Source organism: Gobio gobio (assembly GCF_949357685.1).
Source record: "Gobio gobio genome assembly, chromosome: 19".
Lineage (NCBI taxonomy): Eukaryota > Metazoa > Chordata > Actinopteri > Cypriniformes > Gobionidae > Gobio > Gobio gobio.
In genome coordinates this window covers 33,558,157-33,801,949 of record NC_137112.1, presented here as the reverse complement: position 1 = coordinate 33,801,949, position 243,793 = coordinate 33,558,157, and the positions used below count along the sequence as shown (strand labels likewise).

Here is a 243,793-nt window from a genome sequence, read left to right as displayed (position 1 = left end):
AATAAATGGGAAGAAATCCAAGAATCACAACAGACAACTTCCTGAATATCTTAGTGGGGTTGGAATTATGAGCAATCAAGAAAAGTCAGATTTAAAGTTAGGGGTGGGGCTTCATGGTTGGATTTCTGTTTGAAATGTACATCCCAACACTGGGTTGGACTTTGCATGAAATCAGTGAAGCTACTCTACAACATAAATCCGTTATGTGGACTTTCTCCCTAAAGCCAACAATTTGCCAACTTACAGTAGACAAAGGAATCCAAAAATAGTTGGCTTCCAGCTTGTAAATTAGATAAAATCATCACAGGATAAGAGAACCCTATTGAGGCCTGGACGACGTACATATGCAAATGAACCCTAAATAGCTCCCACTCAGGAATTAGAAAATTGAGATCAAATTTTTTTTTGTGCTGTCAGACGGAGGTCCCAAATGAGCAGTTTCACTCGGCTCTAAAGTTACTGCTGAACTACTTTAAGAAATCTTTGAAAAAAAGAAAAGAGAATACATTGGTAGCCTCTGTGTGTGTGTATATACAGTGGGCTCCAAAAGCCCGAGATCACCAAATCTGAGATTCAAACATTATGATGTAAACTTAACAAGATCAATTTCTAGGTCACTAATCAAAGAGGAAATTGACCATGTAAACTCATTTGTACAGGTCTGATGCACTTAACATCATAGGACCTGGTGTACAGCTCTGGTTCAGACGAAAGAAGAGGAAAAGGAGGCCAGTTGTTGTGGGGCTGAGCGGAGACATAGTGCACATTAAATAATGAATGACTAAGGCACAGATCTCTCAGCCCCCATCACCTTTGTCATTACCTCATAGCCTCACACAGCAAACACAAGCTCACTGATGCATATTTTACCCAGCGAATCCCTAGCACTCCAAACATCACTTGCTTTCAGAGACCTACTTGAACCAGAGAGCAGTTCTTCACTATCAAAAATGCAACGTGAGTCATGTAGTACTTTACAGGGGTGGTGACGGACTCTTGTTAAAGTCCTTAAAAGGGCCAAAAATCACACACTAACACAGACGTTGTAAGAACCAGTCCAGTCAGACTGCAAATATGAGGGACAAATATTTGAGAAATGAAAATCCAAGAAATATGGCGACACCAACAGTCTGAGAAGACTAGAAGAAGCAAACCTAAAAAAAAAGGTTTAATAAATGGGAAGAAATCACAACAAATAACTTTCTGAATCTCTCAATAGCAATGATTTGGGCTTTATACGACATTGCTTTGAGAATTCAAGAAAAATTTATATGAAATAAAAATGAGAGGGAGTCATGCAATGCAGAATTGTGCATATAAAAATCTGGAAAGTGTGTCAAATTATAATTCGCTTCAACAAAAGGAGAAATTTACCTGTGCATCCATGACTGCCGTCAAATCTGACAGAGTTGATGGTACCATGCAGTAATTAGGGACAAAGGCACTTACCTCACTGATGCCCACCTCTGAATCCTTCCTGAGAAAGAGCAAAACAACAGGGGACGTTAAACTCGGGGATGTAATGATCCGTCACCTATTCGGTCCCCGCCAGACCACCTCTGACTCGACTCCCCCTCTGCCAGCCGTACAAGTGGGCTCTCTCATAGCTGGTCCCCTGATATAGACACACGGAGAGGTGAAAAGGAGGAGGCGTGGTTCCATAGCAGATAAATAAAAGAGGGCGGGAGGGAAAGAAGTCCCTTAATCTACAATTCAATATCGTCCACTCCCCTCTCTTGTTGTCTCTCTTTCCCCCTCTCTCAGTTACTCTTCCCCTCATGCATATTAACACATCCCTGTTTTCCCTTACTCTCCCACACACATGGGGAAACTCTATCACTCTCTCTATCTCTCTTTTGCTCGCCTCGAACTCTGTTTTTTTCCCCACTTTTTCTGGGCTCTCTGAGCTGGTATTCATCCGGCAGCAGTGTGACTGAATCGGGGCAGCTCTGGCCATCTGTTGGAGCCTCAGAGCTTCACCTATTCACATGGGTTCTAAAGCTGCGGGTCTGGCAGCGGGGAGAGAAAAGAAGGGGTGGGGATAAGGGATCAATCTTGGAGCAGGAGGGCAGGGGAATGGATCGCTGGGTACAGAGAGAGTATTTATTAGGCTGGCAACTATCAGAAGCACTGAAGAGCAGAGGGCTGTTAACAGGGGCACGGACAAACTGCAAAGTTGAGTGTTTCAAGAAAAAAAAGACAAAAAATAAAAGAAGTATGGGTCACAATCAGATGCATACAGATGAGCTTAGGAGGAAAATACATTAATAATAAATAATTTAATGGAAATAATGATTTAAATATTAATTTATTTAAAATGTATCCAAAGTGAATTCTGATAACTTAATTCAGCATGATTTGTAGTAGTCAAGTAAATTAGAATAGAACAGAGACGCTACAACTGAAGTTAAAAAAGATGACAAGTTGAGTTAAAGTTCATTTATGGAAAGTATTTTATGGTTTAGTTAAGGGGGGGGGGGGGTGAAATGCTGTTTCATGCATACTGAACTTTTTACACTGTTAAAAACTAGGATTCCCATCCTAAACATGGACAAAGTTTCAAAAGTTGGACGTTTCTGGCCAAAATACTCCTTCCGGTTTATCATAAGTTTCGGAAAGTTTTTTTTCAAGTGGGTACATCTGACGTCAGATAGGGCGGAATGTCCTTGTACGGACTCTTCTCCCGGAAGGGCGCGTGCGTGACTAGAGCGAGAGAGCAAACGCTTTAGGGAAGCCGGCTGCGCTGCAGTCACAGGACTTCATGAAATCAACAATGTCATCCAAAGAAGCGTGTTTTTGATTGTCAGTGCAAGACAACCCTGCACAGCTTCCCAAAGAACCCAGCGTTAATGGGACAGTGGATGGAGTTTTTTTTTCCCGGAGCAACGGAGTTGTGCAAGTGTTTTTGTTTGTTCCCTGAATTTCTGATTCTGGATCATATATGTATGGCTAAATCTGATTGATCTCCATGGTTTATTTAGGATAACGTTTTTTTTCTCCACGTTTAAAGGGTAACTAAACCCCAGCTCAGAGCTTAACTCCACCCACTGGCAATTTTTGAAAAATGCTGGAAAAGTGGGCAGAGCCCAGCGGAGACAGAGGGGACGAACCGAGGGTGGGACTGAGCGGAGGGCGTGCATCTGAGACCCGCAGTGACGGATTGATTGACAGCTGTCTGACTCACGAGTCGCAAAGATGGAGAATGACTGGAGTGACGCCAGTAGCTTTGCAACAGAGCGGTCATTCTCCCCACCTTCACCTGAAGTGGAGGAGGGTGAATTGTCTGTAGACAGACCCAGAGCCTTATCAATGCGATCCGCTAGCTCAAAATGCGTTAACTCCCGATTCCGACGATGCTAGTGAAGCAGCAGCGCAAGAGAACTAAACTAATCTATGAACAGTCAAATCCTTATACTGGATGCCACTAAAAAGATCAGATATCTGACATACATACAATGTATTTTCATTCAAATTAACTGAATCAATAAGCAGCGCAGTACCAATAAGTTCAGACCTAATAGCCTATTATAAACAGATTTCCTCAAATAAAAGACTATATATGCCAGCACGCTACGGTATTGTTGTTCGTTACCGCGGCAATCACTTGCGTGTCAGGGTTTGAAAGTGCGTCTCATGTATGAAACTTATCTGTACACATGACGGGTGGCAATAATATCGCTAGAAAATCTTGACGTGTACGGACAACTGCATTATTTAACCGCATTTTCTTCATTACAATGTTAAAGCAAGTGTCAAGTGAGTTTCATTCATAATGTTTCTACTTGTAACATGACAGTTCATACTGGAGCTAAGCCGTTCTCATCATGTGATTGGGGAAAACATTTCTGAGGGCGTGGTGAGCTCGTGCCAGGGGCGTGTGTAGTGAGCCGTTGGAAGTACCATCCTCAGTCACAATGTACCACAACGTCCAAAAGGAAAATTCAACTGCAGTAGTCACCGTTCAACCTTAAGAGGGCAGCACTTTGGCGGTTTTACACCATATTTTATAGAATTAAAACATTTTATATCCAAATGTCAAAACATTTACTTGAATCAATGAACAGCATTAATAAAGCCCCAGTATTACAGATCATTAACTAAAAAAAGTTGGTTTAGGGTTTAGTTACCCTTTAAGGATGTCAGAGCTTTCAGACGATCTCAACGCAACAGCTGCGCGCACTCGTCATTCTTTAGCTCCGCCCACACGATACGCCCCCCAGCCGCTCGTTTTTTTTCCGGAAAGACTCGGTACAGCCTATCTTTCTTTTATAAATATAATAAAACTTAAGACTTTTCGGAGATATGAAGGATACAATACTACTCTATAGGTAATCAAGGTTGACATGAGATAGACAGAAACTGAGTGTTTCACCCCCCCCACCCCCCCCCCCCCACCCCCCCCACCCCACCGCCCTCTTTAAGTGCTCACAGAAAAGGTGTGGCTTCAATAATTAAGTATGAATTAAATTAAGTGGATATTGCAAACCTTTTGCCACTATAACATTCATAACCAGTGTGGCTTATTGTCATTGAGGAGATATGTGCTGTTACTTTTCTATTCTTATGATTTTCGTAAGTAAAAAAATAAATCCTCAAAAATTGCAATGAAGGGGTCATATTTTGGAACTGTAACGTGGGAGACATGTAGTGGGCTCTTGATTTAAAGCAATAGAGTAACAATGTCCGCCCACTTTTTCTGTGGCATTGGTTCCGGAATTTTTCCCATTAATTTCTCCTCTAGAGATTAAAAAAAAAAAAAAACAACAACCTTAATTAAGAGTTATACACCAAGACCAAAACCAAACAGCCACAAGATGATTTCCCAACAGTACATACTTTTATCTGAAGCAAAGACAAGGCTATACTTAAATGGCATTAATTAGGGAAAGAATACAATCCCATGAAGCATTGTAAATGACATAATAGTGTCAAATTATGGATAAATATCCAACTGAGAAATAACTGGATAAATATCCAACTGAGAAATAACTGGATAAGTATCCAACTGAGAAATAACTGGATACAACTGGGCACAACTGAGGCACAACTCTTTTGGTGTGATTTGCTTGTTGCAAGCCTCTGATTGGTGGATATTTTTTGGTGAATCATGGATAATGGGGAGTGTTACACCTGAAATTCTGATTACTTAAAGCTGCAGTCCGTAAATTTTGTCTCTGTGTCGCAATCTCTGTTTGAAACCTGCAATTGCAGTTATTTGCGGCGTTATAATCTGTACGCGAGTTGTGCGTTGGCGCGGTTCCTCAGCGTAGATGAATCTAATGTTTTGAGGAGTATGTGCAGCTCTGCTGTCAGACACCGCACCAGCGTGGATACTGTACTTCAGAATTCTACATCTTGGAGTATAACCTAAATAAGAATTTTCACCGGAAAATGTCATCTGAACAAGTAACATGTCTGCGACTTTTAGGAACAAAACATTACAATAAATCGCACTACCAACAGTGATTAAATCTACGATCGCTCATTTAACATCAAACCGTGCAAATTATTATTATTGTTATACTTTGTTCTCAAATTGTTAATGTTAACAGCATTAGCATTGCGTGACTACGTCTATTAGTGTTTATTAGCGTTAACTGTAGATTTAAATTTCCGTACAGTCTAATATTTTGCTTTTGACTACAGGTGAATCTCCAGTTGTCACTGATGATTGTCGTTTGTACCTTTCTGGATTACAATTCGCCATCCAAATGATAAGTTTAATTACTCTAGCCGCTGTGAGAAAAGCCTATAAATGATCCGCTGAAGGACATGCTCCTCACGCGCGCTCTTTCTTTATGTATACAAACGTGACGTAATGACGCAAAGACATGCTGGAATTTCCCGCGGAAATCCACCATCCCGCTCTAATTATAACACATTATTACAAGCGTACCGTTGTTAATGGGTCTATGGTAAGGAGATAGTTTTGAATACTGGCTTGTTGTGTACTTGCTCAAATTGATTTTGGATCATTTTTAACCAAAAAAAGTTACAGACTGCAACTTCAAAATAAGTAAGGATAATGTGGGCCAATAGCAAAAACAAAACAGAACAAAATGAATGGGATTTTTACTTCCGCAACCTGCTTGTTTCACTCTATAGCGACACCACTGTAAACCCTAATGAAGAAAACCCATGCAAATAGAAAAAACACCAGCAAATTAAGAAAATATCTTCATCAGTTTGACAACACGTATATGCTGCAAAAGTTCACAACACAACAGAAACATGCTGCAAATGTTCACAACACAACCAAATGCAGACACGTGCTGCAAACATTCACAATGCAACCAAATACAAACAAATTAATAAAACCATGCCGTTTATCAAAAATCACACGTTACATCAAACGATAAAACAAAACACCAGTAGAAACCACACACTTGACTGCTCACCCACCCAGTGCAGGCGTCTCTTACATCTCAGTGATAATGTCACCCATGTGCATATTGGTTCACTGGCAGCTGCCATTTCTCACAATAAAAGTGCCAGTGTCACGTATCCTGCTCCCTCAGGAGCCTCGCACGGAAATCAGTCACTGTCTTTGGGACGCTCACATGATGGATGCCTCTGTTTATTTGCGTTCGCAGGTTATTTATTTGCACAGAGGCACAAATGATCAGAGGAAGAGGACATCTAATCACTCATCCACCCCCGGCTTCCACACATACTGTATATCTCAGGGGCTGCAGGCAGCATCTCTAATGAAATGAAACTATCATAGTCAAACTAAAGTTTTCTCTCAATTTTGTGGGAAAATTTACATTCATCATAAATAATGAGCGTTTGCTAGGCCTCCATTTTGATCAAGCATCAATGATACAGCTAACTGCTCCACAAAGTTATTTTGATCAGAAAAAAATAAAGATTTAGATTGGTTTACTTCAATTTGAACCTGTCCAAATGTATGTGATTTCAGTGTCCAAGGTGTAAAGGCTAAACTGCCCTGCAGATGAAAACGCGCATGTCAGTTACTAATTGTCCCAAAAACATTTGATGGACTCAACAGTCACCTAGATGAGCAGCTGGACCAGTCCCTGAGCAGACATGTTGCTCTAAAGAGGAGATGACGTGCGCACACACACACACTCATCACTGAATGGAAAGTCATGATTTATTAATGCATGTTTTCCCAGAAGGAATGAGATGTCTGGATTCAAATCCTGTGAGATTTCGGCCTGTCTCAGCATGGAGATGGAGATGTGAACAAGTGTCACTGATGTCATTCCTCCTGAGAACACATTTTCTCTATAACAGTCCTCAATAATCACATCTCACAATAATCAAAATGTACACTACCAGCCAAACATTTTGACACACCTGACTAAAATGTTTCCCATGATCTCATGAACCTAATAATGTGGTTATATTTTATAAGGATAAGTTGGACCAGATAAAGGAAAAGCAGCCCCAGACCTAAAAAAAGAAGAACGAATAGGTGTGTTTAAACTTAGTATACGTTTACTGGTGGTAAACAACAATGTAAGTATGCTAATGTATACTAAACTTGTACAGAAAAACAGTTCCACCTGCATTTTGAACAACTGGCTTATATCTAAAAGCCACGTTTAGTTCCCGTGGGCACGGTTGTTTGCTCGGGCAAACAAATAAGGCGGAATAATGTTTACTCTGATTTTCCAAAAAGGACGGCTATGTTCCATCCTGCTGGGCCATTGTCCTTGGCAAGGACTCTGCACTGAAATGAATGCGTTTCTCTCTATGCAAGTTGTTCCTTGCTGATAAAAACGTCTGCTGTCAGCTCCGGTTTGAGAAAGAGAAGACTTTGTGCAAATTAGACCAACCCCTCTTTACCTCTGAAAGCAGTCCATTCTCTATGGGCATTTTATTTTGTTCAGGCCTGAATCCCTCCTCCATCACCCCACATTGCCTCTTCAAAACTGCTCCTCTTTTATTCCTGACTGCTCAAAGAGCATCTCTATCAATCGGCTGATGCCCTTGTGATCACCATGGCTACCTTAGGAAAGGAGCTCCACGTTACAATGGATTTGAATGGTGGTGTCTTAAATATTGAGAGACAACACAGACGTTTGAGTGGCAAGCGGATTTACTGCTACTCATGCATTCCTCCTATGGCTTGATGTAAATAGTGAGCTGTGGAACAGCAGTAAACTAACCCTGATTTAAGGTTAACCCAATTAAGTTTAATAGAATGATCCAGGGTTCTGTACAAGACATAACCGACAATATTGATTACATAAATTATTTTCTTTAAAACAAAGAAAAATCTTGATTATAGTGAGGCATTACTGGAAAGGAATGTTAATGTTAAAATAGTAATAGAATAACGACAAGATGATATTCATGTTACCGTGATTTTAGCGGAGAAAAAAGGGTAACACTTTACATTAAGGTTCCCTTTGTAAAGGGTTTATAAAGGTGTTTGTTAATGATCAATAACTAATTTACAAATGCATTGTAAATCGTTAATAAGCAGATATAACTGCATGAATAAAAAGGGCGACTTTAACGCAATGCCTGCCAAACAGTGAGCCATTTTTTACTTGCGTTATAAATACCTAATAAATGTATTTATTCACACTTATCTAATTCCTGATTCCTGAAGTGAACAGGTTCACGTGTTTCCACTTTACATTAAGGTTCACTTTCACAGGTTATAAATGTTTGTAACTCATTAATAAATGGTTCGCAAGTGTCCACCCTACATTAAGGTTCACAATTAACTAATATTGGAATTAAAATATTAATTATTAATATCTCATCAAGTTACCGTTGTTGTTTTTTTCCTTTTCTTTTTTCAAAATAAAGTTTGATAATTTAATCTTGATAAACAAGAAATCAGTTTTATACACTGCTGTGGATAGGAATTATGAGCTTTGTGTGGGATATTAATGAGAAAACCACAAATACAACACCCTTCAGTCTCACTATAATAGTCTATTTTTGCTGCATCATGAAATAAATCAGGAATCTGGTATTGAGTTAAATAAGTGTGAATAAATACATTTATTAAGCATTTATAACATGCAAGTTAAAAACGGCTCACTATTTGGCAGGCATTGCTTTAAAGTCACTCTTTTTATTCATGCAGTTATAACTGCTTATCAATGCTTTTTAATGCATTTATAAATGAGTTATTAGTCATTAACAAACACCTCTATAAACCCTTTACAAAGGGAACCTTAATGTAAAGTGTTACCGAAAAAAGAAATAATAAAAACTGTCTGCGTAAAGTGATTCAATTTTGACAACAGAACTGCATAAAAGCTCTTAGACCTCAGATGTTTTAACAAAAATATGTATGTGCTGTTGTAAAAATCACATTTCTTATATTAAAGCCTCAAAAAAAAAGTCCCAATCCACTTCCATTGTAAGTGCCTTATTGTAATCTTGATCTTCGCTTTAAAAAAAAAAAAGAAAAGAAAGAAAGAGAGAAGCCAAATGTACTTTCTTCAAGTAAATCAACATATTCACAAAAGCTGTCAGTTAAGTCGTTTTGAACCTGGACTATTCCTTTAATTAATTTAAAAGGCAAAATGCATGCAAGCCTGCATGACACAGAAGTGAAACTTTCAAAAGTCATGTTACAGAAGACTAGAGAAGTGCACTGCATACCAAGACCTCATTAAATGCACAGCATTCCGCCAAACATCTGAGGGTCATTATCACCAACAGTGATAATGTCTATTGTACATCATGCTGTCATGTCTAATGCATTCCGTCTTATTTATTTTTTCCGCTTGCCACTGTTCACACGACAGACTCTGATTATTCACATAAATAGTTAATATGACGTTTATGAACTGCCGTTTATTCCATGCAATTGCCTGCAAGCCTCACATTTGTAAAAATGATCTGTAATTCTCCCCAGCATAAGTGAAGGACAGAGCAGGAAAGTGATGAAAACAGGGAGAATATTTAAAAGGGCTTATTGATAGCATTCACTGTGGTTAAAAATGAGCCGTTGAGAGATGTCAAAGTTTCACTGTTAGCAGATGCTTGACACCATCAACTGAAGAACAATAAAATTATTTATATTATATAATATAATAAAACAATTACTGATGTTTCTGATTATTAGGCAAAAATTATAAATGGGTGACGCTTCACTTAGGAGGCCTTAAAATATCATAACTACATAATGAATATCAAGTTTTCAGAAAAACTGAATTGTTCTGTAAAATGTTTGGCATGATGGTAATGACAGCATTTTTGGGGACTTTGTTACAGAATTCTCAAATTGTACACAAACACCAAATTATTTGAGAATATTTTCCACATTTTAGTTTTACTACGCTGTAAACTCATGCTCAAAATACACTGAGGTCAAGTGAATAACACTGATTATCTCTTCATCACAGCACCTGTTAGTGGGTGGGATATATTAGGTAGCAAGTGAACTTTCTCCTCAAAGTTGATGTGTTAGGCCTTGTCCCAAATGGCCCACTTCATATGCACTTTCGGTCTTGTGGACTTACAAAGGCTGCCGCGTGCGCGTGTCTGTTAAGTCCACGAGACCACAGGGTGTCCCATTTATCATTTTAGATCTCAGGAGGGTGCTCGCGAGCACCCCCTTTGCGGTCGATATACGCCCTCGATGCGCACTTTTGCAGAGCCCGCACTGATGTGAACTCTGCAGCTGACTTCTTCCCGACAGTCAAAGTGGCATTACGTCATGAAAGTGCAGACTCGTGGGAAGACCGCGAGGGTTTAGGGTGCCATTTGGGACTGGACCTGGGCAAGCGTAAGGATTTGAGCGAGTTTGACATGGGCCAAATTGTGATGGCTAGATGTCAGAGCATCTCCAAAACTGCAGCTCTTGTGGGGTGTTCCCGGTCTGTATCTATCAAAAGTGGTCCAAGGAAGGAACAGTGGTGAACCGGCGACAGGGTCATGGGTGGCCAAGGCTCACTGATACACGTGGGAAGCGAAGGCTGGCCTGTGTGTTCCGATCGAGCTACTGCAGCTCAAATTGCTCAAGAAGTCCTGATAGAAGATAGATAGAATGCTGGTTCCGATAGAAAGGTGTCAGAATACACAGTCAGGGTACCCTTGCTGACCCCTGTCCACTGGCGAAAGTGCCAACAGTGGGCACGTAAGCATCAGAACTGGACCACGGAGCAATGGAAGGTGGTCTGGTACATCAAGTGGATGGCTGGGTGCGTGTGCGTCGCTTACCTGGGGAACACATGGCACTAGGATGCACTATGGGATGAAGGCAAGCCGGCGGAGGCAGTGTGATGCTTTGGCCAATGTTCTGCTGGGAAACCTTGGGTCATGCCATCCATGTGGATCTTACTTTGACATCCGACCACCTACCTAAGCATTGGTGCAGACCATGTAGACCCTTTCATGGAAACGGTATTCCCTGATGGCTGTGGCCTATTTCAGCAGGATAATGCGCCCTGCCACAAAAGCAAAAATGGTTCAGGAATGGTTTTAGTACAAAAGAGTTTGAGGTGTTGACTTGGCCTCCAAATTCCCCAGATCTCATTCCAATCGAGCATCTGTGGGATGTGCTGAACAAGTTCGATCCACGGAGGCCCCACCTCGCAACTTACAGGACTTAAAGGATCTGCTGCTAACATCTTGGTGCCAAATATCACAGCACACCTACAGGGGTCTAGGGGAGTCCATGCCTCGATGGGTCTGGGCTGTTTTGGCAGAAAAAAGGGGGAACAACACAATATTAGGAAGGTGGTTATGCGTGATCGATGTAATTAAATTAATTTGAGAACAGATATACAGGATGTTAATTGTTCTATATTGCTGTACTCATTCAGCAAGTGCTATGCTAATGCTATAAATGCATTGTGTAACCAATTAGCAAGGTAGCATTTATTTAATTAGCTAAAGCTAGCCATGTTTACACTACTGAAAATATTGAAGTTGAATTTAAATTTAAATGTATGAATTAGCTTACTCAAATTAAATATTTGAAATTAAGAGAAATTAAATACAAAATAAAATTCTGCAAGTTCTTAAACTTTACATTTCTTCACAGTTTTGCCAACTTGTTCGGGTTTACATTGTACCATTATACAAGTAAAGTTACAAGGCTGAATAGGGGGTGGGGGAAGCCAAAATAGTGAATTTCTGGTCAATTTTGCACAATATGTAATAAATTAGAATATAGTAATTAAAGAGACTAGCTCTATTATAATATATCCTTCAAAACTAGAATGAAAGCATTTTTTCCCCCATTTGCAATCGTTGAAGAGGCAATAAAAGTTCTCCTAATTGATATAGAACCCATACACATCAAGTCAGTTTAAAACTTACACCATGCAGGTCAGGATATAACAAGAGCTAGTTAGTGTGCATCCCGATATAAAGCAGAAGACCTCAAGTGAGAAAAGCTCTAATTAAAAGTCTCTTTGATTGCCTGTTACTTTGCAGTGATGCTCAGTTACAGATAAGACTTGGATTGTTGCATTAGCATCTATACGTCATTCTGCAAGCATTCACCCATAACTTAAAATTCCACATGCATTACCAATTCCTCATTCAGACACACCAGATCTTCAGCAATAGAGAAAGTTTTGGAGTCTTTCACCAAACATCTTGAGTGCCTAGCCAGAGCTTGTTCTCTGCTCTTGTATACAATCAAGAATGCAACGCTCCCACAGTGCCTTCAAAAGCCCTGAATTAATAATCACAGCACTTTTTAGGAACTATGTAGATTAGCAACCAGTCATGTTCGCTGCCTAATAATGAGTTGTTTGCACCACAAGTTGACCTCACTTCGGTTGTTGCTGCTCTCCAAACAAACTTGCATGCAAGCAGGACGACGCAAATTGGGGTAAAGTGCCAGGGCTTATTACAGGAGACATGCTTTTACTGAATGAGAAGGGTAGGAGCGAAAATAGAACTACATTGCAAAAGTCAAGCCAAACCCCTTGGACTTTTCAATGTTGTGGCAAAAATTATTTTCTCATTAAAGGGTTAGTTCACCCAAAAATGAAAATTCTGTCATTAATTACTCACCCTCATGTCGTTCGACACCCGTAAGACCTCCGTTCATCTTCGGAACACAAATGAAGATATTTTTGTTGAAAGCTGATGGCTGAGAAAGGCTTCAGATAGGCCTCCATTGGCATTCAGTACATTTACACTCCCAAGACCCATAAAAGGCACTTAAAACGTCGTTACAAAGTCCATCTCACCACAGTGGCTCTTCAATAATTTTACGATGCGACAACAATAGTTTTTGATCCGCAAAAAAAATCTAAATAACACCTTTATCCAACTTGTTCTTGTCTTCCGTGTGTGCCTCCACGACGCATGCGCGAGAATATGACGCAGATCCGGCGTTCGGACACATGACCCAGAAGCGATTTGTTTACAAGCAGAGGAAGACACGCGTATCTAAGCTGTTGAATTCTACATTGATCGTGCTTTAGGTCTCGGCGTAGTTCTCAAAATGGGGTTAAAGTGTGCATTTCATGGATTCCCAAAACCAGGCGCTACGTCATTCTCGCGCATGCGTCGTGGAGGCACACGCGGAAGACAAGAAGAGGTTGAATAAAGTCGTTATTTAGATTTTTTTTTGCGCACAAAAACTATTGTCATCGCTTCGTAAAATTATTGTAGAGTCACTGTGGTGAGTGCCTTTTATGGGTCTTGGGAGTGTAAATGTACTGAATGCCAATGGAGGCCTATCTGAAGTATTTCTCAGCCATTAGCTTTCAACAAAAATATCTTAATTTGTGTTCCGAAGATGAACGGAGGTCTTACGGGTGTCGAACGACATGAGGGTAAGTAATTAATGACAGAATTTTCATTTTTGGGTGAACTAACCCTTTAAGGGACGTCAACCAGAAACGCTGCAAATATGCCAGACCAGGAACTACTGAATTACATGAAACAAGAAAAAAAACAATCACAGGTATGCCCAGTTGTCAAAGGAAAACATTTGTATGCTAGCAGAACATCTTTTGTCCAAACACATGCAAGCAAAGAAGCTCACTGAATTCCCTCTCGTCAATAACAATTAAACACATTTGTTAATCTATTTCTTCATTGAACAACATAATTACCTCCCTGTTTTTAGCATATATACTTAAAGTTGGTGGACAACAAAAATATTGGTCATTCCATAACTCTAAAATGTTTTCCCCTCCAACTACTCACAGTTGTGTCATTATAATGCTAGAAGTCAAAATATTTACAAAGGCCTATTTTAATAGTCTATAGGGCATATAGGCTAAGAACATAATTATTCTGAAGCACATGGTCAGGGTGTAATAAAAACTCAGAAGAAGAACTGTATAAGTTACAAATATCAAGAAACGAAACTACGACCGTCACATTAAATACCTTACAAACCACAACAGACATACATTTAACCGCGTGTCCGCTCCTACGCCCGCCGTATACAACGACGCCAACTGTGTTTTTAAATTACGAGCGCTGTCAATCACGTATATCACCGTTTATTGGCCGGTTGTTGTAAAGCCCCGTTCATTTGAGAGCGCACCCAATCAGCATATAAAAAGGCCAGAAGAAGGCGGAACAAAATGAAAATGACTTGTCCAATGAACATCGCCCTTTCCTCATTTAATATACTTATAAAAAATTATCAAATTAACTTTTAGCGTTTAAATATAACATTCTCGCAAAAAATGTGATTCATCTATTTCTATACTGACTTCCAAAAGTTCTCTCTAGAAACATCTACAATGGAACAATTTATAGTTCACAAATGGCTGAAACAAAATAGCTATTTTAAAAACGTTTTCAAAAAGGTCATTGAAATATTAAATATTGACGTCGGAGTTGCTTTTGCGATTTAGATTCAATTGATCCACTTTTAAGTGCTAGTTTTCTTTTCAAAAGCTCACTGAAAATTACATTTCTCACAACCAATGTATCCCTCTTTTATTTTTCTATCATGATTTTAAAAAACAATTCTTTCCGTTTCCTCATCGGTCAATTTGGTGACATTTAAAGTGAAATCTGCATTTCAATATGACGCTTGCTGTGCACCACTATAACCCTATACTTCCCTCTAGTGGATAATACTAACTTTTATTTTATTGCTTTACTCAATGGATAAAGTTCGAAAGAGAGGTATAGCTTTACTGACAAGCAATTACCATATAAAAATATGGTAAATTATACAATAATGTCTATGTGCTTTTCACATAGCCCACCACAGTAGTAATAACTAGTTTATTTACTATGTTTCTCAGCCTAAATTGGCTCATATATCCACCAGAAGAGACAACCCTGTCCATTCATCAACTTCTTCTCTGCTGCATTTGAACAAAACTGCTAATATTCACTGTAGATATATACTTAAAGTACAATACAGCATAACATCTTGAAACATCTTTGAGGAAGTTGTACAAGAAAATAAATAGCTACTTCAAAAAGTAAACTGTGAAGGAACATAATTTGCAAAAGGCAGCATGGACCAGTCGATAAAAAGCCCCACTATGTATATACGATCTTGTTGAAGCCTGTGAGAAAGTTTACATTAAGGCAAACAATCAGCACACAGGCAAGCATTAAACTCTCTGAGGCGCGCGCACACACACACAATAGTATTCACACACGCAACAAACACTTTATACAGCCAATTGATTGGGGCTCAACATGAACAACCTAACATGACAAACAGTACACCCATTGCTTCATCAAACATTTCCAGCTGTGTCAGCGGCAAAATGAGGTCACAGAAAACAAAAACCTGGATGAAAAAACAGGTCTGAGTTGGATTTCCTTTTGACTTAAATAAGGTGACCCAGAAGCCAATGAGGCGGCTGAGAATAGCAAAAGGCATACGCAATAATAGGGACAATAGTGATTGCCCTTCATATTCCCTCCGTCGCAGTCATTCGTGGTTGATGGCATGCTCTGTTGATGAATGAGGTCCTCACTTTAACTTCAGTGTCTCAGTTGAGTTCATGGAATAAGAAAAGGCCTTGAGTTTTAAAGGGCTTCTCATTGGTACTGTCTATAGTCTCCGAATGACGAAGCAGGCATGGGAGCAGGCTCTTCTGCAAACTGTGGGCCTGTAGAGAAGATTATGTTGGTTGAATTCGATTTATATATTACTTCAAAATGTTTGCATTTTAAAAAGTTTTATTCAGTCTCAAAAGGAGGACTTGCCACACTTACCAGTCGGGAATTGCGCTGAGGCGAACCTTGTGAGCAGAATTCCTGCACCTTCTATTAATGCAAGCAGTATACCTCCCATTGCAGCAGAGCCAAACATGGCCACTGGTCCATCTGTGATGAGACAAATTTATATAACAAAAAACACGGTTATCATAAATAAATAAATAAATAAAAGAATATTAAAATAAAGAACTTTAAATATTTATGAACAGGCAAGGAATTAGAACTTGCATTTGTGACCACATCATTATCCACATTAGTTTGGGATTTGACTTACTTCTTGCTGCTAAAATGGCTCCGGTCATGGCTCCACTTGTGATTGAGTTCCAGGGGTCTTCTTTGCCCCTCACCTTCACCAGCCCACAATCAATCATAGAGAAGAGGCCACCCCACACAGCAAAGCTTCCTAATAATGAACAAACATTTGTATTTTGTAATATCTTTCAAAGTAAACGTGAATTATTAGCCAATGACATTGTCTACATCACACATCTTGGCTGCTTCTAGATATAAATATTGATCAACGCACACATCAGTTTGGATAAACGAAAGCTCAAGCATATTCGCTTGACATGCGAAAACCAATGAGGTTCATTCTCGTGAGTTACGTAGCACGTTTGAGTTTCTGAAAGAACCAATGAGGTTCATTCTCATGTTACACAGCACGTTTGAGCTTCTGTCTATGTTTGCTGATCAATGTTTATGTGAATAAAAGCCTAAATTTAATCTGTTCATTATATAAAGCGATCGAGTCTCTTCAGAAAATTTGGAGTAAACCGCATAATTCATATGGATTCGTTTTACGATCTCTTTATGAACTTCAGACTGCAGGCAAACGTGGCCAAATCCACTTTTTTGCTCACATGTGAGATCTGTTTCTCATAACAGTGTGAACAGCACAAACCACATGGAAACCTTCCATATGTGGTACTAAGTCCGATACAGGTCTGATGGTGTGTGCAATGTGACCGCAGTCTAAGCGGAATTCATATGACTTTTACGTCACATTTGTCAAAATTCTGCACTCATGCGAGTCATTTCAAAGATTTTACTAGGGCCACCCTCGACTGAAGATTTTAATCAATTTATCGAATCAATTTATTGATTTACAAGTGTTTTCAGGCTGCATTGATGAAAGTTGACGCAGAGTAATGCACGCACCTATATGCATGTTTCATAACAATCTTAGAATATTTGTTTTCCATTTGAATCTGTCCATTTAAAAATAGACAAATAGTTTAATTTGACTGGCAGCATATGGTGATATTTCACTAGAGTAAAAACAAATTCCAGATATCAAGAATTATTATTTATTAGTTGAAATCTAATTCTTGATATTAAGAATTCGATTTCTGCGAGTAATGACATCACTGTTGATATCAAGAATTTACATTTTTACTAGTGGAAATGTAATTCCTAATATTAAAAACGAGTGAAAATTGAATTGTTGATATCCTGTGGTAGATGATTAAAAGTCAAAACGAATTGCCATAATGCACCTAATAGGCTAGCGCACATTTATCTAGGTTAATGTGAGAGCGAGCGGCCTTGTAAAGTTGCTACTATTTACATGTTTTAAATGATAAGGCAAAATTCACTTTGATGGATGATAGGCAAATGTTTGGATTTCCTGCCCGACATGCAATTACCACAAGGACCCACTGTTAACAATCGGTCCCTCACGGGTTGCGTGACTTTGCCACAAAGTTAACTAACCGTCTAATAAAAGTTTTAGTCGACTATTAGGGGGCAGCGCTAGATTTTACATACCCGAAGTTATCAAGACATTTGCAAAAGGTAAGTCAATGAAGAACAGTGATGTGTCAGAGCTCATAAATATTACAATGACAGCTCTATATACAGGCAAAACACGAGGGATTGTATCATAAATGTTTAAAAACTCTGCTCTCTTTTTTCGCATCCTTGTCTTTGTTTTTTTTATATTGACTGATACATTTCCTGGCTTCCAGTGTGAACAAAGCCAAAGCGGTAGTTGTGTAGCTGTCAATGGGGAGAGTACAGAACTGGGTCAGATTTTAATTTGTGTTCCGAAGATGAACGAAAGTCTTACGAGTTTGGAACAACACGAGGATCAGGAAATGATGAAAAGAATTCCTAACCTCAAACCATTGAACTGTAATGCATCACTCGGCATACAATGTGACAAGTAACCTTTGAACATTACCTCCTAGTTGTGGAGCTCTGGTCCTTATGGCTGTCAAACTACCCTTCATTCTGTGATTCATTCCCTAAAAAGATGAAAAACAAAAACACTTATGACATAACATTGGGCCCAAAAGTACTACAGGCCCTTAACTTTATGTAAAAAAAAACACTGGTTTATCAGCAGCAGCACAGAGAATTACTCACAGAGGGAGAGTTTCTAAAGCCTTTGACGGCCTGGAAGATTCCTCCACCGATGGCCCCCATGGTGAAAGCTCCCCCACAGTCGTCCACTATCCTCCAGGGGCTGAGAAACCACAGTAAGAGGTCATGATAATAAGAACACAAATAGTAAGTTTAGTTCTGCTACTACTAACAACCCTTGCAAAACTGTACGTTACTCTGGTAAACATTTACATGGTTATATATATGGTGGTACTCTCTAAATTTACTTTTGGGTTACACGTCATTTTAAGCTGCCCTTGTTACAGAGTATTTATACAAATAAGTAGTACAGATTAATATTAATTAACAACATGAAATTACTATATAATTACGGTTAGAGTTTGGGTTGGGTTGTAATTATGCATACATTTACTATTATTACTGTAGTAAGTGCATGCAAGATGTGTAACAGGGACACTGTAAAATAAAGTGTTAACCATTTTCTTTAGTGGAAATACTACTCGAGGAAGTATCCATAATGTCGCCCAATAAAAAACAGAGAAAACGAGTAAATGAGACATTTCTCCAGTACTTATGCCTTCACGTCCTATTGCTATGTGATCTGAAGATCCTACTAACCATATGTTAATATAAATAATAGCCTCTGTATTATGTTTAGAAGTGTAATAGATTAAACATTTAAACAATATAAATATAGATTACCTTTAAACATAGTATAAAAACAAAATCAACCGACCACCGGCAGAACAAGGTCATGTGCGGGACTGACAGCAAGAAGCCTTTACTGAAGGACATCGTGTTACCTAACATCCATCAAACCGACTATATCACAATAATTCGAGCGTCAAACAGCCTGACAATTATTCTGACCGTATAGATAATAAAGAATAGTTTAACAGCTATAACAACAACAACAAATATAAATGTCCGAAATGTATAAAACAATAAGTTGTTTGAACTGTCGGCTCACCATGGCTCCCTCGCGTACTCCTCCATTTTGTTCTTTTCCTCTTCCACTGACGTAACAAGACACGTGCTGTTGCAGTGAGTGACGTAAGGTTATTCGCGTGCTCCCTTTGCTGTCTTTTTCTTTGTAATCGTTGTGAGTCCCCTCTAGTGGCAGTATTCACACAAACTATCAACCATTTACAGATATATAATATGCAGAGGTCCCCAATATGTGTAATGTAATAACAGTGTTAGGGGACAACAGTTTATGACCCAAGACCAGTTGTGAATGACATTTTACAAAGAAAAATAAAAGCTTATAAATATAAAATGAATAAAATATAAAATATAAAATAAAATGTAAAAAGTATTGAAACCAAATACAGACTTTAGAGAACAATCAAACTACAAGAAATAATTTAAATAATCTTAATATGTAGGAGGATAGATATCGATTAAGGCTTTGATTATAAATTGAATTAGGATATGTGTGTGTGTGTGTGGGCATGTTTTTGTGAAATATCAGGACATAAATGTGTATAATGACATGGGTATGACACAGGTATTACAAAAAGAGGGTGAAATATGAGGACGTTCCCCATGTCCTCACTTTTCAAAATGCTTATAAATCACACAGAACAAGGTTTTTTTCACAGAAAGTGAACTGCACAGTCTCCTGTGAGGGTTAGGTTTAGGGGCAGGGGCAGTGTAAGGGGATAGAAAATACGGTTTGTACGGTATAAAAACCATTACGCCTATGGAATGTCCTCACATTTCACAAAAACAAACATGTGTGTGTGTGTGTGTGTGTGTGTGTGTGTGTGTGTGTGTGTGTGTGTGTGTGTGTGTGTGTGTGTGTGTGTGTGTGTGTGTGTGTGTGTGTGTGTGTGTGTGTGTGTGTGTGTTGAAGTAGCAGTGGATTTCAAAATCCACGCCCTTCAACAGCACATAATGTAAAAAATTGTGCATAATGTAATAGGTTTTACATTATTATCGTAATAAAATGTTCATGATGTAATAATATTTTCAAAATGTAATAAAATCTTGAGCTCATAATGTAATAAAAATGTGTTCATTATGAGAAATGTATTATATTATAAACTCACCAAAAACATGTCATATTTTTATTATTGTAATAACTTTCAAAACATAAAAAATATAAGTATTCATTTTGTCTTAAGCTACCTGCGAAATGCAACAGCTTTAAATATTCATGCTATTATTATTAATAATAATAAACAAAGCATTGGTATTCCTTTACAGTACATTCTAAAAATTTAGATCCAGTCTTAAAGGGATAGTTCACCCAAAAATGAAAATTCTGTCATCATTTACGCACCCTCAAGTTGTTCCAAACCTTTATTAGAGTTTTTTTGTTCTGCTGAACACAAAAGATGATTTTTAGAAGAATTTTTGTAACTATTGACTACCATAGTAGGAAAACTAAAATTTTCAACATTTTTCAACTAAATATCAAAATAAATCTAATTATTAAACTAAATTAACCATATAAACTAAATTACTGATCTAATTACTGATCTTAAGCCCACACTGTCACTGTATGATAATTGAAATGAACTGATGACATCACCGTTTTCTCCAGAATGGCTAGAGGGCTGAATAAAATTATGCTGCATGATTTTCCTGTTTAACACTGTAAAGCTGCTTTGAAACAATCTGCATTGTTAAAAGCGCTATATAAATAAAGTTGACTTGACTTGACTTGGAAAAAAAAATACTATGGTAGTCAGTCAATGGTTGCTCTATCTGCTTTGTTACAAACATTCTTCATTCTATCTTCTTTTGTGTTCAGCAGAACAAAGAAACAGGTTTGGAACAACTTGAGTAAATGATGACAGAATTTTAATTTTTGGGTGAACTATCCCTTTAACCTGCCTGCAAAATCCACCAGATTACTGATACTAATATTACTAATAGTAGTAGTAGTAGTAGAAGTAATTAAAAGGTGCAAAAGTTCTGATTTTATTTATTTATCTGGATTTAGATTTTTAAAATGTACTGTAAAAGAATACCAATGCTTTAGGTCTAATAAACATACAATAATAATAATGATAATTGCATGAATATTTAAATGTTGCATTTTGCAGGTAAAGACGGCTTTCAATTTTTAAAAATGTACTGTAAGGGAATACTAATATTTTTTATGTTTTAAAAGGTATTACAATAATGAAAATATGACGAGTTTTTGGTGAGTTTATAATGTAATAATTTTTTCATAATGTAAAAAATTGAGCTCAAGATTGTATTACATTTTGAGAAAATGATTACATTATGAACATTTTATTATAATAATAATAATGTAATACTTATTACATGATGTGCTACACTATGAGTTGCTACAGGCCTCGTTGTGTTGCCTCACACATTGTTACACATTATAGGGAATAAACAAAACAGAAAATTGTATCTTGTAACAGTGCTTTTAAACTCAAATTTTGACTTATAGCCTAAATTATGTTTTATATCAGAATTATGCCTGAAAAACGTTATCTCGCTTGAAAGTTGTCAAGTGGCTAATAAAACTGAATGATAGATTGTCCTTTATGGTAGAGCATCTTCGTTGAGCCCAGATGAGATTGGGCGTCATTAAAAATTAGTTGATGGCTCTGCAATAAAACACAACTCAAAAATCTCTCTCCTTCATGTCGCCTCTAAGTTATTGCTCTGAGTCCGACATGCGGTTGGCTATGTTTCCATTATTAGGAAGGGGAAAGGAATGAGATGCAGACTGAGCCTGCCTGCATTGAGAAATGACCAAATATAGACATTTCAGCAGTCCTGAGGGTTAGTCAGGGGCAATCGAAATATAAACTAGCTTGCTTCAATTCTAATCAACTTTCAGACTCCAGTTTCACAAGACCATTTCTGAAGGGTTCTGAAAAAGATTGACAACAGACCATTGAATGAGTGCTTCCTGTATATCCTACCAGTAATCTATGCATTGCAATAAGCACCTGCCACTTCTCAGAAAATACTTTTAAGCTTGTAACTTGTAATTTAAATGTTACATTTAATTTATAATGTTACATCACAAGTGGTGTGTTCTTTTGTTGTTGTCATATGCCCTTCATGTATAGTTCTTTATTCTAGTGACCAAATGAGCAAAGCAGAATTGCGTGGCGTTAGCGACAATGCATTAGATCACTGTTTTTTTTCCATGCCCAAGGAACTCATTGTAGCTCTGGAAGAGTGCTACTGTCCTTTATAGGATCTGTGTGACTATGTGAAGAGCTATTCACTAACACTAGAATCATTCATTCTATCTGGAGTGGACTCTAAAGCTTTTACAGGATTTTTATATCCTCAGAAAATGACTCTGATGGTTAGATTGGAGTAAATTAAAAAGATACTTAGTGTGTTTAAACGTAATGTTTAAATAGTATTGTGAGTTAGTAGTTATGTGACTCTAATAATGTTGATAGTTATGGATAGTTCATCCAACAAAATAGTCAATTACTCATCATCATGTCTTTTCAAAACTTTCTTCTGTGGAACATAAAAGATATGATGACAGAATTTTCACTATTTGGGTGGAGTATCCCTTTACGGAGTTTGTATTGACATAAACAGACCAGCGTTGTTATTGTTATCTAAAACTATTAATAATTGTTCACAGTAATTGAAATAAAGCTGACCCAAAAATCACATGACCCAGGTGTTTTTGTTGGACCAATCATTATATCTTTATCAGGCAGATTTCTCCAAAAACAATTCAAATGTTTTACATGACACAAATGGAATTACTGGATTGTCACAACTGAAACCTGATATAAGACTCATGAAAACAGCTTATTTTCAATGAGCATAACATTCTGCTGTAACTTTCACAAGGTGTGCTCTTAAAGAGAATGCTTCCATTCCCAAATTAAAAACTCTACATTTGTTTATGTTGTTTGATAAATTATAGATGGATGGTAAAAAAAAAATACACTTGACAGTGATTAAAATGTGTATACTCAATGGATTACATAAGTTTAAAGGAAACTTCATATAAAACATTTTTTTGTTTGTATATTTACGCAGACATATACACATAAATCTGATTATCCGTCCCTTTCTACTAAATGCTGTAATCCTGTTATCGTTCACACTCACTCATTCACAATATATGGTATTGAAGAATTTGTAGTACCATGGAAACAATACCTTTATTATGTTATTTAGAATCCCTGATCAGCAAGAGCTTTTACTATAGGGATTCCCAAACCCAAAATACTAGGATAAATCAATTCCGTCAGCCGTAAGATACAATTCTACTGCCGAAACAAACATCTACTCAACATCCACAAACATACTGTACCAAACACACACTAGTAAATCTATCATATGAAATGATTCATTTAGTGCAAATGACAAGCAAGGCATCAACTCTGCAGTTCCATAGGCCACCGAAGCCTCTAAGCACCCATGACTGCACCTCTCTTCCGTTTCTTTCTATCGTCCAGTGTATTTTGTACAAAGACTCCTGGGCAGAAGCTGTGCATTCAATGGGATATCACCATCTATACGAGCCTATACCTGTCTTCCATACTGTAGGGCAGCAGTAAAGACTCCGTATGGAAGATTCTGAGAGTTGATCTTCTCAAGGTCTGTGAGATGTCTGTCCTTTCATTCCTGTAGTTTTTCTTCATTCACGTTTATCTCTCTGCACTGCCGGCTTACTGCAAGAGCTTTGGTATTGCAACCTGTGAAAAACAATTCATTGTTAGTTCAAATTCTCTCAGGGAAACATGGAAAGCTCTGAATATGAGACCCAATGAATCCACAGGAAAGTTTTAGGATAATTTCAAAAATGTAACTTGCAAGATTGAGTCAAATTTAGGCCTATATATTTTTTTTTATTATTTTATACCTTTTTGAGCCTTTTGATATTGCTGTCCCTAATGGAAGCTAGAAGTTGGTCCCTTGTATTTTGAGATCCTCCTCTTCCTCCACTCCTATCGTCAAGCTTTCTCTGTGACACGGGGGTCAGGGAGTTCTTCATGAAGTCTCTGTCCAGCATTGGAGGTGGAGGTGGTGGTGGTCCTCCAGGTGGTGGTGGTGGCGGAGGTGGTCCACCACCAAGCCCACTGACTCTTTTCTTATGAGTCAACTTGGGCGATGGGGCGGGTGACGGTATGGGAGAAGGTATAGGAGACGGCCTGGGCGAGGCTCTCGGGGAGCCTTTACCAAAGCCGGGTTTTGGAACTTCTAATGAGTCTTTCTTATCTCCAGCACCTTGGGCTTGAGCCTGCTTCTGTTCCTGCAGCCGCTTTTGCCGCTGACGGTCCATATTGCGACTGAGAATGCTGGTCATGGTCATACGAGGACCAGCTAACTCAAAGTGGTAGCCGAGTTTCAAAAGAGTTGTGTTTTCTTTTAAGATTTTGGTCATTTCCATCTCAGACTTTCCTCCGATGATGTGTCGCTGGTTGTGGAAGCGTAGCTCAGTGAGTGTGGAGTTGTGTTGGAGGGCATGGATCAGGGCCATGATACCTTTGCTAGTAAGAAGATTGGAGTCCAAATTGAGGCTAGTGATGCTTTTGTTATTGCGTAAGGTCTCGGCAATAGCATAAGCCACATGGTCGTCGGCGCGGCAGTTAGCCAAAGCAAACGCTTTGATGTGTGTGTTGTTTTTCAAGGCCTCAGCGAACTGAATGAGCGTTTTGATTTTTATGACCTCAGAATTGTTCACATTGAGATCAGTCATGCCGGGATCATTACGACGAACCCTCTCAAGATCTTCATCAAACATGCTGGACGACTCGTCCTCCTCTTCCTCCTCTTTGGTCTTACTTTTTAAAATGGTGTCAGAGACACAGTTTCCAATGTTCTCTTCCTTGATGGGTTCCTGAATTTCACTTATGATTTCATTTTGTTCCTGAACATCCTCTTTTTCCTTATCGCTTGTTTTTGCATTATATTCCTGTGGCTTCCTCACATTTTCAAGAGCCTTTTCAGGTTCTTTCTCTTTATTTTCAGCAAGCCCCCTCAATTCCAACGTGGGGCCCTCTTTCGTCTTTTCGCTTGACCTTCTTATTTGTTTTTCATCCTTGTCCTTCTTCTCTTCTTTTGTTGTGTCTTCTAGAACCTGATTTTGCTTTTCCTCTAACCTGGACGTATAGCCTTTAGTCTTGATTTCCTCTTTCTTCCTAAACTCTTCTTTTCTCTCCCTTTCCTTCTCCTCTTTCTCCTTTATCCTAGAAATCATCTCCTTTGCTCTACTTTCCCCAGATTCCCTTTTACGACTGTCTTCCTTTCTATTTTTCTCTTTGCTTTCCTCCTTTTTCTCCTGAAGCTTAGAAATTAATTCTTTGGTTTTGCTGCTGCTACTTTCTCTCATCTCTCTTCTTTCTTTGAGTTTACTCCCTTCATTTTGTTCTTTCGCCTCTTTTCTCTCACTCTCCTCGTCCTTCTTGGAAAGGGCAGATGGGCCAGATTTGTCATCTTTGGTGCCCTCTGTGACTCTGTGGCTCCTGTCCTCATCACATTTAGGGAAGGAAGAGGTGGAGGGGGTCCTCTGAAGTCCCCCATCTCTGCTGTCAGAAGTGGAGGTATTCTCTTGGCTCAGGCCCATCTTACGCAAGTACTCTTGCTTCCGGCTCTCCTTCTTTGGCTCTCCCTGAGGATCAAACATGTATGAATTATGGACAAATTATGGTGATAGTACATTTTATATTTTTGTTTGGGGGGGAACCAACAGGAGGAAATACCAGTGGCGTAGGCCTACATATCAACATGACAATGTTCAACCAAAGCCACTGCTTTGACACAGATGGTTATATAAAAGCCGTAGTGCATGCACATTGGATGTTTACACAATGCACAGTCGGTTGTTTTACAGTGAAGATGTAAACTTGCACAGTGGCTGAGTGTTTGATTTGTGAGCTGCACTGTTTTGCACTGGAAAGCTCCAGCCTTGGCAGACTTATCCTTAAAAGGCAGTGAGTAAAGGAGCAATCAACCAAGGAACTTCAACCGGGCCAACATTTCAAGAGACTTTAACATCCAAATAGACTCCAATAGATACATTTCTCCTGCTTGTATTATGTCTTAAAATAGAAAAGAAAAAAAAAATAATTCAAAAAGAAAATATTTACATAGCCACCACCCTTTTACAGTTAATATGTAAAAGTTGTAGAAAATAAAGTGACTTTCTCTATGGACATTATACAAGAGTCATAAAATGATACAAATACATCTCAGAAAACGTCAAACACACATCAGGCCACTTTTCTTTTCTTTGTTGCAATGTATTCAAGCTCCTATATAAAAATGTTAGTTTAAACCCCAGCATTCAATTTTTCACAGACAAACTGGTAAAGTAATGAATATTTCACCTCTGTTGACAGGTTTCTCTGGAAGCGGGATTTGAATTCATCGGTCTGGCTGCTCAATTGTGATTCCTTTTTAACTGGCGCGTTTGGTTTTAAATCCGTTTGGTCCACAACGATTATTTCACTGGGATCTGGATCGGGAACAACCGATACCTCTTTCTGCAGCTCCTCCATTTCTTCAGGTGACAGGTTTGACAGCAAACTGTCGAGGTCCGGGTCCTCACTCACCTGTCGCCCGGTTTTAGTGAGTCCCCTCACTTTCCTCCGGGACATAGTTGCGTTCGGTAATGACACAAACTTCTGTAGAATTCGCTGAAGATATCCGTGTATTTTTTTTAAATAGTTAATTAACTTTTGGAAGAATAATGCATTAGTAGAGCTGTCAGATTATAAAGTGAGGATGAGAAACGAAAAAAAGTGTCAAATTGAAGCCTTTCTGGATGTGAAAGAAACGCGAGGAGCAGCGCGAGACCCGATGGACTGTCATCGTAAGTTTGTAGTGCTCGGACATTCCTTGAAATCCATCGAGCACATGCCCATATTTAGATGGGGGTACACAGTCCTTTAAAGGCAATTGGGAAGGATATGGTTTACTAAAACTCAAAAGCATCCCAGAAACATACTGTTACTTCCTGGTAGGAAATCAGGATTCCTGGAGTGCTGACAATATTTTTTTTCCAGTGATGTTAAAGAATGTTATAGAAATAGGTTGGATACTATAATAGGCTGTGCTATTCCAGGAATCAGTTTAAGGTGGTTCAACAGAATATAGGCTATTCATAAATTTGAAATTATTGTTTCATCTTAGTAAATTAATGGAAGCAAATCGTAAGCCAAGACCACAAATCTGTTACCATGGTTGCAGCAGAGAAACAAAAGCGCAGGATCTAATAGCAGCAGTGTTTATTTAATTACAAACTCAAAATGACAAAATACTCAGGATATTCGTAGATCTAAAAAACACAAACATAACAACCATTGTATACAGATGAGAACGGCACAAAGACTAATTGAAAACAGGCTCAATATATACTAACTATAACTTAAACCAAGGTTTTCGGTGCATTAATCAAACATCCATGTAAACTAATTCAAACTATGGAAACAGAACAGAAAACAATGAAAAACCAACTCAAACTAATACTCAAACTTTAAAAACAAAGTTCAGCAGAGGAGGATGGGAGGGGGCTTAGGGAGTGGATGAGGAGCAGGGCAGAAGGGACCACCAGTGATGAGGGAGGAGCCAGGGAGGTGATGACAGGTGAGGAGCTAGGGAAGAGATGATGGCGGGAAGAAGGGAGTGACTCCAAACAGAGCCATCAGGATGCAGGCCCACAGTGGAAACCAAGGAGGGAGGAGCCAGGAGCCCAACTGACTGAGGTGGAGGTGAGGGTAGTAGAGTACCCAAGGAAGAGCTGAGGAGATGAAGACCCAGGGCGGCACTGATGGACTGGAGGGCCGAGGCGGGGCCAAGGCAAAGCCGGAGGGAGCAAAGACAATGGTGGAGCCGGAGGGAAGGAAGAGCCCGGTGCGCCAAAGGGGTGTAGGGACAAGGCGTAGCCGGAGGACCGGAAGTTTGTAGCACAACCAAGGGGATGAATGACAAAGGCGAGCTGGAGGGATGAGGGAGTCCAGCGGAGCTTGAGGGATGAAGGGCCACGGTGGGGCTGAGGGAGCGTGGAGCCAGTCATACTCTATCAATATGCCCACTGGTATGGATATTGCTGCTGGCTCTCACATCTGGTCAAACTTCGTAACTGACTTGGGCTCCAGGGCGAATGTGGCTTCAGGGGTAATCTCCATCAGGGATGTTAGTACCGGCTCATGCACCTGGTTAGACTTGGCACTCTGTGGCTCTGGGACGGTGGTGGGCTGTGGAACAGTCTAAAAGAGTAGGATCTAATTGCAGCAGAGTTTATTTAATAACAAACTCAAAATGGAATACTCGTAGATCTAAAAAAAAAAAAAAAAAACATCATATACAGACGAGAACGTAACAAAGACGGACACCCTCAAAATATGCTAACTCGAGAGAAAGGTGCGGTGCATTAATCAAACAATGAATAACCATGATGGAAACAAATGCAAACAAAGGAACAATTAAAAAACAACTCAAACTAATATTTAAACTCAGACAAAATGTGAGAACAATATTACATGAGTCATCTTAATGCAAAATTAAAATTATTGTAAGAATTCTTCAATGGCACTTTAGCTAACATTAATTGTTTTTAACAAAACACTACTTGTGATATATAGCCTATAGATATATGTTTGATACTACAAATTTGTGATTTGTAAAAATAAGTCAAAATAAATCAAATGGATTGTTGATGCACCATCCAATTTTTAAAGCTTTCGAACAGTGTTCTGTGATTTGGCTACCTATTGATTTCAGGTACAGCATTAATGGAGACAGCAAAGTCAAGTCTGTTTTTATTGTAAAAAGAGAATTATACAATACTCCTTGTCCAGTCTGTTCAGTTAGACCTCTCTTATAGGATGATTAGTGCAAGTTCAAACACTAGTACCCTATTAATTGCCTTTACCCCCCAAGTTTAAAATACATGTTAATATTACACGTTGTAAAAATGTCTCTTTATAGTTCCTTTTCTTATTTGTACTTCACATTCCAGAGTGACAAATACAGTAGCATATGCTGTATATAGCAAAAACAACACCGTTTAATATACATTATTTTAAATAACTAACACGTTATTTAAACAGTGGACAAAGCATCAAAACTAATCTTACAGATGTGAGATGAGGAGGTAGCAGAAATCATTTCAAATCAAAACAAATTGCACATCAAATGTACCTGACAATTGACAACTGATTCTTTTGATGAGCTGTCTAATTCTTTTCATTTACATTATAATCTACCCTTGAAAAGTATAACTTATGATGAACTTTTAAAGTAATTAAGGCAGAGACGTCCACTCATGCTTATATAAATGGGGGAAAACACTCATTATGGCGGGCGAGGGAAGTCCCGACTTAAGGTGCAGTCGCATTTGCAAAAATGTTCCGTTATCTATTGTTAATAATGTAGCAGTGTATGAAGCACAGCTCAAACAAAAGTCAGTTTCAAACATTGACCGTTGGTCAGTGTGGCACATCGCACAACATGGATTCCCATTAAATGACTGGATTTCTCCTGCGAAAATTTGACAAACAATGCACCTTTACAGTTAAAAGAGCCAATGGGAAAGGGTGTGAAAATTTGTATTCAATAATTTATTTCAAGTAAATAGGAGCTGTACATGGCTGGAAATAGTCGCATGTTGGCGTTACGAAAATGGTCGCAGAGTGAACTGACTTGCCTTAAAGGGACTTAAGCTTACCTCGCTGTGAGGATGTAACAAAACAACATACTGTAAATGTATGTGAAATGTTTTATAAATAAAAAAGGACAGCTAACTGAATGCAAACGTTGCTGTGATTTCCTTGACAGCTGGCCTAGGAAGCATGAGATACAATAAAAGACATGCAATTCTAAGGGCGTTAACATTACAGCTCAACCTCAAGCCAGATCTAACAGTTGACGAACTATAAATGCACAGAATGTTTTGGTTGGTTGTGAGGATGCTATGAAGCATGAAATTCTTTCTTATTTACATACTGCATGTTACCTGTCTATAAGACATCTATGTCTCATGTCCACATGTTAACTGTCTATAAGACATGAAAAGCGTACAGCATGATTTGGTGTTAATGATGCACATGACATTTATCTCAGATTAGCGATAAAATAAATACATTTTGAACAAACAAGCAGGGAGAGACAGCTAAGCATGGCTATTGCAGAATAAAGTGCAAATGTCACACGCTGCTTCCTATTTGGCTGAACTGAGAATGATATCCTTGATAAGTCAGAACTGTCAGCCAGTCTCTTCTGCTGGACAGTCATATTTAACAGTCCATTTCAGAGAGTTTGAATAAAATATTATGGCAAACTTAAAGCAGTCTTTTAGGTCAGTGAATTGCTGGATTTAAGTGGAAAGAGTCTCGTTGATTAGTGAAACGTGAAAGCTGTACATCAAACAAGAAAACACTCCGATGCATGAGGCAATTCCGAAGTCAGTTCATGCTTCACTTCACAAACTAATCAAGAAATAAATAACATAAATATTTTTTTTTCAAACCGCTTCTCATACAAGGGATTCCAAACAAGCATGGGCCCTCTTCATCACCCATTGTATGGGTTATCTTCTTCTTGCTGAGGGACTTCAGCTCTTTCAGTGCCCTGGGTATTGGGGAGGGGAGTACGGCGGAGGAGCTGAAAACACAACAATAACACAGTTCAGAGAAAAGTATTCTGAATATGTGTGCTATTATATGCAAATGTGGTGTTTTTATTTCCACTGTACATTCTTGACTCTTTTTACTGGCATCGATGGTTCCATGATGAACCTTTAACATCCATGGTAGAGCCCTGCATTTCTGCCCGAGCCCGACGGGCCCCGACTTTTTTACGCCCCTAGGGTCGGGCTTTGGGCCAATTTACACGGCATACCTCAAACGCGGGCCGGGCTTCGGGCCTTTTTCAGTCTTCTCCTTCGTTTTATATATTAGACATTAATTAATTAAAAGAAACAATGAGATGAGCTGCGCTGGTGGAAACAACATGAGACCATGATACCGCGACTGTCAAGACTGGCTCGCACAGTGTTTAGAGTACGGCGCTATGCAACTCGCATCGCCGCAAATGAGTAAAGCAAGCCAACACGCAAACTGCCGCAAGTGAAACTGAAATTAGGCTAAGTCTTGGATGCTCAAAAACACAATCATCTTCATTAAAACTAATGAGACTAAATGCTCTTACAAGTGCTTAGGTCGCCCGCTCTCATAATGCGGTCTTTGATCTTGAAATGAGCTGATGAATCAAATGCAGCTCATATCTGTTGGTTTCATTGACGTGAACTCCGTTAAATGTGCATATAGCACTGGAATTGAAGATCGGATTTATATTCATTTTGCGGAGAGGTGTAAGGTAAGACAACCTGCATGTTTTTTTTATTTTTATTTGTTTAGATTGTGTAGCCTGTTTCGTTTGCGAGCAGCATCAGCCTGCCTTGTCAAAAATGCCTTTTTACTGTGGTGGTGGTGGTGATAAACGTTTAAACTAACATTGTGATGCTTTAAGTGTTTTTATATCTATAGATTTTATTATAAGCAAGACAAGTCAAGTGTTGATTTGAGAGGCTAAATTGATCAAACATGTGGTCAACTCACTGTCGGCCGCTGGGTCGTCACTTTAAAAAACTAAAACTCTAATTTAACAAACAAAAAAATGCTTCAAACATTTTTCTAAATTAACTTAATAAAGAAACAAAACAAAATATATATACTTTGACATAAAAAACAAAACCAAACTATTTTAATGCCTGCAACACTGTGGATAGGGAGGATAAAAAAAAAAAAAAATTAATTAAAAAAAAAACCCGCCTCCGGTCGGACTCGGGCCGAGATTTTTGATAAGCTCTCAGACACGGGCCGGGCTAGGGCCTCAGGGTCTCGGGCCAGGCTAGGGCCTAGATTTGAGGCCCGTGCAGGGCTCTAATTCATGGAACCTTTTCATTGCACAAGTTTCTTTAAAGGGGGAAAATTTCTTTAGATTATTAAAATGTTCTTTAAATAAAGAAAAAACATTTATTTTAACTTTTTTGGAACCTTTTTTTTTAAAGTTGCATGAAACGGAAGTTGCATTTTTTCATCCCAATTGTGACGTATATTCATGTGAATGGGCTTCTCCAACAATAAAAAATGTAGGTTGGGATTTGATTTTGTCCATCAGGAATTGATTAGATAATTTTGGTTCGCTATTACTGTGATCTCATGTAAGTGACAGGTTATCCCGCCCTCACGCCAGTAAACACGTCATCAGAGAAAAGTAGAGATGTAGTTGCAAAGTACAGAAGTTATTTATATGAGGGCACATGCATTTAAAACAAATTATGTGCATTGATAAATTATTCATAATAAATACTGCAATATTCCATAAAAAAAAATATTGTCAGTTTTGATTCATGGTGACTTTAAGAGCGTAGTATGCAATCTCGGACAGAGGCCATGTGAATACCTGCTTGACTGTATCCTGCATCAGGAGGATTAGGAGGATAAGGACCATGGGGCATCATAGGATATTGGTGAGGGACACCTGGATACTGCGGCACCATTGGAAATCCATGATAATCAGGATGTCCAATGGGTTTACCATACGCATCGTACATATGCTCCACAGGATAGCTGGCCATTGGAATGTGCTGGGCTGAAATTGAGATACAAAAATTGCGCTTTTCACAATTCAGCTTTGCAGAAAATTATGATGTTATTGTTTATATTATCCTAATTAATACATGCCTTATAGTCACATTTAGCATATTAGAGTCAAGTTTAGGCTTACAACCAGAGTTAGGTGCTTCTACATCAATGTTATTCACCTATCATTCCCTCTTATTTTAGGGATAACTTCAGGGGCCGGTTGCATAAACCGTTAAGACTAGCCTTACAAGTTAGATAATTTTTTTTAATCAGTTACATAAAAACATAGACTGGCCTAATTTGATACGAAAAGTAAGACTGAATGCCACTTGCCTAACTGCTAGTGGCTCATACTAGATCTTAAGACACTGTCTTAACATAATGGCTTAGTTTATGCAACTGGCCCCTGGTGTAAGGATAGGGTTACATTTTTGGACAAGATTGTTGTTCCAGGATCAACAAAATATGTTGACTCAGGAATGTGTCTAACAATAATATATTTTATATTTTGCAATGATATAAATAATCATGCAGTCGAAATTTGCTTATAGTATGTATTGCTTCACTTTTAACATACTTTGACAACTTTTAACATATCTCTGGGCGATAATATAGTTTACATTTTGTGACGATATATACAATGGCGCAGTTGAGATTTGCTATATAGCATATACTACTTTATGTAAGTGTACTGTATGTATCCGGGTAAGGCTTATAGTTGTAATAACAATGTATATTAATTCAAATATAATAGTATAATAATAACAACAACAGCAAAACAAATAAAAGATTCTTCTTGTCTCTGCAACAAAAGATTTTTCAATAAAATGGACTGTAAAAAGAAAGAAGTGATAGTGTTTACCTTCATAAGGACTTCTGCCACGTTGCTGACGGCGCTGGTAAAGGTAACAACAGGAACACATGAAGCAACAGACCATGGTTGCTATAGCAGCCACAAAGAGCAGGATCGATGAAGCAATGCCAGCTATAGTGGAAGGGCTGAGAAAGGCAGGACAGAAAACTTCACTGATGTTATCAAACATTAATTTTGAATAATCAGACTTCTCTGGAAGCAACTCGTAGAAAATAGTTAGGCCTTTAGGTCTAGCAATGAGCAGTTTCACCATTAAGATGAGCATTTCTTTTATAACAGTCATACTTTTGCTCAGCTTATCTCAAAAACAAATTTGTTTTATTTGGTGGCCTAATGTGAGATTAATGAGACTCTCTAGGCTACTAAGTGTGTTCACTTGGTCCTTTTCAGGGATCTGAGCGTGGTTCACTGGATTTTTGGCCCACATGTGAACACTCCAAACGATCTTAGACCCTTTTAATGCAAACCAAACTGAGACCTTCTTGAGAGGTCGTGCATTGTGAACACATATCGCTCTGTACTAAAAACATTCACAAATTCCAGTTTAGCTTGGTCATCAGATGCCTCCGTACAAATCGGCTATTCATCATGGCTGCTTCTGCGGACAGATCTCCCCAAAATATTCATTCATGACACACTTGTCTATTGTCATTTCAAAGCTCGGTAAGAGAGACGTGACTGCATGAACGGCCTTGTTTATATTTTCATGTTCAGTCCGCGAGATGATATTTAATGATATTATTAAACTACTGTATGTAAAACTTAACATAATGTATGTTAAACTTAACATAATGTATGTTAAACAATGTATGGGGCGAATGGAGGGAATACTTGCTAGTTCTCATAATGCCTGATTTCACCAGTATATTTAAACAAGTACATTACTGTACAAAAAATAGACAACCTACATGAATATATATTCTATATTCAATGTTAAGCTCGATCAACAGCATTTGTAGCAATGTTGTAAAAATCTTGGTTACAGTGAAGCCATAAAAGTGAAAGAGATCAAATTTTGGAGGGTATAGGGTCAGCCATCAACCACTGAATTGAACTATATCCAAAAAGCAACAGTATGAACACAAAGATTACTACTTAACCCTAAGTGGTCAATAATCTTGAAAAATGTACCTGAGATGGAACAGCATGCAGCGCTTCTGTCCTGCCTCTGTGATCATCTTGAAGCCATCCAGGCAACAGTAACGGCGGTGACAGTTCCCACAGCAGAAGGTTATGAGTGGGCAGTCAAAGCCATTGTGCCAGGTGCCATTTTTGTCCACATACCACAAGCAGTCCTCATCTGCACCCACTGGAAGTAATCATAAAAGTAGTGGTAATAAACATAGCAAAACAATATAATAATATAATTCCAGAAGGGAACCAATGGCAAATTCTTCCAGATTGGCCTACAACTTAACAGCATCACTAAAATATAAAATAACCTCTGAGGAACTGAAAAATTTTGTAATGTAATATGCATTAATAAATGATACATAAATTGCATTGCCAGAAGGGGATATTTGTTTTTAATGACCCTACAAGTTTGACGAAACCATCAAAATATGAGGAATATATATAATTTGGCTTGTCCTTAAGTTGCAGTCTTTTCAGTGTTCAGTTGTCCGTTTATGCAGCAGTTGTACTCTCTTATCTAGATTTGTTGTATTTACCTTCTGAGTTTGATATTAAAGACTTTTAACCGAATCTTCTTCGTCCTTCTACAACTAAGCCTATATATACATATAATCACCTTCCTAAAAGAATTGCCTAAGTCATTTGACAAGTATGTATATATATATATATATATATATATATATATATATATATATATATATATATATATATATATATATATATATATATATATATAATAAACATAAACATACTAAACTTGCTTAAGTTATTTGGCAAAAAAGCCAATCTGCAGCTACAGGTTTTATATTATGCACAGGAAAGATAAAGCAGACATGAGAAAGCATACTTTGAGAACAACAAAATCAGTTATTAATATTTTGTTGGTTCCCTCTTGTTTTGCACAAGTTCATAATTTATTTGTATGACAGCCTGGTCAAAAAGTATGTCCGCACAATTTGGCATGTTTCATTGAGTTATTTCAAATAAAACAACGGACTCCAAGCACAACTACCCAATATGTTTTAAATGTATGTGTAGTAAATTTTCAACAACTTTTTTAAGGGTGAAGATTTACATTTTTGGCCACTACTATATATAAACATTTATAATTAATGTATTATTATTTGAGCACAAGGAGTACATTCATTCATTATTAAACTCCCAAGACTAAAGTACAGTAATCTCTTACATTCATTTTCCAAGATGTAATCTTACAATATATCTCAAAAAAGCGTTTATTATTTTTTTATTTTTATTTGTACAAAAACTGCATCTTTGTTTTCATCTTCAGTAGCAGTAATTTAAATGTAGGTCAGTTATCCACTTGCTTCAAGGTCTCAACTTGGATTAGCTTTCAGTTACTGGTTCTGCATGACCTAATGTTACACAGAATACAGAAGAAAACAAATGCAGCCTCATGCGAACTTACAAATCTAAGGGGTTCAGAGCTGTTGCTATAGAAAATTACATTCTGGTTTGTAGCCATGGTGTTACTAGTATGTATACAAGTTGCATTAGATAAAAGCTACGCATGACAACTGAGTAATATAATGCTTCTTGCTGACGACGATAATACCTTACACATAAAAAACATGTAAATATTGACATATCAAGTAAAAATTGGCGGCAATGAGGCCTATGAAGAAACTACAATATCGTCTTACCCTGCCAAGCAGAGAAAATAATATAGAGGACCGGTATAATGACGGCGTAGAAGGACATCCTGCTTCCAGAACACTATCCGTTATACCAGACAGAAATGGTTACATTTGCATCCCTTGAAAGAAAAAACGACCCCTTTTAAATGATAATATCTGCCACGTCTCGCAGATAGTGAAGCTCAGAATCAAGCGGCTTCGTGATCAACATGCGATCTGTGTGGAATGACACACCGCCCGTGACGCTACACGCCCGACGCCAAATCCCCAGTACCAGCCTCCATAGATAAAATAAATTAAAGGACGTTCATTTCCCCGGGATGAAGCGAAGTATTCAAACTAATAGGGGAAATGAAGAGAATTATTTCAGGAGATTAACCGCGGCTGTGTGGAATTGTGTGGACACGCGAAATTCCATGAGGGGGAAAATGGAGCCCGACGGTTCCTGTAGCAGTTCTGAACACTTCACACTTCTGGAGACAAATACATTATTAAACATACGTACAGACGACGCTACATCGTTCCTTGAAGTAACAGTGTTATGTTACATAATGAAATGCACTTAAAAAAAAAAAAATATAATATACACATATATAAATAATATTAAATACACTTCACTATATGTAATAATATATGAACTCTAAATGTGGTCGATAGTAGCATACCAGGTTTTGTGGGACTCTGTGACTCAAAGTTTGATATAATATTCTCATAACTACAAATTAAAATGGTTATAAACAAAATAGTAAATAAAAAATATCTAAAATCTTACATGTAAATGAATGTCAAATAGACAACTGTGGTAGGTTGTACTAAAAACATAGTAATTAAAACTTTACAACTGACTTAATTGTTAAAATAATTGTGCCCTGCATGTGATTAAGTCCTTATGTTCCTAGTTTTTTTCTTTTCTTTCTTCAAACAAAACTGATGCCAGATTTGTTTTTAACAAAACAATGCTTTGTAATGCAATAAGCTATACAAGCAATTTGCATGTTCATAATCAAAACAGTTAAATCATAACGATAATGTACAATTACTAAAAAATGTTGCTCTCTGCAAATAACAATAATTAATATACACAAAATAATCAATAACACTTTACAATAAGGTTTGATTTGTTAACATTAATTAACATGAACTAACAATGAACAATACTTATACAGCATTTATTAATCTTCATGTTAATTTCAACATTTAATAATACAACTCGATTTGAATGTTAATGCACTGTGAACTAACATGAACAATATTTTACTAATATTACCAAACATTAAAGAATACTTTTAATATATTGCTCATTGTCAGTTCACTGTAGCTAATGCATTAACCAATGTTAACAAATGAGAACTTATTATAAAGTGTTAGCAACATATCTTTAAAAACGAATGTAGATAAATGAAGACTGTTTACAGTAAAATCTGTCATACATGTCTAAATCTTAAAAAACTTTTTGAAACTAAATACACTTATAAATTGGACCTTAACACGCCGTTTATTTTGAAATTTCTCATACTCCAGTGGAGACAGTGTTTCTAATAAGACTGTAAGATCACCATGGTAACACCATATAATTCTTCATGCTCACCCAACACTGTGTAGCCATAAAGACCATGCTCATGAGACAACGTAATGACAAACAACATGGATAATTTTAATAAGGCCGCCAACAGTTCCAACTTTTTCCAAAGATCAGATTAATCATCTGCCAGAAGTCTTTTTCCTTCCTCTACAGAAAGATATTGTAACCATCTTGATTTAGTAAAGTGAGAAGGTACAAATGGACAGTTGATACTTTTAAATTGTTCCTATACCATTACCAGTCCCTTTGCAAAAAATTCATCATATCAGACAGGTCTATCAAAGCACAGCAGTAGACATCCGATTCAAATGCACCCACACCGTCCTGTCTGGGATGCTAAGAAGCTGCTCCTCACGCCCTGCTCTTATAACATCCCTAGGAATCAATGTCCATTCCTTCCCTTCATAAAGCACAGGGAGAGGCACGTAAACCTTTACTCCAGTCCTCTTGGGTTGTGGATTAAGAGCGTCTTCCGAAAGGCATTCCGAGGCCACTCAAATGTTCAAGTTTGAAGAAAAGATGACTGAGTGGTAAAGACGGAAACAAAGGACAAGGAGCCGAATTGGGTGGGGATACAGGTCATATACCGATGGACTGCAAGACTCTTCGCTCTACTTCATTCAAGTGGCTTGAAAACATGCTATAGCAAGGCTGCTGAGCAAACTGGGCAAGGAAATCTGTCAGATAAGCCTGTGGAGAAAGACAGAAACACATAAAGAGCATATTATTAAGAGATGAAGATATGAAGTCTGGTTACAGCAATACTGCGTTTTGAGTCGATGCAAAAATGACTCACTTGAAGGTCAACTTGATATATGGGATCCTTCAGAGCATCTGGATCTTCGTCATCATCATCCTCATAATAATCATCATCTATGGGGAAAATCACAATAACTGTTATACAATGGCTTATTGTAGAAAAAACTAAGTGGTGAATATAGAAAGCATTGTGAACTTAACAGTTTTTTTTGTTTAGTTTTTTTTTAGTGTAGCATGTATAGAATGGCAAATGTCTGTCCAACACAGAAGCATTGCAAAAGATGAATCAGGGTTATTCTTCTTAACTAAAACTATTAAAAACAATTGCTAATTAAAATAAAAACATCAATATTAGATGAATAAAAGACAACAACACTAAAATTACTAACTGTTAATAAATAAAAACTAAAACAAATACGGTTAACCTAAATAGTAATTTAATAAAACAATCTAATAAAAATGTCAAAAGCACAACAAAATAACTCAAATTAAAGCTACACTGTGTGATATTTTCCCCCATCTAGTGGTGAAAAGGTATATGACCATCCAGTGAATTTTAGTTTCTGTTCCTCTCAATTCCGATTTCGTTTTAACTCCTACGGTGGCCGATTTAGTCCAAGATTAATATGGCTTCCAGTTCGACCTCGTCCACATTCGACACGGTGCCTGTGGGATATTCTGTGCGCAGTGGAATGGTTGGAACTCAACTGGCCTAATTATTCGACTAGAAAAAACTGCAGCTAATCCAGAGTGAACTTTGATGATAGTAATGTTTATTCAGTCATCCAATTGCAAGGCATAAACAGGTTTGCATGTATATGTACATAAATGTGGTTTCTGTGAGAGAACAAATAAGGATGGTAAATATACATGATAATGGCATGACAGAAGATACACAGTTAAGAACTGTATAACTATACTTAAGTTACATTTGTATAATGTAACCGTAAACCAGAGCTTATTGTACCATATATAGGCGCTAAATGCAGCTGCATTAAAAGGAGCGGAGCTGCCGCTGCTAACAAGCGGTGTCGGATTACAAAAGTGTGTGCGCAGGTTTAGCTCTGTATAACAAGTGTCAATATGCCGATCAGACCTGATACATATTTCCATCAACATACATTACAAGCAAATATTTTCTATAAACGAATAAACATTGTTGATAACAAAATAACTGAATGATTATTCAAATAGGTGAGCATTACGCTATTGTATGTTGACACAAAAATACTTCTGAATCAACTGAATTACGCGATGACACACTCTGAAACACATCCACAATGACAATAACTATTATTACTTACGGAGTTATTAACGCACAGAAATACCACACAAGGAAAAACAGACTTTTGAGGAATAAACAAGCCAGGAAAACTCCGTATAACTCTGTTACTGGAGCTGCTGAGATGAAAACTCTCTGCGCATGCACCAGACAAGTCTGAACAAGTTGACGCGCACAGTGTTAAAACGCGAATGGCGAAGCTTGAATTTACGGGTATGTCCCTCTTTGGCTAATGTACTTTCAAGATGGAGGGGCAACATGGCGACCACCGTTAGATCCCATTACCTTATGTATTTTCAATGGCATATTATAAACTTACGAGAATACTTTATTACTTGAAAGAAGTAAATATACATTAATGAGCACATATATTTTTGAAAGAACTAAGTGTTTTTAGCTAAGAATAGACTAAAAAAGTTACACAGTGTAGCTTTAAAAAGAAAATAGAAATTATGAAAATTAAAGCTAACAAAAACTATAATAGCATAAAAAATAATAAATAAAATAACAGTGATGTGAAGAAGGCAAACTTTTACGAAGTTGGTATACCTTAAATGCAAAGTCTCCCGGCTTCCATTACAACTGCCCTAACCATGTCAATAATCTACTCCTAAAACATTTGTCATTGGTGTCAAATATTCCCTGTTTCTGTTTTCTGAGCTTTTATCTAGAACTGTACCCACAGCTGGCGATACATTAGTGTGATATTGCCGTGTTCTTTTTTATACTCTGTTTTTAAATGTGCTATGTAAATAATCGTTTTATTGTATTGTAATACAATCACTTTGGATGAAGCCAAATATATACACATGTGATATTAGAATGGACGAATGCCAATTTAATCCTATGTTAGTAATATGAAACTGTACCGTATTTGTTGGAGGCAATGAGATCAGACAGAAGCTGTCCTGCTAGTCCTTCATCTTCCTCATCATCATCATCCTCTTCTTCTGCCAGATCATCCCACATTCCACCAGAGTCTGCAAAGCAAACATAACTAAACTTAAGATCCCCCCAAATTTAAATGTCAACAATAGCGGTGTTTCTACTATCGGGACAAAAGCGAACAAGCTAGTGCGTGCCAGAGCCAGATGTGTTTTCACTGTCACTTCCGGGGCTTGATCGGGCATCCTTGGGGCTTCTTCGGAGCCAAAGGCCAGGGGATTTGGCCCGTAAAATACCTTGGTCCAAAGCAGGCCAACTGAGGCTTAAAGGGTTAGTTCACCCAAAAATGAAAATTAGACCATGATTTACTACATGATTTATGACATTCTTCTTTCAGACGAATACAATTGGAGTAAAAATATCCTGGCTCTTCCAAGCTTTATAATGGACGTGACTTGTTGGGTCATTTTTTAAGTCCATATATCCATGGGCGTCGGAACCATTGTATGTGGGTGGGACAAGACCCACCCACTTTTTACGATCAATGATATTGGACCCGCTCACTTTTATCGTCTCTAATTCAGCACATGTCTGTTTACCTACCCCTAACCGATAAACACTAATTATTAAACACATGTTAGATGCTTTATTTCCACTTTTCTAATATTTTCTTAATTTTTATTGAAAATAAACGCCTTTCCAATCTGATATGTGAAGGGAGTGGAGTGAGTTCAGCAAAGGGCGGATTCGAACCTCGGTTCGATTTGCGTCTTACCCCTACACTACTGCTGCTCCCAATGATATGGTGATTTCCGTAATTTTGTCTTGCCCAACCAGACGTTTAGCAAACAAGGCAATATTTGTACTTAATGTAAATGGCATCTACTCCAGTAAAATTTTTCTGAGAGAGGACCCACCCAAATTTTTTTTGCTTCCGACAGCCATGCATACATCCATCATATAACTGCTCCACACGGTTCTGGGGGGTTAATAAAGGCCTTCTAAAGCGAAGTGGCGCGTTTGTGTAAGAAAAATATTCATATTTAAAACTTTATAGATTAAAATAACTAGCTTCTACGCAAGTCGACTTGCGCTAAAAGAGTACCGGTAACCCCTGAAGCGATGTACTGGAGCATTATGAGCTTTGGCACCTCTTGCGAATAGTGCTGGGCAACAAACTCAAGCCCCTCTTCTCTTATATCGAAATCCTCCGCCATTTCTTTTTAAAAAATCTTGTTTTAGACTTCTAATTCATGACCAGTGTTTTGTTTTGCTTTATCCTCTGCGCTTCTGCGTTCGCATGATTCAAGGGTTACTCTTTCACCGCAAGTCGACTTACGTACCGTTGACCACCGGAAGCTAGTTATTTTAGTCTATAAAGTTTTAAATATTCATATTTTTCTTACACAAACACGCCACTTCGCTTCAGAGGACCTTTATTAACCCCCCCGGAGCTGTGTGGAGCAGATATATGATGGATAGATGCACTTTTAAGGACTTCAAAAATGACCCAACAAGTCACTGCCATTATAATGCTTGGAAGAGCCAGGAATTGTTTAATATAACTCGAAAGAAGAATGTCATATACACCTTTTTGTGTGAACTAACCCTTTAAGGAGGCATCTTGAAGGCAAAGTTTATCGGAGTCAGGAGAGGGTCAATGCTGCTGAGAATTTCTCATATTAGGCTCGTATCAAAACTTCACAAAAACTAGATTGCGATTTAGCAAGTTTTCAGGTAGCTTGGCTTCGCGGCAAGAGGTCCGAAGCTATTGGCCCTGCCCTGCACATTGTTAGCCCTTGCACGCAATGCTGGACAGTGGAAAAGTGGCTACCGGTAATTAATACTAATACTGGGGGTAAATAGTTAAAAATCACATATGTACCTTGGCTCCAATCTGCTGGATTTGCTCTATTTGCATTAGCCTCCACCACAGAAGACAGTTCATTGACGATGAGTTTAAAGATCTTTACCAGCAAAGGAATGTTGGTCCACCGCTGAGGGTCTGAGAGAAACAGACCAATCAGGTATGAGGAAAAAACAATAAGCAATCACTAATTTGGCAGTTTAAGAGATCATCTACTTACTCTTGGCCGATTTAGAACGTGTACAAATTCCCTCGTCTGGGTTAAAAATTTCATCTCCTTTGACGACTATATCTTGGAGGCGCTTGTCATTTGTATTGAGACCATGCTGGAGGAGTTTACACAAGGCGACAGCACTGTGGACAGAGTGATTACAGTGTTATTTCAATGCAAGCTGTACAATTCCTTCAAACACACCGGAGACAAGATTGGAAACCCTCACCTGACTTTGCCTTCATACTGGCCATAGAACAGATGTTGGCGACTCATCCACTCAGCCATGACAAACTCTAGGGCAGGTTTCCCTGTGGGACCTGGAAGACTGCATAGGAATTCCAGAAGGGGCTCCAACTGGATATGGACCAGGTGAGCGAAAACCATGATCAGGGACTGTCAAATGAATAAAGAGGACATATTTCACACTTCATTTGAGCAGCCAGCTGTAGCACAATTTAGAATAATCCGTCATGCAAGAAAATGAATGTTCAATATGCAAAAACAAGCAGACATCTATACCTTGCTGTAAAGTAACTACAGTTTATTAAGTGGGTGCCATTTCTGTATCTGTTACATCAGGCCACACCTGCATTAGGGTTCAGCAGTATTCCAGCACCATGGTATCAGAAATGAACTGCATTATTTTGCAATACTGGCACATTATTTTAGGTTCTTTCCTTACAAGGAACTTAATGTTCAAACATACTAACTACAAATGAAAATGGGTAAATGAACCACAAATTTTAGATATTGAATTTTTATTATCTACTTACAGTCCTAGTTTCATTTCATCATTTCCCCAAGGCTTTTTAGATTTTCCATGTTTTTGACAACTGGAGAGGTAATGGGAATTTGTTCATTTGTACAAACTATTTTTGTTTCCTGCTGATTACTTTATGAATATTCAGACCATTTTGCAAACCAATAAACTGAAAAGAACTGAATCAACAGAACAATTAGCTGATGAAATATTTTTGTAAACGTAAACGTTGTAACGTGTAAACGTTTTTTTTCCATGATTTTAACATTTCATGACTTTTCCAGTCCTGGAAAACACAATTTTAAGTTTCTTTGATACTTCCAGGTTAACTATTTCTTGACAATTACAGTTTTTTTTCGAACTTAACAATGACCTCCAAATATGATGGAGAACTTCTTTAAAAAAAATGCAATAAGACTCTGCAATAACACTTAAAAATAAATAAATACAATAAAAATACATAGATTTGGTGTTGATGAAAACAATGGCTGTCAATTGTAAAAGATTACCTATAAAATATATAATTTTATATTTATAAAAATTGTGTTAAAAATGACTTAAACATGTTATTGACATTTAAAGACAGCCCTAAAACTACATTTTGTAAAAATATTTTTTGTTCTCAAAGTTTCTATGGACCCCCAGCTTCTTGTGGCCCCGGGCTACAAGTTTAAAAACACCAATGGTATAATTTTAGTAACTGACACTGGGGTACTGCACCAGGGCCAAAATTATTTTCATGATCCAACCTTACCTGCATCACACTGAGGGTCTCGGCCTGCTGCATCTTGCTGAGAATAGCACGCAGTATTTGGTCCAGCTGGTCAGCCAACTGAGTGCCAGCCCGGGCAATGAGAGTGGACACCAGACGACCTACAAAAGCAGCGGTGAACTCAGACGTGCGGGGGTCCAGGAGCTGACTGACAACCTGCATGACATACCACAGGCCACTGTGGCCTTGCTCATCTTGCCACTGGGCAATCTGCTCCAGCCCCACGGACACGTAGGCCCTCAAGCATTCACCACCATTCTGGGAAAATCAGCAATGATATGAGTTAGATGACAAGTGACATGAGGACTCTGGAAAGATATAATAGATTTTTGTTTCTAGAAAACTGATGCAACCTGCATAGTGGTGTTGTCATCTGTGCGGAGGGTGCACTGGGCCACCGCTGGAAAAGCTTGGCACACAAGCATGTCCGACAGTGGGGGCTTAGTGTTACGAACAACTGTAGTTAAGATATCTATGGATGTCTGCAAGAACAGAAAAATATGCATCACTTACAGAAAACATTTTAGAAATGGAGGTAGAACAAAATGAGAAGTTTATCTTACAGCACAAAGGCCAGATGGGATTTTATCAGGCGGTGCGTGCATAATGCTAACGAGAGTAGGAATGAGGCGCATTTGCATGGGTCCTTGGCAGGCTTCAATCTGGGCAAGCTCCTTGAAGATGTCCTGCGCTAAAGATGCTACAACTGGATCTAACAGAAAGAGAAAAGAAAATAAGTAATCTTCTAATATACAAGGCAAATGATACTGGATGTTGACTATAAAATGATCTTACCATTACTGTACTTGAGGAATATGGCAATAGTGAGCGGGCAGATCTTGTTCTCAGCACTCGTGGTGAAAGCCGGATCCACGGTGCAAACGATACAAAGGGTTTCCATGACTAAAGTGAGAACTTCAGAGCTGAATTGAGCCGCGAGTTGCACCAGCCCTTCCAAGACATTGGGCAGAAACGGCTGAAGGACATGGGTACTCTCCGACAGCTTGAGTTGATCACAATACCTGTGAAACAGTAAAAAGAGATCATGTAAAAAATAAAATAAAAATACACTACAGTTTAAAAGTTTAGGGTCTGTAAGATTTGTTTAATAGATTTGAAAATGCTCACCAAAGCTGCATCAAAAATACAGTAAAAGTAGCAATATTGTGGAATATTTCTACAACTTGACATAACCTGAAATAACCTTATTCCTGTGATGGAAACGCTGAATCTTTAGCATCATTACTCCAGTTTTCAGTGTCACGTGTTGAAAACAGTTGTACTGCTTGATATTTTTGTGGAAACCATGATAGATTTTTAGAGTTAAAAGTTCAAAAGAACAGCATATTGAATAAAAGAAAAAAACACCTTACATACAGACTCCTTACAACAGCAGTGTACATGACAACAGACTGCAGAATTACTGACTCTCTGAGGTCATTAAAAATCCAAGGATGTCCTTCGGAAAAATAGTAGGGGTGGAACCCTGGCATCCTGGCCAAATTTGGCCATTGGCTTCTTTCCATCTTAGCCTCCTAATCATCCCCATATACTGATTGGCTTCATCACTCTGTCTTCTCTCCACCAATAAGCTGGTGTGTGGTGGGTGTTCTGGCACAATATGGCTGCCGTCGCATCATCCAGGTGGATGTTGCACATTGGAGGTGGTTGAGGAGATTCCCCCCTTCTATATGTAAAGCGATTTGAGTACCCAGAAAAGCACTATATAAATGTAACAAATTATTATTAATTATTACGCTTTTTTCCAACTCCAAAATAATAAGCACTAACAAAATAAAATAAAAATTAAAGGGTTAGTTCACCCAAAAATGAAAATTCTGTCATTAATTACTCACCCTCATGTCGTTTGACACCTGTAAGACCTCCGTTCATATTCGGAACACAAATGAAGATATTTTTGTTGAAAGCTGATGGCTGAGAAAGGCTTCAGATAGGCCTCCATTGGCATTCAGTACATTTACACTCCCAAGACCCATAAAAGCACTTAAAAAAGCACTTAGCACTTAAAACGTCTTTACAAAGTCCATCTCACCACAGTGACTCTACAATAATTTTACGATGCGACGACAATAGTTTTTGTGCGCAAAAAAAAAAAAATCAAAATAACACCTTTATCCAACTTGTTATTGTCTTCCGTGTGTGCCTCCACGACGCATGCGCGAGAATATGACGCAGATCCGGCGTTCGGACACATGACCCAGAAGCGATTTGTTTACAAGCAGAGGAAGACGCGCGTGTCTAAGCTGTTGAATTCTACATTGATCGTGCTTTAGGTCTCGGCGTAGTTCTCAAAATCGGACTAAAGTGTGCATTTCATGGATTCCCGAACGCTGGCGCTACGTCATATATTCTCGCGCATGCGTCGTGGAGGCACACACGGAAGACAAGAACAAGTTGGATAAAGGTGTTATTTTGATTTTTTTTGGCGCACAAAAACTATTGTCGTCGCATCGTAAAATTATTGTAGAGCCACTGTGGTGAGATGGACTTTGTAACGACGTTTTAAGTGCCTTTTATGGGTCTTGGGAGTGTAAATGTACTGAATGCCAATGGAGGCCTATCTGAAGCCTTTCTCAGCCATCAGCTTTCAACAAAAATATCTTCATTTGTGTTCCGAATATGAACGGAGGTCTTACAGGTGTCGAACGACATGAGGGTGAGTAATTAACGACAGAATTTTCATTTTTGGGTGAACTAACCCTTTAAGTAATTTTTCCTTTTTTTTTTTTTTTTTTAAACGAGTGTCCTTATCTTTGTGGTTCTTTCGCTATGGTAAACATTCAACCAGTCTGTATTCTAATAATAAATAAATACATTTCCAGCTTAAATAATGAAATAGAAAAACATAACAGCATATAGTTTTGTGCAAGTTATTAAATCTGCACATGAGAAACTAGAAATAAAAACCTTACCCCCAAATAGCTCTCACAGCAGAGATCCGAACAGAGGGTGGCTGACTCTCATGTAGGCCACTCACAGTGGCCTGTAGGAACTGCTGAATGAGCTCTGGGGACATCGCTGCAGTGAAGCGACTGGCTGCCCATAAGGCCCGACCCAAAAGGAATGGAGAGGCTGCTGGGAATTGAATAACATGCGGATCAAATCCTGCCCTTATGCACAGGCCATATACAGACATGAGATCAAAATGATAATGTAGAAGAAGGTTACCTGGTAAATTGAGGTCAGCAAGGATGACATTGGCAAGGAACCCATGCATGTCAAACTGCACACGACCGTTCTTTACATTCTCTGTGATGATGGTCTTGACCGAACCCAGGGCCAGCATGCAAGCCTCATGCACCTTCCACCTGCATATCCATGAGAGATATTGATGTAAAGCAACCCATTGAAGGACAAAGGTTGATTGTAACAGAGGATATGTTTTCTCTCTTTACCAGTGTTCACTGCCTGCATTCTTGGCTTGCTCTGCCTCTTGGAGGTGCCGTGTTGCAGCAGCCGCTAAAGCAGCAGCGCTCTCATTCTGAAACTCAGCAGCAACAGCCTAATGGACGAGAGGATGCATTAGAGATAAAGGAGGAAAAGTAATCAAACACCCACAAAAAAAACTATCTGTGCTCACCAGCAACAGATCCTGTGCTGATATCCGGACAGAATAAGAGAACGTGTCATCGTCCTCATCCTCAACAAACTGCTGCGGATTGGCAGTCCATACCTTGATCTGTGAGACAGATGAGAACATGAAAATAAAAGCTATGAAGAAAAACTTACGACGCACACTCATACCAACCTGATCCTCCGTGATCTGCATGTAGAGGATGATGTAATATATGAGCTCTGGTAGAGCTTTCTTCACTGTGCTCTTGAACTTCTTGTTCTCCAGCAGTGTGTGGACAAACTCAAAGATGCTGAAGACGAGGTTCTCAAAGCCAAGGACCTCACCTGTGGCATTGAATTAACAGAGCTCAGTGCTTACTAAACCAATCTGAATAACAATGACGATCAATTACAAAAACCTAGTGCCACATACCATCAGAGTCAACAGGATCATCCACTTCTTCTGTGTAGTTGACCTCAGTTCTCACATAAGTACATGATTGATTAAGAAAAGTAATTGAATATGTTATTGAAATGACCGCGGCACTGATAAAAATATCAAATGGGTCTAAGAAATGAATGGCAATAGGTTAAAAAAGTGGTAAAAGCTTTCAATGAATGGATATAAGGAGGCGCTCTCTGTCAGGGTGTTCCACACAATAGGTAGAATCTGTTGCATGGAGGACACCATAGGTTTGGGGAAGTTCTTCACAAGAGCCGTCACGGCCTATGAAGAGATCATACATAATTACAATTACATTATGAGGGGGAAAAAGTATCTTTCTGCATGATGAAACAGCCAGTCACCTTCAGCACTTCCATTTTCAGGCCGCTATCCGAAGCGGGTCCGTCTGGGATCTGGAGAGCCTGTATGAAGGCCTCTGTAAACTGCTGCACCACCGGGAAGATCAGAGTATTGGCAGCACCCTACAATCAAAAACAAATTTCAGTTAACTATTTAATATGTTTACCGGTAATAATTGAAAAAATTTTAATCAGATGAACCTTATTGTGAAGTATTACATGATTCACAGCATTTATTTATTTAGGTCATGTTAATGTATAAAACTTCACATTAAAATGTATACACTACCATTCAAAACTTTGGGGTTGATACATTTTTATAAAAACTATTATATTACTACAATTCAGAATAACTGTTTACCACTTCAAATGTTTTTTAAAATGTAATTTATTTCTGTGATGGCAAAGCTGAATTTTCAGCATCATTACTCCAGTCAAATGATCTTTCAGAAATCATTCTAATATGCTGATTGCTCAATAAAAACGTGTTATCGTTTTTGAAAACCATTGTGCTTCTTAAAATTTTTGTGGAAACTATGTAGAGTTGTTCCGATTCCGATACTAGTATCAGAAATATCACCGATACCACAACTAATTCTGGCATCGGTATCGGCGAGTACTTGAACCCATGTACCGATCCGATACCATTTTCTTAAGACCTAGTTATGACCGTGAGCTTTGCCTAACCCCTGACCGGTTCGTCTTCGCTACTCAGAATGCATTACAAACACAGGAAGTTGTGCTGTGTTGCCACAAGCAACCCCTGTTTAGAGCAGTGAAGAAGAAGTATGACAGTATGGTACAGACTGGACCAACCAGCCAGTATAACAGCAACTAGGGATGTCACAAGTATGGGTCCTTCAGTACCAAGTCGGTGCTGAAATTAAAAATGTTTGATGATATCAGCATTTCTGTAGTACCGGTAGTAAGTTACAGACTCCCGAGTAGGCTATATTCGGTACCTGCAGCTGCGTTCAGTCGCTTCCGTGTTAATCTAAGCGCAAGGCTCCAGAATGTAGCCGAATATATACTAGTGTCTATTTAAATATTACTCCAGCAAATTCTACGTCTCTGTGGATAAAGGGCGCATATGCATGGGTGCTCTGCCGTGTATCACTATGAGGAAAATCACAATGAGGAAAAACCCGTCAAAATAAAAGTTTGGTTTAACGTGAATAAATTGACAATATATTAATCTACTGTTGTAGCCTACAGTAGATTTAGCTACGTCTCTATGTAATAATAATACATCTCTACTAATAATAATAATGCCTAGACGGTTGCTTATTTTTTACTTGTTTTGTTGTTGTAGAGATTCTTTTCTGATTAATATATAATTTTTTATATTCATAGACTTATTTGTTGCAAACTATCTTTTTTAGCTTGCGGTGTTAGATTTGTGGCTGCATTTTAAGTTATTTTTCGCCTAAGAAAAATAAATAATATTACTGTCAAATGCATGTCAGATAATAAAAATACTGTAATAAATACTGTAGTTCACCATGTATTTGTTCATGTTTTATTAAGGGATAAGTCTGAAGCACACCATAAAAATTCTAGCAATTCATACAGGGCTAGTAGTATATATAGCTGTATATACAGATACACACCCAGGTATCGGATCAGTACTCGGTATCAGCCGATACCCTGAGCCCAGGAATAGGAATCGGTATCGGGAAGGGAAAAAAGGTATCGGAACATCTCTAAAACCATGATAATTTTTTTTCAGGATTCTTTGATGAATAAAGTTCAATGGAACTTTAAACATTTATTTGAAATAAAAATATTTTGTAACATTATCAATAGATTTAGTTTAATAAATTCTTGCTGAATAATGGACCGAGTTAGAAAAAAATTATAACAATTAAAAAAATCTAACAGACCCTAAACTTTTGAATGGTAGCATTGATGCTAGCAACTGCATTACCTAAAGTTATTAAACTGAACCTTATTTAAAAGTGATACCTGTTTATCTATGAGCTTACCTTTGCTACTTCATCAATCGCACAGATGAGATTGGCACACGTGGTAAAGATCTCAACTGCTCTGGAACGCGTGCGAATACTGTAAATCTGCAACAGTAATTACAGCATAACAAAACAGTGTTTACACATCATTTTCTCAAAAGCAAGGACTGTACTGTTTTTTAAGCTGAGTATAATACCTCTGCCATGGTAAAAATCTTGTACATTTGAGGCAAAATGACAGGCGCAACATCAGGCATCTGCACATCCGTCACCTCACGTGTGAATTCTATGACACACAATGATATGTTGTTTAATAACAGCGCAAACTTGTTGCGACTGTGAGGAAGAGTCAAAGATGCTCGGAGTTATTACCTGTGAGGACTCTCATGGCGCCGTGTACAGCGTTAACATCCCCACTGGCAAGCATGTCCATGAGGAGCTTGAAGAGCCCGGGCCAAGCTTCAGGCCAGTCCCAGTGCGCAATAGCCGACAGGGCGTAGGCCACGCTGGAGCGCACCTTACTGATGGCCTCCCGCAAACCACCTGGCAGCAGCTCACGGATCGCAGCTTTGGCCTAAACAGAAAGGGACATGGAAAGAAATGTAACAATGCCACTTCTCCAATACTCTTAAACGTCCAGACTTAACTATGCGGTTCTAACCCATTCAGTCGTCTCGGGGGGCCTATATTTCTCTGACTGGGCGCACCAGTGGGTCTCAACATACTGCTTCAGAATGACAGAGGCCAACTATAAGAGACACATAGCAAACAAATTAAGCAAACATAACCGTAACAATTAAATACTTTCCATTAATTTATGCTGAAAATATCTAGATGTCAACTAAGTCTTACTTGGCGTATAGCAAGTGCTCCATGTGGGTCGACAGTGAGCTCTGCAAGGTGAACTCCAAACTCTGCAAAACAGGTGCAAAAATAGTCATTTTCTGTAGGGACTTTACAAGTTAAACCAACAATAAGTTAACAAGTTGGACCCAAAAATGCATTAGGAGCAAAGTCAGGTGAGTACAATCAAAGACAATTTCTAATGCATGCTTCATTCACAGCAACACAGCACTGCCATATCTTTCATCATCCATGGATTTAGCTCAATGAGAGGCTGGTGGCCAACAGACAATGTTACTGCTGACACCCAACACACAGCAGTAGCCTGAGAGAGAGGCCACAGCCAGTGAATGATTTTCAAGGGCAAACTTTATGTGGGCAGATTTTTTACACTACAGTTCAAACGTTTGGGGCCGATACAATTTTTTTTTTAAATACAAATACTTATATATTCAGCAAGGATTGGTTAAATTTATCAAAAAAGAAAAACATGAAAAAACATATTTATAATATTATAAAAAGATTTCTATTACAAACAAATGCTGTTCTTTAAAAATGTCTATTCATCAAAGAACATCATGGTTTCCACAAAAATATTACGCAGCACAAGTGTTTTCAAAATTGATAATGATAAGAATTTTTTCTTGAGCACCAAATCAGCATATCAGAATGTAAAGTAATGATGCTGAAAATTCAGCTTGGCCATCACAGAAATAAATTACATTGTAAAAAATAACGAAATAGAAGTGATTTTTTATTATAACTCATATAATATTTTCCGCTTTATTTTTGATCAAAGAATATATATATATTTTTTTTTACTAATTCTACTGAATTATTGTACCGAAAAAAAATTATAAAATAAACTATAAAATCCAATTAAAATCAAGTGGCTATAAATAATGCAGACGATTAAAATAACAAAATACAAGAGCTCTGCTAGAATACAGTGCCATTTGTTAGACACTGTCAAAAAATGAATAGCAAACAATTTATTAGGCTTATCAGATATTATAATTAAATATATCAAATATTTTGTAAAAATAAATAAATAATAATTCTCTGGCAATTTGAGCCCTGGTTGACCTTGAAACTGACTCAAAATGGGTGAGTGGGTTGTAACCACCACACAATGAGGGGGACATATCCTCGCCAATATTCAGCAAAGTGGTCAATTCATATGGGTTTAATAATTACATTTTAAATGAATTCTCATTCATTTTGTTACATCTTTGGTCAAAGCTATTGACTCGCATCCAGCCACATAAACAAGACTGATCAACACTGTTTCACCATCCTTTTTTGGGGGGAGGCAGTCACAAAATTCTAAGCAATAATCTTAACTTCAAAAAATACAGAATGATGTGACCTTGATGATAGTGGGAATTTAGAGCTAATAGGCCTACTAATCTAATTAATATAATAACCATGCCTCAAGTGACCAGCTCTGCTTGCCATTGTAATCAGAAGGCAGAATAGGAGGAAGTGTTGGACTTCACTCAGAGGACAGAAATAATACTATGAAATAAGGAAACAGTATGATAAAGAAAAACAAACAAACATGAGGAAACTTAAAGGGGCAGTTCATCCAAAAACTGTCATTTACTGTTCTGGACGAGATTTTCCCCGCGGAACACAAAAATCAATCACCATTCACTTTTATTGTATGAAATAACTATGGAATGCAAGTTAATGGTGACGGAGAATGTCAGTCTCTAGCAACCACAGAAAAGTCATACAGATTTGGAACAACAAGAGCTTGAGTATAATGACAGAAAGTTGATTTCTTTGGGGGTAAACTTCTTAACAGAAATTCTCACAAACATGACGCGTATTTATAAACACGAAATGACCGTCATGTGAGGGAGTTCAAAAGTGAAACTGACTAAAAATAGATGGACAGAACCGAACCCCAGACACATGTAATCTTTTCACATGACTCTACAACCCTCAACTATAAATGCGGGAACATGTTGGATGCACATGCCTTTGCCTCCTCAATTCACACATGCTTTTGCCTCCTCAATTCAATCCAATATGTTAGCAAATTTAGCGCGAGTACATTAATGATAAACACGTTGGAGAAGCAACATAAAACCAGCCAACGTGCGTTTAAAATGAAATGCTAGTGTGTGAAAATCTGCACTTCACATGGTGTCATGCATGTTGTGGCAGCATCTCACGTCAGTTCTTACCCTCAGTCACTTCCAACACTTTAATGCGCTCCTCCGCCGCAGCACGCACTTCTTGCACCGGCGACAGAATGGCGTTCAGCGCGTCTATAAGAGTTTCCTTCAGTCCTTTATCCACCTGGTCGAGTGTCGAAACCGGGCCGGGACCCGTGGCACCCATACCCGCCATTATTTGCCAGTTTTGCTGAGGCTCACGGAGAGATGACCGGGGACCCGACGGAAGGATGCACAGCGCGCCAATGCACGTTTAGGGAGGGACTATGAAACGACGCAACGTTGCCATTCGTGAATCATTTGGCGCTTTCATGATCACAATGGCTCCATCCACAGGAATGGAGGTTGAACAGCTACACTGAACTGACATTTTTACTTTGTCGCCACCTGATGCTCAGTACGAAGCATCTACGCGTTTGATTTATGCTGTGGCACACAGAAGACAAGACAGCTTCATGATAACATAAGTAGGTCAGTATTTATAGGTGAGAACAAACCATTTTATTCCACAATTGAATTAACATCTGAAAGATCTGTTTTGAGTTTTAAAGAAAGCCACAGTATACATCACAAAGTATATTTCACACAGCTTTTTCTTCTGCCTGCTACATCTCTTTTGTCTGACAACCTACATTAGGATTCTGTACAAACACCTCTAATGCATCAAGCAACAGATCAGAGCAGATCTCAAGCTACTGAAAATCAGGGTAACCAGCCAAGTTATTGCTGGGATAAATAAATAATATTTTATATTATTAGACACATGTACCAAAACAGCGGGTTCCAAAAATAATTTTAGACCATTTTGTTTAGTCCAATTAATATTATTTGGTGTAAATAGCCCAGATTGATAAATTCATGTTAGAAATTCTAAAGGTGACTGGGGAAAGAAAAACAAAACAATAAATATGAACAAATACATTTGGGAAAGCTGAAGTTCCCCATTGTTTTGCATTTATGGGATGGAAACCCCTGAGGTACATCTATGCATCACGTTCTCTAGAGAAAAAAAAATTATCGAAGGAAATCTTCAAAAATACAAAACAAAAAGCAGATAATCATACAGATTTTTGTTAACAGTCCTATCAAGAAGGCAGTAGCACCAAGGGAGCAGAGGGGAAGCGGGAATCAATAGGAGGATGATCTCTGGTGCGTTCTTGGTGCTGTAACTTATGTGCAAAACGGGGAGCCTTTTGACTATCCTTTGAAAAAAATATGATTTTGGTCCTCATTCTGTCAAATCGTTTATTGCGCAGCTGACGCAGATGTAGTCCTCATTCTCAGCCTGCTCAGCAGACACTCCCACACAAATCTGATGAAACCACTGGTTACAGCTACCATCACACTGGACCCAGTTTACCTATGAGGAAGACCCAAAAAAATATTAATTATTCACGCAGGCAAGAGACATTTATATTGGCAAGAATGATACACTGGATTAGAAAACAAAACCTCAAGCACTTCAATTACGCTAGAGCTAACCTCGTTTCCTTCTGGCTGTTGACATCGCTTTGCCGAGCACACGGACCAATCCTCCTCAGAGTCGTCTGAATACGATGGGTCAGAAAGGGAGTTGGAAGGGGAGGTGATTCGCTTCTCCTCTCTTCTCCTTTCTTTGTTCATTCTGGGCTTCTTTTTCTTGGGCTTTTTTATCTTGTCTCTGTGCTGACCTTCCACGTTCTCTTTCTCTAGACGCCGTTTGTTGTTCTTCTCAACCTTCTCGGGTTCCTTCTTGATCTCTGGAACCCCATCCTAGATGGACACAATTCAAACAAAATAAGTCAAGAGCAGAGTTCTGAAACCCAGTGATCCGCCTCGCAAGTCAGCATTCCAACCATTATGGAAGTAACCTTGCAAGTGACTGATTAGGGACACTCTACATAGGCAGCAGTGTCTGACAGTGTGTTGCTATGTGAACCGCAAAACACTAAGGATATAAACATAGCACAAATATTGGATAATATATTTTTTAATTACATTAACATTTTTACAAATACTTTTCAGAACTGAAGGTCATTCTGGTTTATTTATAATTTAATTTGCAAACTAGGTGTTGATGAAAAGCTAATAATTAATCTTTAATAAAAGACAATTTTGTAGTGCTGTGCAATCCATTAATCACGATTAATTTCATCCAAAATAAAAGTTGTGTGTGTACTTTGTATAATTACCATATATATATATATATATATATTTATTTTAGGGCTGTCAAATATTAATCGCGATTAATCGCATCCAAAATAAAAGTTTGTGTTTACATAATATATGTGTGTGTACTCTGGTAATTATTATTTATATATAAATACACACAAGCATGTATACATTTAAGAATTTATTTTTATGTATAAAGCATTTTTATATATTGTAGATTATATAAATGTATATACATGCAAATATTTCTTAAATATATACATGAATGTGTGTGTATTTATATATATAAATAATAATTAACAGAGTACACACACATTATGTAAACAAACTTTTATTTTGGATGCGATTCATCGCGATTTAGCTTTTGACAGCCCTAATATATATATATATACACATATACATATACACACACACACACACAATTATATACAGTACACACACATATTATGTAAAAAACTTTTATTTTGGATGCGATTAATCGATTGCCCAGCACTAATATTTTGTTTACCTGCATGTCAGTTAGTTTGACTAACTAACATCAGAGAATCATAAGCATGTAAATGTGTTGTTAACTCGTTCAAATATTAACTTCAAGTAAATTATTTAGGTCAAAGGGATTCGCTTGACAAAAGTTTAGGTCTAAATCATAGGAATTTACAATGCTACAAAGCAAATGCTATTGAAGGATTAGTAAGCAAGTTGGGAATGCTCTCCCACCTGTGCTTTGCTGTGCGGGGGGCTCCTGTGAGTTGGACTTCTGTCTTGAGCAATGTGATACTGGTGATCATGTTCGCTGCTCTGCATCGAGTGCTGGGATGGTGAAAACCTGTTAAGCAGGCTGCTATAAAGCTGTTGGAGCTCTGGTAACGTCACCTGCAGGAGAAGACCTTCTACCAACAGCTCCACCAACTCAGCACTGAGTTCTGCAACACATGACAGAATCTCAAAATGTTTACATCAAAACATTTACAACCACTCTGCAACTGTATATTTAAGAACTTCAGGTGTGGTTGACTCACCATTGAGAGGAATGCAGGGCTGAAGCATGTAGAAAGAACTGTTGCTCCCTTCCATTGTATGAGATGATGCAATTCCGGAAATATGTCTTGCCTGCATCATATAAATAGAATTGAACATGAATATAAAAATCAACAGAAAATATTATGCTTTTATGTAATATGTATTTAAACATATTATGCTCACTTTGCCATTCAGATGCTGTGTAGGAGGAGAAACCTGCTGCACTTTGTGTTGCCAGCGCACCGTTCTCTCAATCACATATCGCAGGGCATCGCCTTCCGGAAGCCGAACCCGAATTCGCTGTAAGGAAGCGAGCAGTGGAAGCACCTTATCCAGAGGGGGCTTCTCTGAGCGCTTGCAGAGCGGGCATAACCACGGTACGCCTATCTGGATGTCCTTAAACCCCGGCACACAGCCGCTGTGGTAGGCGTCTCTACAAAGTTCACACTGGAGCATGGGGCCCGCGGGGATGGTGTGACACAAGCACACTGTGGGGGCCAAACAGCTGGGCGAAGAGTGACACTTTGACTCATTTGAGATCCTCAACATAGACAGGCTCTCCAACTCTTTCTGATGTACGTCACTGAGAGTGGCCATCTGTTTGGAGAAGAATATGCATGTCTGAGCAGATACCAAATGTCCATCACACATGTGAACAGTCAGGACTCAACAATAAGGATGGCTCATTGTTGAGCCCAGCAGGAAAAAACAACAACATGGTTTCTCAAATTTAAGACCTGCACAAATTAAATTAATACTATATGCCCATACAATCTGATTTATTGGAAATTGGTTTATGTACTAATATATCAATACATACAAATTAGGAGGATGATCAATATTGGGATCGGCTGATAAAATAATAATGTGCTTTAAAAAAGGCGATAAATATATTATTGTGCCGATTCTAGTAAAATCTAAACACTGAATGTGTTAAATAATGTTCTTAGTCTTTCCTTACTCTGATAGGGCTGCCTAGCGAGAAGCCACTCGAGTTTATATGGAATTAAATGCCATATACAGTTTATTGTGTAACCAAAATAAATATCCAGAAAGAAAAAGAAAAAAAAAGATGCATAAGCAGCAGGACTCTCATTTTATAGACAAGCTTGAAATACACAGGGACTCTTATTTTGAAATGTATATGCTTTGCTCTTTCAAACAGATGAGGGCCTCTAGCCTAAAACATAATCAAAAATGTGACATACTGCTGACGCTGTATCTTTGCTCGTAGAAAGCGCTTTTTCCACATCAAAAAGGGAGTCCAGTTTTACGTCAACTTTCTTGCAGGGTAATGAGACATCCTTGGCTTTTTTAGATTTTGACTTCTGCGTTCCAGTCTCGCACCTAGGGCACAGAACCTTAAAAGACAAAAACACACAAATTAATAACAAAACCACTTATTTTACACACAAATCATATAGTTATTTATAACCCTACTTATTTTGGATATGAAGAAGTAATCTACCTCGAGGAGAGAATGGGATGAGTTCCTCAACAGGAACGTTTTAGCTGCACTCTCCTTCCAGGTTTGTACCTCAGATACCAAGCTTTCCAGTCGAGTGAGTGGTTCCAACATAACCGGAATACCTCTGGCTCTCGACACTAGTTCAGATAGGGCAGCAAGACCAGGAATACGGCCTCCAGCCTGTAGCAATAAATGTTTAAGTGGACGGAGTGCTACTTACACAAGGTTCTATGCATCTAATCGTTGGGTTACGAATAATAGGAGCAGTATGGAAACGTGTGAAACACACCTGAAGAGAATCTGCTTCCATTATCCACTCTCTGGCCATGCTTACACAGTCTTTGAGCTGAAGACAGCTGGGCAGATATGCTGGGATGCTGTCCACTTCCTGTATAGCTGCCTCAAGAGTCTCAATACTATGACGAGGCCTGAAAAAGATTAAAAAACAAGCAAGGTCCGCATTATTTTACAGAATCAAAAGGTTTCATTCAGCAACGGCGCACTAAATTTATAGTTTTGGCAGTTGACAGTAAAGGTTTTTACATTTTTGCAAAAGATTTGCATTTCAAATAAAACTTTCTATTTCACAAAAATATTAAGCAGCCGTTTTCCACATTAATAACAATAAGACATGTGAGTAGCATATTAGAATGATTTCTCAAGGATCAAGTGACAGAGAAAATTCAGCTTTACCAACACAGTAATGAATAAGATTTTAAAATATATTAAAATATTTAAATTGCAATAATATTTCAAAATATAAGTGTTTTTACTGTATTTTAGATCTAACAAATGCAGCCTTGGGCAGCAAAAGAGACTCATTCAAAAACATAAAAAAAAAAAAACAAGTCTTTCAAATCCCGAAATGTTGTGTATGGACAACGTAGATGTCACACTGGACAATGTCACAATAGATCGATCCAAGATCAGGAAACAGCTTCAAAATTCCTACCCTGCACATTTATATTCCTTATCAGAACTAGCTCAACCATCCATGTGTTTTTTTTTTCAACATGCATGTTGGGAGTGCTGGTATTTTATTAGTCATTTAAATAAATAGATAAAAACATTTGCAAGCAAAATGTTTGCCAGAACATCTTGCAAATTATTTTGTTGCACAATCTATTTGGTCAAGCACAATGCCAAACCTGAAACACCAGGAGTTGCTTTCACTTCTAAGATCTACCGGTAACTGATAAAAGTGATTAAGAATACATATTCTAGCTGTAAACTAGTTAGCATGGTGACACAAACTTGCTAGTGGAAAGGGAAGTTGATCCAAAAATGAACTGTGATTTTTTTTTAAACTTGAAAGATTTCTGTCCATTCTACCTAATCTTTCATGGCGATCGCTTTATATGATGAACAGATTTAATTTAGGCTTGTATTCATATATAAATAAATAAAAGCCTTAAGTAAATCTTCTCTTCATATAAAAGCAATCATGTCTCTTCAGAAGACTTGGATTAAGCCTGTGTATTCCTATGGTTTTCTTTTACAATCTCTTTATATAATGGCCTTTGAATGGAGGGACAGAAATCTGTTTGGTTTTTTTTTTATGTACATTTTCAATGAAACCTAAGCAAAAACAAAAGTCCTATATTATTTTAACATTTCACTTAAATACAAACTCACCTAGCAGTGAGCATGTTATGGGCCTTTTCTTCCCAGTGTTCACAAACAGTGAGCAGCTCCTGCAGGCGGGCCATGGTTCTTTCCACACAGGAGTGCGGTGCCAGGCCCACTCCTTGATCTATGAGCCTCCTCATGCAGTCTAGACTGAGGTCGGCCGGCTGATCACTGGCTTCCTGAACAGCCTCCACCCAGCGTGCCTGCTCCAGCCTCTGCCTCAACACCGCCAACTGAGGCAACTCCACATCCAAGCCTGCGCCTTCATCTAGGAGGCCTTGGAGGGCAGAGGAACCAGCCATGTCCTCTGCGAGGAGATCCGAGCTCTGCTGCTGGAACTGTTCAACACGGTTCAAAAGAGCCTGAGATAGAGGCAGAGGGAGAAAATGTAAGATCAACATCTGGGAACTAGGAAAATTACATTTAGAATGTTGTGTGGTTGGTTACCTTTAAGAAAGGGGCCTGTCGGATGGTACAAGGCAGGTCATACAACTGATTGACAAATGACTTCAGTTCCTCCACCGTGAGCTGATTTTGAGACTTCCCCCCACCGGAGCGATACCTATTAACACAAATATACCTATTTGATACAGAACTGCATCAATTTAAAACTACATTAAAAGCAAGGACTTCAGATAGTTTTACAAATCAGAGGAAGCAATACACGTACCTTGTCTGTCTCTTGCCATTGAGGAGTTGTTGGGCCATTGAGGTACACCTATCTGCATTCTGGATGACTTGACGCAGGTGACCTAGCAGGTCAGTGTCGGGGTACATCTTCTTCTCTGCTTCTACTACCAAAGAACGAAGCTCCTCCAAATCTAATAATAAAAAAATTAAAAAAATCCATTATTTTAGACAAAAAAACAACAGCAAAAAAAAAAAAAAAAAAACCCTAAGTGAAACCCAGCATAGCAGAATTGCATAGTTTGTACAATGTTAGATAATACCTAACATTCACTACACATACATGACAGGAGCTTGCGTGCTGAAATTTATCACATGCAAATTTTTCCCCACCAAAACTGTTGTTATTACCTGCCACAGCTAACATTTCTTAACATGATGAAGAATAAAATAATAAATGTATCCATTTTTAAAGTAGTTGAAATCTTTTTTTTAATACACGTCTAGTGATTGAAAAATGCTTACATGCCCTGAAATTTTGAACATACATAAATGAGACCATTTTTCTTAGTATAACAAAAAAGCAATGCTTGGCTTTGGGGGTCAAACTTTTTCTATTGTTCTCACACAATGGTGCCTATTCAATAAATTATTATATATATAAATTATTATATATATATATATATATATATATTTAAGTGTAATTAAGTTGTGTTAAAATACATTACATTTAAAATATGCTTTGATATGAATATTTATTAAGTTATGTTAATGGTCAAAAAGTGAAACTGCTTAAATGTTTTTCAAATGAACTTGCACCAAAATGTGTGGTGAATTCAAAACTTGTGGATTTAGAGTTGCAGAATTTCACTACTATTAAGTCATTCATGCAATGTTCGTTGTAAATGTACCCTGATACAAAGTTATTATGTAACATTGCTTCCTAAAGTTTGTTAAAGGTTTTTTAAACCTGCAATAAATGCTTGGGTTTCTAAAGTTTAAAGAAGAACACATTGCAATAATAACTTACCACTTTTATTGTCTTGGTCTGCTTTCAAAATCTTGTTAACTTTAGAAGCCCAGTCTTCATAAGACTCAGCACGAGCTGTCAAAGCCTGGAACAATGGCTTCAGTTCGGCAAGTGTGTATTTATAGCTGCGAGAGAAAAAAGACAAAAGGGTTAATATGTAGAATGAAAGCAAGAACTCTTTTGCATATGATCCATCATCCTGAGTTTTAAACCCATGACATGTTGTACTGTCCTATGCTTTTGCAAACACATACTTGAGTGTGTAGCTTCTAGCAGGGCAAGAACAGAGGTCCTGGATGTGGTGGAGACAGACCAGCTGGTCGGGGCTACAGGGACAGGTGATGGCAGACAGGTAACAGGTGGTCCGGCACTTAGCACACTGCCTTTCCTCATCTGGCAGTATATCATAGTCAACCTGCTGGGAGTGCCACACACCCTACAGGAAAGCAAATACACAATGGGATCAATTAGTAATAGACAGACAGACCGACCATGAATACAAACAAAGAGAGCAGAGGCAGAGCTATAGGTTTAATTACTGAAATTAAAAAGAAAAATATAAAAATGGGGCTGGGTATAAAAAAAAAAAATTCTTGATTTTAATCGATTCTAATTTTGAATGAACCAATATCGATTCTTAAATCCCAAGAATCATTCTTTTAGTCTACGCCGTTTTCAGATGATGAATGAAAAGCTTTGTAGGACGCATCCCATCAAATAAAAATCGCAATAAGCTTTGTTACTTTTGATATGACAAAGTTACAAATTCAAATTCTGTCCATTTTATTACGAAATTCAAACGCTAAAATGTTACATTTACCTCTGAAACGCCATTCAGTGAACAAACTTGTTAGTCAGCTAGAAAAATCTGAATCCCTGTATAGTTTTTTTTTCCTCTATAAAATTTGCCATGTACTGTACCTGATATGTCCAAATTAAATCAGAAATCGCAAGCTTGTAAATTCGTAATCGAATCGTTAAATTTGTGTCAATACCCAGCCCTAATATATATATATATTTAATATTAATTGACTCACATTTTAGACATAATACTGTTTTTACAGCAGAACAAACTAAACCTACTACCGGTTTAGTTTCATATTAAGTATTATTGCATTTTTCAAAAATGAATATTTGTATATTTAAAAATAAAAATTCATGTATAAATAAAAGTAAAACATTATTTATGCAGTTATAATTTAGCTGTTTAAGTGCATTCATGCCCCCTCTGTTTTTCAAAAAGTCTGAATGCCAAATAATGCACTGTCTCTGCAGTGGAAAGATGGATTTTGTTGATACTGATTTCAATGGTTACAGCCTTATATCATCTGATAAGTTATAACTGAATTTATACATACACACTAGCGCACACACTCAATTGGGTCATGAAGTGCAAGTTAAAGCAGTTTAAATGGGCTCACTGCCTTTAAAATAGCCACCTACCAGCTTATAGGCTCTCTCACGGAGCATCTTCTCTTCCAGAATCATGGCACACATGTCCTTCTGGACAGCAGTGGCCAGTTCCAACTCTAGACTGTCTGCCTTGAAGGCAATGTTACAGGTCATTTCATCGTGAGAGAAAACACAGTATCTGTTAAGGGATCGGTAGTGCTCGACACACTTTCGACCAAGAGGCATCTGAAACAAAAGGCCGTATTTTAGTTCATTTTGATTCACATTGTATATGGAATTATGCTTATCCAACATTAAAGTCAAAATGAAACAGAAGTGGCAGCATTCTAAGAAAGATGTGGGGTTTAAGAGGCCATTACACATCACTGTTTTCAAATAAAAACGGAAAACAACTGCGTTTTGGTGGCCTGAAAACATGTTTTAAGGTTCAAATTAATTTTTGAAAACAATACTGTTATCGTCATGTAAACTACAAAAATGAATTTGTGAATATGCATGTGTATTATGCGTTCAGTCTATAGGTGCGTAGTTTTTTTAAAAAGTGACATTGCCAACCACTGGCCCAGCAGCAGAATAGTTTTAGTCATTTTTCGCAGATCGGTGTCAATGGGGAACGTTTTGACAATGTTGTCATCTGTACGCAAAAAACGCAAAGTACCCTAAGTGAACTAAATTATAATAGAAATTCTACATATGTTGCTTTCCACAGAGTTGTGTTAAGACGTGGCAACATATACGAATCATTCTCAATAAGATCAATAACATGAATTTACAATTTTTTTTATTTATTTCAACGCCTTTTACCCAGTCTGCTGTGCAGAAGTTGACGGCCTCTGCAAAGTTGAAGCCTTGGTTGAATCCACTGTGATAGGCCCTCGGGAAGGTAATGACAAACTCACCGGCACACTGGTTTGTACGGAAAATCTACAGAGGACAAAAGGATGAGATAATTGAGCTTACAAAGTTTTTCGCAACACAATTGGTTCCGTCGTATATTATGAACGGTCTTTGTTTAGTCCATAATTCTCTATCTATAATTGTATATGTGGCCACTCACTGGTACTCCATGCTCCATGAGCACATTTGGGTTCATGATGGTGACCAGCTGGTGGAGCAGGTCTGGCTGAGACTCAAAGAGCTCAGGGGCCAGGTTCTTCATCACCTTCTCCAACTGCTCGGCGGCATAGCCAGGAGCGCCATACCACGTCTTTGGCTCTCCCCTGCAAATCAAAACAACTAAAGTGAGTGGAAAAACAACAAATCTCAGAGCATGGAATGTTTTTATCTTAGTAACTGTTAAAATTAAGCCTGAACAATACGTACAAGGTGGCACTGCACAGCAAGTTGTTGAAGAGCACATATACTTAATCTACCATGTAAAATGGGTTTCTTTCAACGTAAAAAGTGTGAGTGGATTACCAGTGCAGATAGTTGATGGAATAGCTCCAGTGGTCCTCAATGTGCCAGCAGAAGGAGGAGAAGCACATGCCCACATAAAGCCATGGTAGCTTCATCCCACAGATGTCCGCTGTGACATGAGTCAGCACAGATGCATCCAACACTGGCATGTTGTTGAGGTTCCAGCCACTGCTCAGATAATCCTGGACAAAAATAAATTATTTAAACGAAACATGCATTTGTGATCTGAAGTTTTTGATCTGTGCTTTTAGCATACAGACTGCAAGAACTTCATAGCATTTCAGGTTATTTTTGTACCTCCTCCTCTGGCGAGACCTTAAATGTGCCGTTCTTAACAGGGAAGCCACTTCCAAAATCCTTTGAAGCAATATCAGCCCCATACTCCACAGTGACGTCCTCCTCGACGGTGCTAACCAGCCGCCAGAACTCTTTCTCCACCAGCTCTGTGGGAACCATCTGTCAAACGATAAGGACGATAAGCACATGGTATGCAATCATATTTGTCTCACAAGGGTCGTTGAACAGACATACGTGAACAGGCATGTTAAAGTAGTCAGACTTGAAAGAGTCAGCCATATCACCAAAGGTGCGAAGGGTGTAGTCTCTTGAGGCCTGCTCAAAGCCAAACGCCACCTGTGGCTTACCACACTCCTATAGTGAGAATAGAGAAGCCAATGATTACTAACATAACTGCATAGCCTAAATACAATGGAGTATTAAACACAATTCCGTACAACTAAGCAAAATCATAAGTACTAACAGACAGTAGGTAATGGGTGCAGAGAGCGCAAATAAGAGCAGCTGTAATTTAGTCATGAATATAGCTTCTAAGAATATGACTTTGTATTTATGTAATCAAAGGTTGCATCAATATCACATTAGGTCACAAAACAATTATGTGATAAAGACAAAGAAAAGTCATGATGTCATCAGTTTGCAGATGAAGACAGACGGGAGTGGCTCACCTGAGCCAGGCACTTGGGGCACCTCCAGTCACCTTTGGGGACGTCGTGGAGGGGTGGGATTAGACAGAATGTGTGATAGCTGTCGTCACATCCATCACAAAGCAATAGTCTATCTTCATCACCTCCACCCCCACATACCAAGCATATGTACTGCTCCACCTGTAGAAAAAAAAAAAAACTCATTGCCATAAAGGAATACAGTGCACACTTTCTGTTAAGTGAAAACCAAATGGTCCTCTGATCTCCGCCCTCACCTTAGATTTTTCACCTTCAACTGGTTGCTCAATGGGTTCTTCTTTCACCAGCACGGGAATTTCTTTCACTAGAAGAGATGTAAAGTAAATATGTTTGAAAAGTCACATTGCAGTGAGATTAAAATTTGGAATTACACTCCAATTCAGAGGTTAGGGGTCAGTATTACTATTGAATGTTTTTAAAAAGACATTTCTCATGTTCACCAAGGCTGAATTTATTTGATCAAAACACAATAAAACAGTAATATTATTACCATTTAAAATAACGGTTTTCTATTATAATACATTTTAAAATGTAATTTATTCCTGTGATGGCAAAGCTGAATTTTCAGCATCATTACTCCAGTCTTTAGTGTCACATGATCCTTTAGAAATCCTTCTAATATGTTGATTGGTTTTCAACATTATTATTATCAAACCGTGTCTAATATTTTTATGTTTTGTTTCCTTTTTTTTTTTATGAATAGTAAATTTCAAAAGAACAGCATGTCATGTCACTGACCCCAAACTTCAATAGATGGATGTTAATATCAAGCCATGAAGAACTTCAAAATATGCAATGTGATTTCTGAGAGGAAAACTAGAAATAAAATATATGGATCTGTACCTGGTTCTTGTTTTGCCACACAAGAGCCCATTCGCCTCCTTAGATTGGGTTTGTTTTCACACACCTCGCCCGGTTCTGATTTAAAACAGCGACCCTATGACGAGAAGGGCAATGTCGGAGATAAAGGCATTACTAGCTTGAACAAACCGGTCCAGGTATGAATCAGATTTTTGTATCTGTTCTTTACCTCTGTCCGTTTAGCTCTGCGGGCGATGGTGCAGGTTTCCACAGGTTGCACCGACTGACGCTGGGGCAGGTCGTGGGGTTTGTACTCCTTGTCTTTGGTGTCATTAGTCAGAGTTGGCTTCTGAGAGCTCTGTTGGAGAAAGAGATTTGATGTTGACATCATCCCCATATATTATGTATATATTCCCAATTTAAAAAAATGAAAATTTGAACAATGCAAATAGCTTTATTTATAAGTGTGCACATGTGGCTTCACTCTTGTCTAATTAACCAGAGAGCCACATGACAGCAGGGTGGACATTATTAAAGCCAGTAACAGTGAGAGGCAAAGCAGATCACCCCTAGGGTATTAACCATAGGGTAAAAGCAGCAGGCGAGTGGGCCTAGAGCTCAGGGCTCATTGAATGAATTCACACCCCTCTATGAGTGGGGGGAGGGGACCATGGGTACAGCACAGGAAAACCATGTACATCAGAGAAAGCTGTTAACCACTGAACCCGCAGGAACACCAAAACACAGACGAACAGCCTGCCAGAAACTACTTAAAAAGTAAAAACAAACTACAAATGACACCCTATAAAAACATGCACAGGAACACAACCTCAAGTTTATGTTTGCGGCACTTTATAGTTGTATGTCCCGAATACATTTTTTACGCAAACTACTGTGCTTGCCACCTAATTGAATATATACGGTGCAAAAAATAAACTAGGTCGCTTATCAACAATGCTTAATAAACTGGGACACCCTTTCTGTTCAGATAGTTGGGTTCCCTGCCAAAAATGATCATGGACAATGGCTGTCATGTGTGCACCATAACAAAGAACATTAATCAGGAAAAAGGATGGAAACGGAGCGATATAAGGCTAAAAAGGGGAAAGGGGAAGTTATACAAGTGTTTTAGTGACCTCACCATAAGATTAGCTCCTGTCTGGAACAAATAGTATGGGTAGAGAATCCTCTCATAGTGAGAGCGGATGTGAGAGCCAACTGCTTTGCCGGGAGCAAAGCCCATCTTCATTGCAATCTGGGTCCATCTCCGCTCTTTACAGACCACATCAAAGCCTCCCTCTTCTTTGACCAGCTAGACAGAGACAGAAGTCACCAAAGACATGTTTACATCGATTTTTACAATTCAAAAATGCCACAGAGGAAGTATTCATCAGTGTTTTCAACTCTAGTACCCCATATTATGCAAACTGTAAAAATTAACCAACATACTATGCTTTAAACTATGCGTATGACCAGTGGAGATAACATAACCTCAGTCCTACCTTGTAAAGAACATATAAATCCAGGGTTTTGCGCTCGACATGGGGAATTTTCAGTGTACATCCTTGCAGTTCCCAGAACTTTGCTATCTGGTCCAAAAAGTTGAGCTTCACTCTGGTCTGGGCCTATGGAACAATACAATATAACAAAAATGGTATCAGAAAAACCAAACACTAAGTCCTGGTTCTTTGGTTTGCAAAGGAGAAAGCATCTTTTTTTGCACTCGTTTTATATTTAAAATAATTTCTATTAATAATTACACTTAATTTTGGAGGTCAGTAAGATTTTACACATTAAATTGATTAAAACTGACAGTATTTTCATTTTTAACGTTACAAAAGATTTCTAGATCAAATAAAGTATGTTTTTAACATTTTATTCATCAAAGAATCCTAAAAAAATAATATCACACTTCATAAAAGTAGGTTTTAACATCAATTATGATACAAGTTTCTTGAACAGCAAATCAGCATACTGGAATGTTTACTGAAGGATCGTGTGAAACTGAAGTCATGACACTGAAGTAATGATGCTGAAAATTCAGCTTTGCTATCACACAATTAAATTACATTTTAAAAGTATTAAAATAGAAAACAGTTATTGCAATAACATTTTACAATGGTACTGTTTTACTGTATTTTGTATCACATAAATGCAACCTCAGTGAACATAAGAAACCCACTTCAAAAATATTTACTTTTAATTGTATATCAAAAAGAAACTATAACAAACCACAGAGCAACCAAAATATTTGGTGGCAACAATGAGGTCTTATTGTGATTTTCCACCAGTGACCTTTCCTTTGCTTTTTGTTAGTGACCTTTTTAGAGTTGACACCAAACCCTGAGCTTTTAAGTGTGGCAGAGCAAAAAGGGGTCATGCTGGTGGCAGGTTTCGGTTTAATAAGGCCACATGAACATATCTGCAAATACAGACAGGGGACAAATAAAGGTCTCACCTCCAACTCGTTGAGCCTCTGAATGCGTGGTGTGAAATGCAGTCTGTCCACATCACAGGCAAATGGTGGCTGCCATCCCTGACAAAGAAAAAAAACGTGTTACGCTTTTATGTTTACCATTTGCCACAAGAGTTAAAAACTCATGTCTAACAGAAGATAATTATTTACGTTTATATCTGCATGTGCGGTTTTCACAATGTCATCTTTCTACTTAATGATACTTATAAACACAATATGAAAGTGACAGCATTTCATCTACAACAGTGTGATAAAAAAAAACACACATTACTGTTTAATACACAAAACATCAAGCTTATTTGATTACAAAAGGCCCAGATGTGTCCTCACCTAGCCTAAATCAATTTGACTGTGCATCATAAGGCAGGCTATGATGAATTATGCACAAAAATATATATGAAATAAAATGTGTAAAATGGCCCACTGGCACGATTCTGGAATCATTAACATTTTATAAAATATATATGGTGCTAAAACAAAGCATTATAAAAGGCATATTCGCAGTATAACATGCTAGGGTGGATTTAGATGACTACAATACAATTCTTTATCTTTCCACGGAGGCCGTTTTAGGCTGTTAACAGATATGAACAAGACAAAACACACAAAAATATACACAGCTAAGACAAAAAACAACTTTGTAAACGTTTAAAACGCGACCTAAACCAAATCCAGCTAATCACTTGCGTTGTTATTTACATCAAATTTCAGTTTCAATGGCCAAATGCAAATACACAACTCGCACAACATGGAGGACAACGGCGACGCCACCGCCAACTTCAACAATATTTTTCAAATTTTATTTTTTACATTTTAGTGTCGAGATGAAACTTAAACCTTAAATTATGTCATAAACGACAGTAATGTGTTGACAAACAAGTCGTTTTACATTATATGTTAGCAAAAGTAGCATTTTTGGACAAGACGATGTTTCCGTAGCACTGAATAAACAGTAGCCTAATACATTAACATAATAAATAAAACAAAAAGAATGATAAACAAACACTTTTACACCATCTTTCAACATCAGATAACCAAGTAAAATATTATATTTGAACGCAAATGCTTTGAGGTTAAGGTAAAAATATAATAGGAAGTTGCATATTTTAAAAAAAATGTGCACCAACAGCCCAGGTTGTTCGCAAAATGTTCCAAAATAAATGTAAGAAAGTTATATAATGCTTGTCCTAGGTTGCAAGTTCAACTAGCGATGATTGTTCATATTTGGGTGGATGCATTCTAACGAACATTGATTTTGGAAGACAATAACAAATCACTACATTCTGTCCTTCAACATTTGTCCATCAACCAAACATTTATAAAAAAGTATCAGCAAAAAATAAAAATCAGCCATGGTGCTTAAAAGCCATTGCATAATAAAACTCTCTTGAAAAGAAAGTAAGTGATGTTATTGTGGTCGCTACAGGAGTAAACCACACACGAGCATTCACGCATAGCTAGTAGCTGCGCGTACACGCGCACACGCCGCTACGAACGTTCGCAATGGCTGGAGCCGCAATCCGCCATGTTGAAAAAACCTGTCTTTAGAAAAAGTGTCTCGGGATCTACGATCTACGAGTAAAAAAAGACGACCGATAGCTAACTTGCATTTGACAGTTCTGTTATATGTCGAAGAAACTTACCGGGGGCGGTCGGATCTTGCAGATGCCAGTGTTTTCTGCAATTGGACGTATTTTGTTGATGAACCCAAAAGGGTCGGCAAATTCCTCCCAACTGGGCTCAAAGACAGGGCACTCCGGTGGTGGAATAAACTCGTTGGGTCGTGAATGGGTCATTCTGGGGAACTTGATCCAAATGATGACATGTAGAAACTGCAGTAAACTGTTTGAAGTTGAAGTAAATGTTATAATTAGTCTCGAAAAGATGCCATATTAGAGAATGATTACACCTGAACTCCGACAATTAACATCCTCATCCACTTTGGGAAACGTACACACAGACGGAGTGCTGACGTTACAGTGCTTAGTCGTCTTCCGCTTCTGAAGTAGAGACGTTTTATTTCCTTTCTTTATCCGACATTCTCACCAATGCATATTTTTAGAAGTTTTTCTTAGATGTAAATTGTAAGCTTCAATTCTCCAAAAGCATTGGAACTGGAAAAAAAGCCATCATTCATTATTGCACCATTTACGTAACGATCAATACTAACAAAGCTTTTGGTTTGGTAATGGTCAGCAATTATCAACATGATTTTTTATTAACAAAAAAATACATTACTTCAATTAAATTTATTATAGCAAAGAAAATAAGCCATTTTTAAATCTAGCACACGTAGCTGTCTATAAAAGTCATCCAGGTTTTAATTTTCAAAAAGCGTTTGCTTTTTTTCTTGCCTTGATCTGCTCACGGAGGCTTAAGTAAACATATCGAGTAACAGACGGTACTCTCATGAAACTTGTGGTCAAAAACAAAGCTTTTATATACAAATATGAGAAGCCCATCGAAAAGTCATTTTATGCCTTTTAACGGCTCCCTTAAAGGGCTTTAAAAAGGCAGAAGTATGCTGCTATAGAATTAGAGAAGTGACTTGGTGACTCGCGCGGATTGATACAGCACAGCTTCCTTTTCACTGGAACTACTTCTTTAAATGGACTCTTTCAAGTTACCCACTCGGAAGTAACAGATGTTGTCCAGGGACGATGGATTTAGTCACTCACTCCCCACCCGATTGACATCTAAATTCACGATACACCTCTGGCACGGGGTGACATCGTACAGATAGCACATCAAAAACCGTTTGAATATAGAATCCGTGAGCATTTGCACTGTCTCGTGACCCGATTTCGGAATGCAGTATCCAGTTGAAATAGGCCTATTGTGCCAAGACATAAAGTATCTCACCGTACTGGCGTTGCGGTTGACTTTTGTCTTTACATATCTCTGTGCAGAGGGTCCATCAACATCCACTGTAGTATTCCATGCGAGCAATATCTATGAGCACGTACTGCACGTCAACTCGGAAGCTGTCGCCCTCTATGAAACACAGGACAGCGATCCCCGGTTCCCTTATCCGCCTATTGCAGGAAACAGTCCACTTATTCTACCGAGGCAGAATGACTGAGGTGTGGCAGTGGCAGCCTAACCCGTTACCGACAATATCCATACTTTTGCTGTATTGTCTTAAAAACATAACATGTATTGATGTGTTTCCTGCATTGTTTCCCCCAAATCACCGTAAATCATTAATGTTCATTAATTTTTTTACTTTCACCAGCACATCCAGTCAGGGTGATGAATACTCTTGTCTAAAATGGTTTTTTTCAAAACAAAACTACAAGACATATTTACCCTATCGCTCTCTCTTTCTCTCTGTGTGTGTGTGTGTGTATATATATATATATACACACACACACACACATAGGGTATGTCTGTTATAGTTTTGTTTCAGAAATGTTATATATATATATATACACATACATAATATACACACACATAGGGTAAATATGTCTATTATCCCTTACAAAAAATAACTGCAGTACATTGAATTAAAACTGCATCATTGCAGTTCTCATGTCTAAGAAAAATGAAATTTTCTACATGTAAAAATGGCAGTATTTTTTTTGTAAGGGGTAGTTTTGTTTTGTAAGAATACCATCTTGGAAATTATATATATATATATACACATATACATACATACACATATACATACATACACACACACATGCACACACACACACACACACACACATTTACAAAAAATAACTCATAACAGCTTAGAATTATATTTTATTTTTTCCGTATAACATTGTGATTCTCTTAAATGGTCAACAATTAATTTTATTTGACAAGCACTGACCTAAATCTCCTCATACACAAAAGGGACTTCATGTGTTCTGAAAACTCTGAGATAATAGAAAAGTCTTGTGTTAAGGAATGTTTAAAATGACCGTCTCCATTCATCTATGGCAGACTATGATGTTAGACATGTGTACATGTTAGCATACAGTTTAGTGAGAATGAAAACATCACAATAAAATAAAAATATAAAAAAATTATTTTTTCTGAATTCTGCAAAGAGCAAAAACAAGACCTATAGTAGTTATAGTCGTCTCCAAACAGTGACTTCAATAAGTGCTCTATTCGTGGTTCACCCGGTCCAATGCCACATAGAAGCTCTTCTTGTCATCCAGGCAATGCCAACCAATGGGTCCAATCTCACAATCCGCACAAATAAGGTACTTCACTTTGCCTACATCTTTTGTGAAACCCACATTCTCAAATGTGTACATGTCATCAACCAGCCAGTGCGCTGTCAATGTGTCCCCATCCAATGTCCCGTCTGACTGACCAATGGAGGTTTTCTTTCTCATTGAAGGCAGAAACAGCTGGTAAATGGAAAGGGGTGTTGCATGGAAAACAGAGGACATAACAGTCTTGAGATAACGTCATCATATTTGTATGTAGTATAACAATTTAAAATTACAAGTCAGTTGTGCAGACATATCATGACTATAATTTTGCTTGCACTTGGTGTAAATTACAATGAATTATCGTGATGTAACGTATGACCCATGCCTGCATTTAAAATGATTTACACAACAAATCTAGTTTCGAAAGAAAAAGGTTACCTCTTTTTCTGCAAACACTGCCATGCCTGGGCAGAGCACCTTAGAAGAACATCTCTGGCACAACACCGATTTCACATTTTTACCATCTTCTGTCACGAGAGAGGGGTCTACAGATCCCTCGGGAGAGGTCTGTTTACTGTCATCCATGTTAGTAAGCAAACTGAAAACAAAACATGCGATCAATCAGAATTTAACATATACTACTTGATTATGGTCAGGCTATCACTGCATCTAATACAGCATTAATACAATTAGTTAGCTAACTGGTTTAAAAATAAAAAAAAACAACTAGTAAGAGGAATACTCGCCTCTAAGTCAGACCATGAGGAAAACTGTCCCTGCAGAAGTCAGATTTGTTAGCCAAATATGGTATTCGAAATGTTGAGTACAAATATGATAATTTAAGTATAAACACAATAATAGACTGCAGTTGGAAAACACTAGCGGACTGGTGTCAGCTACTGCTAATACATGCGCAACTGCTAAAGCAGCCCGGCTAAATACAAGCCACAAATTCGTTCCGCTCAGATATATAACGTTACAGACTCCATTTTCAAACGCAGCAATGCACTAACATGATGGGAACATCCTTTTAAAATATTTGATATATAATTGTATATATTCATCCTGATTTAGATCTTATTTGCAAACAATATCCTGGTTCAGAGAGACAGTTGTATGCAAATGTATAATAATGTAAAACCCCTTCAGGGGTTCAATTTTTAACGTATACAAACCTCCATTTTTACTTCTCGACAATCTCCACCGTATAAATCAACCAAATGAGAGAAACTCAAAGTATGATCCATAAATATTTATTTAAACATTTCACATTTCAGTTAAATGTAAATGATTTACCACCTCTACACGTAACACATGAATATATGGATGTGGTAAAGCCACACAGTTAGCTTATTTAAAAAGGATCAAACACTACTTTTTTACAAACAGCAGTCTGAGAAAGTTCAACAATAAAGGTCAAACTTTTTGTTTGTTATTTATGTAACCTTATTAATAATTTGATTGGATTGCTTGCAAAGTAAATTAACTAGTTATGTTTAAGACTAATGAAAATTTACTACACTGTAGTTTTGGCCCATCTATTTTAAACCTATTTCCAGTGGCCTAAGGCACAGGAATATTCTTATACTTTACAGGAAAGTTTATACTTTACAGACTGCACAGATGTATCCATGCAGAGGCTTTAATAACAATGATATTCAATATCTGTGCTGTAAGGTGCAACAGTTGACCTGTTTACATTTTCATTTGACCTAGAAGTAAAAGTTAAAATTATGAACATGTTCTAAGCAGGTAGATTTTGCCAAAAAAACCCTCAAACCTTTTATTTGCCCTTTGTGCGTTTTCCAGTTATTTTGAAAAAGATGTCAAAGACATCTCTGCGCTATTCAGTAAAGTTTGGGCAATAGTTTGGGTGTGCATCAAATGATGTGAAGAACTGTTCATTTACATTAAGAAAAACGTGTATGCATTATATCATGAGGGGACATCTCTACAGCTCAATGAAAGTGCTTTTCACTACTAAAGAAACGCGTTCAAACTCCAAGAGATTGTGTATAAATTAAAGTTTGACGATAACTAAGGTTATCATGTTTCAGCCTTCGATTACTTGTTCAGCCTACGGTGCCCTTTAACCACACAAAAGCTTTCATCAAATGAAATTTCATGGATTCTTTGTAACAGAATAAAAATGAATAAAAGTCAAAACATCAGGAACAAACTCAAAGGTGAATAAAAACAAATCAAGGAATAAGTATAAATGGGGGCACTACAAATCCTAATTGAAAAGGGATTTGTTTGTAGGGCTCTCAGAGGAGAGTGTCATCAGTGCAGCCTCCTTCAAGGCCATAGCGGAACTCCTGCAGATTGGACACCCCATAGAAATGAATGAAGGCTGCTGCCACCACCAGCACATGGAATATCTGGTGTGAGTGAAACTGAGAAGAGCAAATTAGGTTAGTAAACATCTGCATATCACTAAGAAAATCATTTCTGACTACACCACAAAGGTCAAAAACACCTTAACTTACCCAAATATCACACTTGCCCGGGAAATAGCGCTCCGGGATTCGTGCAGCATACAGTCCAGCACCTGTGATGTACATGGCACCCATTAAATAGAACCAGCCCATCTGTCCAACAGTAGTGGCTTTGACAAAACCCTCCTCGATTGTGAAGTGCATGGTGGGGACAATCCCGCTCAATCCAAGACCCATGAAAACTCCTAAAGAAAACATTTTTCCAAAACAATTTGCCATGAATAAATGCACCATGTTGGGGGTTATAATAATAGTATATCAGTGATACTAAAATAACACTATAAAAAGGTCAGTGGTCTTCCCTTTTGCCAAATAGGTTAGGAAAACTTCAACACCCATAATGCACTGGGCATGTTGCTGTCCAAAGCAAGCGGCAACCTCCCTCAGTTTCTCTTGAAGCCAATACGGAAGGGACTTAAACTGCAATTCATCGACTGGCCGTTAGGGACAGGCTCCAGAAGGGAGAGGAATCTCATTGAGCCCCATGTTAAAATGGCCAACTTTACAGCAGATTTAAACATGTTTACAGCCTGGTACAAATTGTGGTTTTGGTCTATACGGCTAATTTTGCCCTTCATGACAACTGTGAGGGGGGTGATTTTTTTTTATAATTCATTCATTTACATTATATAAAGCATTAAAGTTCTGCATAATTAAGGGCGTGGCCACTTCGAGTGACAGGAGGATAGCCATTTATCTGCTGTCTGTTAGTCATCGCGTCACTTCAGCTCCGCCCACGTCCCGCATTTTTGCCCATTTTCTGTTATCCGGGAGTGACGCGCGATGATGCGCTGCCAAGATGGCAACGGCCATCTCGTCCCTACTTTGCGCTTCAGAACGGCTCATCAGAATCCTATGGGTGACGTCACGGACACTACATCCATATTTTTTTTACAGTCTATGGTCCAAAGCCATTCCCCGTCTGCTATGTATAGGCTTGATGGCAGAGTCCTGCACGGATCTTGTTTGGTGAACCCGCTCCAGCCCCGGCACATTTGTTCAAATTACACCATAGGCAATACAGATGCTTAAATGTCTCTTTTGTCTCTCTTTTATTCAAATTGCGAATAGACTATATATAGAAAGCGAGCCTATCAGTGGGTACCGAATTGAGTCAAAATTGTCTTGGCTATTGGACCTGCCTGTACCTATTGATTCCCAACCCGCACCACTGATGTAAATATTATTCCACCTGTTACATCAAATATTAGTGGTTTGCCTGCGTGCAGGACTCTGCTTGATGGGAGTCAAATACTGCTTTGCTTCAAGTGTTGCTATCTGCAGGTTGGAGTAATGGACCTGACAAAAGGTCTTTATAATTGGTCGTAAAAGCTGCCTGTTAGGGTGTGGGGTAGGTTTAGGGGTTCATTTCTGTTGTAGCAATTCACCTTTCTGCCCATTACTCCACCCCTGTCTCCTTTGCTTTTAGTAGGAAATACTTCTAAGCAGAAAATGGCTGCCCACTACCCCTGGATGTGTGTTCACGGTGTGTGTTAAATACTCCCTGCTGGGTGAAATGCAGAGCACAAATTCGGAGTATGGGACACCATATTAGGCTACACATCACGTCATGTCACTTTTAAACTTTTAGTCATAATAAAGTGACACCACACTGACTACACTTGTATTGTTCCTAGGTGTTCAAAGAGTAAATGTTTAGGGAGCAAGTTATTTTTGGTTTCCAGTGAAGGATCCAGAGCCTTGTAGGCAGTGGCTAAAAGCTGCAAAGAACCGTAAATATGGAGAGAAACTGGATGATAAACAGTGTTTTAGGCCAAGTTTCGCCCAACCCCCCGAAGCAAAACACCGTCACGTACAGGTTAGAAATCTGTGTCCATTCCAGTTTTACCATAATTCTGTTTACATAGTTGATGAGGTGCAATACAATTTTCAGTGATAAACCTACTCCAACAATAACTGTTCTGTTAATAACCTATTGTCAATTTGACTGTCCGTAGATGAGGATAAAATATGGGGAAGTACGATCTGTGGTTTTCACAAAAGCCATAGAGCTGTCAAAAGTCAGCGTTTACATAATGCGGTGGACAAAGAAAAATGTATTTCTCAGTCCAGGAAACACGGAGAAAGAGTAAACACTGTTAGTTTACATGTACTACTGACATTGTATCAATACAAAGCGGGTTGAAAATCCATTCTGTGAAGTTACACTTTAACTTCTATCGTTTGGTACTATATTTCGTCACTTCAGGTTGAATCTTTTAGCATTAAAGATTGGCCTAAAATAAGACAATGTACACGTTATGGCAAATACGTCACTGCCAACCTGCTCTGGTGGGCCTGTGGCGGGGAGTGGAGAAACGGTCCCACTGTGCAACGACAATGGCTGCTATACCCAACACACAGACGATTGTGAGGTAGATGAGACGTGGCTGAGGAGAGCAGTAGAAGGAGTAGTAAAGCCAGGGCACAAAAGAGCCCATGATCAGCAAAGCAATTCCGGAGTAGTCTAGTCTGAGAGAGAGAGCGAAAAAAACAAGAGAAAACAGAGAGATAAGTTGCTTAAAGTCATTTCCACCATGAAATAGTGCAATTAATAACAAGACAATAAACCTACTTGGAGAAAGTGCGAGAGACTTTCTCAGAATGGCAGTAGACAGTGTGAAAAAGCCAGGAGAAGCTGAGGCACAGCACTGCACCCAAGAAGAACATCCCGAACACCACCTTCTCCTGCAAGGGGGCCATGAAGTACATATTGGGCCTCAGCATGGTAAGTGTGCCCAGGCACAAGAATAAGATTAACCCTGTGGAAAAAAACAAATACAATAGGTCAATGCTTATTTCTTGTCAGGATCTTTTAATTTACTAAAAACTATATTACATTTTACAAAATACAAAACTATGACAATGAAGAAATATATTTTTACAACCGTTTAAAAAAAATAAAGTTTAGGATGTGCATACACTTTTTATGTGATGGTTAAATGTTATTTTTGGAATCATTAAATTTAAACCTGACTAAAATGCTATACACGTTTTTTTCTAAATAATACGAAGCCAATCTGAACAAAAAAGTACAGTTCTAAGACAAAAATGATCACTTGACACCAGTGTTATTTTTGTACTAATTAATCATTTGATTTAGCTTTTATTTTTATATTTTCAGTTTTTATTGTAATTTTAGTTTAATTTTGAGATCCACAATAGAGAAAGAGGAGATCGAACAGTCCTCAAGCTCGGGCTCGTACATCGCGGCAGGCTGAATTCTACAGTCTGTGGTGGGATCTAGCACAATCTCTGTGCAGCTCACGGGCGGTGAATTGCTGGGCTTTGGATCCAATGGATCTGGAGCGGGGCTGGTGACAAAGTCCTCAACTGGGCTATTGGTGAATGCCGATTTGTTGTTCACCAGCACCCACTCCACGAAAGCGCCAAAATCATTTTGAGGACCTTCACTGGTTGGTGTGCCTTAGACCGCTCGCTAGCATGGTAAAAAACACAGAGCGAGCGGTCAGGGTAAAGCAAGGCAAGTTTATTTATACAGAACATTTCATACACAATGGTAATTCAAAAGTGCTTTACATATAAAAGGAATTAAAATAAATCACAACCAATCCATAAGAAATAAAAATAACAATAAAAGCAAAGAATCCTGAATCACTAAATTTGGCACCTGTCTGAATGGAGGAGTCAGAGAGCTTTGATGGCACACTAGTAGCAAGACACACTAGTAGCAACTCCCAGCTTCCTAATGACTTTCCAACCCCTTAATGGAGTGGAGTATTCACCCACTGTCTGCCTCTGATGGCTTCCAGTAGCTCCAACCGCTTAATGGAGCGGAGTATTCACCCACTGTCTGCCTCTGGTGCCTCCAACTCCTTAATGGAGTGGAGTATTCACTCACCGTCTGCCTCTGATGGTCTCTGGTACCTCCAACCCCTTAATGGAGTGGAGTATTCACTCACCGTCTGCCTCTGGTACCTCCAACCCCTTAATGGAGTGGAGTATTCACTCACTGTCTGCCTCTGATGGTCTCTGGTACCTCCAACCCCTTAATGGAGTGGAGTATTCACTCACCGTCTGCCTCTGGTACCTCCAACCCCTTAATGGAGTGGAGAATTCACCCACTGTCTGCCTCTGATGGCTTCCAGTAGCTCCAACCTCTTAATGGAGCGAAGTATTCACCCACTGTCTGCCTCTGGTGCCTCCAACTCCTTAATGGAGTGGAGTGTTCACTCACCGTCTGCCTCTAATCGCCTCTGGTACCTCCAACCCCTTAACGGAGTGGAGTATTCACTCACCGTCTGCCTCTGGTACCTCCAACCCCTTAATGGAGTGGAGTATTCACTCACTGTCTGCCTCTGGTACCTCCAACCCCTTAATGGAGTGGAGTATTCACTCACTGTCTGCCTCTGGTACCTCCAACCCCTTAATGGAGTGGATTATTCACTCACTGTCTGCCTCTGGTACCTCCAACCCCTAAATGGAGTGGAGTATTCACCCACTGTCTGCCTCTGGTGCCTCCAACTCCTTAATGGAGTGGAGTATTCACTCACTGTCTGCCTCTGAAGGCCTCTGGTACCTCCAACCCCTTAATGGAGTGGAGTATTCACTCACTGTCTGCCTCTGGTACCTCCAACCCCTTAATGGAGTGGAGTATTCACTCACTGTCTGCCTCTGAAGGCCTCTGGTACCTCCAACCCCTTAATGGAGTGGAGTATTCACTCACTGTCTGCCTCTGATGGTCTCTGGTACCTCCAACCCCTTAATGGAGTGGAGTATTCACTCACCGTCTGCCTCTGGTACCTCCAACCCCTTAATGGAGTGGAGAATTCACCCACTGTCTGCCTCTGATGGCTTCCAGTAGCTCCAACCTCTTAATGGAGCGAAGTATTCACCCACTGTCTGCCTCTGGTGCCTCCAACTCCTTAATGGAGTGGAGTGTTCACTCACCGTCTGCCTCTAATCGCCTCTGGTACCTCCAACCCCTTAACGGAGTGGAGTATTCACTCACCGTCTGCCTCTGGTACCTCCAACCCCTTAATGGAGTGGAGTATTCACTCACTGTCTGCCTCTGGTACCTCCAACCCCTTAATGGAGTGGAGTATTCACTCACTGTCTGCCTCTGGTACCTCCAACCCCTTAATGGAGTGGATTATTCACTCACTGTCTGCCTCTGGTACCTCCAACCCCTAAATGGAGTGGAGTATTCACCCACTGTCTGCCTCTGGTGCCTCCAACTCCTTAATGGAGTGGAGTATTCACTCACTGTCTGCCTCTGAAGGCCTCTGGTACCTCCAACCCCTTAATGGAGTGGAGTATTCACTCACTGTCTGCCTCTGGTACCTCCAACCCCTTAATGGAGTGGAGTATTCACTCACTGTCTGCCTCTGGTACCTCCAACCCCTTAATGGAGTGGAGTATTCACTCACTGTCTGCCTCTGAAGGCCTCTGGTACCTCCAACCCCTTAATGGAGTGGAGTATTCACTCACCGTCTGCCTCTGATGGCCTCTGGTACCTCCAACCCCTTAATGGAGTGGAGTATTCACTCACCGTCTGCCTCTGATGGCCTCTGGTACCTCCAACCCCTTAATGGAGTGGAGTATTCACTCACCGTCTGCCTCTGATGGCCTCTGGTACCTCCAACCCCTTAATGGAGTGGAGTATTCACTCACTGTCTGCCTCTGGTACCTCCAACCCCTTAATGGAGTGGAGTATTCACTCACTGTCTGCCTCTGGTACCTCCAACCCCTTAATGGAGTGGAGTATTCACTCACTGTCTGCCTCTGGTACCTCCAACCCCTTAATGGAGTGGAGTATTCACTCACTGTCTGCCTCTGGTACCTCCAACCCCTTAATGGAGTGGAGTATTCACTCACCGTCTGCCTCTGATGGCCTCTGGTACCTCTAACCCCTTAATGCAGTGGAGTATTCACTCACCGTCTGCCTCTGATGGCCTCTGGTACCTCCAACCCCTTAATGGAGTGGAGTATTCACTCACCGTCTGCCTCTAATGGCCTCTGGTACCTCCAACCCCTTAATGGAGTGGAGTATTCACTCACCGTCTACCTCTGGTACCTCTAACCCCTTAATGGAGTGGAGTATTCACTCACCGTCTGCCTCTGGTACCTCCAACCCCTTAATGGAGTGGAGTATTCACTCACCGTCTGCCTCTGGTACCTCTAACCCCTTAATGGAGTGGAGTATTCACTCACCGTCTACCTCTGGTACCTCTAACCCCTTAATGGAGTGGAGTATTCACTCACCGTCTGCCTCTGGTACCTCCAACCCCTTAATGGAGTGGAGTATTCACCACACCGTCTGCCTCTGATGGCTTCAGGTACCTTCCTCCCCTTAGCTAAAAGCAGACTCTCCTTGCTTTGAGTGAACCCTTGATATTTCTAAGTGACTTGATCCTGATGATCTTAGTTATCGGAGCATATCTGCAACTAGTGAGGTCCTAGGCCAATGAGTGATTTATAAACAAGTAACAGTACTGCAAAAGTAGTGCAAGGACCTGAGGACTGGTGCGATCTGTTCATATTTTCTGATTCTGCTCAGAATCCTGGCAGCAGCTCTTCTATATGACCTGCAGCTGTCTTATGGTCTATTTGGGAAGGCCAGTGAGGACTCCATAACAGTGGTCCACCCTGCTGGTGATGAAAGCATGATGAAACAAGTTTCTCTAAGGTTGTGTGTCCACCAAAGCGTTTTTTCACATGGCTGTAGTATTATTCTAATGGGTGCGCTGCGTTTTTAAAACGCCATGAGCATAAAGATGTGTCTATATCATGCTCGAGCGCTGGGCATTTTTTACCGGTCACCAAGAGTTGAAGAATGTTCAACTTTGAGTAAAACGCAGCGCTCATCACTGTCACTTTTTATCTAGCCATCCAAATCACAATGTAGGAGGGGTGGGACAAATACAACACCGACCAACTGCCACATTCTGCTTGTACAACGTCAACAGATGACAAGAAGCATAATAAAGAAAAAAAAATATTTAAAACAAGAGCCAGAGCAAATACTTTACATTGTATCGGCATATATAGAAACAATAAAGAAACCAATTATCTGTGAAGTGAGATACTAGTAACACTTAAGCGGATATTCCGTATCATAGCAAGCAAAGTGTCTCAACTGAATAAAAAAGAACCCCTGCTGCGCTGCCAAAACGCTCTCAAGCGCCCACAACTAGGCATTTTCAGCTGGCTAAGAACACTTTGGTGGACATGCATGACTGGAAACAAAGCATCTAATTCTTGCAATATTTTGGAGATAAGGGTAGTGCAAAAGGCACATCATGTCTAAAAAGTCTCTCATATGGTCTTCTAGTGAAAGGTGCCTCTGCTCAGGGCACAGGAGTTGTGCAGTAGACAGGTCCATGGGTGAAGGGAGAAAAGGAGGAAAAAAAATGCAGCAAGAATTCTCTTCTGTTTAAGGCCCGTGCCCGGTTGCATAAAGCACCTTAAGTTTTTCCCTCAAGTATGATACTTAAGGGGCGATTTCCCCTTACCTAAGAGAATAACTTAAGGGTGTTGCATTTAATCTCTTAAACGGTTCTCTTAGGTAAGGGAAACATTTAAGTGTTTCACGACAGCGATCCTGGATTCACGTTACAAAAGTCTTGTTGCCATAGATACGCAAAACACTAACACTAAAGCCCCGTTCACACCAGCAAAACGCAAAAAATTGGCGACAGAATGTGGGCGTGTCAAGCGACGTGAGACACGCGACAAAATTTCAGAAATTTAAACTTTATGCAAATGAGAAGCGATTTTCACGAGCGACAACATATAGGAGTGAAGTCTAAAGCCCCGTTCACACCGCCAGCGATGATGTCGCTGCATGTCGCCAGCGCCAGAGATTCATGTCGCTAGTGGGCGTTCCCACTACGGGTTGCCTATAAACGTCATTAGCAGATCACCCTCGTCCTTCCATGCATCACTTTTTCAAAAATGTGTCTCTGTATGTACACAGAGACATATCGTAAAGAACAGGGAAATTGCTAACAGCTAAAATCAACTTCTCCTCCATCTTGACACGACACCGCAGTAGCTGTACAGCAGACGGATCACGTGCACTCCACTGACTTCACTCCTATAGGTTGTCGCTCGCGAAAATCGCTTCTCATTTGCATAAAGTTGAAATTTCTGAAGTTTTGTCACGTCTCGCGTCGCTTGACACGCCCACGTTCTGTCGCCAACGGTCACTGTCGCTCGTGTCGCCGGAAGTCTCCAGCGCTTCATTGAAATGAATGGGATCGTGTCGCTTTGTCGCTGGCGGTGTGAACGGGGCTTAATGCTGCGTTCATACCAAACGTGAATAGAGCGTCAAATTCGTGTCTAGTTTGACACTTGAACTTTGAATGCTATTCGCGCATCCAAAGCGAGATGGACACGTGTAAAAAGCAAGCGTTTGAAGCTAAATTGACGCGCGTGCTTTTGCTCTTATAGTGGTTGTGTGCGGGTGCGAAATTGAAAAATACTTCTGTTATTGTGTCACGAAATGTAGTTTTAAGAGTTGTTCAGTCAAGAATGTAGTTGTTTAAAGCTCAAATCTGTGGTTTATTTGTAAAGATAGCGCCTATTTAAAAATGTTGTGAGATCCCGGCGATCATCGGGAGCTCGCGCTCATGTAACCCGCCTGAAAGAGCCTTACCTCGCCTAGTCCTCCTGACTTTTGCTGCTGGTAAACGAGAAATGTTTAAATACACAATCTATAGCTTCGGTTCTATAATATGAAACATATAATTTTTTTTTTCTGCAACACCCATAACATTTTAAGGGAAACATAAGGGAAACATACACTTAAGGTGCTTTATGCAACCGGGCACTGGTCTTTTGACACGTAGTGGCTGTATATAAAGCGCACAACAAAGGAGTATCTAATAAACAGTCTTTATTAAATCAACAATAGAGAAACATAGGAGATCGAAGAAGAATAAGCAAACAACTAATTTCCATGAATGAGACCGGACAAAGAACTGAACAAAACAGGTAGGAAAAAATAAAAAATATACACAGTGAGGAAAATAAGTATTTGAACACCCTGCTATTTTGCAAGTCCTCCCACTTAGAAATCATGGAGGGGTCCGAAATTGTCATCGTAGGTGCATGTCCACTGTGAGAGACATAATCTAAAAAAAAATCCAGAAATCACAATGTATGATTTTTTAACTATTTATTTGTATGATACAGCTGCAAATAAGTATTTGAACACCTGTCTATCAGCTAGAATTCTGACCCTCAAAGACCTGTTAGTCTGCCTTTAAAATGTCCACCTCCACTCCATTTATTATCCTAAATTAGATGCACCTGTTTGAGGTTGTTAGCTGCATAAAGACACCTGTCCACCCCATACAATCAGTAAGAATCCAACTACTAACATGGCCAAGACCAAAGAGCTGTCCAAAGACACTAGAGACAAAATTGTACACCTCCACAAGGCTGGAAAGGGCTACGGGGAAATTGCCAAGCAGCTTGGTGAAAAAAGGTCCACTGTTGGAGCAATCATTAGAAAATGGAAGAAGCTAAACATGACTGTCAATCTCCCTCGGACTGGGGCTCCATGCAAGATCTCACCTCGTGGGGTATCAATGATCCTAAGAAAGGTGAGGAAATCAGCCCAGAACTACACAGGAGGAGCTGGTCAATGACCTGAAAAGAGCTGGGACCATCGTTTCCAAGGTTACTGTTGGTAATACACTAAGACGTCATGGTTTGAAATCATGCATGGCACGGAAGATTCCCCTGCTTAAACCAGCACATGTCCAGGCCCGTCTTAAGTTTGCCAATGACCATTTGGATGATCCAGAGGAGTCATGGGAGAAAGTCATGTGGTCAGATGAGACCAAAATATAACTTTTTGGTCATAATTCCACTAAACGTGTTTGGAGGAAGAAGAATGATGAGTACCATCCCAAGAACACCATCCCTACTGTGAAGCATGGGGGTGGTAGCATCATGCTTTGGGGTGTTTTTCTGCACATGGGACAGGGCGACTGCACTGTATTAAGGGGAGGATGACCGGGGCCATGTATTGCGAGATTTTGGGGAAAAGCCTCCTTCCCTCAGTTAGAGCATTGAAGATGGGTCGAAGCTGGGTCTTCCAACATGACAATGACCCGAAGCACACAGCCAGGATAACCAAAGAGTGGCTCTGTAAGAAGCATATCAAGGTTCTGGCGTGGCCTAGCCAGTCTCCAGACCTAAACCCAATAGAGAATCTTTGGAGGGAGCTCAAACTCCGTGTTTCTCAGCGACAGGCCAGAAACTGATCTAGAGAAGATCTGTGTGGAGGAGTGGGCCAAAATCCCTCCTGCAGTGTGTGCAAACCTGGTGAAAAACTACAGGAAACGTTTGACCTCTGTAATTTCAAACAAAGGCTACTGTACCAAATATTAACATTGATTTTCTCAGGTGTTCAAATACTTATTTGCAGCTGTATCATACAAATAATAGTTAAAATATAATACATTGCGATTTCTGGATTTTTTTTTATAGATTATGTCTCTCACAATGGACATGCACCTACGATGACAATTTCAGACCCCTCCATGATTTCTAAGTGGGAGAACTTGCAAAATAGCAGGGTGTTCAAATACTTATTTTCCTCACTGTATATGTATATACAGAATCATAATCACGGGAACAAACAGGCACACACTAGGAAACTAGGGGCCTGTTTACACCTGGTATTAAAATGCGTTTTGGTCGATCGGCTCACAAGTAGATGAGATTTCTGTTTACACCTGGTGTTTTAATCTGTCTTTTTCCCCAACTTTCGACCACTTCCCTCCTGATGGTCTATGGGCAGGTAAATGTACGGGCTTTTTCAGATCTTTCGATCTAATTGAGTTTAATCCCTGTCCGGTTAGCACACGTCCCATAATGTTTCCGCATTAGGTAATTGGCGAGAGTAGTCAGTCTTTTGTGGCCGTTTGAACATATTTGACCACATGAACTGGTCAAATGCGTTTTCAACTACCTCTGGAAGTGTTTGAAAGTGGACAAGCTCAAAACATTTTAGACCCCGTTTACACCTGTATTTAAATGTCATCCACTTGTGATCAGATTGACCAAAATGCATCTTAATACCAGATGTAAACAGGGCCTAGGTCACTCAGGCGAACCAGAACAAAGAACTATGAAAACTAAATAAAAACAGAGCATACACGTTACAGTAGCTCCCCTTCCTGGAAGGAGCATCCTCGCGCTGTAAATAGTCCATCTAAGGAGGGAGGGGGCTCTGGGGATGGACGTGAAGCTGGAGAGGGGTGTTACCAAACTAAGGCTGGCAAAACAGCCCATTGGGGAGTGGAGGGTGGGAGGAGCCTGGAGCAGCCAGATGGGAACCCAGAGTCCAGCCAGGACGATGCCCCGTGGCAGAGTCGAGGGAGGGAGGAACCATGGTGAAGATTTTGCTGTTGACACCGGGGGGATGATGGACGAAGAAGGAGCTGCTGGAGGTGGAGACCCAGGTGGAGCTGATGATCCCACACGACATCAATGGCTCTGGAGACGAGCGTCCGAGGTGGAGCCAGGAACCTGAAGGACTTCAGGACTTCAGGCTTCCCTCCATGCCCTTGAACTCCACAAGCAGTCCCTATGTGACACACGGTGTTGCCGGCTCACGCTCCTGGTCAGACTCTCGTGTGGCTCAGGCTCTGGGGCGATGTCTTCGTTCGGTCCTCATTACATGCTCGGGCTCGTACATCGTGGTAGGCTGAATTCCACCGTCTACAGTGGGATCTAGCGCAATCACCATGAAACTTGTGGGCAGTGAATGGCTGGGCTCTAGATCTGATGGATCTGTAGTAGGGCTGGTGATGATGTCCTCAGCTGAGCCGATGGTGAATGTAGATTTGTTGTTCACCAGCACTCACTCCACGCAAGCGGCAAAGTTATCACGAGGACTGTTCACTGGTAGACGTGCCTTAGACCGTTCGCTAGCATGGTAAAAAACACAAAGCGAGCGGTCAGGGTAGTGCGAATGGCACGCCAGGTCTAAAAAGTCCCTCATCTGGTCTTCCAGTGAACAGTCCCTCTGCTTCAGGCACCGGAATTTTATAGCGGACAGGTCCACGGGTGAAGGGAGTAGAAAAGAAAAAAAAAACAGCAAAAATTCTCTTGTTTAAGTTCCGATCTTCTGTCATGTAGTGGTTGTTTTTAGTGGCGCATGTGAGTATATAGTATATAGTGTATATATAGTGGCGCACGATGAAGGAGTCTCTAACAAACACAGTCTTTATTAAATCCACAATAGAGAAACATGAGAAACAGGAGAATGAAGACGAATAAGAGAGACAATGAACAGAACAACAGGTGAACAGAATCATAAATCACGGGAACAAACAGGCACACACACACACACACACACACACACACACACACACACACACACACACACACACACACACACACACACACACACACACACACACACACACACACACACACACACACACACACACACACACACACACACACACACACACACACACACACACACACACACACACACACACACACACACACACACACACCAGAAAAAAGTACAATGAAAACTAAATCAAAACAGAGCATACACATGACAGGTATTAGTATATCTTATTAGGGATGCACTGATACCACTTTTTCCAGAACGAGGCCAATACCGACACTTTCATTTTTGGTGCTCACCTAAATCAAAGGAATATGAATCATATTTGTTGTTTAATTTTTTTTTTTAACAAATTAGTTGTCGAGTACATGAGCGCAGTATCAGCCCTGATACCAATCCTGGTATCGTGCATCCCTATATATTATTATTGATTTTTAATATTAATTCTATATTGCTTTATTTTCATTCAAGTTAGTAATTTTAGTCCTTCAACGTAAATGTATGCATTTTCAGGATGAATTGCCAAGATTAAACACATTTTTCAGTTAATTGCCAAAGCACGTTTCTAATTTCTAAGTTTGTAATCTAAAATGTATATTTTATTTAATTCCAGCCTAATTTAATTGCACAAAATTGATTTGAATAGTGTTAGTTAACAACAACGCTTGACATATCTGACATATCTGTTTTATACTAGATTGTTTTTGGACACTTGGTCATTGTTATACACATTTATAATTATTTAAACAATGTTAAGACAATTTTTTTTTATTTGTTAATATAAAAAAATATTTTAGCATAAGTAAAAGGTTTAACTTGATCTTGCATGGTCTCAAAAAGAGAGCAGTGTTTGTTCTTGTAATTGATCTGCTGAATACGTATTGCACTAAATATATGTATGAGGTGCACAATAGCCACCATTCTCTGTGACGACTCCACACTGTAACCCCAACCTTACCCAACAAATGAGTCCAGATATTCCCCGTCTCTGTGTGGATCCTGAAAATGCTCCCAAAGCAAGCGCGGAACGAGGGCATAGGAGGCCGGTGACCGTGCAGGAGGTAGTCATTGTCTTTTAGCCACTCCGGCAAGACGTGAAATGGAATGACCCTCCAACGGCCCTCCCAGACCTGAAGAAAAGAGATTCAGCATTAACACTTTGTTGTCATGCCCTTCCAAACCTGTATGACTGTAAGATATTTTGAAGAATGTTTAAAATGTTTTTGCCCATGGAATGGAAGTCAATGGAGTCCAAAAACAAAATTGGACCCCATTGGCTTGGGGGGAAAAAACTAAAGTCATACAGGTTTGTGAATGACATGAGGGTGAGAAAATGTTTCATTTTTGGGGAGAAGCATTCCTTTTAATTTCTGTTTAAGATTTAAAGCAGTTGTTTTTGATGATCACACCTTATGCACAAACTCCTCCATCTTCTCCATTGCATGGTGAGCTTGCAGTGGTAGCGTCAGAACCTCACCGACTTCTTCATCCTCCTCTTCATCATCAACAAGATTATTTGCTCCCTGTGGACACAATCAGAGCTCAAAACAAGTCTGCAAGACTTTCTGCTGGCACTGAATATGAAAAACTCTGTAATGCATTCAGATTAATAATTACATGGCTTGCCTCTGACTGGAGTCCTTTGGCTCCTACGGGGCCATTCTCCTCCAGCAGGGGACCCAGCTCCATCAGCTCCACATCGGCTGGGACGTTGCATTCCTCAGTGACCCGGCAGTCCGCATGACTGGCAGACCTGATTTGGCCAGACATAAGTAGACTGCCCTGTGACCCGACCCAAACCTCTGAAGCCTACACTTCAGTTCACTGTGGACCAAAAGCAATACATTCAATCTAAACAAAACTGCCAAAGTCAAGTCATGACAACACCAGTGACCCGTAACAACAGAAGAGACTGCTTACCTCTGACAGGAGCTTTGAACACAGGCAGGTCTAAACCAGCCTCCTGTTTGCCTCTCTATGAAATTGCATTAAGTCTTAGGGAGAAAAAACAACAACTTGGCATCATAATCTCAGTTCAAAATACTGGCTGTTTCAAAGCCTATAAAGGCACATTATAATTTGTGGTTTTTCGAATCATTATCATTCACTACCATGTACTGACTCACTTTTGTCATTCATTGAAATGTTCATAGAGTGCAACTGTTGGGTTCCCAAAATAAAAATCCTATTAATTTTGTTCACAGGGGAATTGATTTTAAAACATTAACTTACAAACCTGTGGAAATTCTTAATCGATTGGTATATGCTTTAGTTGAATCCATCAGTCTGAATTATTTAGGTTATGTTATTGTTATTAGAAGTTTTTGAAAAATAATTGTTCAACAGAGGAATTCCAGGTGAAAAACATCACATTACCCATAACTCTGCAAAGAAATATCCACCAATAAGAGAATTGCTAAAAGCAAATAGTGGCAAAAAAACAATACTTTAGTGAATCCTGAATGACATAATTGACAGTCTCTGTACGCTCTCAAACTACTTAAATATTTGAATAAATAAGAATATTCAGCAATAAACATTAAATATATTGTTTATATATACACATATTTCATAATACTTCAATATTTATCAAGTTTAATTAAATAGGGCCTAGTCATTTGCAATGTTTTGTGGTCTATTGCACTCTATTAAAACCAAACTCTGAGCGTCACTGAACGAGATTGTTCGTGAAGAAGAATCGTGAATGTGTGAAAATGACTGATGATGATGATGATGTACTCATTAATTAGATAAGGGCATTCCTGAAAATCTTAATTTCGAGGCTATAATTGTTGTCTTTTTCATATCTTGATAAAAATAACATGAAATAACTGTGTACAGCATAATAAGCCTTATAAAACGACTGGGTGTTGTTTGTTGTCATTGACTCGTCCACTCAATCGATTACATGCGGAAAGAGCCACTGAACGAATCAGTTTTTTTTATCTGCTTTAAAAGATTCGAGTCACTGTGATGAATCAAAAATATTCACCGCTAATTCGAATCGAACCTTCGAATGCAAATTTGATTCCAAATACGTCTAGAGAGGAGGCTTAGTGGATCTCGAATCAAAACCGCAATAACTAACACATCTCTCTATATGAAGGCATCATCACACAGCTCGTACCTACGACTAACGGTAATTAGCCTGCTAGCTAACAAGGGGCTTTAAATGTTAGAGGACGGGCAGCCAAAACACCGGCACACGTCACGATCAACACTTACAAAATCATCATACATAACATAGCAACAATGCTACAACAACAACTACTACTATATTATTCGCAAAAATGCTCCAAACAACGATTCATTAGGACGAAAATAAGCGCTTTGAAAACCCCAACGCTATTTTATTAGAGCAGGTTAGCATTGAGACACAGGAACCGCTACGCACCTCTTAACTACTGTGTCTGGATGCGTTTACAGCAATATATAACTCACAATTTTGCCTTAGCGTTGTAATAATTATGTTTTTTATCGTGCAGAAGGTTACCTGGTTTCCAGAACTGCTCTTTAATAAATTTTATCTCTTCCGGACGGCCACCAAACACCAGCAGGATGGAGAAAGAGTTGAAAGCTGCTGTGTGTCAGACGGCGAGTTCAAACTGGCTCTGTTGTCTTTGAAAAAACACCGCAGTGGCGCTGCCTGCTGGTGAGATATGGTGCTGCAATGTATTTGGTAAAACCCCCGCAGCGCTCTTTAGGGGCACTAACCCATTTATTTGATGGTTCTTGTTGTGAATGGTTGCACATTTAGAGCTGTAATCTCCACTCTGCAGCAGGTGATTTACTTTATTGTGAAATACCAGGTAGTGACGGTTGTACTGAGGATTGCAACGGAAAATACTGAAGCGTTTTACAACACTGCAGCGTGTTTGTGTGATGGTCACATTTATCCGGCACGTGCTGGCAGCATTTAGGAAGATAAAAACGGAGATGGGAGTATTTTTTGTTAAACCAGCTGGCCTTGGCCTTATCTCCTATAATCCCCAATCCTCGTCAGTCTTTATAATCTCAGTCAATGCAAAAGTGAGCATCCCACAGCCAAAACATAAATACTATCCTCAGATATGGCCGTGTAATGTCGAGGGGAAAACAATTAAAAACAATTATGCCAGTGAAAACACTTTAATAAGCATTTCTTAGTTGCTTTCCTTTAGTGCATTTTGTATAAAACAATTGCATTGCTTTTAAAACACGGTTAACAGATAAACATTTGGAGTGCAGCATGCATACAAAAATACTCCAGTGAAAGCAAATGCATCTCAACAATGTACACATAACACCAAATATGAGAATGCTAGCCAAGTCACATAGGCACATTAATATAATATTCAGCAAGCAGGTGTCTTAACACACTGGTGCCTTTTCAAGTGCATTAGATTGGGGCTTTTGTTTGTAGTATCGGCATCTTTTCGTGAGCTTTTAAAGCACATCAAACCACAATGGCGAATATAAAGCCTGAGGAGACAGCAGTTTGTTGTTGTATCATGTTACATAATTAAAGGCTTTTAATATGAAGAACCAATTACCTTTTAACAGACTAGCATTTAAACATTTAACATGTATTATATACTGTCTATAAAAGGGTAATATAAGATCAGATTTGAAATGCATATTTGCTTAACCCATGAGAACCCGCAGTGACATAGTTGTGCGCAACTCAGTGTCTGTATCTTTGGAGTAATTAATGGTCTCAGCCCTGAACATCGAGAACGGTCTAATAGGCAAAGCGTTGGCTCTGCCGGTAGCCCAGTTTGTCCAGGTTGGGATTACAGGCAAACTGGATCATGGGAGGTGGACCGCACATGAGGATCATAGAGTCATCACTGGGTGGAGGCAGGTGCTCCTGAATCATCTCAGCATTGATGAAGCCCTGACTGTATTCCCAATCTGCAGACAAGTAAATACAGGTACACTTCAAAGGAAGAACATGTATGATAAATAAAAGGAAAAATATAGCCGAAAATATATCCCATGTTCTGGACTTTTTGTGTTCATGTTGAATTCATATGGTTTGGAAAATGTTTATATCATCATAAAGAAATTCATGTTGCTTAACCATCAAGTAAAATGTAATATATTCTCCTTACACACTGAATGCATATGAGTGTACATTAGTATATTTAAAAAATATTTTTTTGAAAATAAAGCAAAATTATTATTTTGTTTTTTTGTTATATTATTATGTTTTTGTCCACATGGCATTGTACAAGCTGAACTAACGTTGCCTTGCCATTTAAAAAGTTCAAACATCTTTTATTTCATCAGGACAGTTGTAACACCCTCACATTTTTGACTTTATGACCCAAATGAAATAATCACAATTAATTTTAATTGAAAAATTAAAAACATACTCATCATAGAAGGTAGTTTATTCAAGTCATTATATGTATAAATTGAATTTATGTATTTGTAAATAAGTTAATAGGTCCAGACAAAACAAAATCATTGACCCAGATACTGTACACTACCATTCAAAAGTTTGGAGTCAGGAAGATATTTTTTTAAAAGAAACTTACTGTATTCAGAAAAATTCTGATCAAAATTGACAGCAAATACATTTATAATGTTACAAAAGATTTCTATTTTAAATAAATGCTGTTCTTTTGAAGAATTCTGTGGGGGGGAAAGTATGACGATTTCTACAAAAATTTTAAGCAGCATAACTGTTTAACATTGAGAATACATTTTTTTTAAACAGATTAAAATAGAAAATGGTTTACTTTAAATAGTAATAAGATTTCACAATATTACTGCTTTTACTGTATTTTTAATCAAATAAATGCAGCTTTGGTGAGCCTGAGACTTTCAAAAACAAAACAAAAACACTTACCAACCCCAAACTTTTGAAAGGTAGTGTAAATCAAGCTTTATGATCTTGTAGGTTATATATAACGTCTTATACCTGCAGGAGCTCTGTCTACCGTGAACCAGAGTTTGAAGCGATCCGGATGCCTCGCCTGAATCTCCTCCAGGTCATCCTTCAGCAGAATATCCTTCTCAGTCTGGAAGGCAGATGAGAGGTAAACCGATTCGGTTTATACTTGCTAAGCAGTTAAACCTCTTTGAACATGATTTTTATGCAATATTTTGTTTACGAACAAAACATTCCACACTCTTAAAGGGATAGTTCACCCAAAAATCCCTGTAATTATATATCATTTTAATAGAACACCAACCTGGTTGGCAAACAGCAGGCTGCATGTAGTTGTGTCACTTGGGTTCTTGATGATGTCACGAATCAGCTGCAACATTGGCGTAATGCCTACCCGAGGAGGACAAATGATTTTAGTGATCGCATGGCTTCATTATGACTAGAAATTAGGAGAAAGACAATGTACCTGTTCCTCCAGCTATAAGACCCAGCGTTTGTACAGTCTTGATCTCGGCAGGGGCCTTCTTATCGGCCTGTATAGCGAACTGACCTGTTGGGTGGAGATGTAGGTGTAAGGTGTGACTGTGTAAATGCATCTAATTTCAGGTCAAATATTTATAGTAAATGTGCTGTCAGACCTTCCCCCTTGTACTCCAGCAAACCTCCTGGTCCTCTGAAGTCAATCACATCTCCGATCCTCAAACTCTCCAGGTACTGGGACATCTTTCCCCCTTCGGGGAACTTTGGGTGCACGTTCCTAAAATAAATCTGCAGAGTAAAATATGTCAGCTCTATATTAATAATTAAAACCCCAAAGGCTTTTACAAGGAATATAGACAAAGAGAACCTTCACAACTAGGTCAACGAATCCTTTGTCATCATCACTGGACACTGGTGTGTAGGGACGTACAATCAAATTACCATCAATCCTGGCAGAGAGATAAACATGCTTGCCTTGAGGGAGAAAGACAGGGAGAAAGTGCTCTTTACTATTAGTAGTTGATACACACCCCAGTCTGCCCAAGTTCCTGTTTACACCAGGTATGAACATCCGTATCAGATGATCAGATCACAAGTGGTGACAAACTAATATTTACATCTGGTAAACGGTCTCAAATGGGTCTCTGATTTCGTGACTACATGCATAACACTATGTTAGTATGTGAATGCTTGTTAAAGTGCAAAAAGGATATATATATATATATATATATATATATATACACACACATACAGGTGCATCTCAATAAATTAGAATGTTGTGGAAAAGTTAATTTATTTCAGTAATTCAACTTAAAAAGGTGAAACTAATAAATTATATAGACTCATTACATCCAAAGTGAGACATTTCACCTACTACACCTACCCCAACCCTAAACCTACCATTACAATAATGCAAATGCAGTAATTAATTACCCGTAGTTGTATCCCTTCTAGTCTCGCCCCGCACAGGACGTGGTGCGATGACATCACCGTTTCACAAAATATACGGATTGGCTGTACACACGAAAACACAAGGGTGGTGTTTTCAGATTTATCCACTCTGGGACCCGGTTTCAAAAAATATCGGTTTCATGCTCCCAAAACGCCGGATCCGTGTGGACGAAACGCTGATACGGTACAATTTAACGTATACAGCTAAACGCGTCTCCGTGTGGACGGGGCCTCAGTAGAATTCACAATCATGGGGAAGACTACTGACCTTACAGTTATGCGGAAAACCATCATTGACACCTTCCTCAAGGAGGGAAAGCCTCAAAAAGGTAATTGCAAAAGAAGTTGGATGTTCACAAAGTGCTGTATCAAAGCACATTAATAGAAAGTTAAGTGGAAGGGAAAAGTGTGGAAGAAAAAGGTGCACAAGCAGCAGGGATGGCCACAGCCCAGAGAGGATTGTCAGGAAAAGGCCATTCAAATGTGTGGGGGAGCTTCAGAAGGAGTGGACTGAGGCTGGAGTTACTGCATGCCACCACACACAGACGGATCCTGGACATGGGCTTCAAATGTCATCAGAAGCGTTTTTCCTGGGCTAAAGAAATAAAGAACAGGGGCCGTATTCACAAAAAATCTTAAGGGTAAAAGGTAGCTCCTAACTTGCCAATTTAGGAGAAACTCTTAAAATGAATGGCCGTGTCTAAATGTTTACTCTAAGAGTATTTCACAAAACATTCTGGCACTAAAATGAGCTCCTAAATCTGTGAAACATTAGGAGCAGTCAAGGGGACTCCTAAACCACTAAGACCAAATCACAAACAATCCTAATGGCTGTTGAGGACATTTCTCCCCTTTCTCTCTTCCACTTTGCTTCCGGTCTCACGGTCCTATCAGCAAAAATGCCAAAAATAATATTTATTGGATAGAGTAAAAAAAAAGTAAAATAAGCCTATTTGGCGTGCTGTCCGAGGGCGATCGAGGGCTCAGAGCTCAGAATTTAGCCCAAACCCATATTTTGAAGTAACTGGGTGAGTCGGCTGTGTATATTGTACATGCCTCCCCTCGAGCTGATTAGATAGTGCTCCTCCCAAACTTTGTTTATAAAACATAATTTGTTGCTTGAATTCTGCAATCTCCCAAGATGAAGTCAATTAGCAGAACATATACGCGTTTAATTAGGGACTCTTAGCCTTCTTTTTACAATCTTTATTTGAATATGGCACCATTCTTATTTTAAAACCTTTATTTGAATAAGGTAACATGAAACCTTGTTCTACAATATTTCTATGATTCAATCACTGACAGAGACCCCTCCCCCATCAGCCAATCACTGTGGTCATAGTTAGTAAGCGTGATGACATCATCCATAGCAACGAGGTCAACCCTGCCCTTACTCTTAGCTTAAGACTTCTCTCTATTCCTTAGTAAACGTTGGTCTCAGCAGCTTTGTGAATAGGTTTTAAGAGAAAACTCTTAACTAAGAACTTTTACTGCCAATTAGGAGAACTCTTTGTGGGAAGATAAAATGTTTTGTGAATATGGCCCCTGGTCTGTTGCTCAGTGTCCTCTCTTCTGATGAGAGCAAATTTTGCATCTCATTTGGAAACCAAAGTCCCAGAGTCTGGAGGAAGAGAGGAGAGGCACACAGTCCAAGATGCTTGAAGTCCAGTGTGAAGTTTCCACAGTCTGTGTTGGTTTGGGGAGCCATGTCATCAGCTGGTGTTGGTACACTGTGCTTTATTAAGTCCAGAGTCAACGCACCCGTCTACCAGGACATTTTAGAGCACTTCTTTTGCTTCAGCAGGCAAGCTTTATGGAGATGCTGACTTCATTTTCCAGCAGGACTTGGCACCTACCCACACTGCCAAAAGTACCAAAACCTGGTTCAATGACCATGGGATTACTGTGCTTAATTGGCCAGCAAACTCGCCTGACCTGAACCCCATAGAGAATCTATGGGGCATTGCCAAGAGAAAGATGAGAGACATGAGACCGAACAATGCAGAAGAGCTGAAGGCCGCTATTGAAGCATCCTGGTCTTCCATAACACCTCAGCAGTGCCACAGGCTGATAGCATCCATGCCACGCCGCATTGAGGCAGTTATTCATGCAAAAGGGGCCCAAGCCAAGTACTGAGTACATATGCATGATTATACTTTTCAGATGGCCGACATTTCTAGCCTGGCGTGGTCATACTCAATTCTAGTCAGAATAGGAGTCTGGTACCACTCCATTGAGCTTTGATTATGGGGCGTGTTTCAACCGAGCCAGGAAAGACCTCAATTGGATAGACCCACAACCAATCAGAGCAACGGAGCGACGCGTAACGTTAGTTGTCAAATGTCAACAGAACTCAACTGCACTGTGTTGCCAAGTCCGTGTTTTTCTCCATGTCCGCGGGTTGAAGCGACCCCAATTATGTGATTATATAAACCCAGGAATGCAAATTTTAGCAGGCAACCTTGCCAAAATAACATATCCCCCCGGAAAGTTATAGTTTTGGGCTATAGTTTTGAGTAGCAATTGTGCGCGACATTGCAAAAACACTTGGAAACCCTGTCTGCACGCACGCTGGATTAAGTAACGTTACAAGAAAAAGATGAGTGTAAACGATCTTTGCCAGTAATAAAATAAACAGAGTACTTACCAACACGATCATCATTTCTGAGAGAAATAGTGAAGGTGAACGCATATACGAACAAGTTCTCCGTTTAGGATGAGAGCAAATTCAACCCAAGAGCCTTCGATGACGTGGATGATTACGCTACTGTTGATCATCTGTCCATCATCGTCTAAAGCCCGCCCTGACAATTTCATTGGTCCGAACAGTTTCTGTTCGGGCATAATTCCTCCTCTATGGAGCGAGTCCAGACCGAATTGCCCGAGCAAAAAAAATTGTGGGCGGGGCTAAATTCGGCTGGCATCCAGGCTACGACATTTCTGCATTTAAAATCCTTTTTTTATTGATTTCATGTAATATTCAAATTTTCTGAGATTTTCATAAGCTGCAAGCCATAATCATCCAAATTATAACATAAAAAGGCTTGAAATGTCTCACTTTGGATGCAATCAGTCTATATAATATATTAGTTTCACCTTTTAAGTTGAATTACTGAAATAAATTAACTTTTCCACTACATTCTAATTTATTGAGATGCTCCTGTATACACACACACACCGATCAGGCATAACATTATGCTCACCTTCCTAATATTGTGTTGATCCCACTTTTTCTGCCAAAACGGCCCTGACCCGTCAAGGCATGGACTCCACTAGAGCCCTGAAGGTGTGCTGTGGTATCTGGCACCAAGAAGTTAGCAGCAGATCCTTTAATCGGACTTGTTTGTTCAGCACATCCCACAGATGCTCGATTGGACTGAGATCTGGGGAATTTGGAGGCTGTCAACACCTCAAACTCATTGTTGTGCTCCTCAAACCATTCCTGAAACATTTTTGCTTTGTGGCAGGGCGCATTATCCTGCTGAAAGAGGCCACAGCCATCACAATTTCGCTCAAATCCTTACGCTTTCCCATTTTTTCCTGCTTCCAACATCAAAATGTCAAATTGCTGCTAATATATCCCACCCACTAACAGGTGCCGTGATGATGAAATAATCAGTGTTATTAAATTCACTTTTCAGTGGTCATAATGTTATGCCTGATCGGTGTATACACAGATCAGGCATAACATTATGACCACTGAAAGATTTTGTCCTCAAAGTTGATGCGTTGAAAGCAAGAAAAATGGGTAAGTGTAAGGATTTGAGCGAGTTTGACAAGGGCCAATTTGTGATGGCTAGACGACTGGGTCAGAGCATCTCCAAAACTGCAGCTCTTGTGGGGTGTTCCCGGTCTGCAGTGGTCAGTATCTATTAAAAGTGATCCAAGGAAGGAACAGTGGTCAACCGGAGGGTCATGGGTGGCCATGGCTCATTGATGCACGTGGAGAGCGAAGGCTGTCCCGTGTGGTTTGATCAAACAGACGAGCTACTGTAGCTCAAATTGCTCAAGAAGTTAATGCTGGTTCTGATAGAAAGGTGTCAGAATACACAGTGCATCGCAGTTCGTTGCGTATGGGGCTGCATAGCCACAGACCAGTTAGGGTGCCCATGCTGACCCCTACGTGAGCATCAGTACTGGACCACGGAGCAATGGAAGAAGGTGGCCTGCTCTGATGAATCACGTTTTCTTTTACATCACGTGGATGGCCAGGTGCGTCGCTTACCTGAGGAACACATGGCACTATGTGAAGAAGGCAAGCCGGCGTGTGATGCTTTGGGCAATGTTCTGCTGGGAAACCTTGGGTCCTGCCATACATGTGGATCTTACTTTGACATCCGATCACCTACCTAAGCATTGTTTCAGACCATATACACGCTTTCATGGAAACGGTATTCCCTGGTGGCTGTGGCCTCTTTCAGCAGGGTAATGCGCCCTGGCCACAAAGCAAAAATGTTTCAGGAATGGTTTGAGGAGCACAACAATGAGTTTGAGGTGTTGACTTGACCTCCAAATACCCCAGATCTCATTCCAAGCGAGCATCTGTGGGATGTGCTGAACAAACAAGTCCGATCCATGGAGACCCCACCTCACAACTTACAGGACTTAAAGGATCTGCTGCAAACATCTTGCAGTGCAGTGCAGATATCACAGCACACCTTCAGGGGTCTAGTGGAGTTCATGCCTCGATGCGTCAGGGCTGTTTTGGCAGCAAAATGGGGACCAACACAAAATTAGGTCATAATGTTATAATAATGCCTTCTGCTCACAATGGCTGCATTTATCAATAAAAACATTAAATATTTCCAATTTAAAATAACTATTTTCTATTTTAATATATTCTGAAATGTAATTTATTCCTGACAAAGTAAATTATATTAATGTGCTTATTATGACAAAGCTGAATTTTAAGCATCATTACTCCAGTCTTCAGGGTCACATGATCCTTCTGAAATCATTCTGATATGCTGATTTGGTGCTCATAAACATTTCTTATCATTATCAATGTTGAAAACATTTCAGCTGCTTAATAATTTTGCTGAAACGTGATACATTTTCAGGATTCTTTGATTAGTATAAAGTACAAAAGAGAAGCATTTTGATATAGAAATCTTTAGTAACATTATACATGTCTTTACTGTCCCTTTTGATCAATTTGATGCATCCTTGCTGAATAAATGTTAAATAAAACAAACAAAAATATGGTGTAAAGTACCTGTATTAAAGTATTAACTCTGAATGTGCATACATCACATGATAAATATCATGACATTGATGCCAGAAATACTGAAGAAAACCACATAACCAATAAAATGAAAAACCCTGTTTTAGTGCAAAGGTTGACTGATATGCGAGCAAGTTATCCTTTGTGCTTGTCTGGGACACATTAGCATTTTCACTACAAATGCGACATGGTTTGTGTTTCAAACCGGATCACACCTCTTGTACCCCATTTACACCTGTATTTAACGCAATCCACTAATGCCAGGTGTAAACATCATCCAACTGTCTGCGATTACGGTCAAGCAAATGTGCATGTGCAAACAAGCTGCTTTTCAAATCCTACACTCATTCATTAACATTTAACACACAAGACACAGTCTACATGATAGGACAGGTGTGGGATTTCAGCATGCTTCAGACCAAACCCTGCAACCTTTGTATTAGCAGCAGACCCACCACCCACGCATGGTCAATTCCAGAGTCCTAATAAAGACTACTTACCTACTGGTAATCCCAAAACATGCTCTGGGCTAGGCAGGACGAACCGAAACCTGCGGGTATCATGACTTATGATCTGTAAGAAGAGAGTACCATTTTTATTTTGTCAGTACCACAGATATAAATTGAATCCCAAGGAAATAAAGAGACAGGGCAAATACCTCTTTGTCTACCAGCCTCAATTTGTATTTTTCAGAGGGATCAATCAGGGTAATCTGTGGTTTCCTTTTCCTGTTCAAGTAATAATAACCCAGTAGACCTGCTGTTGACACCACCACCACTCCAACGGTCACTGCTACTGTAACGTTAGTGGACTGAAATACAGATTAGCGCATATTTACAAGGTTTAACAAGGTTAAACATAACAGAAAATAAACTTGACGTTTCTGCTTTGGTATCCCATTTCTAGAAGAACGGTCTGCAGATTCGGTTTCTACTGGACCAAACTGTCAATGACTGAATAGCATTTACAACTTTGCGGCGGCATGACTAGTCAATCTGCTGTGTTGATAAATGAGTAAGCAGCAATGTTACCATGCGAAACAAACTTGGTGGCGTTCCAAAGCAGTGACATGGCACGTATTTCCTCTGAATGATAGTAAATTGGTACAGTTTATCTTTAGTGTACTTTTCCAAACCTTTTTTGACTTACCATCGCATAACCCATGACGAGTGATCTACTTCTACAAGGAGATTCAAAGACTTCAGACTAAACATTCGTCATCGACACACCCATAAATACGCAGGCGGAGACCTCGGTGTTGGAGGCAACCAACACTGCGCAGTTAATGCGCATAACAAAACGTTACTTTGAACGCATTCCGTTCTGCATAATCCCATCCTCATTACTACACTAATGTCTGTTGTCCGGCGCCTCTCTCCGCAGCCGGAAACACGTAAAACCAGATAGAAATAAAAGTCATCCAATCTCCATTTTTCCAGAAATTCACATCACTTTATTTCAAATGAATTTGATGTTTAAAAAATAAGTGCAAATAATAAATGTCCTCCAATTTCGTTTAGTCTAGAAATGTTATATATTTATTCATAAAAATGTAATACAAATTCAAAAAAGTGGAGGTACCTGTAATTAAAAGCCCAGAAATGCCAGGTACTTTATTCATTCATTCATATACATATATTCATAAATTGAAAAAAAGTGGAAGCAATTTCCTGAAGAATTAATACAGATTGTTATTTTAATACCACCATTTTAAGATAACAGGATCCTTTTGAGGTTTTAAGACACATGGGGCCTTGCATACATTGCTTTCCCTTGTATATGAATTTATGCTCAAGCTATTATCTTTTTTACGTAATTGCGGACATTGATGTGAAGCTGATTTATTGTCTCTGAAAATATCTCCATTGCCAGAGCCTTTGTCTCTTCTGATCCATTCCAAAGGGCCCGGTAAACAGGTAATGTGTACTTCTGTTTCCCCTGTAACCAAAACATGAACAATCCATCTTTAAAAACAAGCTAAATCAATCTCTATTCATACTATTGATCTATTTATTAGTACAAAAACGTGAATAAATTATTTACAGATTCTAACCTGGCTCGTGAGGAAATTGCGAATATGTTGGAATCCTGGTTTATGCTGGTTCTTTGCAACAATTTGGGCCCATCGCAATTTCAGCTCTGCATTGTTGGACTTGGTAATATGCAAGTAGCACTCCTCTAGCTTCTCTATGTTACCTGTTAATATGGGAATACTTATTTATTTTAATTTACAATCTACTTAAAATACTTAAATTCTCCAAAAACACAATGAGTTATTTGCACCATCTGGAAGGGGTGACATCTCAATGATCTTGTCCAAGAAGTAGACAGTTTGGTAGGTCTTCCATGGTTTTATATCAGTTTGGTTGATGGATTCCAAGTCCAGGTTATGGTTAACCCACATTTCAGCTAAGAGCTCTGCTGGTTTCATCAGTGTCTGACCAGCAGAGAGATCAGGGACATATGGAGGCCAACCAGGCACATTCAGCCAGCTGTCAAAATCCAGACCTAACAAAACAAACGAGAAGAATAAAGCTGATGACAAAAAGGCTGTCGGCACAAACGGCGTGAATTCAGACTATCCTTTGTGATTTTATAACAAAGAAATGCTACTAATGGTCTTTTTCCGCACCCTCAATTTTGTGGACATTCTTCTCTTTCAGGTCTGGGAAAAACTCCAGGTAGAACTCCAATGCATCCTCCGCCAACACACTTCTGAACTTGAACTTTTCCACATAAGCCTTGAAGAGACACAATTGCAGTTTTATCAAATCTACATATTTTCATTTATATGTACTCATAATCAAATGTTTGGGGTCAGAAAGATAAAAAAAGAAGAATAAGAAATTACTACTTTTATTCAGCAAGGGTTTTAACAGTGTTAAAAACAAATCTATTTCAAATAAATGCTGTTTTTTTTTAGAAAGTTCTATAAATCAAACAATCCAGAAAAAAAATATATCATGGTTTCTACAAAAATAAACACCAAAAGCACCAAATTATTAATTTCTGTTGGCAACAAACTATTAAAACAAATTTGTTAACTTTGTTAAAAGCTGTAATAAAATATTAGATGATAAACTTAATAAATAAATTAGAAATGCCTTCCTTGTTGAACTGCTAAAAAATAAAAACAATTAAACCCAAGTAGAAATATTTAAAAACTACTAAAATTAAACTAAAAACTGAAATTATAAAAAATAAAAGCTAATTAAAAATTAAAAACTAAAATTCACTGAAGACTGGAATAATGGTTGCTGATAATTCAGCTTTGCCATTACCGGAATAAAATTACATTTAAAAAATATTACAACTGAAAACAGTTGTTTTAAATTGTAATAATATTTCACAATAATTGTTTTTACTGTATTATCGTTCCAAAAAAATGCAGCCTTGGTGAACATAAGAGACTTAACATTTCAAAATCGTACTGACCCAAAACTTTCAAAAAGTAGTAAATATTATTTATTTATTAAGGACAGTTTGTGTAGGCTTATTGTTCCGGTAACCTTGAGGAATGCGTCAAAGCGTGACTGATCTCCTGTGAGGTGGGCCAGGTAGGAAACAAAGCAGAAGCCTTTCTCATAGGGCGTTTCATTATAGGTATCATCAGGATCGACACCTGCGTCGAAAAGACACAGAGGCAGTTATGGCCAATTCTTCACAATTTGTAATAAATAATGACGTGAATAAAGTAGTGTGAGACTGCTATCCTTATTCTGCTCACAACGTCAAATTAAACAGACAATAAACTAGTGGCGACCTACAATACCTGGTTCGATCTTAACCCGTAGTTTATTGAGAGGATGGCCTTCTCCAGTGTTGTCCATGTGCTGACGAAGAAGAGCTTTACCGGTCGCCGCCTCCAGACATGTATAAGCCTCTCCTGCAAATTAAATGGCACCTTTTAAAGGGGGAGGGGTCTAATGCTATTTTATGCATTCTGACTTATTTACACTGTTAAAGAGTTGGATTGTCATGCTAAACATGACCAACATTTCAAAAAATGAGTTGGACGTATGACAGAGTATTTCTGTGCCAAATACACTCCTTCAGGATTCGAACAAGTTTCGGAAAGTTTTTTTCCGAATATGGCCCTTTATGGAGTCATAAAGGGTGGAATTCCTTGTATGGGCAAATCTCCCGGATATGCGCGTGTGCACATCAACCAGAGCTCTGTTCGGGTTACGGGAGCCGTCGGCAGCGCTGTCATTTTGTTTTTAGACCACGAAATCAACAATGTCACTAAAGAAGTGTGTTTCTGGTTGTGAGGGAAAGATAACCTTGTTCAGATTCCCAAATAACACAGCATTAAGGAAACAGTGGATGCAGTTTGTTTTTACGGAGCAGCAACGGAGTTCTGCAACGGTGTTTGATCCCTGTCACGAGGCGAAACCACAGGCGGTGAGTGAAACTGCATCAAATGTCCGTTTTCTTGGCAATCGGCGCGTGTAAGTGCATATAATGTCAACAACACGAATGTATAGTGAATCGAAAGTTATCCAGGGAGTGTGTGTGTGTGCTCAAGACTCCGCTCACTGCACGCCTTTAAGAGTTCAGCTATTTTCAGAAAGACTCAGTACAGTATATCTGTCTTTTATAAATATGATAAAACTAAAGACTCTTCGGAGATATAAAGGATGCAATACTACTCCATAGGTACTCAAGATTAACATGAGATAGGCAGAAACCGTGTGTGTTATGCCCCTTTAATAAACTCTTTATTAGTGAAACACTTAAATTAAGGGTCAAATAATGTAAAGCATACCATACAGCTCCCTGCAAACTCTGCGTTGAGCGTACATCGTGAAGCCCTCGTTCAGCCAGAAATCACCCCAGGTAGCATTGGTGACGAGGTTTCCAAACCAGCTGTGGCAGATCTCGTGTACAATGACATCAGCAAGAGAGCGATCGCCGGCCAGCAGACAGGGAGTGACAAAGGTCAGGCAGGGATTCTCCATCCCACCGAAAGGGAAGGATGGAGGCATGAACAGCACATCATATCTAGACAAATACACCAAATAAAGACACACATCTATTGTAATATAATTTACTGATTGTATACAGATTGTATAAAAGCCATTTTAGATCAAATCAGAATAGAGTGGTGTAGGGATGACGCATTTTTGTAGACCAAAACTCGGAAACGAGTTAGCATTTTAGCACTTCTGGTTCCATTGTCTTGAAGTCAATGGGTTTTTTGAATGGGTTTTTGGTTAAATGCTTGAAATAAGGTCTGTGGTGAACATAAGCTCAAGATATGTTTTATTCTACAACATAAAATATATCAGTAATACCCTCTTGTGATTTTTTTTTAAAGCTTTTACTTGTCTTGTAAAAGGCGGTAGCTAACAAGTGGCTAAACGGGACAACCAAGGTCATCAGGCGATCAGGTAAACTAATTTACCACTCACTTGTCCCCTTTCACAGCATCGTGTTCATAATCGTGCTCTTGCAAACTATTATAACTCAGTCTCGAACTTTCAGGGAAAATGTTTTTAAACAAAGACTGACACTGTGTCCAAAATCGAATACTTCCCTATTATATAGTATGCGAAAAACGGTACGCCAAAAGAGTAGTATGTCCGAATACATAGCATTTGAAAAACAGTAGGACAAAAGTCCCTGGATAACCTACTACTTCCATCGAGATTCTGAAGAGTGCATTCGATTTATGAATGGAATTGAAGCAACACAACTGATGCGGGTAGGTCACGTGACAGTAACATGTAGTACTTCCGAATTTAATTCATCCTACCCTTATTTATATTATATAGAGATTACTTTTTTTAACGGTCACAAATTAAATTCAAATGTAGTACCTATACAGTATGCTATTTTGGACACAGCATAAAGAGATGTTGGAAGCTTAATTATGGTAATGTTGAAGTCATGTGACCATGGTGTAAGTTTGTTTATAGTCTACTCTATAATACACTAGCTTTTGACTTCTGACAATTGTATTTACACTTCAAAATTCAAAAAATAAATTGTGTTAAGATTATCACAATGAACAAAACATTTAAGAATCATACGCTTTTGTTAGTCACAGGCCTTATTTTCTGCAATAATCCAAAGGCCAATTTAAAAAATCTTTTTTTGTTTTCAGGGTGATGCTAACTTCTTGGTTGGCTTACAAAAATACGTCATCCCGGCACCACTTGTTAGGAAAGGTGTTCAAAAAAGCGTCTCCCACCTTCCCCAAACATAGGGTCCAAACAGTTTCTCTCCCACAGACAGGAACTCTTCGATCACATTATCATACTCTTGCTTGGCTGCCTGCAGTAAACAAGGCTCGGTCCAAACACGTGTCCTATAAATGGCGAAGAAATGTTTATTATAACAATAATAATAAGTATTACAGTACTTAAATGTTTATAATTGAGTCCACTTATATTGTTAGTAATATCGTTATTCATTGTGATGACCCCTTTGTGATTTACCTGGGTCCCACCTCAGCAGACTGCAGGTCCCCTACTGCCAGTGCTACCAGGTAAGCGGGAATGGGATGCTCCATGGTGAACAGGAAAGAGCTGTCTGTTTTCCTCTGCTCCCATTTACTAGCGCTCATAACTGCTGTGAAGCCATCAGGCACCTGATAAGAAGACCATCAAAGTAAGAAACTACTGTGTTTATGAGACAGTTCAAAGAGCAATGATAAGAAATAAACTGCATGAGCCTTGTCATGCAGGCTAGATAAAGCCCAGATATGATCATTCTTGTGCTCTTTTTTGAAAGAAGTCTCTTATGCTTACCAAAGCTGCATTTATTTGATCAAAAACACAGTCAAACGGTAATATTATGAAATATTACCACGATTTAAAATGTATTCCTGTGATGGCAAAGCATCATTACTCAGTCTTCAGTCACAGGATCCTATAGAAATCATTCTAATATGCTGATTTGATGCTCAAAAAACATTTCTTATTGTTAAAAATATTAAGCAGCACAACTGTTTTCGTGGAAACCATAAAGAAATCTTTTGTAACCTTCTAAATGTTTTTACTGTCACTTATGATCAACAAGAAAAAACATTTTATTTAGGATTTTTGCAATTCAATCAATTCCTGATTAATAAAATTCAAGTGACGTCCTCCTAGTCCTAACTGAATATTTTTTTTCTCCTAATTGACTACGTCTTCACATCTATATACCCATATTCTCTTTATACCTGTAAATTCAACCGGCCCAATGGCCTCACCTGAACTGCTGCTGAGTAGGTGCTCTTGACTGCTGGAGTATCAAAGCAAGGGAAGAAGGAGCGGTTGAGAACAGCCTGGCCTTGAGTAAAAACATAAGGCTTGAGCTTTCCCGCCGTCTGCTCTGGTTCCAGCCAACACACCTAAAAGAAGATACATGAGTTTGGTGAAACATTACCTGCACAACAGCCGAGTAAGTGCTCTTTGTCATGGGCGTATGGAAGCCGGGAAACAGGCTGCGGTTCAGGACAGGGAACCCAGATGTGTACAAGAATGGAAGTGTCTTCTCAGCCGTCTGCACAGGGTCCAGCCATGACATCTACAGAGAAGTATGGAAGCTTGTTTCCACCGCGGAATTAAAAACTATTAATGTAATAATTTTTTTTCGAGTTGATAAAAACTGCCTTTTTTCTTGTAATATAGAGTTTTATCTCACAATTCCGGCATTCGTTCTCACAATTCCATGTTATAACTCACAATTCTGACTTTCTCAGAATTGTGAGATATAACCTTCCAATTTAAAAAGGAAATGTAAACTTTCTTCCCCTTAGACTCCCCAATTCAGACTTTTTTTCCTCAGAATCGTGAGATATAAACAGAATTGCAATAATTCAGAATTGTGAGATATAAACTTTATATCTCACAATTCAGACTTTATAACTCGCATTTAAACTATATATATATATATATATATATATATATATATATATATATATATATATATATATATATATATATATATATATATATATTCTCACAATTCAGAGTTTTTTTCCCACAATTATAACTCACAATTTAAGTTTTTTTCTCAGAATCATGATTTTCTCGAAAATATCTCGAAATTCTGACTTTTTCTCGCAAGTGCGAGTTTATCTCACAACTCGGACTTTTTTTCCCTCAAAATTGTGAGATATTTAATCGTTTTTTCCCTCACAATTCCAAGTTATAACTCACAATTTTTTTTTCTCAGAATCGTGAGATCTAAACTCAGATTGGCGAAAAAAAAAAAATAATTGTGAGTTTATAATATCTAGCAATTGTAAGTTTATCGCACATTTTTTCTCAGAATCGTGAGATATTTAAAGTCATAATTGTGAGATATAAACGCGAAGTTATTTTTTTTAACTATATCTCACAATTTAAGGATATAAATACAATCACAACAATTATATTTCAACAATTTTTCCTCACTATTTAAAGTTAATATCGCTCAATTCTCACTTTTCTCAGAATTGTGTGATACATTTGGAGTTGCGAGTTATAAATTCAGAGTTGTGAGATAAAAAAGGGGCAATTACTTTTTTTAAAAAAAATCCGTGGGGGAAACAAATGCTTGCTTGCTTGTACAATAAATTAATGAAATGTACCACCTGAAGGCCTAAATTACTAAGTCTGGAAGACTGCAAGGAGAACAGGTTCAGAAAAAGAAACCAAAGTATTCTTCCTTCTAGGTCTCATGACTGAACAAGTTTCAGTTTTGATCATATTGAAGCTCAGCTGAGGCTGTCGTGAAGGGTCAAAATGATTATGAACAAAAAATTATTAAAAGCACATTTTTGCTTGCTTACCCCTGGTCCATCAGAAGCTGTATATTTGATTGCAAGCTGAAGTTTGTCTTCTGAGTTGAAAGGCGAGGGAAACTTCACGACGAGTGTGGTTCCATAATTGGTGAAGCTCCGAATCAGAAATTCTGTTTTGGTCCAGTCACGTGCATTACGACTGAATGTGATTTCATGCACGGACAGAGTTGGATGAATATCTAGCTGTAACTCGCTCTGACTATCCTGAATGCATTGCAGCTGTATTGTCTCGGTGCCTGATATGGTTTTCTGTTCAAAATCCACTTTAAGATCGAGATGAAAATTATCTATTTTAAACTGGCGGAAACTGGAGGAGGTAGCGACGTCTTCGGCTTTGTCTGAATATAGCGTAAATGTTTTATCCATTGTTCTACTGGCACAAATCTACAACAATAACGCTCTACTGCAACGCCGGTGTTTCTGATTCTTCACTCAGAAATGACAAGTGAACTCTGGTAAAACAATCCACTCGCTGGAAAACTAATCGGTATAGCATCTGGACTGGATTTACGCAGCACTTGCCTGCGTTATTGCAGCGCATTGTTGTTCGTCATGAAGATATGGCAGGTGACCAATTAGATGAATCGGAATAATCTCGCTGGCGTCATTTTGTCGAAGCACTCTGATATGCTACTAGATTTTGAAATATTATCTCTATTCAAATGAGACAAAACCCGCTGTAGCAACTCATAATATAATAACTGCACATAATGTGAAAACTGCACATAATGTAATAAGTATTACGTTATTATTGTAATAACATGTTCATAATGTAATAATTTTCTCAAAATTTAATAAACTCTAGAGCTCATCATGTAATAAAATGTAGACATTCAAATTGATTACACAACTCACCAAAAACGTAATATTTTCATTATTGTAGTAGCTTTTAAAACATAAAAAATATTACAGTCATAATTAGGATTAAAAAAATCAACATTGAGAGGTCAAAATTGACAAAAAAGGGAAATTATGAGATAAAAAGTCTCATACAGTACAGTTTTAAAAATCAAAAACCAGTCTAAAACTGCGAAATGCAATATTTAACATAAACAAACAACAAACAAAGCATTGGTATTTTAAATGTACTGTAAAGGAATACCAATGCTTTATGTTTAATAAACATATAATAATAATGATAATAATAATAACAACAACTGTATGAATAATTAAATGTTGCATTTCACAGGTATTTTAAGACTGGCTTATATTTTTAAAAAGTACTGTAAGGGAATTTTTATTTTACAAACTTACAATAATAAAAATATGAAATGTTTTTGGGGAGTTTATAATGTAACAATTTTCTCATAATGTTACATTTTTTATTACATTATGAGCTCAAGATTTTATTACATCTTTATAAAATGATTACATTATGAACATTTTATTATAATGTAATACTTTTTGAGTATTATGATGAATTGCTACATCCGTCTTTCTCAAGAGGGCGCACGAGGGCTTTAGACACAGTCGAATTCTCTTTTGAGCCACATTCAAATCTCAGGAAGTTTTCGTTTTTGTCTTTTTGGAAACATTTTTACATGTACAGTATTTCCAAGGATTGGTATTTCACATTCGAGCTGGAATCATCCCCACAAATCTCTACAAAACGTCTATCAAGTCTTCTCGCCAAATTTCTATCAAAATTCATAATTCTGCAATAAGTGATCATTCAGAAATCCCTATGATAGGCTCATCCTAAAGAGCGGTGAGAAAAGTAACAGATGCCACTTGACAGTAGCCGCCCGTACTTTACTCAGTCGGAATTCTATGTTTCCTCCGATATTTAAATAGCTATTTTCTTAATTTATTTGCAGTATTTAAGAAATAACAATATAGGCAAATGATCTTTCAAATGTAATGGTTGCCTTTTAAATTTACGTTGTTGCCCTCTTGTTCATGATTTTAAAGAGTGTCGCTGTGATCCTGTCACCAAAATCATGGTGAGGTGGTTTACTAATGTGTTTCAGGCAGGTTGTTGAGCCCGTGTAAGTTACAACTTCAAACCACGGACTCACGACTTTGTAGTGTTCCAGCCCGAATAGCGGTAGCTAGATGTATGGTAGATGTACAAAGCATGGCGGACCCTACGGGGCTTATGCTCATTCACAATCATTTATTTAGCAAAAGGTGCTTACTCCTGGCTTATTTGAGGGAAACAGAGGAGAAGAAACGGCGCATACGGCAAGAGAAGCTGTTATACCTTTTATTTTACTTTATTTGTATATTTGTTTCATAAATACTGCATCCATAGGGGCTGCCATTGTCGTTTCGCGGGCTATGAGACGTCAGAGCTCGTAACTGGGAGCACATCGATCTAGTACGAGTTCAGTTCACGGGTTTGACTGCCGTTCCAGTCCACTTTCACGGGTAGAAGTTTGGAAAAACACGGGTTACAGTTTGCCTGGAACGCAACATAAATTACATAGTTGATGTTTTATTACACTAAGCAGCATTTACCAACCTGGAAGTTTACATTTGCTTTTAGAGCAACCTTTACAAAAGTCTAACATACCAAACAGAAGGCCTAATTATTTAATCAGAACGAAGAATGATTGCATCGTGTACAAACATAATACATTTTAAATCACAAACTTTATTAATCTTAGTATTAGCATACACTAACCAAGAAACATAAAAATACACTTAGTAACAAATTAGATTTTATTTAATTGTACAAAAAATCCACAAGTATGTTATTCTATTAAAACATCTATAATTTTTTTTTTTAAATTGTCTTTCACAGTAAAACTCATTGTCATATATTTTGAGACAAGGCATTTCATAGAAAGTAGTGCATTTCTAGACATACCCCTATCTCTCTCTCTGTGTGTGTGTGTGTGTGTGTGTGTGTGTGTGTGTGTGTGTGTGTGTGTGTGTGTGTGTGTGTGTGTGTGTGTGTGTGTGTTTTAATCAATGTTAAAAAAAAGTCTATACTTTAGTCCATCATCTCAATAAATTATTTAATAAATATGACTCTTGTCAGAAAGGTGTCCATGGTTTCACACCTGGCTGGCAACCTCAGAGTCATCCTCGTACAACAACCTATCTGGAGTCCTCAGATTGACCCGTTTCTGGGATACCTAGAGGAGCAAAAGAAAAAAGAAAAGAGGTCAGTCCATAGGGAAATCTGTTTGCATTGGTTTAACATTCTAGTAACCCTTGACTGCATGTAGTCTTAATAGTAAATGAAACTAGGGTGTAACTGCACAATCAGCAGCTCTGTGGTGTTGACTGAAGGTGTGTCAGAAATCTGGCCTGGGTTAAACAACAGCTGGAGCTCATTGTGTATTCTTGAACGAGGCCATTATGAAATGTTTAAGATTGTACGTGCAGAATTTTGTTAAAGCAGAGATTAACAGGACAGGGGAAACCAAAAAGTGTATTATTATTATCAATGTTCCTTGGATAATACGATATTTATAGGACAACCCCAGCTGCCTCTACATTTGAAACACATGACTCTGTAAATCATTGCATGACATGATATAGGAATGAAGCAAATGTGCGTCTCAGGCAGTGCTGATACTCCCACAAACAATATATAACATCAAAAGGACGATCCCAAGACCAAATTACTAAATTAACCATCATGCATCTGAAAGTTGGTGGTTTTGGATTCCTGTGGTTTGTGGTAAATTTCAAAAAGAGTGAATATGTGTCATTGCACAACTAAAGGTTCCTCGTTTTACTTGTGTCTTGAAGGCATTCGTTTTCCAACTTCAATTTATTCAACAGGGAATTTTCGATCATTTTTTCCCTGACTTGTTGGTACACGTGCCCTACATTCTCCAGGTCTCTGATTGCACATTTTTCACTGTAGTGTAAATTACCTGACTCCCACCAAAATAACACTGGCACCCACATTCTTGTTCGAAAAACAGTTTGTGGTTGGGATTGATTTAAATCGGTGATTCTCAAATGATGTGTCGCAATTCAAAAATGTTTTTCAGACATCAGTTGGGAGGGGAAAACAATATTAAATCCAAGAAAAATGCAACTAACAATATAACCTTGCATAGTTCTGACAGCAAAATAAACCTTTCAATAGGTCTAATACAATGATTTAGGGGCAATCGTGGCTTAATGGTTAGAGAGTCGGACCGAAGGTCGCAGGTTCGATTCTCAATAGAGCTAACCCCCAATTGCTCCCCAGGTGTGTGTGTCTACGGTTTGCAGTGTGTGTGCGTGTTCACTAATGTGTGTTCACTAACTTGGATGGGTTAAAGAGTATGGGTTGCCATACTTGGCTTATATCAAATATAGGCCTATATAAAAAAGTCTGTTACGTATGTAAATCTTTTACTATTCAGTCTGTCGTGTTATTTTTCATATTGCTTGGCCTATACGGTTCTTATATTTTATTTCATTTTATGCTTTTTTAGTGTAATTTTGATACTGTTTTGAGGCATCAAATTTGGGTCATGAAGCAAAACTAGTGGTTTAAATGACTAACAGTCTTCTGAATTCAGTCTCTTTGTGACTTTTTATGGTAATAGAGAACTTCACTTCACAAGTACTACAATTAGTAATGGATTAGAGTGAACATTATCAGGTCTTTGGGAATTATCCTTAACAATGGACTGTGGTTTGATGAGCGAAACCACAGCATGCTCAAGGTGTAATGGTGTATTATTGCCATCTTTATGTACGATCAAATTCAATGCTTAGCAATTGGGGGGAGAAAAACAAGCTAACAAAGACTTTTTCAGCTATTAAAATGTTGCTTGAGGGGATACTAAAGTTGGAATAGAGGTGCATTGGCCAAACAGCTTATCTGACACAAATAAAGGAGGTAATGGGCTGGGCCACTATCACCATTTCCTTCCATCCAATCAAGCTTTTGTCCCTGAGGAATGGAATGCTCACCTACATATCAAGTTCACACACAGCTACCATAAGCTTGAATGGAAATAAACAGCAGAACAACCTTGACTGCATGTTTTCCCACAAGATTGTTGTGTCAATGGGAAAGTTCATGACCGTAGGGAATGGGAAAAAGCTTTGAGTGGAATGAAAACCTGTGTGTCAATACAAGTAAACTCAAAGTAAGCAAATGATTAATCTGATAAAGTATTTGTTGCACTTACAGCAGAGTATGTAAGTGTAAGAGTGTAATCGCACCTGCTTTAAAGGGATAGTTCACCCAAAAATTAAAATGACCCCATGATTTAATCACCCTCAAGCCATCCTAGGTGTATATGACTTTCTTTTTTTTAGACGAATACAATATTAAAAAATGTCCTGGCTCTTCCTAGCATTATAATGGCTGTGAATGGCAGCCAAACAAATTAAGCCCAAAAAGTGTATCCATCCATTATAAAAGTACTCCACGCGGCTCCGAGGAGTTAATTAAGGCCTTCTGAAGCGAATCGTTGGGTTTTTGTAAGAAAAATATCCATATTTAACACGTACATAAAGTAAATTAGCTAGCTTCCAGCGGACCACCTTCTGTATTCAACTTATGAAAAAACCATGACTTGAGCATCGATGACGTCGGACTTAGCGTTTTGAGCTGCGCGAGGCGTTATACTTTCTAAGCATGTTGAATACGGAAGGCGGTCCATTGGCAGTTACATATTTTACTTTATAAAGTTTTAAATATGGATATTATTCTTACATAAACCCATCAATTCACTTCACAAGGCCTTTATTAACCCCCAGGAGCCGTATGGATTACTTTTATAATGGATGGATACACTTTTTGGGCTTCAAATCTTGGGCTGCTATTCACTGCCATTATAATTCTTGGATTAGCCAGGACATTTTTTAATATAACTCTGATTGTATTCGTCTGAAAGAAGAATGTCATATACACCTAGGATGGGTTGAGGGTGAGTAAATTATGGGATAATTTTCATTTTTGGGAGAACTATCCCTTTAAGTTCACTCTGGGGTTTCCACTCCAAAAAATGCTCCATTTGACAATCCAGTTACCTCTCTACTGTAAAGTTGAAAATGCGTCTTTTTATACCATGTATTAAGTGAAACCATGGTTGCGCGATTTCTCTACAGTTGTGAGAGTACTGCATTAGTACGATGATACAATTATTTTAGATTTTGAACAGATCATTGTTCCCATGCCACGACTTCCATGACCTTTCCAGTTGTTTGCAATTATTGGATACAATTTTTAGGATTTCACATAGATTTGTCTAACCAGAGCAATGTCGAACCAATTACATAGTTCAGAGTAGAGCATAACTACAACACATATTCACTATAAAGATTTCCATGACTGTTTAAGATTCTGTTAACTTAACTCCCATGACATGTCCTGGAAAGCACAATTTCAAAATTCCCTGATATTTCCAGTTTATCCATGAGCGTGGGAAACCTGATAGTCTACCCATCTGAGAGGAGAGAGTGATATGCTACCCACCATTAGATTTTACTTCCTTGTGTGACAGAAGCATCTATTTGTTTAATTACACAGGAAATCTGAAGTCATTCATGCTGTCATAAATTTTAATTGAGCATTTGTATTTTTATTTAATCTTTCCAACAATGATTCAAAATGTAATTTTGACTGCTAATAGTCTACTAGCATTATAAAACCTACTGTGGTTTTTGTGTCGACATGCAAATGTTTATTTATTAATATGTCATACTCAAAATGGAGCGGTATCAGAGTGTTATTTGAATGAGCGAGAACACAGACACTCCTCATACTCACATGCACTATAGTTAAAATACTTTTTTTTTTTAGAAGAAGAAGAAATTAATAGCTTTATTCAGTGAGGATGCATTCAATTGATCAAAAGAGACAGTAAAGACATTTATGATGTTACAAAACATTTCAATATCAAAGAGAATTTCTACCCATCAAAGAATCCTGGAAATAAAATCACGGTTTCAACAAAAATATTAAGCAGCCTAAATGTTTTCAACATAGATAATATAGTAAGCAATGTCGGCAAATCAGCATATTAGAATGATTTCTAAAGGATCACGTGACACTGAAGACTGGAGTCACGACTGCTGAAAATTCAGCTTTAAATTAGATTAAAATAGAGAACAGTTCTTTTAAATTGTATAATATTTCACATTATCACTGTTTTAACTGTATTTTTGATCAAATAAATGCAGCCTTAGTGAGCATAACAAAAAACCTTCCCGAGCCAAATGTTTGAACAGTCGTGTGTGCTGATTTATAGCATAGTGTTCTAATGTCTAAACAAGAAAATGACAATTATGATTTGTGTGCGGTTTGCTATTGTGCCATTCCCTAAACTAATTTCAATCAAAAGCTCTTTCACAGCTGAACACCACACCTAGATCCAGTAGTGATCTCACATTGACGCAGCAGAGCATCAAGAGAACCTTCCCCAGTTCCTCAGACAGGCCTGGACAGTGCGTAACTGATCTGCCTTTTCTGGAAATTCCTCTCCCAACAGAATGATACACGATGGTAATGCGATTTAGTAGTATTCTACCAAGATAGTTACATATTTGGGGATTTTTTCCCTTTGTCTTTGCAGGTCAATACATATTCCGCCCATTTATTCTGAGTGACTGCGAGGAACGACTATTTACCTGTTGTTCCTGGAAACTGTAGTGCTGGGAAAGCGAAAGCGGGGACTCTTGCCCAGGTGCATTTCGGACGCGGAGTGCACCCTGCCTGTTCCGCTCCAGTGAGTGAGGTCGAGGGGGTCCGAATTGGCTGCGCTGATGCCATGATTTCAGTTCCTCCGACACCACCTGCCGTGGCAGACCCCTACTAGGGTGGTGAGGATACTCTCTTAGCGAAGGAGCCCGTGACAGTTTCACGTGGGCGGGTAACAACCTGCAACTTCGTTGCTGGGAAGGCAAAGCCTCAGTGTAGCAGTACTCATAGTGACCATTAGAAGAATAAACAGGCGAAGGGGCCTGGTGGCTTATGTACGACCTTCCGCTGTCCATTTCTAAAGGCTGACCCCATCCGTCCTCCACATACCCTCTGGAAAAACTAGGCGAGGACTGGTACTGAGGGTTCTTATAGAAGTGGGTAGGGGAGCATCTTTGTGGTACATGGGTATCGGCAAGGCTGGAATAATGATATCCGTACTGAAGTTGGTAGGGCCATGGATGTTCCCCTGGGTGCTCCTGGCAGGGCGCGCTGGCGTAGGACTGCACTGAGTGCTCGGAGTTGCTGTCCTCAGAACTAGAGTAGTACACAGGGTTTCCGACATTCAATCTTATGGGGGAGTATTCTGATGGTGTCACCACAAAGTCTGTCAACCGTCTCCTGGGGCCCCTTGAGCGCCCACGCTCCCGCTCGGGATCATAAGGATTAGGTTCAGTGTTAGGATATCTGTAAAAATGTGGAAATGAGAAATTAATAGATTTGTCAAGATTTGAGATGGCCATAATATCAGTGTCTTCTGAGGTGTATAGTACTGTTCCAAAGTTTGGGGTCATAACAAAAAATGTTTCTTAAGCAGCAAATCAGTATATTATTATGATTTCTGTAGGATCATGTGACTGAAGACCAGAGTAATTATGCTGAAAATTCAGTTTTGCCATCACAGTGAATTACATTTGAAAATATATTAAAGGAACACTCCACCGTTTTTAGAAATAGGGCTTATTCAACTTCTTTCCTACATTTAGATATGTGGGCAAATGCAATTTTGTCTCAGTGCATGCATTGTTTTAGTTTGGCAGGGTTCGCCGCTAGCTTAGCTTAGCATGGGGAAGCACAGGCGAAGCACTGCTACTTGGGCGCAGAGATATAACACATGAAATCCCAGTGTAAAAAATCTAAATGTAGGAAAGAAGTTGAATAAGCCCTATTTCTAAAAACGGTGGAGTGTTCCTTTAAAATAGAAAAAACAGTTATTTTAAATGTATTCACAATATTACGGTTTATTTTTGATTACATAAATGCAGCTTTGGTGAGCATTAAAAACTTATTTCAAAAACAATAAAAAATCGTACCACCCCCAAACTTTTGAAGGGTAGTGTATATAAGAGATTTGCCAGTAAATAGCGAGCAGACCCAAGGGATTGTCTCCTGCGCAGGTGCATCTCTGGAGTGGAGGGTGCACTGCAGGACTGTGCGTATTTCAGGGCAGCATGGGTGGGTATTTGCAGTGGTATCCCCGCCTCCACAAGACAAACCTCCAAAGGAGGCAACGTGGGGGTAACAGCAGGACTACAGATGCATGGAAAAAAAACAAGTTACTTTTACAATTACAAAGACAAAACCGTACAGCTAGAGTTTCAATATGACTGTTCTACGGACAACAATACAAGTCTTCCATAAATCAACCTTGAGATGAATTAAAGGCCATTAGAGAAGAGGAGGTGTGGTCATACCCACCCCAAAAATTACTATGTGGTGTCTTAATGACTGGGTGAGTCAAAACTGCTTTAAAAAGGTCATGGATCACATGCTTTTCACATTTAATTCTTGCTTTGCACTGTAATATTCAAAGAATAAAAAAGATAGATATACCTGGATTTGATGCTACTAGAGTGAGATCTTTTCTTTTTCTGATAGGGCTGGTCCAAACTAGTCTCCTCCCAGGGAGAGTTTTGAATGGGTGCAGGGTCATGCTCTAAGATTGGACTCTGGCATGTGTGCAAATCCTCCAGGGATTGTGGGGGAGTTTGACAGGAAATGGCCTCGAGGGACCGGTAGGAGGGGCCTATAGGTGTATGAGGAGCAGGATGAGAGATGGTTATATGTGGAGGGTGTAAATCTACAGCAGGAGCGGGAGGCTCTGAAGAAAGCTGGGATGACAGTTCCTCTGAAACATGGATGAGAGATTCATATATTAATTAATGGTACATGAGTAAATGACTAATACCATGGAGAAACATTTATTTTTCAAAATAATTATGTATAAAATATACGGCTGTCAAACAATTAATCGCATCCTAAAGAAAAGTTTGTGTTTACATAATATATGTGTGTGTACTGTGTTTAATAATTATGTATATTTGAATACACACACATACATGTATTACATTTAAGAAATATTTGTATGTATATATACTGTATATATATTTATATAATTTGTATTATTTATAAATAAATATAAATATTATATATGCAACTTATGCACCCGTTGTATATCCTGCACTTGCTGCTATTGCACTTCTGGTTAGACCTAAACTGCATTTCGTTGCCTTGTACTTGTACTTGTGTAATGACAATAAAGTTGAATCTAATCTAATCTAATCTAATATAAATATACATTTAAAAACAAATATATATACGTATATGCATGTGTGTGTATTTATATATACATAATAATAATACACAGTACACAAACATATATTATGTAAACACAAACTTTTATTTTGGATGCGATTGATCACTATTAATCATTTGACAGCACTAAAAATATTAAATATTATATATACAAATTGTATACATATATATTTATATATTATATGTAAATTAATATAGACTTTTTACATTGATATAAAATATTATATATAATATTTAATTGTTTATAATATTTTATTTACATTTACAAATTAAATACTATTTTTTTAAATTAATAATGTAATAAATACAGTTATTTAAAATGATTAATAGTTTATACATACTGCAATTTCTGGAAAAAACAACAACATGGTTTTCACTTACCCTCATCAAGCACAGCTGAGTCTGACAATGAGCTATCATCTGAAGCACCTTGATACAAAACACATATAAATATAAGAACAAGATAATCTTTGATAAATCAAGCACATTACAAAAACTGAAATAAAAAAAAAGTGCTCATATAAATCTCTTACCTCTCTGTGCTATCATGCCAGGGCGTGGTGAGGATCGGCTGTGTTCCAGTCGCAACCTGAAGACGGCTTCCTGAAGATCTTTGAGTTTCCTTTCCTCTCGCTGGTACTGCTGTAGACGACTCCTCTTCACGGCCTTGCTAAGATGTTCCTCGTGGCACAGCCTCTGGGCCGCCATGTATATCTGCTGCTGAAGAGCCAGATCAGCCTCCACAGAGCTCAGCTCAGAGTCCTGTGTGCCATGATTCGAAAATATTTATAGGAACAATACTGGCCCTTTAGAGTATGTCTAATGACTTGGAAACAACCAAATGTTATCCAGATCTATATTATTTCTGTGAATAAAGATTAAGTGAAGTGTCTTTACCTCAGTTCTATGTAGGATGCTTGGCCCATCTAACTTAAAAGCAGCTCCGATGCGCCTGCGAATTTGAGGTGGCTTCTCTCCAGGTAACAGGGGATAGTCTGAGGACAAATGTCCTGTGAGCTCCTGAAAGAGAAGAGGGACTTGATTAGGAATGCACCAGTATTAAAATACTGCTTTTATTTTACAGCCACTAAATGGCAGATATTAATATTCTACACTATTTTGTCTAAATAAGAACTAAAATAGTAAAAAAAAAAAGAAATTTAGGCATCACAACATTATATCGCACAGTATGAAAAACGTATATTCATTCAATTTGCTGAAGATTACATTTAACAATAGTAGTCAATTATTAGTGCTTTTAATGATGGCAAATGTAGAAATAAAAATAGAGGAATTAAATACACAATAAAATCATGAATATCAGTCAATATAGTACTGATATACTGTGTAACCCTACAACTGATGACTTTAAGACCGGTATTTAAATATTATGGGGGCAGACAAGCAGATCTGTAATTTGTCAATGCAATTTGTAGTAATAATTATGTTTTTTTTAAAGTCACAAGCAAGTTATAAAGAACAAGCCTTAACCAGAATTCCTGTTTCTCCAGAGTGAAACTTTCCAACGAGTTGGGACAAGTTTAACTGCTACATTATGCAAGCCTGTTGTTGAAATATTTGGTTCTTTCCTAAGCTAGCCTACCAAGAGCCCTACCTGCCAAACTAAACCTGCCATCTATCTTCTCCAAATCCATGCCAGCATACGTTTAAATACAATTCTCTTTGAGACAAAACCCACAAGCCCACAGCTCTTTAAAAAGCCACAATAAAGGTGAAGCCCTTGAAAAACGGATGATACACACATTGGCGTGACTTCAGACTTATTGTGACATAAAGGTGTCATCAGACACTGAAGAACACCTAGACAAGCCCCAGCAAGTGACTCCAACGGGAAACAATGATGCATTTTTGTGACTTAACATCTTATCAAGAAGACTAATACACCAGAGAGCCTCTCTGATGAACTTCCGTGACTTGCTCACTCAGTCAATGCCATATTTTTTATTACATATTATGTTTTAAATATCCTGTCATGTTCTTTAGCGTGGTGAGAATGTGTTGGATTATTGCTAGGAAGAATTTTTGTTTGTTTTAGCAGCACACCTCCTGAACTTAAAAAACATGATGTTATCAGCGTGCAGTGGAAGTCCCCTCTAATTTCCTAAATCCAATATGAAAATCTCTCTTTAGTAGTGTTTTGGTGGGTCCATGTGCATGTGTTTGTGAGTGTGAATGGTGACTTACGGCCTCTCTGATGCAGAGTTTCTTGAGCTCCTGTAAGCACATCTTCAGCCTGTCCTCCAGAGCTTGCTGCTTTAGTTTCATGACCCGAGTATGAGTTTTTACATCCTTCATCACTGTGGTGGGGCTGTCCGGCCCTACAACACATAAACACAGCCTGATGAGGAGCAGCTTCAAAATAACAGAAAATCAATTAAATGAAGAATTACTAATATATATATATTGAATATGATTGGCAGCACGAATATAGTATCATAACTCCAAAAAAAACTAATCAGTGTCTGCTCGTGTGCATATCTCAGAAGCTGATTTTTTCTTTCAGGAACCAAAAACTGTGATATGATCAAAAATGAAAATGAAGGAAATGAGTCACTGAAAACGGCTAAATGAGTGACAACAAAGAATTTATTTCTTCTGTATCCGGTGACTGCAGGCAAACGCCTCTGGCATGTCTAGAGAGCTTATCTACAGAATTCTTTAACATACATTTTCAATCAATCATGTGACAGCACACAAAGACATAACTGAACAATGACAAAAAAAGAAAAACGTTCAACTGCACAGGAAAAAAGTATTTATAGTTTAAAAAGGCTTTTTAAAAACCTGCTATAGTGTGGTGGTTACTTCCGATGCAACCGCTACTACATTACAATGCTCCTTTTTAGAAGTGAAAACAACCACTAAATGATGCATTTGAAAATGCATATATAATAAAAAAACATCCCCAAATTCCCAAAGATTTTAATCCTTTCATTGAGCTACACAGAAGAGAGTCATTCAGGTTTGGAATGACACGAGGGTGAGTAAATGGTGACAGAATTGTCATTTTTGGTGACAATTTCCCTTTAGCATCACAACCACATGCTACATAATAAAGCATACAATATTTCATTATATAGCCACGGTGTAACTGAGACTGAACCTACCAGAATGCAGAATAACACCACTGTCAGTATCACTGATCTCCTCTTTGCCTTCCATGACTGCTGGTCAAGTGGACTTCGAAGTGAAAGCCTTGGTTTTCTCTTACTTCACGAGTTCCTAAAAAGCAAATACAACTTTTAACACACTCATGCACACTCACCAGAGACCAATTTAGCAGTTCAAGCCAAAGTGAACTAAAACTAGTCTCGTGGAACCACTCAGCCCCTCAGCTGTGATGGGTCTCCTGACCCAGAGCCACAGGGGTCAGAGTGGATTCCAGGAGACTGTTCTGGCAAACAATAGTTTTCACAAGGCCACTAAAAATCACAGTCTAACTACGCCTCTCGGCAATGCGCCGTCAGCAGGAGCTTAGGGGGAGCTTTAACTAAGAGGGCATTCAAGTAAGTACTCTTCTTCCTGTATCTGAAAAATGTCCATTTTCCAGGAGGAACAAGGACGTGCTGTGCTTAGATTACAACACTGGAATGCTCGCAACAGAAGAGGTTAACTTGTAATTAATTTACCAGGATTCACTACAACACTTTATCAGACTATTTAAAGGAAGTTAAAAGTAATTGTGATTAGCTACACACTGGTTTGCACATTACTTACATTTACATGCATGCGTTTGGCAGATGCTTTTATAACTATGACTTTGTAATGCTAGTGTCATGCTGTTTTAGCTACAGGAAAAGATAATGACTAATTAGCATGTGCTAACAAGACTACGATGAGTGTTATGCATAAAATAAAATAAAAACTGCATTGTATATATATATATATATATATATATATATATATATATATATATATATATATATATATATATATATATATATATATATATATATATATATATATATATATATATATATATATATATATATATATATATATATATATATATATATATATATACACTACCCGGCCAAAAAAAGAGGGAAGTTATTTGGATTTAAATAGGCAAATGCTTAAGAGTTCATGACTGGATCATTATTGCAGTGATTATTATGTTGCTAGCATGTTATATGTTTGCCAACAGTTCTTCTAACCCTAGTTGATGGAGTGTGTAGCTTTTAATTTATAAAACAACTATATAGGAAGAAACATCATGGCCATATTCCAGGATGACAATGTCACTGTAAAGATGCATCAGGCTCAAACTACAGAGTGCTCTACTCTTGCATTGTCAATACAAGATCTTGACCATAAATTGGATGGAAATAAGTGTTGTGAGAGCATAATTTTTTGGTCAAGATCTTGTATTGACTATGCAAGAGTCCATCACTCTGTAAAGTCTCCTCCAGCACATCCCAAAGACTTTCAATGAATTTAAGGTCTGGACTGAGAGGTGCCAATTCATGTGTGAAAATCATGATCTCTTGTCATGAATCATGAATTCTTCATAATCTCTCCCAACCATTCTTTCACATTTTGAGCCTGATGAAATCTTGACATTGTCATCCTGGAATATAAAGACTATTTTCCTACATGGTTGTTTAAGAAATGAAAAGCTACATATTATATTATAACCTTCTGATAAAACAACAACACAACATTCTTTACAGCATTTCCCAACATCTAAAATCACAGTGTCAAAGTTCAGACCACTACCAGCTTGTGACACATATGTTCTGCGGTGAGAGTCTCACCAGCTTCCTGTTAGTATGTCAAAATGTTATTTTACGTCATGACGACAATGTCCTGAGTAAACTGTGAATCGCTACAGTTAGTCAATGATTAAAAGATGTTAGATGTAAGAATCAGTCAGCTGTCGGATTACAGAGACAGTGCTTTGCAGCTGTGGCTTTATTACTGTGAAACTGCAGATGACTCTGACTCACTCTCTAAGTCACTAATAGTATAACCGGATCTGTCATTCATGACATCACAATCTTTAAAGCGACATAACAAAGAAATAAACATGTCAATATGGTAATTATTTTATGTTAATTCATGTTAAACTGTTCTACCAGCAATGGATGAAACATTAAATCCTAACCAACATCATTAAATAACCCATTAAGACAGGCTACTTTTTTGTGCCTACTGAATTTTTTTCTTCATATTTTGATTTTCAAATGTCCAATAACATTGAGAATCAACACTTTATTTTGATGGTCCTCTTTAGACATTCTGTTAACTATAAGTAATGTCCTACATGTCAACCAACTCTCATTACACTCTAAAAAAAAAAGGTTCTATATGGCACCAAAAATGGGTCTTGGCTTGTAATCATCGGGGAACCTTTTTTAGTGCTATATAGCACCAATTTTGGTGCTTCAGTGGTTCTTCACTGGTTCTTTGACTAAGGTGCTATATAGCACCTCTGAAGAACCGCTGAAGAACCACTGAAGCACCAAAATTGGTGCTATATAGCACTAAAAAAGGTTCCCCGATGATTACGAGCCAAGAACCATTTTGGTGCCATATAGAACCTTTTTTTTAGAGTGTAGAGTATTAGTTGACTGTCTTTTTAATATCCCCCAACAGTGACTATAAATAACTCTGCAAGTACATGTCAACTTATTCTAACCCTAATAATCTAATACTCGATATTAAAGAACCGATAACAGCTTAATTTAAAAAAAGTGTGAATATTGGTAAAAGAAAAATCAAACCCATGTTTATAAAAACCAGGTAAAGCACATTAAACAACCCCCAAAAAAGAAAATATTACTTGAATATTACTTACATTATAAACTAACAGATCACAAGAATGGGAACATTCTTTAAACCAGTAAAAATAGAAATAGAATGTAAGAGAACTGTGCTGGAGAGCTTTTACCTGAGCTTGTGTGATAAACAGTCTTTATCATATAAAAGTACTTACATGTTGTAAAACTCTGATTCCTCTTAAAGTATAAGTGCACCCGGTAAAAAAAAATCAGTTGATTTCCATGAGATGTCTAACTCCACCCTGCACTCTGACTCTGAATGAGCACCGGTAACAATCCGTACTGTGAAATGAACCTGGGCGCGTCTTGCACATACCTATGTGTGTGTGTGCGCGTGTGTGATTTCACAGCGTCACACCTCTTGTAGACACTTGACTAAGGCTATATTAACTCTCCCTGTTATAGGCATGTACACATAGTATGTAGCAAGTGATGAAATTACATCATAAAGGTGTAAACAAGGTAAGTTGAGACCAGAAAAAATAAAAATGTACTTCAAACTTGGAAATAAACAATAAAAGTTTCAAACAAAGAAATGTTTAAGAAATAAAATGTTCAGTTTCTGCAATATTTCTAGCTCACTAATCAAATAAGCATATGTGAGACTGATATCATGTGAACTTTTTTGTCAGATGTTTGAAGTTCAAATGCTTTTCAGATCTTCTCAAATCATTCTGGGGAACATGATCAAACTTTGATGCACTTCAAATACTTCTGTTAAAGCAAAAGGGTAAGAAAACAAATATGCAGAGTCAGACATTCTGGTATGCATTTATATATATATATATATTTATTTATTTTTTTTAACTTTACACTCAAATTGTTATACTAATAATATAATTTGCAATCTTTGCTATCGATCTCAGACTTTTTGGCCTATACAGGTCTGTGTTTTTATGAGATCCTGCTGCCCCCTATTGGTGACACCATTCTCAAACCATAAGCCTATCTACAAGAACGTGTACGGCAGGGTTCCATAAATCCGGCCCTTAAGGGCCACTGTCCTGCAGGTTTAGTTCAGTCTAATCTGCAATTTTCTCTGAAGACATTCATTAGCTTATTCAGGTGTGTTTGAATATGGTTGGAACTAAAATCTGCAGGGCAGTGGCCCCTGAGGATCGGACTTGAGGAACCCTGTCATATGGATTAAATTAACAATTAACATATAGGATCATTTACTGTAATCAGAAATATTTTTGCGGCTTCTGCTTTTTGCAATTTACATTTCTCCGATTGCCCCAATCTTACAAAGCTAATTAACAAATGCAAAGATACAATCCCAAACAAGCAAGCAAACAAACCCCTTGTTCAATTGTTGTTGACATTCTTTTAAAGGTACTGTAATGTAAATGCTGTTGTCATGCATACAGTGTCCTCAGTGAGCCATTGTATAGATGATCACTCCACTATGACATTCTGAACCAGTAGGAAACCAACCCACACACAGATGTCAGAGGAACGGTTCTCCAGAATACTGTGGGAGACGCCGCACCTGCTGCTCTCATGCATCGCTCGCATACATTCCGGATCCTTGTCCTCATACTGGCTCTCCAAGAATGCCGGTTAAACGCCTATAGGAGCCACCACGGCTGCCAGACGTGATAGCATCCTATCACCCAACAAATAACCAAGGAAATACGACTGCTGGAGCATACCAGTATCTGGTTTCACAACTAGTCTGCACCATTACTCAGTCAAAAACATTTGGCTACCCCTTATAAGTAAGTACACGGGATGGGATGACACTTTGCAAATACGAGTACTGTATAATAATGTAATCTAAAAATATCAAAGCCATGGGCTGGGCACTATTTTTTGGGGGTAATAAAAATAACTATAACAGATTAAAAAATTAAAGCATTTTTGTCTCTTTTTACTTTATTAGTCTTATGACTTTGATCAGTTGCTAGGTTTACATACACCCAAATAATCAGGGTGCTGAAGATTTGTTTGGAATACATGTAATGCACATTTAATTGAGTATGTGAATTGGATTGCAACATTTAGGGTCCATAAGCAGAACTTTCAGAAACGTAGTGTACCTAGTGTGAAACGCTTATTTTCATAATTGATCATTGCAGTCATTTCCGAGTATGCACTTAGAAAATACATGCTAACGCTACTTTTCTCTTAGTCCCTTATTTGTATATCTTGACATCAAACAAATATGGCATAAAAACAACAGGGTGAAAATGGGATCATTTCAACATATTAACAGGAACCATATTTTTTAAGCTTCAAAAATAAAGCACCACATATGTGTCATAAAAGGGGGGCTATATCAAGTTTTCGGAGTATTTTCTGAGCTATGTTTACGTAAGAAAGAAAGTCGTATGGGTTTAGAACAACATGATGGCAGAATCCTTACTTGCCTTTGGCTAATATAAGCATGGGCTGGGATCCACAAACACTGAATTGAGCACTGACTTCTGAACTGACCAGATTTAGCTACAAGACTTACGTTTTAAGTAATTGAGTTTTCTGGATCATGTTATTTGTATCAGAATAAACCCCAAAGGGACTTCCCCGCTACGTGTAGGTCCAAGTGTTCTATTTCAGGCAAATCAAGTTGATTATATTAGGGAACTTTCCTAAAACTGCTTTTATTTAAGCAAAATAAATGCTGATTAAGAAAACAACAACAGATAATTAGTGCTTGTTTATCTGCTAACTACTGGAATGACACCAAGTAGGGGATTCTAGATTTTTTTGTGGTAGCTTTATACCACAACCTGCAATGAGTTCCTTCCTAGTATATGAGCTCTTTGCTGTAAAAAGGGTTTATTGGGTCATGTCAAAAGTGCATGTGACATTATGTATCAACAGTAGTCTGCAAGGCCAGGGACGGGTCACAAACTAAACTAACATACTTTTCAAGACAGTTGTGATTGAATATAGGCTACATTGTTTATTTAGTGCTACATCCACTGGATTTCCATAGGATTAGCTGTCTACAAGACTGAACTGATATTGTATGGAAGCCCCTAGATTCATATCTGCCCTCTTCCTGGGATGTCGGATTAGCACGTATGGGAGCCGGAGAGAGTTTTATTATTGTGGGAATCTCCCCCATCCTGCCCATTCAGACAGGGAGCTCAGGCATGCTGGGAACAACCAGTGAACTGTGACAATCACATATTAACCTTCACTTGCGCCCTGTCTACACTAGAAACCCAAAATGAGTGTGTAGAATAAGCTCTATGAGGTGAAATTTTACTTGATTTACACTGAAGATTTAGAAAAGGCATGATGTTGAATCTTTTGCCATTATATTCAAGGAAATACACTCGCTGGTCACTTTATTAGGTACACCTTGCTAGGGGGTTGCCTTCATTTTCTGTGGCACAGATTCAACAAGGTGCTGGAAACATATATTGGTCCATATAAACATGATATTGGATATTGGTCCTGCAGATTTGTTGACAGCAAATTCACGATGTGACTCTCGTTACACTACATAGCAAAGGTGCTCTATTGGATTTAGATCTGGTGACTGTTGAGGCCATTTGAGTTGTATAGTGAACTCATTGTCATGTTCAAGAAACCAGTTTGAGATGATTTGAGCTTTGTGACATGGCGTGTTATCCTGCTGAAAGTAGCCACCAGAAGATGGGTACACTGTGGTCATAAAGGGACGGATATATGGTCAGCTACAACAATACTCAGGCTGTGGAGTTTAAACAAAGCTCAGTTGGTACTAAGGGGCCCAAAGTGTGCCAAGAAAATAACCCCCACACCCTTACCCCACCACCACAAGCCTGAACCATTGAAACAAGACAGGATGGATCCATGCTTTCATGTTGTTTACACCAAATTCTGACCCTACCATCTGACTCGTCTATTGTCCAAATTTGGTGAGCCTGTGCGTGAGTAGCCTCAGTGTCCTGTTCTTAGCTGACAGTGGCACCTGGTGTGGTCTTCTGCTGCTGCATCTGCTTGAAAGTTTGATGCATTGCATGTTCAGAGATGCTCTTCTCCAGACCTCCGTGTGTAACGAGTGGTTATTTGAGTTACTGTTGCCTTTTTATCAGCTTGAATTTAAACCAGTCTGGCCATTATCCTCTGACCTCTGGGATCAACAAGGAATTTTCTCGCACAGAACAGCCGCTCACTGGTTATTTTCTCTTTTTCGGACCATTCTTTGTAAACCCTAGAGATGGTTGTGTGTGAATATCCCAGTAGATCAGCAGTTTCTGAAATACTCAGACCAGCCCGTATGGCACCAACAACCATGCCACATTCAAAGCCACCTAAATCACCTTCTTCGCCATTCTGATGCTCAGACAGATCGTCTGATGACCATGACCGTGTCCAAAAACATAGGCAGCTGATTTGTTGCCTCGCTGCTCTATCAGGCAATGACTTTGCAGGCAGCGTTTGTGCACGAAGGTACCTCACAAAATTTATTTCAGACAGAATTCTGAGGCGGTGGAACAGTTTAATGATCTACAGCAAAAAAGAGAGCTTTGGTGAAATGAAGCGAATATTTACAATAGTAATTTCTCGCCAGAAATTTACAGAAATTATTATAACGTTCGTAAAAAAACATACATTTTACACAGAAACTGGACACCAACCGTGACTTTCAGATGCTATATTTATTCTTTAGCTCAACTGTCACAGAATGGAAGGCACAGGATTGTGGGATATCAAAGACAGTGAAGGATACATCTATGCTGCCTTCAAAAATCGATCAGATGGAGGTATATAGGAGACAGGAAGTGAAGCTAATTTTAGATTCGGATGTACCTTGAAGCCTTCCTACCTAGGAATGCGTCCTCCGAAGGCAGCATTTTTCCTTTTTTGGATGCAGCCCATGTCTGCCTGCATAAATGCATTAAGATGCTAAAATGTGATTGGCTGATTAGATATTTGCGTTAGCTAGCAGTTGAACAGATGTACCTAATAAAGTAGCCAAAGAGTGTAGATTGGCGAACAATTAGTAAATAATCCAAACATACACTAAACACTTTTATTTTATATAATTCTTTAAATTTATTCCTGTGATGGCAAAACTGATTTTCTTCAGTGTCACATAATCCTTCAGAAATCATTCTAATAAGCTGATTTGGTGTTAAAGAAACATTTCTTATTATTATAATGTTAAAAACAGTTGTACTGTTAATATTTTTGTGGAAACTGTGATACTGTTTTGTGGATACTGCATTTTTTCCCCCAAGATTCTTTGATGAAGGTTAAAAAAAACAGCATTTTGAAATTGCATTTTTTGCAACAATCAACATGTCAAGGTATTATCCACATTCCTGTTATGCATGATATTGCATGCACATTGTAAAAAAGGGAAATGTGCAATTATTTTTATAACTGCTGGGCAATCGATTAATCGAATCCAAAATAAAAGTTTGTGTTTACATAATATGTATAATTATTATGTAAAAATACACAGTTCATGTATATATTTAAGAAATATTTCCATGTATATGCTGCAAAAAAAATGCTGCCTTAAATTTTAAGCACATTAAGTACAATCAACTTGCATGTTTAAGTTAATTTGAATTCAACTTAAATTGCATTAAACTGACTTGAAAAATGAGATGAATATTGTATAACTTGAAAATTGAAAGTTATTTTGATGAGTGTATGATGAGTAGCAATGTAAAAATGTATGTTAATATAACATTGATCAAACCATTTTTTACAGTGATTTATATAATTTATCTTATATATAAATATAAATATTTTATATATAAATATAACATATTTTTCTTAAATATATACATGCATGTGTGTGTGTGTATTTATATATACATAATAATTATACACAGTACACACACATATATTTGTAAACACAACTTTTATTTTGGACGCAATTAATTGCGATTAATCGATTGCCCAGCACTAATTTTAAATGATCTAACCCTTAAACTTACTCTTTTTTTGGTTTTAACCATAGTTCTAGTCTAATTGATTCGGTCATTTTAAATAATACTTTTGACTTCACTTAAACAAGTACATTTAGATGTTACCAAATGAAGCATGTCTTTGGTTCACCTGAGAAATTATTTTGCAAAGTTTAAAAGTATCAACATAAAAAAATAATGAATATTAAAATGAAGGTGATATACTGAAAGTGTAGCCGAGCAATCTAAAGCATAGCGTGTGAACAAAAAAGGGATGTTACACTTAAGAAGACAGATTATGTAACACAAAAGAGTAGGAATAGTCCAGATAGATAGAAAAGAAGAAAAGTGTCTACTAAGGGGTAACCAAAGCAAGACTTTTGTCAAAACAACATTCCACAAACTATCTTGTGACATTGAGGAAAAACATTTCTGTCTCCAAGCATGAGGAATTGTTATATTTAGCCTTAATAGGAATAGGAAGGTCCTCCTAAATATACATTCTGTGGTCACTGTCAGTAATTATTGACTTGTAATTACTCCAAACTAGTATCCATAGAAAGACACTGCATAATTAAAGTGTGTGAGACCGAGAGGGAATAAAGATCTCTGAGGCCTGTGAACACCAACACCGCACCCTAGCATTTGGTAGTTGTGTGGCCGTGAGGCTCCCTTTTGGGAGAAAGAGGATTTAAAGTGGAAATTGGTTTCAAATGAGCCAAAGCACAGATGTATTCTCTGATGTGGACTGAAGTGTCATGCACTGTACCACCAGCACTGCAGCGCAGCACGAATCCCTCAGGCTGCAAAGCCCAAGAGTAGTTTCCCTCCGTATATATATTCATTACAACTGCGGCAGATGAAACAGACCTCACAGACCCTGGCTTAACTCTCTCTGCTATGACTGGGGTGGTATGTCTACTAGTGGAATATGTTTGTGGCTGGTTCACCCGGGACATAGCACACATGGAATATAATCACTATAATAGGAAAATAGTAGAATAATAAACCTTTGGAGAGCTCATTAAAGGAATATTCCGGGTTTTGAAAGCTCTTGGCAAAATGTTGATTACTACAAAAATATATTTGATTTGTCCCTCCTTTTCTTGTACAATGAGGCACTTACAATGGAAATGAATGAGGCCTAAATAAGGCTTACAAGCCTTTTCAGAGTAAAGTTCCAATTTTACAATGACAATGTCATTAAACCCTAGAATGAATGTAAAAGTGACAAAACAAGTTTACAGCTGAAATAATGCTTACATTTTCAAAGAATGATTATTGCCAGTTCTTTTATAAAATTATAAGCTTCACATTTGTGCTTTTAAATTGGCAAAAAAAAAAAAGACCCCAATCACTTCCGTTTGTAAGTGCCCCACTGTAACCTTGATTTTTTGTTTTACAAACTAGGGATGAGTCAAAATTAATGCTTGTGTGGTACTTGTGTGGTACAATCAACTTTATGCCACAAATACTGTTGATTAAACTTAAAGGGATAGTTCCCCCAAAAATGAAAATTATCCCATGATTTACTCACCCTCAAGTCTTTTTTCAAAAGAATACTAGGGGTGTAACGATAAACCTAGCCACGGTTCAGTTCATGTCACGGTTTTGGAGCCACCGTTCGGTTCGGTTCGGTTTGCTGTGGGGTCATGGTTCATGGCAGGGCACCAGCAATAATAACACTAGATTCACTTTTAACTTAATAATAATAACAACAGCAATAATTTAACTTATTAACTTTATCTTTCGTGACTTTATACATTGGCTTCACGCTTTCTTTAGAGCAGTTAGCATACCTGAGTAAACTAACATGAAATAAATGTCTGCACTGTAGACTAGTCAGAAATAATCTACTCATTTTACCATTTACCATGTAAAAAAAAAAGCACATTTACTTCATAAAAATGTATGACACACACAAGTAATGTCCCACTTTAGCTTACTTAAACACATAAATTGTATGAATATGACTTTTACTGATGAATAAATAGGCCCATAGGGTAAAGCTATTAAATAGCAGTTTTTGTTAATACTATAAAGTAGCCACCACACTAATTTAAAAATAAACAAAATAACATAAAGTGGAATTTTGTGATTATGGAAACAACAGTTATGGCGAATACACAATAAAAAAACATGAAAACTGCTCTTGATGAACAGAATGAACATTACACCTGCATGCCTTCCCAGCTAACACACGTCAAACCAGTTACAGGATTTATTGGTACTTTACTTTTATTTCATGACTTACAAATTGACATTGTAACGTTCAGCTTCTCTTGCGCATATACACGTGATATACGACGCACGAGCGCCACATGTGCGCGTGTAACTAAAGTGTGTGCGCTACAAGTGACGTATGACGGCTGACGTTTTCTGGTGAGAGAGATTTTTATTTCGTAACCAGCCACGAAAATGTGGCTGGGAAATTACCTGGCTAAATGGGGAAACTGGCTCTCTTTGTCCTTCCACCATGCAACTTGAGCGATCACCCAAGTCACATGACATGCACTCACTTGGAAGACAAATTTAGTGTATATTTAGTAAATAATATTATGATATAATATTTAGTAAAAAATACAGCTCTTATTAGGTTTCTCGGTTTGGTTTGAATATCCTTACACCCCAAACGAATACAATCAGGCCCCGTCCACACGAAGCCAGAACTTTCCCTATCCGATCTTTTTTTTTCCTCGTTTCAAGAAATATCTGCGTAAACACGAGAGCATGAAAACGGCTCAAAACGATGTAGTATACATGCCAGGCCAGTATGTGGCACTATAATTCTGCCACAGAAATACACCAAAAACGGAGAAGAAGAGTTGTGGCTAGAAGGGGTACGGCAACAGTCGGAGGTGAGGTAAAATCTCACAATAAAATAACAATAAATAAATTTGCTACTTACCAGATGTGTTTTATTAACGCATACACCTACCCCAACCCTAAACATACCCTTACAATAATGCAAATACAGTAATTAAACAACGCAATATTGATGTGCGCATGCAGTAAGTGGCTGTTTCTTTTTTGAAGTCCAAAAAAAAAAAAAAAACCTCCACACGTACTCCACAAGGCTCCGGGGGGTTAATAAAGGCCTTCTGAAGCGAAGCGATGCGTTTGTCGTTTCGCTTCAGAAGGCCTTTATTAACCCCCCGGAGCTGTGTGGATTACTTTTATGATGGATAGATGCACTTTGAAACAGAAACAGCCATTCACTGCCATTATAAAGCTCTGAAGAGCCAGGACATTTTTTAATATAGCTCCGAATGTATTCGTCTGAAAGAAGAATGTCATATAGGCCTACATGACTTGAAGGTGAGTAAATCATTGGCTAATTTTCATTTTTGGGTGAACTATCCCTTTAACTCGTATTGAGAAATATTGATTTAAATGTAAATTATAGTTTGCATGTTCACAGTGTAATATTACAGCCACAAAAAAAAGGAAATATGCAGGGTGGCATTGCAATGATGTTCCTTTATCTGTTACTCATGAAAACATATCTTTTTAATCGTTTTAATTGTCCTTTCTTTATCCGAGAGGAAGTTCAGTGTTTCTTTGAAATCAGTGTGTTATGGTTACATATGGCTTTAGTCTGTTCCTGTTTAGTCTTTGTGTCACTGCACAGGACATTAGATAGATATTCTACGTACGCAACTGTGTAAAAGTTATGCCGTTTAATAGACTGTTTCTGACTATATTCCCTCAGGTTTGCAAGAGTTGAATGATGCTGAAAGTCTCCATAGATCAACACTAAACAGGAAGCTGGATGTATTAGTTTGTAAATGTGAAAGGAAACTGTGTTGATCGAAAGCGACTCACTTTTCTAGTGTGACTGTTTTAAATTGTATCACGCAAGACATCATACAATACATTCTGTATGGGAAGGAATATGAGAAGGAAATATGAGACAGGAGTTATTCAGCACATAACACAACACAACAAATCAACAGATTGTGAAATAGAAACATCACTACAGCGCCTGTCATTGTATTAGGCCACATCCAGAGGTGCTAATGAGAGCCTTAAAACTGAGCTGTCGGCAGCAAACAATACACACACGCTGCTTGGCTCCGGTTTGGCCGACCCTGGCTATGAACCAACAAAACCACAGATTCCAGGGCTATTCACGTTCAGTGGTCTACACACCTCCCTCTGATGCCGGCCCACTCAAATCACCCTTGATGCTCTGAGTCACACTGATCACTGGATTCCACGGCATTACACAAGGAATGTTGTTCCTTTTGTAAGAAAGACAACTCAATAATGGAACGAGACTTCAGAGCATCGACTTTTAAAACAAGCTTAGTTCTGTTGATCTGTTTTGAGACTAACTGATCTAGTTCATATGTCTTTATAAGCATCAACCCGAAATGAGTGTTCCCACTTGAATAAATGAATGGTGTGTAAAATAATATCCACCTTTAGACAATGAAACAATATAAGCATGCGGTTCTCACGCTGCAGCTAAAACACCAGTGCAGGTTTCTTTCCTCCTAGGATTTCAAACAAAGCTTTACAACTTCTCTACAGTGTCCATACAATACTAAACTTCCATATTAACAGCAACCACAAGCGCTGACAAATTTCACACTGTATAAAGTGTTTTCTTAAGTTTAACTTAAAGTTTAATCTTTGTTCCCATCTGTCATATCTACTCAATTTCATGAGTTTTTTTTAATTTAAAACGTGATTTTTATTTTTGCCAGTTAAATTCAAAGAGGTCAAAAAGTGCAAAGAACTTATTACTGCAGGGTTTGCATCACTTTAATATTACTTGAAAGGTTTTTTATTTATTTGTTACATTTAATTAAACGTAGAGTACCACTTAAGCACTAAATAAAACACACACACACACACACACACACACACACACACACACACACACACACAAACACTGAAACATTTCAACATAGAGCCTGGATTTGAGAATACCGGGCTAATGTTATTTTCTTCAGTTTCGTTCAGTTCACAGTGCTTTAGAACTACGTAAAGGTAAACATAGAGTTTATACATTTTCTTTACATACGCACAAATTTGAATACTTAAAAACAGATTGAATACTTGAAAAACTTTGGTTTAAGCGGCAGATACGCTCAATTTTCATCTGGTGCTCTGTCCTAGTTCCGGCTATGTATAGGTATTATCGATTAAGGAAAATATTACCATACCTTTTGTCGTCATAACAGGAAAATCTACGCAGATTCGTCAAATGTTTACGCAATGCATTATCATGGGATATTATTTATCCACGCTTTCTCCAGCGCCGCATTCCAAATTGATGTAAGCGAGACTCTGAAGAATGGACGCTACCAAACCACGCGAGCTAAAGGTGCTGCTTCGCACGTATCCGACGATAGAGATAACATTTTCAAGAACTTTGTAATGCAGCACAGTCAATTTAAGACGTCTGAAAAAGCTCGAGACGCGTTTTTTTATTCTAAGAGTTTTACGACAGCACTTTTATGGGAACTTAAAACCATACCCCCCATGTCACAATGGTACGTCCCTGGTCCCTCACCCCTCTAGAAACTTTTTACACAGCGATGACTGAACTAGACCGACTCTTTTGAACAACTCGTTTCAAAGAACCGGTTCAAGACAATCCAGCGATTCGAGTGTGTTAAATGTAAATTCAATTCTGTTTGTTGCAACCACGACAAAGTAATGAATCCCCATCATTCAAATCACTACGTTCTTACGTATTAGTCCGTTAAACTGTTGACTCGTGAACGAATTGTTCCGACAGTTTAGTGAACTAGATCAAAAGATTCGTTCAAGAAACACATCGTTAGACTGAATACATGCCATGCAGTCAATAGCCTACGAAAGCAATATGAAGAGCAGCACGAAAACATAGCGCAATAATAATAATAAAAAAGTAGCGTATTCTATCATAGGATTTCTATGGTTGGTTGCGCAATTGACTTAGTTTCGTGATGGGCCAAAGCAGCTCCACGTTGCAGCCAATTTGTCTCCATCAGTGCGGGTCCCCACAGAACCGATGTTCAGAGCAAACCACCCGAGGTAAATTAACTGTGATGAACCGAGATTACAGCAGAAAATCTGAACATAAACCTGAATATATGTTTTTATTAGGATAAAACTGCGTTTTACTTAGCATATCTGAAATATTCTATGATCTGTGTTGGCACTGCCCCTGAGCCAGAAAGCAGATGTTTAGGAGCATCTTTTCAACAGTAGGGCAGGGCACATTATTTCTGTATTACAATAATTCTAATTATCAAAGAAGTACTGGGATAAAATTTTATAGTTTGTATATAAACACTGATGCCTATGGTAGGCTAGTGATCAAAATAGAGTAAAATCACCTTTTGAAACTGAAAGTAACTTGACGCTTCAAATAAAGATTGTATTTATTACATTATTACGCCACTAGGTGGCAAAAGGTGACTTTAAAATGAAAATTATCCAATTATTTAGTCACCCTCAAGCCATCCTTGGTGTATGTGACTTTGTTCTTTCTGATGAACACAATTGGGTTATATTGATAAATATAATGATGCTTCCACACTTTACAATGGCAGTGAATGGGGCTCACTCGTGGGGCCCATTCCCTACCATTATAAAGCTTGGAAGAGCCAGGATATTTATCAATATAACCTTGATTGTGTTAATCTGAAAGAAGAAAATCACACACACCTAGGATGGATTGAGGGTGAGTAAATCATGAGCTAATTTTTATTTTAGAGTGAACTAATCGTTTCAAAAATGTATTTGTTATTAAATAATTAAGCAGCGAGGCTGAGGGACCGTGAGAGCGGGACGAGGCCGCGGTTATTATGGTTGATGTGGAGATGCAGTGGAGATGGTGGACCAGTGGGTTAAACCACTGAACTGATACGCAGAAGGTTGCTGGTTCGATCCCAGCAGTCACCACCAGTGTGTCCTTGAGCAAGGCACTTTACTCCATGTTGCTCCAGGGGGATTGTCCCTGTAATAAGTGCACTGTAAGTCGCTTTGGATAAAAGCGTCTGCCAAATGCATAAATGTAAATGTAAATGTTGATGTGCGCCAATGTGACGTAGTTTGTAAATAAGGGAAGAAGGAGGCGGGAACCGGCGAACATTCAACAGACTTTAATAAAATAAATTAATAAAATGAAAGTAAAAGCGGCAGCCCCTCACGGACGACTGCCGCGTAAACACTAAACGTAAACAAAACACAAATTAAAATCCAGGCTTGGTCCTCTCTTGTCCTTCATTGTCGTCGCTCCCGTCACTCCTCCGTGAGACACGAGGCCGATGCGGCACGCAGCTGGCACTCATCAACCATAATAACCGCGGCCTCGTCCCGCTCTCACGGTCCCTCAGCCTCGCTGATCGCCACAATAATTAATTCAAGAGATTCAACCTAGAATTATAGACGCACCCTAGCGGCAGCAAATCTATTTTGCAGCCAGGGTAGTCTAGCAACTCTCCGTTGGCTTGCGAGCTGGAAAAACCAAACTTTAGTCAGGCCAATCACATCGTGTATAGAGTCGGTGGGCGGGCTTAACATAATGACGGCAGAGTTGCTGCGGTTCCGCGTGCTACTCGTAAACAAAGAAGCTGGCGAACAGCGGTCTTTCAAATTCTTGGCTTTGGCCGTGACGCTGGAAGACTTGGAGTTAAGCTTTTCTTTGAGAAAAGAATGGCACTGAAGTCATTCTTAAGAAAGGAAGATGTGTTCGGAGTTTTGCCGACTGGATACGGCGAAAGTTTAATCTATCAACTAGCTCCGCTTCACCTTCTTCGTTGCTCTGGTTGGTTGTAGTGCTATCCTATTGAGTGCAGAGGGAATCTGAAAGACAACCGTTTATCCCGCCCCTCAGATTGAGCCCTGCCAATGGTGTGTTCCCAGACCCAACATCTTGATGTGGGTCTGGCTTGTCAGGCTAGATTCATTGAATCATAAAAAAAAAAAAAAAAAAAAAAAAAATTATAGTACACTGCAGCAACTAACAGTTTGTCAGAACCTCTAGTAAATTACATTTTGTTTAGTAATCTATTCAGAATCATGGGAAAATTGTGATCTCTGTTTTACACAAAAAATAAATAAAATTTGATTCTCAATTTTCAGAATTGAGCAGAAAAAAAGCATCTTAAAGGGTTAGTTCACCCAAAAATGAAAATTCTGTCATTAATTACTTACCCTCATGTCGTTCGACACCCGTAAGACCTCCGTTCGTCTTCGGAACACAAATGAAGATATTTTAGTTGAAATCTGATGGCTCTGAAAGGCCTCCATTGGCACAATGCACGGTTCACTCTCAAGACCCTTAAAAAGTACTAAAGACGTCGTTACAAAGTCCATCTCACTACAGTGGTTCTAAAATAACTTTATGAATCGGCGAGAATAGTTTTTGTGCGCAAAAAAACCCTAAATAACTACTTATATAGCGATGACGATTTCAAAACACGTCTAAAAACTAAAAGTTTTATAAAATGACAAACATCACATTTCAACCTGTTTAAGTAAAGGGATGTGAATATTATTATGTATTCTAGATACATTATTCAAATTATTTTGATTTTTAGAATGCACATTAGATTACCTTTCCTCTAAAACTATTCACCTTTAAATGGGTTTAATCATTGTTGATTTTCAAAGAACATTCTTGTTGACAAATGTTTTTTAAAAGGTTTGTGTGACCTGTTCAATTCTGCATGCACCACATATACAGATTCTTACACAATGTATCTTTAATTTGGCCAAAATTATAGAGGTAATAATCCCCAAGCAGACATTCTGTTGAATGAAGAGTTTGTGCCACATGCAATTCATAAATGTTGTTCATTGACCTTTTTATGTGCCTTGGTACTGGAGAAAACATGGAATATGTTTAATGTTATTATAGATTATAGCATATTTTATATTTAAATATATCTAAAAAGTAATTGAAAGTAAAAAAAAAGAAAGAGAGAGGTAAAAAAAATAATGAACAAGTCTTCCCAACTGAGTGAATGTCAGCCATTTCCAGCCCTGGTTATAATAATGGCTTAAACCGTTTGCAAACGACATGTATGCACTGCATAGGACAGGAAATGAGGGCTTTTGTCATTTCTGTGAAATGAGCTGTTGAGCTGCATGCAGAATGTAATGTGCCATTATGGGCCTGCAGGGTGCTGGTGCCTTTTATTAACATATGAAAGGTTTACCTTCAAAAGGAGTCTGTCTCACAGTAAATGCTCATGGGCCAGTCACAGAAAAGAGAAGGTTTCACTAGTTGATTGAACGTAGAATAACTTTCCACTGCAGTAAAGATTTGAATACTGAAGGTGGCATTAGGATTTTTTTTAACCTAGGGTTATTCTTAAACCTGTATACGAAGTGGTTATATTGTGACCACATATATTGTGATTAGGGTCAAAATTAACTTTACCTGTTGTTTAAAACAACGTAACCTGGGTCATAGATATAATACGTAGATGCCTCATTGAATGCTAAGTCTGCCAAAAAAAAAACCCAAATACATATACAAAGAAATGTAAAAAAGCAAATCTAACTGAATAAATATATAAGTAAATAAATATACATAGAAAAGAAAAAACTAAAACTAAAATAAATACTTATTTATACATTTATTTCCTTATTTATGTATATATTTATTTTTCCACATTTATTTATACATTTATTCATTTCTATTTTTATTTAATTCCACATTTATTTCTACATTTCTTTATTTTTACATTTAAAAATACATTTTTAACTGTCTGTGATGAATGACTTGGATATGTATATGGTCAAAATCTTATATCACGGGTTAAGTCAGGTCATAAGGTTGCCCCTGGACATCAGTTTATGGGTGTAGGCTAAAGAAGACTACCATTCGCTTAATAGAAAATAAGTTTGTTTCTGTTGCTGTCAATATTGTTTTTCGAAGTAACATTAAAATGCAGTTAGCTCAAAAATATGAGGGCATGCTGTTTGAAAGAGGATGATGAATCTGTGTATGTTTAATGCATGGTGTGTGCATTTCACCTGCTCCCTTTCCATGGGCACATTTAATTGATCTAATTCTGGACATTTCTAGTTGATAACTTTTTTTTGTGATTAATAATAAGACCACATCAGGAAAAACCCATTATACTCAGGGATTCAGCGGTCACCACCAGTGGGTCCTTGAGCAAGGCACTTTACTCCATGTTGCTCCAGGGGGATTGTCCCTGTAATAAGGGCACTGTAAGTCGCTTTGGATAAAAGCGTCTGCCAAATGCATAAATGTAATGCATAATGTGGATGCTGTGACTGTCCACACGTGAAGTGATGCGACAAAATGTTCTACCGACGCCTGGTTCTATTTGGATCTTTGAAATATGCGTTGTATTTTATGTGTTTGTCACATTTTGTGTATGTACAAATAGGAAATATGAATGTGAAAGGAATTTGCGGTCTCGTTTCAAATGAATTGATCAATATACTTGCGTCGACTTCATTGTAGCCTATATGTGCGCTGCTTCCTTTCCGTGTGTTCTGACCGGTAATGGAAAATATCAAGCACTTCCATTTCAGAGTCCCTGTTATCAGATCTGTAGAAGATGTTGCTGTTCATGTTTGTTAGCCCAGGACATTTTACAAATCCAAATCCAGACCAGCCATGTCCGGAGTAAATATTAGCCTATCCATGTCACATAGTACAGTTAGGGTGATATGACTTAACCTGAAGATTTTGGCCATAAAGTCATTCATCACAGACAGTATCAGTAAGCTATATACTTATGGTATTTCGGCCACGCCACAAGGGGTCACTGTGGCCTCAACGCTTCGCCCTCGCCTACTTTGAGCTTGAATGCTATGTCTGAGGTAAACCTCACCCTCCTCATTACCCTACGGACAAAGAAATGAAAAAAATAAATAAATGTAGAAATACATAAATGTAGAAATGAATAAATGTGGAAATAAATAAAAATAGAAATGAATAAATGTATATATTTAATTTTAGTTTTTTTGCTTTTCTATGTATATTTATTTATTTATATAGTTTTGATTTTTTTTTTTTTTACATTTCTTTGTATATGTACTTATTTTTAAATTTTGTCAGACTTTGCATTCCATAGTATGCAATAGACTGAAGCAGATGATTTTAGAGGATTTAGTTGATCATAAATGGTAGATAATTCGGCATACTAAAATATTGGTTAAAGATCTTAACATTATCTTAACATCATTAATATTGATAATCAGAGAACCCTACAGACACATTGCTCAGCTTTTAATGAAATAAGTGAACTCATTATAAGCAATTTAATTGGAAAGAAATCATAAACCATCAACCAATCAGCCATCAAAATAAATAAATTATACAAATAGTAATAAATTAGTAATGTGTTTAATAAGCATCCATATAGCCTATTTATTAATTTCAAACCATATTTAATTATCATAAACTTGGTATTATTTGAAAGCTTAAATTCTCCAAAATCATCCTGTTTTGCAATCGTTTTATAAAAATAAAAAATTACGCACATCACATTACTGAATTTAAACCTTTTTTTAAGAACAGGGAAATGATAAATTAGGATTCAAAATGATAAATTATTATACATTTATTTAAAATATGATTATATATAATATTCTAGATAGCTTATTATTCTACATTATTTGAATGCACATAGATTTAGTACACTGTGTGTAAGCTGTGTAAAAGCAGGGCTCGTCATGGTCGATCTTTCCCATTTGTCTGAAAAACAACGTCACAGAAACAGGCAACTCGGAAGGCATTGGGGCCAAATATCCTGGTAGCTCCTGGCTCATCGGGTATGGCAGCGGATCCTGATGGCGGTCATCAGAACCAACCGAGTCTTTAAAACCTGACCAGCCGACTGACTCCAGATCTCTGCTGGGTCTGGAGCGGCTTGAGGCTGGAATATTTCAAACATCAAAAACAGTTTTTTTTAAATAATATCAATAATCAATGTCAGTGGTTCCGGTTACATCAAATTGTTACTTTATGTTTTCAGCTTTCTATTTTCAGTGACAATTAATTTATTAAATGAGCCATAACGTCTTCAATTAAAGCTTATTCTGACCTCTGCGAAAGCGTTTAGCAGGTCTTTTAAATGAAGTGGATGTAAATGTAAAAAGGCATGATAATAGGATTATCAATGATTATCTATGATTGATAAGTTGTTAGCTGATAAGCACATACCATTAGTAACTTGGAAAAGCACACACTGTGCTGTAGAAAACCTACCACTAGATGTCAGCAGCGAGCTGTGAGTTTTAAGGTTCGCAGCCAAAAAAAAAATATAAACAAATTAAAAAATCCACCACCATGTTTTCTCATATATAATTATAAACAGAAGGTCTAAGGTAACATTGTTTTACTCACTTTATTAAGTAATATTGTTAACAGCTAGTAGGGTGAGGTAAGGTAAGGTGACCAGATTACTGAAATGGAAAATGTTATTATCTATTAATTAACGGGCACAATACATTTTTTAATTGTTGTGGGTTCCCTATATTATTATTTACATTAATAATTATTATGATATAGTTTGATTATTGGGATTTTTTGGTCTGGTTTTAATACACCACACCCTCAAGAAAAAAAGAATTAATAGTAACCATTGCAAATAGCAAGCAGTTCAAAACAATATTATAACAAAAACATATTACATGATTAAAACAACATATATCATATGATTAATAAAACCATTTAACAAATATTTTAACATTTCATAATTGTATTTAAAGGGTTAGTTCACCCAAAAATGAAAATTCTGTCATTAATTACTTACCCTCATGTCGTTCGACACCCGTCAGACCTCCGTTCATCTTCGGAACAGAAATGAAGATATTTTAGTTGAAATCTGATGGCTCTGAAAGGCCTCCATTGGCACAATGCACGGTTCACTCTCAAGACCCTTAAAAGGTACTAAAGACGTCGTTACAAAGTCCACCTCACTACAGTGGTTCTAAAATAACTTTATGAATCGGCGAGAATAGTTTTTGTGCGCAAAAAAACCCTAAATAACGACTTGCATAGTGATGATGATTTCAAAACAAGGCATCATGAAGCTTCGAAGCGTTATGAATCAGTGAGTCGAATCATGATTCGGATCGCGTGTCAAACCGCTGAAATTTGCCGATCCAAACTGCTGATTCGACTCACTGATTCATAATCAGAATCGTCATCACTTTATAAGTCGTTATTTAGGGTTTTTTTGCGCACAAAAACTATTCTCGCCGATTCATAAAGTTATTTTATATAAAAATAAGACTGTGTTGAGCTATATAACAATGATTCGTTTTCTGTTGATGAATGTATCCGAGTTGCTCGTCTTTCTAATAAAACACATAATATATTCTACATAATAAAACTGGAAATTGTGGGTAACGCAGGTTTGATGTCACTGATAGGCGATGCACGGACACGGTCCTAGTTAAAATGACTTATTTCTCTGGATTTAAACATTCTTGGAAACATTTGAGATAATGTAAGCACACAAGTCACCAAAATATATAACATTGTTCTAGTGGTTTTTGGATATTTTAATCCAAAAATCTTACATAGTGTGCCTTTAAAGGTGCAATATGTAGGATTTTTGCAGTAAAATATCTAAAAACCACTAGGCCAGTGTTATATATTTTGTTTAGTTGAATACTAACAATATCCCAAATGTTTCCAACTATTTGTAAATCGTGAGAAAACTGCAATTTTAACCAAGGAACCGGGAAGTGTGCCTGTCAATGGCGTCATATCCGCTTTACCCTCGGTTTCCGCTTTTACGGCCGTAGAAACCATGACATTGGACAACAGACGTGGACAACTGCATAACACGCTGTTGTAGTTTCGTTCAAGCGTTATGGACTAAGCAGACTTTGGAACAAAAAGAGAAATCAAGAGAGGACCAGTATAAACGTGGCATTTTCAAGATGGCGAGAGCTTCGCAACAAACTTCGACTTGACAGAGATACCGTTCTTCCATGTGCTTTATTAGACAGGTGAGCAAAATTACATAAAACAAATCAATGTTATGTAGCTCAACACGATGAAATATAAGAATATCATCAGTATGCTGTTCTAATGTTGATGTAGCTTACTGCTTGTCTCATACAGCCAACAAACTAACACACAGAATAACATTATAACTTTCACAAATGCAGTTTAGATAGTGTAGACCAAGTGAAACAGCTTTGCGTTTCCACACAATTTTAATTTGTCAAATAAACTGACCTGTATGAGTTGTAATTCAGCACTTGCGGGTAGTTCAGTAGAATTAAAGGTCCTGTTCTTCGTGATCCCATTTTTCAAACTTTAGTTATTGTGTAATGTTGCTGTTAAAGCATAAATAATACCTGTAAAATTATAAAGCTCAAAGTTCAATGCCAAGCGAGTTATTTTATTTAACAGAAGTTCCCTTTCAAAGCCTACAGCGAACAGCCGGTTTGGACTACATCCTTGTACATCCTGCTTTAATGACGTCAGTAGAACAGTTTGTCGACTAACCTCCGCCCACAAGAATACGCAAAAAAGGGGGCGTGGTCTTGTTGCTCTCCCACGTGGAGAAGAGGAAGTGTTGCGTTCGGTTGCGTTTGTAGAGTGTGTTTGTCGCCATGTCGTCGAGACGCTGTTATTTTCATCCCGGAGTCAAATCACCTTTGTTTGGCCTTCAGGGACACTGTACTTTGAGCACATGCATCTCCCCGTTATGGTAAGAGGCGTGACCTTTCCGGGCAACGTGCGCTAAGCTGCTGTCGAATCACAACACGGGAACCGCTTGCACAATCAGAACTCGTTGCGTATTTCTGAAGGAGGGACTTCATAGAATAAGGAAATCCTCAAGCCGTTTTTAGGACAGTGAAAACAGCGGTTTGCAGATAAGTAAATTGTGTGAAAAATACTGTTTTTTTACACGCGAAACATGAACACATGTTATATTGCACACTGTAAACACAATCAAAGCTTCAAAAAATCAGGAAAAACGGAACTTTAAATGTCCTAATTTCTTTATATGCCCCGGGACTCGCGCGTGTGGTGCTGACATCTGTCTCTTATTAGTAATCGCGACCTGCTTCATACCCCAGTCATGTTAAAAAACATGAATGTATTCACTCACACAAGTTCCATGATTCCACGCTCATTCACTGCGTCATCAATCTACACCTTTGTTATTGTTTTAAATAGGTTAGCGACCCCTGGCGGCGAAAAAAATACATATTGTAGCTTTAATTGGGCTTGTATTTTGCATTTTAGGCTTATTTTAAGCAAAAAATATGTGTATTCTGCAAATGAATTTGTTGCTAGTGTAATTGTTTAGTTTTTTTTATAGTTAAGATGTGTAGAAATTACTGCGTTGTGACAGCAGAACTATCAGGGACATTTAAAATGGTATAAAACAATCATGCACCCTGTTGAGGCCTGTTATAAAAGCACATACAAACAGTATTACTATAATTCAACATGAATAGTTAGTATGTTACTATCTTGAAAGCGATAGCAATGTTTATTTTGATATTTGACAATAATGGCGTTCTGCTCTCGATTGCGTTCTTCATAAGTAGCAGCGCGCGTCAAAGTTAAGTCGGCGTCGCTCGCAGTGAAATCTGTTGGTGGAAAATAATCACTCCATGATTTCTCCTATAACCAACAGGCTGCTGAATGTTGGTCTGGCTTTTTTTGCAAAGTATTTGCGGGTTGTTTTGAACGAGCTTACTGTAAAACGGGGACATTTCTGGGGACAGAACACCAAAAACCGGGACTGTCCCCGAAAAACAGGGACGTCTGGTCACCTTATTGTAAGGGGCCTAAATGAGATGACAATAATGTGTGGTTATAGGTAAAAAGAAACCTTTACTTTAAAGTTATTCACCTGCAATGCATGCAGTAAACATTCTACCCTGATGATTCACACAGATTCTGGCACAGGCATGTGAAAGTATTAGTACAGTAAAATTTTAATTATATGCTCCAAAATGGGATCCACAATTAATCTAGTTATAACCGCAGTATGTATGTACGTTTACATTTGCTCTATGGACTGTACTACGGAGTTGTTTGGCCAGCACATTAACCACAGAGATTAAATCTTGTGGAAACTTGTGAAAATGTGTTTCCCGTGGAGATAAATAAAAGTCATTCAGCTGTTTATATAGTTTCTGTGGACAACATTAATGCCTTTACATAAGCCACAAAGCATCATGTGACCGAATTGGTGCAAAAATAAAAGTGGCTTTACAACTAATTTTTTGTGATCTTATCTACTTGACTTTTAAGTTTCTGCAGTTAAACAAACAAACTGAGTGTGAAACATTTAGAGTTGAGACATTTAAAGTAATACTTCATTTTCATGTGTCTATGTAATTAAGTGAAACTGGTTCCAGAAAAATACGTATACCATATACATATATAATAATATTTAATAATTATATATGTATATTTCAATAACAGGAAACAGTGAGCCTGTTTTTCGTATAAAAAAAAAAACAAACAAACAAAAAAAAAAACAGACACTAACACATTTCTCTTTGTTCTGTTTTTTTAAGGTTTGTGAACAGATAGGATTCACAATCAAACCGAGAGTAGGTTATCAGCACTTACTCCAACGTTCACGAAAGCCGTGTGAAAGAAAGCTAGGCTACTTGTGAAATGACGTTCATGAGAATGTGTGTGAAATACCATTCTCACAGGGGTTCTTAAGTCAACTTACCTGTGGTCGGTAAGAGCAGCTTTAAAACGTGAAGCTAGAAGTGAAGCATAGGTCATAACCTATTTTTAGTATAAGAACATTTTCTTAGAAAAGCATGTGGCATTTATGTGCTGCATGGGGAAAGGTGATGTTTATGTTGACTGGCACATAAAAGTGAAATGAAGAAATAATTACAGAACTAAAAATGATATCAAAGAACCAGTGCATGATTATATATTACATAATTTTATTATATGTCTTATGCTGATGGAATGTACAGCTTCAGTAGTAATGGGCACATTTCAGTAACCTATTTACAAAACTGCGTGGCATACCTAAAAAAACAGTGAACCATTGAACTCTCAGAAACATCCCACTTGATTGCTGAAATGAATCACAAGGCTGGCACTTATATGTGTAACTGACTGGCACTAACTGTAACTTTATTATTTCATTAAAATGTATATATATGTGGGCATTTTTTTCTATAACATGTTTTTTGTGTTTTTTTCATACTGTTTCACACATTCTTGTGGGGTTCTGAACATCAGAATTTCGTATTTTTTCAAATACGAAAGTTGTGACCCAAGTTTGCCTACCGTACATGCGAGAACCATTTTGTCTCAAAACTTGCTGTGTGATTCATTTTCGAAGAGGAACTGCGATGCCAGGCCACTAAGTGTGAACCATTGAACTCTCAAATCTCACAGCAGCCCACTCTTTCTCATGAACAAATTTCTCCACAATAAAATGAAACCTGTGTGCTATAGACCATTTGCCATCCTCATTTGTTCGTTGATTGTAGTGGTAATGACTGATCAGTGCCATGGTTTTGAAGTAGGACGCTAAATGATAAAAGGCTCCGAAGAACGGTAGGCTGATGAAATGTTTCTGAAATCTGTTTTTCTTCATATTTGGATTTAGGGGTTTACATATACAATGTTTCAAGTGTTTTGTTTATTCTACAATATTCTCAATAAAATCAAACAAGACTTTGATTACCTACTGTGAGAAAGTTTGTTACTTAGCATACATACACAAGTAAAAAAGAAACCAGTTGTTTTAAAGTTGCATCTAATAGTATAAGCATAATACATTCTGATTATTCACAATTGTCGTTAAATGTCTATGTAATGTCCATGTAGATGAATAGCACTTTCTAGATTACTGTCAAAAAGAATTTCCATACATGAGTACATTGCTTGCGATTTACTTTAATTAATCTTGTACATTAAGTGATCCAATGCATAATTTATTTGTATGAAGTAAATTAAATATCGAAATGTATAGAACACTGCATGCTCAAAATTGTGATTAATTAGCAAACATACACAAGTAAAAATAAAAAAGAAACCAGTTATTTTAAAGCCGTTTCTAATAGTATAAACATAAATTCTGTGTATTAGTATAGATTACTGTCAAAAATGTTTCCATGCATTGCTTGTAATTTACGTTAATTAATCTTGTACATTAAGTAATATTCACCAAAGCATAATTTATTTTTATGTAGTAAATTAAATGTACAAATGAATAGAACATTGCACACAATTTTGATTACTTAGCAAACATACACAAGTAAATATAAAAAAGACACCAGTTATTCTAAAGTTGTAATAAATTCTGAATATGCTCAATTATCACACGTCACATGCTTGCATTGTTTTCTATTTATTTGAATGAATCTTGTACACTCTTGAGTAATATGTTCACCAATATATCATCTATTTTAATACAGGAAATTAAAAATAGAATATTGCTCAACAATGAAATAAAAATAAATGCAGAAATATGCAATATTCATATTGAAAGCTCTCAGTATATGATTAATTCATATTATTGATTTTAAGGATGTCAGTTTGACTAATAAAGGAAGAGTGCGTTCTGAAAACAGCAGTTTTCACTCCTTCTGAGTAAGTGAGAAAAGCCGCCCGCGGGTCGAAATATTTCCAGAGTAAGTCTCTGAAGTGCCATTAGAGAAAGAATTAGAGGAGATGTGGCTCTGGTGCACGTCTCCTTGACCCAGGCAGCCCAGACACAGGGCCGAGGCTCTGCGCCTGAAATGCTGATCCAGAAATAAGTAGATGGCTGGATTTACACAACTGTTGAGAAATGCCAGGCAGCAGGACAGCGTGAGTCCACTGAGTATGATCAACCTTGTGTCGCTGCTAAGATCTCCCCTGCTCATCAGTAAGATGACATGGGTGGTCTTGAACAAATTGAAAGGAAGCCAGGAGATCAGAAAGGCCACAATTATGGCGACCACAATCTTGAGGGAATGCCGACGTCTGGCTTCTGCACGTGAGTTTGCCGCAGTGTGACAGTGACGCCGTAGGTTAACCAAAATCGACCCATAACAGAGGCCTAGAATCAGTACAGGGAGCAGGAAGGTTAGAAATATGGTCAGGAGATTCATTCCTTGGACAAAAGAGGATTTGGAATCCTCCGAACACAACGTGTCGTCTATCAACCGACGGTACACCAACGATGGAATTCCAAGGAAGAAAGAAACGATCCACACCGTGCCACAGGTGACATGCGCACACTTACTGCCCCGTAGGAACTGAGAGTCCATGAGGCGCACGACAGCCAAGTACCGGTCCACGCTCATGCAGGTGAGGAAGAAGATGTTGGAAAAGCGGTTGACCGCAATGATGAAGCTGCTGATCTTGCACAGGACCTCACCAAAGCGCCAGTGACCATTTAGTGCCGAATCCGCCCACATTGGCAATGTGAGAACAAACACAAGGTCGGCTAATGCCAAGTTCAGCACGAAGATGTCCACAAGTCGTCCATTTTTCTGACGGCGTTTGCCGATGACCACAATGACAAACAGGTTCCCCAAGAAGCCAATGAAGAACATGATGAAGTAAAGCAGAGGAATGTAGATGTTGGACATGGGCAGGGATATCAAAAGGTTCTCGATATGGCTGTAGTCGTCGTATTCATCCGTGAAATTCATTGGATAATGAAGATCATCATCATCGTAATTGCTTGTGGAGCTCATTGTAAGATCAGAGAGTGCCATCTCTGTGCTGCTTGCCATCTGTGCACAAGTGATGGGCAAAGCAGAGAAAAGCAAGCATGTCACATGCTTAAAAACCACAAACTGCAATAGCAGGCTCTCTCTCTCTCTCCTCTCCATTTTCTTAAATCACACAGAGGTGCATTTTATCAAACGTACAGTCATTGCTGAAATGTGAAGCATTGGTATATTAAGTTTTTATCACCATGTCAGTTCTTAGAGGGATTTACTGCTAATTGGGTCATCGGTGTAATTTCTTTTTAAACTCTTTGAAAAGCAGTTTTTCCCAATAACTGACATGAATATTAACACAAATATATGTTTAAGCAGTTTTCTCACGCTCCTTTAAGCAAGACTAAGAGAAAAAAGCACCATGCTAGCAGTAAAAAAAAAAAAAGAAGTGAGAAAAAAACATACCAGATGGTTGGTGAGATTTACTTTTTATAATTCAACTGTGCAACAAACTGATCATAAGAAAGCTAAGAAGTCTTCTGAGCTGTTGTGGTTTCCTGGTGTTACATATTTTACAAAATTTTTCACTTTTGAACAGACAGGTTTAAAAAGTTCAATAAATACTTTTATAGCCTTTGGTCACAAAGTAAAGTAGGAATAATTAAAATGATAGTGCAAAGGTGTGGTCACATTAGCAAAATGTCATTCAAATTTCACAGCAGGCCTGGTTCCAGAATCAAATCACTGAGGGTGCTCTAGTAAAGTGCAGATAGGCTAAGCAACGGCTCCACCATCGCAGAGTAAAGTGAGACATTTTTGATTATTTCATCACTTTTACCAAAAATATTTTGCTACAAATTGTCTATTAATCTATTAGTCTGCCTTTACATTGCTTTAAAGCGTTACTGGTATTTTAACATGTCATCTTCCTGAGAATCAGAAAAAAAGGTCTTTAGATTTTTCCCCCCCGGTCATATGTTACATTGTTTGGAGCATAAAAAACAAATTTATATTTTTTATTTAATTCCTATGTTATATGCTATCCTCTGAGGACACCAGAACCCATTTATTGAGACAATTAAAATACATGAATAGACAAACAATGCGATTTTTGGGTTATAATACTTTGATAATGGGTAATAATATTTTCATAAGAATGTCTCATATTTCATAAGAATATCCAGACTTAAAACTGTGTATGTTGTCAGAGATTTCGCTAAAATATAATGCCCTCTACAAAGGCAAAACCTCTATTCAGGGTCTCAGGAGGATATTTCTGTCTCGTGCAGAGTGGCATTTATATTTAGATGTCACTTCCGAGACTTAGCTGCATGCAATTGGCCGTTGGTCCTCTTAGCAACTTGTCTGCTAAGATTGAATTCAATTTAAGATTGAACATTGGTCTGGGGAGTCTTCTCTGCATTTTCTACTGCACACGCGAGCATAAACGCACATAAATTAAATTACTCTGTACGCAACTGGATGGTCCTTCAACCAATCCCACCACAAGAGGCGTGATCAACGGGCAACGACCCATCGCTTCTCTATCCGTCATCGAGATAATCCCTCCAATAGCGGGCCAGGTGGATAAGCCAGTCTGTGATTGGTTCCCGCAAAAGTGTAACAGAAGCAGTAGAAATGAGTGTACGGGTTTCCAGAGTTGCCGGGCGAAATCAAATCGCTGGCAGATCAGGCTGGGTTTACCCAGTCTACTTAGGAACAATAGTTTTATTCAAATAAATGTTATAGACTGTAGCCTCGAAAGCGAGCCAAGATCGCTACGATCACTAAAATGCTGTTGCTTTGTCAGTCATCGCGATCTCACAAACTTCCGTTATAAAAATTAAGTTGTCAACAATAAATCTCTTAATGAGAGGTTTCGCGAGTCTGCATTAACTCAGAAACTGGCGCTTTGAGCGGTCGAGATTCTGATCGCGTTCGAGAGCTTAACAGCTATCTGAGATTGGCTATTACTCACCGCTGCAAAAACACGCTGTAAATAGATGCATGTGACGCTCTCCAGAGCTCAAATTTGCAAATCTGCCAAATTGGTTTCGCCAATATTATTAAAGTATCAACTGAGGGTGCTTTTGCTTGCGTTTGAGGGTGCTTTCCCAAACAACGGAAAATGTGACCGCAGTCACCGCACCTTAAAGGGGTCATGAACTGGCTTTTTAATTTTTTTATACTGTTGTCTGAGGTCAACTTATGACGTTTGCGTGGTTTTTACATTCAGAAACATCATAATGAATAAGTAATAGGCTATTTTCTGCCTTGGTTTTGAGGAACTCTGAAAAACGCTCTGTTTTGATGGGCGTGCCGCACTGAAGACTTGGAAGTAAACGCCCACGGCTAGGATTGGATAAGATTTGCATATTTAATGAGCTTCAGCTCCCCTCAGTACATGTGGAAATTGTTTTGAAAGCGTCTGGAGAAACGCTCACAGGGCTCGAAAAATATCTTTATCAAACAAACACAACGATTCATCTCTCATCCACCCGCGATTGATTGGAATGTTATTTTTGTATTAATTGGCCGGGCCGATCAGTGAATATAACCGCGAACTGTACACACACACACAAACACACGCGCAAGAAAGGAATGTTATTTCACTATTTAAGGTAGCCCGTCGGCAGGCCGGTGATACGTTTTGGTAGCCCGTCTGAAAAACACATAGCCCCGGGACGTTGGACTTTGCGAGCTGGCGTTAGTCCGAGTCTGATCACGAATTAACCTTCTCCAGCCTGTGACAGCGTGGTAAGGTATGTAATCAATAGATATCAAACGATCTGTAACAATGCAATACTAACACATATAAAAAAACATGTTTTACTAACAAGTGTGTTGCACCGTTCCTGTCAGATCCAATATAGAAGGCACAGCATTGTGTTTTAATCTCAATATGTCTGCAAATCCAGTCTCGACCTGTATCTTGTTTACAATCGATTCCGCTGTGAAATGAAGCGAACAAATGCGCAATGTCTTACGCACGTGATGCTCGGTAGCGTGACCCGTTTAGCTCCACAAGTCGGTGGGCGGGCTTGAGGTGGCGCTTCTGTATTCTATGACGTCAGTGGTAGACATATTCTGAGATCTCTCGTTTTCTGGGCCTGGTGTCAATAAAAGCTTTTCTTTGACTAACAAGGACGTTTTCAGCTCTGAAACTTACAGGATATTCTTATATCACGATGAACTTTTATATGTCAAAGGCTCAAAGCAATGCTGAGTTCTCAATTCATCACCTATTTAAGGCAGGTGAACGAACAGCAATGAAACAGAGAAGTGTTATCATCTCACAATTTTTTATCATATTTGTTTTTTTTTTCCAGATTGTTTTTGTAAGGACTAGCTATTGATGTGGTTCTTGTTGTACCTGTTTATCATGCACTGGGGTTAGAGGCAGTTACATTGTGGTTAGAGATGATGGCAAAAACCAGCAGGGTCTGAGACTTCCTGCTCATCAATGTGCAAATCAGCAAAAATGACAGATGCCCAAATCATGCAAAGACACCTATCTACATTGATAAAAATGTCTCTAAATTAAATAAAATATTTTTTTTTAACATTAAACATAAATGTATCAATTAAATATTAAATACAATATTGTTTAAAATTGTAAAATTCTAGGCAACACTTTATTTTAAAGTGACGTAGTTACGTTTTCACATGTACTTACTAAAGTAATAACAGTAAATTATGCATAACTAACTCTAAACCAAACCCTATCCCTAACTGTAGCAAGTACTTGTAGTTAATTAATATTACTTAGTACTTATTTAAGTACAATGTAACTGTCACCTTAAAATAAAGTGTAACCAAATTCAATATGCAGACATGCAGACAGCACTTACAGTTGAAGTCAAAAGTAATATTTTTGTCAACAATATGCAAGCTGTTTATTATTTTTATTGATGTTTCTTTTAACTATATTCAGTTTTTGAGGTATTCTATCAAATATAATACCCAATGAGACATATCATAATAAAATACATATCTTAAACCAATTTGCATTTATGCTAAAGCCAGTACTAATTGCTTTACTAATAATTAGGTCTTTCGTAGGTTTCTATGGGTTGCTATTCTCTAATTCAATGGCAAGATACCAATTTAGTGCAAACTTTAAAAACAGATGGTGTATATAGATGCGTTTGCATACTTTACCATTGTTTTTTTATTTTATTTTTGGATGACCTTTCCATACAGATATATATATATATTTTTTTTTTTTCCAAGATTAAGGGACTCAGCGTAGCGCTGAAGGTTAACTTTGCCTTTAGACTTTAATAGTATTGTAAAACCTGACATATTTTGAGCACCGGAAACTTCATGACCTGTTTTTGATGCACAGATGCATAACTTTTATGCTGTCTATACAAACCTTTCTGCGTTAAGTAGAGAAGACAAAATTAATTATTTTAAAAATATTCCTTTAATACACTAGCATGCTTAAAAAAAGTCAGGACTTGATAGAGGCGTTGAGCTGTAAAGTATTAGCAAATGAGAATGTCAGGATGTTACACTATAGCATATGGCTTAACATGTACTATTTTCACCTGGCCCTTTGGGCCTCTACAATGGGGCCTTTGTACTGGGTAAAGGGTAGACTTATCTATCCTGAGTCTTGATATTTCAGTGTAGCAAGCAGGTCACTGCGGGAATCTGAAGACCTTTCCTCAGGCAATTCTCAGACTTATCTCTGTTTTTCTGCTATGATGAGTTCTTTCAGCATAATCTGTTGTGAGTTTCCGTGTAAAGTATTTGAGTAAATGCAATTCGTTTTGACTGAGCAACTTTTACTTTCGATTTGCCTACATTAAAAAAAAAAAAAAAAAACCCAATACATTCGTAATGAGTAATGCAATTGCTTCTTACATTTTGCATGGCACCTAACTTTTTTTGTAGCAGTTTATCTCAAAAGAAGTGGCTTTGAAGGTACTATCTTGAGCATTTTGCCTTACTCACCCAAACTTCTCAACATGACTCCTTTATGTGAAAGGGAGTGCATTTGCTGGAAGTCGTTGAATCGCAGGTGTTTCATAAATGAAATATGGACATGCAGCCAGGTATGAGGCAGAAACCAGCATGTCCAGTGCAAGTAGACTTTGACTATTGGTTTACTTGTGCCCTTTTTGAGCACTCGAGTATAGACTTGAGTTTTTGTAGACATTTAAGAGGCTGGTGTGTTGACCTTGATTTATTGCAGTATCGTGTTCACTTTTATTTCAGTTTTATAAAATAAACAGGTGATTGCTCTCCTCACAAATCAATTAGTGCATATTTGAGCCTATATTCAGTAAGAGTCAAATACATAGGTACTGTTAAATTCAGATACTGCAAGACTTTTACTCAAGAATTGGTGACTTCTTGTAACTTGTAATGGAGTCATATTCGCTGTAAGGTATGTGTACTTTTACTCTTTACACCTCTGGTGAAAATCTATAGGGGTGAGCAGGGCTAGTTGTAACACACATGGTTTAAATATTTCCACCCATTTACTATGCCATATTAACTCTATATAGAGAAAAAATTGCACCACATCTTTGGACGAAATCTCTGAATATATTTAAGCTCAGCATTTTCATTTAGGTTTTTAGTGTTTATTTAAAATCTCCTCTCGGTTATGTAGCTGTTTAGATAGTTATTTAATGATTAACTAACTAGCAGAAGACACTAGCCAGGTTTAAAGGTGCTGTATGTAAGTTTTTGACTGTACTAAAGCATACAAATACCATAATATGTTTGAAGATATTTAGGAAACAAGCTGAGTTCACATACTCGTTTCTCAGAAAAACAATGCTACAGCCGCTTTGAAATGTGTGTTCCGTGTCAGAATGTCTGTAAATATAAAGTTTTTGAATAAATGTAAATCCTATGGCGAAACAAGCCACTTATATAGGCAGAGAAAGCATCAGAAATGTTTCATTTCAAGAAATTTAAAGCATTCTGGTTCATCTTTGTCTCATACTCTGTGTGTGGAGGAAGGGGAGGGTGTGTTTTGACCAGCTCTGTGAATGTCTGAATGCGTTGTTTTGAACTATGCTGGATAGCTGTTTTTTTTTACACTTTTATATTATTACAAATGCTATTATTTTATATAAAAAAGTTAATAGTAGTATTTTATTGACAAAATATTATAGTATAGTCTTGTATATATTTTGATTGGATCAGTTAACTTTATTACACAGCAAGAAGCCCAGCTTGTAAGGCAGGAACATCCAAATTATAAAACCTGATAAAAGTGGACGGGGAGGCCCAGCCTGTCGCCGCACAGATATCATTCAGAGAAATGCCAGTAGACCAAGCCCACGAAGAGGCCATGCCTCTAGTAGAATGGGCTTTCACGCCTATAGGGCAGCTGAGATCTTTAGACTCATAAGCCAGCGAGATAGCATCCACTATCCATCGTGACAAGGTCTGCTTTGTAACCGCGCACCCGCGGGTGCGGCCGCCAAAGCACACAAAGAGCTGTTCAGTTTGCCTGTAAGCAGCGGAACGCTCTATGTATATTCTCAGCGGTCTGACAGGACAGAGCAAATTAGCATCTTCTTCATCTAACGATGATGAAAGTGCTGAAAGTGAAATGACCTGTGCTCTGAACGGAGTTGAAAGCACTTTAGGTACATATCCATGTCTTGGTTTGAGGACGACTTTAGAGTCGTTTGGCCCAAATTCCAGACAAGAGGCGCTCACTGAGAGCGCATGCAGATCACCCACTTGCTTAACTGATGCGATCGCTAGCAGAAAAGCGGTCTTTAGTGACAGGAGCTTTAAGCTCACCGAATGCAGAGGCTCGAATGTAGAGCCTTTCATGGCATCCAGGACCGTGGACAGGTCCCATATAGGGACCGAAGGGGGGCGAGGTGGGTGAAGCCTTCTAACCCCTTTAAGGAAGCGAACGATAAGATCGTTCTTCCCCAGTGACAGTCTGTTCACTTTAATGTGATCCGCTGCTATAGCGGCCACATAAACTTTGAGCGTGGAGGGGGAACGACCCCCGTCCAGTAGTTCTTGTAAAAAAGTGAGCACTTCTGACACTTCACAATTATGTGGGGTCAGGCTTCGTGCTTTACACCAGTCCGAAAAGACTGACCATTTGCCTGAATAGAGCCGCCTGGTCGCGGGGGCTCTAGCTTCAGAAATAGTGCTTAATACATTTTCAGAGAGGTTCTCATGTACCCGTTGATGGGCCAGACATGAAGCGCCCATAGATCGGGACGGGGATGCCAGATCTGCCGTTTTGCCTGCATGAGGAGGTCTCTCCTCAGCGGGATCGGCCACGGAGCTGCATCTGACATCTGACTCAGCAGTGAGAACCATGGTTGATTTCTCCAAAGCGGGGCTATTAAAAGCACAGCGCACTTGCTCTCCCTGATCCTCTCTATGACCTGAGGTAACATTGAGATTGGGGGAAAAGCATAAAGAGGAAGGTTGGGCCATTCGTGGGCCAACGCATCCTTGTGCTTGGAGAAATATATTCGGCATTGAGCATTGTCTTGTGAGGCGAAAAGATCCACTTTTGCCTCTCCAAACCTGCCCCAAATTGTCTGAATCGTATGTGGGTGAAGAGACCACTCTGCTGGGGACACTTTGTCCCTGGACAGCATGTCCGGACCCAAATTCAGAATGCCTGGCACATGAGTCGCTCTCAGCGAACTCAGGTTGTGCTCTGCCCATATTAGGACTTTTTCCGCCATTGTGTGCAGATCGATAGATCTTAGACCGCCCTGGCGATTTATATAGGCTACCACCGACCTGCTGTCCGTTCTGACCAGGACATGGTGGTGCTTTATGTACGGAAGGAAAGCTCTTAGCGATAACGTGATCGCTTTCATCTCTAGACAGTTTATGTGAAGGCTCTTCTCCGAGTCTGAACAGAGATCGGAGACTGGCCTGCCCTCGGGAAGGGCTCCCCAACCTAGGTTGGATGCATCTGTCGAGATAACTTTCCACTTCGTAACAGTGCCCAAGCTCACGCCCGTCTGATACCAGACAGGATTTTTCCAAGGAGCCAGAGCCAGCACACAGCTGTGGTCTACCTTGATTTGTAATCGGCCCGAGAGCCATGCGTGAGCTGGAACGCGGCGATTCAGCCAGCGCTGTAGGCGCATGTGTAACAGACCTAGTCTGAGAACTGGCGCGGCGAGGCCATGAGACCCAAAATCCTCTGAAAGTGTTTGAGAGGAGTGAGTGCACCGGACCTGAAGGAAACTGCTCGGTTCTGAACAGAGAGCGCGCGCTGTGACGTCAGTCGCGCGTTCATCTGCAGTGAGTCCAATACTGTTCCCAGAAACGAAACGTTCTGTGTGGGAGACAATGAGCTCTTTGCCACGTTGATTCTGAGGCCCAAACATTTTAAATGGTTGAGAAGCCAAGATCTGTGGTTTAATAACTGTATCTCTGACTGAGCTATTATGAGCCAGTCGTCGAGATAGTTGAGAATTCTCATTCCCCGAAGCCTCAGCAGGGTTAGCGCCGCTTCCATGCACTTCGTAAACGTGCGGGGAGCCAGAGATAGACCAAAGGGTCTGCCATCCTCTGGCGGAGGGCGGGCAAAGGTGTGCAGCGACGGCTTCCTCGAGGGGAGGAAGGGCTTGGTATCCTTTTTTCTGAGCGCCATCGACCACCGAGAGCGCTGGAGAAAAAGAGGATTTGGCGCGAGAAGAAAATGGCGCCTTCCACAATTTAGCTAGTTCCTCATGGACTTCTGGGAAGAAGGGAGCGGGCCTTTGAGCGGTCGGTTGACGACGGTGCTCAAAAAAACACTCGTCCAGTCTGCTTCTCGTGGGCTCCTCGGGTTGAGACCAGTCAATGCCGAGGTCATCCACGGCCTTCGTGAGCAGGCGCATAAGCTCAGCGTCGACTGAGGTTTTGGCGCCGCTGGCAGTCCGCGTCGAAGTGGCGTGCTCCGAGACGGTATCCGACCACCCGCTTTCGGATGCAGCAAGAGAAAGGCTGTCATCTTCCTCCTCCTCCGGTCCGCCGAAGGAAACAGTAGCAGCCGCCAGACGAGGGGAGCTGTGCTGTTCCTCGACGAACATTACAGGCGATGGCGAGGCGCGCGGGGACATGCCCGGCGTGTGCTCGTCAGAGCGCTCCGGGGGCCTCTGGTCGCGACGTTTCTTCTTCCGTGGCTCGAGAGGCTGAGAGCAAGGGACGGGATTCGGGTCGAAACTGGCGAGCCGAGCCCGAAGGGTCTGCAGCGTCAGTTCGTCGCACTCTGGGCAGCCGCCCTGGTTGAGTGCAGTCTGCGTGTGGTCTCGTCCGAGACATGAGACGCAGATGATGTGCCGATCCTCGTCCGAGAGAAAACCTCTACACGGGGCACAGGAACGAGACATTTGAAACAACGTCTCGGCTCTTTTTGAGTGTGTAAGCAAACACACAGAATGGTATATAAAAGGATATGTGCCGGATGGCGCAGCTGGAAGGCAGGCTGAAGGCGGAGAATCCGACGTCCTCAGGCTGCAGAGTTCCGCTGGGTGCGTGTCGACGGCAGGCTTCGATCCAGAGCTTAGCGAGGTGAGTCGCTGAAGAAAAATTAATCTGACTAACCTTGCGAGACAGGGTCTTATATCCTTGGCTATGCAAATTCTGTTGCCCCTTGTGGCGGGAATATAGAAGGACCTGATTGGTCCGTCCCGCCCAGCGGTCTCGCCATAGGTTGCTGCAGTTGCAGCGGCACAGCCAATCAGCACGCAGCTGCTTCCTGCTGAGAGCTGTGCAGCTGCACTGCGTGTTATATGGTATTTTTGGATAAAAATTTGCTTCAATATCTCGAGGAAAGGAATTCCCCATAGCGTTTAGCAAACACAATACGAGAGTACTCTCGAAAGGGAACAGGAAACATGCATGCAAAGAAAGTATAGTGTTTCAGAATTCATGTAATATTGATCTCTGGTGGCTTTTTTTCTCATACATTCTATAAGGATCCAGTTTGTTAAATGATGGCTATGATTTGCTAATGACATTTAAAAAAGAACTTGGATAAAGAAGGGCAAATGAAAAATATTTTGAATGCAATTCAATACTTTTATTTTAAAAAAGCGTAATGTTTCATTTTTACAAATATCTATATGTTAAAATTAACTAGAAGTTTTTTGTTTTCATTTTAATTTTAGTAAAAGTTTTAGTAATTTTGTGTGTTTTTGCCATGTTTATTAGTTTGTGACGTTTTAGTTATTTTAGTGCAAGTTAAACTACAAACACGTTAGAAATGTTGCTTTAGCAACTAGCTCAAATAAAATGAGTAGTTTTCTATATTTTATATTTCAGTTAATATTTATTTTATTTCAAGTAATGAAAATGTTTTTTTTTATAGTTTTAAAGATAACAACCCTGTCTGACAGTGCCACTCTTAGTACTCTATACTAGAAAATTACAAACCAAATCTTCACAGTTATTTAATTCTAGAAGGCCACATAACCCCCATTAATGGTGTCACAGAAAAACAAGGCTTCTGGTTATGCCACAGGTGATAACCATGAGCAGATAAGATGGTGTGACCTATTTTTGAAGTCAACGACTATAGTGTATACTATCTGCATTAGTCTATGATTTTAACATTAGTGTTTGTAACGTTAGGTGTTCGTCAGATAACATTAAGTATGAATGAGCATTTAACAGACTGGTTTGCAGAACAGCGTTGTCATCTGTTTACTTCCTTGCTACAACGTACAATTAACCTATTACAGGAAAATACACAGACGAAAAATAAATCAGACTTACAGGTTGTGGCCAGTAAACAGCTTCTGTTTGTAAATCCAGCTTTCAGGACAAGCCGTTGTGTGAAACCTGCATTGAACTCGCGAAGATTGTGGAAGTTTTCCTCCATGAAATGTGCAGCGGGAGCCGCGACTCCCGCAAGCCCGTCGAGCATGAACCGCGGCTCATGAATTGCAAATACAGATGAATATTGTCCATTATGTCACATTTTCCAGTCTTCTCCTCCGACCCCTGTCTGTCTCGTGATTTATGATGGGCAGCATAATATGATATATTATATCTGCGACCTGTTCCCCTCTGTCTCATGCACACATGTATATAACATGCTGTATGTTAAACGCTCTGCAACGCACCCCCGTCCCTAGGAAGGCTGAAACAATCCGGATGAAAATAACAGCGTTTCGTCGGCATTGCAGCAACACCACTCCAGCAACAACACAGCGATACAAAATGGCCTCACCCCCCCTTATTTCATATTCTTGGAGGAGGGGTTTATGTAAATATTGAGGCTGGTGATGTCACCAACCCTGGAGGAATGTCTGTAGTCGCCTAGCGGCCGTTTGCTGTAGTCCTTAGAAATTGATTTCTTTAAAAGCAAATATCTCCCTTTGCTTTAAACTTTGAACGTTGTAACTTTGCAGATGTTGTTTATGCTCAAGCAGCAACATTACACGCTAGCTAAAGTTAGAATAGTGAAATCGTGGTTTACCACCCCTTTAAAGGACACTTATACCATTTTCAAGTGAACAGGTTTTATGCATATGTTAGGATGTTTTGTTTGCTTATTTTTGAAAACACGAAAACCATTTAATACGCATGTATTAAATTAAAATTAATCTCATTCAGGTATTTCTACTTTTCCTATCCCATGTGGAAGGTGATGCCACGCTTGATCCCTCTCCAGATTTGTAATGTGATGATTGTAATTACATAATAGCTCATAATAATTTTAACTTTGAAGTTAGTGGATTGTTTCATTAGAATATAAAGCAAAGTGGTCTGACTAAATTTGTTGAAGATGCTTTCTCAACCTCCTTATATTGTTTTGGCAGCTCACAACAAAGCTTTTCTGTGAAGGACTTGGATGAGTGTTTCTACAGGCAGATTTACTGCACCAGTGAGTGGCATTTAATAGTTTACAACCAGTGCATTGATTCTATTTTAGTAATAATTTCTTCCTTCTTTCATTTCAATAAGGTTCTTTAAACTGTACATAATACATAGGAAATACAGCAATTTGTCTATTTGGTTTTGTCATATATTGTATTACTATTATATATTATTACTATTCATGACTACTGAAGAATATACACTCACCTAAAGGATTATTAGGAACACCTGTTAAATTTCTCATTAATGCAATTATCTAATCAACCAATCACATGGCAGTTGCTTCAATGCATTTAGGGGTGTGGTCCTGGTCAAGACAATCTCCTGAACTCCAAACTGAATGTCAGAATGGGAAAGAAAGGTGATTTAAGCCATTTTGAGCTAGCATGGTTGTTGGTGCCAGACGGGCCGGTCTGAGTATTTCACAATCTGCTCAGTTACTGGGATTTTCACGCACAACCATTTCTAGTGTTTACAAAGAATGGTGTGAAAAGGGAAAAACATCCAGTATGCGGCAGTCCTGTGGGCGAAAATGCATTGTTGATGCTAGAGGTCAGAGGAGAATGGGCCCGACTGAGTCAAGCTGATAGAAGAGCAACTTTGACTGAAATAACCACTCGTTACAACCGAGGTATGCAGCAAAGCATTTGTGAAGCCACAACATGCACAACCTTGAGGCGGATGGGCTACAACAGCAGAAGACCCCACCCGGTACCACTCATCTCCACTACAAATAGGAAAAAGAGGCTACAATTTGCACAAGCTCACCAAAATAGGACAGTTGAAGACTGAAAAAAAGTTGCCTGGTCTGATGAGTCTCGATTTCTGTTGAGACATTCAGATGGTAGAGTCAGAATTTGGTGTAAACAGAATGAGAACATGGATCCATCATACCTTGTTACCACTGTGCAGGCTGGTGGTGGTGGTGGTGTAATGGTGTGGGGGATGTTTTCTTGGCACACTTTAGGCCCCTTAGTGCCAATTGGGCATCGTTTAAATGCCACGGCCTACCTGAGCATTGTTTCGGACCATGTCCATCCCTTTATGACCACCATGTACCCATCCTCTGATGGCTACTTCCAGCAGGATAATGCACAATGTCACAAAGCTAGAATCATTTCAAATTGGTTTCTTGAACATGACAATGAGTTCACTGTACTAAAATGACCCCCACAGTCACCAGATCTCAACCCAATAGAGCATATTTGGGATGTGGTGGAACGGGAGCTTCGTGCCCTGGATGTGCATCCCACAAATCTCCATCAACTGCAAGATGCTATCCTATCAATATGGGCCAACATTTCTAAAGAATGCTTTCAGCACCTTGTTGAATCAATGCCACGGAGAATTAAGGCAGTTCTGAAGGCGAAAGGGGGTCAAACAAAGTATTAGTATGGTGTTCCTAATAATCCTTTAGGTGAGTGTATGTTGGCAGGTTCTTCTTATACGAAGATCAATGAGAAGGGTTTTGTCTGCGGTGGCAGGCTCTCAGGTGGCTGCAGAGGCCAGATGGGGCAGGGGAAAGATCAGGTCACTGTTGTTAGATACTTGAGCAGCCAATTCTTTCCTTACTTTACGCTTCTCCTGGGCAATTATGGCCAGCATGGCCTCTATGCTTGGCAAACCCGGTTTTTCCAAAACCTCTGTGTTTGTCTGGTAGTCCTTAGCTTATTCTAAACCGAAAGTAAAAAGCGCACGGCCGCACTGTAATTCATTCATGGCAGTACTGTCATTCACGGTGCATGTCCAATGGCGCGTGTTCAGTTTATTCCTATGGAAGCTCAATTTTGCTTTGCTCCGTCCGCACCATTATGAATGCTCGAGCTGCCGTGTGCATTTTACTTTCGGTTAAGAATTAGCGATTTAAAAGTCCCTGCCGGTGATTCCGGTATTACCGGTGTTGTCACATGTCGATTAACCGGTGGGAAAATGTCCTCACCGTCACATCCCTAGCGACGCCCATCACGCATAGATCAACTAACATGATCATTATATTTTTTCAACAACAAAACACGTTCACTTACATGTATTTGAGAATTGGAATATAATATAAATATTGAATTGCATTCAAAAGCATAATATATAAATCAAGAGAACGATTCCTCATCATGCAAGGTCAATATGATTAATGTAAAAAAAGGGTGCGACCAGTGGGAAGAATGAGTCTAGAGCCCTGTACCGTGTACATACATGTAATAAAGAAACAATATATAAAGTTTGGGGAATAAAGGGGTAATGAAAATTAACAAATTATTTTGGAGTATTTTAGAACTAAGGGGTACTTATTCTATTATTATGCTCTGTTTAGGCCCTGGAATTGATTCTTACGTCACCAGGACGGTGACATTTACAGAGGGGTGAATGTGGTAATTGGGAAATGAGGTCAAGTAGGTTGTGGGGCCTGAAATTAACACCTGACCACATGCCAAATGCGGGTGAATTTTGCAATCTACCAGCCACATTGGCAGGTAACTTAGCCAATGAGAATTGAGTGATTCATTGGGCAGTTTGAGACGATGTGACTACGTTCATGCGATCGGAAAGAAGACGAGGCCCTTCTCTGACTACGTTTGGATGTGCGAGTATAACTGTTGGTGAGATGGTACGAGATAATAATGCAACGCTGACGTAGGCTACAGTACAATGACAGTTGCACAGATGTGTGTGCGTGTGCATGTTGGGAGTTGGGAAGCGGTGAGAACATGTCCGGTACGTGGTAACTTTACTACTACTAATAATAATAATAATAATAATAATATTAGTTTAGTTATGTTTAACCGTTCCTGAACGTGACTAAATCAGCCATCAACACAGCCGTGTGTGATGTGTTCACATACGAGCTTCGGTAGGTCTATATCTGTGGACTCTGATTAGCAGCAGTCAGTATGACTGTCTGTGACACGGGACATCAATGAGTAAAAAGATTGAAAAAAAATGTATATCATAAGAGTTATTATTACTTATATTGATTTCGTTAATAACTTGACAGCTTTTAAATGTGTATTCTTACAAGTTAAAGAACAATGTTTGCGGGACAAGTGGATTTTTGAAGGGGCAAGTAAAAAGAGAATTTCTAGGAATCAACTAAATGCAAGAATGATTCTGCATTAATTTAGCGTAAGTGGCGATCGATAGTGGATAATAATATATAGCATAATGTATATTAAACTGACGGTAACAAAGGTGGTCAAAAAAGTAAATTTCAGGCCAGCAAATGTGACTTTAAGTCAGCCGTCTATATATTGCGACATCATTTAGAGGGCGACTAGCCAATTGAGTGAGTTAGATCCAAGTTTTAACAGAGCAGGGGAATTACAGTGGAAAGAATGAAAAAGAACAAGAGGAACAAAGAGGAAGAAGCCAAGCAAGAGAAACAAACAAAAAAGGGACAAAGCGTGCTACTTTCTATCAGGACTTTAGTATTTGAAATGAAAAGTTTATAAATGTATATGTTTTTAAAATAAAGGTTTCCGAGTCAGTGATATCAGATAGTGTATTTGTATTTTTATTGTAATTACCCTGTAACTTAATGGAACAAGAGGGTAACAAGCACCACTTTAATTCACAGCCCGCAGATGTCACACTTACCCTGTAACTGCATGGAACAAGAGTTTATTTTCGCAGTATATATAGTATATACTAAAACAGCTGCACTTTTGCTATATTAAAAAATGACTGTATAAATGCACTGATATATTACCCATCATTTAAAAAAGAAGCATAGGCTTGTATTTATTGTACACTTACAAAAAGTTATGTTAAATTGCTCCCAAATATAAAATGTTTGCCTATCATAATAGTAGAATAAGTACCCTTTAGTTCTAAAATACAGTATAAATAATTTGTTAATTTTCCTGGTTATTACCTCTTTTTTCCCCGAACTTTACATATTACTCCATTAATTCTACACAAACATACTTTATAGGTAGGCCTACTTACGCAGTCCTTTGTGGGCTGTAATCTAAGGGCCAGATTTACTAACAGCTTGCGCCAGTGCAAACCCTCTTTTGATGTTAAAAACTACTGTCATGCTGGATTTACTAAAGTTACTCACAAAGTTCCACAAGTTGGTTTGTTTGACTATGTCACTCACAGCTAAAACTAATCTTTTTTCTTTTTTTTTATGAGAGCAGTTATGAATATCTTTTAGAAATGCACTAGCCTGGGGTTATACAATCTGAACGTGGATCATTTTGATAACGTTGTCATCTGTATGCAAAAAACTTTTCTGTTTTTAGTACATTGTTGTCACGTAAACGTACCCTAAGAGCGTAGCACTGATCCCTCATGGTGGCTCATGGTGTGTGACTGTTTAACCCCTTAAGCCTGAAGGAATTGAAAATAATCAAAGATATTTGAAATCCAACAAAGAAATTTGCTTTACTGTTGTCCACCCACATTCCTTATCAGAAGGGCCATCTGGAAGACAATAGAGAGGCCTGTATGCCAAATGGGTGCCACATCTTTACAGTGGGGGAAGTTTGGTCTGATTGGTCCGTTTTGGATATCTCACATTTGGTTTGGTCACATGGTCAAGGAAAGGGATAAAAGAAGATTGGAACTGTTGCTCTTTCTCTTTTTCTCTGCCTTTTGCTCTTTTATTCTCTGACTCTTGAGATCTTTGGGGCTTCTCTTCCTTGCTCTCTCTCTCTCTCTCTCTCTCTCTCTCTCTCTCTCTCTCTCTCTCTCTCTCTCTCTCTCTCTCTCTCTCTCTCTCTCTCTCTCTCTCTCTCTCTCTCTCTCTCTCTCTCTCTGGTAACATTCTATTCATGTTGTGTACTATTAGTGGTATAAGTTTATCATCTCATACATCCATTTTGAAACTATTTTAAGTGTAACCATAAGTGTAACCACAACCAGATTTAGTCATTAAATCCTTTCTATTACAAATACTGTGCTAACTAGTTGATATGGTATTGACTTTGAAGGGCTCCCTATGGCAATACAATATAGTCAAATTATAGCAACGCTCTCCCACATATTTTGCTATTGTAACTGCACTTATTTCCGTCGTTGGTATAAGTTGCAGTGGGTGGAAATAGACGAGAAATGTACAGTTCCCTTTCAGTCGGTCACGTTCGACGTACGTCGGAACTGACCGACGAATTGGGATCTGTTTCCAGAGACCGACCTACTTCGAGTGATTAAAACGAGCCAATGGACATTGGCATGCGGTTCACACATTCCACGCACCGCCCCGCAGCGCGGGTATAAATACAGAAGTGGAATACCGCATCATTGCTTTTTAACTTCGGAGCCGAACGGTTTGCTGTATCAAGCTGTTTCTACAAAGAGTGTTTAGACGAGTCTCGAGGAGGATCGCTCTCTTACCTGGGTGCTGGTGTGACGGCGCGAGTCAGCGAGTGGCCGCTGCAACATACACTTGTTCCTGTGTTGGTTGGCTGGGCGTTTCCGTTCTTTGAGTGCTCACACGCAGGCTTGCAATCGGACTGCTGTGAGCCGCGGCCATCTCCCTGAGTGCTTCAGCACTTCTAAAAGAGCATTTCCTTCTAAAAGAGCAACACGGTTTGACCCTGCGTCTTTTTCAAGATGTCACTCAAACCGTGTGTTTCTGGATGCAGTTGTTTCCTGTCCTCATTTGACGGCCACGATCTCTCGCATATAAACATGTGAGATTGCTTTCATGGGTGATCCATGCTCTCTCAGGAGAGCATGGTCACGTCGGCGCGTTGTTCGTCTCACCTTTCTCGTAAGGGCTGAGCGTTCAGCGCGCCGTGTGCTGTCTCGCGCCGGCTGATAGCGGGGGTTGTCACGGCAACCCAGCGCGTCACTCGGCGCTCTGATGCGCGGTCGAGACTATGAAACCTCAAACGGGGTTGAGTCCCTTCACTTATTCCCCGATCTAGTTTCTTTTCTGGGGCTCCAGAAAAGGATTACTTTGGCTAATAAGCGCTGGTGACCTGAGGATTACAGTGGGGCTTCCCCGCTGAGTACATCTCTTCGGGCCCCCACTCCTCTATCGCATCACGATCGTGCTGAGACTTTGTTTGTGGGTGGTTCATGTTCTCTCACGAGAACATGACCACGTCGGCGCGTTGTTCACCTTGCTCTTTCATAGGGGCTGGATTGTTCAGCGTGCCGTGTGCCGTCAAGTCTGACGGCCACGCTCATTGTCTCACATGCCTGCTGGTAGCTTACAGATGGGATTGCTGGTCCTTTAAAAAAAAAAATGCGTTTCATTTGGCGCTCTGGCGAAGGACAGATGTCAATTGCTGCATCGGAGAGAGGGCTGTTATGCGCTGGAAATGATAATGCTGAGTTTCCCACTATAATGGTGTGTGCTCATGCTGAATCAGATTCAGAGTTGACAGCAATGCTTTCCGGGGTGGCTGCCCGGATGTGCATTGGAAAAATTTAACAGCATGGAACTATTTGGTGTCAAAATATGGAACACCAAAAGGGCCATAACCTTTATAAGTTTTTCCCTCTCTCACTGCCCTCTGTCCTGCATGCATGAGGGTAGTCCCGACCCAGGGGTTATGCAGGAACTGCGTGCGGTGATGGACCTCGCTCTCCGGAGTGAGGAAAGTCACTGCACGCACCCTGGGTCAGGCGATGTCCACACCAGTGGTCCAGGAAGCTGGGGCTAAACCTGGCAGATATGCGTGAGCCCGAAGTTCGGTTCCTCATCGCCCCTGTCGGTCAGGCTGGCCTCTTCGGCGACGCCAACGAGAACTTCGCCCAGCAGTTCTTGGTGGCCCAGAAGCAGACGGAGGTGGCAAAAAAATAAAATAATAATAAATTAAAAAAAAAAAAACCTGCCCCGACGACCAGCTGCTGCCTACACCCAGTCGTTGGCCGCAGCACCTCCATCTGCTTGTCGCCGAGGGCGCCACCCTGCGTCCGCCTCCACCCAGGCAGCAGGTGGCCGGGCGCAAGGGAGGTGCCCAACCCGTCCAGGGTCCCGCGAGCCTGCTAGCAAGCACAAGGGCAAGCGACCCTGAAACGGGCAGCCCAGCGAGAGAGGAATTGCTCGGGGAGACGGTGTCCGCACCCCTCCCGCCGCCTCCGGGCCTCCCGAGTCGGGTCTGAATACTCCACCTCGCTGCCTCACCCCGGGTACGTCTGTGGTGCCGTTGATCCCGCTAGTTCGGTCTCTGGGGGCCTGGCTAGGTCTCCCCAGGCCGTCTCGCTGGCTCATCCGTACCATCAGACTCGGCTATGCGATTCAATTCGCACGCCGGCCTCCCAAGTACAGGGGCATCCTCTTCACCTCCGTGCGGAGCAGCGATGCCCATGTCTTGCGGTCCGAGATCGATGTCCTGCTGGCGAAGGGCGCGGTCGAGCCGGTTCCTCCTGCCGATATGAGGTCGGGGTTCTACAGCCCCTACTTCATTGTACCCAAGAAAGGGGGTGGGTTAAGGCCAATCTTGGACCTGCGCATTCTGAATTGGGCCCTGCACAAGCTTCCGTTCAAAATGTTAAGGCAGAAACGCATTTTCCAATGCATCCGTCCCCAAGATTGGTTCGCAGCGATCGACCTGAAGGACGCGTACTTTCATGTCTCTATCCTTCCTCGACACAGACCGTTCCTGCGCTTTGCGTTCGAGGGGAGGGCATATCAGTACAAAGTCTTGCCCTTCGGGCTGTCCCTGTCGCCTCGCGTCTTCACGAAGGTCGTCGAGGCAGCCATTGTTCCGCTCAGAGAACGCGGCGTTCACTTACTCAACTATCTCGACGACTGGCTCATACTCGCCCAGTCTCGGGAGCAGTTGTGCGAACACAGGGACATGGTGCTCAGTCACCTCAGCCTGTTGGGACTTCGGGTCAACCGGGAGAAGAGCAAACTCTGCCCCGCGCAGAGGATCTCTTATCTCGGTATGGAGCTGGATTCGGTCAGCCGGACAGCGCGCCTCACTCCAGAGCGCGTCCGGTCAGTGTTGAACTGCTTGAATACGTTCAAAGGCAGGACAGCGGTCCCACTGAAATTATTTCAGAGGCTCCTGGGGCATATGGCATCTGCAGCCGCGGTAACGCCGCTCGGATTGCTTCATATGAGACCGCTTCAACGCTGGTTGCACGACCGAGTCCCGAGATGGGCGTGGCAGAGCGGTCAGTACCGGGTCCTAGTTACTCCTTACTGTCGCCAAACCTTCAGTCCGTGGTCAGACCCCTCGTTTCTCCGGGCCGGAGTGTCCCTAGAACAGGTGTCGAGGCATGCTGTGGTCTTCACGGATGCCTCATCCACGAGCTGGGGGGCCACGTACAACGGGCACGCAGCTTCGGGTCTGTGGACGGGGCCCCAACTGCGTTGGCATATCAATTGCCTAGAGTTACTGGCAGTACGTCTTGCCCTGGCCCGGTTCAAGAAACCGCTTCGGGGCAAGCACGTACTGGTCCGTTCGGACAGCACTGCGGCCGTTGCATACATCAACCGTCAGGGTGGTCTACGCTCCCGTTGCATGCTCCGGCTCGCCCGCCATCTCCTCCTGTGGAGTCAGAAGTTTGTGAGGTCACTTCGTGCCATTCACATCCCAGGTGCGCTGAACCAGACAGCCGACGAGCTCTCTCGCCAGTCGACACCTCCGGGCGAATGGCGACTCCACCCCCGGAGCGTCCAGCTGATATGGGACCACTTCGGAGTTGCACAGGTAGACCTGTTCGCTTCTCCGGACTCGACCCATTGCCAGTGGTACTACTCCCTGACCGGAGGTACCTTAGGCATAGATGCACTTGCGCACAGCTGGTCCCCGGAACCTACGCAAGTATGCGTTCCCCCCAGTGAGCCTTCTCGCACAGACACTGTGCAAGGTCAGGTAGGACGAGGAGCAGGTCTTGTTAGTTGCGCCCTACTGGCCCAACCGGACCTAGTTCCCAGAACTCACACTCCTCGCGACAGCCCCTCCCTGGCCGATCCCCCTGAGGAAGGACCTCTACGAGGCGCCTCTACTCTCTGAAGTGGAACCTGTTCGTCGAGTGGTGCTCTTCCTGCCGGGAAGACCCCCGAAAGTGTTCGATTAACGTTGTGCTTCCTTCCTGCAGGATGGGTTGGATCGAAGGCTGTCTCCCTCCACCCTCAAAGTGTACGTCGCAGCAATAGCGGCGTATCACGATGCAGTAGACGGTAAATCCTTAGGTAAGCACGACTTAATCGTCAGGTTCCTCAGAGGTGCGAGGAGACTAAATCCTCCTCGTTCTACCTCGTTACCCTCCTGGGACTTAGCCCTGGTGCTCAGAGCACTTCAGGGTCCTCCATTTGAACCTTTGCAGTCTGTTGAGCTAAAAATCCTGTCCATGAAGACAGTTATCCTGATTGCATTGGCTTCAATCAAAAGGGTAGGGGACCTGCATGCACTCTCAGTCGACGAATCATGCCTAGAATTCGGGCCGGCCAACTCTCACGTTGTCCTGAGACCCCGGCCTGGATACGTGCCCAAGGTTCCTACCACTCCCTTTCGGGACCAGGTGGTGAACCTGCAAGCGCTGCCTTCGGAGGAGGCAGACCCAGCCCTAGCTTTATGTCCCGTCCGCGCTCTTCGCGCTTACGTTGACCGGACTCAGAGCTTCAGATCCTCACAGCAGCTCTTCATCTGTTACGGAGGCCAGCAGAAGGGAAAGGCTGTCTCCAAGCAGAGGTTGGCCCACTGGATAGGCTTACCGGTCCCAAGACGTACCTTGCCCGTTCGGGTTGCGAGCACACTCAACAAGGAGTGTTGCTTCTTCCTGGGCGTTGGCTCAAGGCGCCTCGCTGACAGATATATGTAGAGCTGCGGGCTGGGCGACACCTAACACGTTCGCTAGATTTTATAGCCTCCGTGTAGAGCCGGTATCTTCCCGCATTCTCGCCCCCAGTGGCCAGCAGCGCTAAGTGCCCGTTCTAAGTGTCGGCTTGCATACGCCACTCCCGCCCTCTGGGCCGGATACGTGCGTCTATTTGCTCCAGTCGTGTTCCCCGAAAATCGGCTAACCCTGTGAGTTCCTCCGTCACCCCTCCGGTGTCAGACGTGGCGGCCGTCTGATGCCAGGCCTGCACCCGTATGCTTGTGGAACGTGTGTGTAGGCTGGGTTCCATATGTTGCGGTCCCCTCTAGGCTACCCCATATGTGTATTTTCCACGGTACCAGCTACCCTACTCGGCTAGCCCCGTGTCTTTCCCTCGACAGAGCTTCCTCTGTCGTCTCTGGCTGTGTTCTTCCCCCCCTGGAACCAGGTTGGGTCCACCCCAGAGACTGCCATTTGTTGCACTACCCTGTTAGGTTAGTTGGATTCTGCCGCTTCAATATAACTGTATATATCCTAATTAAATTTATAATCAAAGCCTTAATCATTATTTATAGATTTTGCTTAATCAATAGGACCAATGATTGTTGTTTCTTCCTTTATGTTTTCTAAAGTTTGTATTTGGTCTCCGAGTGGTGACTGAGGGTCTGTCCTAGGGGTGTGTGATGTGTCGCTAAATGCTTGTGTTTGGATTTTGGAGGCATCACACACCTTTAACCTGACAGGAGCGCAGTAACAGTGCTTGCTCACTTAGCCCGGCTTCCAGAGATGAAATATGGATCGGTCTTTCATTTTTATATTTTATTTTATTCCTTTCATATTTCTTTTTTCTGAAACAATAAAGAATTGTATGCATATTGCCTGTCTGTACCTCTCACTGAGAGAAAGCACATTATCAGTATGTTTTGGGAAACTTTTCCTGGTCAGTACTAGAGCTCAACCAACTCCAACCTTGGAGAGACTGGGTATCTGTGTGTGTGTGTGTGTGTGTGTGTGTGTGTGTGTGTGTGTGTGTGTGTGTGTGTGTGTGTGTGCGCAGTATTCTGTGTTACAGTTCAGTATTGGAGGTGGATAACGGGCATCCTAAGAGATGGGTCGACTTGTTGTTCTGGGCAAGCTGGCGCCTGCTCCAGAATCTGGAAGGTCACTAGGTGCCTAATTCCGGGGTGAAGATGTCAACAAGTGATATATGTTATGTACACGTGAATCTGATTAACTGACAATGTGTGGAAATTTCAACACGATCTCATGACAATGCGTATCAATAGTACGAGTGTGCATTGTCGTGGAATATAGTATACGCCAAAATTATACGGTTCATACATATAATACGCCATAAAGTGCATATCATATGCACGCAAAAAAACTGTGTACCATATCCACGACATTGCACACTCGTATTATTTATACGCATTTTCGTGAGATCAGGCTCGGAAATTTACCATGACTGTTAATTTTCTCTGAGCCAATCAGAATCATCCACCTTGCAGTCATGACGTGGCTAACCCTTGAAAACAGTATAACTGTTGAGAAATTGTATGTACGATAGGCTGGTAGAGAGGGAGCGCGGCCTACGAACTCTTTGTGAGACTTGAAGCTGGCTTCTGCTGATGAAACTGCAAACTATTCTTCGGTAAATTTCTCTTTAATTAATTGCACTCCTGACTCTTGGTCTTTATTTTTCACTACTGGTCCTGGGTCCTAAACTGTTACCCCAACAGTAGCAAGGAGAGTCAAAAGGTTGGTATTGTTTGATAGAAAACATTTTTAAATACATTTTTTAAAGTACATTTGGACATTTGCATGCTGAGAAAAAATTAATAAATAAATACAAATAAATAAATAAAAGTGTGCTCAAGGGAAATTTCACATATTTTTCTAATTTAAAATGCAATATCTCAGGAAGGAAATAAGGAAGGGGAAATTAGAAGTAGAGGAAAATCGATAGCATAAAATAATCAAAAGTTACAGCATTTGGAACCAAGGTAGCCTTTTACATAGTACAAAAAAAGACTGTCGGCGGTACACTTCGGGCTTAATCTGCATCCTATGAGGCTATGTGTCCAATTTGGTCTCAGTTTTTTCAAGTGCATTTGAAAAGCAGAAGTTTGCATATGCATATTAAAGCCCTCGTTCAAAATGTACCCCAATTAGAACTCAGTATTTTAAGTGTTAAAGGGTTAGTTCACCCAAAAATGAAATTTCTTCCATTAATGACTCACCCCAATGTTGTTCCACACCCGTAAGACCTCCATTCATCCTCGGAACACAGTTTAAGATATTTTAGATTTAGTCTGAGGGCTTTCAGTCATTTGAATGTAAGTGTATGCACACTTTGCTGTCCACGTCCAGAAAGGTAATGAAAACATCATCAAAGTAGTCCATATGTGACATCATTTGGTTAGTTAGACTCTTTTGAAGCGTCGACAATACATTTTGGTCCAAAAATAACAAAAACTAAGACTTTATTAAGCATTGTCTTCTCTTCCGGTTTTGTTTGAATCCGCATTCACGACGCCACAGTGACGCAAGCCGCTGTGACGTGTTATCTGGTGCGACAGAGCTTCGTTTGTAGTCTGAGGGAGACGCACGCTGTAAACAAGCTGTTCTACATTGTTTGTATTGCTATATTTTATTTAAAATGGTGCGTAAGTGTGCATGTCCCGGATGCCCTAATCGCCAAAGATAACCAGATAACACGTCACAGCGTCTTACGTCAGCAGCGTCACTGTGGCGTCGTGAACGCGGATTCAAACAAAACGGGAAGAGAAGACAATGCTTAATAAAGTCTTAGTTTTTGTTATTTTTGGACCAAAATGTATTGTAGACGCTTCAAAAGAGTCTAACTTACCAAATGATGTCACATATGGACTACTTTGATGATGTTTTCATTACCTTTTCTGGACGTGGACAGCAAAGTGTGCATACACTTACATTCAAATGACTGAAAGCCCTCGGACTAAATCTAAAATATCTTAAATTGTGTTCCGAGGATGAACGGAGGTCTTACGGGTGTAGAACAACATTGGGGTGAGTCATTAATGGAAGAAATTTCATTTTTGGGTGAACTAACCCTTTAAGAGTAACCTTTCTCCACTCACTTTTCACTGTATTGTGTATCAGATGGGGGGGAAAAAAGATGTCAGAACTGAAATAAATAAAAATACATATAATTCAGAGTGGATAGATGCATCTGATATTAACTAGCTCTTTAAATATCAATGAATGATTATTGATGTTATTCATGCACGTTAAAAAATTTCAGACTCCAATTAAAAATTTTCTAGTGAGTGACTGGTCACATCTAAATTTTTTAGTTGACCAAATTTAATTTCTGTTTATAAAATTATATAAATTCACAGAAATTAAATTTGGCCAACTGAAAAATTTAGATGTGACCAGTCACTAGAAAGTTTTAAATTGGAGAGGCCGGACATTTTTTTACAGTGTGATGTGAAAGAAAACCATGCTTCAATAATCACAGCTCTTTCGTTTGTAGAGAAACCGAAAAGAGAAAAAGAAAAAAAAGGAAAGGAAAGGAAAGAAAAAACTGTAGACAGCAGACTAACCACAGGGTGATTCAGAGATCACTATCAGGAAGAAAACATCAGTCCCATACTAAAGAGCAAAGCCCAAGGCCATCTTAAACATTTCTTTGACAAAATGGAGGAAGTAGTGCTGCTTCCTTTTTTGTTTTAGATTATTTTACTTGCAGCCTCCTAAACGGATTTCACTGGAACAAGTGCATATTTGCAAGACGTGCAAGGAATTTAAACTAGACATTTTAGCAGAAGTTTTGTCAGAAGCTGGGACCTTTGATATTTTGGAGTAAAATAACAGTTTTGATTATTTTGTAGGCAGACAGCTTGAGATAAAAGAGTCTATGCTGATCCCACAACACAAACACAATTTAGAAACATATAGCCTACTGACTTGCTTTACTCATACTTATCCTTCACTATCTCTGTTGTTATGTATTTTAGTAAATAAATAGAAAATAGTTTCTTTGACCTAACAAGTACTGCATAGTATAAGGACAATTTAACAACAAAAGTCTTACTTACTTGACATTTCTTTTTTGCCCACAAAACAGGAAGAGGAACTCCAATGTGTACATCACCACCTGATGCTGCATGCTAATGCAGTAATATTATGCTGTAATGCCTCCTAGTGGTTATAATATTTTTTATCAACATTAGTCATTAGTTTTATGTATCATATTTGATATGCAAATTTGAAAGATTCTAAAAACCCCAACATGATAAAAACTGCTTAAAAACCTGTTGTACACAATTTACTACATGCCTCATCTGAATGATAGTTTATACTTGTTTTTTTTTTGCAAGTAAAAGGCCTTTTTGTATCATTCTGTATCATTTTTTTTATCAAGTAAACAGAAGAATAACTTATATTGTTAGTAATATTTCAAAATGAACACTTACTTGACTGAAGCAACTTAGGTTTACCTGATAATCCACACATAATTCTTTAAAAAAAAACCTCTGTTAAAATATCAGACAACAGGGAACTTTTGAATTGATCATTGAAATGCATTAATAAGCATTTCATATTTCATTAAGGCATATTATAAGGAGATATAGGGCCCTATTTTAACAATCTAAACGCATGGTCTAAAGCGCACGGCGGAAATGCACGTAGGGCGTGTCCAAATCCACTTTTGCTAGTTTAACGGCGGGAAATATGGTAGGCGCATGGTCTAAAAGGGTTGTCCCTATTCTCTTAACGAGTAATGGTTGTGTTTTTGGCATAAAGTGCAACAAACCAATCCGAGTCTCATCTCCCATTCCCTTTAAAAGCCAGTTGCGCTCGCATCATGGTGTATTCGCTATTTACATGGCAGAATTTGCAAGCGAAAAAACAGAATGATTCTCTAGCGAGGAAACGGATCTGCTCGTCATCACTACAAATAGGTAGGCTAATTCTGATACATGCAATGACTATCCATTATGAAATATTTTTATATTTATATATAATAATAATCTTTTAAATTTTAATTCTTACATTTTTTGTATTTAAAAATGTTTGTGTGCTGCTGCGCGTCCCTGTGTGTGTAATAACCCCGCCTATAGGCGCATATTACTAACGTGCCCTTTAAATAAATAAAAAATACTGCGCTATTGACCTTAGACCAGGTTTTTGTTGGTCAATGGCGCAGTCGTTTTCAGTTGCCTCAAAATAGCAACGCGCCAACAATGCGCCTGAACACACCTCATTTTCAGACCAGCACGCCCATGGGCGCACAAATGAATTTACTATTTAAACAACTTGCCGCAGGACATGAAAATGATAACTGCGTCAGGCTAAAACTAGCAAAAAACACTTGCGTCGCGTCTGGCGCTGCATTGTACCAAGTGTATGATAGAGTCCATAGAGTGAGAAATTATATTTACATGCATTTTATGAAAGTAGTCTGCTATACTGTTATAAAAATCTCATTGATTTACATTACAAGCAATTTCATAGAAATGCCAGCAACTATTTTGTTCATTTTGGGGCTCTGGATAACGTGTTTTTTTTTTTTTTCCTTGAGTGTGAGCTTCATATTCTCCTAAATTATACTATATGAGCCATAAAAGCCTAATGTATCAAATATGATACTCAACAAAACATCGAGGACACCTTGCATGATTACTGAAATTAAAATAACCTTCTATATTTCAGTTCTTTATTTCTGAGGCAGTGACCTTTTTTGTTTGCAAAGACAATGACAGATGTTGCCGTAATCTGTACTGTTGGTGTTTTCCCAAATGTTAAATTTCAAATCAATTTCCATTTTAGATATTGCACCACAGACCACAAACAAAACACTATCAATGGTTCGGTAGTTTCAGCATGTTCTCACACTTTGACTGATCACTGTGAATGATCTTCATGAATTTCGTATTCTCCACACTGAAACTGTGCCTGCAGTGAAACACTCCATGGTTTACACTAGACTGAAATATGAGTCAGTGTTGGGAAATTGTCTAGTGTTATGCAACAGATTGAATGTGAGCCGTGCTGTTCGTCCAAAGAAAATAAAGCTGAAAAAGAATGAAAAGGGCAAGAACATCAGTAAACTTCTTGTTACTGTCTTACTGGGCTATTGAGTCATTTCCATTTTACATGTTTGACTTAAATCACAAATGTGAGTCATAATGAAACGTGAATAAAAAAACAACTGGTCATTAGTAGTTCTGTGTTTTACCAGAAAAGGAGATGGGGGTAATCCAGCTCTCCAGAGAAAGAGCCGCTCCAGATGTTTTAGGCTCCTCCTCTCGCTCTGCTCTTTCTCTAAACATTCCAGCCAACTTGGTGCCTCTGCATGAGGGCTTTTCTACTCCGCTGTCATAAAACATATACTCACACACTCACCATTTCTAAGCAGTCTCCTCCGGTCTTTAAAAATGAGAGCCCTCCAGCTCCTTGTCCTCGTTCTTTCTGGCCTGGTTGGGGCACAGCAGCAGGCCCTTATGGACTACTTGGAGAGAAGACTCCTTGCCATTGAGGTAAGAACAATAATGCTCTCCCAGCTAGACCATGGCCTCCAGATACAGGCAGACATAGAGTTTTGAGAAGAGTGAAGCTAAAGAACAAGACAACAGACATAATTTTGGATGAATTGTGGATTTTTTTGAAGGATATGGTGCAGTTACTTTGCTAGTAGGTCTTTAATACTTCCTCTGAGCATTAATTATCATTATTATTATTATTATTATTTTTTAAGTTCTATGAGGTTCCCCATAGGAGTGAAGAGTCACAGAAAATGTGTCAGTAGAGTACAAGTGGGCTAAAATGTGATATAAGGATCAAACAAATATGTATATGTAAAAGAACTTCAGTGGTGTTCTATGAGTCCGGTTTTTCCACTCAATTTTAACAACAAAAATGTTCTATATAAGGAGAAATGTCTTAAATGATTGCAATATACTTTAATTTTTCTAGTGATAAATATGTTTACAAGCTGTTTAATTCATAAAATTTAATTGTAAACTATTAATTACTTAAAACTAAATAAACTTAAAGGGATTCTATATAGGACCTTCTCTTGTAAGAGTGTACTGACTCCGAACGTGATAACTGTAGTGTACCCAATGCATGCCAGACAATCACAGCGACATAAAAACAGACGGACACGCACACTATCTCTATTCCCTTCTGCTTTCGCTCCATTCCCACAGCTCTTTCTCCTCGAGTCAGTCACCTGATCTGCCTCTGTGTCTTGGATTCATTCACATGAAGGAAATGTTCTCCCTTTTTTTTGCTTTCTGTGCTGACTCTGCACATACAGTTCTCAGGCAAGTCATTTTGTGTGATTATACTAAAACGCACTTTGCTTCTACTTTCCTTCCACTGAGTCACAAATTCAAAAAAGAACATTTGCTGCCAAAGGTTGATCCATCTGCAGCGCAAATGATGCTGTTCCAATGCCAAAGTCTTCATGTATTCCTGCAGCTGTCAAGGGAGGGCTTATAGTTGAATAATTTACACTCATGAGGCTGTCTGACTCAGTATTTAGTCTTCTCGAGTTCACGGTTTAAAATGTATGATTGCTTAGAGCATGTATATGTATTAAAGCCATCTGAAATCAATGTCTGGATGCATGTTCTAAAATAGTAACGTCAGTCAAATACAATTTATTTGTATAGAACTTTTCACAATACACATTGTTCAAAGCAGCTTTACAGAAAATCACGATATAATTTTTTTTTTATATATCTTCGTGCATTAGTCACAGAGGATTAGAGTTGGTTGATAATATAGTTTACATTAGTGGTTGACCGATATTAGGTTTTACAGATAAAGATAACTACACTGTAAAAAATAAAGCTTATTACCCAGACATTATCCAGTCATTTTATTTATTTCCGTTGACCATAAAACACAACACAATTAAGTTCAAAATTCAAAATATAGATAAAACACCTGTAGGAAATAAATTAATACAGTACATTGTGCCCTTACAGATTTTTTTTGGACTACATTGGCCAATAACCGATTAATCGTCTGATTTTTTTTAAAGGGATACTGAATAAAAACAAACATAAAATAGTGCTGAACTTGAATAAATAAAAAAAACTGTACTGAATCATGAAAATGCAGGCTACTGTACTTTTTAAATTCAAATTAATATTAATTATACCTTTTTCATTCATGCTAGTTCAGTGCATAAATGATGTTAGGAGATACAACTTTAAAATATAAAAATGTTTTAGTAAATGTTGAAATTAACAATAAGAAATAATTGTATTCACCTTAGCTAATGTTACAGATGGACTCTTAGTGTTACCATTTCATATAAACCCAAACAGTCATGCTTAATGACCTTTAAATATCTATAAAGGCCATAAAGCATTGAAAAATTAGAAATATTGTATCTATACTCTCACACTTTATTTGCTTTATCTAATGAGAACAGCAAAATATGTATTAGAGTGATGATAAAAAAGTGGATGATTTTCTGATTAGTTACTAGGCCTATGTTTCTCTTGGCTGCATGAACATATCAATTTGCTTTCTCATAGCTTTAAAGTGACCAGCTGGATATACACTAATGTAAATAGTTGGTAACAATCGTGACATTAAACATTTGGGTCGGACTTGCGTGTTTTTGTCACATATTGTTTTAACATCTTGAGGTAGGCCTACTAATGTATAGCATCCTCTCTGCCTCAACGGCAAACATACTGTTGTTGTCCACTAATGCAGCATCTAGTCAACAAATTAATTAGGCCTATTTTATAATGCTATGAAAACATGTACTGTAGTGTACTGTATACATACCGTTTCGTTGTCTATGTTTAAAATACATTCTGAAGTGTCTGTCCAGCACGCAGCGTCACGTGGCAAAACAAACTCCATGAGGTGTAAATAATAGTTTTTTTTTTCGCCTCTAGAGGCCACTCTTGTACTTTATAATAACTAGAGATGCACCAATACTACATTTCTTTAAATCATTCAGAATGATATCGGCCGATGCCGATACCTATAGTTAGATTTTTCTGATGGAAAAGAAACCTCTCCTAAATAATGTTGCAAAATATACAGAGAACCCTCTCATTTGCTACACAATAATATTGGTTGCAAAACCGCTAAACTGCTATTTATTTTCAGATATAATAGGCTAATTACAACCAAATAAAAAAAAATTGCAACTCAATTGCACATAGGCCCACTGTATAAGGTATTTTTCATAAGCACTTCATGACAAATTTATTCAAGCATTTATGATTAAAGTAAGCTTCTCTCTAGTGTTTCTTTATTGCTAACTAACAAACTGTGCACATCGGATGACTTTCCTGAGGTAGGCTTAATACAATGTTTAGTTGTATGAACTACAATTGCAAATAAAAAGTTTTATTGATTTATTTCTACGGTTGAAACACTGATTGAGTTATTACATGAGTCATGATTCGGATTTCGGTAAGTTGTACTGTATCTTTCAACATACCTTTTGATATTCATGCATTTTCGTGTTTTCGATATAACTTATTAAAGTGGAAGAGATGACTCGCTCTCCGCACTGCAGCTTGAACTGAGGCATTTATTGTTTGTATTGCATGATAAAATGGACAGAATTTGAAAGATTGTACCTGATTACACCCAGGGGCGGTGCCAGACATTGTAAACATTCGGGGCTTAGCCCAAATCTAGTTTCTCCAATGACATTTTAATTTAGAATTAACAGCTTTACTGACTTGAAAGAAACTTTGTTGCTGCCTACTGCTGGCAGCCTGGTTTCAGGCGAATTTAGCCCCGCCCACAACATTTGAGTTCGGGAAATTCGGTCTGGACTGTTGTGGAGCAACTATGCCAGAAAAGGAGCTGTTCGGACCAATGAAATTGTCAGGGCAGGCTTTATATGTTGATGGACAGACGATCAACAGTAAAGTACCCATCCACCTCACCAAAGAGCTCTTGTGAATGCGTTCTAATCCTAAACGGAGAACTTGTTCGTATATGCATTCACCTTTACTATTTCTCTCAAAAATGATGATCGAGTTTGTAAGTACTCGGCAAAGATTGTTTACACTCATCTTCTTCTTCTACTTCTTCCAGCGTGCGTGCAGTTGAGTTCTGTTTACAGCTATGCGTCGCTCCGTTGCTCTGATTGGTTGTAGGTCTTTCCTGGTTCGGTTGAAACACGCCCCATAATCACAGCCCAATGGAGCAGTATCAGACTCATATTCTGACTAGAATTGGGGGGTATCCATGCCCCATTGAGTAATACTATTTCATAACAAAACCCTTCAACCGGACCGAAAGAGAGTCTGAGTGCCTGGCCTCAGTGAGTGACAGGAGGCGTGACTGTGTACAACCGCTGTCGGAGAGAAGAGAGAGAAAGCGCTGCTGGTATCGGTGTGGATACTGTGGAAAAGCGGCATTGAACCGTTTAACATATTTTAGTAGAGATATGTATCGAAAAATTATATTTCGACAGCACTGTTAAGAAACCTCAAAACTGAAAGATTCTGGGCTTTTGAGAAAACATTCCGGGCTCCAGCCCCCTTAGCCCATCCCTAGCGCCGCCCCTGATTACACCCTAACTGTTTATTTTTAGAAGTAACAAAGCACAGTGCTATTTGCGATTATTGGATGAGAGGTGTGCTACAAATAGTTTTTTGTAGGGAAAAAACTGGCTTGAACTACGGGTCACATACAGCCTGCTTTTATGTAGCTATTTTTTAACTGTTAATGCGCTATAGTCGTGTTATCTTGCCCTAAATTCAACATGAGATATTTTCTTCAGACACACAGTATGAGTTGCAGACGGACACGTTTTTCCCCACCCTTTCCGCACGCTGTTTTAAAACCGATTACCGATATCGATTATCGGCCGATACATCAGTGCATAATAACATCAGACCCTTCTCAGCCACTGCAGCAACTGACACAACTTGGAAAACTATCTATATGGACAGTTCCAGCAAACGGTTATCTGTGCCGATTAATCGGCAAAACCAATCAATCGGTCGACCTCTAGTTTACCTGTTGCAACGATAATACATTTTAATGCCCTACTCAAGTAATTTGCTATATTGTAATATATACTGTATGTATGTAAAGTCGGATGTAGGTTACTATATATAAAACTTTTGTACAGCCTAACTTTTTCAGGCAACTGAATAGCAAAGTCCTGGCAACTTTCCAAGAATTTCTTAGCAACTGCTTAGCAACGCCTTGGCAACCACCCTAGCAATGTGGTAACAAGAAGAACCATTCACATTTATTTTAACATACTATCCCACAAGATAATTGCTAGCCTTCAGTTCATCATATTATTTAAGATGCCACTTTAACTCTGACTTACTCATCTCTTTTACTGAGGCTCTTGAGACTTGTTTTTGTTTATTTCTCCATTGGCAGGATCGCATCTCCTTGTGGCATGAGCAGACCAGCCGCTACGCCTCTGAGCTGCGCGAGTTCAAGCAGCAGATGGTGGCACAGCTAGAGGGCTTGGACAAGAGCAAGGAGGCTCTGCGGAGCGAGTTGGACACAGTGGGAACACGCGTAGATCGCGTGGAGAGAGAGATGGACTACCTCGAAACACAGAATGGCGGGCAGCCTTGCGTGGACGTGGATGACAAGCTGGTGGAGCAGCAGGTGACGGTTGTCAAGGAGAGAAACAAAGCCAAGTACGCCAAGCTTACAGGTAAAGAGCTTTAGGTAACATTCCACATGCTTAGATACTGGTAATGTTTGATGACATGAGCTATAGCTGGCTCATTCTACAAGTTTTCATTAGAGAAACAAATGCAATGTTTTATGTTAGAGATTTTATCTAACATAAAATAGCAACATTAAAACATAAAATTGTGATTTTATTTACCAAAAAATAGCAAATATATTCAATATAGTCTGTTGAATTGAGAGTATACAATTATTTGTTTATATTTCCCTTATTACACCTTTTTTACATTTCTTAAGTTTAGACACCCAGGAAATGATATAATTTGGACAAGAAAATATCAAAAATTTTCAGCTCAAACCTGTAAGAAATAAGAAATGATCAAAAATGTATTTAATTTATGGTGAATAAGTTTATCAATAACTGCAAAATAACATTTGGTTCTAAACTTGCAAACCACTACAACCGTCACCCATTCTGACATTTCTTTTTAATTTATGCATTTTGTCACAGTGTTATTTTAGTATATTAATATTCTATTCTATTTATTAATTATTATTTTTTCATATTTTCAGTTTTCATCAAACTCTTTTGAGTTTAAGAAATTTTATGTGCATTTGTTACTTTTAGATTTTTTTAAATATATACTTAGCTTTAATTTTTTTCCAGTTTTAGTTATCGTCATTGTAATCCTTCAACTTTTCAGTAAGTTGAAAAAAGATTTTTAGTTCTAGTTAACAATAACATCACTGTCGCAAGGTTGAAAAAACCTCCTAGAAAACGAATATTAAACATAATTGTGGAAAGTGCCAGCTATGCTTCATTGATTCAGTTTTAAGAAGCTCTTAAAAGTGGCACGAGAAAGACAGGGAAGAGGGTTCGATCACATCAAGCTCTGAGCTATCGCAACTTGACAGAGTTTAATACATAATGCATTAAACAGTGGGTCTAATCTTCCTAAAGTCCTTGTTTAAAAAGCACTTAGAGGTACTAAATAAAATTTATTATTATTCCATCATTGCGAGAGACAGTAATTATACTGCTGGAGGACAAATCCTGATACTTTTCTCTACACTTCAGCAGCTCTATATTGCCTTTTCATAGCAAAATGCCACAAATCTGATTAACCCAGACTGTCATTAGTGCATTGAGCATTCCCATTAGGGTTTAGCGTTAAATCAGGCTTTAGTGGAAAGCAAATATTGGTATTCTAATTCAAGCAAAAGATGGATTGCAATGGAAATGACACAGGATATTTGATGATTAACATATGACAGACTACTGAAAGGAGAATTTGTTAGCCAAAAAGGCGTTAATACTATATATTTATAGGGATATAGGGATAGTTCATCCAAAAATAAAAATGATTTTGATTTTCCATTTATACGTTTAGACTGTAGTGACATGATCTCCAGCATCAAAGCCATGAAGATCCTCAAACGAGTGGGCGGCTCTAAGGGAATGTGGACCAAAGACATGGGAAGTGCCACTGGGAAGGTGTACATCTTAAACGGAACAGAAGATAATACAGTGTATGAATTTGGTACAGTCCGTGAATTCACGTCCTCCCAAGGCACTTCTGGGGCCACCAGCGTCCAGCTCCCTTCGGACTGGCGTGGTATGGGCCATGCGATCTACAACAACAACCTTTACTATCTGAAGCAGGGTGAGGAGATGAAACTAATAAAGTTTGATCTTCAGAAGAATATAGTTGCAGACAGTGCTGTGTTTCCAGCTAAAAACCAGCTTCCAGTGTACAGCCTGAATCCCGAGACCTTCATCGATTTAGCAGTGGACGAAGAGGGTCTGTGGGCCATCTACGCCACACAGGAGAATGAGCGGCACATCTCTTTGGCCAAGATAGACCCTAAAACGCTTGACATTGAGCAGATGTGGGACACCCCTTGTGTGAGGGAGAATGCAGAAGCAGCGTTCGTCATCTGCGGTACCGTCTATGTTGTCTACAACTCCAAACTACCCAGCCGCTCCCGAATTCAGTGCGTGTTTGATGTCAGTGACATGGTAACGAATGACGATGCCCCACATGTATACTTTCCCAAACGATACGGCACTCATGCCAGCCTCAAATACAGCCCTGTGGAGCAGCTGCTCTACGCTTGGGACGATGGCTATCAAATCCTCTACAAACTCCAAATGAAAAAGAAGCTGGAGGTGTAGAAGGTGTACTGAAGTCTGAAGAACGAAGAGCTGGAGAGGAAATGCCCATGTTATTGGCTTGCTTTTTCTTATGCAACCCGGCTATGTCGCACTTCAATACATTTTGCTTTGTAGTTACACAAAGAGCACAACATATGATCGATTGGACACATGTTTGTTTACTAGAAATGAATGTACAGGGCTCAAGAAAGAACCATTTTAACTTAGTTTGCCTGGAGCAGAACTAATAAAATGATTTTAATTTTATGCTGACGTTAATGATAGTTAACAATTCACATAGCAACTTGAGGAACACAGCAACAATATTACAGTAATATCAATATTTAAAAGGTACACTTTGCAAGTTTTGGCCTTCTAGTGGTTACATTTTTTTATGCATTTTGCAGAAGAACATTGTTTTGGTTGTGCTTAGGATCTGTGGGGACGAATATCTCACTGCTCAGATTCACTACAAGGCTTAATTAAAAGATATAACCAGTTTAAATGGAGAGGATCTCAAGTTGACTAGCTGAAGACGTTACTGTAGCTATGTTCATTAATAAACCTGATATATCCTTGAAAATAAATCCCAGCACAGCGTTACAACCATTAATGAAATGACCCTTCAAAATAGATAATGCTTTACAATGAACTACATATACATATTTTTCTGTTCAAATATCTGTGACCTCGACTCTTAAAGGGGTACGTCAGCGCTGGGAAGATGAATGTGTATTTAAACTTGGTCATTTATGTGGTAGAAATGTGAAATAATTTTTTTATTTGGTGCCTTCTAGACCGAGAAAAGACAGAAAATGTATTTTTGTCTCATGTGGATGAAAGACAACTCCCAGAATGCACTTGCTTCACTGCCCTACGAGGCCACTCACAAAGCCACGTTACTGGTTACATCTCTTGCCCACCGCAGCACCGCCACACCATCGTTTTGATATTCATAGTAATAAAATAATTTCGTTCAGTTAGAGAACAGACAATACAATTAAAAACTGAATATGTCTTTTCATTAAAGTGTGAGTGAGCTGAGCGAAAGTCACGACACAAACACAGCAGGAGTCAGATTTCATTCATCACGAGAGCGAAGAGCTGAGCAGAGCTGAGGTAAGAGCGGCAGTCATTCACGACGCATGTCCAGTCTGGCACGTTTTAAGTTCATGCATATGGAAGCTTAACTTTCATAGGAATTCATTGAAAAGTTGAAACACTCACTTTGCTCCGCACCGCTCCGTTTTGAATGCCCGAGCCGGCCGTGCGCATTTACATTCTGTGAGGGAGATCCCACCCCTATGGGCGGGTTGAAAACATGTGGACCTAGCTCCTTCTACTGGCTGTAGTATATAGCCTCTGGCCAAAAAAATCCTTAGATGTCGCAAAATGACGATATTTGCATCATCTGAGGATTTTTTCCAGAAATAAAATGCATAATTCTCTATATGTCTCAGGGGAACATGAGGGGGGAAAGTACGATCATTCAAATATACTACCGGGTTTCTACTGATACAAAGCGTAATGCTAAATAACTGAAGTAACCCTTTAATAGCTTTAGCTCCAGCACAGGAATCGACTCTTGTTGTCGACTCCATTGCTGTGTCTGAAATCACTGACTGGTGCAAAAGCTATAGCTGTTGTAGAAACAACTTACACATAGTAAAATGTAGTCATTCACTTAGGGCTGGGCGATATGGCCTAAAAAAAAAATCCCTGATTTTTTCACAAAACAAATCCAATTTACGATTTAAATCGACCCCCCCCCCCTCTCCCCCCTCCTAAGAAATTGTTCAAAACAAGTTTTAACTTTGTTTTGTTTAAAAATATTTGTGGCTTGGTAGCACATACCTGGGGTCCAAAACTATCGGGGGAAAAATATCGAAACTCTTTGGTCGTTTTTGAGCGAGATGCTAACGGTCTAATCAGATTCAATGATCTATGCTACGCTATGCTAAAAGTGCTACAGCCAGACCTGGAGATCGGCTAAATGGATTCGAAAACTGTAAAACTCAACTGTTTAACTATAGGGGAGTTGGAAAATTAAATGTTCCTTTAAACTTTCGCCGTATCCAGTCGGTAAAACTCTGAACACATCTTCCTTTCTTAAGAATGACTTCAGTGCCATTCTTTTCTCAAATAAAAGCTTAAAGGTGTCATTAACTGTTTTTTTTCAAAAAATGTTATACTGTTGTCTGAGGTCAACTTATGACGTTTGCGTGGTTTTTACATTCAGAAACATCATAATGAATAAGTAATAGGCTATTTTCTGCCTTGGTTTTGAGGCTCTCTGAAAAACAGTCGGTTTTGATGGGCGTGCCGCACTGAAGACTTGGAAGTAAACGCCCATGGCTAGGATTGGATAAGATTTGCTTATTTAATGAGTTTCCGCTCCCCTGTCAGTACACGTGAGGAATTGTTTTAAAAGCATCTGGATAAACGTTCACGGGGCTCGAAAAATATCTTTATCAAACAAACACAATGATTTATCTCTCATCCACCTGTGATTGATTGGAATGTTATTTCGGTATCATTTCGCCCGATCATCAGTGAATATAACCGCAAACCTTATAACCGCGTGCGCGTGCAAGAAAGGAATGTTATTTCACTATAGCCTGCCAGTGATAGCCCGTCTGAAAAACACATAGCCCCGGGACTTTGGGCTTTGCGAGCTGGCGTTACAAGTCAGAGTCTGATCACGAATGAACCAATAACACCTTCTCCAGCCTGTGACCGTGTGCTAAGGTATGTAATCAATAGATATCAAACGATCTGTAACAATGCAATACTAACACATATAAAAAAACATGTTTTACTCACATAAGTGTGTTGCACCGTTCCGGTCGGTTCCAATATAGAAGGCACAGCATTGTGTTTTAATCTCAATATGTCTGCAAATCCAGTCTCAACATGTATCTTGTTTACAATCGATTCAGCGGTGAAATTAAGCGAACAAACACGCAATGTCTTACGCACGTGAATTGAAACCGGCATGTTTATTGCTCGGTAGCGACCCGTTTAACTCCATGAGTCGGTGGGCGGGCTTGAGGCGGTGCTTCTGTGTCCTAGTACGTCAATGGTCGACATATTGTGAGAGCTCTCGTTTTCTGGGCCTGGTGTCTATAAAAGTTTTCTTTGACTAACAAAGACGTTTTCAGCTCTGAAACGTACAGGATATTCTTATATCACAATGAACTTTTGTTTACCAAAGGCTCAAAGGAAAGTTGATTTCTCAATACATCACCCCTTTAACTCCAAGGGCCCTATTTTAACGATCTGAAACGCAAGTGTCAAAGCGCGAAGCGCAAGTAACTTTGTGGGCGGGTCTCGGCGCTGTTGCTATTTTCCCGGCGGGATAAATGGCTCTTGCGCCCGGCTCAAATCTAAAATGGGTTGGTCTGAAGTAGCTTCATTATTCATAGGTGTGGTTTGGGCGTAACGTGAATAAACCAATCAGAGCGTCATCCAACATTCCCTGTAAAAGCAGGTGCGCAAGTTCCATTATGGATTGCTATTATTATGGCGTATTTACCAGGCGCACGCCAGGAGCGGTTCACAGCCGAGGAGACTGATGTTCTTGTAAGAGCAGTGAAAGACAGAGAAGTTGTGTTGTATGGGGATGGGAGAAACCCACCCAAAATAGCGTCGGTTAAACAGGCGTGGGAGGAAATAGCCACAATTGTTTCATCAGCTGGCATCCCCAGGACGTCGCACCAGTGCCGCAAGCGCTACAATGACATCAGAAGACGGGGAAAGTCCAAGCTTGCCAGCATCAATCAGGCACGCCGTGTAACGGGAGGTGGATCTGCCTCTACTCAGGACCTGACGCCAGCAGAGGACATCGCTGCGTCCACCCTCATATAGCCTACATATATGTCTTGCCAGAAGTTGCCACTATTGGGCAAACAGGTCTCCTTAATTATTAGACTACAATTAGCCTGAATAATTTGTAAGCTAGATTTATGCCTATTTTTTCACATCTTCGTGGCACACCACAATGATTTCCGTCATCTCATGTGTTAATATTTTTTAGTGTAACAATTTATGATTTGCAAAAATAACTTGCATCTGTGTAGATTACATGAGCAAAGTGTATGCGCGTTGTGCACGCTATACATTATGGTCAAGCATGCGCCCTTAAAATAGCATAATGAACAACGCGCAACGCGCCACTGACTTTAGACTAGGTTTTTTCTGGTCAGTGGCGCAATTGTTTAATGGAACAGCAAAATAGCACCAGGGATTGTTTGCGCCGGAACACGCCTCCTTTTTTGCGCTGAACCGCCCAGGTAGCGCAAGTTCATTCACTAGTTTAGCGACGTGCTTCTGTGGAGGGAAAAGCGCGCTTTGCGCGGGTGCAAAATAGGAATGACACATGCGTCGGTGTACAAAGTCAATGGCGCTGGGTGCAAGATAGGGCCCCAAGTCTTCCAGAGTCGCGGCCAAAGCCGATTCGAAAGACCGCTGTTCAACAGTTTCTTTGTTTACAAGTAGAACGTGGAACCGCGGCAACTCTGCCGTCATTATGTTAAGCCCGCCCACCGACTCTATACACGATGTGATTGGCCTGACCAGAGTTTGGTTTTTCCAGCTCGCAAGCCAACGGAGAGTTACTCTGGCTGCAAGTTAGATTTGCTGCCGCTAGTGTGCATCTAGATTTCTAGGCTAACATGTTCTATGTGAACTGGCCTTAATCATACCGATTTAAGATTTAACAAAGAATGAAAGAACAAAATATATAGAAGCAAGAGCTTTAATCACAGCTTTGAAGTACAAGGGGATGTTCTGAAACAGTAACTATACATTACAAGTACAAATTTTCAATATAAAAGGGGAAAAGGGGCTCTGAATAAGGCATTTCATACAGAAACACCAGTTCCAATGATTATTGATATACAATGAGTTCCAGCCAAGCCAGCCACCAAAATACATCATGTTATCTGAAGAGAAAACACCTCAAAGGTAACAGGAAAAATACAGAACGATGAACATTTGTCACATTTTATGTAAAATACAAAATTGGTCTTTGTAAAACAGTGCTTCTTATTTACATAATGATATAATTTCAAGTCTTGTTAGAAAGCCAAGGATTTTTCCATCCTTTGGATCTGACACACAACCCTTGCTATTCATAATGGGCTAACTTTGGAAGCTACAATTACTGCATGGTGAAATTATGAGGATTTTAGCCAGTTGTACATTATGGAGGATGCAGGATAAAGCTGTGCATGGCTGCATTTAATGGAGCAGAACTCGATTGAAGAAAATGATGGTAAATTAATATTATTAATATTCAAAATACTTATAGAACAATCAGCAACTTAAGTGTTTAAATAAGAACACATCAAAAACAGTTTACACAGGAAGAGATATTTGTAGACAAGATAAAAACGATTCTTGGCATTGGCGTTTTTGGTGGCAGAACAGTTTCACTACTTCACAAACAAAAGGAAGATCAATGGAATATCTCTGCTCTGTAAACAATATACAGTTCGGCTAATATATTTCAATAGGTTGAACATATCGAGGACTTAACATATTTCTCCAGTCATAAAAATCTCTTGACACATTATTTTATATTCAAAGAAGACAAAAAAGAACTAGAAGGATTATGGCTAAATATACCTATAATAAACTATATCTTCATACTATTATAATGTCAATTAAAAGATAATATACATCAATTATACAATATAAATGAACAAATTCACCCTTTTACTCTTCTGGGGAGCTAAAACCATCTTGAAGTGAATCTTTTTGGGTTGTGGCTTGTGGATTTACCCAACATAAGAGAGCAACACTTCCATCAAAACACAAAACAAGCTAAAACTTGGCTAGGCTTAGTTGCACTTTGAAAAGTTTTGAACAGCACCCTCTTCCTGCTGCATGTCCACACAGACATAAGTTGTGTCACATGTTGCCGAAGGACATATCTTGAATCTCACCATCAGTCCCTGGGAGATACTTGGCTTAAAGATGTAGGGAGAGGCCCTTATGGACTGGAGGGGAGTCTGGGAGATGGACAGGACCCCTGACTGTCAAAGCTTGCAGTGCGAGTCTTCCACTGGAAGACAAATGGAAAGCAGAAGGAAAGAGAGGGAGAGATAAGAGGTAAATATTTAACTGAAAACGTACTTTCCCACACTGGAAACGTTTAAGGACAGACAGTTACCTCCTTCTCAGATTTCTTGGACTCTACGAGCGGGTGCCAGTGAGCGATGGGTTTTCGGGGGTAAGCGAGCATCTCATTCCAGTGATCTCTCCCAAGTCCGTCAGCATGGCTCCCCACACGACAGACTCCAATGATCTCATTATGTCCCACTCTACACACCAGGAAAATAAAGAATAGATTGTGAAGCGCATAGACAACATAATATTTGTACAGAGAAAATATCAGATATTGAACAACACTCACAGATCGTAGTCCATAACTGATATGTGTAAGCTGACTTGATCCATATTCTCTGGGGGAATGTCAAAGATAATCGCCTCATTATATGATGGATTCAACGTGTTCTTTTTTATGGAAGTTTTCTTCTTTTTCAAGCGTCGCCCATCACAAATCAGTGACACCTTCACATACGGATCTGCCAACAGAGCAGGGAGGTGTGACATGAATTCCTTAACGTATCTTTCCTTGTCTTCTCATGGTCTGAATATGTCTGATGAAAGGACTTGTAATTCGCTTGCTGACAATGATAAATGTGACTGTCCAAGTGTCTAAACAGGAAGACGGAGCAAGCAGACGGATGAAAGAAAGTAAAGACAAAAACAAACTGCAGCATACCTGAATAACCGGTAATATCCATGGCTTTGAGGTTCCTACATTTGATGACCGTAAGTGTGAGTCTCCCTGCAGTTGGCAAGTAGCAGAGGGAGAACATTATCTCTCCCAGATCCACGCTCTCCTGCAGAATCAAATGGAGATGCTCAAAATCCAGTAGATCATAACATCATTACAATGAAATAACTATGTTTAATATGTTAGCATTTCTAACTGAGGGTGAGTATTTTTTAATTCCTTTAGAATTCCCAATTCTGTACACTATCATTCAAATGTTTGGGGTCAGTAAGATTTTTCTCTGTTCTCTGTTCTCTGTTTTTTTTTAAAGAAATTAATACTTATTTAGACTTATTTAGAACGTAATACTAGGCCTGTCAGCTGTCACAATAACAAATTTTGCTGGATGATAAATTGGCCAAGAAATGATTGCGATAAACGATAATATTGTCATTCTGAGACCATTTTCATCTAAAATAGTGATAATGGCATAATAATGCAGGTACACCTTTTCAAAGATCAATAAACTTTTATTTCTAAAGACTATTTAACACTGAAAACGGAAAGCATTTTAAATATCCACAATAAATGAACAAAACAACCAAAACAAAAAAAGCAATGGACTCTCAGTCTGTTAACGAACAAATGCTCTTGAATAAACAGCTGGGAAAACTGCAACGGATGATTGTGTTTTAGGTAGTGCTGGGAATCGATAAAAAAAAATTAACTAATTAATCAAATTTTTTTCTGTAATTAATCCGTTTTGATTAATACGTTTTTAATGTTTTGCTATTGTCATAATTTCAGTTACTCTCCAAATTAATGTAGAAACAATTTATTGACAGCATATTTTAAATGTGTTGTATTGTCATGTCTTTATGAATGAAGGCCAGTATCACTGATGTCTCTGCATTAATGATGTTACATTATAGTATAACTGAAAGCTACCAATTTCAACATTTATTAGGCTTTAAAAAAACAACTTTTAATTTAAGTGAACTTAAAACAAACTCTACATAACCCCGTTATAATAAATGTTATTTTTACCTGTGCCTTCCCTGTTAGACATATACAGATATGTAATAGTTATCAAACACCTTTCTTAACTGCATAAATAATAAATGAAATATAGATTAATCATCATTAAAGCTACAATTTTCTCTGTTCCCGTTGTTCTTTGATGGACATTAATGACAGGCATCATTCCTATTAGTTTGGTAATTTACTTCAGAATTCACATAGGTAGTGACAACCAAATTTTCAAACCAAATGTTTCAGGGTTATATTCATCAAGAAGTTTGGAAGCCAGTCCATTATTCTCTACACAAATACAGGGATAATTTATGGGATTCACTCTGCCACGTCTAAATGAGGTTGTAACTCCATAAATAAGTTGTACTACAACGTCTCTTCAACAAGCCCTTAAATCTAGAGATCATTTGATTGTGCCCAGGGCGAACTGCCATTAATAAATTGATCTGATAGACCATTCATTTGCACAATAAACTCAGATGAAGAAAGGTATTGATTGAGTGCATCACACATCCTTAGGTCTTTCTCCCACATTTAACCCATCTGGAGAGCTTTAGCCTTTTGACAGCTCATCTACTGAGTTCAGTGACCTCTAGCATATACTATAATCAATCATGTGAATGCATACGCCTTATCTCAGCACTATTAAAGTCATAGCTGAACACAATACCATAGTGAGATGACAGTATGATTACCTCGACAACTGGGAAATTTCACGAGTCGCAGAGCAAGACCAGTTCATTAAACCGTAGTTTGCGTGGCTGATATATCAGTGATATAATTAGGCCTAGCATTGTTTTACTCACAAGTTATCAGTGCAGTACTGGTGCACTCATCATTGTGCAAATCGCAGAGTCTTTTTTATGCCAAAATTTGTCATTTTTTAAATAAAAGCTTTTATTAAACTGTTCAGTATGTATTAGAGCTGCATGATTCTGGATAAATTGAGAGTCACAATTTTCAACTAGAGTTCAACAGACAAAAAAAACAATTTACTAGAGGTTAGTAGAGTGTTTTTTGCTAGTTTCAGCCCGATGCAGTTATAATTTTCACGTACAGTACCACGTTGGTTAAAAGTAAATGTACTTGCGCACATCTGTTCGCCCATGGGCGTGCTGGTCTGAAAACGAGGTGTGTTCAGGCGCATTGTTGGTGTGTCGCTATTTTGAGGCAACTGAAAACGACTGCGCCATTGACCAACCAAAACCTGGTCTAAAGTCAGTACATTTTCTTATTTAAAGGGGGCATTAATAAAATGTGCCTATTGGCGGGGCTATTACACACACAGGGACACGCAGCAGCACACAAAAATTTTGAAATACTAAAAATAAAAGGAATCCTCTCTGAAAAGCGTTTAGTCAAATTCCGCCATGGTGCAACCGCAACTGGCTTTTAAAGGGAATGGGAGATGAGACTCAAATTGGTTTATTGCACTTTATGCCCAAAATACACCCATGAATCATTAAGAGATTATCGCACCACGCGCCTGACGCGCCAACCCTTTTTTCCGTCGTTAAATTAGCATTCGGACACGCCCTAAGTGCACCTGCGTCATGCGCTTCAGACCATACGCTCAGATGGTTAAAATAGGGCCCATAAAGTGAGTTTTTATTTGATTGTTCTGGTGTGGTTTTGTTAAAGGGTTAATAGACACAAATGAATGGTTGTCATTTAAGATCGCGTGGGTGTTTGAATCTAGATCGCAATGTTTTAACAATTAATTGTGCAGCTCTAGCAGTGGCGCCTGGTCAATAGAGGGCGCTGGGGCGCCGCCCCCATCAAAATTCCAGAAATATACATGTAGCATAATTTACATGTAGCATAATATAGTTTGTGCTATACATGTAGCACAAAAATGATATAAAAGTAAAATAAAAATAAAATAGTTTACTCATACGACGTGCCGGCTGTTAGTAAGAGCCTCAGCATTTAATAAAAACTGGTTTTGATCGGTTAACTATTTTATATGTTCTTCAATATGTTTCATGCGGTTTCATGGGCGAGGGACGCCGGACAAATGGATGTCTATCTGAGTCCAAAAATATACGGGCAGCATGTGACCTGCAATGATATTAGCAATGCCCTTTATTGCTTTCCCTGTCTTTTATTTCAAAGTGTCGGTACTGAAGTTTTGTGGACAACAACCTCAAATATCTAACTGAACAATGCAAACGTCATGACACTACTGAGATGACTGACTTTAATCAGAGAGTCATTGAGAAATTTGCTGGCCAGAAAGAAAGGAGAGCAAAATGTATGGTCAAGTAGTCAACATGCTAGTCTGTTGTTGCTGTTTTCTTTTGTTTTTCCTTTCCTAATTTAATTATATGTGGGAAACAAATGTGTAAAAAGATAAAAGTGAAGACACTGTTTTCTCTTTAATGCTTGAATTTAGTCAACATGCATCTTGATACTACCAGCCCAAGCCCCCACCCCGCGCCGAAAACAAAACCGCCCCCCCAAAAATATTTATCACCAGCCGCCACTGAGCTCTAGTATGTACAAAGCTACGTAAAAAGCTACAGTAACCTCTGTCAATTGTAACTAGAAGCAGTGGCATTTTTGACTCCAATGGCACCCTTAGTGAGACCAGACAAGCCTTGCAAAGCTGTTAGGAAAACTTCAATTTCAATTTAAGTGTTAGGTGGAACTGAAAGTGTGCTGCACAATGCTGTCAAGTTGCTGCGGGTGAGCGATATAGAAGTGGAATGTGAGAGCTTTGCCCGGAGAGCCCAAGGCGACTGCCTATACTGGCTATGCCAGAAACCCCCTGCTGAGTAGAAGAGATACAAACCTGGAACTCAAAACACTACACTCACTATCATGTAGTAGTAAGAGCCCTGCTGCACTAAAACAACTTGATAAGAGGATGTGTGCAGCACATTAATATGATGTATAATTTAGAAAAGCCAGATGATAAATAGTCTGGCCTTATTTTTGGAAATTCAGGCCACTGAGCATCTCTTTCCCTTAATATAATTCATAAATTATATAAATTAAATATACTGACTTAATCAGATAGTAAAAAATATACACAAAAAAGTTCTGACCTTGATTAAAACAGCAGTTGGTAATGAATGCATCAGTTTATTGTAAAAAAGAATGTTTCAGTGTGTTTTTGTCAATGAAAGTAAATAGGGTCTAATTTTGTTTTGGACCCATTTGTCTTTCATTATATAGACAAAAACATTTGAGACATTATTGAAAATATCTTATTTTGTATCCTACAAAAGAAAGAAAGTAATACAGGTTTGGAACAACATGAAGGTGAGTAAATGATAACAGAAGTGTCATATTTTGGGTGGAATATCCATTTAAAGGATCACTATGCAACTTTTCCGTCCGCTAGAGATAGCCTATTCAAAGCAAAGGCATAGTTTGATGACGCCAAGTTTGAGCGCAGAATCTTGGGACATGTGGTCTTCACCTCACATGATTTCATGGCAGAAATCATATTCATGGATGCGATAATTAACGTTACTGTAGTATGAAGCAGAGCAGGACCGAGTGTTGTGGAGCTGAGCAAGGCCGCTGGAGCGATTGTTAATAAGATGAACCCAACACACGCCTCACGAGCAGCAGGACCACAGTCGCCGGCTCCATTTCCTGAGTATGAGGTAACGCAACTCTGTTTATTAGATACATTTGAGTGTGTTGAAAATTGGCATGACGCCTGTTGCACACTGCAGTAAGAGTAAAGCGTTTCTGCAGAATAAAACCGGAAACTGAGGCTAACGCAGATATGACGCGATTGACAGGCGACTCCATCACACGTCCCGGTTCCTTGGTTAAAATAACAATTTTCTCACGATTTACAAATAGTTGGAAACATTTGGATTTTGTAAGTACTCAAATGAACAAAATATATGACACTGGCCTAGTGGTTTTTGGATATTTTACTGAAATTTTTTTACGTGCACCTTTAAAGTGCCCTAGATTGAACATTTTTATTAATCTTGGCATAGTTGAATAACAAGAGTTCAGTACATGGAAATCACACACCGTGATTCTCTAACACCATTGCTTCTTCCTTCATATGTAAATATCGTGCATTAAAAACGAATCTCAATATAACACTGACTGTGATACATCGGGATCATTAATATGTACAACATTTGCATATGCCAGCCCATGTTCAAGACCAGTTGGAACTGCACAGCCGAATCATCGGAAGTTCTGCAGGTATTGTGAAGAAATAAGCGTCAAGCGAGGATAGATCATGGATGACAGATCATGGAAATAAATGTTATGTTCCAGGCTGTGCAGGGGATGTGAGGACTTTTCATACCCTTCCCACAGAACAAAACTGTCAAAAGACATGGTTGATGTTTATCTATATTTGGATACCGCAACAATTTAATTCAAAGTTGTTTGTTCTGCCCATTTCACCACGGACAGTTTTTCTAACCTGGGACAATATCAAGCAAGCTTCGCTCAGCGTCTGATACTAAAGAAGGGGGCAATTCCAATTTCCAACTATATTTCCACAAGCAGTAAGTAGAGATTTTATCCACTTCAGTACTCTACTGTCAAACTGTACTGTACAAACAACATATTTACGCACTACCCAGTTCGCTGTTTAGAGTTTGTGATTCAAAGTGAAGAAGCTATCATTGTAAAATCATACGGTGACACATTACACTAATTAAAATGTTTTTACAATGCTAAAAACAAAGTTGTGACTGCTGACGTTATGAGTTAATGTGTAAAGGATAGTTCACCCTGAATTGAAAATAAAGCCATCTTTTACTCACCCTGCTGTTGTTCCAATGCCCTATGTCCTTCTATCTTTTTTGAACCTCAAAAGCAGAAATCTTGCACGTGCTCCTTCATATAATGGCAGTGAATAGCAACCAGGCAAAATTATTACAAAAATGATACAAAAGTATCACGCAATGATACAGTGAGAAGCGTGCCATATATGGAAAGTGTTCAGGAGGAATACTAAAGGAGGTTTTTCAGGAGGTTTTGTGAGAAAGAAACCGTATTATTCAGTCAAAATATTGAGCTCGGACGTTACTCTGTGCGCGTTCCTGTGAGTGCGTGCGAGCCGTCAGCAGGCGCTTATGCTTACTATAAATCGCACTGTTGTCATGGTACCCAGGATAATCACACACACATCATTTTGAGAAATCAGGCTCAATAGAAACAAACGTGATTCGTCTTTTCTATAAGGTATATGATAAGAAATAATACAATAATACTGATAAAAGGTAAACCTCCTGAAGTGAATGTTGTGTACCGGTTGTCATGACAACATTGCGTGAGTGTCTGCTGGCACGCAGTAAAACAGCCAATTAAGAGCAGAACTCCACATTACTATTCATGACCCTTCCAAATAAGGCAAACAATTCTAGAGACAATTTCTAGGGCTGTAAATGGACCTGTAAAACCGTATCTGGACAATTTTTACCCTTAAATAAGCCACATACCGTCTATGTATATATCAGAGAACAATTTAAAATATTGTTTCAACTCGTTCTAGGGCACCTTTAAGACAGCTCTGATTATTGCTGACTCAGTATTGTAATATAATAAGGCAATCATTTTTGTTTATTGCCCTCAATGTTTTTAGTGGTTAATATACAAATATTGCACAATTTATCATGTTTGGTAATTACAATTTCGACAAATTACCATATCACACCCCATAGGACACAGTCTGTGAATCATCTAATGATTCACTGTTTGTGTTCTCAGAAATACTCAATACAAGTGTATTCCTATATTAAAAAACAAAATCATTAGGGTCACATTAATGTGACATAAGCCTCATTAATGTGATAAATCACCTGTGGGGTCTGGACTCACTAAGTAGTAAAGAGGATGAATTGTCTTACGCTAGTGGCGTACTGGATGTCCTTCCAGATGGATGTCTCCCGAGAGAGGTCTGAAACTTCAAAAAGGTTTTCCAGGATCACCTCACCAATCATATCGTGCCGTGAGAAGCGGTCAAAGTCAAACACGCTCAAGTGGAGCTTTCTGGACCCCAGCTCCTCGTATGGGACTGGAAACTGAAAGGTCTCATCGAACGTGGGGTTGAGCGTCTTGCGGTGCACGCGAGTTTGGAATTTACGCTTGCGGTCGGGGAGCAGGTAGATTTTGACATAAGGATCGGAACTGCCGCACAAATCCTTAGCAGGGAGGTCGAATGCCTTGAGGATGGTGACGAGGAGGAGCTCTCCTTCATAATCATACTTAAGGGAGAAGTTGATCTTGCCGCATGTTTTAGCAGTGCCATTCTTAGATGACTCCTCTGTCTCCACCATGCTCTGTTTGTAGAGTTCCGGTTGGATGCGTCCAAGAGAGGCAGCGGTGCAAGTGGGATGGTCCTCCACGTCTAAATATTCATTTCCACGGTCCAGACTGGTGACATGGTGCATCTGCCTGGGAAGGTGCTTCTTGAAGGAACTATGCCTGGCAACAATCAGACAACATTTGGCATCCTGATCTGATACATTGGTTTTTCACAAAAAGCACGCCAGGTGCTAATCTACATTTGAATTACAACAAGTGATCAAATGCAAATTGATGGTGATAATTCTGGATATGCTGTAAGGTTCCCATAATGTTCTAGCTAAATATGGTATTACTCTGGAGTTAGTGTGGTTTTCTACCATCTGACCTTCTTTGTAGTCAATAAAACCCTGAGACCACCTTCAGGTCTAATAGTGTCTGACATTTATGAGATTTCCGAAAGTACTAACATGATTAGGAATGACTGGAACTAACCTCATAATGGCTTTGTATATACAGTAAACCGTGATGACCTATATGAAGGTCTTCAGACACAAACATTTCTTCATTCTTCCAGAACACTGACCTGTTAGAGGAGGCCGGCTCGGTTGTTTGCCGTGAGATACGCGTACGTCTCAGCAGATGATCCTTCATGGACAGCTGCACGTCTGCAGGGATATCTGGAGATGTATGACTAATCTTCACTGCCGCCTCCAGAAAGTTCCCAGGATCCTTCAGCTTGTCTGTTGCCATAATGTCTCCAAGGGCTGGGTAGTAGTCACCGTGACCTTCTTCTCTGTGCTGGTCTCTCTCTGGCCGGGTGGGGGCAAGGGCGGTGGCGCTAGAGGAAAGCACTTTGCTGCGCCAGGGCACCCAGCACAGCTTCCAGGTGGCGACGCTGATGACACCCAGCAGGGCCAAACCACACACCGCAAATACAAGCAGCAGGAGACTGAAGGAAATGTCTGGACAGAAGATACAACACGGACAAAAGTGGACATTGTAAAAAAATGCACATAATGGACGTCTAGATACATTTCCATCAATGTTTCAGCTATGCAAACAGGTTCAAATTACTGTGGGAGCTTGTTTCCGCCACAGAATAAAAAAGGCAATTGGTAAAAAAAAAGGTAACTTTTTATCTCACAATTCTGACTTTCTTCTCGAGTTTATATCTCACAATTCTAAAACAAATAGTCAGAATTGCATGATATAAAGTCAGAATTGCAAGAAAAAGTGTTTATAAAGATATAAAGATACACTAAATGCAAGCTGGAAATTATACAGCTATTCATAAACACACTTGCTAGAAAAGGATGGCATAAGATTCAAAACCTTTCTGATAGCTTTTCAAAGACTGTCACAAGTCATTTTTGCAAATTCCACAGAACTCACTGAAAACCACTAAAGTATGATGCATCATTAGAAACTAACTAACTCAGGGGTGTCCAATCCTACTCCAGGAGGGCCACTGTCCTGCAATTGATTGGCTTCTCTAGCGAGATTCCTATTCTATTCTATAACAGACTTTTCTTTTGCTCCCTCTGCTGAAAGTAGAACTGAAAAGTTTAATTGTTTTAGCTATGATTACATTATTAATCAATGTCACTGGTAAACTGGTAAAACATTTCAAAGCTTAAAATGAATTGACACCTGTTTCAAAAGATCTGTACACAAATCAGTTAAAAAGAGCTTGTGTACATTGCAAAACAAAAACATTTAGGGATATGAAAACCAAGAAAATGGCTAATAAAAGCATAATCATAAGCAGTTGCTCATATCGTAAGCTCATAAGAGGTTATGAGAAGAGTGCTTTCTAAGTTAATGACAGTCAATGACAACTTTATAAGGAAAGTTCAAAATTGAAAGTTGCTGTTTTTTAAGACTTTCATACTCATTTGGGAACTCACATGTGTCAAAATACATCTGTGAGTCACTGATTCCGAAAAGTGCTTTAGTAAAATGTATGTCTTTACAGTCAAGAGCATGAAATATTGTTGACAATAGTGAGAGCATGCACTTTCAACATTTGCTGTCAAAGTCAATGGCCAAGTGCCCAACTAAAGGGCTTCAACAACCTTTGTACATGTACCATATGAAAGAAATAAAGCCAAACTGGTTTGTAATAAGGGAATATGGCAATGCCGTTTCTGGAGTTGTTTAGAGTTGTCCTCTGGTGAGATATTGATTTTATTTGCAGTTGATTTCATCTAAGGTTGTGTGGCTGTAAGTCAGTTGTAGTTGTGTTTCTGCTCATCTCTTCTCTTTTTTCTGTTCTTGTTGTTCCTCTTATCTTCAGTAATTCTGCTTGTTAACTTCAGGTGTTAACAATGCTCATCACTTGTAGAGTGAATCTACTTTATTTCACTAACTGCAACATTATGGCAGCAGACAACATGTATTAAATAATGTATTAAAATTCATTAGGAAAATTTTCTTTATTTAACTATGAACACACACTAAGACACGTGATATGTAACACATACGCAAGTTTTGTTGTGGTCTTGCTGGGATCATACCAGCACCCAAGAGACAACATACAGTATGCTGGTCCACCAGCATACCAAGCTGGTCCCAGCATACAAAACATCCCTTATGCTGGTCCACCAGCACACTAGCATGATCCCATACTGGGATCCAGCAACCAGCATACCATGGTGACCAGCAATGCTGGATTTTTCAGGCTAACTATGGGCTAACGGTGGTTTTGGGAAATGCACTCCTGAACCAGTAAATTAGCACGTTTTATCAACTAGCTCGAAACTATTTCACACAGACCCTGAGCCAGCGAGCCATCCTTGTTGAGCCTTGGCATATAAAACCAGCAACCGCAAACAGCTCTTTATAAATTAGAGGAAAAAGCTTAAAGGGTTAGTTGACCCAAAAATGAAAATTCTGTCTTTAATTACTTCATGTCCCTCATGTCGTTCGACACCCGTAAGACCTCTGTTCATCTTCGGAACACAAATTAAGATATTTAATTATTAGTTATTTTTTAACTTTATGAAGCGACAAGAGTATTTGTGCGCAACTGATGACCGATTTCAAAACACTGCATCATGAAGCTTCGAAGCGTTATGAATCAGTGAGTCGATTCAGCGGTTTGGATCACCAAAGTTTGGCGGTTTGACACGCGATCCAAATCATGATTCGACTCGCTGATTCATAACGCTTTGAAGCTTCATGATGCAGTGTTTTGAAATCGGTCATCAGGATATAAGTCATTATTTAGGGTTTTTTTGCGTGCAAAAACTATAACTATATACTATAACTAAAGTTATTGTAGAACCACTGTAGTGAGATGGACTTTGTAACGACGTCTTTAGTACTTTTTACGGGTCTTGAGAGTGTAAGGAACATTGTGCCAATGGAGGCCTTTCTGAGCCATCGTATTTCAACTAAAATATCTTCATTTGTGTTCCGAAGATGAACAGAGGTCTTACGGGTGTCGAACGACATGAGGGTAAGTAATTAATGACAGAATTTTCATTTTTGGGTGAACTAACCCTTTAAAAGTCAAAGAGAACCTGTAGAGGTGCTATCGGTGACTTAGCCTCTCATGCATCCCCGAAAGACTTGATGCCAGCATTCATCGGTTTACTAAAACAGCATATTTCAACAAAATATCTTTCTTTATCCTGTGGTGAAGGTAATTAAAACAAATGTCCTGATCATTCCATGACTGCAGCACACGTCTTGATCAAGCACCACAAAGCACTCACATAAATATTAATCAGCACATGCTGAGAAGACAACCTACAATGTACTTGTAGAAATGATCATCCAGTGTGATGCACAGTAGGTTTGCTTCTTTATAGGGATAGCAATCGGTTCTTACGCCTTCGAAATGGGTCTCTTAAACCCGTCTCTAGTGTGAATATCACAAGGTAATGATGAGTAAATTGTTTGACTGCAAAAAAACTTCTCGACACTGTCGGGTAGACAGCATTAACACTGAAGTGCACCCAACATCCAGATGGAATTGCAAATGAGCTAAATGTAATTACAGACTTCTTCATACAAGAAGAGCAGGTCATTGGTCAAATTCCTGCTCGACAGCAACAATTATACTGTATATCTGAGTGGATTAAAAAAACAACAATCTATTTTTATGATTATTACAAATGCGTTGGAGTGCACGCCTCTCAGGGATGGAGCACTTGGCTGGCAACCAAGAAAACAAACAGGTGCAGTGTACATTCTCATTTCAATCACACTCTCACAGTTATTTGCTTCTCCTACTGGGGGACTGTGGGAGCACATACACAACTAGACAAAATATTTAATGTGCCAATAAATGTGGAACTTGGGAGGCTTTGTGGCAAAAAATTATGAATGTATAACACACGCTGGATATTCAAAATTAATCATTTGTCACTTAATTATACATGTCAAACTATACAGATTGATGTGTCAATTAATCTAGTTGACTGCATATGTATATATTTGTATAATAATTGTTTTTGAGCTATTTATAATAACAAATCATAATTTAATGATTTCAGTTGTCCTGTTAACAACTGTTAACATGATTATTGTTCATAATAATAATAATAATAAAAAAGACTTTAACCATCACAAAACAATAATGATATTAAGGCTATTTGGACCCTCATCAGACCAGATACACAGATAAGAGATGTAATAGCCTTGCAGACAGTTAGGCTATTTTCTGCTGCAAATTAAATATTAATGGGTGTGATGCAAGGTTACACAACCATTACACTGTTTATGCTTTGACAGCTTCACCTCACACAAGCCGGAGAGCATTAACAAGAGCCAACTGCAATCCTACAAAGGCTTTAGAGACTTTGCAGTGATGTAAATGATTCAGTTTACACGCAGAAACAAAAAGACATAACTGTACTGCATTCTACTCAGTATTCCTAATGGCAATTTGAACAAGCAAAACATATGCAGAAAATGATTCTGTGAATGAATCAAGTTACACAAACATAACTTTAAAACATTTTCAGTTTAACAAAGTTTCAGTAATGTCTAAGACAAAAAAAATCTGTTGAACATATTTGATAGGATCACATTTGCCTAACATAATTTAATCTAGATTGCACATTTTAGAGAATTATAGTAATTGAAAGCAAAGAAATCAAGTTTGAAAGAGAAACCCAATTTTGTTGTGTATAACACAATTAATAAATCGGGAAAAACGTGTTTTCCTGTCTTTTTTTTCCATTGTATGATGGAGTCTAAATTGATCAAGTAGTATTGCTATTTAACATGACAATTTTTTTTTTTTTAATGAATGAGGTTTAAATGTGTTTTTGCTTTGCCATCTGAAGCTGAAACAAATCCAGTGGAACATTTCCTGTGACCAATAAATCTAATTAAGGCTTGATTGGTACCAGTGGCAGACAGCACCCAAAGCCCCAGGGTTTTCTCTTTTAACTTCTCTTCAAGTGTCTTCAAATTTAACCTAGTATCCATAGAAACCTGTCCATTAGACATATCCCACCCCCTATTTTAACTCTGCTACTTGAAAAGTATAGGGTTTAGCGCCATTGTTGATAGTGTTGCTGTCACTGCTGCAAAATTGCAAACCAAGGCTATATTTTGCTTTCATCTGTCACAGTTAGTTAGAAATCCCTTATTCAGTTATCCCTCAAACCTTCATGCAATCATAAAAATAGTGCTGAACACATTTGTCCAATTAGTTTCAGTAACAGAAGCTTTGTGATATAATAGCGGCGGTGTTGCCATCAAATACTGTTCTGTTCAGCCATGAGATTAAATAGAAAAACTGATGATGGTATTTTTTTAAATATGTCAAATGAATGATATATTGCAGAAGGACTAAATGTTTTTAAAAGGTGCTTTAAATATTATTGGCTGCGTTCAAGAATCTATTAAAATACTTTAACCAGAACAATAAACCCATTCAATTATTTACCTTATTGATTTGCCATATAAAGTAAATCAGATGCAATGAGAAAATAGATTTATATAGACCTAACACTTCCTCTCAACCTCTCTATGTAAGCTCCATCAAATACTACTGAGCCCTATCAAAGCTCTGGAGGGGAGAGGGTGAAATCGAGTTAAAAGTGCTCCTGCTATTAGCTTGCAGCCATTCACAAGTCCCTGTGGTATACGGTTGTGACAGTTGTGGTCAGGGCCGGCAAAGGGAACATAGGGCTATTGCCCACTTTAATGAATAGAGAACAGCGTGCTTGTCATCAACACTCGAAACACAGGCTTAAAGCAGATACAAAGCACTTTAATAAAGCGTCTCAAAAGTGCTTCATTAAAATCGCACTATTTATAGTGCTGGTGTGTTGCGATGATTTGCTCTTTTTAATCATTTATTTCATTCACTGCAGGACAAAGTATTCCCTGCATGGACAAACTGCAGGGTGAATTGATGCCAGTAATAAGATCTTACATCCTGCAGATAAGCTGCTAGTCTTTATTTGGCATGAATGCTTGCTTGCATCAATTGCAGAGTAGGCCTTGAAAAGTGAAAACTCATAAAGCACAGTGGATAAAATAAAAATCACTGCCGTGATTATTTCACTGTCATATTTCCCTCTGCTCCTGCCCTCGTGGCCATGTTGTCAACATGGGAAAGTTCTCTTCTTATAGCAGTAATTTGCAGACAAGCAATTACGCTGATTGCAGAGCAGTAATGGTCATAGGCTAACTTACGATTACCTCTCTATATTGTAATTCCAATGCCCCTAGTGCATAAAACCCATTTCAACAGTACAGTTGTTGGTCATATGTTATGTCTCTGTTGAGTCTTTGGACTACAGCCACCTTCATTAATCAAACCATTCCACATCAGTGCGATTCGTGCAAAAGTTATGTTATAGTGAGTGATAAAACAGCTATGGATACTTTTCCATTAATGGAAATTATTCTATGAGTTTAACGGTTTAAAGTGTTAACGGTTAGGAACAGTAAGAACAAAAAAACGACATATTTGGAGGTGAGACTCCTAAATCTACAATCTTTATTTGAAAATGGTTTTCAGTTGATTCCAGTCTTATTTACAGTTGATTCCAGTCTTATAATTTTCTGACATTTAGAACAACAGCTTGACCGTGTTCTTTATTCCAGACCAGACTATGAAGAGTTGTGTGACTTTGCCTGAAGCGAGGAGCGTTTTTTTGTTCTCTTGCTCCAAGATTGCTCGGAGCGGGGTTTCTCCCAGAGCGGAGCGTTTGCTGGGAAAATTGCTGAAGCTCTTGCAGCACATGGCCACTCTGTGTGTTACTTGGCGCCATGCAAAATTTGATGCTTTGGCTCCTATTAGAACTATTTCTGTTGGTAGAAAAATATACTTTCATTATTGATAATGACAAACTACTGTTTAGAATGCTGCAGCATATCGGGTAAAAATTAGGGCCCCACTTTATATTAGGTGGCCTTAAGTACTATGTACTTACATAAAAAATAAGTACAATGTACTTACTGTGTTCATATTGTATTGCAAAACACCTTTGCTGATATTGAGGTGGGATATGGGTAAAGTTAGGGACAGGTGTGTTGGTAAGGGTAAGTTTAAGGGTAGGGTTAGGTGTAAGGGAAGTGTCAACTGTGTAATTACAAATGTAACAACAGAAATTAATTACAGATGTAATTACATGCAGGTATTTTTAAAAATGTAAGTACAATGTAAAAACATGTATGTATACAATAAGTGCAATGTATCAAATGATTAATTAAAATGTTAGTACATAGTAGTTAAGGCCACCTAATATAAAGTGGGTCCAAAATTAGATTTTATAGAGGGTACCAGGACATGGCCTTTGGTGAGATACAATGCGCTAGCAGTTGTATATTAAAGTTATGAATAGATCATTTCCTCCACACATTCAAGTGAAACATGCTATCAAAATTCTGTCAGAAAGGGACGGGTTTATGCAGACTAAATGAATGGAGAAGTTTGGCATATGTCACCAAAGAGAAGTCTGTTTAACTGGAAGATTAAGTTAAAGGTCCCATGGCATGACATTTTCATTTTATGAGGTTTTTTTTTACATTAATATGAGTTCCCCTAGCCTGTATATGGTCCCCGAGTGGCTAGAAATTTTGATAGGTGTAAACCGAGTTCTGGGTGTCCTGCTCTGCCTTTGAGAAAATGAGAGCTCAGACGAGCCGATCTTGAATCTTCCCTGTATGTCGCCATACGCGACCTCACACTTTATTGAAAAGACACGTTCAGTTTTTAATTGTAGTGTTTATTCTCTAACGGAACAAAATGATTGTATTACTATGAAGATCAAAACGACGGTGTACGGAGTGGCCTCGTAGGGCAGCGAAGCAAGTGCATTCTGGGAGTTGTTGTCTTTCATCCACATGAGACAAAAATACATTTTCTGTCTTTTCTCAGTCTAGAAGGCACCAAATTCAAAAATAATTTCACATTTCTACTGCATAAATGACCCAGTTTAAATACAAAGCTTAATGCTAAATCACTGAAGTAACCCTTTAATGCCTGATCTGTGATCAGTGATTTCTGATGTGTAGCTAATCACTCAAGTTCACACAGACTTTCTTTCTAAATCGTTTAATACTGTCAGTCCTGCCGCTGGCTGTCTTGATGCCCTAAGCGTAATGTATCAGTGAATCAAGCCAGTGACTAAAACGATAAACTTCACATGGTTTCTGTAGCATGAAACAAAACCGTTATTTAAATGATTAAGCTACAGAGCGATCAAAGAACACTCTCTTTATAATGTTCGGAGCTGTAAATCACACGTCACAAGTGTATCTTCACACTTGCCCAAACTGCCGTTATAATGAATGATGCTACACAACGAAGCTCTTACTGTATTCATGTCGATATTGTGTTTGCTGTTAGTTGTGGTCAAAGCATTTTGTGAGAGAAATAGCATTGCATTCACTGCATTCACGCGATCAACAGTCTGTCTGTACTCAATGCTCATCACTGCAGCTTTTCATGTGATGGGAAAATATATAAAAATAATGCTATAATCAACACTTTCTCGACGGCCTTGATGGTAAAAAAACGTAGTAAAAGTATTCAAGAGGGGTTCCACATGTTACAAAGTTCGTAGAATAAAGAGGAAGACGACAGGGTGGCGTGACTGGGACTCGTGTTTATTAAGAACTCTCAGATACAAACAAAATAAACTTGCGCTCTCAATAACTCGGTACAATGTAACTTTCTCAGCAATTTTCTTCAGAGTTTTTCTGGTCCACGAGTGCCCAGTCCATCTCTCTCTCTGGCAGTGCTTGCAGAGTCAGATGGTACCTCGCTAAACCACGCCCTCTCCGCCACATAATCTAATACTCATTTCAAATGCAAAGATGTCAGCCAATCGCAACAGTGGCCGTTTTCACTGAAGTCTCACATCAGACACACCCCTTGAAACAGAGCATTCAAGCCAGAGGGCTAATATCAGTATAGAAAAAATGCTTTTTATTTCTAAATTATGACATTTTTTGATGTAAAAACCATACTAACAATATAAGTACACCTCAGGAAACACTATAAAATAATTTAAAAAAGCCATGCCATGGGACCTTTAAGACATTTTGGTGGTTATTTTGGTGGTTTTATTGACTTATGAGGTCAGTAAAAATGTAAAATAAATAAATAAACAAACGCGTACTAGGGCTGTCACTTTTTATTCGATATTCGAATATGCATTCGAACATGACGTGAAATATCCGTAATCGAACTATAAATAAACTCTCCGGTTTTTAAAGTGCCATGCAGAGTCCTGCACGGGTGCGGGTACCCACGAATATTGCTGAAACGGGTGAAAAACATCCTAACTGTGTCGGATAAGCTGCTTTTGGGGCAGTTGTAGATATTCGAATATATTCGAGTACATTGCTTGATATTTGATATCCGTTCGAATTAGATTTTTCTAAAAAATGACAGCCCTCACGCGTACAGATGAATTGTTCACAATAAAATCTGTAACATGCATTTAGAAAATAGATTTTTGATTTTTTTTCCTTATGCCAATTTAGTTGGGGAGAGGGGTTGATATAATATATGTAAAAAATTCATTTTGCGTTCTTTTTTGAAAAATGTTGAAAAATTATGAATCAGAATGCAACTAGAGGAACAATTTGCAGGGGGAAAACAACTGAATTTTAGGTCAGTTAAACTTTGAATATAACTATTGAACAAAGTCAGTAAGAATAGTGTTAAATTACAAAAAATTAGGTGAAGCAGCAAAATCGCACTGCAGCTTTAACAAGTTATTAGCATGTTCCTCGCCTTCATTGCACCTCACAGGCTGATGTGCGTTCGGCACAGAACAGAGAAGAAGGAAGCGAGAACTGAGAGCGTTTATAAATACAGCTCATTACATGCTAAACTCAAAAGCATTGTTTTCATCCCAAAGGCCACATACATCGGATACAATTCAGGATGGTGTCTTTTCCAGATAAGCCAAAGAAATCACATCATGTGCCACATTAGAAGTGCCATTCCCTTCCTTTAGGTTCAAACTGGGCTAGATTAGCATTTGTTGTGCTGGCGAAAGGGGAGTGTGAGCCAGAGATAAGGCGAGAGAAGAGCTAGCTTACTGGTCTTGATGGACAAGGCCAGTTATTCACAGAATAGGCTGAAGTGAGTGGCCAATGCCTGTATTTGGCTACACAAATACCCCTAAATCTTTCTGTCAACCAATTCTGAAAGGCAACAACAAGGATGCCATGAAAGGTGAAATTGAGGCATTTAAGATGACAATATAGGGTGACACGGTAGTAACCGTAGCTACAGTTGGCTACTGCTTTAAGCCTAAAGGTAAAAACTGTCCCTATGTGTTTCCATCAAACGCAGTGTACTTTGTGCAAGAGAAAAAGAAATGAACAGAGGAGGCTAGCAGCTTTTAACAAAATCTCAAACCAGTTTTAACAAACACTCAGTCAATAGTGCCGTACTGATCACACAGCGCCATTGGTACTATAAATACAACCCTGTCAGCAAAAAGTCAACCAATAGCCTATTATGCACCCATTATCGGTAAAGCTCATAATAAAACACTGCTACATTATTTGATAGACAGTTGCCATATAATGCAAGTGGTTAAACATACTTTCCCCCAAGTTTACTAGCGTCGACATCAAAAGATGTCTCATGAAATCATAATTACATCTCATGTAGGTCATTGGGAAACAAATGAAATATTAATATCATTACTAACAATATCATCAAGCAATGTTTGTAGCCCCTGTGTCTCTCACTACAGCACATTGAAGGCAACCGCTGCCTAGTTGCATCTTTCTTTCTGAGACGTTCTGCCCTAAACACACATTTCTGTTATTTTTCCCATTCCCGCTTGTACCATAACAAGCCATTCCATCTTGGACAGCTAATGCACTGGCAGCACTGTCATTATCACCTAAAGGTTGGGACACTGAGTCAGTGTAATACTAAGGGATGATAAGCAATGCACCACAGTCTGCTGTAGCAGATCTTTCATTTGCCTACATTGCAGCTTTGGGAGATGCAGCTGACAACAATGCTTTAACACTATCACCTCCAGTGTGATCAACTGCCAATGCAGGAGAAGGCTTCAGACGACCTGCTGAGAGGAACCGTGATGGAGCAGACTGCCACTGCACCAGCAAAGCAAGTCACTGCACTTGAGGTACGCTTATTTACTCATACACACATACACACACACAAACACACAGAACAAAAGCATTCCCTGTGGATACACACATTCTGACTGCAGTTTGAATGACTGATAATCTGTGTTCTGTGTGTACACACCGTACACACCATATCCATCCTTCCTTCTTTCAGCACCCTATTCAAAAGAGGCTGGATCTGCACACTCTGTGCTCAAATGAACATACAACTGGTGTGAAATGTAAGCTGCTGTCCTAAGCAGCCCCAGGGCATCAACAACAACTTCCTTTCACTGCCATATGTTTAATATGCTCAAAGCGCACCGAGACACTATTGTGAGATCAATACAACACTGTATAAAAGGCATCAACCTTTGTACTTAGGTCATAAAGACTTTCTCTGGATGAAGCAGCCACAGATGGTGCCTATTAAGAGGTACTAAAAACTAGATTAGAAGAAAACGACATAAAAGTCTTCCACCCTCTCAAAGTTATGTTTTATGGAGATTTATTTTTTTAATTAGCCTATTATGAAACAGGGCAGCCTATAATCTCTTCAGTAGTCGAGGGAGCTTCAAGAGGTGTTGACGCAAATCATCTGAACACCTGCATGAAAATCCTATCAATGCTGCAGGAACTTTGAACTCTTGAATTAAACAACAAATAGAACGAAAACATATATAATATATGAAAACAGGACATATGAGTACACAAATATTCCTCAAGTAAAAAAAAAAAAAGCGTCTTAGGTAATGCGGTTATGTCAAAGCACGTATGTAAAGCACTCATAGGCTACTGGGAAAATATACACTCTCAACTTTATTGAAAAAATAAATATATATATAAGTTCTTACCACAAAGCGTTTTCCCCCTTGTCTCTCACTTCTGGTATTCCCACTTAAACTCGCTTTCTTGCAGTTTTTGAGACCCCCTGCCTCAAAACAGATCCTGTCTTTCCGCAAGCTCGTCTCAGAATGAGCTCTCCACAGCAGCGCGCACGGGACCGCGTTTCTATGGCACCGCGAGGAAGCCAGCCATTGCTCAGCGCGAGAGATGCTGTATTGTAATTGTCTAGGGGCACACACACACACACACACACACACACACACACACACACACACACACACACACACACACACACACATTAATTTTGCCACGCTAGAGAGCGGTCACAACTGCTTCAAACAAATAACACCGCGGCTTATCAATATACTGTAAATGCGACAAATAGCCTTGGTATCACTGTAAAAAGAAAGAAAGAAAACTTTACAGTAAAAACCTGTTACCATACTATAGATATTGCATTAGATATTATGGATTTAATGTATAATTGTATTAAATGTACTTAAAGTTAATGCAAGTTAAAAGTAACATTTGAAAATATATAGGCTATTACATTCATATGGCCCATAGCCTTATATATGCTACATTCATACATAGGATACATACAGCTTTAGGCTACCTTTACAATAAAATTATTGTTTTTTATTTGTACATGGTAGATAGGCTACTTGTGGTTTTTTTTCTTTTCTTATTTCAGGTATGTAGGCCTACATTATGGCACATTTAAATAGCCTATTTGTTTTGTTTATGCTTTTAGCATTATTATTATTATTATTATTATTATTATTATTATTATTATTATTATTATTATTATTATTATTATTATTATTATTATAACCTTATCAATTAATGAGTATATATGGTTATGATTTGTAAACAGGCACCAAAATGCCACCCAGTAGTCTACTACAGCTGTCACTGTATTTTGTTTATAGTGTTTTCCATCTGTCAGTTCTTTTTACGGTTTAAAGGTTTTTTTTTTTTTTTTTTTACAGTGCACTAATAGCTGATATTATTATACATTTATACTTCTAAATTACTATTATTTAAAAAGTTAACTAATGGGAAATTGTATTGCTATGATTGTTCATTTATAATAGAGATTGGATTACATAAAACGCATGCATATTGATTAAAAAGCCTCATGAATTTCAAAAAACTGACAAGAAAGGCAGTTGTTATTTTCAGAACTATAAAGGCAGGAAGGGTAATTAATAAAGACTTAAAAGGTTTGACTTTGAAATGCAATTAATCATGCAGTAGACTTTATCAGACCCTTAAAGGGATAGATCGCCAAAAATATACGTATATTATATATATATAAGCAGCTATCTGTCTGCACTAGTGTGAAGCATGTGTTCTGAGCATCCTGTTGTATGACGCTGAATCCTCCTACAGGCATCAAGAGAGTCGGCTAAGTGCCTTACAGATGCCTCAGGTTTATAATCGGTAAGACCTGGAGGGATACAACGTTGCATGAAGAGCTGTTCAAAGTGACCAAAAGTTGACCACTTTCCTCCCGCTTAAAATTCATTTGCTTCAGACTGGTTGGACCAGAATGCCCCCCTCCCGCATACCCCAAGGAGGGTGCCCTCATTGCTGGTAGATGTCCTGAAAAGAGATCTGATAGATTTAGAACTAACTCCTGGACCCAGGCAGAGCAAAACCAAGCTCAATGGAAGGCTGATCTATACAGAGGAAAGGCTCAAGACCATGCCAACAACCTCCTGGCTAACAGAACATCGCCTGGAATCCAACCAACAGACATGAACAATGCTAGTCACTATGCCTCTATATCATATTGTCACCTGCATTGTCGCTCGCGACAGAAGCATACCAAAAACAACAACAACAAAAATAGCAGTGATTTACACAACTCGTGCACTTTATTTCAAATCATATGAACTAAGTTTGCGTGAAGGATTACATTTATGATACTTGCTTGACAATCCCATTCCCAATTCACTTTCATTATATGGAAAATAGCTGCCAAGACATCCTTTAAAAAATTACTATGTTTTGTGTTCCACAGAGAAAGTCAGTTTTGGAAAGGCATGAGAGTTGAGTAAATGATGACAGAATGTTCATTTTGGGTGAAATGTTCCTTTCATTTGAATCATGAATCCATGCAGCGTCCAGGTCTGACTGTGACTAGGATTGCAGTTGTATGTACAGTGATGCATAACGGAGGAAAGCTAGTTGCTGTTCGAGTAAACCTCACTCCTCTGATCTCAAGAGATGCTCTACTGACACTATAGTTACAGCCTTTAGCCTCCTTGTTAGAGCGTCAGACTCTCATACCGGCGGACCTGGGTTCAAGTCCTGCTTGGAGTGGGCAGTTCGAACAGGAGGGGTTACACATGCATGGCTGCATTAGGCTCCTCCGTCTTACAAACCCTATGTATCTTGTTCTTACATTTATGTGGTTTGCTGCTACTTCTCCAGCTGCGATGTCACGGTTCCCCCTAGCTGACTTCTAGATAGATTAACATCAGTGATCTTGAAGCTGCATTGGGAGGGGGATGTGCTCTTGGTGAGCAGAGCCCTGGACTTTCATCTCTGCTTTTCTCAAAGGCAGTTAAGCAACACAGAATGCTTTATGCACACATACTTAAACATACTGAAACTGCTCATAAGTACTTCAAGATATAATCATATACTATACTGAATGCAAAGATATTTGCAATTTTATAAATATTCTCAAAATCCTCCCATCTTCCAGTGGTGCAGTGCTATCTGCCATTTCTGTGACATGTTCCATTATATTTGAAGCATGATACACATCTTTTATTAAAAACACAATTTGCTTAGTGGTAACTGTGGCTTTGTTATCTTTTGTATCAAAACATGAATCAGGATCTTGGAATTCTACATATTTGTAGAAAAGGATGCTAATGACGGCAGACAGAAGGCTGCGGTTTGAATGAGGAGCCTCTGGAGGGTTTGGTCAAAAGCCCAGCTCTGTTTTAATTTCCATCTCCTGCCTGCAATGAGATACTGTACAACAAGGCTTATTCTAATGTAAATCATGTGGTAATTATATGCGCTCTCAATCACATTGGCTAGGCTTTTCACCGTGCAGACTGATTTTACAAACTAAAAGAACAAAGCATGTAGGTTTAATTGGTAATTTATTCCCTGGACATGAGGACACACTAACGCAGTGGTCAGCTAGAATGGTAATGTGCAAGCATGGTCAACAAATAAAAGGATAATTTACTCAAAAAAGAAATTCTGTTATCAGTTACTTACCCTCGTTTGAAAGAAACTGATTTTTTTTTGTGTGTCTGGGTTGTTTTGGATGCCATTAAAGGGATAGTTCACCTGAAAATATTTTTTTTTCATAATTTACTCTTTATCCTTATGTTGTTCCAAAGCTGGCCGTTGACTTCCATTGTATTTTCTCTCTCTCCATATACTATGGAAGGCAATGGTTACCGTCAACTGTCTGATTACTAAAATGCTTTAAAATATCTTCTTTTGTGTTCACCCGAAGAAAGAGACTCATACAGGTTCGGAACAACTTGAGGGTAAGTAAATAATGACAAAAATTTGGGGGAACTACCCCTTTAACTTTAGCTGTATAGACAAAAACAGTCGAATCATTCGTCTAAATATTGTTCTGAAGAAGAAAGAATGTCATACAGGTGAACAAATTATGACAATTTATTTTTTATTGAGAAAACATGGAGGTTATATAAAAAATAATTAAATCCATCATGTCACACAACAAAATTAAAGTGGCATAAAGAAATTTCACCCTAAAACAAATCAAATATTTCTGGACGGGTGCACAGTATTTCATTATTGTATTATATCATACTGCACTATATCAACACATAACACAATCAAATTAAAATACTGCATGGTAATGTAAATGATTCAAAGTGTGTTGAGGGGTGGGCAAATCACCTTAAAAAGGTGGAGAGGAGGAACAATTCTTGATCATTCTTGTCTATGGGTCATTAATTAAACTAATGGTGCATTATTGCATGAGTATCTTGTGCCTTTGTTCAGTCCCGATAACTCAACCATGTTTGAAATCAATATTTACAAGCTTTGGATAATGATTCTGCAAGGCATGATGAATTTGCCCTTTGTCCGGTATTGCAATACTGAGTCAATGTGTATAAATCTACATGTGCTAGCAATACTACATGTTGACACATGAAAAGAAAAGAAATGCTTACGATTCAAAATGTCCTTCTTTATACTACAAAAATCTCTCCCTCTACATGCACACAGTGAGTGTGACCTCTATGAAAAGCAGTTCATGTGGAACTGCTGCTGAATATAAACTGAAAAAGTGGTTGATAAGCAGGTGAGTAAAAGGTCTGAATAAAACTGAATTAAAACAACTTGAGATAAACTCCTGCCCTGTGTGTGGATTATAAAGAATAAGTGAGAAAATGAGGTAAATGCTCATCACTGTCATTGTAGATACTTTTTCTTGTTAACATCTGTATCGTTCTCTGCTTACAGTCTAAAAAAAAGGTTCTATATGGCACTAAAAGTGGTTCTTGGCTCGTAATCATATGGGGAACCTTTTTAAGTGCTGTATAGCACCAATTTTGGTGCTTCAGTGGTTTTTCAGCGGTTCTTCAACGGTTCTTTTGCTTCTTTCGCTACCATATAACATGTTAAGATATGGTACTTTATAGCACCAAAAGTTGTTCCTCTATGATTACGACGAAGAACCACTTTTAGTGCCATATAGAACCTTTTTTTTAGAGTGTATGTTATGTAGCCTTATAGGTATAGTTCACCCCAAAATGAAAATAATGTCATAATTTACTCACCCTCATGTCATTCCAAATCCATAACAATTTTGTTCATCTTCAAAACACAAATGAAGATATTTGAATGAAATCTGAGAGATTTCTGACCTTCCATTGAAAGTCTATTTACCCAAAACTCTGACGCTTCAAAATGTTTAAAAAGAGATTGTAAAATAAATCCATGTGAAGCCCTTTAGTCCAAGTCTTCTGAAGAGACACGATCGATTCATATGATGAACAGATTTAATTCATGTGTTTATTCACATTTAAACATTGATCAGCGAACATAAACAGAAGCTCAACCGTACATGCTTGATGCTCGAGAACAAACCTCATTGGTTCCCGCACGTAAAAGCAAGCATGCTTGAGGTTTTGTGACCAAATTTGTTCGCTGATTAATATTTATATGTTAAAAAAGTCTATATTAAATCTGTTCATTATATAAAGCGACCGTGTCTTTGGTTTGAAAAATATCTCAGATTTCATTAAAATATCTTTGTTTATGTTCCTAAGATGAATGAAAGCCTTATGAGTTTGGAACGACATTAGAGTAAATGAAGACATCATTTTCATTTTTGGGTGGACAAAAAACAACAACGTTTTTTACGTTATTTAAAGTACAACAGACTTTTAAGCTTGAAAGCTAAACTCAGCAAAACACATGAGCACACAAACACACATTAAGTATTATGGTTATATAAACTAATTACTAACAAGTCAAGTATAAGAACAATTAACTTGATAATACACACAACCTCGTATATTTGTGCCAAATGGTGCAGTTTAAAACCAGAGCACACTGCTTGTGCTTCACAACGCAATGCAGCTAACTTGCTCCATTACCAGAGTGATGAATGAATATGTCTAAAATTGGATTAAAAATGCAAAATAACCATATGTATTTCCCAGATGATAACTGGGCTGTACTCGCTGAATTAAATGTCATTGTAACAAAATATTTATCTTTGCATATACTTTACAAAGACAAATGTTTTATCTTTGCAACTTTGCCCTTAGAGAAACTATCGTGAGGTGTGACGTCAAAGGAAGCAGACAGGAAATAGTCTAGTGTGCATACAATGGAATAGCATGCAAAATAGCTGCATCTGAAATCGTATACTCTCTTGAATAGGTATTCATTTTGTATAATCCAGATGTACTACATTGGCCATGTAGTCATCATGCCAGTCAGTTGCGTTGCTTCATTGCCATTCACAAATCCTGGCCTCATGGGATAGTAAAGTGTCCATTGTATGCACACTTCAGAAACTTGCCGGAAGTAGTAGGACATCCAGGTACTATTTGCCTACTCTTTTATGAGTACTGTGAATTCAGAGGTACTTGTTTTTTATCACATACTGTTTTTCACCAACTATGGAAAGTATGCGATTTTGGATGCAGGCAATTTCTTGCTTTTAAAAGATCCTCAAATTTGTTTTTGAAAACACAGATATTTGAATTTGATTTTTGAATTGTTGTCAGTGTAGAAAGATTGTATTCAAATGCCGCAATGTTCGCATCTGGAAACAATGTTGTAGAGCAAGTAGTTGCTACTCTCGTGATACATAATTATTTGTTTTTTGTACTACATCGTCTGATCGTCTGACCAAATCAGACCTATTGTGTTACATGTTAAACGCTATACGAGTTACTTTGAAGTCTGTGCGCTTGGCTAAGATTAAAGTGAGGAAAGTCAGCTCCTACACTGATCTAATGAATTATCATAAATGTTTGGAAGCAGATGAGTTTATGATCTCTCAGCATGTCTTGGAACCACTGCAAGATTGACTGTACCTCTGACCTCTCATGAACGACGGTCTCAATGGCACTTTGTATTTGCTGCAGTGTAATCAGCTTTATGAGCTGAAAAATTGTATGTTTTATTCCCAGGTGGTGAAAACGGTTTACTGCCAAGAACTGAAAAGCACTCTAGCTCATGGGTGTTTGAACATCTAACATGTTTATTTATTTGTCACCCTATTCTCTGCTGAACTGTAGAGCTCATTGACCAAGCAACATTACGTTTATGCATTTTAAAGAGGCTATCTTATTAAATACATTTTGAAAACATGATCATAGTAGCAAACACATCTTGCAAAGAGATATTTGTCTATATGAGTGTTGTGTGTAATGTAAATACACTCAGCATGTTTTTTTTTCTAAATGACTTGGACAGTTACTGATGCAATTGTAGAAATACTACTAATAATATGCAATAAAGAGGGGGTTAATGAGATAAAGTCAGTATAAATTAGATATATATATTTACACACACACACACACACACACACACACACACACACACACACACACACACACACACACACACACACACACACACACACACACACACACACACACACACACACACACACACACACACACACACACACACACACACACACACACACACACACATCATTGTGCAAGCCCAAGCATTGCACTAAATATTGAAAACACTGTTGAATTTCTTTTTGTTGAGAGGTTTTCCACTGAGAGGCAATATAACTGTCAACAGCCGCATACATGGCTTGTTAACCTCGGCCCATGCCACTGAACAGAGAACAAATTTAACACAATCAGGGATGAAATGTCACAGTCACCCCATAACAGGCAGATCCTGGAAATTAGATTTTAGAAATGAGTCCATTTGGATGTTGCTCTCGGCCTAACCCTCCTGAATCCTCTCCATGTCCCGCTACAGGGCAGCCTGTGATTCAATTTTCCTTTGTTATAGTCAGGCTCATTTTCAGTCGCCTTCTTTTTTTTTGCTCGCTCTCATCTTTTGAGATGCACGACTTAAATGTCTTGATTCCCAGAAGTGATGCACATGGAGATGGACATTAGAGATCAATGTCCTTTGCAATGCCTAAACACTTTTGGCACAAAGGGCGTCCATTATCTTATTCTCAATGACCTCAACCTGTTTTTGCAATGAATGAAATAGAAAAGAAAGGAACGGTGGATTTAATGTAGAATTTATGGGATAGCTTACCCAAAAATGTTCTGGGTAAAAAATTCTTTCATCATTTACTTGTCGCTCCAAATAATAAACTGTACATTTCTGAAGAGTATCCTGCTGCAGCTCTTTCAATAAAATGAAAAAAGGCTGTCAACTACAAAATGACAACAACCACGTACACTCTCAAAAAGGATTTGTTCATTTTTTTTTTTACAAATTTTTTGTTTTAGGGCTATTTTAACACATTTTATGTAATTTTATGTTGAATGTAAGTCATTTTTTTATATTTTATGTTGAATGTGTGTAAAAAAAAAATATATAAAAAAAAGGAAAGGAAACTTTTTGTTGTTTATGAAATTTTTAGACAGTCAATATGCATTTACACAGTTAGCGTGTAATATCTGACGGGACTTTTACAGGTAATTATCCTTCTTTTTCATCGGTGAACAACTTGAATGCTCATATGTCATGTATTTGGATTTATTTGTAATTAGAAACGATAAAAAAAGTGTCTTTTTCTGTTATTTGTGACATTTTTAGACGGTCAAGGTGCTTTAACACAGCGACCTCTCGTGCTTACTGGTACGGGATTTTCAGTTTATATACAAGATATAAATATGTTTAAAATGTCTATGCAATATGTCTATTTAAATACTGACTTCATGTAAATGTACCAGTCAAGTTTTATTAAATACATATATTTAAAAGAAAAAAATAATTTGTATTGCATTAATTTTGTTAAACTGATTAAAGCACATCTGACACAAACCTGTGTGATTTATGACACATTAGTGTGTTAAATATTTGAACACTGTCTGTGTTAAGAAGAATAACACTGGATGAGTTAAAACTAACACAAAATGTGTTGTCCTTAACTAGACACACAGGTGTGTTAATAAATAACACAGGTTTTTGTTTTTTTTAACACATCCTTTTTGAGAGTGTAGCCTATTATAAAGTACACAACTTGTACACTATAGGCTATTCCAATTCTTCTGAAGCCATAAAATACCTTTGTGTGAGTAGTATGCTGAAATTTAAGTCATCAAATCTAAAATAGAAATGAAATGAAATAACTACATGAATGTATGTCATAGTTATTTCATTTCATTTAAATACATTAATGACACAGACAGGTATTTTAGGCTGCTGTCACTTTAAGAGACCGAATTCTTGGATCTAATTTACTAGCTGATTATGTTCACTTAAGCCATAACTGACAGTATTTTACGTGAGATTGTTACACGGCAGTTCAGAAATGACAGAGGAGGATCCAAATGCAGTGACTATTTATCAAAACCAAACAACAAAAGTAAATCCACCCCTTTGTGGATTCCAGACACTCCACAACTGGAAAAAAAAAATTCTAGGAAGATGGTGGAGCGGAACTGGGGAGGGATGGAGGGCCAGGCCCATGGAGCGGAAGAGGGCCTGGAGATTGAGGCAGACCACATAGCAGTGACCACAATGGTCAGATCTGCACACTCTGAAGATGACTCTGGCATGGTGGCCATGTTGGCTGTGGGCTCAGGCGTGATGGCCATCTTGGCTGAGGGCTCTGGACTGGCGGCCATGACTTGACGAGACTCTGGACTGGCGGCCATGATGGAACGAGACTCTGGGCTGGCGGCCATGACTTGACTAGACTCTGGACTGGCGGCCATGACTTGACTAGACTCTGGACTGGCGGCCATGGCTTGACTAGACTCTGGACTGGCGGCCATGACTTGACGAGACTCTGGACTGGCGGCCATGATGGAACGAGACTCTGGGCTGGCGGCCATGACTTGACTAGACTCTGGGCTGGCGGCCATGACTTGACTAGACTCTGGACTGGCGGCCATGACTTGACTAGACTCTGGGCTGGCGGCCATGACTTGACTAGACTCTGGACTGGCGGCCATGGCTTGACTAGACTCTGGACTGGCGGCCATGACTTGACTAGACTCTGGACTGGCGGCCATGACTTGACTAGACTCTGGATTGGCGGCCATGACTTGACGAGACTCTGGACTGGCGGACATTGACTTGATTAGACTCTGGACTGGCGGCCATGATGGAACGAGACTCTGGACTGGCGGCCATGATGGAACGAGACTCTGGACTGGCGGCCATGATGGAACGAGACTCTGAGCTGGCGGCCATGACTTGACGAGACTCTGGACTGGCGGCCATGACTTGACTAGACTCTGGACTGGCGGCCATGATGGAACGAGACTCTGGACTGGCGGCCATGATGGAACGAGACTCTGGACTGGCGGCCATGATGGAACGAGACTCTGAGCTGGCGGCCATGACTTGACGAGACTCTGGACTGGCGGCCATGACTTGACGAGACTCTGGACTGGCGGCCATGACTTGACGAGACTCTGAGCTGGTGGCCATGACTTGACGAGACTCTGGACTGGCGGCCATGACTTGACGAGACTCTGGACTGGCGGCCATGATGGAACGAGACTCTGGGCTGGTGGCCATGACGGGACAAGACTCTGGACTGGCGGCCATGACGGGACCAGACTGGACTTGCGGCCATGATGGGACAAGACTCTGGAATGGCAGCCATGAGTTTTGAACTGTAACTGATTGTTGAGTTTGTAGCAAAAAAAGTAAATCAAAGCGAAAACCGTGAGGTATGTGAAGTTAGCAATGTTCAAAAAGTCTCTGATGTGGTCATCGAGTGAGTGAGTCTCTTGGCGTAGTCGGACAAGGGTGACTGCCAGATCTGTGGTCTGGTGTTCTGTTACATGGCATTTCAGAAATGACAGAGGATGATCCAAATGCAGTGGCAATTTATTAAAACAAAACAACAAAAGTAAATCCATACAACAAGTAGATTGCAAACAAGAGATAACCAAAACTTAAACAGAGCACACATAACATCCACATAGGACAAGGGAAACACAAGACAGGAATCATGACAGAGATACTCCACATTTTGACAATTTTCTGTATTTGACCATTCAGACACAAAGAAAACTGAATGCGGGATCACTTTCACTACTCGCGTTTAGGATCACCAAGCGAAGACAATTTAAGAAATAAGAAATACGGGACAAAACATGATTTTTTCATAATAAGTCGGGACACTAAAATAGAGCTGAAATACAGGACTGTCCCGGTGTTTATACATCTGGTCACCCTATCCAGTTCACAAAGCCAGTCTGAATGATTTGTCAATCAACGCAGTGATCAGTTAACAGCCAGAAGTGGAAGACTATCAGTGAAAAACAACTTTAACTTAATTTATTTTCACACAAAGCTATTTGGAATATAGTGATTGTTTCATATAGAATACTTTTATTAGGGCCCAAGCCCTGAAAGGGCGCAGAGCCCTATTGTTCTTCCTCAGATTATTCTTTGTTTTTTTTTTTTTTTTTTTTTGTTTTTTTTCGACTTCTCGGGTACTTTTGGGGCACTTAACATGCTCGAAAACTCTTGAAACTTCGCACAGGCGTCGGAATGCGCGGCCATCAGAGCCGGGCTCAAGCTGGTACCCGGGCGTGGCAGGGGGGCTCGACAGCGCCCCCTAAAGTGGGGTCTGAAAACTTGGTCCATATATCAAACACACTTGCACGTACATGTATGAAACTTGGTACACATATAGACCTCATCGGGCCGAACAACTTTCGTGCTCTAAGTTATGCGTCAGCCCTACAGGAAGTGAGCTATTATGGGTTGTTCGGAAAACGCATGCTCTGGAATTTAATATACTCCTCCGAGGCCATTGTTTCGATCATTGCCAAACTCAGTCAGCATTAAGTGAACATATCCAGGATGCTAAATTGCGAGCGGATTTTTGATATCTCGAAAAGTCTGGCCGTGGCGATGCAACGAATTTATGGCGAGAAAAGGGAAACAGGAAGTGTGTTTTAACTTGTGCAAACATTGACTGGTTTGGATGAAACTTCAGCTGTGTGTTCGTTGTAAGAGGCCGATCACATGGATATGACTTTTGTGAGTCAAAGTTATAGCGCCACCAACTGGCAGCAGGAAGTGTGTCACTTTCAAAAATGCTTTGAATCACCATCTTATTTTCACCAGATTTATTTCAAACTTCATCAGTATAATGTGAAAACATGACAGATAGAGACGTATGAAATGGATTCCTGAAATTTCAAATACTGTTGCCATGGCAACGTGTCAAAGTTTAATAATCTTTTGGCTGTTCTGAGGCTCTTAGCATGCTTGAAATTGCTTGAAACTGCTTGAAACTCAACACACACATCAGAGATGTTAGTCAGTACACATGGGCAAAGCCTCAGAAACGGGCGGGGATGAGGGGCTCTCTAGCGCCACCTTTTGACAAAAGTGAAGGGCTTCGTTTCATCTACAATCACCAAACTCAGTATATATATTGACCTCATCGAGCCGGACAACTTTCTAATTTACAGTCATTAGCTCCGACCAACAGGAAGTCAGATATTTTGGTTTGAAGGTGAACTTTTGGTTAAATCGGGGTCTGAGTTTTTACGTTCTCCTCGTAGGCGATTTATTCAATCTCCACCAAACTCGGTCAACATGAAACAAAGATACTGAAGATGCTAAAATGTGAACGGATATTGGATATCTCAAACGGTGTTTCCATGGCAAGGAATTAAATAAGGACAAAAAAGGGGAACAGAAATTCTCTGTGTCTGCTGCTCTCCCCTCAATGAACACAAGATGGCAGCATTGTATTAGTTTTGAAGCAGGATAAAAAAAAACTTGTTTCTCTCTCTCTCTCTTGTTTGTGATTTATGAGGACACAAATTTGTATAATGACATGGGTATTACTGGTATTACAACGTGTATGTGTGTGTGTTTAAAAACATACTAAAACAATGTTTTATTAAAATGTAACCAAATAGCTTTAAAATAATCATACTATTTTTCAGATCAATATATTTATTTTATTTAATATATTTCTTCTGAATATTTATTCTCTGTCTGCCCTCCCCTCACTAAAAGGTAGCAGTGTTGTTCTGAGGCTCTTAGCATGCTTGAAATTGCTTGAAACTGCTTGAAACTCAACACACACATCAGAGATGTCAGTCAGTACACATGGACAAAGCCTCAGAAACGGGTGGGGATGAGGGGCTCTATAGCGCCACCTTTTGACAAAAGTGGGGGGGTTAGTTTTATCTTCAGTCACCAAACTCGGTACATATATTGTTCTCTTCGAGCCGGACAACTTTCTAATTTACAGTCATTAGCTCTGACCAACAGGAAGTCAGATATTTTGGTTTGAAGGTGAATATTTATGTAATTCAGGGTCTGAGTTTTTACGTTCTCCCCGTAGGCGATTTATTCAATCTCCACCAAACTCGGTCAACATGAAACAAAGATACGGAAGATGCTTAAATGCGAACGAATATTGGATATTTCAATATCCAATTGAAATTGGAGTTGAAATTGAAGTGTGTGTGTCAGTGTCCTGTCTGTGTGGATGCGTCTCATGTCAGCTAATCAAGGGACACTGACACACACACACACACACACACACACACACACTCGACGCATAGATAGACACGCGTTAGTTTCCTGCTCACATCGAGTTCTCTTTTGCTCTTGAACAACCAATAACACAGAGGATTTTGAGTATTCTCATATTAGAGTCTTAAATTAGTTAAATAACGTCTTAAATGAACTTAAAGAGTTGTGAGGAAATGAGATGCGCGGGACAGCGCGTGAGACCCGCGGCTGTTCTTAAAGTGACAGTAGCACTGATGATGCCTGTCATTAATGTTCATCAAAGAACAACGGGAACAGAGAAAATTGTAGCTTTAATGATGATTCATCTATATTTGATTTATTATTTATGCAGTTAAGGAAGGTTTGATAACTATTACATTTCTGTATAACAGGTAAGGCCATGGGTAAATATAACATTTATTATTTTGGGTTTATGTAAAGATTGTTTTAAGTTCACTTAAATTAAAAGTTGTTTTTTAAAGCCTAATAAATGTTGAAATTGGGAGCTTTCAGTTATACTGTAATGTAACGTCATTAATGTTTCATAGAGACTTTAGTATCAGTGATACTGGCCTTCATTCATAAAAAATGACAACACAACACATATTTACAATATGCTGTCTTTAAATTGTTTCTAAATTAATTTGGAGAGTAACTGAAATTATTACAATATCAAAATATTAAAAACTTAAAATATTAAAAACTTGCGATTAATCGCGATTAATTACAGAAAAAAATGTGATTAATTAGTTAATTTTTTTGTTAACGATGCCCAGCACTAATATATATATTATAAATATTTATTTGAATAATCTATTGTGCCTGTGTGTGCTGCCCTTCTCTCAATGAACAAAAGATGGCAGCATTGTGTTAGTTTTGAAACAGGATATAAAAAACATTCCATGTCTTTCTTTCTGCCACTCTCTCTTAGGCTTTCACAAATAACTATCACTTGAAATAAAAACGTCATGTGCTGTGTTTGCCAAGATCACGTATGATGCAGATGTCTTTTAATGAATAATTTACTGATATAATTTAAATGTATTAAAAGTAAATTTCACATGGTTTTCTAAAAGTGGCTGTTTATAATAAACTTCCATAAAATGTAGACACGTATCTTACTCTTACCTGACACTGATATTAAAATCATCTTTGCATTTTACTGTGATTTGGCTCAATTTATAAAAATTTTTATAAAAAAAAATTTATTGGACCACCCATATTGAAATGAAAGCACGCTTTATGGTGCATAAGATTGGTGCACAAACGGTAGCTAAGGTAGGTCAAAAACACATGAAGAGAAATGTTAGGATAATACAACATCAGCATTTGAATGGTATTGTGAACTCATTCCAATTTTACCTTTGACATCATCTGACATGAAATTAATTTAAATTTAATTGATCTCATAGATGTGGCTGTTGTGGTTCGTTGTCATAGCAGCACCAACTGCTGCAGTTAATGTGGTGAATTTAGATGACTTTGACATAGTCCTTTTAGTTTTTCCTATTTTAAATGCCTATTGCCTGCTGTGCACAGTTAAGCTGATGCCACCGGCGTGGCGGTGCCACCGGCTTGGGCCCGTCATCGCTGCTCGCAGCTTTAATTATAATTTATAGTTCTTTTGCGTCCTTTTTGAAGCATAACAACAATATTATTGATCTGACTGCATTGACACAATTGTATGAGAACTGAACTTAGATGGACGATGACATCACTGTTTTCTCCAGAGCTGCTGTACGAATGAACTAAATTAATAACGAATGATTTTTACAACCGAAATGAATCAACACTGAACTTATTTAAGCTGAACAATTATTTTCCTGTTATCACTGTAAAGCTGCTTTGAAACAATATTGTAAAAAGCGCTATAAATAAAGGTGACGTGACGTGACTTGAATAAATGGCAGAATTTTAATTTCTGTAAGATCACTGTGGTTAAATTAGCTGTTTTTCTGAGCTCTGACACATACGGTCTGATGCGAGTGTGATATTGTGAAGTTGAGAGACAAGGTTGAACTGCTGAATTGGTTCTCACATTTACTTTACTAGAACATTGGCTGTCTACATGTATAAATTAGCATTATTCACTGCCAAACTCCTGGCAGATTTAGCTATTTTAAGAAAACGCTTAGTGCAAGTGGGCATGCTTAAGTCCTATAAAGAAAAATGACAAAGGAGGTAATTTTGGCTGTACCTAGTCTACACCTGTTCAGTAATTAACAGGTATGGACACAAATTAGCTTGGCACACAACACTGGGATTTGCTAAATTATTTAATCAAACCTCACAGGGCTTCACCAGCACTCAGGAATTCCCCTTTGGGTTACTGAAAATTAACTCCCCTGGTTGTGATTCTCACTCACTCACTCACACTCACACACACACACACACACACACACACACACACACACACACACACACACACACACACACACACACACACACACACACACACACACACACACACACACACACACACACACACACACACACACACACACACACACACACACACACACACACACACACACACACACACACACACACACACACACACACACACACACACACACACACACACGTTTGTTTTTGTGAAATGTGAGGACATTCCATAGGCGTAATGGTTTTTATACCGTACAAACCGTATTTTCTATCCCCTTACACTGACCCTGCCCCTAAACCTAGCCCTCACAGGAGACTGTGCTGTTCACTTTCTGTGAAAAAAAACTTGTTCTGTGTGATTTATAAGCATTTTGAAAAGTGAGGACATGGGGAACGTCCTCATATTTCACCCTCTTTTTGTAATACCTATGTCATACCCATGTCATTATACACATTTGTGTCCTGATATTTCACGAAAACATGCCCACACACACACACACACACACACACACACACACACACACACACACACACACACACACACACACACACACACACACACACACACACACACACACACACACACACACACACACACACACACACACACACACACACACACACACACACACACACACACACGTTTGTTTTTGTGAAATGTGAGGACATTCCATAGGCGTAATGGTTTTTATACCGTACAAACCGTATTTTCTATCCCCTTACACTGACCCTGCCCCTAAACCTAGCCCTCACAGGAGACTGTGCAGTTCACTTTCTGTGAAAAAAAACTTGTTCTGTGTGATTTATAAGCATTTTGAAAAGTGAGGACATGGGGAACGTCCTCATATTTCACCCTCTTTTTGTAATACCTATGTCATACCCATGTCATTATACACATTTGTGTCCTGATATTTCACGAAAACATGCCCACACACACACACACACACACACACACACACACACACACACACACACACACACACACACACACACACACACACACACACACACACACACACACACACACACACACACACACACACACACACACACACACACACACACACACACACACACACACACACACACACACACACACACACACACACACACACACACACACACACACACATACACACAAACAAAACTCCCTCTCTATCTTGTTCCTTCTTCAGCAGGGAGAAGAACACATAGATAGAGTGTGTATGCTATGTTCCCTGCTGGTCTGGTCTGATGTCTACTCTCTGTTTTATTTATTCATGGCCACATAATGCGGTAGCTGCAGTAGTCTAGAATAAGTGGCTGGCTCGTTGCAGTGGAGCTTAGTGTGCTAAACTACTCTTTAGTGTCTAATAGTAATGTTCTGCTCAGTGTGCTATAGAAACAGACGGAGGAGAGGTCCTACTCTGTAATGCGACTTGCATTCTGCATGGTTTCTCTTCATCTTTTTCAACTATATAGTGGAAAAATGAGGTCCCCCTCCACATGCCCTCTCTTGCTCAACCATTATACTCAGTCATATCCCTCTCGTCATGTTTGAAAGGAAATGTAATTGATTTAACCTTGAGGGCTTCTATACAATAGAAATGGGGTGAGAAAGATGGTCATCCCTAACATACGCCATCATCATGTGCTTGAGTGGCATTATATTGACTTTAACCACCTTAAATTCTCCTTCCTCAGCACTCTTTTTATACAAGCCAGTCAATAAACTTGTAACGCTTGTTTACAATGAGAATAAATGATGGCATCAGTGTTTATACCTATAGCTTTGAGTATATGGGCGTGGGCCTAACCTGATTAAGATCTTTTTTAACATGCTTTTTTATTTTTATAAATAGAGTATTTATTAATTTACAAGTCATAACTGAAATGTAAACAATATACATTGTCTAGCTCAGTGGATTAATGCATGTAACAGCAGGTACATTTTGGTCTTGTGAAATCATTATATTTTTTTGATTAAATGATTAGCTTAATAATATAGGTGGCAAATGCAATCCAATAATTGGCCTTTCAAATTTTAATAGTCCCACTCCCACTAGTGTCAAAAATTATAATTAATTGCTCAGACCACATGTTTTGGATAGTCTTGTAGGGTTTGATTCGCTAAAAATGAATGGGATTCATTTGTTCTGGAATTGAACTGCACCTGTTGCCCTGCATGCTTTTGATTGACTGAAATTAGCTGCGTCACACATGGGCTGCGTCCGAAACCTGCGAAATGCTGTCTTCGGAGGACACATTTCAAGGCAGGAAATCCTGTGCTTTCCATTCTGTGACAGTTGAGCTGGGGGAAAAAGATGGCGTTCGAAAGTTGCGTTCGCTGGTCAGTTTGTTTGTAAATGTATGTTTTTTACCAACATTTTCCGCTTCCGATGTCATTCCTAGCGAGAAATGATTAATGTAGTAATTAAATATTTGTTTAGTTCTCACCAATGCTCTCTCTATTTTGCTGTAGATCATTAAACGGTTACACTGCCTAAGAAGTCTGTCCGAAATTAGTTTTGTGAGTTGCCTTCATGCCTTCAACGCTGCCTTACAAGCCACTGTCTGATAAGGCAGCGAGGCAACGAGTCAGATACCTAGGTTTTCGGACACAGCCAAAGTCTCATTGTAGATTCTCTCACTTTATAGCTGAATCGACTGTTTGATAATTGATTTTGCAACATAGACAGCTTCTATTGAACTGAATTTAATCAACATTGAACTGACCCAAGCTAAATAACAACATTGTCAACTGTAGAACTGCTTATAGCTGAATTGAACTCATTTCATAATTGATTAACTTTACAGTTATTGAACTGAATCCACTCTGAACTGACTTGTCTTCTGTAGAGCTGCTTTACAGAAGATTATTAAAGCTGCTTTGAGTTTTGTCTGCACTGGCAAAAGAATACACATGCGGGAAACAAATGATACTTTGGTCCCGAACGACCAGGAAAAACATTAAAATTGACAAATTTGGATATGGTTACAGGTAAGATATTGCTTTGTAGCTCCATTACATAGATGGGATAAAGTGCAGGCTTGAAAGCATCCAGGCCTGTGTACACATTCTTTGAGTCAAAGTGAAACATAGAAAGTTTCTTTGAACTGTTGGGGGCAAAACCTGAATTATTAAACAAACAGCTTTTTTGTTACGTTTAGATCTGACATCTTTGAAATATTCATTCATGAGAAAACATGAGGCATGACTTCAACACAAGCAACCCATGAAATTACGAAATGACGTTCTTTACTACAGTGCAGCTGCAGTAACACATGCTCTTCCACTTCAAGAGATCTGTTCGAGAGGGATGTCGGACAATTGCTTCAGATAATTAGCAACAAACTGCAGAGTGTTGATCAGTGCCCTCTGTTATGTTCCCAGTCGTGCTCTATCGTGTTGGGTTTTGGCATTGCATGAGCGCTGCACCACCTGGCTCTCCTGATGCATGACCTTTGCTTTTTTGGCAGGCTGGGTTCAGCTCTCGCCATGGGGTTGCGGAGGCCAGCGGCAGTCCTCCATTCATCTAGTATTACTGCCTGTGGACTGCAGGTTCCAGAGACTCCCTTCACTCCTAGTCAAGTCAGCAGGCATCTTCCCTCACACACTCAGCGCTTCCTTCCTAATTAGAGCTCAATCATAATGACTTTATGACATTATGAGCTTTTTTTCTGTAGCATTACTAATGGAAAAAGTAGTACAGAGCACTGGCTGTGCAATTTTACATTGGACATCAAGTGGCAACCCAAAGCAGTACCAAGTCCAATGGAGGCTGGGACATTTTCTATTGTCTTGTGCAGTTCACATTATGGTTTTCCATGTTTTTCAGCCTGTCCGTGTTGGAAGCTGACTAATTTGGCTAACTCCTCAGTGTCAAAATATGATTGGATTGGACAGATGTTTTGACATCAGCTTTTTTCTCTTAGGATTACTTATTTTGATATGTTAATTATAACCAATTATATCTAATAATATTTAAATTGTAGTATTTAAATTACATAAATAATATTTTATAATATTATATAAAAATAACATTTTTTATAAATATGTGTTTTTATACATTATCTTATATTATTTGAATTTAGCTTTGTTTAGTTTTTTCTTACATCTGTAACCCACCATAAACTGCAGTTGAGAACTATTTGAGTATTGGGAAATAGTACTGTATATTAATGTATTAATTGTGTGTCAGTTGCTGTTGTTGTTCTTAAAGGTGTGATGAACTGAGAAATCAACTTTCCCTTGAGATTTTGATATATAAAAGGTCATGGTAATATAAGAATATCCTGTAAGTTTCAGAGCTGAAAACTTCCTTGTTAGCCAAAGAAAAGCTTTTATTAACACCAGATCCAGAAAACGAGAGCTTTCAGAATATATGCGGATCTCTTACGTAATAGGACCTAGACGCCGCCTCTACAGATAAATATACTTCTGTAGCCCCGCCCACCGACTTGTGAGCTAAGGATCGTCCCTGCATAAGCTTCCTTCTGAACACACAATTATGTGAGTAGGCTAAAACATGTTTTTTATATGTGTTAGTTTTGCATAACATTACAGATCATTTGAAATCTATTGATTACATACCTTAGCACTGTCACAGGGTGGAGAAGGTGTTATTGAATTGGTTCACTCGTGATCGGACTTGTAACGTTACGGGCCAGGCGCAAGTGTGTGTGTGTATGTGTGTGTGATTTAATAATTGTGTTTGTTTGATATTTTGCGAGTCCTCTGAGCATTTCCCCCAGACGATAGATGGGACTGACGGTAGTTTAAGCTCATTAAATATGCAAATCTTATCCAATCCTAGCCGTGGGCGTTTACTTCCAAGTGTTCAGTGTGGCACGCCCATCAAATCCGAGTGTTTCTCAGAGAGCCTCAAAACCAAGGCAGAAAATAGCCTATTAATTATTCATTATGATGTTTTTGAATGTAAAAACCACACAAACGTCATAAGTTGACATCAGACAACAGTATAAAAAATTTAAAAAGCCAGTTCATGACACCTTTAAAGTAGCATTAAAGTTACATGTTTTATATCACATGTAAAATATAGGCAGGTTAGCATTAAATTACATGCTATAGATTGTATATTATCTACACGTAAAATATACATGTCTCCTTCTTCCCCCATTTAAATGTCTATGCATTTAAATGACTTGCATTATTAAAGAGCTGGCATTAGAGCTTTTCTGTGGCGTCAGTTATTCATGTTTATTTGTGGATAACACACAGCAGCATTCACTATTCTTATGGTCGGGAACATGATGCAGGTCAGAGCCTGCGGTGGCTTATTTGATTTCTCCCGTGACAGAAACTCGGAGTGACAATTAGATTCTGTGTCTTCCTCCATGGCAGTTTGCCAAGTATGGAATTCATTATAATTTGTATTGCTTTAGACATTCCTATCACCTGCCAACTGGGAGATATCACAGCTCCTATGATCTTGTGTCCAAAATTCAATTTCATGTCAATTTTACCTTGTGTGACTGCCGTGAACCTGAAGTGTGGATTGATGCGTTGTAAGCCCATCCATCTTTCTATGAAGCACATCAATGAAATTTCTCCAACCGAAGCTTAATTGTGCACTTGTCATTAGAGGTGCCACGATTACAAATGATCTAAATCGCCAATGACTAGCATCCTTAATGGAGAACAACATCAAACACAGGCACATTAGGCAAATAAAAAGGTGCCAGGTAACTAATGGCAATTCATTATTTATACAGAACTTACTTTCAAAAAGTCTGTTACCTCAGTTTTGATCGAGCAGAAAGTGGGCATATCTAAAAGGTCACGGTCCTTTGAAGTCCTACCTCACTTTGCGCATATACGCAGATAAACATAAGCACGTCCCCCACCCACGTCACCCCCAACAAACAAGCTTTCCATCAATCACTGCAGGAAACTTACCTGCGCTGGAAATGCTGAGTTTTTCATTAGTCAGAAGTAGTAGGAAATCCTGACAAGTTTCCGAGTCTAGGAGAGGGCTGTCATCCAGGCAGAGGTCAACAATAAGGGCCACTGCCTTCTCACAGAACACGTCCTGGTCCTCAGTGGCGACAGCACTCATTCTGTGAGCCCAAATCCCAACTGCTTTGTCCTTTTAGCATCTAGGATGTGATCGCAGCACTTCAAAAATAGATGCAACTACTTCTTCTCTCTCTGCAACTCTTGGATGTTTGCATGTGGGTGAATGGTTGTGTGGAAAAGGGGGCTTGATGAAGCAGTAGTAACCCAAGGTGCTCTGGGAGCCAAAGGGCTGTGTCACATTATGTCTAGATCTTCCTCTCAGCTACTCAAACACAGGTTTTGGAGATTTTTGTCCCTAAGCCAGTTTTGTCCACTCCCCTCCCCTTGTTCCTCCCTGCTCTTGTCATTCTTACATCGGATAGGGAAAAGGAGAGCTCCTCCTCCCTTCCACTGCTCCTCTCCCTTTCTTGACCCTGAATTTGCAAGATCTTTTTGCTATAGACTACATTCCCCAGTGTTCAAAGTTTCTATTATTTAGTTTGATGGAACATCTGCATTCTCATCTTATGTTCTTTGATGCTGTAGCCAGGTTGTGGGATCTGAATGTTTTTCAGTAGCTATTAATCGTCTGATGATGCTTCAATTTTGTTGAGTAATGGTAAGCAAAATCCTTGAGGGGATCCCCTTTCTTGGGCGCATTCACTCTAAAATCAATATCACAAAACATGGGTACTTTATTAATAAAATATTCCATCATGGTCAGTGGTGCATTTATGTTTCAGATATATATCTGTATATTGGAGCTGACTCTTGTCAGTTGATAAGCCATTGGACAGCACGAATGTTGGCAGTTAAGTCACACATCTTTTTACACATTTAATATTTAACTTATATATATTCAATATTTAATGCACATTTAATATTTATATTTAAGGTGGATGTCTTGTATCCCAGGGGCTAAATGTACTGACATAATCATTGTCTGTTAAATCACATTTGAAATAGAATTTAGAAAAATATAAGTATTAATATCTTAAAAAAAAAAAACTTTTGAATGGTATATTGTGCACTAATATGCTTTTATATATGACCTTCACTGGTCATTCAAGCTTTTTCTGAGGATTGACGCTTGGATTGCATGAATCGTTGCATGCTGATGCAGTTTGTGGATGTTAGAAGAACATTCAACTACATTTCAAAACTGTATCTCAGTTCTTAAAGAAGATAAGATGTGTAGTAAAAATCTGCCTTATTAAAACTTTACTGAGAGAGTAGAAGGAAGAGTGTAGCAAGGACATGGCCTGATGCTCTGCCTAAAACTTTTATGTTTCCATCTACAAAGCTTAGCTTTTTGCATAGAGAACCTGAAGCGTTTGTGTTACTAAGAGAGTGCTGAATTGAGAATACATTAAAGAGGGTTGAGAGGGTTGAGTCTCTTTCATTCAAAGTCAGTGTATTCAATGGAGAATCTCTATAGGCTGTCACCAAGGATGAGTACTTTTGAGGGACTATAAAGGCTAAACCATTTTGTGGTTCCATGGAACATGACCTGATCGCAGTGTTCCCGTGCAAGCACAAAAACTGACATTAAATGTTCCCTCATGTCTTTACTGAGAGGTAGGGTGAATTCAGGGTGATTGGGATACTTTTTCCAAGTCATCTCAATGGCAAAAAGTGTCCCAATCACCCTGAAATCACCCTATAAATTCATAATTGATATGTTTGCTGTTTTTATATTTGGCACTATGGCTATGATTTTTATATGTCAAAATAAAGAGAAATGGAAAATGAGAGAGAAAAGTTTGAATAGTGACTTTATGCAATTATCCTTGAAATGGATTGAAAATCCTCCTCATCAAATGATTTTGCTTGATCTATACTCTTAAAAATAAAAAATTTTGGTTACTTTTTTATGCTATGAACCTTCAAATATAAAGATCTTGTCAGGGTTCTGTCACTTCGGTCTAGTTTATTCTTGGTTTTGTGACAGAGCCCTGACACTACTGTATTTGTCTTGTCTTTGTGTGACTCGAGTGTGCTCGAGCCATATATGCTCTCATACGTATACGCTCTCCTGTCTCCATGTCTTGTCTCCTTGTTTCTCATGTGAGCGTACGGGTTGTGTTATTTAACTCACTGTACACTCTTGTCTTGTGTGTCTTGTGAGCGCTCGGTTAATATTTTCTTTGGCCAGGCGCTCTTGTGTTGTCATGTTCTGTGTAGCACACGGTTTGTGTTTTCACGGGCCGTGTGTTTTCATGTTGTCATGTTTTGTGTGAACACGCAGTCTGTGAGTGTGCTCATTGGCTGCGTGTTCATCTTTTGTTTTGTGAGCACATGGCTTGTAATTTTGTCTTTGCTGGCCATGTGCTTGTGTTTGTCATGTTTGGTGTGAGCACATGGCTTGCTCTCCTGTCTATTGTCTAAACCCGCCCATCTTGTTTCTGAGTATTGGTTCATTTGCCCCACCTGTCTTCCCTCATTAGCCTCTTTTGTTTGCTTGCCTATTCATTTTCCTTGTGTTTGCAGTCCTGTGCTGGTTCGTTGTCTAAAGGTACCTTCATGTTTCCTAGTCATGCCAAGTCTTGAAAAGTATTGCTGCCTGTCTTATTTTCCCCCACAGGGTAGTTTTTGTTTGTCTTGTTTAATTTTTTTTAATTAATAACCTAAACTTCTGCACCTGAGTCCTTGCTTCTTTCATCACCCCCAACCCTGACAGATCTCATTGCAAGGAACCCCCTAAATTTTAAAGACAGCTATTTATTTTCCTGTATAAAGACCCATTTATACTGTGCAAAAACCATATTGTAAAACATTATTTGCTAATGAAGTTGTATATAAATTCTAAGATGACACATTGTATTTTATTTTGAACGTTTTATCTACTTTAGAAAATCAGCTGCTGTTACTGTTAGTCTCCATGCAGTCAAAAATAATTTTGATAGGATGAGTTACTTGAGAAACTATTTAAGAAACTTTATTTTTGAGGGTGCAATGTTTTTTATGGCTCCAATTATCTCATTTGCCTATTTCCTCCTCCAAACTAAATCAAACACGTCTACAGAAATAAGGAAAAGCAATAACATACAAACAATCTCAGACAGAGTGTGAAAAGTTTAAAGAAAAAAAAAAATGCAAATGCTTGTTCCTGCTCATATTCCTTAATAGGGAGCATCTGCTTGGAACAGGCTTATCGGCTCCTTCCGTGCAGGCCTAGAACACAGATGAATATTTCATATGCAAACCGTGTGGGGCCTCAGCTGTAACCGGTGACTGTCTCTACCAAGAGCATCTAGAGACACAGAGACCAGAGATGGAGAAAAATAGCCAGTCTCTGGAGAACTCATTTCAGCTATTCCGTTCTGTATTGGATGCTCTGAAACGTGATTATTTTGTGAGGTGAAAATCATCTTTGAAACGCACAGCTGGAGCTATGACACTTTTTTTTTCAGTTGAACGATAAGGAATTAAAATATTACATAGAACTCTTATTAAGGAATATTGATTCTATACACAGTAAAACATTTATTTTAAAAAAAATCTGTAAAATAACACAAAAGGTCCAGCCAGTTAATTACCAGGACATTATCCAGTAATTCTACGGACATTTTCGTTAATCCTAAAACACAACACAATGAAGTCCAAAATTCAAAATACAGGTTAATGTAACAAAAATAAATACAAGAAAACCCCATCCAATGAATGCAGTACATTGGGCCCTATACTTTTAGTTTTTTTTTTAAGAGTATACATTACTTCTTTCTGGCAGAATATATTTATGAAAAAATCTAAAACTGCAGCTCTTGTGGGGTGTTCCGGTCTACAGTGGTCAGTATCTATCAAAAGTGGTCCAAGGAAGGAACGGTGGTGAACCGGCAACAGGGTTATGGTCGGCCAAGGCTCATTGATTCACGTGGAGAGCGAAGGCTGGCCCATGTTGTCCGATCAAACAGACGAGACACTGTAGCTCAAATTGCTCAAGAAGTTAATGCTGGTTCTGATAGAAAGGTGTCAGAATACACAGTGCATCACAGTTTGTTCTGTATGGGACTGCATAGCCGCGGACCAGTCAGGGTGCCCATGCTGACCCCTGTCCACTGCCGAAAGTGCCAACAGTGCGCATGTGAGCATCAGTACTGGACCACAGAGCAATGGAAGAAGGTGGCCTGGTCTGATTAATCATGTTTTCTTTTACAGAGGCAGTGTGATGCTTTGGGCAATGTTCTGCTGGAAAACCTTGGGTCATGCCATCCATGTGGATGTTAATTTGACATGTACTACCTAAGCAGATCATGTACACCCTTTCATGGAAACGGTATTCCCTGGTGTCTGTGGGCTCTTTCAGCAGGATAATGTGCCCTGCCACAAAAGCAAAAATGGTTCAGGAATAGTTTGAGGACCACAACAACGAGTTTGAGGTGTTGATTGGCCTCCAAATTCCCCAGATCTCAATACAATCGAGCATCTGTGGGATGTGCTGAACAAACAAGTCTGATCCATGGAGGCCCGCCTCGCAACTTACAGGACTTAACATCTTGGTGCCAGATACCACAGCACGCCTTCAGGGGTCTAGTGGAGTCCATGCCTCAATGGGTCAGGGCTGTTTTGGCAGCAAAAGGGGAACCAACACAATATTAGGTCATAATGTTATGTCTGATCTATCTATCTATCTATCTATCTATCTATCTATCTATCTATCTATCTATCTATCTATCTATCTATCTATCTATCTATCTATCTATCTATCTATCTATCTATCTATCTATCTATCTATCTATCTATCTATCTATCTATCTATCTATCTATCTATCTATCTATCTATCTATCTATCTATCTTATCTATCTGTACATTAATTAAATTATAATAATAATTTGCAAAATGTTCTTGGCTATGTAATGATCTGATTCTGCGCAGAGAAAGTTTCACTTATTTTTGTTGATATTCTTGATGGAAGCCATCCTCTAACATCAAACTGCTTGATCCCACAGGTTTGACTTTGAAGCGTGCTGAAGGTCTCTATATGACCCTGGCTTAGATTTACTGTATTTGTTCCACGCATGCACGCCTGGGACATCTCGATTAATATCCATCCTGGTGCACCGAATCAGTATGCAAGGGTTTTCATTCAAACAGTGGAACTCAACAGGAATTAATCCATATTTTCCCACGCACATCTAGATTGTTGAATCACCTGAGGGATTTACAGTACATGAACATGGCAGGCTAGGTCAGTAATGTAGTACACAGGGTGTGTTTTAATTTTTCAGTGGTTTCTGCTGTCTTATCAAAGAAAATTTCACAGCATTTTAATGGTACTGTGCTGGCAAAATCTGCAAACTTTGCAATAATGTACCCTATCTTAACTCAATAGCCCAAGAGCATAGAGGTATAGTAGCTGATCAGAAATGAAAGTATTATAATCCATGTTCATGCAGTATTTCTGCTCTTTAGTTTATTATAATTTGGTTTTTATTAATCTTCCCTTCCAAAACTAAATTCATCTCTCTGCTCACATTAGGGTGGCTGAACAGTTGGGATGCTAATAAGGTGCAAATTCCGAAGGAGGGCAATGCATGTGTCACCTTCTCCTGATTCAAAGATGCTATATTGACGTAGTTCAAGGAAACTAATGCTCCCAATAAGCAACAGTGTTAAAGGGATTTCACCCAAAAAGGAACATTCTCTCATTTATTCACACTGAAGGTGATTGGGGACTGTCAAGATGAAAAAAAAAGGACAAAAAAGCACCATAAAGTTAATCATGCACTAAATTTTAAGTCTTCTGATGTGATCACTTTGTGTGAAGCAAACTGAATTTAAGTCTTTGTTCATAAACCACCTGTTTATGTAAAACGTGTGTTTTTGAAATAAATGCAATAAGACGCTGAAGTTTCCGTTTAGTACACGTGTAACATAGGCCAGCTAGTAGTTGCTGTGCAAGTAAACCTCCCTCCTCTGATCTCAAGAGATGCTCTAGCGACTGATGCTAGAGGTTGCAGCCTTTAGCCTCCTTGTTAGAGCGTCCGACTCTCATGCCGGCGGACCCAAGTTCAAGTCCTGCTTGGAGCGGGCAGTTCAAACAGGAGGGGTTACACATACGCAGTGACAGCTGGCTTCTGTGCATGCGCTTTAGGTGTGTGCGCTTGTAAAACCATTTTAACCTGGCAAGGTGCGCAGCCGCGTCTCTCTTACACACTTCGGAAGCGGTTGAAATTGCAATAAACAAGTGTAAGTTGTGAATGAATAATTTGTAGAGATTTGCCAAAAGAAGCAGCCATGATCAGCCAATTTGTATAGAGGCATCTGATGACCTAACTACATTGGAATTCACAATCAGAAAAATAAAGTACGCCCAGAGCGGTTTGTGTTCAGATTGCGTGTTTTTAGCGAAGACTGTTTCTGTCAAAGAAACTGTTCAGAACAGGCCACTTGCTGCTACTTTTAAAACTTCATTGTTAATTGCAATACTGCACTTTATTACTTTTCAAAGGCTTGTAAGCTACAGTTTGCACTGTTTCAATAAATGGAACTAATTTTCTCAACACATCTTTGATTCATTTTGTCCAGCATTTGCAAGCTGTAGACTCTCTGTCCCGTCAGAGACATATATTGTGTAATTGATGATTTTAGTTTTCAGTTCAGTTAATTCAATCCAAGTAAATGAAACACTCACAAGATGTCACCAAAATCACTCTGTCCCCTTTAAATCTTTCAGAAAATGATGTAATCGAATCGTATCGTTGGCTGAATATCGTGATATATATCGTATCGTGAGCTGAATATCGTGTATCGTATCGTATCGTGAGATTAGTGTATCGCTACAGCCCTAATATATATATAGATACACTAATCTCACGATACGATACGATACACGATATTCAGCTCACGATATGATGTATATCACGATATATATATATATATATATATATATATATATATATATATATATATATTAGGGCTGTAGCGATACACTAATCTCACGATATATATATATATATATTATATATAATATATATTTTATGTTTTTAGCGAACCATACCGTAAGAGGAGATCGAACCGTACCCAGACAACCTCCTGAGATGGTCGGTTCGCTTTAAAGGGGTCTGAGATCATTTGCAGTGTTCACATATGGGCCAAAAATCATGCGAACCGTGCTCAGACCCCTGAAAAGGACCAAGTGTGAAAACACTCTTAAACTCTTTGCAAATATGTTATTTTAAAATGTGCACACATTCACTCTTAGTGCCGTTAGAACGCTTTTAAAACTTTCTGTCATCCTAACAACATACAGAGCGGTGCGTAATGGAGTGCGGCAGAGCAACATCAAGAATATAAAATATTGGGGGGACAATTTGGCCATTTCTGCGGGGGACTCGTCCCCTCAGTGTCTATGGTGGTTACGGCCCTGGCTTGACAGAAGACAGAAAATCATATGGCGACTTGAGAGTGAGTAAAAGGTGACAGTTTTTTTTTGTTGGGTAACCTATATTTCTTAAAGACCCTTAACGATATTACTTGCTTTTATCACAAGTTCATGTAGAGTTTTTACTGAATTCCGAGTAATGATTTCCTATCTAAATGTTTTAGCTGTGTTTATAAACACATTTATTCTACTACAATTGTTTTTGCATTTCATCTTCAGTTGTGAAGTGTGAAACTAAACTGCACTGCTGAGCAGCTTTGAAACTTTAGAAGCCCATTTATGCCACATTAGAAAAAATGCTTTGGTAAATCATAATTTTGACATGGAAAGCCATAATTATAACATACTAAGTCATATTGAGATAAAATGTCAAAATTATGACATCAAATTTATATGATGAAATAAGTTGAAATAGAGAAAAACATATCATCAAAATTATGAGATATTAATTATTTATTATGTATTAATTATGAGATACTGTCAATTATGACAGTAATTGATTTAATATATTGTATATTTTCTATATATAATATATAATTGTATATTTTCTTATGTGTCCAAAATGGGCTTCCATGGAGTTTTACCATTAAATATTTCATCCATATTTGAAAATTCCCTTCTATCAGTCACACTTCTTACATATAGCAGATTTAAAGCATCAGTGAGTCTTATTCCACATTACATTTCTCCCCAGAATCCTTTTCATGTTAATCTACTGTGATATTTGCCGGTTGAATTGTTTTTTCAAGCATGTTCTTTTCCCTGATATTGTGATGTGAGATTCCACTGGTTTTCCTTCTAGTAGTTTACAGATTTATTAGCCTAATTTTTTTCCTTTTTTTGTGGCCTGTTGTTCTCCATTAGCCAGTGATTAAAATACACTTAGCAGAGTCCTATAATTCTGTGTTAGTAGAAATAATGGCCACTGACAGAATGATTAATTACATCTCTGTGGCATAACACATTTTGAAGGATATGTCTGTAACGGCCTATGGAAAGTATATACAGTAAGGAACCAACATTTACTGGTTTCTCTCTTTTCTATTTCACTGTGTTAGTGTCACAATTACCTTGTCTCTGTTTTCATGGACTCTTATTTTGATATTATTTTGTCTTGTTGTGCCTTTGTTCAGTTCCTGTGTTTTAATCCCTGGCCGTTTCTCAAAATGCTTTCTTGTCTGTACTTGTGTTCTCGTGGACTTGTGAAACGTCATCAGTCGCTGCCCAAGTACTGTTCCAATTCAAAGTTCACATCTAGCCAAGTACAGTTCAAATCCCTGGATGTGTCCTTGATCGGCCCCTTTTAACAAGGATGCATTGAGAGGTGACTTGAGACAGACAGGTATCCCTGAATGCATCGCACCAACCAACAAGCGTCAATAGCGGATGAGAAACCCTGTGTAATTTAAAAATACTACTGTTAATGTGTCATGTGTCAGTTTTAAGAGTTTTATTTAAATCTCAAATCTGTGGTTTATTTATAAAGAGAGAGCCTATTTGAAAATAGTTTCTGCCGTTTTCGGAGTTGTGAGATCCAATCGATCACCGGGTGCTCAGCGCTCATTAACCCCGCCGAGAGCAGCCTTTCCTCGGCTAGTCCTTCTGGGTTTTGCCGCTGGCTCTGATTTCTCTGTAATGGTTAAACATGAGATATAATTCATCTTGTGTAGATCTAACTGGCGATTTTTGGTCTCATGAATCTATAATTTGTTCCTTGGCAAATCGTTTTGGCTGAGGGCAAAGTGAAGTTTCATAACTTTATATTTGTAGGCTATTTAACTTTACCATTGTAGCCTACTAGCACTGACTTTGTTTGTTTGACTGAATTTTTTGTTTTATTTCTTGTATAGATTCTTATACCTTTTACTTATACTTTTATAATGGCTATTAGGCTATTGATCATAATTAACAAAAAGAGATTGGGTTGTGTTTTATGTCATATTTAATTTTATTACAGTGATAATCATATATGCAGTCTTATTGTCTGAACCACATATTAATAGGTTTAATATTTTTTAAAAATGTAAACGAAA

General features: G+C 38.9%; 13 protein-coding genes across 22 annotated transcripts; 1 reads left to right on the top strand and 12 right to left on the bottom strand.

Annotated features, from left to right (window-relative positions):
- Positions 1-15,142: 15,142 nt before the first annotated feature.
- On the bottom strand, positions 15,143-19,551 carry timm17a (translocase of inner mitochondrial membrane 17 homolog A (yeast)). Its single transcript, XM_079844693.1, has 6 exons — positions 19,427-19,551; positions 18,478-18,577; positions 18,293-18,356; positions 16,385-16,513; positions 16,108-16,218; positions 15,143-16,001 (listed from the first exon to the last, which is right to left on the bottom strand). The coding sequence occupies exons 1-6, from the start codon at positions 19,450-19,452 to the stop codon at positions 15,931-15,933; spliced, it is 501 nt and encodes a 166-aa protein (XP_079700819.1). The 5' UTR covers positions 19,453-19,551; the 3' UTR covers positions 15,143-15,930.
- Positions 19,552-23,088: 3,537 nt separating this feature from the next.
- Positions 23,089-27,255, bottom strand: lmod1b (leiomodin 1b (smooth muscle)). Its single transcript, XM_079843952.1, has 3 exons — positions 26,745-27,255; positions 24,278-26,026; positions 23,089-24,110 (listed from the first exon to the last, which is right to left on the bottom strand). The coding sequence occupies exons 1-3, from the start codon at positions 27,012-27,014 to the stop codon at positions 24,084-24,086; spliced, it is 2,046 nt and encodes a 681-aa protein (XP_079700078.1). The 5' UTR covers positions 27,015-27,255; the 3' UTR covers positions 23,089-24,083.
- A 375-nt stretch (positions 27,256-27,630) lies between these two features.
- shisa4 (shisa family member 4) lies at positions 27,631-37,138 on the bottom strand. The gene is made up of 5 exons (XM_079843988.1): positions 36,678-37,138; positions 35,011-35,188; positions 33,868-34,004; positions 32,824-33,012; positions 27,631-31,020 (listed from the first exon to the last, which is right to left on the bottom strand). The coding sequence occupies exons 1-5, from the start codon at positions 36,733-36,735 to the stop codon at positions 30,980-30,982; spliced, it is 603 nt and encodes a 200-aa protein (XP_079700114.1). The 5' UTR covers positions 36,736-37,138; the 3' UTR covers positions 27,631-30,979.
- Positions 37,139-38,301: 1,163 nt separating this feature from the next.
- Positions 38,302-54,433, bottom strand: ipo9 (importin 9). 4 transcript variants are annotated; one of them, XM_079843991.1, is made up of 24 exons: positions 54,178-54,433; positions 51,992-52,053; positions 51,801-51,887; positions 51,512-51,713; positions 51,337-51,425; positions 51,158-51,244; positions 49,176-49,295; positions 48,995-49,095; positions 48,802-48,860; positions 48,562-48,713; positions 48,394-48,492; positions 48,209-48,315; positions 47,982-48,121; positions 47,726-47,888; positions 45,588-45,814; positions 45,356-45,504; positions 45,146-45,274; positions 44,775-45,050; positions 43,487-43,653; positions 43,267-43,400; positions 43,065-43,184; positions 41,164-41,274; positions 39,050-39,126; positions 38,302-38,943 (listed from the first exon to the last, which is right to left on the bottom strand). In XM_079843991.1, the coding sequence occupies exons 1-24, from the start codon at positions 54,341-54,343 to the stop codon at positions 38,833-38,835; spliced, it is 3,135 nt and encodes a 1,044-aa protein (XP_079700117.1). In that variant the 5' UTR covers positions 54,344-54,433; the 3' UTR covers positions 38,302-38,832. The 4 variants fall into 4 exon arrangements, with proteins under 4 accessions (XP_079700117.1, XP_079700118.1, XP_079700115.1 ...); XM_079843992.1 differs by having other exon boundaries at positions 47,726-47,885; XM_079843989.1 differs by having other exon boundaries at positions 48,394-48,713.
- Positions 54,434-54,622: 189 nt separating this feature from the next.
- Positions 54,623-72,217, bottom strand: kdm5ba (lysine demethylase 5Ba). 3 transcript variants are annotated; one of them, XM_079844587.1, is made up of 28 exons: positions 72,048-72,217; positions 70,829-71,027; positions 69,168-69,245; positions 68,212-68,334; positions 67,851-68,021; positions 66,939-67,067; positions 66,752-66,845; positions 66,145-66,212; positions 65,891-66,049; positions 65,457-65,576; positions 65,223-65,381; positions 64,926-65,107; positions 64,564-64,726; positions 64,311-64,430; positions 63,537-63,731; positions 62,348-62,529; positions 62,094-62,218; positions 61,107-61,257; positions 60,884-60,998; positions 60,443-60,798; positions 59,097-59,235; positions 58,808-58,987; positions 58,548-58,700; positions 57,523-57,936; positions 57,339-57,429; positions 57,037-57,242; positions 55,651-55,920; positions 54,623-55,528 (listed from the first exon to the last, which is right to left on the bottom strand). In XM_079844587.1, exons 2-28 carry the CDS (start codon positions 70,979-70,981, stop codon positions 55,397-55,399), a joined length of 4,428 nt encoding a protein of 1,475 aa, XP_079700713.1. In that variant the 5' UTR covers positions 70,982-71,027; positions 72,048-72,217; the 3' UTR covers positions 54,623-55,396. The 3 variants fall into 3 exon arrangements, with proteins under 3 accessions (XP_079700713.1, XP_079700715.1, XP_079700714.1); XM_079844589.1 differs by having other exon boundaries at positions 65,241-65,381; positions 72,048-72,214; XM_079844588.1 differs by lacking the exon at positions 72,048-72,217 and having other exon boundaries at positions 70,829-71,166.
- A 698-nt stretch (positions 72,218-72,915) lies between these two features.
- On the bottom strand, positions 72,916-74,583 carry rabif (RAB interacting factor). The gene is made up of 3 exons (XM_079843917.1): positions 74,083-74,583; positions 73,775-73,934; positions 72,916-73,531 (listed from the first exon to the last, which is right to left on the bottom strand). Exons 2-3 carry the CDS (start codon positions 73,919-73,921, stop codon positions 73,283-73,285), a joined length of 396 nt encoding a protein of 131 aa, XP_079700043.1. The 5' UTR covers positions 73,922-73,934; positions 74,083-74,583; the 3' UTR covers positions 72,916-73,282.
- On the bottom strand, positions 74,575-91,815 carry adipor1a (adiponectin receptor 1a). 2 transcript variants are annotated; one of them, XM_079843913.1, is made up of 9 exons: positions 91,671-91,815; positions 90,098-90,171; positions 89,795-90,001; positions 89,587-89,700; positions 89,136-89,307; positions 78,410-78,596; positions 78,119-78,306; positions 75,826-76,019; positions 74,575-75,732 (listed from the first exon to the last, which is right to left on the bottom strand). In XM_079843913.1, exons 3-9 carry the CDS (start codon positions 89,945-89,947, stop codon positions 75,604-75,606), a joined length of 1,137 nt encoding a protein of 378 aa, XP_079700039.1. In that variant the 5' UTR covers positions 89,948-90,001; positions 90,098-90,171; positions 91,671-91,815; the 3' UTR covers positions 74,575-75,603. The 2 variants fall into 2 exon arrangements, with proteins under 2 accessions (XP_079700039.1, XP_079700040.1); XM_079843914.1 differs by having other exon boundaries at positions 89,804-90,001; positions 91,671-91,810.
- Positions 91,816-92,288: 473 nt separating this feature from the next.
- cyb5r1 (cytochrome b5 reductase 1) lies at positions 92,289-101,972 on the bottom strand. The gene is made up of 9 exons (XM_079843807.1): positions 101,860-101,972; positions 101,369-101,521; positions 101,211-101,283; positions 94,903-95,009; positions 94,694-94,823; positions 94,522-94,605; positions 94,360-94,445; positions 94,086-94,185; positions 92,289-93,070 (listed from the first exon to the last, which is right to left on the bottom strand). Exons 1-9 carry the CDS (start codon positions 101,872-101,874, stop codon positions 92,898-92,900), a joined length of 921 nt encoding a protein of 306 aa, XP_079699933.1. The 5' UTR covers positions 101,875-101,972; the 3' UTR covers positions 92,289-92,897.
- A 173-nt stretch (positions 101,973-102,145) lies between these two features.
- rnpep (arginyl aminopeptidase (aminopeptidase B)) lies at positions 102,146-109,971 on the bottom strand. 3 transcript variants are annotated; one of them, XM_079844053.1, is made up of 11 exons: positions 109,478-109,971; positions 108,088-108,228; positions 107,154-107,305; positions 106,907-107,023; positions 105,479-105,714; positions 104,483-104,596; positions 104,220-104,332; positions 103,343-103,451; positions 102,994-103,218; positions 102,764-102,906; positions 102,146-102,648 (listed from the first exon to the last, which is right to left on the bottom strand). In XM_079844053.1, the coding sequence occupies exons 1-11, from the start codon at positions 109,853-109,855 to the stop codon at positions 102,502-102,504; spliced, it is 1,875 nt and encodes a 624-aa protein (XP_079700179.1). In that variant the 5' UTR covers positions 109,856-109,971; the 3' UTR covers positions 102,146-102,501. The 3 variants fall into 3 exon arrangements, with proteins under 3 accessions (XP_079700179.1, XP_079700180.1, XP_079700178.1); XM_079844054.1 differs by having other exon boundaries at positions 107,912-108,228; positions 109,478-109,963; XM_079844052.1 differs by lacking the exon at positions 108,088-108,228 and adding an exon at positions 107,912-108,052 and having other exon boundaries at positions 109,478-109,963.
- A 2,095-nt stretch (positions 109,972-112,066) lies between these two features.
- Positions 112,067-125,780, bottom strand: inavab (innate immunity activator b). Its single transcript, XM_079844217.1, has 10 exons — positions 125,650-125,780; positions 122,819-122,933; positions 121,896-122,029; positions 120,588-120,710; positions 120,224-120,452; positions 120,072-120,119; positions 118,929-119,223; positions 118,470-118,625; positions 117,026-117,782; positions 112,067-112,572 (listed from the first exon to the last, which is right to left on the bottom strand). Exons 2-10 carry the CDS (start codon positions 122,871-122,873, stop codon positions 112,492-112,494), a joined length of 1,878 nt encoding a protein of 625 aa, XP_079700343.1. The 5' UTR covers positions 122,874-122,933; positions 125,650-125,780; the 3' UTR covers positions 112,067-112,491.
- A 22,622-nt stretch (positions 125,781-148,402) lies between these two features.
- On the bottom strand, positions 148,403-151,830 carry gpr25 (G protein-coupled receptor 25). The gene has a single exon (XM_079844419.1). It carries the CDS (start codon positions 151,132-151,134, stop codon positions 149,890-149,892), a length of 1,245 nt encoding a protein of 414 aa, XP_079700545.1. The 5' UTR covers positions 151,135-151,830; the 3' UTR covers positions 148,403-149,889.
- Positions 151,831-165,394: 13,564 nt separating this feature from the next.
- On the top strand, positions 165,395-188,479 carry olfml3b (olfactomedin-like 3b). 2 transcript variants are annotated; one of them, XM_079844417.1, is made up of 4 exons: positions 165,453-165,507; positions 178,751-179,048; positions 183,907-184,192; positions 185,562-188,479. In XM_079844417.1, the coding sequence occupies exons 2-4, from the start codon at positions 178,947-178,949 to the stop codon at positions 186,344-186,346; spliced, it is 1,173 nt and encodes a 390-aa protein (XP_079700543.1). In that variant the 5' UTR covers positions 165,453-165,507; positions 178,751-178,946; the 3' UTR covers positions 186,347-188,479. The 2 variants fall into 2 exon arrangements, with proteins under 2 accessions (XP_079700544.1, XP_079700543.1); XM_079844418.1 differs by lacking the exon at positions 178,751-179,048 and having other exon boundaries at positions 165,395-165,507.
- A 2,585-nt stretch (positions 188,480-191,064) lies between these two features.
- Positions 191,065-212,934, bottom strand: syt6b (synaptotagmin VIb). Its single transcript, XM_079844057.1, has 7 exons — positions 212,813-212,934; positions 200,965-201,343; positions 199,982-200,558; positions 193,116-193,236; positions 192,744-192,915; positions 192,501-192,651; positions 191,065-192,392 (listed from the first exon to the last, which is right to left on the bottom strand). Exons 2-7 carry the CDS (start codon positions 201,129-201,131, stop codon positions 192,321-192,323), a joined length of 1,260 nt encoding a protein of 419 aa, XP_079700183.1. The 5' UTR covers positions 201,132-201,343; positions 212,813-212,934; the 3' UTR covers positions 191,065-192,320.
- Positions 212,935-243,793: the final 30,859 nt, after the last annotated feature.

Coding starts and splice junctions, on each gene's coding strand:
- timm17a (XM_079844693.1), bottom strand. CDS start 19,452: ATGGAGGAGTACGCGAGGGAGCCATG. Junction 18,357..18,477: donor GCTTTAGAAACTCTCCCTCT/GTGAGTAATTCT, acceptor TCATCTTTTTAG/GGAATGAATCACAGAATGAA. Junction 16,219..16,384: donor AGCCATTTTAGCAGCAAGAA/GTAAGTCAAATC, acceptor GTCTCATCACAG/ATGGACCAGTGGCCATGTTT.
- kdm5ba (XM_079844587.1), bottom strand. CDS start 70,981: ATGACCCATTCACGACCCAACGAGTTTATTCCACCACCGGAGTGCCCT. Junction 64,431..64,563: donor TCATGGAGCATGGAGTACCA/GTGAGTGGCCAC, acceptor TGTCCTCTGTAG/ATTTTCCGTACAAACCAGTG. Junction 60,999..61,106: donor AATGGCAAGAGACAGACAAG/GTACGTGTATTG, acceptor TTGTGTTAATAG/GTATCGCTCCGGTGGGGGGA.
- inavab (XM_079844217.1), bottom strand. CDS start 122,873: ATGGAAGGCAAAGAGGAGATCAGTGATACTGACAGTGGTGTTATTCTG. Junction 120,120..120,223: donor TGGCATGATAGCACAGAGAG/GTAAGAGATTTA, acceptor TTTTGTATCAAG/GTGCTTCAGATGATAGCTCA. Junction 118,626..118,928: donor TCTAGTAGCATCAAATCCAG/GTATATCTATCT, acceptor ATGCATCTGTAG/TCCTGCTGTTACCCCCACGT.
- gpr25 (XM_079844419.1), bottom strand. CDS start 151,134: ATGGAGAGGAGAGAGAGAGAGAGCCTGCTATTGCAGTTTGTGGTTTTT.
- shisa4 (XM_079843988.1), bottom strand. CDS start 36,735: ATGTCCTTCTACGCCGTCATTATACCGGTCCTCTATATTATTTTCTCT. Junction 35,189..36,677: donor TATTTTCTCTGCTTGGCAGG/GTAAGACGATAT, acceptor GATTACTTCCAG/TGGGTGCAGATGAGGACTGC. Junction 34,005..35,010: donor TGCATGCTGTTCCATCTCAG/GTACATTTTTCA, acceptor TGCCTTTCTCAG/CCCTTCCACTATAGCTGGCA.
- rnpep (XM_079844053.1), bottom strand. CDS start 109,855: ATGGATAAAACATTTACGCTATATTCAGACAAAGCCGAAGACGTCGCT. Junction 104,597..105,478: donor AGTTTGCAGGGAGCTGTATG/GTATGCTTTACA, acceptor TTTAATTTGCAG/GAGAGGCTTATACATGTCTG. Junction 102,649..102,763: donor GCAATTTCCTCACGAGCCAG/GTTAGAATCTGT, acceptor TTTTGGTTACAG/GGGAAACAGAAGTACACATT.
- lmod1b (XM_079843952.1), bottom strand. CDS start 27,014: ATGTCCCGGAGGAAAGTGAGGGGACTCACTAAAACCGGGCGACAGGTG. Junction 26,027..26,744: donor AGAGAAACCTGTCAACAGAG/GTGAAATATTCA, acceptor TTTGATCCTCAG/GGAGAGCCAAAGAAGGAGAG. Junction 24,111..24,277: donor ATATCAAAAGGCTCAAAAAG/GTATAAAATAAT, acceptor TGTTTTTCACAG/GTTGCAATACCAAAGCTCTT.
- rabif (XM_079843917.1), bottom strand. CDS start 73,921: ATGGATGACAGTAAACAGACCTCTCCCGAGGGATCTGTAGACCCCTCT. Junction 73,532..73,774: donor CAGTGTTTGCAGAAAAAGAG/GTAACCTTTTTC, acceptor TCCATTTACCAG/CTGTTTCTGCCTTCAATGAG.
- olfml3b (XM_079844417.1), top strand. CDS start 178,947: ATGAGAGCCCTCCAGCTCCTTGTCCTCGTTCTTTCTGGCCTGGTTGGG. Junction 179,049..183,906: donor GAAGACTCCTTGCCATTGAG/GTAAGAACAATA, acceptor CTCCATTGGCAG/GATCGCATCTCCTTGTGGCA. Junction 184,193..185,561: donor CAAGTACGCCAAGCTTACAG/GTAAAGAGCTTT, acceptor TTATACGTTTAG/ACTGTAGTGACATGATCTCC.
- ipo9 (XM_079843989.1), bottom strand. CDS start 54,343: ATGGCGGGTATGGGTGCCACGGGTCCCGGCCCGGTTTCGACACTCGAC. Junction 48,122..48,208: donor AATGCAGGCAGTGAACACTG/GTAAAGAGAGAA, acceptor ATGGATATGCAG/GTGGAAGGTGCATGAGGCTT. Junction 43,185..43,266: donor ACGTTCTAAATCGGCCAAGA/GTAAGTAGATGA, acceptor TGTTTCTCTCAG/ACCCTCAGCGGTGGACCAAC.
- adipor1a (XM_079843913.1), bottom strand. CDS start 89,947: ATGTCTGGCCAAATCAGGTCTGCCAGTCATGCGGACTGCCGGGTCACT. Junction 89,308..89,586: donor TGGAGGAGTTTGTGCATAAG/GTGTGATCATCA, acceptor TCTTTTCTTCAG/GTCTGGGAGGGCCGTTGGAG. Junction 76,020..78,118: donor CCACAGGCCCACCAGAGCAG/GTTGGCAGTGAC, acceptor TGTTTTCTTTAG/GAGTTTTCATGGGTCTTGGA.
- cyb5r1 (XM_079843807.1), bottom strand. Junction 94,606..94,693: donor GCTGGAGTACAAGGGGGAAG/GTCTGACAGCAC, acceptor TCCACCCAACAG/GTCAGTTCGCTATACAGGCC. Junction 94,186..94,359: donor GCCTGCTGTTTGCCAACCAG/GTTGGTGTTCTA, acceptor TCTGCCTTCCAG/ACTGAGAAGGATATTCTGCT.
- syt6b (XM_079844057.1), bottom strand. CDS start 201,131: ATGGCAACAGACAAGCTGAAGGATCCTGGGAACTTTCTGGAGGCGGCA. Junction 200,559..200,964: donor GAGCCGGCCTCCTCTAACAG/GTCAGTGTTCTG, acceptor GATTGTTGCCAG/GCATAGTTCCTTCAAGAAGC. Junction 192,652..192,743: donor TCAGTTATGGACTACGATCT/GTGAGTGTTGTT, acceptor CCTGGTGTGTAG/AGTGGGACATAATGAGATCA.